The 288,358-nt window shown below is 36.5% G+C and overlaps 1 protein-coding gene across 1 annotated transcript; it reads left to right on the top strand.

Annotated features, from left to right (window-relative positions):
• Positions 1–132,729: 132,729 nt before the first annotated feature.
• Positions 132,730–284,959, top strand: TRPC4 (transient receptor potential cation channel subfamily C member 4; the record flags this gene model as incomplete). Its single annotated transcript, XM_081214764.1, has 11 exons — positions 132,730–132,808; positions 172,905–173,309; positions 199,929–200,447; positions 239,132–239,468; positions 251,028–251,167; positions 260,945–261,258; positions 268,342–268,537; positions 271,964–272,158; positions 282,498–282,539; positions 282,665–282,754; positions 284,237–284,959. The coding sequence occupies exons 2-11, from the start codon at positions 172,932–172,934 to the stop codon at positions 284,957–284,959; spliced, it is 2,934 nt and encodes a 977-aa protein (XP_081070890.1). The 5' UTR covers positions 132,730–132,808; positions 172,905–172,931.
• Positions 284,960–288,358: the final 3,399 nt, after the last annotated feature.

The raw sequence follows: 288,358 nt of genomic DNA, 5'->3' as shown, positions 1-288,358 counted from the left end.
GAGGAAACAAACCAGGTGAGCCCACGATTGTCCCAGTTCAGTGACTGGAGAGTGTACCCAAGTCGGGAGGGAGAACCCAGTCAGAACCTGATGGATTCGCTGAGTCGAGATGGAGTTAAGAGTCCACGGGAATGAGGGAAACTAGACCTCAAAGGACGGAATGCCTGAGAAGAGGAAGCTGCCCGAAACTGGAGAGTCACAGCAGTTCCCACTCAAGTACCCAGGGGAGTACTGCTTAGTGCACACGTGTGAGGAAAATACTTTGGCCAAGGAAAGAACCACCCAGACAAACTGAAGAACCTAATAATCCATGGGTTATTGGGTAGAGTACACAGAGTTGTTTTTCTTACCTCGGTGGTAGAGAATAATTAGGCCTGGAGCAAACACTAGCTCAACTGATTACAACTGCTGCATTCCAGACCCAAAGTCAAGAATATTTATGGAAATAAAAAAACAATCTATCACCTGACAAGGTAAACGTCACTATGTCTGACATCCAATAAAATAAATATAAATAAATTATCAGGCATGCAATGAAGCAGAAAATTATAATTTGTAATGAGACAATAAATCAATCAGGTACAATCTAGAATTGACACATGTTGGGAGCAGCAGACAAGGATATAAAAACAATTATAACTGTACTCTATGTGCTTAACACAGTAAATGGAGACAGGAGAAGCAGGGGAGAGTGTGAGGGATGGATTAGACAGTGTCATGAGGAATCTTTCAATGGTGATGGATGTGTTCATTATTTTGATCGTGGGGTTGACTTCACAGATGTATATGTTGTCAAAACATTAAATTTTATACTTTATATATGTGCAGTTTATTATAAGTCAATTACATCTCAGTTAAAATATTGAAGAGATCATTTTTACAAACAAAAAACATTTCTAGGCAATGAGGCAAGATGGAGCTTGTATTATGGGGTGGAGTCATGGTCAAACAGTGGTCAGGCCAAGCCTGGAATCCCCATCTTGGAGTTCCTCCCTACTGGCAACTGGGCAGAAGGATTGTCCACAGACATTTGGAATGTAGTGTCCCAGTCCTCAGAGTCTAATGGTATAAAAAATTTGCTCTTCATTATCATTCCCTACTAGGGAAGTCATGTGTAATTTGTTTTCTATCACGATAGCCAGAAAATAGAAATAATTTCCCAAAGGGAGCCTGCTGTCACATGTAGATCTTCTTTTACATCAGATAACATGGGGAATTCAATGTCCACCTTTTCAAATTGTAGACACAGGGATCTCTGCTAAAGATGACTGACTTTTCCTGAGGATGAGGTGCCACGGGGAATGTTCAGGCAGTGTTGACCACCTTTATTAGCCCTTCTACAGGTGGAGGTTGAGCGCCCATGCAGAGTCTAGAAGAGTGAACACCCAGCATATAGTCACTCCACATGACGGATACTGCTTTCTGGGTTCCCTCTGCCACATCACATGGGGTGACCTTACCTCAAGAAAGAGTTTCCACTATGTTTGGAACAGGCAAAAAAAGCTATACTTTTCACCTTCTTATGCTTCCCGAAATATTTCCATTGCCATATCTCTCAGTTTGCGATTATGGAAAAAGAAGATTGTGATGGTCCCAAAAAGGGTAAGAGAGACCATGATCGACACTAAATAGAACAATATGTAGTGCACAGGACAGTATCAGCACTGTGAATACTCCCTTCGGCTTCTGCCTGAGGTTCATCACTAGTGCCATGGCAAGGAGGAATAAGACCCCGATAGAAGAGACAATAGATAACCTTTAATAATGTATTTTATTATGGGATACAAATCTCGGAATATAGACTTCATTATTCTAAAAAGTTGATTCTGAATTATGAAACTCCTCTCTGTCTGGTTACATTTTAATGGGAATTTGTACAAATCTCAGTTAGGAGCCTAAATGTTAGCACTTCTATATTTGGGAAGATCTGCTCAAGAAGATATCAATTTTTTAATATAATCGTAAATATTAATAAAGTTCCCAGTTGACAGATTCTGAAGGATAAAACTATTAAACGCAGAAGTATGGTCAGCTACAAAATCTGGAAAAATTTATGTTCAGAGGGAGTAGGCTAAGGGAACAACTTCTGCAGAACTTTGAAACACTGAGGTAAAACATTTTATTCTAAGTGAAGTATCTCATATGATAACTTTATGTGAAAACTCTCTCTCTTGTGGGTGATTTAAGAATTAGTAAACACATTCATGCTCAGTCTCCCTTTAAAAGCTTTGAGAGCAGTTAATGAGACCACTGGGTTCACTTTCCAACGCTCTCTCACATCATTGTTAAAATTTACCAAAACCCGTTAAAGGAAAAATAGGAATTTGCCAATTACTGGAGGCAACATTTACTATTATTCTGTATGATCCATCATGCATTTTGCACATTTAATTCAGGATTATCTGGTATGAATCTGCACTAGTGAGATCATTCACAGGACTTTTAAAGGCCATCATTTTCATTGCTGTGTCTTTTAAGGACTTCAGGTGATCAGGAGACAGAAACTAACACAGATATCAACTTTTCCTCAACTATAGGGAACTAGTTTATTATTCAGTAAGATTCAGAGCAAACACTAGTAGACAAAGTGAAAGATTCAGAGTCACTAGTAGATAAGGTGAAAGGCTGAGGTAGAAAGAGTTTTTGCTTTCCTCCAAAATAGAGATAAATATTACTGCAACTACCATACAGCTAATAGTAGAGGACTAATAATAATATTATCTCAGTGCCAGGCTCTGAACTTGAGCTTTGCTGAAGAAATATGAAGTTCTAACCATATTTTTGACTGTGGCTGCCTCTATTCCTTTTTCCTAAGAACTGATGATAGGTTTTTCTTTTTTTCCCGAGAAAATAAATTTAACAGAAGGATTCTGTTGACTTTGAAGTAAAAAATATGCAGCCATAATAAACAAAAAGAATTATTTCAATAAAAATGTGAAATATACAGCAATGAGAAGGGTGAGTAGAGGAGAAAGACGCTGAAGAGTTTATTTTTAATTTTTTAAAAATTTCAATAACATTTTTAAAGGTTACACTCCATTGACAGTTATTACAAAGTATTGGCCATATTCCCCATGTTGTAGGACACATCCTTGTAGCTTGTCTTATGCCCAACATTTTCTACCTCCCTCTCCCCGACCCCTATATTGCCCTTCCCCCCATGATAGGTTATTTTCATTCTTCAAAGAATTCTGTGGCTGAGAGGCAAAACAGGTGAGGGAGATTAAGAAGTACAAATTACTAGGTAAAAAATAAGTTACAAAGATCTAATGTACAGCACAGGGAATACAGTTAATATTTTTCAGTAAATTTGTATGGAGTATAATCTATAAAACTACTGAATCACTGTGTTTTACACCTAAAGCTAATATAACATTGTAAGTCAGTTATAGTTCAATTTTTTAAAAAGTCTGTTTATTTCCCTTTGCTTTTATACTTTCTCTCCATTTTTTTTTTTTTTTTTTTTTTTTTTTTTTGGTACGCGGGCCTCTCACTGCTGTGGCCTCTCCCGCTGCGGAGCACAGGCTCCGGACGCGCAGGCCCAGCGGCCGTAGCTCACGGGCCCAGCCGCTCCGCGGCACGTGGGATCCTCCCGGACCGGGGCCCGAACCCGTGTCCCCTGCATTGGCAGGCGGACTCTCAACCACTGCGCCACCAGGGAAGCCCTCTCTCCATTTTTTAACAATAACATAGATTTGAGGTGTTACAGATGAGTAATCACACTTATCTGGAATTTGTGGACAGAAAAGACTGTGAGAAGGTAAGTTCTTGGGACCTTTGGGCATTTTTGTCCTTCCACAGGGAGTAGGGTTGGGGCTTGTGCCATCTTATCCCTATCTTGTGGATGAAGCAGGTTACCAGAATTTTTTTTTTTTTTGGTCTGAAAATAAATCATATTGATGTCAAAGGAGTAATACAAACCGTAGAAGAGATTGACAAAGGTGAAGGAAATTGGAGGATTAGAGCAAGAAGCCTGTTATCGACTTGGTCAAAGGCAAGAATACAATAAAGTTTCACTAAAACAGTAAGTAAACAACTTTCACAGTTTTCCTGATCTAGTTGAACGAAGAGGCCACCTTCTAAATGACAAGAAACAGTTTCCACAAGGGTATTTGATAATGTTGCATTACATACTGTCACCCAGTCATTAAAATAGGAAGTCAGTAAATATATGAGACCATTGGCCGTCTACCATAATTAGTAAATTCATCAACTAGAATCTAGTTCCTGTGTCTGTTATAAAGGGAATTCATGTATGTCATGGACTGAATTTTTGTCTTGGTTACAGTTATTGGTGTCTATAGTTAAGTTCAAAAACACTTGGACATCTGGAAATATATTTTAATTAATCATATTTTGCATTTCTCAGTATGAGTTTCATGACTGAGATGAAATATTACTCGAGTTTTCAAGTGAACTAAGTTCTGAATTTAGAAATGATAATAGTTTATTATGCATGCTTCCAGTACCTGAGGTAGGAATGTGCGATTTTTGACAACTGATGGGCTATTAATCTTAACCTAGACACTTTATCTTTGTGTCGAATCATAGCTTATCATTGTGGACTTACCTCTTAAACATTTACTATCTATCTCTTGCCCACAATGTCACATTTAGATCCCATCAGTGTGAGTAGCATGAATTTTGGAAGGCAGACAGAGAAACCGTACCTGGATTGTGGTGAGGTGAGGATTTGCCTGTAGCTTCCAGGAATTATCCTTTGACCTGAAGCTGAGATGACTGACATTTGTCTCCTGCTATTCCCTTCTCTCTTGCATTCTTAAAACCAGCAGAAGCTTTTCCTGGTAATTTCTCTTTTATTCCTTTCAGTGATAACGTTGGCCTCCAATTTACTTCTTAGATTGTCTAGGGTGGTTTATTCTCCTGATCAAACCCATATTGATATAGTCCCTCTTACCTTGGCCCTAGCCATTCAATTCATTCTTTCCCTATTTACATCATCGGTTGAATAACATTTTGCCTGATCTTATATTTCTTTGCAAATGGCATAAAGAAAGAACTATTTCTTCTGGGAGACGACTCCAAGTTCTTGCTGGTGAATTACTCTTAGTAGATAAAATAGGGGTTTTGGGGCTTCCCTGGTGGCGCAGTGGTTGAGAGTCCGCCTGCCGATGCAGGGGACATGGGTTTGTGCCCCGGTCCGGGAAGATCCCACATGCCGCGGAGCAACTGGGCCCGTGAGCCATGGCCGCTGAGCCTGCGCGTCCTGAGCCTGTGCTCCGCAACAGGAGAGGCCACAACAGTGAGAGGCCCGCGTACCGCAAGAAAAAAAAAAAAAAGCTTTTTTGGGGGGCCTCCCTTCAAGGCCTAATACTCGGCTGTTTCCTTTTTCCCCCAACCTCAGCAAAACAATTAGCACTATAGACAAAACATATTTTCTATGATCAAGTATCTCCTGCAAGATAATAAATTATATTAGTAAAGACACTTTTGACAAATATCTGATGATTTTAACTTGTTAAATACTCAAAGGTAAATCCATTTTTTTCTGAATTTAAATTAAAAATGACAGTGCTATTTCTAACCATTTTAAAACAGGTTGTGATGGTATTCGAATCAACTTTTTGTAAAACAGGTTTTAATAAAGCAGAAAGACATGGGGTTTTGCATTGCTTAATGAACTGTTACTCTTACTAATTAGATGATTATGTGTTTATGCAGAGGTCAGTCAGAATAATTAAGTTTATATCTACTTACCAAACTGTGATACTATGAGTCTATGGCAATAGTTGATTGCACACATTCAAAGAACTGTGAAAGATAATTGGGAAAGAATTCACCCTTCTAGTGCACAAAATGTTCTAAAATATATGATGCAAAAACTTAAAAAAAATAAGTAAGCATATTACTTAGAAAAATTATAACTATTGAATACTATTGGATCTGGTTATACTTCATACTCTCTCTCTCCTTACATGTTCACCATCTCCTACTGTTCTTCGTATATACTTACTTAGTGCTTGGAAAAAAAAATATATATATATCATGCAAATTCACATACATGACACAAATAACGGAAGAAAACACAAATCTTAAATAGATTAACTTTTATCTCCAATAGATTTTTTTGTGCGTAAATATAACAGCCAGTACAGACTTATAATTATCTTTTTTACAGACTTTAATATAATTATAGAATCTAAAAAAAAGTGACATACTTTACTAGCCTAATTTACCTTCTTGACTTTAATGGAAATAGAAAATGGGTCATTTTAAAAAATTATTTTATATTCGAGTAATTCATACATACAGACAAGTGTATGAATTTATAAGCACTTTTTCCTAAGAAGGTGTTATTTTTATTTTTTAATTAATTTTTATTGGGGTATAGTTGATTTACAATGTTGTGTCAGTTTCTGCTGTACAGCAAAGTGGATCAGTTATATATCTACATATATCCACTGAATAGTGTTCCCTGTGCTATACAGTAGGTCCTTATTAGTTATCTATTTTATATATAATAGTGTGTATATGTCAATCCCAATCTCCCAATTTATCTCTCTATAAGCATTTTTTAATTGATTTATACATGTACCTTCTAACCAGGTTAAGAAGTAGAATATAACCAGTGCCTTAGAAGCACTTGGACCTTTCCTAATTACATTCCTCTCCCACTCCCAGAGGCAACTAGCAACCTAACATTCATCATTCCTTTGCTTTTCTTTATAATTTATGTCCAAAGTAGTTATACCTGCAAAATATGTTGTTTTGTTGTGAAAAGCTGAGTAGCAATCCCAAATTTAGCTTTGTAAGGAAAGGACAAATTACTACACCTGGGAGAGAATAAGCCAAATAGAATATATGGATCACAGTCTGACTTGAGCTTCCCTGAGACCTTATAAAAGCCCCTTCTGGGAAACTTAATGGTCAATGTCATAGAGGAGTCCTGTGAATCGTTTGCCACATCACAGTGGAAGTATTTATCAGGGCTAAAGTGCCAGGAAAATGCTGCACATTCAGCCCTAATAAGTTCAGGCAGGGTGGGCTACGGGCTACTCTATGTTTTGCTTCTAAATTTACCATGGTGCACATCAAATCTTAGGAGGAGGTCGAAATGGAAGAGTTCTTTTGGATTAAAGGAATATTTTCAGCTGATCCAGGCTTCGTGGAATGGAAAGACACAAACTTTATTCCCACATTGTCAAGACTAATGTTCCCAGCTTAAAGATGATGCAAGGACCTGGGGCATCAGGTAGCTCCCAATATGACTTTCCTGAAACATCATTTGCAGCCTAAATTGATTATCCTCCTTGGTGTTGTTTCCACTCCACTTATCTTTTCTCTCTTTCAGAAAATGTTCTTTTTCAGATGTTGGTTATCTAGATAAGCCCTATATTTTCTTAAACTTTCTCTACAATTAATTTAAATCTCTTTATATTTTTGCTCCTCTTTCTGAAATATATTCTAAAACTTTATCAACACCTCTTTCCATTTTTTGTATTTTTGCTTTTTGGGTTTTCATTCGCGTTGGCCAAATGAGTTTCCAAAAACTTATTTTCTCCTTTTTTAAAAATGAAATTCTCTTTTTAGTTTCACTTAGGTGATAGTTCCTCTCACTTTTCTGTGGATATTAATGCCTAGAAGGATAAAGGTCTATGGGCTTTGTGGGAGCTCCCTGGAGGCAGAGGACTAGAAGCCACAGAAATCAAAGCAGAGTCATGCTCTTTACTCCATGTGGTGTCCCAGCCCAGGCAGGGAAAAGCAGCCTGAATGATTGTGCCTGGGTGAGGGCATCTGTGGAGCTAACTCCTGTCAATCATTTTTTAAACATCTACATTTATTTTAGACCCAACTTTGGATCCTCCAGCTTTGGATGACTCAAACTGTTGTTTCCTAAGACTTTGAGAATTCTCTGATCAATTTGGTTTGGTTTTCATTTTTTCCTGATTTCTAACTTAGGATTTAGCTTTCTCAGGTCTATTAAATAATGTACATTAATACATTAGCCTGCACTCCTGTTTCCAGAATTTTATTCCTATTGTCTGCTCTTCTGTCATCCCCCTCCGAGTTTAATCTTTAAAAACATGTTCGTTATTGTAATTTTACAATGAAGATTTACATTAGATGCCTATGTTTAAAATCCTAAGCTGGAAAAACCATAGTGCCTCCATTTAAAAAACTATATTCATTGTCTTGTAATAACCTATAATGGAAAAGAATCTGAAAAAGAACATATATATATATATATATATATATATATATATATATATCTGAATCTCTGTGGTATATACCTGAAACTAACACAATATTGTAGATCAATTATAAGTCAATTTTAAAAATGTATAGGAATGAAAAATTTCTAATCTGTTTATCTCTGTGAAATGTGTTTTCATGGTTGATGTAGATAAGAATTTAATGTACTCTATTAAGACTGATTTTTTTAATTGAAGAAAAGCTTAACAAACTCTAAACATATGCTACTTTTGAGCAGATTCTTAGCAAGAACTGCTTCTCTTTTTCTGTAGTACCTTTAAGAACCTAATAAATACTATGCTAACCTCACTTAGCAGGTCATTAGTTTCCTCACAAAGTTGCCAATTCCTACAAGTAGAATTGTTTCCAGAATAAAACATTCAGTTTCTACAACATCATAAATGGAACACTGGTCAAGGAAAAAGCAAATAGCAGGTTTTCCTTAGATTAAGAATATTGTACATATTAAATTTTACTGGTCTTCGGTATTCCTAAGTCTGGAGCAGTGTAGCTCTGGACACTATCTCTAATACCCTATATGACAGAGAAATTTGAGAGCGTATTTCTGCAATTCGAGAACTGCTAATGTGCTGAAAAAACTGTTGTGAAAAATCAAGATAATGTAATAATAATAATAATAATAATACCCTCAACACAAGATAGAAATCATCATCTTGTCAAGAACTGTAAAGTGACTGAGATTTTTAATCTACTTGCAAACTAGCAAGTTAATTAACAAGTTAACCTGCCACAGTTACATGGATGCTGGCAGAAAAAACACAACTCCTGGGTTAGAAACAAAGGACTTTATTACTCACAGCAACAGCAGTAGCCAGAATATTAGAGTTTTCTTGTACAAGTTTGCCAAGCCCAGTTCTCACAAGGCAGCATGGAGATGGCCAGTTAACACCTGCATATGCAATGGGTTGTATTACAGGAGAGAAATCGTGATCCCCAATTTTTTTTTTTAATGGACAGCAAAAAAGACTTGACCTTTCCTCCAAAAGGAGTTATTATGTTTATTATCACGGGCAGTAAATATACTTGCCCTTTGCTCCAGAGGGAGACACTATCCATAGCTCAAAGGCTGTAAACAAACCTGCCCTTTGCTCTGAAGCGAGGTGTTATTTCTTTCTTCCAAGATTATTTGCTATACAAATATTCTTGTAATGGGGAACAACACAACTATTTTCCTTGCTCATAAGATGTGCAGAAATGTGAGAGAGACTGATGGGGAATTTTCCCCCAACATGCCTCAGCACATTTTCCAAGGGCTAATCCCATTCTTTCTCTTGGACTTAAACTTAAGTCATCAGATTTAGTTGTCATTGTTAAATAAATTTATTTATTTATTGCATTTTTTTTATATTGGGGCATAGTTGATTAACAATGCTGTGTTAGCTTCAAGTGTACAGCAAACTGATTCATTATACATATACATGTATCTAGTCTTAATAAATTTAAAGGGAAAATTGTTGCTATATATTTTTATACTACATTAGCATATTACTATGGCATCAGGAGAGAATGATTTTATAAAAGAATGAATTTAGATGTCTACATTTTTAAAGCTCATAATCCCTTTTGGGTGAGTGTATTTTTGGTAGATTTTGGAATTTATTCCATAAAGAAGATTAATGGCATCTTCCTGTGCTCTTCTGTTCATTGTCTTTTAGAATTACTCCCTAAAGCTATTATATGAAAATTAATTACATTGGCGTAACAAGGCATAAGGTATTCATTGCATAAACAGAGCAATATTTCTGCCATAAAATACAACATCTTGTTTCATCAAATTCCGGTGCTCTTAAAAAATTTCTATGAATTATAATTTTGTTCTCTAAGGTAAATATTTTAGAAAATCAGGTTGGAAAATATCTACTTTACAAAAACACTTATTCTTAAGCAAAGATTTTAAGATTTCCCTTCAAACTTAGCAACTCACCAAAGTAGTATTTCCTGTAATTGTCACTATTTCTACCTAATTCACCTTGAACAGCCACACACTAATCTTATAGTGAAAATGTCAAAACTGACAAAAATGTCTGACAAAATTAATATTAGCCAAATTTACTCTTGAAAGTCAGTGTTTCCAACCCTTCATCTCTGCAAAACTTCTGCATTTGATATGCTTTTAGCTCATCTATGCCTAGTGAAATCCTACATATATTTCAAGATTCAGTTTGAATTCCTCCCCCATGAAGAATTGCCTATTTTACTGTTAGAATTCATCATTTTTTTCCATCTTAGAACATGGTTTACATCTCTTAGGTCACATCCATATTTTGCTCTATCACTTTTTTCTACTTTTACTTTCTTCTCTACCAAAACGTTGTTGGGAAAAAATTCTGTCTGGAACATCTTGGTCTCCCTTATATAATATTTATCCTGGTAGGTTGTTTGTTTTACGCCCTTATGCTCACAGAGAGATTTGCTGGAAACACACAAGTGTGGGGAGTTTGTATGATGAATTTTATAAGGACGCATGTGGAAACAAGCAGAAAAGGAATCTAACGGGAAGAGCAGGGCTTCACAACACATTCACTGAATCTTAGTCTGGAAACTGGCAGTTGGTTCAGGATAAAATCAGTTCTGGGTTATAAGCATCCTGTTTGAATTTCTCACCTCCCTCCTTCTAACTGCCCCATTTCATAAAGAGAAAAAGCCAAAGTCTATATGGTATTATAGAAAACACTATGTGATCTAGTCTCAGCTTCCTCCATGACCTCAAATTCCATTACTCAGTTCCTCTATCATATTTTCCCAGTCACACTGGCCTTTTTAGGGTCTTTACGCATGCTGTTCCCCCCTCTTGCTGGAATGCTATTCACACAGAAAACTCCAGAACTGACTCCTTTACTTTTTTTTAACATCTTTATTGGAGTATAATTGCTTTACAATGGTGTGTTAGTTTCTGCTTTCTTGAATTCATTACTTAGATGTCACCTTCTTTGATATTTTTCCTTCATTTAATATTGCACCCTAACTCTTTGTACCCTTGAACTCATGTCTCTATACTTTGTATGTCTTATTATTAATACTTATCTTGTTTTAACATGTATTCATATTATCCCGCTAGAGTGTAATATGTCTCTATGTCTATAGGCGTTTTTGAATGAAACTTTTAGTTTTGATACAATTGTAGATTCATGTACAGTTGTAATACAAGACATAATACAGAGGGATCCCATGTACCTTTTATCAGTTTCCACAATGGTAGCATCTAGCAAAATAAGATATTGACATTGGCAATAGCCAAGATATGGAACATTTCCGTCACCAAATGTAGCTCTCTTGTTGGCCCTTATAGTCCCACCCACTTCTGCCCCCCTCCCCTCTTCATTTTAATAATCATTTTTTTAAATGATAGCATAATAAATAAAAATGGTCTATTAAAATGTACTAATATGAAAATATAATACATGACAGGCACTATTCTTAAGAGCTTTACACATATTAATTTACTTAATCCTCACAGTAACACTATGAGATTACTCCTATCACTGTTCTCATTTTACAAATGACAATGTTAAGATGGAAAAACGTCGTAATCTGCTGAACTTGTGAGTGGTGAGCCCACTGTATGGGTCTGGGCACTATGCTTTACATTAGTTAGCTTCCACTCTTTGCATTTCAGGGTTATTTCTGCTTTATTGTTCCCGTGTTCATTTTCACTTCTTATATCATTTACAACCTATTACACTCATATATTATAGACATTTTGTTATAATAATTAATTAACAGTGCTGGTACTTAAAAATTGGGAAATTAAAGTTGGTTTTGTGTAAACTTCTGTATTCTTCAACATTTTATACCTTGAGGAAAGTAATGCAAACTTCATAAGCAGTAAAATAACACATCACAAATCTCTCTGTGATGTATAGGTTGAAGAAGGAATTCATTATAGCATCTTTTACTTTTCTACCTTTGCCAAATAAAAGCTGTGAAAAACAGGTTCATGTAGTCTCAGCATTTTTAGACTCCAATGGGAAAAAATAATTTTGCTGATCATTAACTTTTGGCTCCTTTTTTCTGATATCTCTCTAAATTGTTTTTTTTGTCCATGTAAAGTAACTATTTTACATTTTTACATGATATTTACAGAATATTGTATCATCTAGGTAGCATATATACACCCTTTCTGCAGATTTTATTACTGATCTCTAAATTTTTTTTTGTCCATGAAAAGTAACTATTTTACATTTTTACATAACATTTACAGAATATTATATCATCTAGGTACTACATATACACCCTTTCTGCAGATTTTATTACCTCAAACATATTTGATACTCTTATTAATTTTGATAAATATGATGAGGAGGAGGAAGATAATTTTTTAACCAGACTTTTTTTTTTTTTTTGCAAGTCACAACTGGCTGAGGAGGAGGAAATGTATTAACTTACAAGGTAAAGAGAGGAGTGAAGTAACAAAGTTATGGGAAGGGCAGGGGTGCAGCTAGGCCTCCACATCAATTAGACAAGAATTTCAGACACCATAGGCTCAATCTCTTCATCTTTCATCCACCTATGTCTTTGCTATTGTTTAGTAATCTACCACTCTGGGTGTTTCTTCCATGTGTTAAGCAACATATATCCAATGACCCTCAGATCTCATACCTCATAGCATTTGCCACCTTGGAAGGGCCATTGTTTCAGTTCTAAAAGATTAAGAAAACTACATGAATATCTTAGCTGGGTCTGGGGTTCAGCTCTGGACAATGAATAGTGTCCATGTAATAGGGTCATATGTTAAAATGAAACAGCCCATGGGAACCAGAGGACTGGGGTGGCATAAGAAACTGTGCCTAAAAATATGGGACTGCTCATTCCAATATGAGGGCAGCGTCTCTGGCTTAACAAATCAATGGGTATCTATTGTGAAATAGACCTTGATGATCATAATGATGGTGGTGGTTCAGCAACATCTAGTTGATTTAGCTACGATTGTTACTGAGAACAATGCCTAGGGAGAATTTGGTATGTTTTTGTCCTCCAGGGAGTTACAATTCAGTTGGGAGATAAAAATGTATTGAAGCATTGAATAAAATAAAAACCTTTAGTGAAAGAATATTAAATAAAAAAATAGAATAAAATCCCCAAAGTTAAAATTTAAAAATTATTTTCTGTTAATTGAAAAATGTCTTTGAGTAATTTTAAAAATCCTATACCATTATTTCATTTTTATGAAGGTATGATTAATAGTTCATTAAAAATAGTTATATTATGCTAATATCCTGTTCTTCATCAAATGTCTTCTCACCACCCTTAGAATCCACTGATGACTCCCATGTTTATCAACTACTACTATGATGACTGTCGAGTAGTAATTAAATAATTTCTATCATTTTTTTCTTCTTGTATTAGTTGATTTTCCTGAAAAGCTTCTAAACAGGAGTTTTCATACACACACACATTTAAACATACATATATATTGCTTAATGGATTCCTACTTTATTTAGTGGGTTGTGGTCTGATTTTCTCATTATTTATTTGGTGCTGAAATTGTCCTAAATTTAGCCAGTGGGAGCCCCTTCAAGCTGGCTCTTGTGTTCTTTTCATGTGCTCCATTATTCCTTGAATATTTCCTATTCCTTATTCTTTAGTACAATACAATATTCCAGGCTCATCTGGTACTTTTCTTATTTAAGTCCTGTTCTTTTCAATACAGGATGATATTTACCCTGGCACCGGATGAGCTCAGTGCTTCTAAGCCTTCCCAATAGACAGAGCTAAGAAATAGGTACCAGTATATAAACATATAGATATACAGTTGATCCTCTTTATTCATGGATTTCATTTTTTTTAAATTTGCCTACTCCTTAAAATTTATTTGTAACCCCCAAATCAATACCTGGCTGCTTTTGCTTCATTCATGGAATACACAGAATGGTAAAATATTTGAGTCACCCTACACACACGTTCCCAGCTGAGGTCAAATAAGACAATGCTCTGTATTCCTGTTTCAACTCTCATACTCTAAACGAGTGTGTTTGTGTGTGTGGTTTATTTAGCACTATGTGTTTTTTGCATTTTGCTTCTGTTGGTGATTTTTGCTATTTACAATAGCCCCCAAGGGTAGTGTTGGAGGGCTGTCTAGTGTTTCTAAGTACAAGAAGCCTGTGATGTGTCTTACAGAGTAAATATACGTGTTAGACTAAGTTTCAGGCATGAGTTATAATGGTGCTGGCCATGAACCAACAATACATATTAAATAAAGTGTCTTTAAACAGAAACACATTTAAAACAAAGTTATGTATTGATCAGTTGATGAAAATATGACCAGAGGCTTGCAGGAGCCAAACTGTATTTTCCCTAAGAGCAACGGTTCTGTATTTGCTAATTCTATGTTCACAGCAATTCTATAGATCATAGCTACCATGATAACAAAAATTGGCTGTATATACACATACATACACACATATTTTTATTTCTATGTGTGTATGTATATATCAAATCCATGAGTTCATACTAATCTCTCCAATACCTCCAATTTCCATCCAATAACTTGGGGTTCTTTTCAGCTATTTATTTATTTATTTTTAAATTTTATTTATTTTTTATATAGCAGGTTCTTATTAGTTATCCATATTATACATATTAGTGTATATACGTCAATCCCAATCTCCCAGTTCACCCCACCACATACTGATGAATCCCTTCTCAACCACTCAGAAGCTTGACTTCCACAGTTGCCAATATACTTACTTATCTGCCCAGTTTCTCCCAGTTCACAACCATGTGGGCCCTCTCCTCTGCTCTTCCTTCACAGGTCACATCTGTTCCTGGTTCCTCTGCCCTTCTGCTTTGTTAGCTACAGGGCATTACTTCCAAAGCCTCCATGGCACGCCTTCCTCCTCAGCATCCAACTCTCCTAGGCCCTGGGACATGGTGCTGAGACTTTGAAGTGATTAACCAACTGGTCCAGTGTTCTCCTGTTTTAAGTAGAACTGCTGAGATCTGGAAAGATTTAGAAGTACCACTTGGACTCAGAGGAACTGGTTTAGCACAACATCATACAGCAGTTCATTTCAGTTCAATAAACATTTCTCATTAAAAAAAAACCCTCTGCTGAGCTTTCAGTCTGACATCATCCCCAGGAGTGAAAGAGAAGATGGGAAGGGAAGAGAGGATGTTAAAAAAAAATCGAAAAGGAAAATAGAAAGAAGGGCATGTAGGGAATATTTATGACATATTTACATCCAGAAGAACACCTTGAAATTTTTGTAAAGAGAGCAAATATATTTTTTGTCAGTTGTGAAGATAAAAATATATATGAAAATATATAGATATTTCATATATAAAGTATATGTGAAAATGCAGAAGCAATAAGAGGTAGGATGTGCATTGAAAGGTGAAAAATCATAGGACACATATAATTGTGCTGCATAACTGTGCTATTTTAAAGCCCCCTATAAGCCTGAAATACAATGTATATGACCTAGTGACATATGATGTAACCACCAGACCTAAGACCTAATTGTCTACTTCAATAGATCATAATGTCTTAATCAAATATTGGTACGTTTTTTAGTAATGGTTTAAACTACGTATTATAGTCTCTATAAAGCAAGTAAACTCTTTGTTACTTGTACACTTATTTACGCTTGATTGATATGACTTCTTTGAATTTTCAAGACCTTGGTTAAGCATAAACCAGTATATACATTCATGCCTTTTTATATATACAAAACCACGCTCACGATGATAGTACACTGACTTAAATAAATGAAATCCTAAGCATTTATCTCAAAATGACATTGAGATCAAGTACACATTCTGTCATAACTTGAATTTTTTCAGCTAGCTTATTATAACTTTAACTTTAAAAATAGCATGAAATATTAGCATTCAAAATGTATGAGCTATAATGAAAAATTAAACTCTGCGGTAAGAGAGTGTTTGAAGCAAAAGGAAAATAAATAACCTTCTTGAAAAGATTAATATTCATTTATACAAGCCATCTGAGATGTTAGCAATATTCTCAAATAACTCTACTCTCCGCATATGCCAGGAGAAAGTGATTTTATTTTAGGGATGTAAAAAAACCTTTACTTTTTTTTTTTTTTTTTTGCGGTACGTGGGCCTCTCACTGCTGTGGCCTCTCCCATTGCGGAGCACAGGCTCCGGACGCGCAGGCTCAGCGGCCATGGCTCACGGGACCAGCCGCTCTGCGGCATGTGGGATCTTCCCGGACTGGGGCACGAACCCGTGTCCTCTGCGTCGGCAGGCGGACTCTCAACCACTGCGCCACCAGGGAAGCCCGTAATGCCATATTTTGAATAAAATATAAGCAGGTACAGTCACATTTCTTTGTCTTGGAAATTGAAGTAGGGCATATTAAGAGAGAAAGACAGTTCCTTGGGATCAGCAGCTTAAAATCATGAGAAAAACTGGGAAACTTATGTCACATTATACACTATATAAAGTAAGGTAAAAGTTGAAACTACAAGTAAGTAAGAGTTATTTGGTGGAAATAGAATAAATGATTAAACGAATTGGAAATAGAAATGAAAAAGAGAACATACACAGGAATAATCCAATCCCCAGGTAATGGTCTCACATAAGACTAGCAGTTCATGAAGTCAAAATTGCATTGGATTAACATTAGCCTTTTATTCATCCTCCCCACTGAAGACAAGAGATCCTGCAACTTCCTTCCATGGATTTCGTACCTTTTTCATCCCTTTATAATTAAAGGATTATTTTACAAGACAACCCTGCCCAGACTCAGCCTTAAGGCACACATATTATCATCCTTATTCTACAAAAGAGAAATTGAGATATAAGTATTAACAAAGTTTCCCAAGGTAATGTAATTCATAAGTGGCAGAAATAATTTGAGTTAAAATCCTTCTCCCTCTAAATTCTACACACTAAACCACAATTAATTTTTTCCCATTATCAACTCTTCCTACTCTTCTTTGTTGAAACTTTGATTTAGACCGTTGAAAATGAGTTTGAAAATTAATTCTAGCTTTCCACAGAATGTTACTGAAATTTAATCGATCCACTGTTGCTTATATACAAAAAAGTATCAAAGCTTATCGAATGCAGAATGTACCAATTTAGCTGAATTGTGAGATTATGAGTTACTGTTATTTTGTTCTCTCCTAAGGCATAAGTACACTGACTTCGGGTTCTTGCTAATGTCACTCAGTACTGTCAGACATCACCTCACAACACCCTGATGAACAAATATAAAATGTGTTTCTATTTTGAAAGGAGAAAAGGAAGCTCAAAGAGCTGGTTTGCTTGCATAAAACATCACACAGTTAGTGGTGAACAAAATAGTAAAAAACACATTTTAAAAAGTTTCCATTATAGCACTCTTTGCAATATACCACAGTGCTAATATTTAACAAAGTTGTGTACATACCTGTGTGTGTGAGAAAGAGAAGTGAGAGGCGGGGATCAAGGTGAGGAATTAAAGGCTTATGGTTATTAACCAGATAACTAGGAAATATTGTCTAAGCAGTAAATTCCCAAAGATGCTCATTAAGCTGGGTTTTATAGGAAATCTTCTTTTGAGTCTTTGGCCCACAATCTAATCAGGAGTTCCAAGAGGCTGCTTCAGGGGTCTCCCAGAGAATTTCTACATAGTTCAAACTAGAGGCTACAATGGTAAGGGGCTAAGGCTTGTTTTCGATGAATGATGTTACCTTCTTAATTTTGAACTAGTTCTTTCATTTTTCTTTATGGTATCGTAAACTTTGTATTTTACCCTTATAACAAGAATAAGTTGAAGAAGATTTTTTGACTCCTATTCTTTCCTCTCCTTGAGGCATTAATGAGCTGAAAAAGAACCCAAATTCAGGCAGCAAAAGGATATTCAAGACATACATTGCACCACCCTTCAAGCATTCAGTTGCAAATTTCCAGCATTAAAATTATTACATATGCAAGATATTGGTGTGTTTATTAGTATAGTGATGTGGCAGATTTAAATAACTTTGTTTAAAGCCTGATTTGTAAACAACAGAAGAAGATATTTGGGGTTGAATTTAAAGTTCTCTTTAATAAATGCATGTGTTCTCCCCCCTTTCCACCACCTGAAATTAGAGATTCTCTTTATAGCAGCCGAGGGCATGAGGCAACATGAAACATGTCACTTGTATGCACAATTGCATGCACGTTTATTTTTTCCATCCCGTGTTAGTGGGTAGATACATATTGCTGCTATAGCTCCTGGGGAAGGTGGCTGCGTTTCTTAGTGGGAGGCTTGCAAAATGAAAGGATTTCCGAAGTTCAAAAGTTGGGTTTGCAGCTGCAGCATGCCACTTTTCTATAAAAATGAGAGCATGAGATGCTTTTCATTTCTCTGGAAGGTAAATGCCACCTGTCATTGAATGCTGCATCCCCTGCTCAGATTTTGGTAAGCAATTTCCATTTAGGTTTTCTTTTCCTAATGAAAGGTCTAAACTGATTGAAAAGGTTTTTTTAGCCAATGTACCTAGGGAGTAAGGGAAAAAAAAACTTCAGTTGTGAGAAACTAAAAATACTATTTTAGGAAAGCATATTGAATCATAGAACTTTTACAGGCGGAATGGATGTTGGAATTCGTCTACTTCTCTCATTTACAGAGATTGAAGCTGAGACTCTTACCAGTTCAACATCGCATATTTACAGAGTGACAAAAACAAAGCTAAGACTCAATTCTTGTAAATTCATTGATATTGTTCTTTACTTTAAAAACCAAACAAGTTGCAAGAGGATCATGTCCCAACCTCTTTTTATTTTCAAAAATAAAAATACTTGATGTCACCTATAAAATATCCTTGAACATTTTGTTCCATTAATCAATCATATTATGTTTAATTTTGGTGAATTCTTAATGATTTTTTCTAATAAATTAAATAAGCATTCAACAGTTATATTCCATAGAAATAGATTAGGAACTGCAAAGAGACAGTCATGCTTACCTTTTAAACCTATTATATATCAAAAACATGCCAAAGTGTATAGGACACACTATAAAAAAAAATATGTTAACTATACAAATATATATTAACTATATATATGTTTAGTAATTAAATATATTCTATGTTAACTATAAATATATTTAATAATGAAATATATGCTATATTTTGAAGAAATTTACTTGAAACATAAAACCCGACTTTCAGGAACTTATATTTCATTGAGGAAGACAAATATTTAAACAGTTAAATATAACACAAAATACAATAAAACTAATTTATAAACACACCATTTATGTGAAAGTTGCAAAAACACTGAATTGAAGATGGTGATTTTCAGAGCATCTACATGTAATCATAATTATGTTCTTATAAATGAAGCATTATTTAACCATTCCAGTTCCATACAATTACAAAATATATTTAAAATTTTCTCAATTATTGATGTAAATGCTAAGTTATCTGAAGCTATGACCAATTATTGAAAAAGTTGCTAGGAAGTATATACAGTTTTCACAATATGGCACAGCTTTGACTTATATGGAACTGATGAATAATCAATGAATAAAAATAAATAGGCAAGCAACCTCTGAGGACCCATATAAAAGTATTCTTTTAGCACACCAAAGGTCATAGCTGGATAGATTACTAGGAAGGAAGTCAGTTAGAGAGATTTTGGCTTAAGTCCTTGGAATTCTACAGATGTTACTGTTTGGGTAGATTTTATGAGGTAAATCTAGAATTCAGCTTGGTCCACAGTGAATAAAACTGAGTGTGAAATGTCCTATAGAGAATGGAATTTTTTGTACTGGACAACCTAGTCACTGAAGATTTTTCTTTTGTGATGAAAATAATTATTTATTGAAGATTTACTCTTTTCCAGGTAGTGGGGTTATCTCAACTAGTTGCCATGACAAGTCAACAAGATAAGTAGTATTATATCCCCATTTTATAGGTAGTCACACAGCTAACAAATGGTAGAGGTGAGATCTATAGAAAAAGAAATAGGGAAAAAATAAATGGATACTTGCCTAGTTAATTTTTAACTTAAAGATATCCTTAACACTTAGCTAAGGAGTAAGAAAATAATACTGCCTCTTAGCTGTCTGACTGAGGTGCCTATATTGATTTTACATCACTTTTTATATAATAGATCTATTCCTAAAGGGTATAAAATATCCATTGTTTAAATCTGGTCATATACCCCATCCTCTATGATCTATCACACTTCTAGAAGGGATCTTGGAAACCATGAAGTTTAATCTACTCATTTTTCATTTGAGTGGACTGATGGAGGGAAAGGGACCTGCAAAGATAAATATAAAGGCAGTTCAAACAGTAAGTGGTGAAGCCAGGATGAAAAAAAACAAATTTTCTCTACCTCAGATGAATGCTGTGGTTTCTAGCCATGGTGTTAATTGTATTTAGAGGCACAGGATTGACTCAAGAACATAAAGATGTGAATTTAGTCAAATAGCCATGATGATGAGGAGAAGTTCCTTGGAAGATTTGTGGTGTTTACTCTTCTTTCTTAAATAACGGTTTTATTGATGAATATTCACATACAGACAATTTATGCATTTAAAGGGTACTATTAATAGTTTTTAGTATACATAGCTTTTGTATATTCAAAAAGCTGTGCAACCATCACCAAAATACATTTTAGGACATTTTCATTACCTCCAAGAAAATCTCACACCCATTAACAGGGAATCACCACTTACACCCAACCTCTGCCCCTAAACCTATGGAATTACTAATCCACTTCCTCTCTTATATTTGCCTATTCTGGACATTTCATATAAATGCAATCATACAATATGTAGTCTTTTGTCACTAGCTTCTGTCACTTAGCATACTGTTTTCAAAGTCCATCTATGTTGTAGCATGCATCAGCATTAACTTTTTATTGATGAATAATATTCCACTGTATGGATATACTACATTTTTGATCAGTTGCTCAGTTGATGGACATTTGGGTTATTTCCTTTTTGGCTATTATAAATAATGGGTCTATGAACATTCATGTAAAAGTTTTTGTGTAAACATGTGTTTTCATTCTAATTGGTTATATATCTAAAAGTTGAATTGCTGAGTCATAAGGTAACTCTGTGTTTAAACTTTTGAAGAACTGTCGGACTGTTTTTCAAAGGATTGGATCATTTTGCATTCTCATCAGCACTGTATGAGAGTTCCAATTTCTCTACTTCATCTACAACATTTGTTATTATCTGTGGGGTTTCTTTTTGGGTGTGGGAGGCGCCCTGCAGCTTGCAGGATCTCAGTTCCCTGAAAGTGCTCAGTCACCAGGGAACTCCCTATCTGTCTGTTTTTCTAAAAAATAGCCATTCTAGTAGGTATAAAGTGGTATCTTGTAGTTTTGATTTACAGTTCTCTTATGGCTAATACTGTTGAACATTTTTATATGCTTATTAACCACTTGCATAAAGTTTTGAATAAATGCCTATTCAGATCCTTTTCCCATTTTTATATTAGGTAATATATCTTTTTATTATTGAATTATAAGTGTTCCTTATGTGTTCTATAAGTGTTCCTTATGTGCTCAAGTCCCTTACCAGATATGCGATTTGCAAATAGTTTCTCCCATTCTGTGGATTGCCTTCACTTTTATGATGGATCTTTTGAAAACATGGTGGCATCCACTTTCATAAGTTGCATTCATACATGATCCACATGCAAGTGAAAGATGCCAAGGTAGTAAAACAGGCTGCATCCCTCCTATACAATGAAGAGGTAAGGACCAAGAATTTCATGTCATTCAGGGCAGGACACAAAACTTAATAGTCAGTCATCACAGAACATTGATGTAATAATCTTCAAAATCAATCTATCATAATGCATTATGACTAAGCTATAGGATAGCATGTCAAACTTCAGAATTTAAATTCATACACACATATGTATACATATATATGCAATGTAGAGAGAGAGAGAGAGAGAGCATATACTCACAGAGAATGAACTGAGAATTAGCTGACAAAGAGAGGCAAAAGGACTAATAACATATAGCAATGCACCCAATACATCTCTGCTAGAGATATTTTTACTAGGTATCTTAAGACCAACACAACGTATAAACTCAAGAAAGCTATTTACTGCAACTAAAAGTCCACTCATTTTCTTGATTTCTAGGTTTAGGTGATACTCTCCCTCCTAGCTCTGATATTTGAATGTAGGGACTTCAATACCCAATTTGAAGGAGTGGAAGTAAACCAGGGATGAATGAGTGAAAAGAGAGCCTTGATTACCTATCCTTTTAAGGTCCCTCAATTCTCTCAGCTTTATTATTTTGGGTTAGATTCCAAGTAGTCAGACAATATTGTCTTGAACAAATTATTTCTCAATATGGGTCAATACTCAGCTCAGAGAAGAATATTTTTTTTAAAAAACTGGCATGAAGCATGTGTGGTCCATTACTTTTTCTATAGAATCTATACTTTGATCAATTCTTGTCAACCAAGATGAGGGAATAAAGACTACAATGTATTGGCACCCCATGAGGGTGTTTTTTTTTAATTTTTAATAAAATTTTTTTTTTTTACCGAATTGTATCTTTGATGTATCATGCCTGAACTAAGGGGAGCTATAATGAAAAGACCTTGAAGTAATGGTGTGCTGGTGAATATTTGACAACTAGTTCTCCAAGGGACAAAGTCCTGATTTGTAGCGTGTACTGATTCCCATGGTTTGAACCCTTCCACAGTGGATGATTTCAAGATACCCATGTGACCTCACTAGAGTCAGAGTTGAGAAGAGATGTGTATAACTGAATCCTGTGACATGATTTGAGCTAGTGTGAGTCAGCCCCTGAACAGCATTACCTTCGGAGTAAGCATACTTCTTACCTTATAGACATGGTAAATTACCTATGGGATCAAATGTTAATTCTTGCATTTGTACTGCAGAGTTAACAGCCAAATTAAAAGCTAATTTAAAACAACATATATAGGTCTTCATGGTATACTTTTTGTCATCTCATTTCTGTGTCCATTTGTAATGCAATCTTTGTTTTTCTTTTACTCCTACTTTTAGTTCATTCCATCTTTAAAAATTCTAGTTGTAAGCTGTCTCAGTTAGTTTCTAGAATGAATTATAATAGACTTAAATAAATAAGTGGATAATCCTGATACAACTTCAGGCACAGAGAGGGGGATTAAAGATGAAGTACTGGCTAATCCCTGGGATGAAAGTACAAGCAAGGAGATTGTATGCCAACCCCACCTCTATCCAGGCAGGAGCAGTTCTCTTCTCTCTTTAGCTCTCAGAGTCCTTACCTCTGCAACTAGGTATGTCAGGATGAGCTCTAATGTCATAATTATCCATAATTTTTTAACTCCGAAAGCCTCTGGCACACTCTAAAGCTAAATTCTATCGATACTCAACACAGTTTGAATAAACTATGTAATTATGCGTATGTTCAAATGATTTTAATATTATATTCAATTTTAGCTTCAGCAGATTGCTATTGGTTCATTGGTGTTGACAGGCAAACTTGTGGGTGCATATTATTAGCTTTTTATAAAATGACATTTCATCTGTAGGCAGAGTAACAAATTTTGAATTTTATGCATGAAAAGATTGATAGCTGGCACAATTATTAATTTCTGCAGGCTTCCTGTTGGTGGTATATGATTTGGGAAAGACATTTGCATTTATACTCTAATAAAAGAAAGCTCTATCCTCTCCTTTAATTTTGGATAGCATAAAACTTTAAGCAACTCTAACTTAATAGTCCTAATACCTAGGGATATGTTAGCAATTCATATGAGCAGGTGCCTATAGCATGGTAGAAAATGTTCTGGGTTTGTCAAAACTTGGGTTTGAATTCCAACTATGTCTTAATAACCACTTGACCTTGGAAAATATGTAATAGCTCTAAGCCTCAGCTTCATGCTGTAAAATGGGCCAATCGATTTACCTCTCAGGGTCAGTTTGAAGATCAAATGAAATAATAAGTTAAATATCCCTAGAGTAGTTCCAATTTGACAAACGTGAACATTTATGAAAATCCTCTCTCTGGTCTTTTCATATATTCTTTAGTGAAAAATGGCTCAGTCACACTCAAGGGCTTTGTTTAACTCAGATGGCATGGGAATTTCTTCGTCTCGAATTCCTTAAAGCAGCTATATTTCTTCTCAACTTTTCTCACAAACAACAATTTAGGTAAAATGTTTTAGTCACAGGAATCCAGAAGATAAAAAATAAAACTCTAAATCACTGTCCTAAAAGGCAAGGACTTTGTGCTATAGATATTCTAAATTTAAAAGACTGCTTAGTTCTATTGTTTTCTACTGCTTAAATATGTGAAAAATCACATTTCTAAGTATCTTACACATGGGAAATATAGCAACCTATTATACATTTGAGAATAATTACATTATACCGTAATTCTATATTATAAGAAGACATAATATAGATGTTCTTAGAAGTTAGAGTTAAAGAAAAAAGACTAAAAGAAAATCCTTTAAGAATTATTCGGGTCTGTACATTCAAAATAAAGCTTACTGTGGAAGATATTGCCATCACCTTATTGTTAAAATGTGTTGAGAAAGGAAAGTGTCAGATAGTGAACTTGTGAAAGTATTATTTAAATGCATTGATAGGGTACAAAATACACCTTATTTTTTTAAAAAAGTTATCGAATTCTTATTTTCCATTAGAAACTTTTACCTTTAAATCCCAAGTAAATAAGATATGAATGATACCATATGCATTAGCTAAAAGGCCGTAACAAGTATGATACTGATGTCTCATTATATGTCTATTTCAAACATACAATATACAAATGTACCATGAACAGATATGAGGGGAAAACATGCAAAAACTTTCTTGGAACAGAGTGGACTGTGGCATAACATTACAAAACAATAAGGCATCTTTCTAAACATATAAATGAAATTTAGGAATATATAAAGTTAATTGCCCCTTCATCTTATGGCTTAATGTATATAAGCATGTAAAACAGTATTAACATATGGACTTGATAGCTTACAATTATCATTACTCATATGCAAACACAGTTACATCCATTAAAAATTTTAATACAAAATATATTATATTGAAATTTTCAATAGATCTCATGTCTATTAACAGACATGATCTGTCATTTTCAACCTGAGTGTCTTAAGCCCCCTTTACTATGTGTAGAGATAAAAACAAAATGTCTTCCTTTGCTCCCATGTTCTCAGGGTCACTTGAGCCTCTGCCCAGATACCAGTCTAATGTGCTCCAGGCTCTAAGATGCCTGGGATGGGACCTCATTACTATCAACACAGAGTGTGTATAGCTCTGAACCTCCTTTATTCCTAGGAACACAGTCAGAGTTGCAAAAACTCTATCTTCCCTTGTGGACCTCTGCATCCTCCCTTTTCCATACTTGAAGCAGAACATGAACTGAGCACTTTTACCCCTGGGACTATTAACTCCCTTGATATTTAATTTGTTATATTCTTCTACGGCAATTATACCCAGTACTTAGTAGTCTCCTAACAAGTTTTTTTTTTTTTTCTGTTTTGAAAGACTGGGGAAGATAGCACCTACCTTTCTTACCTCTGAGATGATGTCTGTGAGGTCAATTCAGTAACCTATAGAAATGTGAAGAGGTATTGTTATCAAAGGTTTATATTATTTAGCCCAAAATTTGTACATGACTTCAAGTAAAAACTTGTTAAATTATCTTATGAGCATGTCTCAGTGCCAGCTGCCACTGAAAGGATGAGGAAAGAGGAAACAATGGGTAGGAGATGATCAAGGGCTTTCACACTTACAACTGTTTCTATCTGCTTTCAGAACAATCTTTCTCAAAGAGAATGTAGAGACTAGAAAATAACTGGCAAAGCTATTCCTGTGAGACCATAATGACCCCCTGCTCTTGGACTTCCCAGCCTCCAGAACTGTGAGAGATAACATTTCTGTGGTTTATAATCTCCCTGTTCTGTGGTTTTTTGTTACAGCAGCCAGAATAGACTAAGACAATCACCTGATAATCTCCAGTCTTTTCCAGAATTCTCACTAGGATGTGGGCTAAAAGTGTGCTTTCCAAGATGACTGAAATGTATAAAATACAGATTTTCCTCGTGTTTAGTATTCAATTTTTTGTCTGCTTATGACAAACAAGGACATGACATGAATTATTGCCTACCCATGGTTAATTAGTTCAATAGTTACCTTTCAAAAAAGCAAGATATACTGATTTGGCAGCCACTTTTCTCCAGGCACTATTCTAGACACTAAAAGGATGGTGATGAATAAAACAGACCCACCTTTCTCTCTCTCATGGAGTTAACATTATAGTGGGATATACAGCTACACAGGTGACTTTTGGATTTGAGATGACCTTTCCAAAATATGTCATATGCTGAATTTAAGCACCCTTTGCCTTAAAAGTCATTCCAATGAAAACTCTGGCATTTTAATATATTGATTGATTTTAAGAGAATAGATTTAATATATTTACTTAATACAGAATTTTAGTGCACAGAGGGTACCTTAAAGTTTATCAAATCAAATTTCTCATATTATATATGGTGACACTAATAACCAGAAGCATAAAGTCGCACAGGTTTACTCTGTAGTCATACTGAATTTTTCTCTGGTCCCCTGCTCAGTATTCTGACTTCAAAGGGATACACTTCATATTCTTAGACTCCTGGAACTAAAAATGGGCCATTGTATATCAGCCTCAAAGATCTTGACTTTGGTATTCTATTCCATACTTTTGCATGGGTTTTCTAATATTGGTCACAGCAAAACTTAAAGGATGTCTAAATGCAGTTTTCTATTAATAAATGAAGGCAAAATACAATGTTATGCATGACTTACTTAGTTGACACTTTCTCATTTCTTGAAATAAATAAAACCTTCAGAAAGATTAAAGTATTGGTGAGAGTGAAAGCTAAGGATTTCTGAATTCCCAACTGATCCTTCTAATCCTTTCTTTAACTGCCTCCAAGCTTTGAGCACCACAAAATGTATTAGAAAGAAATCATGCAGAATAACCATTTTATTTTAATAATGATGGGCTAAGATCAAAGAAATCGGAAGAATTAGTCTTTCTTTTCATTTAACAACTTGCTCATTCTATTATTAGCCATTTTTCTTCCTTCATCCATAAGGCATAAATAATATATACCTTTGCTTACCTCTTGGGATACTAAAATGAGAAAATAATCTACATATAATTTTTTAAATTCATAAATTAGTAAGGTATTGATAATAATACCTTAAGGAATATTAATAAACAATAAACACATTAAAAGATAACAAATTATAATGTTGTATAACTGACAAAAACCTGTTGTTACTAATGAATGTGTACAATCCAGCAGTGATTTCTATACTATTTTTTAAATCCAAAAGTAAAAATTTCAGGGGAGATACCATTTAGATGAGTCTTAGAATATTAAACATATTGTTGGTAGAAGAAATGTGAATGCTGTTGAAAAATAAGATTTTGGGCAGTTCATTTTCAAAGGAAACACATAAAACTAGAGTGTCTACCACTTGTATAGTACTAAAATAAACCTATCCTTATTTTTCAAAATTTTATCAATAACCTTGCAGCTGTGAACTGCACATGCTAAATTAAATCAACATGTTGAAGAAAAGGAGTTGATGATGGCACTAATCACTGAGTATTTAAATGATGTAAGAGCTGAGAAGGAGTAAAAAGAGGAGAGAGGAAAAAATAAATCATAGAGGGCAGACAATTAGTAACTAGGGAAAGTCAGTGGCTTTAATGAACATATTCTGCAAAGTAGAATGAAAAGTGATACTTAAAATATTGCACTGACAGTACTGCTCTTCTTACCTAGAGGATAATATGCAGAATTTGTAATTTTATTGTTCCAAACAATCAGTTTTTACATGACTCTGACAAATTCCTTTAATGACTTCATAAGATTTAGTGCTAGATATAATCAAGTGCTATAAAGTGACTGGATATACTGCAGGATGGTTCTAAGTGCCATTACTAAGATAGCAGTGATTTCAAGAATACTCTTGTTTAAATCCTAAGTTAAATATCTGTCAATAATAGTTTAAAATTGAAAACAAATTATCTACATTATTCAACTTAGGAAGCTAAATAAGGGATTTAAAAGGGACTAAGGAATTTGGCAAGAAAAAAATGATAAACTATTTTATAAGTAGTTGAAGTAAACAGTTGAAATAAAAAGCCAAAGGAAACCAAAAATTAAATAGAAGAACAGCATCCAAGTTTATAGATAATCCCATTAAATTTAATTTAGCCCATTTTACAATTATGGTTGGAGATTTTAGCACTTCATTCTCAACAGCTGAAAGAAAAATAGGCAAAATAATCATTAGGACATAAATAATATAAACAAGACTACTAACCATCTTGCATCCTAAACCTATAGACCTTTTTTTAAAGAGGACATAAGGTATTCACAAAGAAAGTCCATAATCCTAGCCATAAAACGCATATCCTTAAATTTAAAAGACTGGAATCATATAAATTAAATTCTCTGACCACTATGAGATAAAATTAGAAATCAATAATTTTATACTATTTTCAGTTTTAGTATTAAAATCAATACTGCAGTGATATTCTTGCAAATGCCTCCTGATGCCTACTTATATGAGATGCTCTTTGGTACTGTCCTGAGATTGAAAATGCTTGGTCACAAGTATGCATATCTTTTAAGTTATCTAGTTAGTGTCGCATTGTTTTCAAAAGTGTTTAGACCAATATACTTCCACAAATGCTGTATACAGAATTCCCATTGCTGTATCTCCTAACCAACACTTGGTACTTCGCAGAGACTCTGGCTTTTCTAAAAAAAAAAAAAAAAAAAAAAAAATGGTTACGAAGATCCTAGGGACAGGATGGGAATAAAGACACAGACCTACTAGAGAATGGACTTGAGGACACAGGGAGGGTGAAGAGTAAGCTGGGACAAAGTGAGAGAGTGGCATGGACATATATACACTACCAAATGTAAAATAGATAGCTACTGGGAAGCAGCTGCATAGCACAGGAAGATCAGCTTGGTGCTTTGTGACCACCTAGAGGGGTGGGATAGGCAGGGTGGGAGGGAGGGAGAAGAAAGAGGGAAGAGATATGGGGATATATGTACATGTATAGCTGATTAACTTTGTTATAAAGCAGAAACTAACACACCATTGTAAAGCAATTATATTCCAATAAAGGTTTTAAAAATGAATGTAAAATTATATTTCAGTTGATTAGAATTTCCCAGATTTTAATGAAGATGGCCATTTTTCATGCACTTACTATATTTATATCTCCTCTTCCATGAAATGTTTCTTTTGTATCTTTCCACACATTGTATTCATGTTTTAAATTTGTCTTGATAGTTCTATGACTTTTTTCCTTCTTCTCTTTTTCTATTGTTTATTCATAGTATTATCCCAGTGTCATTTTTTTTCTTCTTGGTTTATTTTTCTCACTCATTATTGATAGATAGTTTTGAAAATGATTGGATAGGTTTAACAATAGATTGAAAACTAGGAAAAAATCAATTTATTTGAAGAAAGAAATAGAACCTATCAAAGCTAAATCACAAAGAAAATAAATAAATAAATAAATAAATAAATAAATAGTTCCTCAGTGACTAACGGGACAATGCAAAGAGGTTTAACATACATGCAAAAGAGTAAAAAATAAATGGAAAAAGACTTGCACAGAAAACATATTTGACAAAATAATGGTTGAACATTTTCCAAATTAGATGAGAGATAAATACAAAGACCTAAGTAACTCGAAGAACCTTAAGAGGATAAACATAAAAAACAAAACAACACACACACATATGCCAAGACACAACCAAATCAAATTGTTGAAAACCAATGATAAAGAAATACTCTTAAAAGTGACCAGAGAAAGGAGGGCAGTGTATAGCAATACATTCCTACCTCAAGAAACAAGAAACATCACAAATAAACAACCTAACCTTACACCTAAAGCAATTAGAGAAAGAACAAAAAAACCGCAAAGTGAGCAGAAGGAAAGAAATCATAAAGATCATATCAGAAATAAGTGAAAAAGAAATGAAGGAAACATTAGCAAAGATCAATAAAACAAAAAGCTGGTTCTTTGAGAAGATAAACAAAATTGATAACCCATTAGCCAGACTCACCGAGAAAAAAAGGGAGAAGTCTCAAATCAATAGAATTAGAAATGAAAAAGGAGAAGTAACAATTGACACTGCAGAAATACAAAGGATCATGAGAGATTACTACAAGCAACTCTATGCCAATAAAATGGACAACCTGGAAGAAATGGACAAATTCTTAGAAATGCAAAACTGCCGAGACTGAATCAGGAAGAAATAGAAAATATGAACAGACCGATCACAAGCACTGAAATTGAAACTGTGATTAAAAATCTTCCAACAAACAAAAGCCCAGGACCAGATGGCTTCATAGGAGAATTCTATCAAACATGTAGAGAAGAGCTGACACCTATCCTTTTCAAACTCTTCCAAACTATAGCAGAGGAAGGAACACTCCCAAACTCATTCTACAAGGCCACCATCACCCTGAGACCAAAATCGGACAAAGAGGTCAATAAAAAAGAAAACTACAGGCCAATATCACTGATGAACATAGTTGCAAAAATCCTCAACAAAATACTAGCAAACAGAATCCAACAGCACATTAAAAGAATCATACACCATGATCAGGTGGGGTTTATCCCAGGAAGGCAAGGATTCTGCAATATATGCAAATCAATCAATGTGATAAACCATATTAACAAATTGAAGGAGAACAACCATATGATCATCTCAATAGATGCAGAAAAAGCTTTGACAAAATTCAACACCCATTGATGATAAAAGCTCTCCAGAAAGTAGGCATAGAGGGAACTTACCTCAATATAATAAAGGCCATATATGACAAGCCCACAGCCAACATCATTCTCAATGATGAAAAGCTGAAACCATTTTCACTAAGTTTAGGAACAGGAAAAGGTTGCCCACTCTCATCACTATTATTCAACATAGTTTTTGAAGTTTTAGCCATAGCAATCTGAGAAGAAAAAGAAGTAACAGGAATCCGAAACAGAAAAGAACAAAAAAACTGTGAATGTTTGCAGATGACATGATACTATACATAGAGGATCCTAAAGATGCTACCAGAAAACTACTAGAGCTAATCAAAGAATTTGGTAAAGTAGTAGGATACAAAATTAATGCGTAGAAATCTCTTGCATTTCTATACAGTAGCAATGAAAAAATCTGAAAAAGAAATTAAGGAAACACTCCCATTTACCATTGCAGCAAAAAGAATAAAATACCTAGGAATAAACCTACCTAAGGAGACAAAAGATTTGTATGCAGAAAACTGTAAGACACTGTTGAAAGAAATTAAAGCAGATACAAACAGATGGAGAAATATACCATGCTCTTGGATTGGAAGAATCAACATTGTGAAAATGGCTATATTACCCAAAGAAATCTACAGATTCAATTCAATCCCTATCAGACTACCACTGGCATTTTTCAGAGAACTAGAACCAAAAATTTCACAATTTGTATGGAAACACAAAAGACCCCGAATGGCAAAAGCAATCTTGAGAAAGAAAAATGGAGCTGGAGGAATCAGGCTCCCTGACTTCAAACTATACTACAAAGCTACAGTAATCAAGACAGTATGGTACTGGCACAAACACAGAAATATAGATGAATGGAACAGCAAACCCCAGAGATAAACCCATGCACATATGATCACCTTATCTTTGAATAAAGGAGGCAAGAATAAACAATGGAGAAAAGACAGCCTCTTCAGTAAGTGGTGCTGGGAAAACTGGACAGCTACATGTAAAAGAATGAAATTAGAACACTCCCTAATATCATACACGAAAATAAACGCAAAATGGATTAAAAACCTAAATGTAATGCCAGACACTATAAAACTCTTAGAGGAAAACATAGGCAGAATACTCTATGACATAAATCACAGCAAGTTCCTTTTTGACCCACCTCCTAGAGAAATGGAAATAAGAACAAAAAATGGTACCTAATGAAATGTAAAAGGTTTTGCACAGCAAAGGAAACCATAAACAAGATGAAAAGACAACCCTCAGAATGGGAGAAAATATTTGCAAATGAAGCAACTCACAAACAATTAATCTCCAAAATATACAAGCAGCTCGTGCAGCTCAATATCAGAAAAACAAACAACCCAATCCAAAATTGGGGAGAAGACCTAAATAGACATTTCTCCAAAGAAGATATACAGATTGCCAACAAACACATGAAAGGATGTTCAACATCACTAATCATTAGAGAAATGCAAATCAAAACTACAATGACCTATCACCTCACACCAGTCAGAATGAACACCATCAAAAAATCTACAAACAATAAATGCTGGAGAGGGTGTGGAGAAAAGGGAACCCTCTTGCACTGCTGGTGGGAATGTAAATTGATACAGCCACTATGGAGAAGAGTATGGAGGTTCCTTGAAAAACTAAAAATAGAACTACCATACGACCCAGCAATCCCACTACTGGGCATATACCCTGAGAAAACCATAATTCAAAAAGAGTCATGTACCAGAATAATCATTGCAGCTCTGTTTACAGTAGCCAGGTCATGGAAGCAACCTAAGTGTCCATCTACAGATGAATGGATAAAGAAGCTGTGGCACATATATATACATATATACAATGGAATATTACTCAGCCATAAGAATAAACAAAATTGAGTTACTTTTAATGAGGTGGATGGACTTGGAGACTGTCATACAGAGTGAAGTAAGTTAGAAAGAGAAAAACAAATACCGTATGTAAACACATGTATATGGAATCTAAAAAAAAAAAACTGGTTCTGAAGAACCTAGGTTCAGGACAGGAATAAAGATGCAGACGTAGAGAATTGACTTCAGAACACGGGGAAGGGGAAAAGGAAGGGGAAGGCGGGACGAAGTGAGGGAGTGGCATTGACATATATTCACTACCAAATGTAAAATAAGTAGCTAGTGGGAAGCAGCCATCTAGCATAGGGAGATCATCTCGGCGCTTTGTGACCACCTAAGGGGCGGTATAGGGAAGGTGAGAGAGAGATACAAGAGGGAGGAGATATGCGTATATATTTATATGTATAGCTGATTCACTTTGTTATACAGCAGCAACTAACACAAGACTGTAAAGCAATTATACTCCAATAAAGATGTTAAAATAAAATATGTTTAATCTATCACAAAATCTGCTACGTTACTCATCAATTGCTTTTTATTTCAATTATTATTTTTTAAAGAAGTTCTTTGGTCTTTTTGAAAAATCTCTATGACTATTTTTGATAACCTTTTAATCCATGATTCTTTTGTTTCCACTTTATCCACACCCTCTGTCTCCACTTCTCATCCCCAGGGAGGAAGTGGCTGGTGGAGCAGGTGTCGCTATGCACGCAGGTCCTTGTTATCAAAAAGAGAACACTGGGCTTCCCTGGTGGAGCAGTGGTTGAGAGTCCACCTGCCGATGCAGGGGACACAGGTTCGTGCCCGGGTCCGGGAAGATCCCACATGCCGCGGAGCGGCTGGGCCCGTGAGCCATGGCCGCTGAGCCTGCACATCCGGAGCCTGTGTTCTGCAGTGGGAGAGGCCACAACAGTGAGAGGCCCACGTACCGCAAAAAAAAAAAAAAAAAAAAGAGAGAACACTGATAGTGTTGACCTGTGGTCTTCTCCCTGTCCTCCAGAAACCTAGTGGTGATGTACAGAGCATAGAAGGAATGCTCCATGGAGGCTGTGTTCAAAGAATAAGGACATTACACCTCTCTCCCAAATCCTTCCTTTCTCTTGTTGACAAACCAAACTTTCTGGCTGTAATAACATGATATAAATTCTTTTATATTGAATCTGACATTTGATGTTGAAAGGCTTAAAAACGTGTGATTCAGAGAATGAATATCTGTGAGATTCAAAATCTCAGCATGTGCCTGTGATAAATAAAATGTTAACCGAAATGCCAGACCAAATTATATTGTGAATGGAGCATTTGAATTAAAGAATATTTTTCTTGATAAAATCAAAACCCATTCCTGTAAAAATGTAATTTCAGTAAAATTGTGATGCAGGGGAAGGGCAAGAGAGAACCTGAGGAATTTGAGCAAATTATATCCACTCTGCACCAAACAGTATTATTAAGAACACAGTGGGACTTCACTGGTGGTGCAGTGGTTAAGAATCCGCCTGCCATTGCAGGGGACATGGGTTCGAGCCCTGGTCCAGGAATATCCCACATGCTGAGGAGCAACTAAGTCCGTGCACCACAACTGCTGAGCCTGAGCTCTGGAGCCCATGAGAGACAACTGCTGAGCCCATGTGCCAGAACTACTGAAGCCCGCACACCTAGACCCTCTGCTCTTCAACAAGAGAAGCCACCACAATGAGAGACGTGCACGCCACAACAAAGAGTAGATTCTGCTCTCTGCAACTAGAGAATGTCTGTGTGCAGCAATGAAGACCCAATGCAGCCCCTCAAAAAATAATTAATTAATTAATTTTAAAAAAAGAACGGCAGTGATTTCATGGTTTTTACATGAAGATGCTGACAAAGACTATGCTACAGTCTGCAGAGAGGTGGCTTGTGCTTTTTCTCTTTAACATCTTTATTGGAGTATAATCGCTTTACAGTCTTGTGTTAGTTGCTGCTCTATAACAAAGTGAATCAGCTACATGACTCACTACATAGGATTCACTACATCAGCTACATATCAGCTACATATATCCCCATATTGCCTCTGTCTTGCGTCTCCCTCCTACCCTCCCTATCCCACCCCTCCAGGTGGACACAAAGCACCAAGCTGATCTCCCTGTGCTATGCGGCTGCTTTCCACTAGCTATCTATTTTACATTTGATAGTGTATATATGTCCATGCCACTCTCTCACTTCGTCCCAGCTTACCCTTCCCCCTCCCATGTGCTCAAGTCCATTCTCTACGTCTCTGTCTTTATTCCTGTTCTGCCGTAGGTTCTTCAGGACCTTTCTTTCTTTTTTGATTCCAAATGTATGTGTTAGCATATGGTATTTGTTTTTCTCTTTCTGACTTACTTCACTCTGTATGACAGTTTCTAGGTCCATCCACCTCACTACAAATAACTCAACTTCATTTCTTTTTATGGCTGAGTATATTCCATTGTATATATGTACCACATCTTCTTTATCCATTCATTTGTTGATGAACACTTAGGTTGCTTCCATGTCCTGGCTATTGTCAATAGTGCTGCAATGATTATTGTGGTACATGACTCTTTTTGAACTATGGTTTTCTCAGTGTATATGCCCAGTGATGGGATTGCTGGGTCATAGGGTAGTTTTATTTTTAGCTTTTTAAGGAACCTCCGTACTGTTCTCCATAGTGGCTGTATCAATTATCAATTTACATACCCACCAACAGTGCAAGAGGATTCCCTTTTCTCCACACCCTCTCCAGCATTTATTGTTTGTAGATTTTTTGATGATGGCCATTCTGACTAGTGTGACGTGATACCTCATTGTACTTCTGATTTGCATTTCTCTAATGATTAGTAATGTCGAACATCCTTTCATGTGTTTGTTGGCAATCTGTATATCTTCTTTGGAGAAATGTCTATTTAGGTCTTCTCCCCAATTTTGGATTGGATTGTCGGTTTTTTTGATATTGAGCTGCATGAGCTGCTTATAAATTTTGGAGATTAATCCTTTGTCAGTTGCTTCATTTGCAAATATTTTCTCCCATTCTGAGAGTCGTCTTTTGGTGTTGTTTATGGTTTCCTTTGCTGTGCAAAAGCTTTGAAGTTTCATTAGGTCCCTTGTGTTTATTTTTGTCTTTATTTCCATTTCTCTAGGAGGTGGGTCAAAAAGGATCTTGCTGTGATTTATGCCATAGTGTTCTGCCTATCTTTTCTCTAACAGTTTTACAGTGTCTGGCATTACATTTAGGTCTTTAATCCATTTTGAGTTTATTTTTGTGTATGGTGTTAGGGAGAGTTCTAATTTCATTCTTTTACATGTAGCTAACCAGATTTCCCAGCACCACTTACTGAAGAGGTTGTCTTTTCTCCATTGTATATTCTTGCCTCCTTTATCAAAGATAAGGTGACCACATGTGCATGGGTTTATCTCTGGGCTTTCTATCCTGTGCCGTTGATCTATATTTCTGTTTTTGTGCCAGTACCAAACTGTCTTGATTACTGTAGCTTTGTAGTATAGTCTGAAGTCCGGGAGCCTGATTCCTCCAGCTCTATTTTTCTTTCTCAAGATTGCTTTGGCTCTTTGGGGTCTTTTGTGTTTCCATACAAATTGTGAAATTTTTGGTTCTAGTTCTGTGAAAAATGCCAGTGGTAATTTGATAGGGATTCCATTGAATCTGTAGATTGCTTTGGGTAGTAGAGTCATTTTCACAATGTTGATTCTTCCAATACAAGAACATGGTATATCTCTCCATCTGTTGGTATCTTCTTTAAGTTCTTTCATCAGTCTTATAGTTTTCCATATACAGGGCTTTTGTCTCCTTAGGTAGGTTTATTCCTAGATATTTTATTCTTTCGTTGCAATGGTAAATGGGAGTGTTTCCTTAATTTCTCTTTCCGATCTTTCATCATTAGTGTATATGAATGGAAGACATTTCTATGCATTCATTTTGTATCCTGCAACTTTTCAAAATTCATTGATTAGCTGTAGTAGTTTTCTGGTAGCATCATTAGGATTCTCTATGTAGAGCATCATGTCATCTGCAAACAGTCACACTTTTACTTCTTCTTTTCTGATTTGGATTTCTTTTATTTCTTTTTCTTCTCTGATTGCTGTGGCTAAAACTTCCAAAACTCTATAGAATAGTAGTGGTGAGAGTGTGCAACCTTGTCTTGTTCCTGATCTTAGTGGAAATGGTTTCCGTTTTTCATCATTGAGAATAATGTTGGCTGTGGGTTTGTCATATATGGCCATTATTATGTTGAGGTAAGTTCCCTCTATGCCCACTTTCTGGAGGGTTTTTATCATAAATGGGTGTTGAGTTTTGTCAAAAACTTCTTCTGCATTTATTGAGATGATCATATGGTTTTTCTCCTTCAGTCCGTTATTATGGTTTATCACATTGATTGATTTGCGTATATTGAAGAATCCTTGCATTCAGGGATAAACCCCACTTGATGATGGTGTATGATTTTTTAATGTGCTGTTGGAATCTATTTGCTAGTATTTTGTTGAGGATTTTTGCATCTATGTTCATCAGTGATATTGGCCTGTAGTTTTCTTTTTTTGTGACATTTTTTCTGGTTTTTGTCTCAATGTGATGGTGGCCTCATAGAATAAGTTTGGGAGTGTTCCTCCCTCTGCTGTATTTTGGACGAGTTTGAGAAGGATAGTTGTTAGCTCTTCTCTAAATGTTTGGTAGGATTCTCCTATGAAGCCACCTGGTCCTGGGCTTTTGTTTGTTGGAAGATTTTTAATCACAGTTTCAATTTCAGTGCTTGTGATTGCTCTGTTCATATTTTCTATTTATTCCTGGTTCAGTCTCAGAAGGCTGTGCTTTTCTAAGAATTTGTCCATTTCTTCCAGGTTGTCCATTTTATTGGCATGTAGTTGCTTGTAGTAATCCCTCACAATCCTTTGTACTTCTGAGGTGTCTGTTGTTACTTCTCCTTTCTCATTTCTAATTCTATTGATTTGAGTGTTTTCCCTTTTTTTCTCTATGAGTCTGTCCAGTGGATTATCAATTTTGTTTATCTTCTCAAAGAACCAGCTTTTACTTTTATTGTTCTTTGCTATCATGTCCTTAATTTCTGTTTCATTTATTTCTGATGTGATCTTTATGATTTCTTTCCTTTTGCTAACTTTGGGGGGGTTTTGCTCTTCTTTGTCTAATTGCTTTAGGTGTAAGGTTAGGCTGTTTATTTGAGATGTTTCTTTTTTCTTGAGTTAGGATTGTATTGGTATAAACTTCCCTCTTACAGCTGCTTTTGCTCCATCCCATAGGTTTTGGGTCATCATGTTTTCATTGTCATTTGTTTCTAGGTATTTTTTGTTTTCCTCTTTGATTTCTTCAGTGATCTGTTGCTTATTTTAGAGTATTGTTTAGCCCCCATGTGTTTGTATTTTTTACAGTTTTTTTCCTGTAATTGATAACTACTCTCATAGTGTTGTGGTCAGAAAAGATACTTGATACGATTCCAATTTTCATAAATTTACCAAGGCTTGATTTTGACCCAAGATATGACCTATCCTAGAAAATATTCCATGAGCACTTGAGAAGAAAGTATATTCTGTTGTTTCTGGATGGAATGTCCTATAAATATATGTATATGTATATATGGATATATATGGATATGGATATGGATATATGGATATGTATAACTGATTCACTTTGCTGTACACCTGAAACTAACACAACATTGTAAATCGACTATTAATTAACAAAAAAGAAAACATTCATTGTAGGATTATAGTTCATACCATATGGCTTAATATGTTAAATGATATGTTGAAAAATAAACACTTTAATGTTGGGCAAAGTAAAAGATAATTCCATTTCCCTTCATAGAGAGTCATGTAGAGCACGGAGGGTATATTTGAGTGCGTGTAGTATCTCAGAGAAGAAAGAAGCATGAAGATGAAGTCTATGTGTACACAGAACTTTTTATAAGCCTAATAAATATATTTTTAAAGGTCAAAATTGAAAATTTCTCATAGTCATTCAGATTTTTAGACTGCTTTTTATAGTCATGTAAAAGATTAATGAAATATCTGTTTTACACACTTCAATAAACCTTCAAATTGACAGTGGTTTTCGTGACATTGTTGGTTTCTTCAATCATGTATTCATACCATTTACAAATAGATTTATTTTTCTTGGGAAATTTTAAGTTGCCACTTTCGTGCAAGAAATATTTAGCATTTCCAAAACAGCCAGATGTATCTTAATTACACCATAGCTTTAACTAATTAAAGAATATCACTCTGCCAGTTTTAGGTGAAGATTAACCATTTGGATGAAGGGCGGTATAAAGGTCCTATCTGTGGCTAATGGAGCTGACATGATTTAAAAAGGACAAAGTCCAGCACTGTACAAAGACACCAATGGTGACCCATATTACAAGACTGCAGCATGAAAATTCGAGTATCTTAGAAATGGAAAGGGTTTAGAGGCAATCCATCCAAGCAAGAGATTTTCTTTCTGCAACATCCCATAAATGTTAATTTATCAAACTAAATTAATATCTTTTGTTCAGTTCAAACCTCTTTTTCTTAAACGTAGTATAGTAATTCTGAACCAAGTAACTAAAATTAGAAGTGTATTAAATTAAATATGCCCATCAAATATGGCCTCAATTTTCGTGTTATTTACCAGAAGATAAAATTCTACTATGGTAGAACATGTACACAGATTGCCCTGATATTCTTACTTTGGAATCACTATGCTGCGTGGCAACTAGTTATTAGTTATAAGTAATGAATTGTTCTGTAACTCATGAAAATAAGCATTGTTTCTATACGATCAAACCAGGGGTTAGTCATTTTGCTCTTCTTGTTTTATTTATTTTCATATGTTTTCATTTATGTTCATGGTGATCTATCGGGGTAATGGGAAGGATCTCCCTGATGAAAAAAAACAAAACAAAGCATATCTTAGAAACAACCAGAAGATGGGCTTTAAACAGTAGTTGGACACACACAAAAAAATGTAAACAGAATTGTCTGATAAAATTATATTGGAAAAAAGATTGAAAGTGTGACAAAATAATCAAGTAATAAATATTAATAACCAGTATTTGATGCTTTAATGAAAACAAAGCACTTAGTGCCTAGTACATACTAAATCTAAAACTAACTAGATAATTAGATAACAAAGTAAATGTCTATTCCTACTGCTACATTTTTGTTTTTGCAAATAGAAGAGGGAAATTTGGATTTAGAACTCTGAGGAAGAAAAGGAAGGTGTACTTGAATAAGAACAGGAATTGAAAAGGATGCTGCTGAACACAAACTTAGCAAATCTGCACCATGAGACAAGTAAACCTGCAGATGGAGTATCTAGTCATACCCTATAGTGTGCTAAACTAGCATTTCCAATTATAAGAAACCTGTGCTGTTACTGTCATAAATTATTTACAATCTACAATTGCAATCTCAAAATCACTTTCTAAGATTGATTCTCAAACTCTGCACCCCTCACTGCTTGGAATAACACAAATAGGAAATGAAAAGCACAAGTGTGTGTGTGTGTATGTGTGTGTGTGTGTGTGTGTTGTGTATGCAATTGAAGTAAACGAAGTTAAGCATCCATCAGAGGAGAAATTTTTAAGTAACTTATGCTAAATTTATACACTAGAGTAAAACATTTATTAAAAATATCTAAATCATATTATACATATTAACCTGATAAAAGGTCTATGATGCATTAAAGGAAAATACAGTATTTCAATTAATCCAATGAAAGTGATTGGATGAAAAGAGTGTGTGTGTGTGTGTGTGTGTGTGTGTGTGAGAGAGAGAGAGAGAGAGAGAGAGAGACAGACAGGCAGAAATTTAGTGTAATTACATTTAGAAAAGCAATATAAAAATATTTATGTCCCAAATTTTTATTCAAAAATTTGTCCCACTTTTTGGTTCAAAAAATAAACATATCTAGACTATACCACAATGTATGTTGCAAGAAGAGTATTAGAATGGGTGTATTGTGATATTCTTCCCTTTAGGTTTTAGTTGTAAGAATGTTCTACTAGGTATTCAGAAAAACAGTTTTAAACAATGTAATCTGTACTCCTCAAGTTGCTCATAGTTTAAAATTCACAGTGCTCCAGAGCTGATTAATTACATATAAATTATATTTTCTTTGTGTGCAACTCAATAGATAATTATGCTTAATTGCACTGTGAGAGAATAGGAGTTGTGTGTCAGAGATAGGAACTCCTATTATATGAAATTAAGAATTTAAAAAGTTTTCAAAAATAAGTTTAAAACAAATATTTGACTTGTAAAGACACCTAATTAGCCAGCAAATTTTGCACTGGCTCTGTCCACATTTAATAATAACATACATCTGTTCTTTAATTTGATTTCTTCTGAATGTTTTTCATGTTAGAAAAACAGAAGAACCTGCATGATGTAAATGAATTCACATATCTTTTCTCACCCATCCCTACACCCAGAAAATAACCCTGTGCATAGATGGTCTATAATCAGTTTTCTCAATAATTTCCCTTCTAATTTTTTATTTTACTGTAAGTATTCATTTCTTTTAAACCTTTCATGATTTATTTACTAATATTTTCTAGATCTATAGACAGGTTTCGTTTAGAGGTTTTACACTTTTTTGTGGCATTTTACAGTCAATTTCAGGATAAATTGAGTTTCTTTCCATTCATGTGTGATAAAGGGTCAGCTTTAATGCTTCAGTGACAGAACTCTGGGAGACCAAAGTAATCGCTGTTTACCATGAAATTGCTCACCTGCAATTTATCTTTAGCTTTAGCTGCAAATATATATGAGCTAATTTGGTGGTGGACTGGCGGGGGTGAAATAGAATGGAAGGTGGGGTTTTTTTTTTTTGCTGTAAATATATATATATAAACACATAATATATTTTGGACCTTGAATTGAACTGTTAATCCTGAATTAGACAGAGGAAGCAACCTCATTATACAATTAATATTTTCTCTCAAATTGCCAGTTCTTATACCATCTTTCCCATTGAAGTTTTTCACACGCAAGGTTGAACAGGGTAATTTCTGTCCCGTTATCCCATTGTCTTTATAAAATATATGCAGCCTGACACCTAGGAAACTTGGGTGTAGGAGGAGCCATTCTGAGCGATTGCACATGGTTCCAGTTGCCAAGGAAACCCGTGCCTTTCTTCCTGTAAATGTGCAGAGCAGTTTCCTTATTAGGAATTGGGTTAACACTGTTCTCAAAGGAAAAGCTGAGTGAAGAAGGCAGTAGGATTTTTTTCATACATAGGAACTGAATTGTAAACTCTGTATAAGCTGTGATGAATTGTTTTCAGCATGTAGGTTTCAGTGATAAAAGTAAAGTCTTCTGGAGTTTTTATCTGACATAATTAAAAATATTCAAAAGTGCAAAATCTTGCCCTTAAACAGAGCATGGGAGCATACAGAAAAATGAATTTTTTTTCACTAACAAACGGCAGATATTGACAATATACAATATTCACAGAAATCCTTGCTGTTGAATGTGCATTTTTTGAATGATGTTACAGAAAAGCATTTTCCATTCAATAATTTTGTAGGTAGGAATTCTAATTAATTCTTTACGTTCAGCCCTCTTTTAAAAATCACTCTGTTATTACTGTGCTAAAAATTGCATTTATTTTATATTCTACTAAAATTCTATGTTTTAAGTTTTGGGTTAATTAAAATAATTTTATAAAATATAAAATCCCAAGTCACATATTATAAATATTACACCAGCATGATCTATCACAATCTGTCATTATTTATTAAGCCCTCACCTATCAACTATATAAAACAATTGTAGTCACAATTTCCTAACGATATTCTTCCAAATACCATAAAAAAGCATGTACTATGGGAGAAAAAACCCCCCGAAATGTGGGAATCTCTGCATACTTAGCAAGGAGGTCGTTTCTTAAAAACATTAGCCTAGTTTTCTATGTTGAAGTATAATCACTGTGTCCTTAGGTATCCAACCTAAATGCAGACAGAGTTATACGCAAGTATTTTATTGCAAAAATAAGCAGAAAAGTTTAAGTTTCTTCCTCTTGGGAAATAATTCAGGAAGAAGCATAATTCTTTGAAAATTCTATCGAGCATCCAAGGTGTGTGAAAGTAGGCACCCTCATATATTCCTGGTGAATTGTATATTTTAACAGCTTGTGTAGAATGCAATTTGGAAAAATGTCTTAAATGCCTTAAAATGTTATAGTTTTCACTGGACTCTGTAATATAATTTTAATGCAACTTTCTAAAAACTATATGTACAAGGATAATCTTCACAACTTTTTATCTTTTAAAACATTTAAATTCCAACACTTGATCATTGATAAAAATATGGTAATATTCAATAGTATACAATAGATACTATGTTGATATTCAGCCATTAAAAAATCACACTGTGAACACAACATTGTAAGTAAACTATCCTTCAATAAAAAATAATCATTGTGTGAAAAACACACAATCACACGAACAGCATTCCTTAAAGAATGACAAGTGAAAATAAATGACATGAAAAATATAACATAAGAAAATACTAGAAGTATATACACCAAAGTGTTAAGCATAGATGCTTTTGGGTGTTACTTTTTCTTTGTGCTTTTCTACTTCTACCAAGTTGTTTAGATTAAACATTTATTACTTCAGTATTTAGAAAATGTTTGAAAATGTTATAAAAGGCAAAGTTTTTGAAGAGTTTAAGTGACATAGAGGGATACTTATGGTATAATGTCAAAAGAAGAAAAGCAGTTTTGCACACTGTATAGATACAAATGTCACAATGACAAAGCCCCGATGTCAACACCCATCTTGGAACAGCTGAGCAGCCTGTGCTCAGCCACTGCCCAGAGATAAGGGGGGCCACCTGCAGGAAGAGGACACAGCTCAACACCATCTATTAAGCTGTGGGCAGAAGCAGCTACAAGGAGTAGATATGACAGAAGCACTAGAAGTACAGAACGCAGAATAAAAGTAAAAAACAAAAACCTCTTGTAGCTTCCAGTTGATAACAAGGTATTACTGAATGAGAAGCATGCATTTGTTACTTAAGAATTTCTATGAAGGGGAATAACTGTGTGGAAAATTCAAATGATAAAAAGGCAGGCTTATGCTTGAGAACTTGGGGAAGTGATGTGTGATTGGTTTGGATGTCCTGTATTTTTTAATGCGATTTATGCATAAACAAATGCATTTCACTAAGATCTGAAAACCCAAAATATTTTCCTAATGAAAGCAACATAAAATTGTGGGATGTGGGGATGGCACCAGAGTTCGATAATCTATAGATGGCCACCAGGCTAACTGATACATGAGTCCTAAACAGTCTTATATAGCTTGTAATAGATGAGTCCTAAGTGGTTTCACATACATGCTGCATCTATAAGACATGTATTGGGAATATTAGTTGCTGTGTTTATGAAATATCCCTCTCCCCACCAAGTGTGCTGGCAAAATACATATACCCTTGAATGAAAGCATCTACCAAAAATTATAGTCTAGCTGATAGAACAGATGAAAAGAGCTTTGAGCAGAAACCCAAAGGAAAGATACTTTCAGAGATACTTTCTACGGCAGATATGACATAAAATTTCAAATCTTTGTTTCTGAAGTCTGCAGACTTAAATACTAGCATATTATTATTGAAAATTCAGTAACTCCAAATTCAAATGTGCAGCCCAGTAACGTCAGTAAATGCTGAAAGCGGTGACAAAATGACACCATCATTATTTTTCAGAAGTTCCAAAACAAGCAAAATGAGAAAATACAATATTTACTCCATGATATATCTGTGGATCTCTATCTGCCAGAAGTACCTGGATAATAAAAGGCACCCAGCAAGGAAGACATAAATACTGTTTAGTATTGGAAAAAATTAGCAGTAACTCGGTGATGGGAGGAACTAAAAAGCAATTGCTTAATTCACCTTGATTGACCAAGAAATCACAGTGGCTCTCATAAACTGGAAGAAAAATGTTTCTCCTGTAAAGTAGGAGGACCCATTTTAAAACTAATTCTCTCAGCTTGACAATAATGTTCCCAGACACTCTTGCACTGAAACCACTGGGAAAGGTTGTGTAGCCCTTCTGCAAGTCTCTAACAAAACAAGAACAAGTTGGACTCCTAGGAGGATACGAAAGCTAGCAGCTCTCATTCTGGAGGAGGAAGCCCTGCTCTGTAGTACTTGCCAATGTCAATGGTGTGAATTCTCCCAACACAGCCAGTTATAAGCTATCAATTGGACATCACTGAATGTAAAGAGAACAAATGTGTGCCATCAGCTCTTGCCAAGTGTAAGAGCCAGCGCCACCCCACTACTGAAAGCCGTTTGTCCTTGAAGCTCTTAAAAAAGGCACTAGAAAAAGGCAAAAAAAATTTAAAAAAGAAAGAAAAGAAACACACACACAGAGTAAAATCAACCCACCTGGATTGTCTCATAGTTTTATGTTAGAAATACTCCTCTTTTAAGCAGTAAAAGAAGATCAAATTGAAAGTCTCTACCTAAATAGGAAGTAAGGAATTTCCTAGAGCTTAGTGTTCTCAGATTGCCAGTAACCTGCGTTATAACACACAGATGACAGCAAAAAGTAACCAATTTCTGCAAATAATTTGAGAAGTATGATAGTCTTAAAAAATATATCACTATAAATAAGACAAAAAAGTGAGATGATTAAAGCCTTCCAGGAAGAAGTTTCTAATTCTTTTTCATGTATTTTCAGGAGATGGCAACTCTGAGTGACAGCAGGGCTGGCCAGGCAGCCTCATGTGCATTTCAGATTTTAATTTTGTTTAAGGTACTTGTTTGATACTGTTCAAGGTTTACACCTATTCTCCTGTAAATTCAGCTGGATAATCCAATGAGGTTTCTTATGAAGAAGAGGGTCATACAACATAAAATGAATTATATGATACAGTCAGTTAAAATATTTTATGCATTTTAAAAACAAATCCAATAACAAATTTCAAATTTTATCAGAAAGATTGGGACATACTTATATGACATGAAAAAGGCTGCAAGTAGCTATAACTCAAGCTCCAAGAGCTTTCTCTAACTATGGTGCCAGATTTAAGTATCAAAAACAGGAAATCTTTGTGATCTTAAAAACTATAGTGATTTAGTGATAAACTTTGCAGAGATGAAAAGAATTAAAGAAGAAAGGAAAGGAAGAGAGAGATGTATTTGTGACTGTCACATTGAGAAAAATAGAAAAGTATAAAACAGTATGAAAACTTTCCAGCTGAAGTCCTTTTAAGCACACATAAAAGTTTCAATACTAGTGCTAATCTGTTTCTAGAATTTACACCAGGTTTACTCAACTATAGCACTATTGATATTTTAGACTTGATAATTCTTTGTTGTGGAGGACTGTCCTGTGCATTTTAGGATGTTTAATTTACTAGCATCCCATCACTTCATCCACTCTGTATCAGTAGCTCCTCTCCCCCATCCCTATAAATGACAACAAAAATGTCTCCAGATATTAGTAAATGTCCCTTGATGGGAAAAATTGCCCCTAATTGAGAATCATTGACTTGTATCTAATCAGAAGGATTTTTGTTCATTTGTGTTTGTCTGAAAATATTATTTATATGGGAATGTAACAGATTAATAGCCATTCGACTTGGCCATAAAGATTTCTCTAGAAATTTTGTTGTGAGTTTTGCCTGAAATAAGCACAATAATAAAAGCTAACATTTACATAGCACTTTCTGTGTGTCAGGCACTACTGTAAGCACTTTATATAAATAAATTTTTTATTCTTCACAATAACCCCATTTGTACGTGAAGGAACGAAAACAGAGAAGCAAATTAAGTTGCTCAGGATCACACAGTGAGGTTCTAGAGTTCTCAAATTCACACAGTATGCAATAGAAAATTACCATCCATGAAATCAACCCACCTCTGAAATCCATGCTTTCTTATTTTAAAATATTAGAATTATTCAGTTACTCTGAGCCCTGGGTATCTTTTGCCTGGATTGTTTTCATAGTCTCCTAAATGTCTTCCTCCTTCTTTCCCTCTTCTTCCTCCAGACTCTCTTCACAAAAACAGCGAAGCAGTCTTTTTAAAACATAAGTTAAAATTTGTCACTTCGTTTCTCAGAATCTTGCTGTGCTGCCCACATCACTCGGAGTACAAGCCTAAATCCTTACCATGACTCTAGAGCACCACGTGTCTATGTCCTAGAACCGCCTCTCTTGATTTGCTGTGCCGCCTCCCAACTACCACGTTGATCCATGACCTTGCTTTCATGCCTTGGCATGTTCCACCCTTACTCCTGCAAACACCTTTCCCTGAAGACTCACTCCTCACTGCTTTCAGGCCTCTGTTCAAAACTCACCTTCTCAGTGACCCTTCCTGCCCCCTCTATGTGCAGCAGTACACACATCTCTTCAGCTCTCTCTCTGCTTTATCATTCTTCATAGCACTTATACCTGTCGGAACTACTGTATATTTCTTCATTTTGATGTTTTTTGCCAGACATCCTATAGAATGTAAGTCCCATAAAATAGACCACCTGCTTTGTTCACTGCTATATGTCTAGCACTTACCATTCCTCTACTGCCCAGAAGAAAGCAGTTGTTCCACAAATACTGTTGAATGAATACAGAATATAAAAGTAGGATGATGGCACAAAGTTTATAACACTTAAGTGAGATAATAAATATAAATATGGCTAATAAAAGGGCTTCACTTCCTTCAGTGACAGAGGTTCTAATCAACCTAATGATACAGCAGTGCTGTATTCTTAATTTAGCAAGAAGATATTCAATAACGTTTCATGACACCCAACTGGGCAATTTAGAAATGTTAGTCCGAGTGGTGGATTTATAGCTGGTCTTATTCTGTATGCATATTAATCCCCTGACCTTTCTGAACTGTCAGAAATTTCTTGCTCCTACACTATATCATGTAAACACATTTTTCAAAAATATACAATGCACACTCTCAAGTTTTAAGATCACACAAAACTAAAGATGGGTAGAAAATATATCAGATGAGATGAGCAAGAATCAAATAGATTTTTTAAAATTTCACACCATTAAATTAAATAGGAAATTAACATCCTCAGAATAAAACTAATCCCTAAGAAAAAAAAGAAAAAAATAAATAAATATAGAAATACGTTAAATTTATTATTAGGAAACTCAATATTTTAAAATAAATGTAAAGATGATAATCTTCATAAGTCATCAGGGAAATCCAAATTAGAACATGCAATGATAATTTTTATATTTGTTACATAGGCAAAAATTGATTATAAAAATTGTTAATTTTCAGTGCTTACTGGGAAAAGTACACTTCATCTACTCTCTATGGGAATAAAAATTCGTACAATTTATTTGGAATAAGATTTGATAGCATTTATTTGAAAATGTGTGTATACTTCGAGCAGTTTGTGTAGGGTTCTCCAATATCTGCATGGGCTTTTTAATTTAGGGGAACCCAGGACCACACTTCCTGCACAAAAGCATTATATATTATATATTACATTTTTATTTCTCATATTTTCATGTTTTTCTTTTTCATCTCTTCATATATTATCATATGTTATTACCATATGTTTAAGTCTGTGAAAATATTCATATTAGCAGCTTTATGCTTTACATTTTTCTTGTGCTAATTCCAATATCTAAGTATCCAAGCATTGAGTACCATGTACTTCTTTTCCTTCTGATCATGGGTTACATATTTGTTTTCCTTTGCACATTTGGTCATTTTGTATTACAAGCTGGACACTGCATATAATGGTTGTAAGGCATCTGGATGACATTAAATTCCTTTAAAGGGTGCTACATTTTCTTTTGGCAGATAAATGGCTGGTGGATAACTTTGGTCCTGTCAGACCTGGATTCATTTGCTGTTAAGGCAAATGATTCTGATTCTGCATTTCTAGTCATAAATGAAGGTTACTATTTGAGAACAGATGGAAGAGTACATCATTAAAATAGACAATATTCACTGCAAACATATATAATTCAGAACGTTAAAATTCCAGTTAAGATTGGTCTTTAAAATGTAGCCCTTTTTAAAAAATTAATCTAAATAAATTTATGGTGCAAAGAAGCGTTAAAATAGCTTCTTGAAACAAAGGAATTCATGCATCAAACAAAATGACGATAAAGTGCTCAAATGCAAATAAAAAGTATTGATTCGGGGTAGTAACTTCTGTGTGAGTAGGAAAGAAAAACATGCTACTCTTCCAGTTTCTATTTTATAAGAAAATTAAGTGTGTTTCCTAATCAAAGTGTGCTGATTAATAAGTATTTAACAATTTAGGTAACAATTAGAAAATGATTAAGTATAGGTTGCAGTTTATCATTGAAAATTACAAGCATTAAAAATAGGAGGACAGAATAATTTGCCAAGAGGTATATCTGAATATCTAGATGTTTTATGTCTTAGTCATATTTCTAATCTCTTAGGAAGAAGAGAGTTAGATGATGAACTTCAACAGATGCAAATGACTGATTTTCTCAGATTTTCGTAGAAAACCTTTCATTTACTTAGAATCTAAACAAGTAGGAAGTAAAAATAATTAGAATATTTTGCTGCACATTCTTTTATGTGAAAAACAAAACAAAAATTAAGCTTTCAGTTATCAAGATTTTCCTTTTTAAGTGCCTACTGTAGGCAAACCATTGGCAAAATAAAGTCAGTATATGAAAGGCTATCTCCCAAATGTATTTAATGGTACAAGACTATCAGAATGACTCTGATACACTTTTCCAAAGCAGGACAATGTGATGGTTGAATTTTAGCCCCTAAATAAAACTTGTATTAGAGTTGCATATGCAGCTCTTTTGAGATGCTAGCTTCACCTTCTGTACCTAGCCCTTTCAGAACTGTGCCTAGACTGTTTGCTTTTCAGCCAGGAAAGAGGCTTAACTGGATCAACATGCATTGCAGTATGTGACTGACTTGAGTCACCTGCTCTTTCAGATAGTGAAATGAAATCTGTCGATTCCAACGCAACATTCTGCCCATGGCATCAACATAAGTTAATCATTATTCATATACATTTACTGTTAGGTGTATCTCATTGTGTTGTTCTTGGAAAATTCACAGTTTCATATACTTGAACTTCCAGTCTAGCAAGATAGCCAATGTAAACCATTTCTTGAAACACTCATGTGTAAGTCAAAACTAGTTTGTAGCAATTATGTGTCTTGAAACGAAAGTCTCCTGGATTTCTTTCAGTGTCTATTTTCTCTGCTCCTTTGCCAGTTCACTGTCCTCTGTCCAGGAGCTAAATGAAGAACATTCTCAGCTTCAGGTCGTAGGCACTTTTATTTTTTAACTCTACATTCCCAACTTAGGAAGTCTCATCAATAACCATAGTTTCAATTACTGTGTATATGCTAACAAATCCCAAATTCATATATCCACCCAAAAATTCCACTCTGAGCTTCAGACTCTAATATAGAAGTGTCCATTAAACATTTTACTTAGATGTCTCAAAAATATCCACTCTCAGCTTGTCTGGATAAAGTGTGAAAAAATTAATGTAAGCATATTCTGTTCATTCCTCTTTTTCCCTTTTGTAGTTCCTGAAAAATAATCCAAATCAACCTGCTTTTATTTTAGGGCTTCTTTTAGTCTAATTTAAATAAAGGAAAGAGAACAATAACCAGAAAGAACCAAATTTGGGTTTAGATGATTTTATACTGGGTAACAGAGAATCTAACCAGAGAACATGAACTGATATAGAATTTGGGGTGATGGAGATATGAGACAAAAGCCAACATACCCACTTTGGGAGAAAATTTTGTTCGGATATCAACAGTGAGTTTGAGAGAGATTTGGGGGTAGTGGCAACTACTTTGGTGAAGGATATTGTGAGTGGCAGAAATCTAGGTATAAGAGACATTTACATGTTTTCATGGACATAACAGAATTACGCTTCTCCCTAAATTAAAGATTGAATTTTCTTTACATTGTATTGTTTTTGGAAACAATGTTATCTCTCCAAATCCAGAGCTAAGGTCATTATATTTGAATCATGTGCTTTATTAGTTAGGATCCATTTTAAATTCATATAAAAGAAAACTCAAAGTAGCAATATCTAAAACAGATAAACATTTAATTCTCTGTTATGAAAAACAAATCTAAAGGTGCATAGTCCAAAACTGGTGTGGAAACTCTACCAGGGATCCAGGCTTCTTCTCCCTTGTCTATCTCACTAGCCCTGGCTGGAACTGTATTCACAATGGCCTCATTTAAGACAGCTGGACAGGATAAAGCTGGCTACTTTCAAGTATGTAGCCCTACTGGAAGTCCAACACTTATAATGTCATCCATCTCACTGGCCAAAACCTAGTCACGTGACACCTCTGCCCCAGGTAAAATGAAAGTATCTAGTCTTTCTTCCAAGAGACAAGATGCTCAGCTAAGAGCTGGGGTTCAGCTACTAAGGAAAGAAAGAACAGATCTTTAGTAGATAATCACTTGCTTCTACAAACCGGAATCTATTACCTCCCCTACCCTCAAACCAGCTTTTCTGTCAAGGTTCCCTGTCTCAGGAGAACTATTCAGCTGCTCAAGATGGAATTCAAGAGTTATCACTGGCTAAATTTTTTATTACCCATCTCCCTCACCCCTAAACCCAATTAAACTCCATGGCTTACTCAATAACTCTTTCATTTTCTGTCTTCACTACAACCATCCTAGTCTAGGCCATAATTCCTTCTTCTCTCATCAGGATTTTGAATGCAGCCTTATAAATGAACTTGTGTTTTGTGGTTTTGCTTTCCTCCTTGCGTCACCTAATTTCTTTCTACAGAGTTCAGACAGCATACCTTGTCTAAAGTTAAGTCTGATCATTTTACTTCCCAAATAAAATCACTCAAGGACATCCCATTGTTGTAGGATAGTGTTCCATATCTACAAAATATACTATATAGCCGTGCATATTATGAAACCCACTGTACTATTGTGCACTGTAAAAATTATTTTTTAAGTTGTTGAAAACTAAGTTTTACAAGAAAATAAACTGACAAAGCATCTTATTACTTTTATATTTGGGGAAGCTAAGAGGAAAGAGGGATCATGTTTATAAGTCCACATTTTAAAGCAATTAGGGGGAGAATCTGAGGCCTATAAATATTTCAGAGTTCTCTCAGCAAAAGCTTAACAATATTTTCACAATTTCTCAATTCAAGTATTCAACAGAATGCTGCACAATCACTGCCTCACATCTTAAAGATGGTAGACCGTGAGGGTAATTATCAATAGACAATTAGCCTTAAGTGAACATTTTGAAGTGTATAATTAGCTGAGAGGGAAATTTCCATTCCATTTGGGTGCATTTTGATAGCTGAATCTTGCTGGAATCAAAAGATTTATTTTTCTAAAAACAACGACTTAACAGCAGGCTTGCCAGTCATTTTTATATGTGCAGCTTACAATCCTTAATGCAAGCTCTGAAAGGAAGCATTCTTACATGGACAGCAAGTTCACAGCAAGAAAATTCCCATTAAAGGCAAGTGAACATTGTGAAATGCATTTAGGCACGTATTGAAGGCACATTCTGGAATTCTGAAAGAAGATTCTAAACTTGTCTTTCATAAAGGAACACACTAGTTTAATGTAAGAAGCCAGATCAAAATGCGCATGCCCAACCATAAGACGATACATCCATCCCCATAAGCATTATGATAAAACAAGACAGAATTAAAATATATGCCCTCTTCCCATGCAAAGTACATACAAAAGAAGGGAGAGATAAAGAAAACAGGTTTATCTAACACAGTGTGTTATAGTGACTATTATAGTACTTAAGAATTGCATCAAGCTGCTGGTAACAAAGATCAGAAACAAGACTGGGTTTTATTTTTCTCTCAATTAAATATAAAAGTACGAAGGTGCACAGTCCAGGGCTGATATGACAGCGTATGATTTTTATGTTTTTTGCTTCTTATCTTGAGGAACGACTTTCACTCTAAAGTAATCTTGTTGTCCAAGAGAGCATCTGGAGCCCCAGCCATATGTATTAGGGAACAAGAAAATGAGGAGAGGGGAGATAGAAAGAGATCTATGTCATTTTTCTTCCCCTTTGTAATGAGCTTCTCCAGAAACCCCATTCCAAAGGCTGGGAAGTTTAGTCTTTGGGCTGGAGCATTCCTTCCTTGATAAAATATGAATTTTTTGCTTGAAAATAAAAAAGAGACTAGATATTGAATTGGCAAACTTCTAATGATAATAATGAAGTGCAACCATCAGTCTCTGTCACAATAGGAACTAGGCAAGTGCAAAATGCTATGTTCCTTCAGTTATTCATTCATTCATTACCGCATCCTTTCCAAAATACATACTAATTCTCAAATATATACCAAGTACTACACTAGAATATACAGAGACAAATTCCTGCAAAGAATGGATAATATAGAGATCAATAAACAGAACACTACAATAAAATGTAGAACCATGTCTGTGAAATAGTTAAGGACAAGTAGCTGAATTCATTCATTTATTCATTTCATCATCAAAATATCCAGTAATTGCCAAAAAGAAGTGTCAGGTTTTATTATGTTCTAGTAATATTCCATAAATAAGTTAGAGTCCTTGCTTTTGTGACTTAAACAAGCTAAGTGTCAAGGTTTTCCTTTTTCTTTTTTTTTTTTTTCCTCTTTTTCTTATTCTTTATTCTGAATCCTGGTTTGGTTTCATCTCAAACCAAGCCAATTCAAACAGAATCTCTTGAGTGAGATCTATATATATATTTTATTTAATTACCCAGGAAATTCTAATTAGCAACCAAGATTGAGATCCACTTGTCCAGAGCCGTGATTCCCCATCAGGGGCAGTTTTTCTCCCCAAAGACATTTGGTCATGTCTGGAGACATATCTGGATGTCAGAACTGGGGATGAAGGTAAATGCTGCCAGTATTTAGTAGTTAGAGGCTGCTGAATGTCCTACAATGCACAGGTGAGTTCCCTCCCTAACCCCACCCCCCAAGTAAGAATCATCCAGCCCAAAGTGTCAATAGTGCTAGAATTGAAAAATCACTCGTTTAGAGGGTCCAACTGGCAAGTGAACTGGCGATTATAAAACAGGTTATCTACGGAAGTACTAAACACTGCTGGGCACTCACGAGGTACATCGTCTCGGCAGGCTCTTTGGAGGGGGTAAGATCTAGTTGATAGGCTTCAGTCATGCTAAGGTGGGAGGAGGGGCACAAAGGGAGAGAAATAAGTGTTACAGGCCAGAGACCAGGGTATCTGTAGACCTAAAGGTGGAAGAAAGCAGCAAAGTGCAGTGCCATAGATAAAGAGGCTACTAAATTGGACAGAGGAGGGGTTAATTCATAGGATGGTGGCTTTGGAGGGCAATTAACACCTAGAATTGACAATGTTGCCATACTTTTCTTTAACTTAAAATCCATAAGTCCCTTTGATTTTGTTAATTACTGAGTAAAAAAAAAAGATCATCAGGATGAAGAAAACATGAATACTTTAGCTTCAACAGAATTTTCACTGGAGTAAAGGTCAACTGGAGTTTCCTTTAAAAAACTCCTCTGGCCATGTCTTTCTTCTTAAAAATCACATTTTACACCCGCTGGTATTCCTTTTTTTCAAATACCCTTCTTGAGAATTTTCTGCTACTTTACACATAACTCTAGTAATAATGTCATTAATAATAATAGCTAACTTCTTTTGAGTACTTATACTGTACTAAACACTCTACTTGTATAATGTTACTTAACCTTCACTCCGCTCCACAAAAATAAACAAAAAAAAGCCAACAACAACAGCATGATGACTGTTAGGAAGGTTAAATAATTTTGTGAAGTTCCTATAGCTGATAGGTGATAAAGTCTAAATATGAGCCCTACCTCCAAAGTGTAAACGTTTAGGGATTGTGTTGTATTGCCTCCTACTCCATAAAAGCATAACAAGGTAGGATTGTGTTACTATAAAACAATCAAAAATTCATGGTGCTGAGAAATCTAAGTAGATCCTATTGCCTTTAGAGAAAACTCAAGAAATTCATAGTTAGTTATAAAGCAGAGAAATTGCTGCTCTCCTGGTGCTGTTTTTCATAATTAAACTTACATGACTCTAATAGCTTTCAGGATTTATGTTCCAAAGAATTGCATCCAGGACTTCCCTGGTGGTGCAGTGGTTAAGAACCCGCCTGCCAATGCAGGGGACATGCGTTCAAGCCCTGGTCCGGGAAGATCCCACATGCTGTGGAGCAACTAAGCCCGTGCACCACAAACACTGAGCCTGTGCTCTAGAGCCTGCAAGCCACAACTACTGAGCCCGTGTGCCACAACTACTGAAGCCTGCGCGCCTAGAGCCCATGCTCCGCAAAAGAGAGGCCACCGCAATGGGAGGCCAACGCACCGCAATGAAGAGTAGCCCCCACTCGCCGCAACTAGAGAAAGCCTGCGCGCAGCAACGAAGACCCAACGCAGCCAAAAATAAATAAATAAATTTATATTAAAGAAAAAAGAATTGCGTCCAGATAATCTTATTCTCATCAGAGATATATGAATGATGTGCTATGAGCAAGACTGATCAGCTATTGTTGGCTTTGATGCTGTAAGGAGATCATGAGGCGAGAAATGAGGCAGCTTCTCGAATCTGGAGAAGGCAAGAAAATGAATTCTATTTTATCACCTCTGGAAAGGAAAATGACCCTGCCAATACCTTGATTTTAGCCCATTCAGACTCATTTTGGAAGCTTGATCTCTAGAACAATAAGAAAGTAAATGTATGTTGTTTTAAGCTGCTATGTTTTTGGTAATTTGTTACAACAGCTACAGGAAATTAATACAGTATACATGTACATTTCCTTGTTTTGACAGCTGAGATGACCTGGGAGCAACCATACTCCACTAGCAATAAGCATACCTAGTCCACAGATCTTGGTTTGAGAAAAACACTATAAAAAGCTTTACTGAAGGACATGGTACCAATTATCTGACCAGTACACTTCAAAGCTGCAAGCTCATAAAAAACAAGATACCACTGAACAGCCCTAAGAAGACATGATAACTAGCAGAAGACATGGTATCCTGGATGGGATTCTGGGACAAAAAGAGATGTCAGATAAAAATTAAGAAAATATGCATAAAGTTCAGACTTTACTTAATAATAATGTATTAATGGTGGTTTACTAATTGTGACAAATCTGCTATACTAATGTAAGATTTTAACAATAGGAGAAACTGGGTGTAAGGTATATAGGAATTCTTTGTACTATCTTAGCAATTTTGTGCAAACCTAAAACCTTTCTAAAACAATAAGTGTAATTAGTAAGTTAGGAAGTGAAGGAGAAAATGGACATTCAAGGCAAAGGTAACACTAATGATTAGTGACACTGATCATAAAGTGGCCAGAACACACGGGTTTTAGATAACACTGAAAATTTTGACATGTACACACGGCTATATTTAAAATAATCAATAAGGACCTACTGTATAGCACATGGAACTCTGCTTAGTACTCTGTAATAACCTCAATGGGAAAAGAATTTGAAAAAGAATTGATACATGTGTATGTATAACTGAATGACTTTGCTGGGCACCTGAAACTAACACAACATTGTTAATGAACTCTTCTCCAATATAAAATAAAAATTGAAAAATAAAAACAAACCAAAAGAAACACTGAGAATTTTTGTATGAATAGAATAGAGACTGTTTAAAGATTAGTGTTGAAACATAAGGCTAGGGAGGTAGATTTGTGGCTTGATTTTGAAAAGTATCACATAATGAGACTTATATTTGAGAAAAAAATGTACATTGGTGGTAATAAAGGATAAAGCCAAAAGGAGCAGTGGGAGAGGAGAGAAAGGGAACAGGATAACTAATCGGGAATATTTCCATTACAGCCTAGGAAAGAGCTGATGAAAGCCCAAGCACATCAAGTATATAAGGTGAGAGACTGTTAGGGATACAGGGCCTGGAAATTCACAAGTCATATATTTCAAAGTACCTTTTATCATTATTCATCATATACAGCTGTGTTTGAAAACATTTGAGCAGTGGTTTCCAATTTTGTGGGTGCATCAGAATAATCTGGGGAACTTGTTCACAGTTCAGAGTCCCAGGTTCTATCTAAACAAAATACCACATGGAATGACAGAGGTAGGGCCAAGGAAAACTGAATTTTTAACATATCCCTTACACAATTTAGAATGGAAATTTGGAGAAACAGACACCAGGTTGGGAACCATGTCATAAAATGATGAGAAAAAAAATAAGTATAACCAATATAAACTCTATTTTTAAAAAAATTTTTATTGACGTATAGTTGATTTACAATGTTGTGTTAGTTTCTGGTGTACAGCAAAATGTTTCAGCTTTATATATATATATTATATATATTTATATATAATATATATATGTATATATTATATATGTATTAAATATTCCTTGCCATTATGATTACAGGATATTGAATATAGTTCTCTGTGCTATGCAGTAGGACCTGTTGTTTATCTATTTTATATATAGTGGTTTGTATCTACTAATCCCAAACTCTTAATTTATCTCTCCCCTGCCCCCTTTTCTCTTTGGTGACCACGTCTATGTCTGTGAATCTGTTTCTGTTTTGTAAATAAGTTCATTTATATCATATTTTAGGTTCCACACATAAGTGATATCATATGGTATTTGTCTTTTCCTGTCTAACTTACTTCACTTAGTATGATAATCTCTAGGTTCATCCTTGTTGCTGCAAATGGCATTATTTCATTCATTATTTATGGCTGAGTAGTATTTCATCATTCATATATGCCACATCTTCTTTATGCATTCATGTGTTGAAGGACACGTAGGTTGCTTCCATGTCTTGGCTATTGTAAATCGTGCTGCCATGAACACTAGGATGCATGTATCTTTCCGAATTAGAGTTTTCTCTGGATATATGCCCAGGAGTGGGATTGCTGGATCATATGGCAACTCTATTTTTAGTTTTCTGAGGAGCCTCCATACTATTTTCCATAGTGTCTGCACCAACTTACCTTCCCACCAACAGTAAACTCTACTTTCAACCCTTGCTTATTTTTAAATTTTTGGTTAAAATGAGAACTATAATTCAAGAAGATCTAAATTAATATTCTGCTATTCAATCCAGAAAAATTAATCAAATCCATCAACGCATAGGTTCTTTTATTTTGGTTGTGGCAAAGTGCTAAAATGTATGTTAAGTGTTTCTATGTACATTATGTCATGTTTTGTAACATGAAAATGAAATGAAGAGGATATATTCATATTGATTCATACTATAAGCCACAAATCAGACACAATTTCTTGTTTGAAATAATGAATGTATTTGGATTTTGAATATAAATGCATCTGAAGTGGTTTTTAAAAGCTAATGACATGAAATAGTTCATTTGTACTTTGTTAATGTACAACATTAATGATGTCTGCAATTTTAAATGCATTAGACTGTGGTTGACTATTTCCCTGTGTACACATTCCAGCTCTGAAATTTAATTGAAGCTCAATAATGTACTATATTTCTTTTTTTTCCAGTTATTCTATTATGCAGGTCTAATGTGAAGGCAGATCAAAGTTGCATTTTAACATGATGGCTTTTAGAAGTAGAATTATATTGGGTTTATAATAGGAGAGATTTTCTAAATGGAATAACATTTAGAAAAAATGTAGGTTTCTATTACTAAGAATTAAGGTCTGAGAAAATCTCATAGAAAAGAAAAAAACACTTCACACGTACTATTAGAAGCAAAGCACAAGATGGAATCTTAGAAATCATCCATTCCAAATTGTTCATTTTTCAAATAAGGTTATTACCTTTCAGATAAACTAAGCATCTTTCTAAGATACTGATCCTGTTAGTGATTACATGACAACTGTAATTCGTGTCTTCTAAAATCTTGTAAAATAGGCTTATAAAACTTCTAGTTAAGAAGGAGGCAGTTAAAGTGAAGAGAATAAAAAAGTTCAAATATCTACTTTTTTATTTTAAAAAACCTCCTATGCATGTTCACATCTATGGGGGTTTGGACTCTGTCAGATCGGTTAGTCTGGGGCTTTATTTACTAGAATATGCTTCCCTGTAAGGTTCTGGATTGGTGTAGACCATAAGAGACATGGAGGAGATTAACGAAGCAATAGTCAATATTCTCTGAATGCCGTCATGCTTAGATGCAGAGACAGACATATGTAGAGTTTTGGTAGCTTCTGGTTTGCCTACACTCTCCTTTGTTCCACATCCAGGTATTTTTGCAGCCCATTAGCCCTGATGACTAATTGTGACCCCAATATCTGGTGAACTGAGAAATAGAGATTGCAGAGAATTTGAGGATCAAATTTATACTCCGGAAGCTTTTGATGGGGCCAGTGTAAGGTGGACTTATGTGTTTAGTTTTGGACTACATGTTTGTCTTCTTTATTGCACATTAATATCTACTTTAGAACAGTTTCTGAATGTTGGCTGTTCACTTGTGTCAAGTGAAGAGAGTCATCCTTCTATTGTGTTCTCAGCCAGAACTATAAGCCAATAGACCACATTTTTTTGGCTTTCCTACTGTAAGGATTTACCAGAACCAAGGGTAGCTTGACTCATCTTCTTGGCCTTTGTATACTTTCTGATTGCCTTTCTTTCATCAGGTGCTAATTAGTTCTGTCAATTTGGGAGATCCAGTTTGCAATTTTTACCCCTAAAAGTGTGGTGAACTTTATGATCAAACAAAGCGAAAAACGGATGGTTCCAACCTTGGAGATGGCAGGGATTGCTACTGTCCACTAAAATCCATTCTCTATTTTTTCATAGTAATGAACTCATTCCCCAATATCTTCTGCAGTTGATCATGGTCACATGACTAAACTATCTCCAGCGGAATATATACCATTTCTGGGGCAAGGTAAGAGCACGAGTATTACTACCCTACGTACCCCTCCACTTTCTCCCCTGGATGGAATGATAGCTGCCACAGCATCTTTGAAAGTCACTACTGAGGATAACAAACCCAGCATTTGCATGGGTTCCTGAATGACAATAAGATGCCCACCTTCCTCAAACACTCGACTCAGAGAATTGGCGACGAACTTCGACATTCTTTGAGCCACTGTTTTTTGAGGACGCTGTTTTACAAGTTAAATATATCCTAACTAAATCAAGAGATATAACCTCCATTTTAGTAGATGGCATAAAGAAAACCGAATGAAATTATAATGATTCTGAAGGTCCCAAATGTAAATAAAGAAAGCTTAGAGTAATGAACCCTTAATTTGAGGGATTATGCTTGCATAGAAACAAAGGTCTGTCAACACCAAGAATGTACCCCCATTTATCTCTATTGTTACCTTCTCCTGTCACTGTCTTGACTATTCCTTCACTTTCTGAATATCTTCACTCCCAGAAACAGAAAATACAATCATCTCTTTCCTAGAATCTCTATTCAAATCCTGATCTCTGCAAGCATAGTGCACATGGTCAGAATCCCAGAGAAGACACTGGGGGCCAAGCTGGACTAGGATGCAGTGTGCCTTTTATTATTTATTGATTACTGGACCCAAAAGATATATTCAAAATATGAGAACATAGAAGATATAGTAAGAACACAGGAACCAGGATACAGGGAAGAGATGAGGAAAGAGATCCTTACAATTATATATGCTTGGTGAATTACCTTCACAATTATTATATAAACCTCATAATACTCTACTCTATGGGTTAAATTACAGGCAAAAAAAAAATGATTATGGTTTTCACTGGATTTTTTTTTTTTAGAGGATTCTGGTAGAAAGTTTACTGTTAGTAATGGTTGGACCAGCCAAACAATAGCAACTTCGGAGTAGAATTAACTTTTTAGTAAGAATACAAGTTCTTTTATAACTAAGTAGTTGTAGGTGTGTGCAAGACAGTACATCCTAGAGGTAGCACACCTTCTTTGGAATCAGGCACACCTAGTTCAAATCCATACCCTATTATTAATAAGTATGTGTCCTTGAATGAATTACTCAAGCATTCTGAGCCTCAATTACCACATGTTTAAAATTGGTACCATAAGATTATGGTCTCGGACTTCTCTGGTGGTCCAGTGGTTAAGACTCCATGCTTCCACTGCAGGGGACGCGTGTTTGGTCCCTTGTGGGGGAGGTTCTGCATGCATGAGTTGTGGCCACCACCCCCACCCCCCGAAAAAAGAGAATATGGTCTCATTTCATTTATGAGGCTATGAAGCAACATATGAAAGGTGCTTAGCATAGATTTGACATGAGGTAAGAATTCAAGAAAAGCTGCTATCATTAACTTGGAACTATTATATGTGACAAAGAGCTGTGGCTTTTCTCATGTAATCATACAGAAATACATGTATCCACCTGCAGCAATGTGGAAAGATTGGATTAATAGATGACAAAGTTGCAAGGTCAATAAGTCTTTATAAACCACTCCATGCCCCTGGTTCCCTCTATTAGAAATGAAATAACTTATGGATAGGAATGAAAAATGTATCAAACGGCCTGAAAGCAGCAATAATTCAATTTAAAAAATAAAATGTAAGACTTAGTAGTTTATAATTATCAGTTACTAAGTTAAAACTCATTACATTCAAGGGCCTCAGGGGAAATTATTTCAGATAAGGAAAGGACCATAAACTCTTGGAGAAAGAATAAAATTAAAGATAAGCAATTACATAAAGGTTTTTCTGTTTTCATTCTTGTGTTTCTGGTCTATGAGATCCTTTTGCAGTATTGGATTTCCATTCATTCTATTCCTAAGTAAGTCACTCCGAGAAGCTTACTGAATTATTTCTATTGTTAAATGCATAGAGACTTTGAAGTCATATGGTCAAGAAAAACCTCCAATTTTCTTTTAAATGTGGCTTAACAATTAGTGATTCCCTCTTAAACACTAAACAATGAAACACAAATAGTATAACTGAAAGTCAGTAAAAACAGACATATGATTTGAGGCCATCTTAAAATGATCCATGATCTGAAAGTGAACTAGACACCTCCAAAGTGTGACTTGATTAAAAACAATGGAATGTGTTTGTATTTTTTCTTTTTAAATAAATGAACAAGTTTAATCATACCATAAAAATTTAATTTTAATATGGAAGATTTCCCCACTATCCGTGCTAATGGTTGGTGGTTTCCCTAAAACCAAATTCGGCACTTTTACTCAGCACTCAGAAAGTTCCATTGTCAATAAAGAGTTTCAGAATAGAACTGAAACTGACAAAGAATAAAACAAGGCCAGGAAACCTATTTGACTTATGTTCTAAGTCTCAATGCCAGAATTTTCTAGACCATAATCAGATCAGATTTACACACTTCAATTGTAATGCCTCCAAGTGAAATTGAGAAGGCAGCCTATTGATCTTGAATGTCCATTCCATTGTATAACTTGTATTTTTTAAATACCTCATATTTTATGTCATGATATAGGAATATGAAAACTGATTTTTACTCTTCCTATTAATTAAAAAAATTCTTAATTACAACTAGGACCTCTTCTAAATACCATTTAAAGTCTTAAAATTTTAAAATGATTATACTTCTCAGAAATCTTTTAAATTCACATTGCTATGAATACGACTTTTATTCTGAGTCTTTGGAAAACTCCAGATAAGGACTTAGAGATAAAGTTAAGGGTTAAATATTCTTTTTCAAAAGCTTTTATCTTTTAAGCTTAGTGCACTTTGAATGCCTTAGTGTAGATTGTAGGGATTGTGAAAGACTCAGAAAAAATACGTTGAATTATATAATTCCTAATTATTTTTAAGCTTCAGGTGTTAACAACTAAACTTCATGAGGCCAAAGATATGCATGACTTGTTCATGGAATAGCTTTAGCCTTTGCCTAGAACAGTATCTAACACAGAGAAAGACCTTCGTCACATGTCTGGTGTGAGAATGTAAATGAACGGATTCTGCAAGTATGACTTAAAACATGGTTAATCTGATTTATTTTGTTATATTCATAGCCTCCAAAATCAAGCAAATCTCAGTAAATCAGTACAATTAATCCTACATATATCAGTATTCTTTCGTCTGAACAGTTCCCAATACCTGAAGTGAAGTATCTATTTTATTGTTGATGCCTGAGATACTTGGACCAAGGCAACTCAGATACATTAGTTCGTCTGTGTTACAGGAGTCCAGGAATATCCAGGGGTTCTCAGAACAGATACTTGCTCACTTGATTCTACTTTTCTTTCTCCCTATTTCTCTCCCTAGGGAAAAATTATACCTAGACTGTCACACATACTCTGCACTCCATATATATTTGATTGTTTGACTGATAGGATAGTTCCCCCATCCACAAATTTCTTCCCATGACTTTCCTAAAATCTCACTAGTCAATTGGTCAATAACAAAATGAATGAATGAATGCTGCACCTGTCATCTAACCAAAAGGTCCTTTTAGATTAGATTGTTAGATAGAATCTGAGTAACCATCTGCTTCATTCCACGTTAAAAACAAAAACAAAACTGAAGCCCAGAGGTAAAATTACTTGTTAAGGTCATTGAGGTAGTACTTACCACACTACCTAGCACTAGAAGCAGTGTTCTGGAAATTTCTGCTGTAGGTGGGTTTACCCAACATTTCCTCATATTGACATTGATTAGCAGAATAAGTTATCAAGAACTCAAAACGGTTCTAATAAACAATGGTGTGGCTGGATCCCAGAACTCATTTCAGGGGATATCCTGGTGGTGTCACCCAGGAAGCTAGAGTTCCAGCTTGCACATGGCTTTAGCAGCCCCGAGTAAACTTTTCTTCTAGTCCCTAGGACTCCTGGTTTTCATGTTCCATGGAATGTGACTTGTAAAGAAGTAGCAGAGACATTCCAAATTGCTATTTAGAATCACTACACAAGGAAAGCATGGATAGCAATGGGATAAAGATGTCCAGCACAGGGTTGGCATATAGTAACTACTCAATTTACATTGTTTTAAGAAATGCAGAAAGAAAAATAAGGCCACAAGGCTTGGCTCAGGAGCCTTGTTAATAAAAGTTGATCTCACCTCTGTAAGGGTACTAACCCAGACACTCCTGAAACAAAAGGTAGTGCCCATTAGAAAGGAAGAGATTTAGAAAAATATTTGTTTTGTAGATTACAAACATTAAACCTGCTATGATCATGAGAAATCGATACATCCCCACACCTAAAGTTTTTTTTTTTTTAACATCTTTATTGGAGTATAATTACTTTACAATGGTGTGTTAGTTTCTGCTTTATAACAAAGTGAATCAGTTATGCACATACATATGTTCCCGTATCTCTTCCCTCTTGTGTCTCCCTCCCTCCCACCCTCCATATCCCACCCCTCTAGGTGGTCACAAAGCACCGAGCTGATCTCCCTGTGCTATGCAGCTGCTTCCTGCTAGCTATCTATTTTACATTTGGTAGTGTATATATGTCCATGCCACTCTCTCACTTTATCACAGCTTACCCTTCCCCCTCCCCATATCCTCAAGTCCATTCTCTAGTAGGTCTGTGTCTTTATTCCCGTCTTACCCCTAGGTTCTTCATGACTTTTTTTTTCTTAGATTCCATATATATGTGTTAGCATACGGTATTTGTTTTTCTCTTTCTGACTTACTTCACAGGATAAATCCAAGGAGAAACACGTCAAGACACATATTAATCAAACTATCAAAAATTAAATACAAAGAAAACATATTAAAAGCAGCAAGGGAAAAACAACAAATAACACACAAGGGAATCCCCATAAGGTTAACAGTTGATCTTTCAGCAGAAACTCTGCAAGCCAGAAGGGAGTGGCAGGACATATTTAAAGTGATGAAGGAGAAAAACCTACAACCAAGATTACTCTACCCAGCAAGGATCTCATTCAGATTTGATGGAGAAATTAAAAGCTTTACAGACAAGCAAAAGCTGAGAGTTCAGCACCACCAAACCACCTTTACAACAAATGCTAAAGGAACTTCTCTAGGCAAGAAACACAAGAGAAGGAAAAGACTTATAATAACAAACCCAAAACAATTCAGAAAATCACAAAAACCTAAAGTTTTTGTCTTCTCTCAACATAGAGTCTAGATTTTTCAAGGGAAGAAAATTCTGAACATTTAAGAGAAGATTCTAAAAATAACCCCCAAATTTGGGTTGCTTTGCTGTTCAAAGTTTTACATTTTCAGTTTTATTATTAGGTTTCCAAATGTCTCATGATTTCTTTCTGACATACTAACACTTTTGTAATCAAACCCACCAACACATTCCTCACTTGGTGCCAACACTCAAAGCGGGCAGTGAAGTAAACCCTGCGTGGAGACCAGAGGGCAAAGTTTCATTGCAGGGGCAAGGAGAAGGAAATGACGAGCTACCTTCACTGACAGATGGATAATGCCCTGGATTAAGAGCATCACAGCCCCACCGTCAGATACAAACACACTCAGTTCCAGAGGGTCCATAGAAAGGCAGAATTTCCCTGGGGTGATTGCCTTGTGTTTAGTGGCTTATATGTATGAAAATTTTGATACACCTCAAAATGCTGATCATAACGGTGGAAAGAAATCTATGAGGAGACAGTTCGTTGCTTTTGATGTGTAAAGTGCGTAGATTTGATACTTATCAGGGTTCTTGGCGTTCCCCAATCACTGGAAATTGACTAGAGGCCAGACAAGAAATTCAGGCAGGGCTTTACTGGGGTCCCTGCACCCGCTGAAGGAGGGAGCGAGAACAAGTCACAGGTTCCCTCGCTCGCTCCCCACTCCTTACATGGGGTGAGGGCAGGGGTGTGTCCAGGCGTCGGGCCGGAGGGGTGGCCTAGGTGATTTGCCCACCCCTTTGCAGTGCTGAGTGCAGGGGGGCATGCGCAGTACCCTGCTTTTGCTCCCTACAGCCAGTTTTTGCTCCCGGCTCTTCAGAAATGGCTGTTGGGTTTGTGTGTTTGTTTGTTTTCTTTCTTGTATCTTTTGGTGCAGAATTTGACCAAACTGCACAGCACAAAGTCATTTTTAGTGCCATATAGTTTCTTTGTATTTTGTAGCTGGAGGAGTGGTGTGTCCAGGTGCAAGCTTTGCAGCACTGCAGCAAAGGGGCCCAAGTCCCAGGCCCATCTTAGATTTAACATCTGAGTGGCTCCAGAGAAGAACGCGTGCTTGAGGCAAGAACTCAAGTGCCGGTTATGTTCATTTACACTGATATTTGCTGTTTGATATATCATGAGGTCTTCGGCCTCAAAACTATGTTTATATTTTTCAATGTCTGTGAACTGAAACATGATGTTTTGGAAACACTTAAAATATTTTTTGATCAATTTTCTGAAAAATCAATTTACGTGACCATATAAATCTAAAAGAAGAACTAGCTTCACAAGGGGTGATGTCTATTAGGCTTAGCATCTGACACATTCAAGGCTATAAATGTTAATAGTTGAGGAAGCTTGGCTGTATTCCTTTTTGTTGTGACTGCCAGAATGGCTAGCCAGGAAATAATCTAACATACTCAAGAACTACCAAGCAGAAGAAGGTTAAATAGCCATTGGCAGAACGAAAAATGGCGAGCAACTTTATTTTTTTGCCAAAACTGGAAAATATTACTGATGTTCAGGTAAGAAAGTGAAGCTGTGTATATGTTACTTTTAAATTACACATCAAATATACAACTTTGGTCAAACTGCTGAAGTGCTATTTTCGAAGTCTTATGAAAATCCTTCCTTTGTATTTAGAATGAAATGACTAAAAAAACCTGTAATGATGTTTATGTTTTAAAAAAGAATGAAATCATAGAAATAGCTGGCATCTAATAATATCTCACTTCTCCAAGAAGTGGAGTTTCTCTCTGTTTCTTCTAGGGACTAATCGTTTGCAATTTCTTTCTTTTTTTTTTTTTTTTTTTTGATTAGTAACTACCAGAATAGTGTAACTGCATTTAGGCAAGTCTTAGTTAAGGCAATGCATTTAATGTAAACATCCATTTCATTCCAAAGCCTTGAAAAATAATTAGGGAAGATATTTCCTGAAGTCTCTTAAAGCAGCAGCAGAGGGGATGGGGGTGAGGAGAATAACATTTGCCAACATTCAGCAAAATCCCTAAACAATCCTCTAAGCATCTATTTTACTCCATCTCCGTGTTCTTTCTCTGAGTTTCCTATAAGAGCACCTGGTCCCTGCCACCACTCTTCCCAATTTCCAGGATTGGGAATTTTTCTAGTGGTTATGCAATAATCTTTTTTCATAAAAATTCATTCACCCTTCTCTTTTGATTTGTTAAATTCTAAGGCTTGACCCATTCAGAAGCCCAGAAAGCCCAGCAGAACTGAGCAGTAAACAGAGCCTTCTCTTTTGAAGACATGGGCAGGCAAAGGCTATATTTAGACCCCTATCCAACTCCCATCCTACAGAGCTCTGCTTTCTGTCTCCTCACCATACAAGCAAAGGCTTTGAAATCAGTCAAACAAGGCTCTAATCTTTCTGTTGCAATTGCCTGGCTTGTTCAACTTAGTCTTTAGATGACTCTACTTTAATTGGTAAAAGAGGGGGCAACAGATATAAAATTAAACAAATCCTAGCATATCTGTCCCTCAAAGTATGCTTTGTCCTCTTCAGTAACAAAAAGGTAGGCACTCCTCTCATCAATTGGCATTCTGTTATAAAAATGTTAGTTATGGAGAATCTTGAAATAATCCACTTATATGATTAACTACTCTCCATTTAATGACATAAGACAAGCCTGCCTTAACCATCAAAGCATCCTTTGAAATCTACTACATTTGGAAATGTCCACGGACTTTGTGATATAATACGCAGGACTCTTATCTTCCTAAACCTCTATCTTTTCGTCTCTCATAGGCTATAAAAGGGAATGGTATTGGCTGGAGAAAGAAAAATTGGTTTCATAAAAACTGGCATGCCCTGAAGTAAAACCATGGAGGAATTAGAAGAACCAGTATTCTCATAATGATTCTTTTAAAACTCTCTCCACTAGGATTCAATGAACATTTGCTGCACAGCAGTCTGTGCTGGGCCATGTGTTACCCGATGATGGTGCAGAGACTGTCCCAGCCAGTCATGTGCTGGAGCCAGTGGTTAAATATTCAGGAATTTTGTGAGGAGGTTGTTAAACCCTTGGTAACTTGAAACCAGTGGTGTGGAGCGTGTTTACACTGATCAAATTGGAATATGGTACAAGTCAAGCTCCCACACTCCAGAACAGATTAATGAGAACACCACTGACTCAGCACTCAAGATTCTCAGCCTTGTTGATGGTCCAACAGACTCAATTCTATTCAATGTCATTTCCATATAACAAGTCCTAAAATAAAGGACCCACTAGAGGAGTTCAGAGATGAGGTAAATGTAAACTTTGTTTTCCATTTTGATATCAATACCAATTTGTACCTCTTAAGTTGACATTCTCTGAAAACCAAATTCTTCTGGAATTTTCTGTTCTTCCATCTTAATCTGTGGTAAACAGATTTGACTTCAGACTAACACAGCAACCCTTACACAAATTGAGATAAAACTTCCTTTCTCCGTTGACTAGTTTCTCCTTTTGTATGACCTAAAAATAGCTTCCCTTCATATGTTTTATTTTATTTCATTTTATTTTTTTTAAATTTTGGCCGAGCCACATGGCATGTGGGATCCTAGGTTCCCTGACCAGGGATGGAACCCGTGCCCCCTGCATTGGAAGCGTGGAGTCTTAGCCACTGGACCGGCAGGGAAGTCCCATATGTTTTATTTTAAATGAAAAATCATTTATCATTCTGAATGCTACGTGAGGTGTTATAATAACAAAGCTTATTTTTAGTGGGCACATCTTCATTCTGCCAAATATGGGCAGCTCGGAATTCTCTCCCTTTACTCAAAACTGGCCGATCCCACTTGCTATCAGTGGGGATTACCCACACTTCCTCCCACCTGCCATATCCTTCTCTCCCTTTTATTTTTTTGACATCTTTGTTGGAGTATAATTGGTTTACAACGGTGTGTTAGTTTCTGCTTTATAACAAAGTGAATCAGCCATACATATACATATATCCCCATATTTCCTCCCTCTTGTGTCTCCCTCCCTCCCACCCTCCCTATCTCACCCCTCTAGGGGGTCACAAAGCACCGAGTTGATCTCCCTGTGCTCTGCGGCTGCTTCCCACTAGCTATCTGTTTTACATTTGGTAGTGTATGCACGTCCATGCCACTCTCTCACTTCATCCCAGCTAACCCTTCCCCCTCCCCGTGTCCTCAAGTCCACTCTCTACATCTGCGTCTTTATTCCAGTCATGCCCCAGGTTCTTCAGAACCTTTTTTTTTTTTTTCAGGTTCCATATATATGTGTTAGCATATAGTACTTGTTTTTCTCTTTCTGACTTACCACACCTTGTATGACAGACCCTAGGTCCATCCAACTCACTACAAATAACTCAATTTTGTTTCTTTTTATGGCTGAGTAATATTACATTGTATATATGTGCCACATCTTCTTTATCCATTCATCTGCCGATGGACACCTAGGTTGCTTCCATGTCCTAGCTACTGTAAACAGAGCTGCAATGATTATTCTGGTACATGACTCTTTTTGAATTACGGTTTTCTCAGGGTATATGCCCAGTAGTGGGATTGCTGGGTCGTATGGTAGTTCTATTTTTAGTTTTTCAAGGAACCTCCATACTCTTCTCCATAGTGGCTGTATCAATTTACATTCCCACCAGCAGTGCAAGAGGGTTCCCTTTTCTCCACACCCTCTCCAGCATTTATTGTTTGTAGATTTTTTGATGGTGTTCATTCTGACTGGTGTGAGGTGATAGGTCATTGTAGTTTTGATTTGCATTTCTCTAATGATTAGTGATGTTGAACATCCTTTCATGTGTTTGTTGGCAATCTGTATATCTTCTTTGGAGAAATGTCTATTTAGGTCTTCTCCCCAATTTTGGATTGGGTTGTTTGTTTTTCTGATATTGAGCTGCACGAGCTGCTTGTATATTTTGGAGATTAATTGTTTGTGAGTTGCTTCATTTGCAAATATTTTCTCCCATTCTGAGGGTTGTCTTTTCATCTTGTTTATGGTTTCCTTTGCTGTGCAAAACCTTTTACGTTTCATTAGGTACCATTTTTTGTTTTTATTTCCATTTTTCTAGGAGGTGGGTCAAAAGGGTCTTGCTGTGATTTATGTCATAGAGTGTTCTGCCTATGTTTTCCTCTAAGGGTTTTATAGTGTCTGGCATTACATAAGGTCTTTAATCCATTTTGCGTTTATTTTCGTGTATGATGTTAGGGAGTGTTCTAATTTCATTCTTTTACATGTAGCTGTCCAGTTTTCCCAGCACCACTTACTGAAGAGGCTGTCTTTTCTCCGTTGTTTATTCTTGCATCCTTTATCAAAGATAAGGTGACCATATGTGCATGGGTTTATTTCTGGGCTTTCTATTCTGTTCCCTTGATCTATATTCCTGTTTTGGGGCCAGCACCATATTGTCTTGATTACTGTAGCTTTGTAGTATAGTCTGAAGTCAGGGAGCCTGATTCCTCCAGCTCCATTTTTCGTTCTCACGATTGCTTTGGCTATGCGGGGTCTTTTGTGTTTCCATACAAATTGTGAAATTTTTGGCTCTAGTTCTGTGAAAAATGCCAGTGGTAGTTTGATAGGGATTGCACTGAATCTGTAGATTGCTTTGGGTAGTAGAGTCATTTTCACAATGTTGATTCCTCCAATCCAAGAACATGGTATATCTCTCCATCTGTTGGTATCTTCTTTAATTTCTTTCATCAGTGTCTTATAGTTTTCTGCATACAGGATTTTTGTCTCCTTTAGTACGTTTATTCCTAGGTATTTTATTCTTTTTGTTGCACTGGTAAATGGGAGTATTTCCTTAATTTCTCTTTCAGATTTTTCATTGTTAGTGTATAGGAATGCAAGAGACTTCTGTGCATTAATTTTGTATCCTGCTACTTTACCAGATTCTTTGATTAGCTCTAGTAGTTTTCTGGTAGCATCTTTAGGATTCTCTGTGTATAGTATCATGTCATGTGCAAACAGTGACAGTTTTAATTCTTCTCTTCTGATTTAGATTCCTTTTATTTCTTTTTCTTCTCTGATTGCTGTGGCTAAAACTTCCAAAACTATGTTGAATAATACTGATGAGAGTGGGCAACATTGTCTTGTTCCTGATCTTAGAGGAAATGCTTTCAGCTTTTCACCACTGAAAACGATGTTGGCTGTGGGTTTGTCATATATGGCCTTTAAGATGTTGAGGTACGTTCCCTCTATGCCTACTTTCTGGAGAGTTTTTATCATAAATGTGTGTTGAATTTTGTCAGAAGCTTTTTCTGCATCGATTGAGATGATCATATGGTTTTCCTCTTTCAGTTTGTTAATAAGGTGTATCACGTTGATTGACTTGCGTATATTGAAGAATCCTTGCATTCCTGGGATAAACCCCACTTTACATGGTGTATGCTCCTTTTAATGTGTTGTTGGAATCTCTTTGCTAGTATTTTGTTGAGGATTTTTGTATCTATGTTCATCAGTGATATTGGCCTCTAGTTTTCTTTCTTTTTTTGTTTTTTGACATCTCTGTCTGGTTTTTGGTAACAGGGTGATGATGGCCTCGTAGAATGAGCTTGGGAGTGTTCCTCCCTCTTCTGTATTTTGGAAGAGTTTGAGAAGGATACGTGTTTGCTCTTCTCTAAATGTTTGATAGAATTCGCCTGTGAAGCCATCTGGCCCTGGTCTTTTGTTTGTTGGAAGATTTTTAATCACAGTTTCAATTTCAGTGCTTGTGACTGGTCTGTTTATATTTTCTATTTCTTCCTAGTTCAGTCTCAGAAGGTTGTGTTTTCCTAAGAATTTCTCCATTTCTTCCAGATTGTTCATTTTATTTGCATATAGTTGCTTGTAGTAATCTCTCAAGATCCTTTATATTTCTGCAGTGTCAGTTGTTACTTCTCCTTTTTCATTTCTAATTCTATTGATTTGAGTCTTCTCCCTTTTTTTCTCGAGGAGTCTGGCTAATGGCTTGTCAATTTGGTTTATTTTCTCAAGGAACCAGCTTTTAGTTTTATTGATCTTTGCTATCATTTCCTTCATTTCTTTTTCATTTATTTCTGGTCTGATCTTTATGACTTCTTTCCTTCTGCTAACTTTGGGGTTTTTTTTTTTCCTTCTTTCTCTAATTGCTTTAGGTGTAAGGTTAGGTTGTTTATTTGAAACGTTTCTTGTTTCTTGAGGTAGGATTGTATTGCTATAAACTTCCCTCTTAGAACTGCATTGGTGCATCCCGTAGGTTTTAGGTCATCGTGTTTTCATTGTCATTTGTTTCTAGGTATTTTTTTATTTCCTCTTTGATTTCTTCAGTGGTCTCTTGGTTATTTAGTAGTGTACTGTTTAGCCTCCATGTGTTTGTGTTTTTTTCCTGTAATTATCTAGTCTCATAGCATTGTGGTTTCGTGAAAAGATACTTGATGTGATTTCAATTTTCGTAAATTTACCAAGGCTTGATTTGTGACCCAAGATATGATCTATCCTGGAGAATATTCCATGAGCACTTGAGAAGAACGTGTATTCTGTTGTTTTTGGATGGAATGTCCTATAAATATTAATTAAGTCCATCTTGTTTAATGTGTCATTTAAAGCTTGTGTTTCCTTATTTATTTTCATTTTGGGTGATCTGTCCATTGGTGAACATGGGGTGTTAAAGTCCCCTACTATTATTGTGTTCCTGTCAATTTCCCCTTTTATGGCTGTTAGCATTTCCTTTATGTATTGAGGTGCTCCTATATTGAGTGCCTAAATATTTACAATTGTTATATCTTCTTCTTGGATTGATCTCTTGGTCATTTTGTAGTGTCCTTCTTTGCCTCTTTCAATAGTCTCTATTTTAAAGTCTATTTTGATAGACTATATGAGAGTTGCTACTCCAGCTTTCTTTTGATTTCCATTTGCATGGAATATCTTTTCCCATCCCCTCACTTTCAGTCTGTATGTGTCCCTAGGACTGTAGTGGGTCTCTTGTAGACAGCATATATATGGGTCTTGTTTTCGTATCCATTCAGCCAGCCTATGTCTTTTGGTTGGAGCATTTAATCCATTTACATTCAAGGTAATGATTGATATGTATGTTCCTATTACCATTTTCTTAATTGTTTTGGGTTTGTTTTTGTAGGTCTTTTCCTGCTCTTGTGTTTCCTGCCTAGGGAAGTTCCTTTAGCATTTGTTGTATATCAGGTTTGGTGGTGCTGAATTCTCTTAGGTTTTGCCCGTCTGTAAAGGTTTTAATTTCTCCGTCGAATCTCAATGTGATCCTTGCTGGGCTGAGTAATCTTGGTTGTACGTTTTTCCCTTTCATCACTTTAAATATGTCCTGCAACACCCTTCTGGCTTGCAGATTTTCTGCTGAACAATCAGCTGTTAACCTTATGGGGATTCCCTTTTATGTTATTTGTTGCTTTTCCCTTGCTGCTTTTATTATTTTTCTTTGTAATTAATTTTTGATAGTTTGATTAATACGTGTCTTGGCATGTTTCTTCTTGGATTTACCCTGTATGGGACTCTCTGTGCTTCCTGGACTTGACTGACTATTTCCTTTCCCATGTTAGGGAAGTTTTCAACTATAATCTCTTCAAATATTTTCTCAGTCCCTTTCTTTTTCTCTTCTTCTTCTGGGACCCCTATAATTTGAATGTTGGTGCATTTAATGTTGTCCCACAGGTCTCTGAGACTGTCCTCAATTCTTTTCATTCTTTTTTCTTTATTCTGCTCTGTGGTAGTTATTTCCACTATTTTATCTTCCAGGTCATGTATCCGTTCTTCTGCCTCAGTTATTCTGCTATTGATTCCTTCTAGAGAACTTTAAATTTCATTTATTATGTTGTTCATTATTGTTTGTTTGCTCTTTAGTTCTTCTAGGTCCTTGTTAAATGTTTCTTGTATTTTCTCCATTCTCCTTCCAAGATTTTGGATCATCTTTACTATCGTTACACTGAATTCTTTTTCAGGTAGAATGCCTATTTCCTCTTCATTTGTTTGGTCTGGTGGGTTTTTACTTTGTTCCTTCATCTGCAGTGTATTTCTCTGTCTTCCATTTTGCTTAACTTACTGGTTTGGTGGGGTCTCCTTTTGCAGGCTGCAATTTCGTAGTTCCTGTTGTTTTTGGTGTTGGCCCCCAGTGGGTAAGGTTGGTTCAGTGGGTTATGTAGGCTCCCTGGTGGAGGGGACTGGTGCCTTTGTTCTGGCAGATGAGGCTGGATCTTGTCTTTCTGGTGGGCAAGACCGTGTCTGGTGGTGTGTTTTGGGGTGTCTGTGACCTTATTATGATTTTAGGCAGCCTCTCTGCTAATGGGTGGGGTTGTGTTCCTGTCTTGCTAGTTGTTTGGCATGGGGTGTCCAGCACTGGAGCTTGCTGGTCGTTGAGTGGAGCTGGGTCTTAGCATTGAGACGGAGATCTCTGGGAGACCTCTCGCTGATTGATATTATGTGGGGCTACGAGGTCTCGGATGATTAAATGTCTTCAAGTCGCTCTCCCACCTCAGAGGCTCAGGGCTGACACCTGGCCAAAGCACCGAGAACCTGTCAGCCACACGGCAGCAGTTCTGTCCCTCACTGCGCCTCCTGGATCATGGTCTGTTGGCTGCTGCTGAGCCCACCTCCTGCTTCCACCTGTGGTAACTCAACAGGAGCAAGGGCAAGCAGACAGTCTTGAGAGTGTCTGCTGCTGAATGGTGGCCAGCCTTGTTCTCGTCCCTCAGCCTTGTAGCAATCCAGCAGTTGCAGTCAGGTCTCCTTTCTAACAAATTCTTCCAATATTAATTTTGCTTTCCTTTGGTGAATCTTCCCCCTTGCTTCTCAGTGGAATTAGCTCTTCATTCCCCTGGTTCCTACAGCCCACTCTTCATACACAGGGTTACTCTTCTTCCCAGTTCAACCTGCTTTGTTAAGCTGGATTTTCCTTTGGGTCAGGGAATATGCTGGAACTAATAAAGTGCCTGGTACATAGAAGGTCTCAACAACTTCCTTGAGACTTGAATGTCTGGCAAGACTCACATCTAGCGATGCTGGACCACATCCCTGGAGACCCAGCCTTCTTGCCCACACAGCATGGGACCACCATTGTTTTAATCAGTGGTAACATCATTGTCAGAAGTATATACATCTCCTAGACACAGTTGTTGATATGGCATGACAGACCCTCTCTCGGGGCCCTGAGGATGTACTGATGAATAAAGCAAAACCCCAGATGTCAAAGAGTTTACATTTTGTTGAGGAACTATTTTAAATAGGGTAGTTGAGGAAGGCCACTTTGAAATGACATTTAGGTAAATACTCAAATGAAATCAATAAAACATCTATCATTCAATATAATTTAAAATGTCCCAATCCCTATAAGGTAAAATGGACTCTATGAAAGAGTTTTATAAAACACGTGTTTTGGAGGATATAGTTTTGTTATGATATGTTTATGAAAACCTCATGAACAATTTTATTCCACCAGAAGCAATTTGATTTACTTCAGATAAATGTGTATTCAGTTACAAGGCCACTTTAAAAGCAAAGATTATCTTTAAAAGCCTCCTGAAAAATGAAAAATACAAGTCCTTAGAATTTCAACTCTATTTCTAAGACTAAAATGATAACATAAAAATAACTCAAGCTCTAAAATTATATTGTATGAAATTATGGATGCACAAGAATCAGTTTCCTCTGAGCTTTGATAATTTCATTTTAAATAGAGTACTGACATGCTGTAATTATAATATTAAAATATTAAGATAATCAAAATCTCAAAAGGGGTATTCTGGGCTTCTAAAAGATTTCGTAAATGTCATTAAGATTTTTACTGTATTTCAGTTACATCATAGGAAGACTATTATTATTTGTACGTTTCTGTTCACCTCTAACTGGCAATCTTTTTTGACACAGATAAAATTATTGCCATTGTTATCTATCTAATAACATTGATTTTTTAAATTCTTATTTTATGCAATGCCCTCAATTTTTCCTTTTAACAGAATAATAAATCCCTTTACTTTCACTATTTCTTCTTTCCACACATTTCAAAGAGCTAGCCTTCCTTTTTTTCCAAAACCAATTGAATCCCCTCCCCACATTCATTCATATTCCTCTCCTCTCCTACATGCTCTGAGATATTGTTCCATTAAGTGTCTCTTGTCTTGTAGTTTTGGCCTCTTCTTTTACATTGGGTAGCTTCTTTTTTTACTTGTTTTTGTTTTTTGTTTGTTTTTTATTTTATTGAAGTATGGTTGATTTACAATGTTGTGTTAATTGCTGGTTTACAACAAAGCAATTCAGTTATATCTATCTATTTATCTATCTATCTATCTATCTATTTATATTCTTCTCCATTATGGTTTATCACAGGATATTGGATATAGTTCCCTGTGCTATATAGTAGAACCTTGTTGTTAATCCATTCTATATATAATAGTTTGCATCTGCTAATTTGGGTATCTTCTTTTAAAGAACATAGTATCCCAATTCACCTCTGTATTGAAAGTAAACTAAGAATACAACATCTTTAAGGATCCTGAAGCTGTTTGAATAATTATTACATCTCTTTTCATCATGTCCTTTTCTTTTTGGAAAGACTGCATCTTCTGCTCATTATTATTTTTCTCTTATTCTCTCTTCAGTCTTGATTCTACCACTTTTATTCTACAAAACTGTTGTCTTATAGGTCACTAGTGCCTTGCGTCACTTAGAACTCAAGGGTCTTGTCTCTGGCAATGTACTACTTGACTGTTTTTCATGTTTTGACTTATGTAGCACCTTGTTCTTGAAGTCTCCTTCTATACGAATTAGCAATTCATTTTCTTGTTTCATTTCCTACCCCATTGCTCCATCTCAATCTTCTTTATGGTTCTCTCTTTATCAATCACAAATTCCATTTCTTCATCCATTTTAATATAGCTTTCCCCGGTGTTCCAGTATCAGCTTCTCTTCCATCTGTTGCTTACTGATTCCATATACAGTTTTCATTCATTCAGCTATAAAAGGGCTCATTACTACAATTAAAGTTATTATTCAATGACAAATATGTCCCTTGCCATCACACTTAGCTAAGTATGTATCGACATGAGGATTAGAGCAGACAAGAATATAATTTATTGTTTGTAATGCTATGCCATAAGTGTATTACTGTGTTCAAGAAATAATATAATGATGGTACCAAAGAGAAATGGCCAAATATCCTTCTGTCAATTAGATTTCTCAAATGAGAATACCATCGATCTGGACCATGAAGAGCAAATAGAACATTTGTCAAAATATAGGAAGAAAAGGCAATTATTTTAGGCAGAAGAAATAATATATGTAAACATTTAAACCATGAGTTATATGACAATAATATTGCAATCTACTTTTCTCGTCAATATTTCTCTCCTAGTCTTCCAAGTTGCCTTTCTGCCTATCTAATGGACTTCCCCATGAGGACAGCTGGGCAGGCTCTCAAAAGAAACACTTTTTCTCTCCTTGCTCCCACCTTCACCATAAATCTGCTTTCTGTCTCAGTTAATGACAAACTCATTTTCCTAATCATCTACTGATTTCTGGAGATAGCACAAACTTTATCTCACCTTCTCTATACAATAAATTACCCAGTATTATGAAATATCCATCTTAATGTTTCTTACATCTGTTCCTTTCTTTCCTTTCAAACCATATGTATCAATTCATTTATTTGGTTTTTTATAAAGTACTTATTGAATGCCTTCAATGGCATATTCCCCAAGGTAGCTTCGCAGAGCTATAGCAATGAACCGACCAAAGAAACTCCTGCTCTCATGACTTTACATTTCACACTAATCAAGTGAACAAATGCAAGTGTAATTTTAGGTATGGACATATTCGGTGCAGAAATATCACTTCTTTGGCATGGCTTTGTTAAATAGGTTGGGCAAAGAAAGCAGAAAGGTAAACACAGAAGGAGGAACACTGGTTAAGACCGTGATAGATTCATGGCCATGCAGGCTAGGAAGTATCTTTAAGTACCTATATGTGCATGGCAGCACCATATTAGGGCCTGGGCATGCCATGATGAGAAGGACAGATAGCAATCACAGAGTTATCACAGATAAATAGTAAGTGTATTACGTCTCCCCATTCTTCTTCTCCAATATTTTCCCACTAGTGTCAGCTTCAAGAACTCTAAAGAAGGGCTGACACTTAAGCAATGCTGAAGGTGTAGAAGGAATTTACACACTCACTTAAATTTTTTTGATAAGTGTATGATTCCTTTGATTAGGGATAATATGCAAGATGAAAATATGTCATTATTTAATGGGAACATTAATGCCATGGATGTTATTTACTTGTTTTTTTTAATGAGGGATTAAAGATCTCAGAAGACCAGTCTAGCTTGCAAAACCCTGAGAAAATATTTCATTAAATGAATTCTGACAAGTGACTTCCCAAAAATATCACTGACGTTAAACTTTACAAAACATTTGCTTAGAACTTATTATAACGGAGCATCTATCTTGGACAATACAGAAAAGCCTAGATATATTATCCATAGCAAAGAAAACTACTATTTTAAGAGTAATTATAAATTAACAGTTCAGCTGTCTTCTTCCACACTATTCCTGATTCACAAATTGGGGGGGGGGGGTCACACCACAAGATAATTAACAGGCTTAATAGAGTAAGAACTTTGCTACTGAATGTTTTATTCAGAGGTAAACAAACTGATTTTATGGGTAAGAAAGACTAGTGCTTAGTTTTGTGTTTCTTTGTTTGTCTCCCTACTTTTATTTCCAGCCTGTAGAAGGCACAAAATTACAAGTTTTTACTAGTAAAATTACATCAGTGTCATAAGGACATTGAATTGTATCTACGGTGATTGTTTAGTTCTGCTACACATTTAACCTGGTATAAATTTTTTAAAATGCAATCTTCTTTTTTTTTTTTTTTTGCGGTACGCGGGCCTCTCACCGCTGTGGCCTCTCCCGTTGCAGAGCACAGGCTCCAGACACGCAGGCCCAGCCATGGCTCACGGGCCCAGCCGCTCCACGGCATGTGGGATCCTCCCGGACCGGGGCACGAACCCACGTCCCCTGCATCGGCAGGTGGACTCTCAACCACTGCGCCACCAGGGAAGCCCACAATCTTCTTTTGTATCAAAAGAAACAATGACTTACCTTCAAGATACTATGTTTTCACAATATTTTTTCATGTACAAGTACAATATGATTCAAACTAGTTTTAGTAAAAAATGAAGGGAGATTATTTTAACTATCCATTAGTTAACTCTGAAGGGCAAGAGTGATGGTGGTTTTAAGAAACCTCAGGATCTGGAGACTTAGAAGTGTTTTAGCTTCTAACCAATTACTCTTCATTCCTATCCCTACTACACTCAGCATTGATTATATTCTCTTTTACACAGAGCTTTATACCCTGGGGTTGGAATATGTCTGTAGGGAGCCCTAGGGCTGCATCATCCTAGATAAGCAACAATGCATCTTCAACTCTATGTGTGGGTATCAGGTGGTGGGTTGTAGAAGATTTTCCATTCCAGTGTCAGTATGGGAAATATAGAGTAAGATCCTGATTGGTCTGGCTTCCATTATAGACTATCCATGGGTCAATTATTGTGGCCAGGGGAATAGAATATTCTTAAGTCACATGGACTAACCTAAATTAGTGGTGGTGATAGAGAGTTGTAACTGGCATCCAGAACTACATGGATTGCGTTATAGGGATGGATCAGGTTGCTGATGTGAAGCAAAACACCAACTGAAAAATTATATATACCTTACAGATACAGTTTAAAATATTATAATGCATATTTTTCTAAATTTATTAAATAAATCCATATTTGCATTTCATATAAATGCATTGTTTATAAAATTTAAAATTTCTGACGAAAGTATAGGAGAGAGAATCTCTAATATTTTAAAATCCTATCCTAGTCCAACCGTTTTGTAATAGTTTTCATTATGAGCTACCACATGTGCAGGGCACTTTTTGGCCTCTTGTGCCAAATATAAACCCACTGTTCCTCATGTAGTTTAGAGTATAAAAGACAGAAAAAGAAAAAATTCACCTTTGACATGTCTAGCCCTGTTTCTAGTCTTGTTATTTCTCTGAGATTTTTGAAGTTGGACCTTTCCTTATCCATTGATATTTCCTTGATTTTTTTCTGTTTTAGCTACTTCCCTGTATTCCGTCTCTTACAGATATTATTCTCTGGCACCGATATAATCTCTAGGGCCATTTTCTTTCATCAGGATTCAAATTTATTCTTGGTAAAACTATATTATCCATCAGATCATTCTACTAACACAGACTCCAGAAACTGTTTTCTCCTAAAGAGAATTATTCTCCACCATCCAGTCCTCTCACAACAGAACCTTGGAACATTATTGGTTAGTGCCTCTCCTGGCCTTTTATTTTATTTTTTTAATTTAAAAAAAATTATTTGTTTATTTATTTATTTTTTGGCTGCATTGGGTCTTTGTTGCTGTGTGCAGGCTTTCTCTAGTTGCGGTGAGCGGGCGGCTACTCTTCATTGCGGTGCGTGGGCTTCTCGTTGCGGTGGCTTCTACTGTTGCAGAGCACGGGCTCTAGGTGCAGAGGCTTCAGTAATTGTGGCACACAGGCTCAGAAGTTGTGGTGCACAGGCTTAGTTGCTCCATGGCATGTGGGATCTTCCCGGACCAGGGATCTAACCTGTGGCCCCTGCATTGGCAGGTGGATTCTTAACAACTGTGCCACCAGGGAAATCCCTCTCCTGGCCTTTCAAATGGAGTCAGCCAGCCAAAGACAGTAAATGAATAAATTTTTGCGATAGAGCCCACATCTGGCATTCAACCTCAACAGCATCCTACTTGCCCAGTCCCACTGCTGGGTCTGCTTTTCGTTTACCTTTTTTTAAATCTCTGGATTCATATTCCAGTTACAAATATCTACCCCAGATCCTCACTCTTGTATTGGTAACCCATATTGCCTCTTTTCTGTGTCTTTTCTGTGTCCCTGATTTTGTTTGGTTCTGTTCCCTCCCCAGACCCAACTTGAGGATTTGTTCACTTTCTCTGTTTTACCTCAACTCTGGCTCCCACGAGACCTAAAAATGTTTCATACCCAAGAGATTTTTCTCTAGCCATAGTCTTTCTGTCACAGTTTGGGACAAGATCAATATGAATTTTTGGTGGTGTTAGCACATCATCTTAGGGGTCATAATCTTTCTAAGGGTTCCTGAAGTAACTTTGTGAGAGGATTAATCACTATGGCTACCAGAATCTTAGAAAAATTACTGACTTCATGATGCCTATCACCGTCATGGAAACAGGAGACACTCTGGTCTCAATGTCCACTTCACTGAGTACATTTTAGTGAGAAAAAATATATACACACACACTGGACGCAAAGAACATGGTAAAAGAGTTGAGCTCTGACCATCTAGCCATCCTGTAATCATAAAAAAGGCTTTAATAGGGAAATGCAAGTTATCTTTGGAAGGTACTATCTGTGGGAAAAATATATAAAATATTAGAAACTTTAAGAAGATTTAAGGAGTAAAATGCAGAAGGAAGTCAGACTCAGTCAGGTGTGGGATATCCAACAACTTTAAAGCTTCTGCCTTAAGTAAAAAACTAAGACAGCTCATTCCAATGCCAATTGAGCATCCTTCTTTTTAAGTGTTCCCAGCAAGGAGTGCCATTTCGTCATCTGGCCAGTGGTCTTTCCAGGAGGAAAAGCATCAGGACTCGAAAGGAGGCATGCGTCTCATGGCCTGCTCTATTCCCCTGGTGCTCAGATGGTGGCCTCCTGTACCCAATCCCGTAAAAGGATGCTTATGACACTCTGCAGTTCCTGTCATTCCTGGCTGATTCCCTTATACATGAAGTTAAGAAGCCCAGTCTAAGTGTGTTTCAAAACTACCCTTATCTGAGGATTGCAGATTCCAAATCCATCTGTTTGGAACTGGTAATAAATATTCTTACCTAGACAGCTAGAAGGGCAGTTACGACAGTGGCCAAATATGCAACTAAATTGCTAACCCAGAAAAGGTCGTTAAAGATTATTTAGCCCAAGTCCTTATTTTATGGGTGAGACGACTGGGTCCCAAAGTAGTAAAATGATTTACTATATGCCATTTTGGGATTCAGCTCTTCACTGTCTGTTTCACTGCATCACACTGCCTGCCACATGTTTCTTGTAAACAAATGATCCGAGCAGATTCGTTTTTGAAATAAAACCCTTCCACTGGCTGACATTTTAAGAAACATGAAGACATTTAAATAATAAAACACTACTAAAGCCCTCAGTGAGGTGACCTTATTTACCCAAGAGCAATGGCCAGTAAAGGATAATCCCTTCCTGCTGCACTTTATTCATAACTCTATTAGAGCCTTTATCACACTGTATAGGATAATCCATCTCCATATCTATTTTCCTACACTTGACTGCTAGTTCATCGAGGGCATGTCTTATGAACTTATAAATCCATAATGCATAACACTACAACAGGTGCATAGGAGTTCAGTACACCAGTGATGCACAAGTAAAGGAATGGATAAATGCATGAATGCATGAAAAGATTGAGAAACAAAGTTGCATGTGGAGATGGATCCATGCCATGTGACACAGTAAAAGCCAAACTAAAGTGCTTGAATTTGATGTATCAAGACATAGAATAAAGAGACTTGATGAAAATCATGCTTAAGAACAAATCTGGCAGGAATAGGGAGAATAGATTGGGAGGACATAGCATCAGGAAGGTTACATAACTCAAACTCTACTAGAATACACCTAGTCTAAAGAGAGGGATTACCAAGATACAAAAGCAATCAAGTCTAAAAATGCTATTGTTGCATGATCCATGAAAGATGTCCTAAGTGCTAAAAACCAGTTTTGACTCACATCTTGAAAAACACAACTCAGATATCACTTCCTCATAGGAGTGATCCATGGTCTTAGGCAGAGCTTCTCCACTGGCATACAGAAGCCTTCAGGCAGCCTGAAGAGCCAAAGGTGGATAGAGACCTATGGCCAGTAACCTCTCACTGCAAGAAACCTCGACTCTTTACCCCATATGCTATACAAATCTTCTCATTGCTATGAGTAAATGACATGAAAATCAAGCACTATCTATTTTTACTATGTTATCTTTAACTCCTGATGTAATTAATGATTCAAACAGTACCACTTTAGGCAAAAGATGAAATGGATAGTAAAAGATTACCTGCAGGGTATCCAATTCCAATGATCTTCAGTTGTACAAGGCATCGCAGATGGAGCTGGATACAGCCTGATGCTCAACGACAGCAGAACAAAGGTTCAGGTACCTAGAGGAAGACAATATCATAAGAGGAGATTGATATTCTGCAACCACAGGAGATACGTCATAGACTATAGTCTATTCGATCAGTGATTGAGTGCAGATGTTTGCCAGTTATGGCCAATGATATGAAAGGGACAGTGGCTAAATGGGGTTTTCAAGGAAATAATTTCTTTCTGATTAAGAGAAGAGGAAGAGAGGAAGGAGAGGACCAGAAAGATAAAGAGGATGAAGAAACGAGGAAGAAGAAGAGGGAAAAGGAGAAGGAGGAGAAAGAGGATGAGGAAGGAGAGGAGGAAAAGTCCTTGATGCTTTCTGCATGCTCAGGAGGTCACCATCTTAAATTGCTGCAGTTAATCTGCAACCATAAGAGCACAGCATAGACCACAGATACAAACTACTATACACAAAATACATAAGTAACAAAGGTTTACTGTACAGCACAGGGAATTATATCTAATATCTTGTAAAACCTACAATGGAATATAATCTGCAAAAGAGTCACTATGCTATACACCTGAAGCTAATACAATATTGTAAATCAACTATATTTCAATAAAAAAGAATACAGCCTAGAGGATCCCAGAATAGCTTGCTGAAAACCCTCAAATCAACCCCAGAAGAGCTATCTTCATAATTTTTTTTATGTGAAACATATAAACACCTTTTTAGTTTAATTTAACCTTGCATTTTTTAGCTGCAGCCAATAGTAACTTAACAAGTACAACTAAGACTTAAGAGAAATTCCAGAAGTTTTGAAGGGGGAGTATCCCCAAAGGAATTGGAATGAGATGGACATGAAACTTCTTGTCAGGATCACAAGATACTTGATGACAATGCAATAATATTCGAGAAGTTTTGTCATCAGTGGTTTTGAAACTGGGATTCTGTAGCTTGCTAATCCGTCAAGTATGAAGGTATTTAAACCTTTCTATCTCTCCTACTTCTTTATTGATATAATTACATGAGGATATATATCAGCAAAATTAAAAAGGAACCTAAGATATGAAGATATCAAATCTAAGAAAGATTGGGGAGGGGCATGAGAGAGAAAAAAAAATTCCCTGAATGACAGCTATGCACAAGTCATAAAAAACAGCTTGTCTAATACTGACCTTTTATCAAGAAGCTGCATAATCCTAGTTATATAATAAAAAAACCAGCATATACTTATTTCTTCCACAAGATTAAAATGAACAATTAGAAATTCCAAGAATAACAAAAATGAACAAAAATCATGATCCAATTAGTAAGTGATGTGGCATGATTTCTACTGAGTGATGAAATTTAAGAAAATGGAGCCCATTCAGCCTTGGTGCTTTCAAGTTTCTTCTATGAACAACACAGAACCTGCTACCTGGCTCTTCAATGGATTCTCCTGCATGATATTTTAAAAATTATCCCTTGAGGATTTCAGTTTTCCAGAATAACCCTAGAGAGCCCATGGTTTCTCAAACTCTGCACTGTTCACGTTTCGACCAGATAAATTTTTTGCTGTAGGAGGCTGTCCTGTTCGTTGTAGGATGTTTAGCAGCATCCCTGGCCTCTACCCACTAGACGCCTTTAACACTCCAGTTGTGACAATCTCAAATGTCTCCAGCCACTGCTAAATGTCCCTTCAGATAAGGTGGCAAAATTGCTTCTGAATTTTGAAACACTACTATAGACAAAGCATGAAAAATATTTTTAAATATAAAAAAATTGTACGTGCTATAAATTTTAAATACATTAAAGTAGGGGTACAGCTGAATGATGGTGTGTAGGGAAGGAAGAAATAGATAGAATTGGATGGACATTGTTTCTTCTTATACAGGAGGAAACTGAGATACTATCTAAAGTTCCTGAACCTATAAAAAAAATGTTAAGGTTATTTTTAAATTTACAGACAATAACAGACCCAAACAACCATTCATATTTAAAAAGGTATTGGGAGGAGGGATGGCTGCAGGGGATAGTGTGAGTAAAGTATTTTTCATACTAGATAATAAATAAGTATACATAAAAAGTTATAAATCAAGAATTAATGGATATATATATTACTTAGAGTTATTGAGTTTACAATTAGGAGTATTAAAAAAGAAACAGTCAAGGAAGTTTTCTCTCACAATGAAAAGTTCTAACTTTTCATTTTATAGCTCTCTATTATGTTTGCATTTATATATACATACATGACTTTTATTATAATTTGAGATATCTTTTAAACAATTGCTTTTATTTACCTTTAACTATGTCTCAGTATCTACCTTACTCAAACGACCTTTGAGATTATGAGTTTACATGGTGAAGGGAGTTCTAGTAGCAGTGAAAAGGGGAATTTTCAGTCACTTGGGTAATTTTTCCTTTCTAGAATGATATGGCCAAATTTTTCTATATTGGTTACTCAATAAATATTTATTGAACATCTCAATTCAATTTCTTGCCTGTTTCACCTATAGTTAATGTGAAGACCCCCCTTTTTTTACCCACATAGCCTGGCTTGACTTCCTGCCACCCATTCTCCAGATGTCAACGAGATAACCAAAGTTCACCGCACATTAGATCTCTTAGAAAACCATGAACACTCATATTAGGGGTCAGCAATTCAGCTCAGAGCAGAAAGCATCTGAGAGCTCACTGAATGAGACGTAGCAATAATCCTTAGGTGATTATTCTCTAGTTTTTGCTGGCAGAGGCTTTAAAGAAAGCTCAGGGAGTTCATTATGCAAATAGAATTGTCTGGATCTGCTGATGGTAACTGAACTGAACAGACGCTCTGCATAGATATACGCCTGACATACTCTTCCATGTGCAAGGAGACACCAGGACAGACTTTCTCTCATCTGTATGTATTTATACTCGATTAATGAAGGGCAAGAAAGTTCATCTTGAAGATGAGTCACAGATAACTTTAAAACTGAACAGACTCAAAAAGCAGTGAATCTTCTTTATCCTAGCTAGTCATTAGTGAATGCAGGAACATTTCTGAGGCTCTGAATATATATTTGTATATATATATTATAATTATATATTATAAAATATGTATGTGTATGATATGGGGAAGTTATATGGTATAGTTTAAGTAAAATGAAAGGGTATAGAAATATTAACTCTCATATCCCAACACATACACACACACACACACGCGCGCGCGCACACACACACAGGAAAAAGAATCTGCTTAAAATATTAGCAATAGATTAATGGTTATTTTTATTTCCTTATGATCATTTTCCTTTTTTTTTTTTTTTTTTTGTGCGGTACGCTGGCCTCACACTGTTGTGGCCTCTCCCGTTGCGGAGCACAGGCTCCGGACGCACAGACTCAGCGGCCATGGCTCACGGGCCTAGCCGCTCCACGGCATGTGGGATCCTCCCGGACCGGGGCACGAACCCGTGTCCCCTGCATCGGCAGGCAGACTCTCAACCACTGCGCCACCAGGGAAGCCCATGATCACTTTCCTTTTCTCCATGTATTATACAATGAACAGACATAATTTTTGTAATCAGAAAAATAACCATTATCTCATAAATAAGAATTTAAAAACTAGTTTCTCATTGTAGTATCTTGTTTGTTTTCCTGTTTGCACCTTTCCAACATACAAAAGGCAGAAGAAAGGGAAATGTTTACTTTGAGCCAAGAATGTAATATGAAAGTAACTGAAAGCATGTAGTTTTGAATAGCTATTGGCATTATTTTAGCCATTTCTCCATCTTATTCATTTAGCCAGTTTTTTCTTTGTCTTGAGAAGACTCAGCAATTAAATGACCTTTTCTAACTAGACACATGCAGATGTAGTCACAGGTGATGGTATTATGCGAGCCCAGTGTCTGCTGTAAACCTTCAAACATGCGTTGTACCAACTAGCAGTTTTCCCAACCAGCTTTTTATTTTACCATGCCACCATCCTTTAGAGCCCTAATCATGGAGGTGGTTCTGGAGAAAGAGCTGTGTTCCGTTTGAACCCAGTGGGTAATGAATGTACAGGGACAGAATGTGCTTTTTATTCTCTGTAGCACAGTGTGCTTTCCCTCTTTTGGAGTCATTTTCTTCAATTCAATGCAAATTCTTGTAATTTCCCCCAGAAATAAATGCTATTAAATGCCCTATTTCTCTCTCCTATGTCAGAAGCTTTACGCCCTACTATCAGCTGTCTATTTGTCAAAATTAAAAATCTACATTGCAAGCCAGAGAGTGACAGACCCTAAATAGCCAAAGTCGTCAGTTAGGAATAAGAGAAATGTGCAGCGTGCAACAGACAATTAGTTGCACAAGCAGACATTTCTGTGTGATGGACATCGTCACCCTTCATCTCTCCTGTCATACCTGGCTGTTTAATATTAGGTCTAAATAAATGGCTTATAAGTCATCACAAAAACAAAACAAAACACAAAAAATCTAATGAAAACTAGTACTATGATTACTTCCTAAATTTTAATCCTGGCTGATTTCTGATAGCTTCATTCAAACTCCAGATATACAAGTAGAAAACACAGCTTGGTTGGTAAAGGACTGTTGGTTGGCTGACCTCTGCTTCAGACTGAGTGAAAATTGCAAAATGATTGCTGGAGGCCATTGAAAATGCCTTGGGATATTTTTGAGAGATATTATTAACACTATATTAGTCTATGTGTTAATTATGTTAATATGTAGAGAAAGCCAGAGAAGAACAGATTGAGAAAATGATTCTAAATTAGAAATAATTATTTTTATAGTTTTTTTTCAAAATTCTCATTAATCTTCAAAAATGAATGTATTGTAGAATGACATAGCCCACCTGGGATTACCCAGGAATACACATAAAACATGCAGGTTCGGGTCTGGAATCACCGTGGTGGTTGATTTCTCTAGGATAAGACCAACCAATGGATAGTAGATTTCAGAGGAATAATCTGGTTAAGAAGTATAGTATCCTGGGCAATAAAACCTTGTCCTATAATAGTACATGTCCTTACTCTTCATTTCAAAGAACATTAAAATGAATAAATTAAGGAAGACTTTTTTTTAGACAGACACTGTTATATGACTACAGTAAGTCTCCCTACATACGAACAAGTTCCGTTCTGAGAGCACATTTGTTAAGTCCAATTTGTCCATGAAGTCCAACAAAGTTAGCCTAGGTACCCAACTAACACAATCAGCTATACAGTACTGTACTGTAATAGGTTTATAATACTTTTCACACAAATAATACATAAAAAACAAACAAACACAACAAATAAAGAAAACATTTTAAATCTTACAGTACCTTGAAAAGTACAGTAGTACAGTACAACAGCTGGCATACAGGGGCTGGCATCCAGTGAACAGGCAAGAAGAGTTACTGACTGGAGGAGGGAGAGGAGGTGGGAGATGATAGAGCTGAAGGATCGTCAGCAATAGGGGACGGAGGGCAAGCTGCAATTTCACTCACGCCTGGCGTTGATGGCACATGTCTTTGAAAGTTTGCAACTTGAAGGTTCGTATGTAGGGGACTTGCTGTACTCTAAATACTTTACAAATGTTAACTCACTTAATTCTCATAACTCTAAATTACAGATGAGGAAACCAAGACATAGAGAAGTTAAGTAGCCTAAGTGGCCTCACACAATTAGAAAATGGCAGGGTTCAGATTCCAAACCAGACAATCTAACTCCTTAGTCCGTCCTCCTAATTGCTACATCACATCCCCTCCATTGTACTCCTGAAGGTTTTTACATAGTTTAGGGAACCCAGCAGTTCCTCTAAGGCTGACACCTGGGATTCTACCATGGAATATCTGCTTTTTTTTCTCTTTTATATAATGGGGTTCTGTATGAAACTGTATTTTAAAAGGGAGCTGCATACAATGTGTTTTACAAAAGTGACTACCTTTGGAGAGATCTAAAACCTCTTCAGGATTTACAGTATCTTGGAACCAACATTGCAAGCGTTCATTTGCACCACAGATAGCTGTTTAGACGTAGGATTAAATAAAGACTTTGATGCTAGGAGAGCAGTGGGGATGGAGAGTAGTGAAGGGATTCAAGATGCCTTTGTATGATGTGTTCTTTGTCCTTACAATTGTTTTTGTGACTTTTTATAGTGGGATGGTTGAGATATTTAAAGTCAGGCGAACTGAGGGAAGTTGGAAGACAGTTTTATTTACTGACTCTGAAGCCAAGTGTCAAGCACAAGGCATTGGGCCTGGGCTATGTCTCCCACATGAAGCTGACACGAGTTTCTATGAAGACAAAACAAGGCAAGACACTGTACACTACCTCCTTTTAGGTCTGCTCTTTGATTTACATTTTTACCTCTTGATTTCTTCTAGGTTTTTGGCATACTTCCCAGGGTTTACTTTCTGGCTGTATATAGAGCTTTCTTAATCCATAGCTTATGTGAATTCGAAGAAAATGTATTTAATACTTGTGATGTATATTGAAATACTTAGATAAAATCTAGCTTCAGGCAGTAGTCAGCCTTCCCAGTTAGATTTTACCTTAATATATGACATTTATTTTTTAATCTAACTACCAGGCCTGAAGGTGGATCATTTACTTTGTAATTGTAAATGCTGAGTTGGGCATACTACAGCTTTGTCCAATTGATTCTACAGAGAATGACTGTTAATTTTGCTCAGAAAAAATAAAAGCTGACTTCAAAGTAGCCCATTTTGTAATTGCATATAAACAGGACTGTAGACTCATATTTTCACAGATGTAATATATTTTCCTGTCATCAGAGTTTCTTAAGTAGATCACTGCTTTAATATACAGTATAAAACCAAATTATTTCTTTCATTTCATTAATGTTTCTCTTGAAGTGCCTAATTTACTATTGGATTGCAAGTTAATTTCTAATCTGATCAAGTTTACAACGCACATGGATGTTTAGCATTTTGAACCAGTGCCATTTTGTCCAAGTTTGTACTTCTGAAGGGATATTAGTAAAGAAGATCAGGCCAATTCTTGGAAATATTCCACCATGTCAGGTGATAAAAATATATTGTCTTAGGGTTTCCCTGGTGGCGCAGTGGTTGAGAGTCCGCCTGCCGATGCAGGGGACACGGATTCGTGCCCCGGTCCGGGAAGATCCCACATGCCGCGGAGCGGCTGGGCCCGTGAGCCATGGCTGCTGAGCCTGTGCGTCCGGAGCCTGTGCTCCGCAACGGGAGAGGCCACAACAGTGAGAGGCCCGCATACCACAAAAAAAAAAACCAAAACCTATATATATGTATGTGTGTGTGTGTGTGTGTGTATGTATATATATATATATATATATATATATATATATATATATATATATATATATATATATATACACACACACACACACACATACATATATAGTCTTATAATTACAGGTAATGACTGCTTGATAAATTACAAACATGTGAAGCATCAAAGTAATATACAATCAAAATCTCCATTATAGACAAGAATAAAAGGTTACCACAGAAAAGTATAAGTTCAATACCGTGTTTGCAAAATTTGTATCAATAATAAGTTAGGAAATAACACGAGCAAAGATAGTACAGGCAACCGCTCTAAGGGCATGCTTATGAAATGTTGAAAAGGAAAGTAGGTCATCTTCTTTAACTCAAAATATCAATATTTCCCATCAGGTACGGAGGGAAAGGATACCATGAAACAGCTGCATAAATCTATAAGCTTTAAACGAAGCACAGCTGTAGCAAAAGTTAAAGCACAAAGATGTGTAGTTTCCCCTTTCATGTTTACTGTCCTTCAGTGAATACAACTTGCCACTGGCAGAGAAAGATCATGCCAGACACATGCTTGTTAAGCTGCAGAACAGCTTTAAAAAATCTCAAATCCAGTGGTTACAATAATCATCTGATTAACACTTTTGTTGACAGTATTCTTAGCCTACATAGCTTATTATGGCAAATGCTACAGTTAAAATTGCATCAGAATGAAAGCTAACTATTTGTAGAAACTGTGTAATGATGTTCTAACTACTGGAAGATGATAACAGCCCTACTAGCTCTTGTCCAAGATAGACCACAGTACATGCTGATAACCCAGTACAACATTCTTGGTTTTTTCTGCATTATGCATTCAAATGCTCAGATAGAGCAAGCAGTCAGCTCTCTGGCACCATAGGCAGATGAAGTCTTAATCCCAAGAAAATCCTCCAGGTAATCAATGCATAATTCTTTAAGCCCTGATATTATCTGTTGTAAAATTATATTCATTTCTATTAAAATCTTTCTATAATTCATTCCATATTTCCAGGACTTTTGTTTGTTATTATACTGTCTCACAATACAGTGAGACCTTTGAAAAGTACTTATTTGGGATAAGATAAAACAATTTTAGCCAGATTCTGAGGGCTTTTGTGCATTATCATATAATAATTAAAATAGTTGATAATAATGATAGCTGAATCATCAAAAAATATTAAGTTACATGAAACGTGGTCTTATCAGGAGTCATAAGATATGTAACGCATCTTGGAAAAGCAAATGTGTTTTATTAGTCTTTTAGTTTTTTTTTTCTTTCTTCTATCTTTCTCTACTGGTGGATATTCAGTGATACCTACTCACTGCTAACTGAGTACCAGTACATAATAGGACTGCCCAGCATTTCTAATCTTTAGCTTCTACACTTCTGTGGAATAGAAAATAAGATAACTGAAGTGATGGAATCATCCCTTGGTCTAAGTCTTTCCTATGGGGTAAATTATACAAACCATAGAACATTGTTTGCTTCCACTCTTGGTGGCTTTTTTGTTACTTTTAGGATTTTAAGGATGTTCCAGGAGAGAAAGCCTGTAACCGTTAGATCCACGATCATTAATTCAGGCCATGGCAATGCTTCCACTTCAGATGGGAGGCTATTTATATCACTGAAGAGGCACTGTACAAGGAAATAAAGAATATGCTTGAAAATCCAACTAAAAATATTGATTCTTAGAAGCGGAAATATATAGATAGGCATGCTTATAAGTGAGTTTAAGGGTCAGGATGAGAATCAAAACATTCTTAAAGGGCTGTCGAAGTAACTGAGTAGCCAGACCAAATGTTCCAGGTCCCTTAGATATGAAAGGGCTAAGAATCCTTTTGAGATGGAATAGAAGCCCCTTCTTGCAAAACAAACTATACTATGATTCTCAACACGGATAACCTGTACCGAAGTATTGACATAGCACGAACAAAACTGTCTAAGCTCAGAAATTTGAAGAGCAGCTCTTTGAGATTCATGTTTTCCAAGACAAAACCAGAGATAAATTCTGAATGGCTCCTATATTCCAAAGATAAGACCACTTTCTTTCCCCACCCTCCTGCCCCCCTCGAAACTCAGTTTACAAATTCTGACCTTCCATACCTATGCCACACTTAACCAATTTCCATTCTACAAAGACCCTATGACTAAAATCCAGTCTCAAATCTTAGTCCAGTCTCAAATCTTTTCTAAATTCTCCTTTTGAGATGCAGTAAGACTTCATCAAGTGGGTGTTCTTGGTCATAAAGTTTCATAAACTCAGGCTTCTATGATCAACAGATTTCTCTGGGAGCCTCTAGGGCTTTCAATTCTTCATTTACTAATATTTATCCATTTCTCCAACTGTGTTGCATGAGATAAAAACTGGGAAATAACTCTTGGATTTGGTCACCTAGAGCTCATAAATGACCTTAACAAGCAGTTTCATTGAAGTGGTGGGAAAGTGGTCTCATTGTAATGGGCTCAGGAGAGAAGAGGAGGTGATGAAGTGAGGCAGTGACTACAAATTACTCCCAGAAATTTGGCTATAAAATGAGGCAAAAAAATAGGACAGAAGCTGGAGGGTATGGGATTTACCTCATGTTAGTATGACAGCAGAAACAATTTAAAAATGAGAAAACAATAGTGCAGGGGAGAAAGGGAAGAATTTCAGGAGGGAAACCATTGAGTAGTTGAGAGAAAAGGGGGTCAACTCCCCAAATTGAGGTGATGACCTTACGCAGGAGTGTGAATTGTGACTGCAACATATGGCTGCAAATATAAATAAGTTGGTTCCTTTGGTGGAAAGATAAGAAGATTATCTTCCATTTTTTTCCCCTGGCTTGTCAGGTAGAAAAATGTGTGAGTGAGAAAAGGAATAATGTAGGGAAAATAGAAACAGAATGATGTAGTGGAAACCTTGGGGTCCAAAGTTAGAAGTTTAGGTTCGTGTTTCTGCTAACATTCAGTAGCTGCATGACCAGTTCATCTTTCTTTTTGATTTCTCTCCCATAAAATGGAAATAATATTTATCTCTACCCTAACTGTTCTATCACTGAAGTACACTAGACTCTCTGCTTGCACTATTTTGTACATAATTTTACTTACCACCTGGTTTTCTAGTTGTGTTTGCATCTGTAACTCCCCAAAGACTCTAAAATTCTTTGAGAGAAGATGTTATATATGGATCACAACATTTTTTCTCTGAATCCTGAGCTGTAGCTAACAAGCTCATCGTTGATATCTAATAGCTTTGATTAACTCATTTAGCAAAACTTGTTATACAACTGAAACTAATATAATTTTGTAAATTAACTATACTTCAATTTTAAAAATACTTACATAACGCTTACTGTATGTCAGGCACTGTTCAAAACACTTTCCATATATTAATGCATTCAAGCCTCAAAACACATGTATTAAGTAGAAATTATGAGCATTACTTTAGAAATGAGAAAACTAAGATACAAAGAGTGGCAGAGCTGGAGTTAGAACTGGGGAATCTGGCTCCAAAACCTGAGCTCTTAACATCTACCCCATACTGACTTCTCATAAGCTCAATTAATATCTGTGTTATGGATGAAGAAACCCATGCTGTATGACTTTGCACTTTTGTAGCAGACTCTGAGTAAGTCTAGCACAAGCTTCAGGATAAATAATATTTGAAATACTGCTTTGGCAAATAGCTTAAAGAGTACACAGAAGATGAACTCAAAGCACATTGTAATTACATAGCAGTCATTTCTAATGGGTCAATTGGCAGAGTTTTTTTCATAGCCTAAATATTTTTAGTGGCTGAGAAGCAAGAATTTATAATAGTTGATACAATTTATTGAGAACTTGCTAGGTGGCAGGCACTAAGCTAAGTGGCTAACATATATTATCTCATTCAATTCTCATAAAGACCCTATTGTATTGACTTTTCCCCATTTTAGAATAAGGATAGCTGGTACCTGTAAAGCATGAATTACAACATAGGCATCTTGGCCCAAATTGTAGGTCCTGCATTTCTCTGTTCTAGTGTGTGGTGGCAGGTCATCTGGAGCTGGCGTAGCAGGTGTAGGGAAAGTCAAAAAGACAGAGCAAATGTATGACGCTCCAAGGGCATCACACAGGACACTCTTTTTCACCCAGTTTCTTATCATTAAAAATAAAAATTATAGTAGCTTCTACCTCATCAGGTTGTCATGGGACATAAATGAGTTGAACTGTAGTCATATGAAGTTCAAAATAAAAAGGAATTTTACTGTTGTTGACATTGTATGTTAGAAGGTGTACATGTATTGTTGTTACTATGACTTTTGTTACTAAGAATATTAGTATTAGAGTTCCTGGGAATTTAGTTTAGGAAAAAGAGAAAAAGTAGAAAAGAGGTATCTGGATGCATTTCTTCCAAATCAGCTGCACATGAAGTCAAAATCCTAAACCTCATCACTTTCCCAAGGCTATCTGAAACACACAATTATATCAATTATTTAGAACTGGATTATTCATGTTGAAGAACAAGTCCTTAAATTATTGTTTTATTACTATAGATATTTTAAATAGATGTTTTAATTTGTAATTATATTTATACTCCTTTATGCCTCTCTGTTTTGCAGAATATCCTAAGGATAAAGAATAAGATTATTAAATCCTATAGCTTGTCTCATTTTACAAGAATAACTGATGTTGGTATATTACAAGCATTTTTATTCTCATAATGTTTTATATGTAAAGTATTTTTATATTTATTAGCTATAGAATATTCCCTAGGAACTTCACCAATACACTGTGGTTTAAGGTTCGTGACAGTAATCATAAGAAAGTGTAAGACAAGTTGTGAAACTGGACATAAAATGGATCTAAGTACAGAAAGTCAGAGTTCCTTTTGGCAGTCTAACCAACCATCCAAACTGCTAAATAAGCACTCTAGCTGTTATCCAGAGAGATTGTGGAGGTGGACCTAGTCTTATATGATTAGCTTGCCTTTTGTTGGCTTTTCTATACTGTTTTAACTGATTTCCCATTCATTTTTAATTTTGGAAAAAATAAGTAGAATTGAAAGCAGGCAATAACTTTTGAAAGTATTTGTTTACAGGGGTTGGAAGGCTCTCATCTCCCAGGTCACTCAGGGACCTTGGCTGATGGGAGGTTCCAACTTGATCCATAGTTCCAAAATGACCACGGCAGGAAACATGAACAATTGTGCACAGGCCCTCAGAAATGTAGCATGGCATTTCTGTTCACATTTCATTGGCGAAAACAATCATACCTTAAAAGGAAGTGAGAAAGTGCAAGTCTGTCATACTCCTGGCTGGAGAAGAAGCAGAACATTTGTGTCGCTCTAATGACTATAACGCCAGGTTTCTAACCCGGCCCCCAAGCTGAGAAGCTGGCACTCTGCCCCATTTGGACTCAGACATGTCTTTCCCTGATGCAGACATGTCTTTTCCTGATGATGCTGACTCTAGAAAACCAAGGAAAGGCGACAACGTGTAGCTTTACCCCCCAAACATTATTTTCTTCTCTGGAAATATTTTAGAATAGTATTCATTTATTTATTACAGCTAATATGTTTTAGGCAGTGTTTTTAAAACTGTGGATTCAGCACTGAATAAGAGTGAATCTCTAACAGCAACAACAAAAAAGAGTGAATCTCTGCCTTGCAAGCTTGGAACCTGGTAGGGAGGACATAGATTTAACCGCATTTGAAGTCAAATGTTACAGGAGATTAGAGCCTGGCCTGTTGGCTATCACTCTCAGTATCTCTCCCCAAAAGCTCTCCAGTTTCCCTCTTCTAATATCTAATTATTCCTAAGCAGCTGTAAGAGGGAAAACAGTGTTCTAAATATTTTGTATTAAATCTACAGTTCGGTAGACTGAGAATGTAAACTTGAGGGCTTCTCCATGCATAAATTAAAATATTCCTTTTTTTCTTACTTTTCACTATGTGGCCAATTTTATAATGGGCAGTGTTTTTAATAAAACCCTTCTGGATAAAAGTGTTACTGTTCTAGTTGAAACTATTTCTATTCATTTATGCTTTGTCTATGGAGAACAAAATTCGATGTGAGGCTTATCTAGTTTGTTTGATGCGAATATCCAGTGGAGTTCATTTGAGTCCTAGGACAAAAACACGTCTTTTACCTGCATTTTCCAACTTGATTTTCTGCACCAAACAAATAAGATAAACCAGGAAATCTCTTTGGTTAGTGTTAGATGTCTGTGCAGTCAGAACTTCATTTAACTCGCCAGCTACTGCAGTCAAAGAATCTATTTCCCAAAAAGAAACAAAGCAAGCACTCTGAAGACATCCTTCAGTCATTGCCTGGCTGATTTGCCTTCTCAGTGAATGTGCTATTTATAGAGAGATGAAATTATTCAGTGTTGGTGGTCTGCATTCTTTCTTTTCTGAGTTAGAAATGATTTAGTCCTTTTTTGATTCTGTTTGTTTTCTCCCCATACCATCCACACGTGCTGTGTGGTGTAATGTTCTAAGCCTGCTAATGTGTTATTTCAAAAGGCAAATTAGGCTTGGCCCAAAAGATAAAAAAGCAAAAAGACCAGAGGCATAGCAGACGCTTTGGCATTCTGATTAGGCAACAGTTAGCAAGTCCCAGACTCTCCTATGTTTATCATCTCTAGGCTGCCCCTCTTTGCTCTACTGGCTTGTCAGGCTGCACTCAGTGTCTGATCGGCTTCTTCGCAATTTTCTTCACCTTTTGGACCCTAATCTCTCTCACCAGAGGACAGAAAAAAAAAAGCCATGAAATAAGTTTCTCTGAAAAACAGATTGTCATGGGCACACAGAGGCATTGGATGAAAATCGACACAGTAGCACTCCTACCATTCTCATTTCATAGGGCAAGTTCACCAAACGGACCATGACCACTTTCCAAGCAGTGTCCCTATTAAATGTCTCTGAGTGACCTTGGCCCAATGCCCTGCTCAGGACATTCCAAATGAGTTGTAAATGTTGAATGGAGGCGTTGAATGGAGGTAGGGAATTAGGAAGAGTAGGATGTGGTCGTGAAGAGAGCCCAAGAATGCAACACCCTCGATATTGTCCTGCCTGAGCCTATTCCTTGAGTCACACGTTCAATAATTCACTTAGATCATTGACGGCAATACTAAGTGGTGGGTGTTCAGTATATATACCTTAATCTTCTCCTTTAGCCTGTCATCGACAAACTTCATCATGCTCACTCTCTTCACACCACCAGGAGTAACCTGCTGTTGGCAGTATACTCACAGATTGCAGGAGTGGAAAGAGAACTTTCTCTGCTGAGATTTCAGAAGAAGAAAATCCATTTACTGGTCTACTTAAAGCTTTCTTAGAAACAGAGAAATGGACTGAATAATTATCCTGCATAAATACTTGCGCTGTTATTCGACGTTTTAAAAAAATAAACTATGTGGATTCACATACAGTTGGAAAAGAATAATGCATTGATGATGGATTGACAGCAAGGTGGAGGGTGACGAAAGTGTGAGGAACTCCAATATCTTGTTCTCTGGAAAAGCTGATAAAGGTAATTTTTAAAACAATATTTAAAGGCTCTGGAAATTGTCCTAAGGACAAACAGGAAATGAAGAAACATCTATTCAAGGCATCCTGTGAAGAGTTGTGTAAGAAAGGCAAGTCTGTGGTATTTGAACCAAGGCCCTCCTTCGCCCCTCCCAGCTCAGCTAGAGGGACAGTCCACTGGAAATTGCTGCCCCCAAGAACACAGCCTTGCTGTCCTCCCCCTCGCCCAGCTCCCAGTCAGAGGGTTATCTTCTGGGGAAGAAAGGGGTTTCAGCGATTCTCATCTTGCCCCCAGCTGCCTGTAGTCCTGGCTAGTGCAGTTAAGAACTGGGGGTTCTTTTCTTCCACTTTGTGAAATGGAGGCTCTGCCTTGGGTGCAGTACACTGAGAACATGGAGCCCCAGATTACCGTTGCCCCAGCTTGTGTGGTCCTACACCCAAAGAGGCAACCCAGAGAATACCATAGGCTTCTCTTGAGCTTTATGATTGCGAATTTTCATGTTTGTTTTCATTCTTGTTGAGTAATATTATTGAGAGCCTAGCCATTCTATTTGACAATACCAAATTTTTCAAGCTGTATTTTACAAATGAGGTTAAGCCCATGTATCTAACATTTTCCTGTTTTTCTATGTCTAACAACAATATGTCACAGTCACTCCACTTGGCTATCATAAACCTGAAAAAAAAATTCTCAGTGTTTATTTCTCCTCACTTGTGTGAGAAAAAGTATCATTAAGGCGAGTTCACAATTAATCAAATCTCTCCTTTCAGTGGAGTGATCTTTCCAGATGATGTCCAAATTTTTGAAAGACCCAAAGAAGGCTGATATGCTTGTTCTCTGAGTCAATTATAGTCTGAACCAGGATGCTTCATTCAAAGTTTCCATTTGGTCAAGAGTCCAGAGCACACTTGCATCATGATATTGCTCCCAAATCCCTTTGCCAATGAGTCCTTCCTCTTTCAGTTCTTCTAGATGTTGGAATTCTGACATGGAATCCAAGATTCCATGAATAGGTATTTTTTCCTTAAACACAGGATTTCTGGAAGCTCGGTGCCTCTCCAGACCTTCCATCTGCTTATCATCCATTATCTTGTTGCACTGTTCTACCAAGGTGTTGAGAACTTTTCTTATTCCCCAAATCTGAAGTCTTAACTGATTCTAGATACATTCAGATTGTAACCATTCCTTGCCTCAGTCCTGCTACTTCCAGGTTTCAAATGATCATAAAATACGAGAGTTAATAGGAATCAGGAATCACATAATGCAACTGTAGTAGCCCATGGGAATTATATCCAATGTTTAGAAGGAAACATTCTTGTTACACAAAATCTTAGTAAACTCTTATGCTAAAGCACAAAATCTTATGCTTACATAATCAGAGAAATTTCCCTGCTTCTCGGTCCAAAGAGATATTGTAAACATGTCTCAGAAAAATATAAAAAAGAGTGGATTACCACACAAAAATCGTCCTCTCTTGTTCATCCTAACACCTTGCTTCTGACACCTGCTTTATGATGCCAACCACACTGCAGAAGGCAGCTGTCAACTCCAGAAATTTCTTGTAATATGAGGTCCAGCCAAGAGCTGACCTAGCCATCTCCCTCTTTCTTAAGTAGCAGTGGGATAAACTATTATTGCACAATTTTAAACTGAACTGTAAGTCATAACAGATGCCTAGCCTGAGGGGGACTGCTCCCTGACCTGTCTTTGACTTCGATGTCTCTTACTTCTCTTTTCCTCATGCATTGTACTCAAGATGCCCTGCTTTCCTTTCTTTCCCTCAAATCTTCCAATATTTTTCCTGGCTCACAGCGTTTATTCTCATTCTTCCTCTTCCTGGAGTGCAGCGCCTATTCCCTACTCATTAGACAGGCTGAAATTCACCGCCTTGAAGAGGTCTTTTCAGACCACCATCCAAAGTAGTTTTCTACCCACCTCACTAACCCCCAGTTTCACTTCCTATTGTGATTTTCTCCATAGCACTCATAATTTCAAAAATAATTTATTGTTTCTAGATTTCTCTTTTTTTTTTTTTTTAATTAGTTTCTGCTTTATAACAAAGTGAATCAGTCATACATATACATCTGTTCCCACATCCCTTCCCTCTAGAAACAATAAATGCTGGAGAGGGTGTGGAGAAAAGGGAACACTCTTGCACTGCTGGTGGGAATGTGAATTGGTACAGCCACTATGGAGAACGGTATGGAGGTTCCTTAAAAAACTACAAATAGAACTACCATATGACCCAGCAATCCCACTACTGGGCATATACCCTGAGAAAACCATAATTCAAAAAGAGACATGTACCAAAATGTTCATTGCAGCTCTATTCACAATAGCCCGGAGCTGGAAACAACCTAAGTGTCCATCATCGGATGAATGGATAAAGAAGATGTGGCACATATATACAATGGAATATTACTCAGCCATAAAAAGAAACGAAACTGAGCTATTTGTAATGAGGTGGATAGACCTAGAGTCTGTCATACAGAGTGAAGTTAGTCAGAAAGAGAAAGACAAATACCGTATGCTAACACATATATACGGAATTTAAAAAAAAAATGTCATGAAGAACCTAGGGGCAAAACGGGAATGAAGACGCAGACCTACTTGAGAATGGACTTGAGGATATGGGGAGGGGGAAGGGTGGGCTGTGACAAGGCGAAAGAGAGGCATGGACGTGTATACACTACCAAACGTCAGGTAGATAGATAGTGGGAAGCAGCCGCAGAGCACAGGGAGATCAGCTCGGTGCTTTGTGACCGCCTGGAGGGGTGGGATGGGGAGGGTGGGAGGGAGGGAGATGCATGAGGGAAGGGATGTGGGAACAGATGTATATGTATGACTGATTCACTTTGTTATAAAGCAGAAACTAATTAAAAAAATGAATAAATAAACTTAAAAAAAAATGGATAACCAGTGGACCTACTGTATAGCACAGGGGACTCTGCTCAATGTTATGTGGCAGCCTGGATGGGAGGGGAGTTTGGGGGAGAATGGGTACATGCATATGTATAGCCGAGTCCCTTTGCTGTGCATCTGAAACTATCACAACATTGTTAATCGGCTATACTCCAATATAAAATAAAAAGTAAAAAAAAAAAAAAAAAAAAAAAAAAAATAATTTAAAGCCTATGTTCATCTTCACATTTCTGTCCATCCCAATAAGAAAGTAAGTTCAATGAAGGCAAGGATCTTATCTGAGGTGTTCAGCATGTGATGCTGGTGCTAGAATAGTGCCTGCTATGAAGTTAAATACTCAATAAGGGCTTCCCTGGTGGCACAGAGGTTAAGAGTCTGCCTGCCAATGCAGGAGACACGGGTTCGAGCCCTGGTCTGGGAAGATCCCACATGCCGCAGAGCAGCTAAGCCCGTGCGCCACAACTACTGAAGCTGTGCTCTAGAGCCCACGAGCCACAACTGCTGAGCTCGTGTGCCACAACTACTGAAGCCCGTGCACCTAGAGCCTGTGCTCTGCAACAAGAGAAGGCAACAACGGCAACAACAAGGCAACAACGTTGTTGCCCGTGGGCAACAACGAAGACCCAACACAGCCAAAAATTAATCAATCAATCTATTTAAAAAATATTCATAGAAGGAATTTATAGCCACCTGCACACACAGGACCATGAATAGGTATGAGGTCTTCCATATAACTTTTTTAAATGCTATTAATTTTCTTTCTTGTTGAAGTATAAATCAAGCAAATGTTCTTTATAATTTCTTTTATGAAAAAGTACAGATTTCTGTGTGTATTGCCTGTGTATCTTTTTCATTTTGGTTTACTTTTTATCACTGTTTCTTCCTAGAAATGAGCAAATTTCTTTAAATGATGCTGTCCATGCTTAATCTGTGATATTTCAAGGGCTCACTGTTTAATTTAGGTCTTTTTTCCCCCTAAAACTATAGACTATTTGTTTGATCCAATATCAATAATGTCAGCTGCGACTTCCTTTTTGTTTGAGCTCCTGGATGGACACCAGATGTACGGCACTAACTTAAATGTTACAGCTAGAGCTCAAAATGTTGATTTAATTGAATTTTGGGGCTATGTGCTGAGAGGCTATGCCTGCAGATGTAATTGTTAGTGTTTCCTGAACTAAGAGATGGGATTCTAAGGTCCTGTGAACTAGATGTCCTGCAATGAATTGCTAATTGATGATTGGTCTCAGCTACGTTATTAACCTGTTCTTCTGGAGTCTGGGAAAGAGCAGAGTACAGACACATGAAGATTTCCCAGGCTCAGCAACAAAGACCAGAACTGGTGGCTTGGAATAGAATGGAATCATTGAGAAAAAAGGAGCAAACTACTCATTATTCCTTCTCCTAAAAGGGTTTTATTTTCCAGGCTTCACAAATTAAAATCAGTGCGAATTTATTTACTCGTTCTGACCTATTGAACCCATATTTAAACTAAACCACGTAAAGGTACCAAATGGGAGAAAATATATCATATATCTGATAAGGTGTTAATATCCAAAATATATAAAGAACTCATACAACTCAATAGCAAAAAAAAAAAAAAACCAACTAAAAAAATAGGCAGAGGAGCTTAATAGACATTTTTCCAAAGAAGACATACAGATGGGCAACAATAAAAATGTGCTCAACATCATCTGTTACCAAGGAAATGCGAATCAAAACCACAAGGAGACATCACACCTCTCAGAATGGCTCTTATCAAATATTATCAAAAAGATAAGAAGCAGCAGGGCTTCCCTGGTGGTGCAGTGGTTGGGCGTCCGCCTGCCGATGGATCCTGGGAGGATCCCACATGCCGTGGAGCGGCTGGGCCCGTGAGCCACGGCCGCTGAGCCTGCACGTCCAGAGCCTGTGCTCCGCAATGGGAGAGGCCACAGCGGTGAGAGGCCCGCGTACCGCAAAGAAAAAAAAAAAAAGATAAGAAACAGCAAATATTGGAGAGGATGTACAGGAAAAGGAACACTTATGCACTGTTGGTGGGAATATAAGTTGGTGCAGCCACTATGGAAAACAGCATGGATGTTACTCAAAAAATTAAAAATCGAACTACCATATGATCAGCAATTCTACTTGTGGACATTTATCTGAAGGAAATGAAAACTCTAATCAGAAAAGACATCTGCACCCCCATGTTCCCTGCAGCATTATTTACAATAGCCAAGACATGGAAGCAACATAAGTGTCCATCATTAGATAAATGGATAAAGAGATTTCAGTATACATTATATAATGGAATATTATTCAGCCATAAAAAGAGAGAAATCTCATCATTTACAACAACATGGATGGGCATTATGCTAGCTGAGATAAGTCAGACAGACAAAGACAAATACCCTATGATCTCACTTATATGTGGAGTTTAAGAAACAAACAACAAAACAAAAAACCAAACTCTTAAGACAGAGAGAATGGATTGGTGGTTGCCAGAGGCAAGGGACAGGGGGTGGGCAAAATGGGTGAAGGGGGCCAAAAGGCACAAATTTCCACTTATATAATAAAAAAGTCATGGTGATGTAATGTACAGCATGGTGACTATAGCTAATAATACTGTATTGAATATTTTAAAGTTGATAAGAGAGTAGATCTTAAATATTTGCATCACAAGAAAAAAATGTGTAACTATGTGTGGTGATGGATGTTAACTGGACTTATTGTGGTGCTCATTTAATAACACATACAAATATCAAATCATTATGTTGTACCCCTGGAACTAATATAATGCTATATGCCAATTATATCTAAATTTTTATAAAGGTATACATTTGGATTTAGGCATCCTGTTCTCCCAGAACTTCTTCTTTGATATTAATTTCTACTCAGATGCCCCAGTGTTATCCCAATACCCTGTTTTTTCCTACACCAAAGCTTGCTTACAGGATGCTTCCATAGGATGTTTATGTAGTCCAGGTGATAATCAAGAAGGTAAGGTAGGACCCTAATATTAATGATAGATAGTGAATTATTATGTTACCATTTCCATAAAAATTTACATTTTGGCAAGGACATTTAACGTCTTGATCCAAAACACTGATTACTGTGGCCATATAAGGCAGGTCATGAAGATGCTTTGGAGAAGAAGGACAGTCCTTTCCTACTCTTCACGTTACACAATGCTGAGATTACCAGCATCTTACTAAGTTCCTCAGAGAGAACAACTATCATTACTTAATTTAAAATCTTCCAATGCCGACATTGGGTCTAGCACACTATCTCTCTAGTCTTATCTCCCACTACACTTTATAACTTGCAGTTTGTAATATCAAAAATATACTTACACCACATTGTTTCAGGGCTTTATGTCTTTGTTCAATGCTTCTTATTTTGCCAGTAAATCCCTCTTACACCCCCTTCCTGTGGCCCTTTTTTTGGGTGTGCCCATACTTCGAGAATCAACTTAAAAGTCCTCTCATCCAGAGACTTCCGGGAAAGATGGCGGAAGAGTAAGATCACCTTCCTCCCCTCAGGTACACCAGAAATACAGCTACACGTGGAACAACTCCTACAGAACACCTACTGAATGCTGACAGCAGACCTCAGACCTCCCAAAAGGCAAGAAACTCCCCACGTACCTGGGTAGGGCAAAGCGGAGAGATTCCCACACAGAGGATCGGTGCCGACCGGCACTCACCAGTCTGAGAGGCTTGTCTGCTCGGCCCCCGGGGCGGGTGGGGCTCGGAGCTCAGGCTTGGGCTTCGGTCGGAGCGCAGGGAGAGGACTGGGGTTGGCGGCGTGAACACAGCCTGCAGGGGGTTAGTGTGCCAAGGCTGGCCGGGAGGGAGTCCGGGGAAAAGTCTGGACCTGCCGAAGAGGCAAGGGACTTTTTCTTCCCTCTTTGTTTCCTGGTGCGCGAGGAGAGGGATTAAGAGCGCTGCGGGCGCGAGCCGCGGCTGAAAGCGCGGACCCCAGCGACGGGCATGGGACGTTGGGGCTGCTGCTGCCGCCACCAAGAGGCCTGTGTGCGAGCGCAGGTCACTGTCCAGGCCCCCCTTCCGGGGAGCCTGTGCAGCCCGTCACTGCCGGGGTCCCAGGATCCAGGGGCGGCTTCCGTGGGAGAACGCACTGCGCGCCTCGGGCTGGTGCAACGTCACGCCGGCCTCTGCCGCCGCAGGCTTGCCCCGCCTACGTGCCCCTCCCTCCCCCCGGCTTCAGTGAGCCAGAGCCCCCGAATCAGTTGCTCCTTTAACCCTGTCCTGTCTGAGCGAAGAACAGACGCCCTCAGGCGACCTACAAGCAGACGTGGGGCCAAACCAAAGCTGAGACCCAGGAGATGTGAGAACAAAGAAGAGAAAGGGAAATCTCTCCCAGCAGCCTCAGAAGCAGCCGATTAAAGCGCCACAATCAACTTGATGTACCCTGCATCTGTGGAATACATGAATAGACAATGAATCATCCCAAATTGAAGAGGTGGACTTTGAGAGCAAGATTTATGATTTTTTCCCCTTTTCCTCTTTTTGTGAGTGTGCATGTGTATGCTTCTGTGTGAGATTTTGTCTGTATAGCTTTGCTTCCACCATTTGTCCCAGGGTTCTATCTGACCGTTTTTTGTTTGTTTGTTTGTTTCTTAATAATTATTTTTATTTTAATAACTTTATTATATTTTATCATACTTTATTTTATTTTACTTTATCTTCTTTCTTTTTGTCCTTCCTCCCTCCCTTCCTCCCTCCCTCCCTCTTTTCTTTCTCTCCTTCTACTTCTACTAATTCTTTCTTTCTACTTTTTCTCCCTTTTATTCTGAGCCGTGTGGATTAAAGGCTCTTGGTGCTGCACCCAGAAGTCAGTGCTGTGCCTCTGAGGTGGGAGAGCCAACTTCAGGACACTGGTCCACAAGAGACCTCCCAGCTCCACATAATATCAAATGGTGAAAATCTCCCAGAGCTCTCCATCTCAACACCAGCAACCAGCTTCACTCAACGACAAGCAAGCTACAGTGCTGGACACCCTATGCCAAACAACTAGCAAGACAGGAACACAACCCCACCCATTAGCAGAGAGGCTGCCAAAAATCATAATAAGTCCACAGACACCCCAAAACACACCACCAGACGTGGATCTGCCCACCAGAAAGACAAGATCCAGCCTCATCCACCAGAACACAGGCACTAGTCCCCTCCACCAGGAAGCCTACACAACCCACTGAAGCAACCTTAGCCACTGGGGACAGACACCAAAAACAATGGGAACTACGAACCTGCAGCCTGCAAAAAGGAGACCCCAAACACAGTAAGATAAGCAAAATGAGAAGACAGAGAAACACACAGCAGGTGAAGGAGCAAGATAAAAATACACCAGACCTAACAAATGAAGAGGAAATAGGCAGTCTACCTGAAAAAGAATTCAGAATAATGATAGTAAAGATGATCCAAAATCTTGGAAATAGCATAGAAAAAATGCAAGAAACAGCTAACAAGGACCTAGAAGAACTAAAGATGAATCAAGTAATGATGAGCAACACAATAAATGAAATTAAAAATACTCTAGGTGGGATCAATAGCAGAATAACTGAGGCAGAAGAACGGATAAGTGACGTGGAAGATAAAATAGTGGAAATAACTGCTGCAGAGCAGAATGAAGAAAAAAGAATGAAAAGAACTGAGGACAGTCTCAGAGACTTCTGGGACAACATTAAATGCACCTACATTCGAATTATAGGGGTTCCAGAAGAAGAAGAGAAAAAGAAAGGGACTGAGAAAATATTTGAAGAGAGTATAGTTGAAAACTTTCCTAATATGGGAAAGGAATTGTTAATCAAGTCCAGGAGGCACAGAGAGTCCCATACAGAATAAATCCAAGGAGAAATACGCCAAGACACATATTAATCAAACTGTCAAAAATTAAACACAAAGAAAACATTAAAAGCAGCAAGGGGAAAACAACAAACAACACACAAGGGAATCCCCATAAGGTTAACAGCTGATCTTTCAGCAGAAACTCTGCAAGCCAGAAAGGACTTGCAGGACATATTTAAAGTGATGAAGGAGAAAAACCTGCAAACAAGATTACTCTACCCAGCAAGGATCTCATTCAGATTTGATGGAGAAATTAAAACCTTTACAGACGGGCAAAACCTAAGAGAATTCAGCACCACCAAACCAGCTTTACAAGAAATGCTAAAGGAACTTCACTAGGCAAGAAACACAAGAGAAAGAAAAGACCTACAATAACGAACCCAAAACAATTAAGAAAATGGGAATAGTAACATACATATCGATAATTACCTTAAATGTAAATGGACTAAATGCTCCCACCAAAAGACACAGACTGGCTGAATGGATACAAAAACAAGACCCATATATATGCTGTCTACAAGACACCCACTTCAGACCTAGAGACACATACAGCCTGAAAGTAAGGGGATGGAAAAAGATATTCCATGCAAATGGAAACCAAAAAAAAGCTGGAGTAGCAATTCTCGTATCAGACAAAATAGACTTCAAAATAAAGACTATTAGAAGAGACAAAGAAGGACACTACATAATGATCAAGGGATCGATCCAAGAAGAAGATATAACAATTGTAAATATTTATGCACCCAACATAGGAGCACCTCAATACATAAGGCAAATACTAACACCCATAAAAGGGGAAATCGACAGTAACACATTCATAGTAGGGGACTTTAACACCCCACTTTCACCAATGGACAGATCATCCAAAATGAAAATAAATAAGGAAACACAAGCTTTAAATGATACATTAAACAAGATGGACTTAATTGATATTTATAGGACATTCCATCCAAAAACAACAGAATCCACATTTTTCTCAAGTGCTCATGGAACATTCTCCAGGATAGATCATATCTTGGGTCACAAATCAAGCCTTGGTAAATTTAAGAAAAGTGAAATTGTATGAAGTATCTTTTCTGACCACAATGCAATGAGACCAGATATCAATTACAGGAAAAGATCTGTAAAAAATACAAACACTTGGAGGCTAAACAATACACTACTTAATAACGAAGTGATCACTGAAGAAATCAAAGAGGAAATCAAAAAATACCTAGAAACAAATGACAATGGAGACACGATGACCCAAAACCTATGGGATGCAGTAAAAACAGTTCTAAGAGGTAAGTTTATACCAATACAATCCCACATTAAGAAACAGGAAATATCTCGAATAAACAACCTGACCTTGCACCTAAAGCAATTAGAGACAGAAGAACAAAAACACCCCAAAGTTAGCAGAAGGAAAGAAATCATAAAAATCAGATCAGAAATAAATGAAAAAAATGGAGGAAATGATAGCTAAGATCAATAAAACTAAAAGCTGGTTCTTTGAGAAGATAAACAAAATTGATAAACCATTAGCCAGACTCATCCAGAAAAAAAGGGAGAAGACTCAAATCAATAGAATTAGAAATGAAAAAGGAGAAGTAACAACTGACACTGCAGAAATGCAAAAGATCATGAGAGATTACTACAGCAACTCTATGCCAATAAAATGGACAACCTGGAAGAAATGGACAAATTCTTAGAAATGCACAACCTGCCAAGACTGAATCAGGAAGAAATAGAAAATATGAACAGACCAATCACAAGCACTGAAATTGAAACTGTGATTTAAAATCTTCCAACAAACAAAAGCTCAGGACCAGATGGCTTCACAGGCGAATTCTATCAAACATGCAGAGAAGAGCTAACACCTATCCTTCTCAAACTCCTCCAAAATATAGCAGAGGGAGGAACACTCCCGAACTCATTCTACGAGGCCACCATCACCTTGATACCAAAGCCAGACAAGGATGTCACAAAGAAAGAAAACTACAGGCCAATATCACTGATGAACATAGATGCAAAAATCCTCAACAAAATACTAGCAAACAGAATCCAATAGCACATTAAAAGGATCATACACCATGATCAAGTGGGGTTTATTCCAGGAATGCAAGGATTCTTCAATATATGCAAATCAGTCAATGTGATACACCATATTAACAAATTGAAGGAGAAAAGCCATATGATCATCTCAATAGATGCAGAGAAAGCTTTCGACAAAATTCAACACCCATTTATGATAAAAACCCTGGAGAAAGTAGGCATAGAGGGAACTTTCCTCAACATAATAAAGGCCATATATGACAAACCCACAGCCAATATCGTCCTCAATGGTGAAAAACTGAAACCATTTCCACTAAGATCAGGAACAAGACAAGGTTGTCCACTCTCACCACTCTTATTCAACATAGTTTTGGAAGTTTTAGCCACAGCAATCAGAGAAGAAAAGGAAATAAAAGGAATCCAAATCGGAAAAGAAGAAGTAAAGCTGTCACTGTTTGCAGATGACATGATACTATACATAGAGAATCCTAAAGATGCTACCAGAAAACTACTAGAGCTAATCAATGAATTTGGTAGAGTAGCAGGATACAAAATTAATGCACAGAAATCTCTGGCATTCCTATACACTAATGATGAAAAATCTGAAAGTGAAATTAAGAAAACACTCCCATTTACCATTGCAACAAAAAGAATAAAATATCTAGGAATAAACCTACCTAAGGAGACAAAAGACCTGTATGCAGAAAATTATAAGACACTGATGAAAGAAATTAGAGATATACCATGTTCCTGGATTGGAAGAATCAACATTGTGAAAATGACTCTACTACCCAAAGCAATCTACAGATTCAAAGCAATCCCTATCAAACTACCACTGGCATTTTTCACAGAACTAGAACAAAAAATTTCAAAATTTGTATGGAAACAGAAAAGACCCCGAATAGCCAAAGCAATCTTGAGAACGAAAAATGGAGCTGGAGGAAGCAGGCTCCCTGACTTCAGACTATACTACAAAGCTACAGTAATCAAGACAGTATGGTACTGGCACAGAAACAGGAAGATAGATCAATTGAACAGGATAGAAAGCCCAGAGATAAACCCACGCACATATGGTCACCTTATCTTTGATAAAGGAGGCAGGAATGTACAGTGGAGAAAGGACAGCCTCTTCAATAACTGGTGCTGGGAAAACTGGACAGGTACATGTAAAAGTATGAGATTAGATCACCCCCTAACACCATACAAAAAAATAAGCTCAAAATGGATTAAAGACCTAAATGTAAGGCCAGACACTATCAAACTCTTAGAGGAAACCATAGGCAGAACACTCTATGACATAAATCACAGCAAGATCCTTTTTGACCCACCTTCTACAGAAATGGAAATAAAAACAAAAATAAACACATGGGACCTAATGAAACTTCAAAGCTTTTGCACAGCAAAGGAAACCATAACACCAAAAGACAACCCTCAGAATGGGAGAAAGTGTTTGCAAATGAAGCAACTGACAAAGGATTAATCTCCAAAATTTATAAGCAGCTCATGCAGCTCAATAACAAAAAAACAAACAACCCAATCCAAAAATGGGCAGAAGACCTAAATAGACATTTCTCCAAAGAAGATATACAGACTACCAACAAACACATGAAAGAATGCTCAACATCATTAATCATTAGAGAAATGCAAATCAAAACTACAATGAGATATCATCTTACACCAGTCAGAATGGCCATCATCAAAAAATCTAGAAACAATAAATGCTGGAGAGGGTGTGGAGAAAGGGGAACACTCTTGCACTGTTGGTGGGAATATGAATTGGTACAGCCACTATGGAGAACAGTATGGAGATTCCTTAAAAAACTACAAATAGAACTACCATATGACCCAGCAATCCCTCTGCTGGGCATATACCCTGAGAAAACCATAATTCAAAAAGAGTCATGTACCAAATTGCTCACTGCAGCTGTATTTACAATAGGCAGGACATTGAAGCAACCTAAGTGTCCATCGACAGATGAATGGATAAAGAAGATGTGGCACATATATACAATGAAATATTACTCAGCCATGAGAAGAAACGAAATTGAGCTATTTGTAATGAGGTGGATAGACCTAGAGTCTGTCATACAGAGTGAAGTAAGTCAGAAAGAGAAAGACAAATACCGTATGCTAACACATATATATGGAATTTAATTTTTTTTTAATGTCATGAAGAACCTAGGGGTAAGACAGGAATAAAGACACAGACCTACTTGAGAATGGACTTGAGGATATGGAGAGGGGGAAGGGTAAGGTGTGACAAAGTGAGAGAGAGGCATGGACATATATAACACTACCAAACGTAAGGTAGATAGCTGGTGGGAAGCAGCCGCATAGCACAGGGAGATCAGCTCTGTGCTTTGTGACCGCCTGGAGGGGTGGGATGGGGAGGGTGGGAGGGAGGCAGATGCAAGAGGGAAGGGATATGGGAAGAGATGTATATGTATAGCTGATTCACTTTGTTATAAAGCAGAAACTAGTACACCATTGTGAAGCAATTATACTCCAATAAAGTTGTAAAAAAAATAAAAATAAATAAATGAGATATATATACATTAAAAAAAAAGTCCTCTCATCCAAGTTTCCTCCTTCTGGTGTCCTGTGGCAAACTGCACAGACATTCACTATAACAATTATTAGATTGATTAAAGTGATATGTTTACATTTCTATACACCTAAGAAGACTGGAAACTATCACTGTAGGGCAGTGTCTTTACTTTATCCATCTTCATAGCCTTTATACCGTAAGGAGGATTTGGCATGTATACTTCATAGATATTAATGGAATTACTTTGGGTTTATCCTGTTTGGGATTTGCTCAACTTCTTGAATTTTTAGTTTATTTCTTTGGCCAAATTTGGGACATTTTTAGCTGTTATATTTTCAAGTGAACGCAAAACCCCACCCTCTTCCTTTTCTCCTTCTGGGACTCGGACAACACAAATGTTAGATCTTTATGTATCTCACAGGTCCCTGATAGTGTTCATTTTTGCTCTAGATTTTCTCTGTTGTTCAGATGGGGTAATTTCTATTTTTCTACTGAGAGCAAGTTTACCGATTCTTTCCTCTGGCCCTTACTTTCTGCTGGTGAAGTCAACCTTTTAAGTTGCAGCTACTGCAGTTTTCAGTTCTAAAATTTCCATTTGTCCCTACTTTATATCTTCTTTTTCTTTGACTAGTCTTTCTATTTTCTCTTGCAGGGTGCCAGCATCCGGAGTAATTTTCTGGTCCCACATAAGCAGATGCAAAGTGAGAACTGCCTGTGTATATTGCTTAGACATAATTTGTCTGAAATCCATCATTCGAATTATTTGCATCCATGTTAGCTTCTTACACACTTTTCATTTGCACAGTAATAAAAATTTTAAAATACTTTTGGAGGAAATTATCCATCCTTGAGCTAAGCAATGCAAAAGTCAAATTATTCGATTCTGGTTTGATTTTTTAAATAAAATCTTATTTCTCAAATTTCCTATGTTTTCTCTCAAAGAGTCTTGTAAGCAATCTTTTACTCAGAAACAATTTAGATGACAAAAACCTGTGATTCTTGGGTAGAAATCAATTTACATGCCTTACATTTCATAAGATGCTTTAGACAGAGTAGAAATGCTAAATATGAATTGCTGGAGCTGTTCTTTAAGATGACAGTTTCTGATTAAGGCATTTTATCAACACGTAATGAAACTAAAATAGTGATGGAAACAATTTGGGGCCAAAATTTAAACTTTAGCATGCATCAGGATCACCTAGAAGGCTTGTTAAACTAGAATGCTTAACTTTCAGAATTTCTGCTCTAGTAGGTCTGGGATGGGCTCCAGAATCTGCATTTCTAACAAGTTACCAGGTGATGCTACTGCTGTTAATCCTGGGACAACCTTTAGTCCCACTGCCCTAGAATAACAGAGTAAAGAAATGGCAGAACTGCTCTAGAAATCAAACGTGCTGGCTATTCAGTCCATTCTAGTAGATTGCATTATTCTTTTATGTCTGTTATTTCTAAACTTCCTAAACTTTCACATCAGTCTATAAAATCTTGAGGCCCGACATCCTTTTACATCCACTATATTCAAGATATATATTAAATATTATTGAAACTTTATTTTCTTATTCAATAGAATTCCTATTCTAATGGCTTCTTCCCGTATCTCAGTGGATCAACTTGCACACCTCTCTGCCACGTACACCACAGTTTGGAACAGAGCTTTATGTTATAATCATACCCTTTTTATTTCATTCACCTTGATCACTACTAAATGTTAACCTACATTGATTTTTAAGATAGAAAAAATGACTAACTGAATGATCAATCGTATCAGTATAAGAGATGGACTATAATAAGTGTTATTAATATTTATTTAAGCTAGTCTATGTACCAGAGACGATTTCAATCACTCGTTCATTTATCAATACATTAAATTCTCTCAAGAACGCAGTGAGGTAGCTACTGCAGATGCATTTTGCAAATGAATTGCAAACGAGGAAACCTAGTCACACCAAGGTTAAGTAGATTGCTAAAAAGCACTTATTTAGCAAGCATAGCAACTCGGATTCAAACACAAGCACATCTCAATGACAGCCCTGTGCTTGACTGCCTCTCGAATTTTCTATGTTAAATTACATCTCTCTAATATCTTCTCTGTTATTATGTCTCAAATTTGCCAGGTAACCATATGATCACTTGAGACAAAAATTATTTCTTAATCATAAAAAGACTCACTGAATACTCACAACAACCCTATGAGAAAGACCCAGTTATAAGCCCCATTTTGCAGATGAGGAAGGCTAGGCACAGAGAGGTTCACCAGCTGAGGAGGTATCAGAGCAGGCGTCGAAACCCAGGCTATCTAACTCCAGGGTTCATGCTCCCAACTCTTACATTAACCTTCTGTGTCACCAAAGTATGCATTGTTCTTCAGCTGATTAGATGTTATAACAATTTTCTAACAAATAAATATAAGGAATCATTTGAACGTGGTAATCTCAAAATAGTTCAACATTCTGAATTTTTGAAATTCTGTGATTTATAGCTCTTAGAATTGATTATATTCCTCCACATGTCATAGATTTTGTTTCAATTTTGTACAAAACTGATGAAGGCCTTCAGTTAATTGGAGAAAAATTATGTAACAATCCCATTGCTGTCTTAATTCTATCCGAAATGTTTGTTCTTACATTCAATGCTAATTTCATCTAGAAGGTGAATTTTTAAAGGGATAAATGTGTTTTCTAGACCTAATAAAGAGTAACGTCATTGTGTGAAAATCACCTAATTAGATGAAAAACTCATTCATGTGGAAACACCATGGTCTGCCTCCTTAAAATGGGTCGAGGAGAGATGGCTCTCTCTCCAGGATGCTACCATGCACCCTGCTCCTCTTTAAGAAGAGCGTGACTAGATTGCAACTCTCACTAAGTGCCCTGAAGATCCCCAAACACCCACTTCCTCCCTGGGTACCAGGGGATTTGCATTGTGAGACTTATCCCCCTGGGTTGTTTCCTGGTGGGAGTTATTTCATCATTTCTGTGCAAACTCTAGTCAAAAACATGCTTAGCAGTTAGTGCATTTCTCTGATTCTGAGCATGAAATGGCCACTCCAAAGAAGTTAGTATACTCAGTATTGCCCAGTTGATGTCAGGAAAGATATAGACATATTTACAGATTCCTGCTGAAATCCTCTGAAAGGCTTTTAAAAAATTAATTTTTCTAAAGCAAGACCCTAAAATTGATCATCAGATAATTTCACTGTTTTTTGAAATTCCTCATTTTGCTTCATCTCATGATAAGAAGTGAATTTGCACTAGATTCACTGCACTGAGAACTATTTGCAAGTCCACATTCCTACAAAATTTAGCGAGTGATCTATCTGTTGTCAACTCATTATAGAAAATTATTGCCATCACCTAAAATATTCATTATAGTATATGCATGTAAAAGAGTATAAGATTGATTGGCAGTGAATTTTAGGTGCTTGTTAGCTGATATGTATATTGAGATTTTTGTTCTATTAAGATAAAACAGATGCTCATGATTTCGTTAAACTTATTTCTTAGGTTGAGAATGGGTGATCCACTCGTAGATTCAAAGATCAAAAAGTATATAAAGAGAAATAAACTCTTCCTCCCATCTTTGACCCCATGGTTCAAGTTCCCACACTGCCCACAACTCATATACATATAAAAACTGCTCTTAGCTCTTATGTGTTCTTGGAGAGTTTATGACGCAGTCTTTCAGCGTTTCTTTATGCATATTTCAAAAAGTACTTATGCAGCTTCTCATTTTTCCCTCTTTAATATCTTTATTTTCTTCTGAAAGGTTTTGCTAATTCATTTTTAATTTTATCCCTAGATATTTCATCCTTGTTGTTAGTATTCCAAACGGGGTCTTATCTTTCACTGTATGTTCTACACAGATGTTATTTCATATATGAAAGCTATTAATTACTGCATATCAATTGTGTACCTTACTGATTCACTGAATTCTCTCTTTTTTAAAGTTATTTTGTTATCTTCTGGTTGTCCCTTGTACAACATTCACATCCTATGCAAGCTAAAACGTGTTCCCTTCTCATTTTTACTTTTTATACCTTTAATTTTTTCTCACATATAATAATACCTATTATAGAATGGAATAAATTTACATACATATTCTCAACTGGCATATAGGCACTATATAAGAGACTGCTGTTATTCTTTCTGTGTCACTTCTATGTTATCAGCTAGTCATCTTCTGTATCATCCATACCAAGTGTTGCCCGTTTTTTAAATCAGGACTTTATTTGTAGAAAATTCTCAGTATCTCCTTAAAATTATTTATTTAGTCCCTAGTATGTACTAGTTACTATGATAAATTCTTGGGATATACGTTGTGGTGAACAAGAATGTCCTGAATGAAGTGTGCACTCTGTCAAAGGTTGCAGAGAGGTATGCAGTTAATTATTTTATTAACATCTTCATCAACTATGTATATAGCTTTGACTATCCATGTTCTTAATTGGATACTGGACAAGTCAAAGTATTTCTGGAAATCTAGGGATTTCTGTCTCTTTTAAGTACAAATTTCTTGCTGCCATGGTTTACTATCCAGGTATACCCCCCCTTATTTCTGTGCAGTGGAGGTGAATTTACATAAACAGCCCTTTGTTCTGGAGAAGTATAACTTCAAAGTTAAGTCATATATGAAAGTCTTTCTGCCTCTGCAGAAATGGTTACTTTGCTTGCTACCCCTTGAGGTGTAGCAGAATGGGGTTTTATTATTTAACTATATAATGTTCATGCGGTGTCACATGCTATTAGCACATGGAGTATTCAGTGATACAACTTGGATTTTTGTCTTAATGGACTCCTTTATGTGACTTGATAACGGCACACTAGGCTCTCTAAAAAACTCAAGATGGAATAATCTTATAAAACTCTCTCCCCCTGCCCACAGTGGGTGGTTGCATTATTCTGCTTTCCACTTTATTTTTTAACCCCACTAGGACATGGCTAGATTTCTTTCTTTTCATTAAATTACTCAAAAGAATAAAATAAAAACTGGTTTAAAATAACATTTAGATCAATTGGAATATGGTAGCCCTTATTTATTAAGGCAAAAAACATCTGACAGCTTTTCACATACCATATAGAAGTAGAGCAAAGAAAGTAGGTTGATCATCATTTCCGCAGTCCAACTGCAAGTTTCTAAACCTAAACAATGTCTTACTTCTTCTTCAGTGATTCATGGGAAATTAAATTTTGGAACTGAGGCAGAGAAAAGCATGTCCTTGCTGCTGTTGTTAAGGAGATAGCAAATTTTCCAGCAGAGAAACAGAAGAGGACAACTACAGTGGAGACATAATTACCATAATCAGTGAAGTCAAGGGTGCCATCACAGGGAATTAACTAGAATGACCCCACCCCCGCCCATGCATGCTCTAGGAGCATGTTTCTAGGATGTGTCTGTAGGGAAGAAAACATGGCCCAGGGGCAGGGGTGAGCTAAAAAAATGCAAAATAGTGCAAAATAGTGAGGATGAATAGTGAGGATTCTACAAAAGGAAATTGAGCATCATGTAAACTACTGGACAAGAGCATCAAAGACTGTGTTTATCTCTAACTTTTATGATGGATTCATTTGTAGGTTCATTGTTTGATATTATTAGTCAGGGAAATCTCAGTGAGAGTTTCACTTGGGAATATGAAATTATAGATCAAAGGAGGGACAGTGGCGAGAAAGAGGTGTTGAAGCACAGATTTGGGAGACATCTGCTTGGTGGAGATAAATGAAGCATATTATTCTCCCAAGAGTAAGAGTGCACTAACCATTCAGAAACTGCAGGGGCCATTGAGAAGGCAAAGTAAAGACAAAAGCAGAAATCAGTGAAGGACCAGAACTATACGTGTTTAAATTATTTCTTAGTTTCTGCTCTAAACATAGAATGTGCATGGATAATTTATATTTTTCTCCTTAAATAAGTATTTTTATCATTTATCGTATGATCTTTCTCTAATATATACCCATCAGTGTCTTGAATAGTCTAGTACAATATAATTATATGAAATAACTACCTAGAAAAAGGTTGGTGTTTTTTACTGTTTAATAAACCTGGGGAGAACTCCCATGGAATGTGCTGAACAAAATACAATTTACTTAGCATTACTTTGTATAGAGTTATGTTTTCAATCAAGAATTAATCAACTTTTATGATTGGAAAGAGATTTGAGTTAAATGTATTTTTCAGAGCTTTTTATAGAGCTATATACTCTGGAAGATCTCTATGATCTATTATTCTCTGTAGCACATAGGAAAAGCTCATTGGCTCCTACGTTTATTTAGCAGTATAAATTATAAGCTGGAAGTTTAGAAAAGGCTCAGATGAGTGACTACCCCAGGGCTTCTTTTAAGTGTACATTAGTGCACAATAAATCCTTGCTATTTAAATCTTCTAGTGTTTTTATTCAAAATAAATAGTTTGCCATATATTTCCAGTTATGAAGCTTACTTATGGTGATTTAGATAATCTCAAGACAATTATATTGGTGACATTACTGCAGTGCATGTTCCCTTTGAATTACTATTTAGAGACATGCAGATCAGTTATGGCCCGCTGCTTTGGATGACAAGGATTAGTTCGTTATCCGTCAAAAATATGTCACCTTATTTCCTATGGACTTTGCCTAGGATTGTTATTTACACAAAACCACCCCTATATTTTTTTTAGTGTAAATGTAATTATTTTGCTATATAAAATACATGAAGTATCCTTATGTCCATTTAATTCAGCTAAAAACCCAGATCTATAAAGTAGATGGGAAGATAATTCTGAAAATTCTCAGAATAAATGACATAGTCTACTAAATAGACAGTTAAGAAGGGCATTTAGATAGCACCTGTCTAGAAAGCTTTTTCACAATGGAAATATTATATAAGCTCTTGGTTTTGGAAAATAATGACTATTTTTTCCTCCACCTCATAGAATGTTACCAATTATTTTAATTGAGAAAATGAGTGATATTCTATTAAATAGAGAGGCAAAAATGACTTGAACGTATTTGTCTTTCAAATACTATGGGTATCCTTTGTGCGACATGCCATAATAGGCAGAGTTAAATAAAGCAATCCTTGCCATTGGATTGCAATGCCCTGGGACTCAGTTTGGGTCAGAGAAAAAGTGAAATACTGATCCATTAGCCCAGGACAGAGCGGTTTATTTTTGTTGTCCCTGCTTTTTATTAATAGCCCTCTCATTGCACTCTCTAATGTGCCCTGATTTGGATGATAAATCATAGGCCACCCTAAGAACTCTATGGCAATGAGAAATTGCTCTTATGGCTCTTTCCCCTTCATGAACAAATGCTTCTCCCGTTTATCTTCTAGAACAAAGGTTCAAACACCTGGGTGCACACTAGCATCACCTGTCGAGGTTTTGTGCCCAGGTTTCACCAACAGAGATTCCAATTTAATCAGTTGTAGATGGGGTCTTCTCAGGAGTCCTTTTTTTTTTTTTTTTTTTTTTTTTTATGCACCTCAAGTGCGTAAGATGTGGGCAGAGTTGAGATTCACTCTTCTCTATGGAAGCAGCTCAGAGGAACGGAGCTTTGGGATCAGAAAATCTGCATTAGGGCTTCCCTGGTGGCGCAGTGGTTGAGAATCTGCCTGCTAATGCAGGGAACACGGGTTCGAGCCCTGGTCTGGGAGGATCCCACATGCCACGGAGCAACTAGGCCCGTGAGCCACAATTACTGAGCCTGCGCATCTGGAGCCTGTGCTCCGCAACAAGAGAGGCCGCGAAAGTGAGAGGCCCGCGCACCGCGATGAAGAGTGGCCCCCACTTGCCACAACTAGAGAAAGCCCTCGCACAGAAACGAAGACCCAACACAGCAAAAATAAATTAATTAATAAACTCCTACGCCCAACATCTTAAAAAAAAAAAAAAAAGAAAATCTGCATTAGACACTGAGTGGTTCCACTGGGCTGCTCTGTGACCCCAAACTGTCCCCTAGGTTCTCTGAGCCTCTGTTGTCCTGTCTGCAAAGTGGGAATGGAAATATTAATCCTGCAGGGCTAGTCTTAGTTTAAAATATTGGTAGATAATATGTATACAATATGTGCAAAATAGTAAACATTGATAAATCCCACTGAGCCTTCTATATAAGAGCAGGGCCTTATACTGGGAAGGGCTGAAGCCGTTGAGTTGAGAAAGCTTTCCCAGAAGTGTAACTCACATGTTTCTAATCTGAAATAAATATCATTTGTATAAAAATGACTTTTCTTAATATTCTAGAACTGGAATGTGTTTGCATAAATCCGACTACCTAGATTATTCGGCAAGTCACAGGAGAGGGAGGTATTTTTTTCCTCCAGCTATAAAGACCATGGGAATTAGCATTGTTTATCAAAAATTTTCGATTATAAGCACATGATTAGATATTAAGAGCCCATATTTTATCACAAACAAGTTATGTGATTTTGAGACACTTAACTCTTCTCTATGTTTTAGTTTCCTCATCAAAATTATTCATATTTTTTGGTTCTCCTTGAGCCCTATTTAAGTTTTTCTATGTATTCAGTGCTTGATACTAAGGGAGAAAAATAGGAAATAATACTGTCTAAGACAAGAAACTTAAAACTAAGATAATTTAACTAGTTATACTATTAGGTAAATCATCATCATCATCACTGAAATATACTATAGAAGAATTAGCAACATAAAGATTGTATTTAAAACATACAGAAGACAAATCCATACTCACTTGCTTTTGATAGATTTCCAGTTTTAGCTATTGAATATAAGCTACAAACACACGTTTCAACATTTTATTGTGACTTTTGGGGCACATTTTTTTGCCTATGGAAATCTTTCCTTAGCCAGTATTTTATTCAAGAAGTAACTCACTTTGGAGTATAGAAAATTCATTTGCTATTACCCAAATGCAGACATTTTCTGATTCACCAAAATTCTGCCTTTCTAGCTTTTAGAGGTTTCTTGCTTTTCTGATTAAGTTCTCCTTCTGTAAGGGCTTCACAAACAAGTAGCAGTTGAGGAAGTGATGCGATGTGAAATAATCCCATCAAGAACTCATCTAGAATGTTTCACTTTAGAAATGCCATCTGAGGATCATCTTAGCATGCCTCCTTATTAATCACATTTTGTTTTACATTGTACCTATTGATATTGTACCTCAGGACTTACAGAGGCTGCTAAAAAGGAAATGCTGGAAAGAGGAAAAACAATTAAATCTGATGGAGGTATAGCCATTAGCAACCTTGTTCCACCCCCCTTCTTCTACTCCTCTTGCTGTGCCCACACAATCGGACTAAAAGAGCAAAACCGTCACCTCTTCTCCAAAGTGTCAGAGCAGATGAACAGGAAGGATAGCCAAGCTGAGGCACAGGCAACTTGGAGGAAACAGTGCCATCACCCAGCATCCTGCTTTATTGCCATCATTAAACCATTAACGATGAAATAATACGACAGGTGAAATGCCATTCGTATGTGTCACTGGCATCACTTTCTCTAGGTTCATAAAATAGAGTAATATTTGGTTTATTGCTTATATCCAGAAACACACGGCAAACATCCACCCACTTCATTTACTTTGGGTATTGAGCCTTCTAGAAACATTAATAACAGTAACCAAATAAAAGCCCTTTCTAAATAAAATAGAAGAAATTTTTTATATTCTACATTAAATGTCACCAAATGGTATGATCAAAATACAAAGCAAAATGAAAGGAAAAGTCACCCTTCCTTAAGAGCCTTAAAATGGATTTCAAGTGCTCATTTTCTTAAAGAACATAAAGAGCCACAAAGCCTGCAAAAAAAACAATAGTTATTGAAAAGAAGACACCCCCATTTTGTTGATTTAAAAGGCTGGAAAGGATTAAGGGAAAAAAGAAGAGTATAGGATAATTCGAGAGGAAACAGGCTCCATTTCTGTAGGAAACTTGCAGAAATAGTTACTCTGGGCAAGAGGGCTTCCTATTACAAAGCGTATCCATTCCCAAAAGCGCCAGTGACACCGTGCCATGAAGCATCTTCGCTGAGGTAGCCAGCAGCACTTAACAATCGATCCACTCTTTCTTTGCTGTCTACTGCACCTCCTTTTCCAGCTCAGTTTTCTGACATAAAGATCTGGGTAGACTTTTCAGTTCAGGTTAGAATGATTAGATAGTCCCTTCCTCTTTCAAATCACTTTTGATTTTCCCAGAAAGTCTATGAGACAAAGTTTAGTATCTCCATTTTACTAATAAATGGATGACATTAAGAGAGATAGATTTTCCCACATATCACAGTGAAAAAGTGGTGGAACTGATATTCTAATGGGTTTTCAAGTCCTTACACTCTTTCTATTGCTACACCTTTGTCCTTTGGTTAATCAGGACTTTACTTTTTTAAGTGACAGGACCCCAACTCAAACGGGTTTAACAGAAAACAAAACTCAGATAAATCAACCAATAAAAGGGAAATGCACTGAATCACCTAAAAAGGATGGGGACATATAGAGTTCCTCTCAGGCTAAACTGGATCTAGAAACTCAGTTGCTGCCTCTAGATCTCTTTTTCTCTGTATTCATCTTTCTCTCTGTCATTATACATCTTCCTCTTTCTCTATCTCTTCTCTGTAATGCTGTCCTCAATCTCTTCTACTGAGATTATGGAGACCAGGCTGAAGAGTCACTGTTTTCTCCACAAAGTGAGAGGTATGGCTCTCAGCACCTCTAAACTTAAATGATCTTATCCCAGAAGCTTCAGAAGACAGGAAGGGTTTCACTGTTCATTACATGTAAATTCCAGGAAATAACTTGCCCATCCTGGGTCAAGAGCCCATCCCTTTGTTCAACCATTAAGGCCAGGGGATACATGCATGCTCTTCTCTGTGTCGACAGTGGTGGGTTTCATGTGAGTTTATAAAGCTTGGGAGAGGGAAGAGTACCTTGCACTGTAAAAAGAGATAACAAGTTTAGAAAGCAGAAACGGACAGCTGCCTTTAGCCCTTCATTTTAATTCAATCACCAGTGCTGAAGATAGAATTTCTGTTCTTTCAAAATGATTATTAGTTATGGCTTCCTAAGCCCAACAAACACTGTTCTTGGTTTTCACTGAACCAAATTTATAACAATTATCTAGAAAATAGTAAAAGAAATGTATTGAATAGTATGCTACTCTAGGAAAAAAACTATTTTGCTGAAACTAAATGAGAAAATCTTTTCAGCACTGGGTCTAGCTTTTCTTTTACATTCTTTTACATTTTACATCCAGAATGTAAAAGTTATTTGCCACAGGTAGAAATTCCACCTTTAAAAAGAGAGCATTTGGTTAATTGCAGTATGTGCAAAAGTAGGTGAATGGGAAAAACCTATGCCTTTCCATTTAAAAGGTTTTCATAATGATTGTACTAGCCATTTCTCTTCGCCATTTATGTCACCAGTCCCGTTGTACCCTCTGTCCTTTTTCCTCTCTCTGGATACCTTGTTTTCTGCTTGCCAAGTGTCAATCTACCCTTTTCTTCCTACTGTGACATCTGAAGTACTTTAAGATCTCGTGATTTATTCTGGCTAAGAAATAATTAACACATAGTCTGTGCCATTATGGATGATACGACAGACATTTCTCAAAACGTAAATGCAGATTCCAAGAGAAATCTTCATAATTATTTGAATCCTTACAGGGAACAAAACTTTATGTTAAAGAAGCTAGAAAGAACACTGTTTTGCTATGTTTCATCATTTGATACCTTTCATGCTAAAAAGAGCTCATTTAAAAGAAGGAAAAAAACATGGAACAAAGTGTTTTTGGAAAACAATAAAGGTGTACAGATTGGATAAGGAAAGCAAGGCTACTATTTTCTTAAAGTGAATAGAACAGCAGTTCCTGCTTCAGGATAAGCCCATATGCTTACTATGAATCACCAGGCTGATACAAAAGTCAGACAGATCATATTTAGCATACATGGGAATCGGCAAATTAATCAGAGAAAATGTAATTTTGCAAATAAGCAAATTCATATCATTGAATTGTTTGCTGCTTGCATGCATTACTCTATAAAGTCAATATGTCTCTGTTAAAACATTTGTAACAGTGATTTGATGGTGGTGGGAGAAGCAAAATGTTTGTACTCCAAATAGTGTCCCTTTATAAACCATGTCAAAGAATTTTAAAATAAAATTATGTATTGCTTGAATCAAAATGACTTTAATTCTTAAAACTGAATTCACTTTCTCTTGACCAGTTTTTTGCCTTTTGGAGTATAACTTGTGCTAAATGATTAAACAGTTCTCTCTCTTTTCCTGGTATTACTTTCAGTTTATAAGGCTGTTCTTTACCAGTTTCTACTTGCAAGAACATTTTAACATTTAGTGTGAAAATAAAAAGGTTTTTATGTCTGTACTCCATAGTGAACTTAGTAACTTTCCATTAGGAATTATTTTGCTTGACTGATATCATACATATACATATATTTCCAAAGAACTTCTTAAAACTCGCAGTTCTAGTGGGAGAAAAGACAATTGAAAGCATTACGTATGACATCTTAACAACTTCTAAATATCTAATGCAGTTTGATAGTATTTATTTCTTTATTTTAATTTTATTTGCAAAAAAAGGCAGCTCAGAGTTGAGAAAAGAAGACGTTTTAGATCACACTGGGAAGAGGCACTGAAAGTCATCAAAAGAGAAGAAAGGAATTCTGGAATTTCATTCAGAGTATGAGTTACATGCCCCGTGCACAGTGATTAATAACCCAGAGATCACACAGCACAGCTGGTATGCTTGACACTAATGTCACATTTACATACGGTTGTGCTAGTTGGAGCTGCTCAGGTAGGTGTGCTGCTTTTCGTCTTCCAGACTACCAATTTAGCCTCATCTTTTCTTACTGCAGTCTGTGGCCCAAGGAAGCACATATGATTTCCACATGAGAAACCGGAAGGCTCCAGGTAATAGGTGCTTATTATCTTCTCTTTATTTCACAGCTCTGTTGCATTGAGCTCTACATAAACTATTATTATTTTAATTGTCCACTCCCTTCCATCACAGAATTCATTAAATTGTTCTTTCTAAATCTTTATTTACCATAGATCCTTGAATACAAATCATCTGCTTCCTCTTTCTTTCATGAATAAGATTTAAATAGTAACACTGTAAAAGTAAAATGTACTCCATCTAAAAAACAAGCTTTTTCCTATACATAGAATTTTATTATAAAAGCCTCTGAAACTAGTTCTACTACATATGGTTAATAATCTTGAAATAACATTTGGAACAGTAAGTAAAAAAATTCATGTGCCTAAATAAGTTGTAAAATTATTTCAGTGTAGGGTAGATGGATAATTATGATATCGTTCTGCATATTTTGTAAGAATGTTTCACTTACGTAATCAAAATTTGGTGAGATTATCATGCAAGATACTATTACTTCCAAGTTGCAGATGAGAAACCTGAGGTTTGTCAAATTTAGCAAACATGGCCAAGACCACACAGGTTTACCATATGTGGCATAAACCAAACTTTGTCCATGCCAACTGACTTTATAGAAATAAGGTCATATTATCTTTATAATTTTGTAGTTCTCTAATAAGTACTTATATTGTTTAGAAAATCAAGAATTTTCCTGAAATTTAAAACATTTCAACAATAACAATAATCATAGCATGCTAATGCATAGCTAGTGGAGAGGGTTAAGTCCATCTTGAGAAGGACCCAGCCTCTCCTTTTGAAGAACAACTCTTTTGGCTATTCAAACACACACCCCACCCCCTTCCAAACAGAACCAGCAAAACTCTCATAAATGGAAAAGATACTCCAAAAGAAACAAGCAAAAAAATCAACATAACATTTCTTTTTCTAGAGAAGCTGAGGTGCTTTGTTATATTCCACTATATCAAACACTTATATCACGACCACAAGCACTTCACTGCTGTCTTCAGGCTGTGACACGAGACGTGGCAGAGGCCATGCTTACAGCAGCTAATTTGAATTTAGCTCAAAGGACCTCTGGCAGAAAAATTACACCACTGATCTGAAACCATCATTGCGTGGTCATAGAATAATAAAATGCATCCATTCCATGAAAATGGGAGTATATATATTTTATTATTTATTACGTTCTTAAAGAACATTAGAGAGCTTGACACACTAGGGATAAGTGAACCATTTCTAGGATATCTAAAGACCAGGGCTTTTCCTCCCTCTCCCTCTCCCTCCGCTCCCCCTTTGTCTTCTCTCCCTATCTCCATCTTTATGTATTTTGTCCTTAGCAGCAACTGATAACTACTTTATCCTCCCCCAAATGAAATATGAAGGTGGGTGCAATAAGAATACTCAAGACTACCACCAGAAAACAGCTACCTTAGCATTTAACAAAGCTGTCAGCACAACTACGTGTATCATGTAGTCCAATTGAATCTGTGTTTTATTTCCATTTGTATACTTCGATTAATAACCCAGAAAAGGAACAATAACCTTCTCAGAGTCCTTAAGTGCTTTTCATGTTATGCAGTGGTGGGATTGGGAGTCATAATTTCATTCTGATGAATGAAATAAAAAGTAATATCTAGGAGATGCAAATTAACCTTAAAGAACCTCAGCCAATGCCAGTTATGGATGCTTAGAGCTCACTCGTGAAAGAGTCATCATTAAAAAAAAGAAGTCAAAAAAATACAATATACATGTGGTAATTATTTCTAGGAATATGTGCTCATAATTTGTGTTCAATAGTATTGTAAATTAGCCTTATGTTATTAAAAGCATTACATATTTTCATTTGCCTGTTTTGTGGAGATCAGCAGTATACATATAAGAGATGAAAAAAATTTTTTCTAATGTTATGTGAATGGATTCTTGAGGCATAAGATAAAGCTTCCAGTGACAACATCATGCACAGAGTGCATGATGCATTTAAAAAGGGCAGCATATTTCCAAGTGTTTAAATGGAAGTGAAAATAAGGTTTTCTGTAAAACTGTTAGATATCTTGAATAATGGTTCTAATGGTGACTAGGAAATTTATTTTGAAGTTGCAGCATACAACACAGCAATCCCACTAGAGGGCATACACCCTGAGAAAACCATAATTCAAAAAGAGGCATGTACCACAATGTGCATTGCAGCTCTATTTACAATAGCCAGGAGATGGAAACAACCTAAGTGTCCATAGACAGATGAATGGATAAAGAAGATGTGGCACATATATACAATGGAATATTACTCAGCCATAAAAAGAAACAAAATTGAATTATTTGTAGTGAGGAGGATGGAACTAGAGTCTGTCACGCAGAGTGAAGTCAGAAGGAGAAAAACAAATACCATATGCTAACATATGTATGGAATCTAAAAGTAAAAATGGTTTTGAAGAACCCAGGGGCAAGACAGGAATAAAGACTCAGACGCAGAGAATGGCCTTGAGGACACCGGGAGGGGGAAGGGTAAGCTGGGACAGAGTGAGAGAGTGGCATGGACATATATACACTACCAAACGTAAAACAGATAGCTAGTGGGAAGCAGCTTCATAGCACAGGGAGATCAGCTCGGTGCTTTGTGTCCACCTAGAGGGGTCGGATAGGGAGACGCAAGAGGGAGGAGATATGGGGACATATGTATACGTATAGCTGATTCACTTTGTTATACAGCAGAAACTAACACACCACTGTGAAGCAACTATACTCCAATAAAGGTGTTAAAAACTAAAAATAAAAGACCAGGTAAAATGTTCAGGCTTGAAATAGCATCTGCTAGCAGCTCTTTTAAAACTTCTGTTAACTTTCCCAAAAGTCATGTCTCAGAGAAGAGATTTCATAACAATGTTGATCTTATGCAGGACTAATTGTTGTTCTGTCACCAGAGTGTGGAAGGATTTCCACTAAACTAAAAGATCATGGAACAGAACATGAATTGTACAACAAAATTGATGCTGCACCAGTGCTTTGCTTTAGGAATTGTGCAAAGCTATCCTGCTGAAATCAGGAGGAAGGTCCTTTAGCCAGGTCTCATTCTCTCCTTCCTTTTTGAAAATTAGTACGCGTTATGTGTATTGCTGTACTTTAGTAACCATGAGGAAAGTGGGATTCTGCAAGTCCACTCCTTCTGTTTCTTGAGGCAGCCAAAATGTCTCTCTCAGGTTCCCCAATGGTACATACTTCTGTTCTAGATCTAGGAAAAGACTTCAACCTCCAGAACATAACGAAGCAAGAATTTGTGGAAGAGAGGTTACCGAGTCCAAGCACTTACTGCTCAAAGCTCAACAGGTCAATAAATCAAGAGATGAGGTGTTGGGGCAAGGAATAACTAATGACTTTATTCAAAAAGCCAGCAGACTGAGAAGATGGTGCACTGGTGTCCCAAAGAACCATCTTACTCGAATTAGAATTCAAGCTTCTTTTATACTAAAAGGGAGGGAATGTGGCTGGCTGCTGCAAACTTCCTGGTGCTGGAATCCTTTGTTCCTGCTGCTGTCGCAACGTTCCTGTAAACCTCTAACAAGACACAGATTGTTTTCTGTTATGTACTTTTCATCTCTCTATGAATGGGAAGGTGTTATAACTTTAAAGATCAAGAGTGGGAAGCAGAGCCTTGAGAATGGGCTATCATGTATATTTCAGGCTATGGGCAACATTCTTTCACAAAGGTGCAGAGCCAGCATGACTGAGACAGGCAACAGAGCACAAGGGTTAGAGCTAAAGGAATGGATCCAATATGGAGTCAGGTTTGTTCTTCTCTGTTACAAGAGTAGTTAATGAAGGTGAACTGTACGCCGTGAAAATGTTTCCAGGTTAGGGTGGAGAACACAGAAGTTCTGGGATAAGGTGTGCACTTGGGATGGGAGTCTGCTACGTACCATATGTGATGGAGTGCTAGGCTGAGGGTAGGAGGGTAAACAATTATTCCATCTCAGGGGCAGCAGAGCCTCATTCATTGATGGATACTGATAATGCTGACATCAGTTAACAATTATTGAGCCTGTATATGTGCTCAACCCTGTTACCATCATTTTACAGGTATTGGTATTAGTTCATGTCATCCAGACAATTATGGCTTTCACTGGCCGTACCCATCTGGACATTGGGAACTGATGGAGGAACTAACCACCACCATCCTTCCAGCTGTGATATTCAGTAATTGACCAACCCCAAAAAGGATAGGGAAGGAGAAAAAAGGAAATGTAGGGCTAATTCATAAAAATGGAGATATCAGTAGAAGAGTAGATAGCTCAGAAAGAGGCATTGGCAAAAGAATCTGGTTTATAATAAAGGTGACATTATCAATCAGTGTGGAAAGAAAGAAGTCGTCCATGAATTGCCAGTTATAGTAAATAGTTCTGGTTCCCTATTTTGTCAAAGAGAAACATTAGATCTTCACTAAATAATGCATGCTAAAATAATTCCCATATACGTTAGAATTCAATGTAATAAAATGAATAGACAAAATCTACATATTGTATACACTGTGTTGATAATTGTCATAACTGCTTTACATATAAAAATGCTTTGGTCCTCATAACAAGTTCCTATGAGGTAGGAACAATGATTTCACTCTTTCACAGGTAAGAAAACCAGCGTGGAGAGAGGTTAAGTAACACTGTCCAAGGTCGCACAGCTTATCTGTTCCAATAGCCATCTCAGACTTAACATGTCCACAAGCAAATTCCTAATCTTCTTTCTAAAAAAATAACATATACCATCCTCTATCATCTCCATCTCAGAACCTTATTTACTTAGAGTCATCTAGTTACTCTAGTCAAAAATCTCAGAGCCGGGCCTCCCTGGTGGCGCAGTGGTTGAGAGTCCGCCTGCCGATGCAGGGGATACGGGTTCGTGCCCCGGTCTGGGAGGATCCCACATGCCGCGGAGCGGCTGGGCCCGTGAGCCATGGCCGCTGGGCCTGCGCGTCTAGAGCCTGTGCTCCGCAACGGGAGAGGCCACAGCAGTGAGAGGCCCACATACCGCAAAAAGAAAAAAAAAAAAAAAAAAAAAAAATCTCAGAGCCATCCTTAACTCTTCTTACATCCTGCACACAAGCATTTTGGAAAATGCGAGTGGATCTAAGTTGGTCCACACCCTATTTCCTAGTTTATTTCATCTCCTAAGTGGTCTCCCTGTTCCCACCCTTGTTTTTCTAGTCTATTCTCACTGAAGCAGCCAGAATAATCCCTTACAACGTATATCAGATCAGGTTACTCCTCTACCTGAAGATTGCTCCCCAGTGAATCCCCATAGCCAGCTCTCCAACCTTCAAGTCTTTGCTCAAATGTCTCCATAATAATGAAGGCTATCCTGACAATGTGTCTAAAATTGTGACCCACCATCACCATCTGCCCCCACCAGCACTTCTAACCCCCATATTTCACTCTTTTAATCCCTCTCTAATATCACATATAATTTATTGAATATACTTACTATTTTTTGTTTGTCTTCCCTAAAGTATAAGTTGTGCATGGGCATGATCTTATCTGTTTCATTCACAGATGTATGCTAAGCACCCAGCACAGTGCTTCACCCTTAATACAGACTCCATAAATATTTGTTGAATGAATGTTGGGACTAGGATTTCAAACATAGGCAGCATGAGTCTAGAGTCCATAAAATTAATGACTAAGCAGCTCCATAAAAAATAAAATTATTTTAAAAAATGTTCAAAAAATCGGTGAACATGGGAAGGGAAAAGGCTTTAGGAATAATTAAAGTACTAAAAGAAATTATTCAGGAAAAAATGTGACAGTTAAAAGTATATAAGAATTAAACCGTTTTTAAAATATAACATTATCCAAGATGTTAGCAATAAGTAAAAATGAGAAATATCTACTATACATGTGGTAATCTATTACAAATCAAATGGGGGAAAAAAACCTTAAAACCCCTATAAGTATTAAAAAGATATATAAACTCACAAGAAAAAAAAACAAATAGAAAAGCATAATATATAGAAATTCACATTGTCTAATAATATAACTCATTACACTGGGGTGTCATTTTTAAAAACTAGGAAGTCAGCAAAAATACAGAAAGAAAAGAGGGAAAAAAAAAAGACTACCTAAACCCCGTGTTGATGAGGGCTGAATAAATCATATATAACATCTATCATGAGCTTTAAGATATTCCTGCATTTTGATACAGTGGCTCTATTTCTAAAAATCTACTCTGAGGACATAATTGGATGTGTAGAGAAAAGTACGTGTACAAAGGTTTTCATCAAAGTCTCAGAATAAGGAATAATACTATAAAAACAAACCATACATTCCAGACTTGAGAAATACTTGAGTATTTCATGCAAATGTATAGTAATCCATTAAAATGAATGTTTTTGAAGAAAACTTGGAAACATAGAAAATAACTTTTTTTTAAAGATGGGTAAACAGTTATGATGATAGCATGGTCTATGCTGGTTGGATCAAAGCCTTGTTACAACTGGAAGATGCAAAAACCTGGAGCAGGGGTTACAGTCTACTAGGCAAACTGATCAGACCCTTCAGTGAAGGGCCTTGGGTGAACCTAGTGCCAAATCATGGAGACTCCTGGTCACATAGGCAGAAAGGTCACTTGGGCTTCAAAGACGATGCTAACTTATTTCCCAGATTTGCCTAAGGTAAGTAAGTAAAGGCGATTATCATGTAATGATGATGATGATGGCATCATTATATAGAGAGTATTATATATATATATAAAATCACATATATATGTATATCACATAAAATCCTGATAGTAAAAAAATAAATTTTCCAAATACCTTTTCCAATAACCTCTCTTTGTGATTGCCTTTAAGTCCGAGATACAGCAGCTTTGAAAGAAAGTTCTTCACGTTACTAATCAACTCCAAAGTGTAAGAATAATTTTTAGAAAGAAGTTGAAAGTTCCTGAAACAATTGTAATTCCAGTTCCATGATACATTTTAGCTACGAATAAATAGGCATTGTAGAGAATAGTTTCACTGCTATCATTTGTGGGGTCACTAACTTATCTCTTGCTAATTTCAAAATGAGCACTTTCTTGTTTTTCTGACTAAGGTACTCAAAAGAAATTTCAAGTAACCATATAACCTTTTATTGTAAATTTCTGTGAGTTCAGTGAATTGCATTTTAAGTGGAATGCCAGTTTGTGGAATGATGTCACGTTTGTATTTTAAAATTTAAACAAAAGCAAATTGTCCTTCTATTGCTAATGACTGTAGTATACACAGTTCAGTGTTGTTTAAATAGAATTCAAATAACTTTCTTGTAATCGTTAATCATTTTAGCAGGTGGCATGATGTCAGCCATCAATAAGCACATGCAAGTGTTGCAAATGAGGCTCAGGGATCAATAGAACATTCCTCTTTCCATGGAAACACAGCCTACTCAGATGGCTGTCCTCCCTGTTCCTTTCTGTTTTGTATTTATGGTAGATTCATTCACAGGCACATTTTTTGTGGAAAAACTGCCATATTAGGGAAATTGACAAAATGCGTTTCACCAACATCATGACAGAGATGGCATTTGTTATAAAGAACATATCCTGAGAGAGGCAGGAGCAGGCATATAATTTGGTACAGAGGCTAAGGTTGCAAAGTAAAGTTCTCAGCCTTTAATGGGTATGTGTCGTCACTGGTCCACTTTCTTTTGCATGGATATTTAAATGTATTACAAAGGCATACACTCATCTTAGTATGTGGAATTCTGTTATGGGTTTATTTTAAAAGACACACACTTAAATATGTAGGCTTTTGTTTATCAGGCTGAGACAAAACATTACCTTAATAAACGTCAGCTTCACTTTTGTTTCTTAGGCATTAAAACATTTTAATTACTGATAATTAATGGGAATATAAGTTGTTTCATAAAAAAATACAAAAATATTTACTGCTCCATTGCAAAAAATAGATTTTCATATATACTGCCCTCCCCCTCCCTTGTTAGGCAGAAAGTAGATTTGTATTTATTATAAAGTTCATTACCGTGTCTACAGATACGTGTTCCTGCATATTTCATAAATGTCATTGTTTAACATAGAACATTTTACAAACTGTTTAAAAATGTTAAAGTACTTTTGTGGTAAAGAAGTAAAAAGAGAGATTTGAGGAAAGAAAGGAATCCCTTTGTTGTTTGTGCCTTTAATTAATTTTCTGGAGAGATATTATAGGAACCACGTTTGCTTCTGTGTACCTCAGTATTTGTAGGAGATGACCTAGAAATTTACAACAGGGGTCCAGCCTGGGCTTGAGATAAACCCATGAGAAGAGCCGTAAGCTAGAGAGAAAGAAAAGTTTAGAAATAAGAAAAGTGATTTTTTAAAAAAAAGCAGCATGCACATCACCCCAGGGGGTGATCTCTAGCAATATCCTCTTTACTCATGTAAATACTCAAAAAGAAAAAGAAAACAAGCAAGCAAAAAACCCTCAACTCTTGTGAACTTAGGAGGAAAATATAAAAGACAGCCAAGAAGGAAATTCTCTAATGTTGCCCTTTGGAATCTGCGTAGGGGTCCCGCTTGCTGCCTATTCTTGACTCCCTTGGGGGAATATTTCTTGGGAAGAAACTGGTCCTCCCAGCAGTCGCCAGAGCACTGATTCCCAGAAGGTGCAACGACGCGTGTGGCTGGGACAGGAAGAAAGGGTTGCCACTCATCTGTTGCACAAGCGCGAAGCTGGAGCAGGCATCTGCTGGGACGCAACGGGCGACCAGCAGCTCACCCCAGGGCTTTTGGAAGATAAAAGGAATCAAGTAGAACCCGAGGGTGTCAAGTCGGGTAATCGCTCATCGCTAGCTAAGATTCCGCGTGGACGCCACTCTCTATTTCACAAATGGACTCTCCAGTCCCTGGGTCGTGACCAACCAAGCCTCTTTGAGTGACAAGCTGGGAATCACCGCGTCGCAGTGGCAAGCAAGTAAGTTATTGCCAACTTGGCCGATATATGTGTTTTTCCTCTAAACACTTCGATCTAATTCTAAGGTGTGACCATTAAAGTGATTGCCAAAAGATAACTTTTATCCTGAAATCTCAGTACGCTGATGGGAGCATCTCTCTCTCTCTCTCTCTCTCTCTTCCTCCCTCCCTCCCTCTCTCTCTCTCTCTTTCTCTGTCTCTCAATACATCCCACCTGAAGCCACCGAACTTCGCGCTCCTAGGCTGGTGCGCGTTTGGGGTTTTAGTTAATATTTGGAAACTTACTGATTTCCTATGCCTGTTGCAAAGACAGAGCTGGATGAGGGTGGGTGGAACGCTGCCTCGTCATTTATTCATTGCGACCGTCTCCATTGTTGACACTAGTAGCAAGCCGCAGACGCCTGATCTTGCAGGGGAAGTCTGACACCTTGAGGACGGGAGAGCGGGTGCCGGGACCCCAGAAGAGCCAGAGTGGGAGAAGCTTTGAGAGTTACGGGGTGAGGGTGGCGGTTACTTTTTCAAGTCAGGCGACCTGCCGCCCGGGTGCTTGTTTACTAGGGTGGGAGCAGGGTGTTCAGAAGCCGGGTCCTGACGCGAACTGGAGTCGGGCAGCCTGCAGAGCTCTCCTGGAGCCTGGAGGTGTGTCTGGCTCGCCTCCAGGATCACTGGGTGGGTTCTGGCCACCGACAGGGCTGGATGACCGCTGGTTTGTGGTGAGCTCGCCTGCCCCCAAACACTTGGTTCAGCCCAAACATTTGGCCCCGGGAGGCGGAGGGTATTCCTGGGCAGCCGAGCCGGGGTCCTGCCCTCGCGCGGGTCCCATCCACCGCCAGGCAGAGCGGTGCGTGGGACGCGCATCTTCACGAGTGGTCCCCTCCGAACCCGGTCTGTGCGGACCCCGAGTCAGGCAGCCGCCGGAGATGGAGGGAGGGGTGCCTTCCTTCGGGTTCATCGTCTGACAGCCGTGGGAACGCTAACTTTATCCGGAGGGGTCCGTAAGGGCGAGGGTGGGCGAGGTTCTCTTCCCCGGGAGCTCACCTCCCCCTCCAGGGCCTCCCCTCCCCCGCCTCCCATGGCATCACTCTCAGAGCATCCTCACTCCGCCCAGTTCGGTGCCAGCTGCGTGGGCTCCAGCTTCGTGCGTTTTCCTTGGAATGCTCCAAAACTCGGCGGAGACTAAGGAAATCCCGTTGGAATTTGCCGGGCGTGCTCTCACCCGGCCAAGCACCCGCACCGCCGACCTTGACTCGATCCCTCTTCAGCCAGAAGATTGCAACTTTGCAGGTAAAGAGGCTGTCGCCTCAGAGCTCCATTTGACCCGAGCTATACCTCGCCTGCTTTCTGGGATCTCGGTTAAGTTTCTCAAGCTGCTTGGGAAGCCGGCTCTCCCTTGGGAAGCGGACGTCCCTGGGGGGTTATGAGTTTAAGAGGCTCCGGCTGCACAGTTTCTCTTTAAGGCTTGGGACTGGGTCCGTGAAGCTTTTTCTGTGATGGACCCGTGCTGAGCTGGAGTTCTCAGCCTTTCACCGCAGCCGGCTTTAAAGCAGGGGAGAGGGCAAAGAGTGAACCCCCAGTGTGACTTATATGGTACTCAAAGCAGCAGCAGCCACGATATGGAGCTGGGAAAGAAGGCTGTTTTTAGCCTTTTATGCATTTAGGGAAAATGGAGATCTTGGTGGCCCCTGGGCATATATAAGTGAGCCCTTAGATTCTGGTACCTAAACTGGGGTAATGAAGAAAGGATAGTGATCAGTATCCTGTCGATCAATTATACTCTGCGTCATTTTCATTCTCTATCAAAAAAACAGAAACACTTATCCGTGTCGCTGGACCCAGGCTAGGGATTCCTAGTTTGCTTGGCAACTGAAATTCCAACTAAGCCAATGACCCTGTTTGCTACTTGGCTGAATCACTGAGATTTGCTGCACAACTTGTTGTTCTAGCTGAGAACTCAGCTGCCTTTTGTGATGAGGTAACTAGAGAATACTGGAAAGGGATGGACGGTTGGGAGAGATTGAGACAAGGGAGCTCCGTGTCTTGTCTGTATTCACCATGCTGTATCCACTATGGTGTAATCCTGTTCATACGGTTTCTTAGGGTGGCCCTTCGTAGTTAATATCCACAGGGGACAAATGCAGCAGGTCGCTTACTCTGAGTGAGCACCAAGCCAAAGGAGCAGGGGGAGACAGAAGCAAGGTTTACTTGTTTTATTAAAAGGAAATTTAAAACAGACTTGTAACACTGAAAAAAAAATTCCGTTCTCATATACTTTCTGGATTTCCTATTACAGTAATTGCTGCACAAAACGTATCACAAATTCTTTAAGAGAAAAGGTTAGCTAGAGTTTGTTATGTTTGTTGTGTTTTTTTTTTTTTAATTCTGAATTAGGGAGAGTAAGAGTGGGTGGATATGTTAAAACATTGAAATCGTCATCACTGTGTTATGGTTGGCTATTTAAACTTAGATTTGTAATACTTACTTCTGTTCATCCGGACAGTAGACCAAGAAACACCTCTCTTTTAAGTATGGAAGGCAAAGAATCAATAAGATAAAGGGATAACTAGCAGTTCGAATATTAGAATCAAAATTTAGTAAGATATTGCTAAAGATGCACTTTAAAAACTGTATTTATAAATTAATGCAGTTAATGCAAATCAGTGTGTCGGTAGAAGTTAAATTGGCTTTATCAAAGTATTTTATGCAAATGTCTTGAATTAATGGACGGTTAGTACAGGTAGAAAGAAAGCAAGCATTTTCATTGTTCATGAATGAGACCACAGAGCTGGAGACCCTTTCAGTAGAGCTGATCAGAGCTCAGCTACCCTGCTAAGCTTGCCATTGTGGAGTGAAGTGTCAAGAAAGTTACACACAAAGAGAAGTGCTAACAGGTTAATGAAATTGATACATAAGATGTACTTAATATTCATTGAGTGAATGAATATATAGTTAGGTAGGCAGACAGTTTAAGGCATAGCAAGAAGATTTGTAATTGCAAATTTAGAAAAGTTCTTCCACTTAGTTAAGAGCTTAAAGGAACATGGGCATCCTTCAAAGCATAATCTATCTCAGCTCAACAGGTAAAAGAAACATGTCTCTTTAGTAAATCCTGTCAAATATTAACTCTGAAAATCTTGGTTTTTGAAAAGTAAGTTTCAATTTACTTGCTTAATGGTCATTATCACAGATATAAGAGGTGGAATAAATTTTCCATTACTTATAAGCTTTAATATTTTGTAATTTTTACATTATTTATTTTTCTGTGGCAGTTATTCCTGTAAAGTCAAGTTCAAAATGCAAAGAGAAAACCTTGAGAAAATCAAAGTTCTATATGAATTTTATGGCCACTTTGATTCTTAAAATGGTAAGAGAGCAAATAACTTTCCACATAAGATAGACTTTATTAACACATACTTTATATACGTAGGAAACACCAGACATTGCTTTTATTCTTTCTGATTAGGGGAATTTGAATATTGTGTTCAGTACATACATTTTAAACTTTTAAACTTAAACCCTATTATAAATGTGATAAATTTCTATTGAAGTATAATAATAACCTCTAGGGATGCACTGATTAACCCCACTGAGTTGAAAATACTTTCACAAATATATTGTAGAAAATATTGTCATAATTTTATGCCTGCGTGTTTAATTGTCAGGATAATTTATGGCAATTCAGATTATCGACATTATATTTAGCAACTGAAAACTGACAATCTGCCTTTTCTAATTAATTCATATATTGGAACAAAAATAAAGACATGCACACTTTTGTTTAGTAGTTAATATTGTGAATATCAGTGCTCCAAGAGACAAAGGATTTTGTAAATAAAGATACAGAAGAAATGCTAAACACTAGCTAGGAAAGTAAAACTGTGGACTGAATATTTTCTTATGAAAATATGCTTGGTTTCTTTTTAAAAACAAGCTAGATGAAGGGAAATATAATAAACTATTAACTTTTCTTTTTTCAAAATCATAATTGCTGAACATTTTATGAGATCAGATTCTAATGTGCATCTTTTCCTCCCACGTTGTATTGTCTGGGCCAAACTGAAACTAATGTTACTCACCTCTTTAATGTCTATGGAAAACCCACCATTAGCATTTTGGTTCTTATTAAAAATGATGAAGAGACAGCTCAAAACAAAAACCTTGTCTTTTCACCTAATTTATGCTTCATCATGCCGCACAACACATACTCATACCAAATAAACATTAAAACTTGTTAATTCAACCCAACTTAAATTGGACATTTGCTTCTATCTAGTTGTGATGAAAAACTGATTTAGAACTATCTTTCCTCTCCTTATGTTTTCTAGTTCTAATCCTCCAAGATGCATTGAGACCTTAATATTTTAAGAGATTTGAGAATATTTTGGTTAGGGATGTAATATCATAGCTGTATCTTTTTAATCAGTACAAATGAAGACCTGATCTCTGAAAACATTAGTACTACCAAAATATGCTACGATGAAAAAATACATTTAGGAGAAGAAGCTCTTCATTTGTGAAACTGAAAATTAAAGACACATGCATTGGAAATGCATCAATTTAAAACTACATTGTTCCATGAACTATTCAGTAAATGTAGATATACTTAAAATTTAAAAAAATCTCAGTGATCCCTCTGAAAGTTCAGTTTCACTTAAACAGGTTATAAAAGAGAGACAATAGTTTCAGTACTTGATCTTTTCTTTTAACTGATATCCCATTAATATTAGTGTATGTTTTGTCAGCCCTTATAAAAATGTTCCCTTTGAAACACAGCGGTGTCACTGAGTAACGGCTTCTTGAGAAGCAACAGATGACACATGGGCACAGTTTTATTCATAAAATTAGAAATGTTAAGTAAAACGTTAATTTAAAAACATGCCTTGGGCTTCCCTGGTGGCGCAGTGGTTGAGAGTCCGCCTGCCGATGCAGGGGACACGGGTTCGTGCCCCGGTCCGGGAAGATCCCATATGCCATGGAGCGGCTGGGCCCGTGAGCCATGGCCGCTAAGCCTGCGCATACGGAGCCTGTGCTCTGCAACGGGAGGGGCCACAACAGTGAGAGGCCCGCGTATAGCAACAAAAAAAAAAAAAAAAAAAAAAAAAAAAAAACATGCCTTGATGGCTTTATCTAGCACACTGCATTCTTTTTGAGAAATGGCAAGTGAAATGTAATGAATCAGATATGCATTCGTTACACTCTGCCTGTAGTTTGCTAGGTTTTTGAAATATGTTGAAAAAGTTACCATAAGTCATTCCTTGAACAAATATTATCAAGAGTAAATTTTACTTAAGACAGGAAAACAGGAACTATTATGAAAAAAGGAAAGGAGAAATAAGAGAGGGGGCCATTATTTATGGGTACTTAAGGTATGCCAGGAGCTATGCCAGAAACTTAGAAAAAAATTTTTTCTCTCTCATTTATCTTCACATCTACCCTAACACTAAGGTATTATTACTACCTTTTAACCAATGTAAAAAGACTAAATTACTAAAAAAAAAATTTTTTTAAATCACAAAGCTGCTTTATGGTAGAGTCAGGATTGGAACCCATGTCTACTTGATTCTAAAGCCAATACTCTTTTTACTTGATTCTTATGGTCTCCAAAATAAAGTTAGTAATCTTTTAACAAGATCCATAAATTCATTGTATTCTTGCAGTCATTTATTGCTTTAATTTTTCAAATGTTATAACACTGGGACATAATTACGAGGCCAGACCCCATCATGAGGCTAGAATTTGAAACAATGCTCTTAACTAAAGCTCCATGGGTTTTGAAGCAGAGCAGGAGATGAGCTACTCAGCTCAAGCTAGTTTCTTAAAATTATTTCCTTTCTTACTCTCGAATCTAAATGTAACATATGTGGAAAGAAAAAAAGGCTTATTTTCATGGATAGCATTCAAGGTAATACATTTTTACATAGTCATGAGATTATAATTTCTAAATAAAAAATTGTCATTCAAAACTTTAGAATATCTGCAGGCTGTTGATAAAATGTCTTTGTACAAAACACAGTCATGTTAAGACAGGTTTATATTGCATCTTATTAGTGTTATATGAAATTTCTAGACAAGTGTTTGTTTTGTCTTCATTTTAATTTCCTAATTATTTTGCATGTTCCTTGGTATTTAATGAGGGGAACGCTCTTTCATGCATCCCAGAAGATATCTGTCAGCTGGTGGCACATTTTAACAAACTTGCCATGGGTTTTTTTTTTAAAACCTACACCTGAATTTAAAACCAGAGTGCTTAAATCCAAAAACCTATTGATGTCGAAATTGAGGAAATAACTTTTTTGAATATATGTCATACCATTACAAAAACTAGCACTGAAGTGATATCCATTCAGTAGATATTGCTTGAATAGTAGTAAATGAATAATTGAATAAATAGATGAGTGACACACAAATTAGATCTTCATCTTTGCCTTTGCTGGCAAAGCTCCCTCTGTACAGAATAACTTTTCCCTTATTGCTTCCTGACAAAATGTTCTCCAGGCACCAAAACCTGGCTCAATATCACTGTCTCCTTGAAAGTTTCCTTTATGTCTCCAGGTGTCACGCATATAAACACAAGCAAAACCCTTGTTATATTCTGCCTTGCAGATGGGTAGAGGTATATCTCCTGAACTAGACAGTAAACTCCTTTAAGGAACCCAGAGAATGCTCAAAAAATGTGTGAGTTTTTAAGTGACTTTGACTGTCGAAAATATTATGCTTTTGCAATTAAGCATACTTAATTTATTTCAGTTTTATAATTCCATTGCGATCATATAATTGTGAGCATATTTATTTAACTAATGAAGCCATTATAATGATAACTTTGCACTTATGGGATACAGTGAGTACCATATTACTTCCTATGTTATAAACATAACCCACCATTATTCAATGGACATAACTTTCAGTCAACTTTTATGTCGATTATTCAATGGACATAACTTTCAGTCAACTATAATGCTCATTTTCACAGGATTTATATAACCAATTATATTATCAATGTGCTGTAGTTTAAGTGGTGCTGTGCTGAAATTCTTAGGAGCGAGTTTTAGTTCTATTACACCAAGAAAAGTGTGATTAGAGTAGAAAGAGGACAAAACAAGTATTTCTCAGGAATATCTACTGAACTAAAGAAAGTCAGAGACGTCTTTGGTGTGATTAGATTTGATAAATTAAGCTAAAAATTCTTGTCAAAACCTTGACAGTATATGATGTCCAACTGTGGGTGGCATGAGTTTTTATTTCTGGGAGGGTGGTTGGTGTATTTTTAGTCTTTTTATTCTGCTTCATTAAGAGTAAAATTCTTACAAATGAAAGTTTATGAACAGTGTTCAGGTACTTTGCTACACTTTTAATATATTTTACCTCTAAACGATAGTGGAGAAACAACACAATTGTGTAAGCTAGTACCCTGTGCATACCAGGATCATAGTTCATAGCTCATTGGATCGTAATTTTCATTTTCACAGAATTAGGATAATTAGTGTTCAACATATGCTTTTTGAATGGGTGAATGGAATAAATGAATGCATGGGTGATTGTTGTCAACTGCTATGCTCAACCTCTGCATTTTAATATGCTGTTCTTTCAAGGAACTGGTCACATACCAATATGAATCCTCCCAAATATGATGGAAGGATGAAAGGACAGCCGTGATGCATAGTGTACATTGAGTGAAGGATGGAGAATCCATCATGCTTTATATATAATCATCCTTACTGTTTGTGAAGCATGGGTATCATTTTATGTAAAGATCTCTTTACATAAAATCTTTAGGCTGTATACCCTGAAGATCACATTGAAGGCTACACTTTAAATGAATTCTCTTCTGTGATAGTTGTAGTTTGACAAGCAATGTTGGGATTCGTTTAACTGTGTAGAAATATATATATATATTTGCATTTAAACATATACCAGCCCTTAAAACCTGCATTTAAATTCATTAATTAAGCATAAATTATATATATATCTCCATCTGTATGTACTGTATATATATATACATATATATGTACTATATACATATATATGTGAACCTGTACATATAGCTATATATAATGCTATATAAGTAGTACAGAATGATACAGAGTGGGAGATTGCTCCTGGGGATGAGTTCTTAAGATGATGCTTACAGAGTAATTATCAGAGACAGGGAGATAAAAATTATTAGCAAAGAGGATAAAGTAGCCTATAAAAGACAAAGGAAGTTTTTTGCCAATGTATTAGTCTCCCTGTAGAAAGGTTAGATATGTAATGAATGACTTGGAAGTTCATCTAATTCAAAAGTCTTTTTTTAAGCAAATGCTCAAATCTTACCAAATGATTTTTTAAAATATTATATACATATATGATACATATACACACATATAAAATGCTTCATGAAGGACTTATTTAATGCATGGCAATCACTCTACTAGATGCTGAGCATACAGAGAGGCACATATTACCTTTTTGTTTAAGATTTCCAAAAAAGATTCTCATAAGCCTCTTAATATGTTCTAGTGTCCCCTGTTATCTTGTAGATGTTTTGCTGTTTTATTGTCACCTGATCTCTTCTCATGGAAATAGAAAACTTATTAGGAAAATAACAAGTCATGCTGAAATAAATATAGTCTATATTTGGAATTAAAAAAAAGTAACATCAGGTCATGTTGGAAGAAATCCAAATGCATCTTCCTTGCCTCCAATTATTGTTTTCTATAAGGGTAGGGCTTAGAGTTTCCAACCAGAAATTTATGTTAAATTGAAATAGTATTATTGACACTGTTAAAGATGGTGCTTTCCTTTTATATATAGATATTACTGACTTACCATTCAAAGGTGATGTATTTTAGGAGATAAATTGTTTCCAAAGTCTTGATGGATTTATGGTGATACAGCCACATGTTGCCCAATGGCCCTTTGAACCAATGAAGCAAACCTAAGAGAAGAAGGCAGTTTTAGAGCTGGGGGTATCTTGACTTGGATCCTCACCCCCTTATCCCTTTGCCTTGGTACATAAAAAACTTTGGCTCAAGATAGTCTTAGATGGATGAACCCATCCTAGAATCATCTAAGAGTTCTCAGTATCCACTGTTAGTGTTTCTAGGAAGCTCTTCTGTCTACAGCTGAGCATGTATTGAAGGCCTCAAAATAGGCCAGCTACCTCATGGTCTTAAATATTGGGAACAAAAAGGGGACTACACTGAGCTACATTCATGTTTTTATAATCATGTTTGGGGGAGTACATCCCTAGGACTATCCACTCTACCAGAAGTTTTTATTGTCTGAGAGTTATCATGTGAAATAATCGGAGTGCCTGTCTCTAAGCCTCTAAAGCCTCTACAATTAAAGAGAAAAAAATATTTTTAAAGAACACTCAAATAGTCGGGTTATTATTGCTCTGTAGGATATTAAATAGCTTTCTATCTAAAAAAAAAGGTATGTCTCTCTGTATGTGCTGTATAAAAAGAAAATGTTGGCAGAAGGAAAAGACTTATTTGCTTATCTGGTTCATTCTAACCTCACAGCTTAACATTCTGATTTGTAACGTGCAAACTACTTAGAGAACTGAACCGTATATTTCCATTTAGCATTCCAGCACATTCGTGGAACAGAGTGAACCAGCAAGTGATTTTGCCCTTTCATGAATAAAAGAAGACTTAATGAAAAAACATTTCATTATAATAGTGCTTATGATAAAGAATTTTTCCTAACATATAAAATATCAAAAAATCTAACCTGAAGAGCAAAAACTGCTTTTGTCGCGCTTCCCTGGTGGTGCAGTGGTTGAGAATCTGCCTGTTAATGCAGGGGACAAGGGTTCGAGCCCTGGTCTGGGAGGATCCCACATGCCTCGGAGTGACTAGGCCCGTGAGCCACAACTACTGAGCCTGTGCGTCTGGAGCCTGTGCTCCGCAACAAGAGAGGCCGCGATAGTGAGAGGCCCGCGCACCATGATGAAGAGTGGCCCCCGCTCGCCACAACTAGAGAAAGCCCTCCTCAACCAGAAACGAAGACCCAACACCGCAAAAATAAATAAAATAAATTAATAAACTCCTACCCCCAACATCTAAAAAAATTAATAAAATAAAGAGAACGAACTATACCTAATAAAACACATGTGTTGGAGGAACAACAGAGCAGAACAGAATTAAACCAGAGCCCCTAAAAAAAACAAAACAGAACAAAAACAAAACTGCTTTTGTCAGTTGTACTTAACAGTGAATCACTGAAACCAGAAGTTAAAACCTAACTTTCTAATCTTCTTAAATATTTTCTTACTAGTTATTACATTGATATAATTGAAATACTGGGAACAATTAAATATTAAAATTACCACTATTTTTTTCAACAAATTGAGTATTTGAAATGATCCACTGTTGAATAACTTAGGTATATTTGAACCATATAACCTTAATTCGTTTCAGTTTATTTAAAGAGAGTTATTTGAAAACTGAACTACCATCTTATGAGTCAAGATCTTCTTATCTATAAAAATATATAAGGATTATGTGTCAATTATTTAATGTGATTGAAGATAACCTCTGCTCATAGAATGCATTGGTATTCAATAGCTTTTAGGAGTGTTTCAGAGTCTTCCAGAATTTATTTAGATTTGAATCATAATGAAATGGATGTACAGGTATAACAAAGACAGTGACTGCTCAAAGGGTTTCATATACCCTTCGGTTCATTTCCAGTGCAGCATTCAATAATATCTACTGCTTGCACTCTGTCCTCATATCTACAGATGAGCATCTTCAATTGTCTAATTGGTCCTGTGTTTAAGGCTGCTACCTCATGGACTGGAGGCTGATGACAGAGAAATGGCCGTATAGGAACCAACATTCCCTGCTGCCTCTACCAGATCAGGGTACTTCCATATGTAGATGGCAAGTGTAATGAACATTTATTTCTCTGAGCATTTATAAAATTGTGGTTAGGTTCTGTGCTCATGGTGACATTTAATTGCAACCTCTAATGAATCGTGACTTCTGATAAAATACTCTTGTTAGTTTCTTTTCTTTAGGTTAGAGATAAAAGTTTCTTTCTAATATATTTAAGAAAATTTCATATCAAGAAGGGCTTAAGCAAAGGATTTTAAGAAAGGAAATTTCACATTGTTACGTTCTTTCTTGGTATACAAGGGGCACGACTGAACCATTGTGTTTAAGAAAAATGGTCAGTTGTAAGATCTGCTCCATTATGAGGGGAAAGTCATTACATGATGGTGCTGGGATTTCTGACCATTTTTGTGTTTTACACTAAAATAAATGCTGACCGTAATCATAAGGATAAATATTATATGAATTCACTATAAAGATCTATATGAATATTTTAAATGTCTTGTCTGAAATAACAAAATACTTAAGATATACTACTGATGTATTAATCATAACTACTCATTCATTTTAAAAAGAGTTTAACCCTTTAATATTAATTCATGCAGCAAATACTTTCAGTTTATCTTCTTAAAATTCACAGCAGTACTTTGAAAGTGTTTGCCAGTTATTTGACATATATGTGTAAGACCAACCAATGCAAAACATTTACCTGACTGTTGATGAGCTATAGTCGTCTTTCTTATCAGAGAAGAAAGTAGAAATAAACTTGAGGGACAGTATATTGATCATTTAAAAAATAAAATTTTATACACGCTGACATGCATGCATTTGGTGGAGGGGTGGGCTGAGCTGGATAGATTTAATTTTTAAATTTTTTTTCAAGAACAATTATAAACCTGTTTTATTTTTTAATTTTGGTTTTCTTTTTTATTTTTATAATTGCAGGTGCTACACCTGCTGTCTTTAGATGCCCTCTGTTCCTTGTAGCACCGCCATGCCTCTGTGGGCAACCAAGAGTTCTCTTCAGCATGTTTAGTGTCAGTATGTTGGCAATAATTTTTCTCAGTTTTTGTTTGATTGAAAATGTTTTTATTTGATCTCACTTTTAAAGCTATTTCCATTGGTTATAGTATTCTAGAGTAAAAATGATTTTCTTCCAGTACCTTATGCCACTCAATTGACTTTTGACTTCTATCATTTCTGCTGAAACGTCAGCCATCAGTTTGATTGTGGCTCCTTTGAGGGCAACGTGTTCTTTGTTTTTGGTTGCTTTTATGTTTTCTTTTAGTCTTTTGTTTTCAGTAGTTTTACAATCATGTACCGAAGTGATCTCTTTGGATTTCTGCTGCTTGGCGTTTGGAACATTTCTTAAATATGGCTTGATATCAGTTTTGGAAAATTCTTGGTCATTATCTCTTCAGAGGTAGTTTTGCACCTACCTTTTTTCCCCCTTAACACCTCCAGTTACACATTTTTTTTCCTTTTTAGTCTGTGTCATATTTCTAGTATTCTTTTAATTCTTCTTTTAATGTATTTCCATACATTTTTGCTCTCTGTGCTGTAATCTGGATATTTTTAATAGCTTTATCTATCCTCTGGAAGGCAGTTAAAATGGGAGTAAACATCTTAATCCAACTAGAACCTAAGCTGATGAGAGGCTAATTTCAGACTTTGCAAGCCCATAAACCCCTGGTTGACCCCGTTGATATGTTATAAGACCCTAGGGTCTGAGAACCTTGGCTATTTAATAGAACACTTCTCCTTGAAGGTTCCTGAATATGAATTTTTCCTCTGCATTTTTGCAAGATTGATGAATACTCTAAATTTCAGCAGCTTTCTGATAAGTGTCTTACTTATTTTCCTGCGAAGCTTAAGGTTTTAACAAATGCTTTGAGAAAATTGCTGCTGAGTGTGAGACTCACTTCCATCTGTCTCCCTTCTTACCAGGACATGAGAAACTTGTATTTGCCTTGGCAGATGCATTGAGGGGAAATGTGGTTTGTAGAAGGTCAGGTCATCTCTCTGTGGTTTCTCCCTAACTGAGATATTGGCTCCTCAAGTCCTACTCAGCTCTAAGTTGATTTTTTTTAAAAAAATTATTTTATATTGGAGTACAGTTGATTTACAATGCTGTGTTAGTTTCAGGTAAACAGCAAAGTGATTCAGTTATACATATACATATATCCATTCTTTTTTAGATTCTTTTCCAATATAGGTTATTACAGAGTACTGAGTAGAGTCCCTTGTGCTATTCACTAGGTTCTTATTGATTACCTATCTTATATGTAGCAGTGTGTATATGTTAATCCCAACCTCCTACTTTGTCCCTCACTGCCCAACTTTCCACTTTGGTAACCATAAGTTTGTTTTCTAAGTCTGTGAGTCTGTTTCTGTTTTGTAAATAAGTTCATTTGTATCATTTTTTAGAGTCCACATATAAGTGATATCATATGATATTTGTCTTTCTCTGACTTGCTTTACTTAGTATAATAATTGGAAATTTTCTTTAGACAGAGATTTGTTTATTTGCTTGTTTGTTCTTATTCACCCAGCTTTTCTAAACGTTATCAGAAGGAATGTTAGTCCACTACATGCCATTCTATCATAGTCAGAAACACAAGTACTTCTTTTATATTTTGAATTTAATGCCGAAAAATTGAGTCAAAATGTTTAAAAGAAAGAATTATACTTATATGTTATAGTATAGATACATAATTATACCCACAGAGAGATGAATATAGCGACTGCAAAGGAGTTTTGGAATGTTTAACCTGGTTTTTTTTATTAGCTCAGGAGTAACATTATTCTTGCAAAATGACCAAGTCTGTGACATTAGAACAACCATTTTAAACAATCATTTTAAAGCTATTTTGTATAAAATAATAAATTCTAAATAAAACCATATTAATGTGGCTCAAATCAATTGTAATTAAGTTCCAACTAATAGCTCTTTCTTATTGAATAACAAAGACACTATTAACTCAACAAAAAATAGAGGCAATATCATGCAGTAGCAATTTGACCTCTTTGTCACTGAGGTGAGATTTTTTTTCAGGCCTGTGGTTTTCTGAGTAATCTTCATTTCTCCATTCGAAATCCATTATACAAGTTTGGGAAAGTGTCATCTCTCACTGCTGTTTGTGTTAGTTATAACTGTTATTGCTAAAATTGCCTAAGGCCTGAAATATTTCCTTAATGTTGTTCTACAGATGTGCCCAACACTATAGCAACAAGTTCATATAACTTAAGTCGTCACCCGAACCTACCTATGAGATATTATCTCTGAATTTTTCATCAGTATCATTCAGCATCTGATTAATATATCTGCTAGTTGTGTTCGTATGATCCAAATCAGACCTTGTTTACCCTGAGATGTGCACTATTGTCTTTTCTGAAAAAATATACATTGTAGTTTTATTCTGTGCAAAAGGGATTCAGAAGTGGATGAGGAAGATGCCATCTTCCCAATATAGACTGTACAGATCCATCGTTAAGTCCAAACACAGCGTGGTCTCAGCTCCAGACTGACAAGTGAGTGTTAGGTTGTCAGTATGAACCTTCCAGGAATGGAGAACCTTAAGTTCTCTCCACAGCCCCTTCCAGGTTAATAAATGTCTTTAAGTATGATGAGGCCTTAGAGGAGGATCTGGCTAAAGGACCATTATGTTTGCTCAGAAGAGAGTGAGGGGTTAGATTAAATTCTATTTAGTCTGGTTGGTCCTGTCCCAGAAGTGAGATGCATATTTGTTTTTTGATCTGACATTCCTAACCTATCCCTCAGCCCACAGTCTGATGCCATGGTTGTGACCATGGTCCTGAACACCACATCTACCACCATGGAAAGGAGTTCATCTCATGGTCAACAACAAGTACACCATCTCTGAGCTTCAGGAGAACCCACCCTAAAGCTGGACTTCCCTTCCAGTGGAACCTCTTGGCCACCAACCCTAGATTCATCCAAGTAGTTGTGTTTATCAATAGCTTGTTCCTTTTCATTCCTTAGTAGTATTTCATGGTATGGATGAAACACAGTTTTCATATTGGTTGGGACAACAAATGGACAAGCTGGAGGACCGCTGAGCTCACTTGCCCACTGGGCTACCTTCCTATCGAGGACCTGAGCCTCCGTAACTGCACACCCAATCCTCTGCCCAGGAAGCCCATAGAATTCATCTGACTGTGGGGATCCAGGCCCATGCAGTGGGCTGTGATGGGACTTCAGTCAATCTCTTGATATATCTGGAGGAAGGTAATCAGCCTTCCCCAAAAGTTGTGGGGTGGCATCTGGAGAACTTTGGGGTTATAACCTTTATCTAAGAGAGTCCTTGAGGAAAGAGCAGATGTTTGGGATCTCTCAAACCCAACCCAGAGGACCACTTTATTTCTACTCCACCGACCTGTAACAAAGCAGATACTTTAGACCTTAATTCTTTGTGACCTGAGTACTACTTTCTTTTTCTCTACATACCGTGTAGATTTGCCAGAAAGCCATCATGCCACTTTTCTCTTATTAGTACTAATGACCAAGAGCACCTGCTCACAGACCTGAAGGCTTTCTTGAATAAGGACTTTGAGATCAGTTGTCTCCTAACTGGATCTGCATTTACATAGATTATGGAATGGGAGGTGGGGTGTAAAATTGGAGGGGTCTACCGTGCTCTACTTCTGGTCTTCTTGGTGAAGACCTCAAGGCCCATCCATCTCTGGATGTTTTGACATGCCCTGTAGTAAGACCAAGTGCTCTTACAAACAAGAGTGGTGTGGACAAAGGCAGAATTCAGGACCCCGAATACCTCTCCCTTTCATATATTCCTATCTCCCCCAGCCTCCTTTTCTGCTATCTCTGTCTGCCATTATGCTCCGTGGATGCTGCCATGATTGCAGTTTGTATATTAAAGATTTTTCTATTGAAGTTTTTTGATGGCCAAAAAAATTTATACTGTAAATATATATTTTTTTAATAAATATCAATTTTGAGACACAATTCTGTAACTGCATAATTACAAACCCTCAGGACTGAAATCCTCTTTGAGCCATGAAGTCGCTCAGACTTTAACCGTACGGGTTCAGTTCTCTGAAGTGTTTTGTGAAGAGCGACATGCTTAATACAATTTGTCTTGAAATCTTCTAGTCTCTTGCTTTGTGGTATCGCATTGGAGCTTAAAGTCACACTGCAGTTCCCCAAATACACAATTATCATGCTAAATAACTAGATGGCTTTTAATGATTCTGGGAGTACGGGAAGTTTAAGGTGCTCTGATAGTGGCTAGAATGAAGTTTTCCAACTTTTTTTCTGAAAATAATAGCAAAGTAATATGAGTTCACATTTAGTGAGTGAGTAGGCTATGGCAGGCCCTAGGCTGATTGGTTTGCCTGCCTTATATTATTAGCCTCAGGACAACTATCATCATCCCCATTTTACAGATGAGGAAAATAAAGGCTTAGGTTGATTAAACAACTTTCCCAGGTCACACAATTATTATGTAGTATGGTCCTGAATTAAACCCAAACCTGACAAATTCCACAACATAGTTTCTTAGCAATTATGCTATAGTATAATGCAAGTTTGAAATCTGAAGCATTTTCTCAGTGTACCCACATGAATTACTGAACAGTCTCTAGTATTCTGTTTATCAGTCTTAGCATGTATGACATCATGTTTCCAAGCCTTTTCAGGTTTTATAACACTTGCTAAAGTATTAACTTTTTAGGGACTGGATTTAAATCCAATTGTACCATGTCTGGGAAAACAGTATCCTTATTCCTTCCTTTTTAGTTCTAATCCATATTTATCAATCTCAATTTTAGGAAGACTCACCAAATCTTTATCATTTTTTCCTTTTCAAGTCTATTTTAAACAGGACTGTTCCAAGGTCTGCCTCTTGATTTATATTTTAACTTGTGTGTGTCTGTGTGTTTTTTTGATAGGCACCATCTCTAACCACTAGAAACCATTCATTTGTTTTGCATCACTGTGTTTTTGTCATTTTGAGAATGTAAGATAACTGCAATCATACACCTTTGTATGACCTTTGGAGATTGGCTTCTTTCACTCAGTATTAATGCTCTTGAGATGCATTGTATTGTGTGTATCAATAGTTTTTTCCTTTTTATTGATGAGTAGTAGCTCATAGTGTGGATAAACCACACTCTACTTAACGTCTGGATTATTTTCAGATTGTTACCATAGCCAACAACACTGCTATAAACATCTGTGTACAGTTTTTTGTGTGAACATAAGTCTTCATTTATCTGAGATACATGCCCAGGTGTAATTTTTGAGTCATATGCTAGTTGAATGTTTATTTTTTTAAGAAACTGCTAAACTATCTTTCTGAGTGACTGTACCATTGTGCACACTTAGCAGCAATGTATGAATGATCCAGTTTCTCCACATCCTTAACTGCAAAAGGATGTGGGAACGTAGGATAAGGTGACATCTGTACTTCAGTGCCATTACTATTTTTTTATCCTAAAATTCAGCCATTCTTCTAGTAGTGATATTTCATTGTGGCATTAATTTGCATTTCTCCAATGGCTAATATCAGACATAATTATATGTGCTTGTTTGCATCTGTATATAATCTTCCATGAGATGTCTCTTTTGTGCATTGTCTAATGTGTTTTTGTTCTTGTTTTGTTTTTCAAGGTTGAGATTTGAGAGTACTTTAAATATCTATGTACTAGTCATTTATCTGATATGGTTTGCAAGTATTTTCTTCACGTCTGTGGCTTGTCATTTCATCTCTTAAACAAATCATTTGCAGAGAGAAAGTTTTAAGTTTGATGAAATCCAGTGTATCATTTTTTTTCTTTTATAGCACCTTTCTTTTTAAAAAGGAAAAAAATAAAGCATAGAGAAAACAAGTGGTTTACTCAAATCCTCACAGCAAAGAAAACCAGCTTATTGTCTTCTTTTCTTGCTTCTAGTTACAGGGTCGTGTAAATGAGTATCTCAGTCATACTGTCCCCATCTGTCTGCTCACTCCTAGGCCATTCTTATTTCTGTTGACATACAGGTGTAGCATAATATAAAAATTTTCTTGTATATTTTTGATTAAATGCACATGTGCTTATTATGATCATCTGTAAATCATCTGTCCTTATATACAATTAAGCTCAATTTGAACTATTTTTCATTTTATTTTGCATCATTCCAAAAGTATTTATGATGCATCATCTCGAGCCACTGATAAAAAATTTTTGCTTTTATGGTGATTAGAATTAGGTGAGTCTGTCTTGAATTCCAGATTCAAGATGAATTAATTACTTGAGTAGCAAAAAACAAACAAACAAACAAAATAGATTCCCAGGCCAATACTCAACTCTGTAATGAATGATATTCATATAGTTATTATAATGCAAATGAATCTTAATGGTTTTCAGCCATAGAATCAAACTTTGACAAAAGATGGAGGGCCAACTTTGGTGACAGAACCCACTGGAAATGTTACAAAGTTGAAAATGTATAATTAAATTTATAGCTCACTGAAGTCAGGAGGTGAAAGTTAAAATGAAAACAGAACATTAAATATAAATTTATGAATATTATTATTTACAAACAGTATTTAAGTGTATGAATATTATTTATTAAATATAGATTTATAGATATTATTTCTAAAATATAAAATAGTTTGAACCATATGAAACTGCCTATATGTGATGATTTTTTAATACAAAATGACTACTTCATATGATTCAACCTAATACTAAAATAATTATCAACATTGGGGGAAGGTATGGAAGGACGGGAAGGGATGGTATATGTGAAGGAGGTCCTTATCATTCTTAGCAGGACACCAATAGAGAAGTGTCTAAAGAATCACATTAAAATATTTTTCTTACGAAGTTAATCCTTGCAATTATTAACTTTCAGATACCAATCAAATTAATATTTGCAACTGTCTATAAATATTTTTCAACTTTGTTGAGGCATAACTGACAAATAAAACTGTAAGATATTTAAAATATACGTTGTGGTGATTTGATACATGTATACGTTGTGGAAGGATTCCCGCATCTAGTTAACAATGTACCACCTCACATATTTACCTTCTTTTTTTCTTTTTAGTGAGAACATTTAAGTTCTACTCTCTTAGCAAATTTCATCTATGCAATACAGTTTTATCAACTATCGCCACCATGTTATACCTTAGATCTTCAGATCTTATTCATCTCATAGCTGAAAGTTTGTACCCTTTAAGCAGCCTCTCACTATTTTCCCTACCCACACATCCCAGCCCTTATTAACCACTTTTCTTCTTTCTATTTCTATGACTTGGACTTTTTTTAAGATTCCACATATAAGTGACACCATACAGTATTTGTCTTTCTCTGTCTGGCTTATTTCACTTAGCCTAATCCCCTCAAGGCACATCCATGTTGTCACAAATGACAGGGTTTCCTTCTTTCTCATGGCTGAATAGTATTCTAGTGTGTGTGTGTGTGTGTGTGTGTGTATGTGTGTATATATATATCTTCTTTATCCATTCATGCATTGATGGATACTTGGGTTGTTTCCATATCTTTGCTATTGTGAATAATGCTGCAACGAACATGGGCCTGTGGACATCTCTCTGATATCCTCTTTTCATTTCCTTGGAATATATACCCACAAGTGGGAATGCTGGATCATATGGTAGTTCCATTTTTCTGAGGAAACACACAAATATTTTAAAATAAACATTTGTCTTCTTTGAATAATGTTTGCATTAGAGATTTCTCATGTTTAATAACCCTCTTCGTTTGCAGCATTGCCTCTTTCTAAGGCCCATTGCCTGAAATGGCTGGAAATATTTTTTCCTGTAGTGCCAGATACCCGACAACAGTAACAATGAAAAGGCAGAATTAAGTAATTGATGTGGCTCCTTCTGGAATCAACCTCTCTTTGATTTGATTTACCTTCCTGGTACTTTCACTGACATAACCTGTCAACAAAGTTGTAGAGTAAAACAGAAACATCAAAACACAAGGAAATGCATATTACTTTCTGTTTGCAAAACTTCTGCTTTAGGTAAAATTTGTGTCTGAAAATCGATTGTTGATGAGCTAACAAAAAGATCATATTTCAGCCTCAAATCTGATTGTTTTTACAGTAAATTACCCAAGGCAGATGGAATCTTCTAGTTGATGGAATGTTATGGTTAAAAGCATTTGAGAAAAATATTAGAGTGATGAGACACTTTCACAGTGTGTGCCGTTTGAATTTTGCTACACCACCCCAGTTGCTTGGGAGGAAGTGATTAAAAGCCTCAGATTTGATGTTATGTAGACCCCAGTTTAAGTCCTGACCCTCACATTCACTAGCTGGATAACCTTGTAGAAATTACTTAATATTTTTAATCCTCAGGCTTCTCATCTACAAACTGAGGATAAAAATACCTAGCTAACAGTGCAGTTGGTAAGATATATAAAATGAATATATCACAGTGCCAGGAGCATAATAATTTTTCACTAAGTGGCAGGTTCACAGCTAGTAATTTATTGCTGAAAGTTAATTATGAAAATTGCAGTGAAGCTCACAGGTTGTTTCTAAGTCGAGTGATAGCAACCTTTTCATTGAAATTGTGCTCTAAGAGTTAGAGATGCCCTGGATATGCCTGCATTATAAAACAAATAATGCCATTGACCCTAATGATATTATTTAAGCTTAAAAGAGAGAGATGGAGAGAGAGATGTGATTATAGTTTTAGAGGCCAGGCAATAGTGGCTTCTGCTATATTCCTTTCCATCGTTTTGTAGTGGGGCAAGGACTTCTCTGAATGGGGAAAGCAGAGGAAAAGAAAGTATGTAATAGCTCCAGGAGGGGGTATGCAGAGCTATAGTGTATCAAGGCAACCAGTTAGTGGAAATCCTTGGGACTTCTTCATGTGGGCCTAGGAGTAATAACAATGATACTAATACTATTAGTGGTTAAAGATATCAAAATCTTACCTTATTTAATTTATGAGATAAGTTCTATTAGGGTCATAACAGACAGTGGCTACGAGCATGGTATCACACTTACCCAGGTTTCCATTTCAGCTCTGTCACTATCTGTGTCACTTTGGATATGTTATTTATTGAATTTAAGCCTCTGTTTCTTCTTCTGTAGAGAGTGTTTTTATAATTATAATCATGGATGAGGGCATTCAGGCTTTAAGTCTCAGGGCCTTGTAGCAAGTATGTGCAAGTCTAGAATATGAATATTGGTGTGTATATTGTTAACTTCCCCAGTGCTTCTCTCTCCATAAGAATAAAGATATACTTAAAATGTCTACACATAGAAAAGTATATATTGTCTATTGTCTATATATTGATTTGTGTTGGGGCAAAGAAAATGTCAATTGAATACAACCAAATGTTAGCTACTTTCTCTTTTCAAGTAGATGAAAATTCAAAAATGTTAGTTACAAGAAAAAAAGAAATAATGAATCATCTGAGTTATGTCATTCAACTGGCATATATTTGATTAATGACGGCATGCAAGGCAGTATTTATCTAGACCGTGCCACCCAAGATCACTTAGTTAGGAAAAAGATATTCTAGGCCCAACTTTAACCCTGCCACCGTGACTTTGCAATTCAGTGTTTTCTTTAACAATATCGTTCTAGCATCTAGATCAGTGGTTGTCAACCATTAGGGTACATCAGATTGCCACCTTATGCTCCGGACTTTCTGGTTCAGTGTGTTTGGGGTACAGCACGAAATCTGCATCTCTGACAAGTTCCCAGATGACATCTATGATGCTGATCACACACTGAGAACCACTGGTCTGGGTCAATGATTCTCATCTCAACGTTGTTCGTAGCATTCCTATGTGATCAATACCAAGTTTGGTGCAAATAATTCATTATTAAGTATAAAGTAGCAGTGTTTGAGAAAGATATAATTAAACATTGGAGGATATTTATATTTACCCTAATAATATCACTCCTGTGTCCAAATTAATGTCCTGGGAATTATGCACAGGAATACGCTGCACATCTGAATGCCAGCTGTCTCGTGTGTTGACTCGAAAAACCAGTTTGCAAGTAGGCTACAAGCATTGAAGTTATCTTCCACTTGTTTTTGGCTTCCTTGTCACTGTCATGTCAAACTGTCCAGTGAATTCTGCTGCAGTCACTGGCTGCATACCATCAACCTTGCTATGTAACCCCTGCCAGTATCTTGGATTTTATTGATATCTAGTAAGAGGTAGAGGAAAGAGGAGGAAGAGAGTTTGCAAGAATAAGAAATCCATCGTGTTTGCACACCGTCACAAAGATGCAGGCGTAAATACTGTAACAAAATTTTGTACAAGAACACAGGTGAACCATTTTGCATTTAACAGAGAGGAAAATCCCAAGCCTCTAATACTAGGGAGAGGGATGGCTATGGATGGAGGACATGGGACAGTCATAGACCATATTTTACAGTGAAATAGAAGGCACAGCTGCTTCCTGAGAAGGAAAAAGCAATCATTTATAGGAGGCATGAGGGAGAATTGAAAGCTTCCAAGAGTCACCAAAGAGAGTAGAAGTCAGCCGACTGAAACAAAAGTGTTAACAACTTTGAGAAGGTAACAGTCATTAGAAAATGGATTTCATGGTGACCCACATTCCCATGTATTTTTGGGTTTGCTTTGTTTTTATTCCAGCAGCAATAAATAGATAGGACATATAAGAAAAAAAATCAGAGAGTAGGATTTATCTAGGATTCATCCAGATGTGGTGGAGAAGTAAATGTGTATCCCCAGTCACTGTGTACTCACCTAAAGATGCTATGATAGGAACTATGTCAAAGAGAGGGCTCAGGGCTTCCCTGGTGGCGCAGTGGTTGAGAGTCTGCCTGCCGATGCAGGGGACACGGGTTCGTGCCCCTGTCCAGGAAGATCCCACATGCCGCGGAGCGGCTGGGCCTGTGAGCCATGGCCGCTGAGCCTGCGCGTCTGGAGCCTGTGCTCCGCAACGGGAGAGGCCACAACAGTGAGAGGCCCCCAAAAAAGAACTGTACATAGACACTGTGTCCTAGTTGGTAAATCTGTTTCTCACAGGGATGTGGTCTAGTAATTCGGAAACTATATTATGTGTATACTAAGGTTCAACAAATAGGTTTATTGAGTGAAAAAAATGCACAACCTAAAAGGTGAGAATTCCGTTTTATATGGCTGACAAAATGAGGACTTAAGCCTGGAACGTAGCCTCTCAGTTAGCTCTGAGGGCCGGCTCCAAAGAGGTCAGGGAGGAGCCAGGGTAATATAGGAGTTGTTGCAACAAAGACCAGGTATTCGGAACTTTGAAAGGTTACTGTTAATTAACGAAAACGAGACATCTCAAGTTAATGAATTTAGTGCTTTTTTGTGTATGGGAAGATGGGCTCACTGAAATCATTCCTTTGATATGCATCTCAGCTCTCTGGGGCCAGGATCCTGTGTAATTTTTATTTCCTTTAAAAATGTGATTGATTTTTAGCTTAGAAAAATCAAGTCATTAAATGGAAAGGAAGTACTCTTCTTGTGGGACTCTTTACTTAAAATATAGACTTATGAAATTCATATGAATTTACACCACAAAGTCCAAACTGTCAATGTTGTATCATAATTTTATGTTGTAGCATCATTTTATGATTTACATTGGTTCATATTATAGTGCTTGTTCTTATTTAGTGTCCTGCTCATTCTGTTTTATTCATATACGAAATGATTACTAAAAATGTATTTCTTTACAAATGCATGCATTTTATCTTGATCGCTCTTAAACCTATCTGTCTACCCACCTGTGTATGCTGCATCTTGGAGAATACTTCTAATATATTAAGCTATTCATTCATATTTCCATTAATTTTATGAGACACAGTTATACTTCCCAAGTCTTATAAAACTGAAGCTGACAGATAAATATTAAATGTATTGGATGGCAGTAGATTATTGAAAACTGGTCCTCTCATAAACTTTGAACTTAGTTTATTGACTAATTATTGACTATAATCAATATCTCTTGTACTCTAGAAATTAATTTTAAAATTAATTTAAATATTTATTGCACTAAAAAACAAAACTATATAGTGGTTATTACTTATATTTATCATGGAATATATGTGCTAATTTACATGTGTCTTAGGTTTAAAGAAACTTAAGCTCAATTTTACAAATATTGACAAATTATTTTCATGAGTTTATATGTAAATTTCTCCAGTTAGAAATTCAGTGAAACTAAAGATGATCACCATCAAATGAATACCTATGTATCAGCCACTTTTGTACATTGAATGACATTTGCATAACAACAACCCTGCATGGGCATCATTATCTACCAGACAGCCTGAGTTCCAAGGAGAGGAAATAACTACCCTGAGGCTAAGTGGCAGGAGACTGCAAAAACACCAATGTTTAGGCTCCCAAACTAACACACCTTCTATTGTCAGCCTAGAAGCAGGAGAACCAAAGCTCTAGTGTTTTATCCTTATGAGAAATGTAAAATCACCTGATGTCCCTCAGACCAAAACGTCTTGGGTTGTGAAATTCAGTTACTGTATTACAATGTGCTTGCAGTACATTTAGGGTTAATTCAAGTCCTGAACTTCCAAAATTACAGGAAAAAAAAGGTCAAGGCTGAAACTGAATAGGCATTTAATGTATATCTATGCCTATTTGAATTCTGTTTCTCAGAATTCAAGCACCATTCAAGCTTAATATATTTTATCTTGACCCTTTAACACAGGATTCTGAGAGAGTCAGTATTATCTTGATTTTACACATGAGAAAACATAACTCTGAGTTAAGTAATTATGTGTAGACTAACTGGCTGAAGGCATCTGCATTGGTGTACGAACCAGCTCTTGCTGAGTGAAAATCTTATGTTCTTTAAAAATGCAAAATGCAGACACTCAAGAGGAGTTCTAAAATTTGACAAAAGAAGAGGCAGCAGAAGGTGCAATGTATGAGGGTTCCCCAGAGAAACAGAACCAATAGGAGATATAGAGATGGACGGATGGATAGATAGATAGATAGATAGATAAATGATAGATAGATAGATAAGATAGATACATAGATGATAGATAGATTGATCGATCGATTGATAGATAGATAGATAGGAGATAGATGGATAGATAGATAGGTAGATACAAATGATATTTATCACAAGGAATTGGCTCACACAATTATGGAGGCTGAGAAGTACCACTATCTGTCATCTGTAAGCTCAAGACCCAAGAGATCTGGTGGCATAAATTCCAGTCTGAGTCCAAAGGTCTAAGAATCAGGAACACAGTCCCAGTCCAAAATCAGGAGAAGACCCATGTCTCAGCTCAACAGTCAGGCAGAGAGCGAATTCAGTCTTCCTCTGCCTGTTTGTTCTATTCAGGCTCTCAGTGGACTGGGTACTGCCCACCCCCAAAAATATAGCATTGGTTAGGTATTGATGCTAAAGTTTACCTCCATTTAAGATGGTCTTTCACTATGTTCATTCATTATATAACATTTAAAGAGGAGATCTAAAATAATTATTGACTAAAATATATTTCTAGTATAATATATCTTCAGTAAAATGTATATAGAAACTGTCATAGAATTTGCATAATAATGATTATTTTACTTCCAAACACTAACAATGTTGGTTTCAGTGGCAGAAGGCTAGAATTACAATGTGTCAAACATCTGGTTTAAGAAAAATAAATATTTATACATATTCTAATTTCTGATACTCTATAGACAAAATATTTGATTAATAGATTTTTATTTAGCTTTTGGTCTAGATGTTCCATCAGTGTATACAGAGCGCCTGTGAGGTTTTTAATATCATGGCATTTGGGGGTTGTAATTTTGAATGGTGAACTGACAACTAAAATATTAACTCCCAGCTTCAATTTCATGGTAATTTTAATAAACCAGCAATGTTTACAAAACTAATGAACTGTTTTACCTGAGGTGGTGTGGAAGCATATCTATTAGAATTAGAGTAGATCTTGGTAGTTTAATTCCTCAATTTCCTTAAGGCAGCTGGGTCCCCTGGAAACAGAGAAAATTAGCAGAGATCTAAGAGCTGTTTTAATGGAGCCAGAGTCAGAATGGAGAATTCTATGAAATAAGCCATAGCTCTTTCTCATTTCTGAAATCAATGCTTTAAATTAGTTTAGGCCAAGTCTTAGAATAACAGGAGAACATTGACTTAAAGAAAATTTGCTTCATTTAGTTAAAGTTTAAATGAAGACTTGATGGAAAATAAACTATACCACTTATATAAGTAATCCTATCATATCTGTTAAATTTCCAAAGACATAGAGCTAATTGAATTTGGAAGAAAATGCTAACATGCCTGCTGATAAAAGCTGTTTTAAGTGTGGTCTTAAATCTTTCAATGCCAATATACTAAGAAGATAAACTTCTGGGATGAGTACTTAAAGATCATAATATAGCTTTATATCATTAAAAAATGATCACAATGTCATAGGGCAAATGACAGTACAGAATAACAAAATTCTCTGGAAGAATTTTGAAAAATCTATCATACATTTGTACAATAACCAAATAACCTGTAAAAAAACCTGCTTTGCCAAATAAATGTAATCTTTTAAGTTGCTATGGTAATTACTATACTTGTTGGAGGTATTTAAGAAATGCTGAATTCCTTGTGCATAATGAACTTTTATGAAGAGTATTCTAAGCAGTTGAGTTTTAAAAAAACTAATTTGTTTTTGATTTGCATAATTGATGTTTGAGTTCAGCATAGAAATAAACTCAGTAAATTGAAAGGACATGAAAATATTGAGTGAAAGATTTAAAAGTTCAAGATAAAAGGAAGAGATTGCCTTTTATGATATTTATGCCTACTACTTCTCTGTTAATTGTATAGTGCTTTTAGGTTGTTATTCAGTCTGAATTACTGTCCAGAAACAGCAAAGAAAGTGAGAGTCGCCTTGCAGCACAGCTCTACTGAGCTTTAACATTCTGAGTTTAATATTGGGAATGAAACCCACACTTAATTATTTACTAATTGCTACATCTCACATGAGCAAAGGACTAAATTATGTTCTCTTTTTCTAGCTGCATTCATGGTGAATTGAACCAGATAATTTGAGATGCTATGACCGGAGAATGGGAAGGGGGAGATGAGGTGACTATGACTTGCCAGGGTCCTTTTTAGCAGGCATCTATGAGCCTGGAAGTATTCTCCAAACAGGAGAAAAGCCAAAAGAGGAGTGACAAATAGGCCTCCGTTATCTTGAGTATAGATTAATATGGCTGCCAAGACTCAGTTTGCAAAGAAGCCTAAGATCTGAGGGACCAATGTTTAGGGGAGGTCCAACAGCGCTGGTAAGGACTCAAAAGGACTTTCTGAGAGCCAGTGATGAAGGATCTGAGGTTCAGAATTAGACCAACTACATAGGTAAGGCATCACTGGAAAATTAGGGAACATGATAAAAACCCAGTCACTGGGAAACTGAATGGCCATTTCATTAACAGAGAGAAACGCAAAATGTGTAATATGGGATGAAGAAAATTGGACATAGAGTAGGGAACACATTTCTCAAGCCCTTGTGACCTTGTCAAGTTAGGTATCTCACTATCCATCTCAAGGGTCACTGATCAATTGTGCTTAATCCAGGCAGGTTTCCTGAGGATTGAGTTCATAAATGTAAAATTAGGACAGTGCCTGGCATGGATTAAGTGTTCTGTAAGTGTTGTTGTTTTGGTTGTAACAGTGTTTTTGTTGTTACAAGGGACTGAGTTTTAAAGTAGACTCGGTCTTTGGAGATCTAAGCAGTAAGGCAAGAACAAAATTCCTAGGGACATGGCGGGACCAGCCTTGTTAAGCAACAGCCCTAATCTAATAGAACTCTCACTCCCACCTGCCTAGACCAAAAATTGGTTGGGAATGTGGAATAAAATTTATCCTGAAGGTGTTTACCATGTCTGACTCTGACTACTTACTGAAACCATCAGCATTTTGCTTGCTCGCCATTTTTCAGCATCTTCTGGATACAACACTAAGTGGCTGCATGTCCTTGCAGAAGTTTAAATTTTTTTCTGAGACACAGAAATGTATCTTTCCTGTGACTTTGTATAGTTCTTTCAAATCCCCAAATTTATACAATTACTAAAAAGTTCAGTATTTCATAGGGAATAATAAAGGTCACTAAGTAATTTAGAACAAAACTGGGGTAAACAAAATTCTAAAAGGCATAATAGGAGAGCCATTGTGTAAAAGTCTGGATACTTATGAACAATAACAATTATTCTAGGAAGAGAAACTAGCATAGAATGCGGGAGCTCTTTCTCATCCCCATTCCTGTAAAAAATTGCTTCCTCCTCTTGGAATTCCTTGCTTCCAATAGTCACTGGGGAGACACCTACTCATAGTTAAATACTTACTTATATAGAGCTCCATTAACAAGCATTTCTTTCCCCACAGGTACAACTAACTGCTTTCTCTTTGGAATCCCCAAGAAACAGTTTATAAATCTGCACTGGAGAACTTGCCTCATGGTGTTTATTATTGATTATCAACAAAACTCCTCTACTAGAGAGTGTCTTCCCTGAGGTCAGGGATTTCTTGCTGTTGTTTTAACAGCTACACTGAGATATAATTATGTGTCATAAAATTCACCCAATGGGGGCTTCCCTGGTGGCGCAGTGGTTACGAGTCCGCCTGCCAATGCAGGGGACACGGGTTCGTGCCCTGGTCCGGGAAGATCCCACATGCCACGGAGCAGCTGGGCCCGTGAGCCATGGCCGCTGAGCCTGTGCGTCCGGAGCCTGTGCTCCACAACGGGAGAGGCCACAACAGTGAGAGGCCCGCATACCACAAAAAAAAAAAAAAAAATCACCCAATGGGATTGTGTTTTATTTGACTTTTTATCTTCAGCCCTCAAAATAGTCCTGGTGTGATATAGAATTAGCCTCAATAAATCTTTTTTTGAATAATGGAACCCACATATGAAGGAGTAAGGATTTCCAGTGGACACCAAGCAGATGTGAAACTGATGTACCCCAGTCAACTAGTTTGTCTTCAGGATCAAGTTGGTAGATCAGGTCACCCTCTGCCACCCGCACTCACTCTGTATACTTTCCTTTAAAGGTTGTGCCTTCAGGGACTTCCCTGGTGGTCCCGTGGTTAAGACTTTGCCTTCCAGTGCGGGGGGGCAGGGTGTGTGTGTGGGGGTTCGATCCCTGGTCGGGAGCTAAGATCCCACATGCCTCGTGGCCAAAAAACCAAAACAGAAAACAGAAGCAATATTGTAACAAATTCAACAAAGACTTTAAAAATGGTCCACATCAAAAAAAAAAATCTTAAAAAAAAAAAAAGAATGCACCTTCAGATAGAGGAGGGGACACTACTTCACCAAAAGAGACCCCTTGCCTGAAATTGCAGTGGACTAATATAAATAAATCAGCTTCAGTATTTACAACTTGGGACCTTAATAATAGGCTTACCACGCTATCTTCAGTAACAGAAAATGGGGAAACAAAACAAAACAACCTATCTTTTCCTTTTTGTATCAGGACAGTTTGTTTTAGGAATACAGAGAACAGTGGATTGGGAAACATTCATGGATTAAACCTCTAAACATAAAAAAATTTTAGGAACTATATATCAGTGGTTGCAGGGGAGTCTAGTTTTGTCCCCCCAAATGCTAAGAGCTCTCTTGGTAATGCTAAATAAAGCAAATTATACAATCAATACTGTTTTCTACTTTTATATTTCCTCCAAATGCCTCAGATAAAGGCTATATGAGAAATGAATGTCATATAATAACTACCATTTAGAAGAAAAAAACTAATGTAGACTGTCGTATTTACAGGTATAACAAATAAAGATACATGTGTGAATTTTAAAAATTATACCCCTAATAAAAACATTCTGTCTAATCCTAGCATGACGATAAACCTGTATATCTTCACTATCCAAAAACAATATATTTTAGTTTTAATAATAAAATAGTACTTTTTAGAAATAAAAATAACCAAATTAACTTCATAATAAATATTTAGAATGAAGACTACAATGGAAAATTCTAAAAACTGTGTTATCTTCAAAAAGCAAATTTCTCTTTGTAGTTATAAAATAAGTAGATTTGAAATGACTTCATACAGTTGTGTTTATCTAAACAACTAATAAGTTTGAAAACAGTTTCCTTGGAAAACTCATTTGTATATAATGAGGAGATACCCAGTCTATAAGCAAGAGCAAAAAGTCATGTAACAAAGCAGAATACAAATAACCTTGTATTTATAAAAATTAAGTCAAAAATTATAGAGCTTTACGAAAACATGAAGATGATTCATTATAACTTTAATAGAGGAATAGAAAGAATGACAAAGTTAGTAATGTGTCTAAAGTCACATGGCTTATTGGCAGAGACAATGACAAAAGCAGAGACAAATAGGATCAGAGTCTAATCACTACAGTCATTAAAGATTATCCACTTTAAGTCATCTGTCTAGTTCTTGAATTCTCTCTCCAGTATATTTTCCCTCTTGAGTGGTCTCTTGCATGCTTGAATACTGTCAGCAACAGGGAGTTTACTAACCTCTGAGAAACACATTTAATCTTTGACAACAAATATTACCATTAATAGATCACTCTTTACTTGAGAAGAAAGCTTTTTCATTATAATCTCTACCTATTACTCTTTATTCTAGTATTTGCAGTCATGAAAAACAAGTCAAATACCTTTTAAACATGAGAGTTCTGCTAATTATCAAGGACAGTTGATTGTTTCTTTTATAAAGTAAACTTTTACTTTGTGATTAAGAGGTTTTTTTGTTTTGTTTTGTTTTTGTTTTTAGTAACATATACTGTGTTCTCCTTATCAAAACTTAGAAAATTTAGGCAAGAACAGAAATCACCAATTACCCATAGGTAACCTTTCTTAATTATAAGCGTAGTTACCTCCTTCTTACAGTTTTATCATTGTTGTAGACATTAATTTTACTGTGTTCAAAATTTTATCCATGATTAGCACATATAATATGATTATTCTGCATAATATTAACTTTTAATACATATTATTTTAATAGTGGTGCACTTTTTAATTAAATAGATACTTAGCTCTTAATTGACTAGCTTACAATTATTGGTTTTTAAGTCTCTCCTGTTTTTTCTGACAATATGTTAAGAGTTATTTTTCCTATGTAAGAGTTATTTTTCCTTTTGTGTATACATCATTGCCTGCTTTATGAAATACACCTCCAGGGTTGATTCCTAGGAGAGAGATTCCTGGGGTAAAGGGCTTGAACCTTTCAAAAGGGTGATACACATATTTCTAATTCCTTTTCACTTTAAACTATCACCAACAATTAACAAGAGAAGTATTTTCACTGCATCTTTTCTGGTACCGGTTATTCTTTTGTATGTAATATGATCAATTTGACATGCAATGTCTTTTATCGTACTAGTAGACTTCGCAGTTTTAGAGGTCAGTAAAGTAGAATGCATTTTCAAATGATATTTTCCAGTTATATTTCCTTTTCTCCCAGGAGGCTGTTCTTTTTATTCTTTGAATCTTAGTGATTTTTCTTTTCTATTTAATAACCTCTTCTCAGCCATATTTATTTTGAATAATTTTCCTAGTTGTTTTGCCTCTTAATTTTGTACATTGTTTTCATACTAAGATTTTTTGCATTCTGTATATACATAGCATGATTCTTCCTCATGGTCTGACATCTTCCCGTCACTTTGCTTCAATATTTAACTTTTAAATATACTTTGAATCACTCTTATGGTGTTACTAAATAATTATTTCCAAAACTTCTAACCAACTGTCTCAACATTGTTTATTGTTATTCCATTTCCTACTCTGATTTTTCATGCTTCTTGGTTGATATGCTACTATGAAATATGTGTTCCATTACTTCTCCATCTCTCTCTCTCTCTCTCTCTCTCTCTCTCTCTCTCTCTCTCTCTCTCACACACACACACACACACACACCACCACCACCACCACCACCACCACCATGACCAACAGCAATAACATCTAACATGGTATCCTTACCTCTGCAATAATCTAATGGGTATTTTTTTGGGGGGGTCATATATTTATCAAATATTCTATATGTGCATACAAATTTAACCATTTTTATATTACTTTTGCTATCACTACAAGATTTGTTCCTTTTTGTTTTGCTCAAAAGACTCACCATTACCATAGTTACTATTCATACATACACACACGTGCCCACACACAGTGTCAGAAACTAAAGATCAGCTATGGACTGTAGGATCTGGTTGTTCTGGGTGACTTTTGAATAAATTTTGCTGTTGAATATTTCATTTTTGAAACTAGGTTATTTTGTCTTTCTTTTGTCTCATCTTGTAAACTGCTTATTTGCAACATGTATTGCTTTTCCCCCACATTTCTTCCTAATATTGCTTCCTTTATGACAACTTATGCTTTCACTTTCCACAAGTAGTGACATCTTTGACACAATGAAAGAAGTAAAAGTGTTTCTGATGTAGTAATAGCAATATGTGTACACACATTCTTGTTACAAAATGATATATGTATTCCTTAAAATCTTCACATTCTATGAAGCTATGAAAAAATAGGGATATGGGAAAGGATTAGAATGAGAGTACTTGAAATATATTCAATCAGAACACTAACAAAATATTAATAAACTCAATAAAATATGAGCAGACATTTAAATCTCCACAAACATACCACCATCAGAGTCTGGGTTTTGCATTCTTAATCCTAAGGGTTAATGTTTCCTCCTTCATGATATAAACCCTTGATGGCACTCACTTGGTTTATTGGCAGATGGTCTTAGTTTTCACTCTTATGCATTTCCAAATCAATCAGCAGCCTAAATGACCATTAAAAACAGAAATTGGAAGGACTTTCCTGGTGGTCCAGTGGTTAAGACTGCATAGTTTCACTGCAGGGGGCCTGTGTTCCAGCCCTGGTCGGGGAACTAAGATCCCACATGCTGTGCAGTGCAGCCAAAAAAAAAAAACCCAAAACAAAAAACAAACAAAGAAAACCAGAAACTGGATTATGTACATCCCCAGCTCAAAGCCCTTCGAGAGTTGCTTATTATGTTTTGAATACATTCCCAGATCCTCGCACTGCATTTCCTGGCTACAGAAGCCATTTCTTCCACTCTCTCCCTTGCTCACAATACTCCAGACACGCTGTCCCTGTTTTACATCCTAGAATGCATCCTGCCCCTCCCACCTCACTGTCTTCTCACTTTCAGATCTTTTTAACATAATGGTCTTCTCTGCACTTTTTAATTTCACTTAGCTGGCTTTTTGTCATCTTTCATGTCATAGAGAGGTAACCCCTGAGCCCCCTACCTAAGGTAGATCTCCATCTCCTCCTCCTCCTGCCATCTTTCTCCACCCCCTCTCATCACTTGTTTCCATTGTAGCCTTGTTTCCATTGTAGCCCTTAAAAACGGTAATTTTGCTTTTGGTTCCTTTGTTTTTTAATTTTTTGTGGGTCCCGTCCAATGGATCCTAATCTCCATGAGTGCAAGGATCCCGGCTTCAGGGTATTGCCAATGTTTAATATACACATTTGACATACAGATGTTCAGTAGATACTTTATTCATTCAGTAAATATTTATTGTGTAGTTTTTACATACTAGACCCTTTTCTAAGCCTCGTACATAGATCAGTGAGCAAAACAGACAAAAACTCAACTATTTAAACCATAGAGATCTTTCTCTTTATATCTATACTTTCCATATATTGTAGTATCATCCTATGATCAAATATGGTCTTCATGTGAGCAATCTTCTGAGGCTGTATGCATGAGACTAATTTTATTCCTCCCTGCATTTAAAAATTTTTAATAAATATGAAATTCTAGCTTCAAAATTCTGTTTGGGGGGGGTTTATCCTTTTCAGTCCAAACCTCATTACATTCTAACCTCCAAATTTGCTGTTAAGAGGTCTGATGTTAATCTGATTCTTTATTCTTTTTATGTATCAGACTCCCAAAATATTATCGTACAGTTTTCCAGTAAAGCAAGGATAAGTTCTTTATAACTCCCAGCAGTAGGGAGAATGTCATATTGATATAGCTGTGTAGTGCCACCAAAGGGGCCAGCTGGGGAGAATATTTGTAGGGTTTTCTGCCCTGGGTACAAGGAGTTTAAGGTGGATATTTCAAGGTAGGAGAATGATTGAGATTGGGCAATGTTTGTGACATACTAATTTAGGATTTGTAGATTTGGCCAAGTGAAGGTTCTGGAGAGAGTCTTGATAAGTAAAGTGTTTGAGAAGGAAGCTGTTTGCCCAGGTGAGCAGGATGTTATCTCAGATAAACTTACATGCAGGAATTTCTTGATGAGAATAGTGAAATCCTGAGTTGTTTATTGGCTTACAGTCTTATCTTCCCTGGGCAAAGTTTTTCTAGAACAAAAACTAATGTTGTCACAGCTATTCCTTATGATGTATGTGGTAGGGGATATTCTCATAGGGGATATTTTTTTCTCCTCCTTTATAAATTTTTTTAATCTATGAAGGAGTTATTCTTTTTTTTTTTTTTTTTGTTTGCGGTACGCGGACCTCTCACTGCTGTGGCCTCTCCCGTTGCGGAGCACAGGCTCTGGACACGCAGGCTCAGCAGCCATGGCTCATGGGCCTAGCTGCTCCACGGCATGTGGGATCTTCCCGGACCGGGGCACGAACCTGTGTCCCCTGCATTGGCAGGTGGACTCTCAACCACAGCGCCACCAGGGAAGCCCAGGAGTTATTCTTATATATCTTATGTGGTACTATGGATTCTTTCCATGGGAGGTCTTATATCTTTCATAATTATGAAAATTCTTGGTCATTAATACTAAAAATATGTCCTGTGCTCCATTATTTTAGTTTTTCTTCATTCAATTGCTATTTTATAGATTTTGGCTCTTATACATCCATCCTCTTTTTCTCTTCACTTTTACTTTTTCCTAACTGGGAGAATTTCACGATCTGAACTACTGATTCATTCCATGGTCATTCTACCAGTATCTCCAATTACTTATTCTTGATGATCTCTTATTCCTCAGATTTTCTCATGTTCCCTTTATAATTTTGTAGATATTTATACACGTACTTTAGTCTCCTGTTAACAGGTATATTAACTCTGTTTCTCCCATTATAAGATATTCAATTTTTAGCCTTGGCTGTCTTGTACTTTTTTCCTCTGTGCTTACATTTCCCTGGAAGTATCAGCCAACTGACCAAAATCTTATGCCTTTCTGATGATTTAGGCAGTAGTGACAGGAAGTGTATTCCAGAGCTGAGAGCTGTAGATGTGTTGATTTACACATTACAGTTATAATTATTTGTATGGGCGAAAAAAGCTTGGGGGTAAGATAGTTAGAGAAGAAAAATAGGTAAAAAATGAAAGCATTTTCCCCCAGGGTATTCAGTATCTTTGTGACTGTTGACTGGATGTCCAGTTATGCATTATTGCCTTCAACGGGCCTACAAACGCTAAACCATTTTTCGGCACGTGATTGAAGCAGTTTTACCCTATTAATTTTATTCCTTTACCCAAAATGACAGAGGAATAACTCTGAAAGTATAGTTATTAATTCATTGATTCATCAACAAATTTAGGGCACTAACTACCTGCTTAGCATTGGGGATGCAATATTGTATAAGTCACAATCTTTTATACAGTAAAAAAAATGTTCTAAAGCTAAGAGGTCCACAGCGTTTATGAAGATGCATAAAAAAAGGCCATTAACTCTGCCTTAAGAGGAAGAGAAGAAAAGTCCTCAGAGGATATGGTACTTCACAGAAGGTTTTAAAACTTGGTAAGAGTTGCCAGAGACTCAGGGGAGGAACAGTTTTCCTCTTGTAAAGAACAGTGTGAGAAAATGCTTAAAACTGTAGTGGCCAAGTGGTTTGGGATTCTTGTCAGTGTAAAATAAGGTTTTCCAGGGACTGTCTTGGTAGATATGTCAAAGAAGGCATTTAGAAGCCAGGTCATGGAGGTCCCATATTCCATAATAGGTTAGTGTTTTTCCTGTGAATGGTTCTCAGTCATTTAAGGATTAAAAGTGAGAGAGTGATTGAATCAGCTTTACATTTTAGAAATATTAGGCATGTGGCATTGTGGAGACTAAACAGTGAGGATGCAAGGATAACATCGGTGAGATTATTAGATGGATATTGGTGTAGCCATGTGAAAGATGATGAGGAAAAAGGCCTGGAGTTAGGAATGATAGCTAAAGTGAGAGCATTATGCTTTTAGGTGGAGTATGCATTATATCAAAGGTTATTGAGATAATATACTATACCAATAGCAAGAAAAAAATCTGAATTGGATTGAGTGTGAATAAGTTATCTGAGAAACTGTTATTTTATATCAGATTTCAGAAAAAAATACAAATACAACTTAGATATGTGCCATAGTATTCTAACAAAAAATGAGAGTCTTTATTTCTCACCGTGTCATAAAATCACACGTGTATGAAATGTATCTTTTGGTAGTTAGGGAATAAAAAGCAAAACGAAAAAACAATGTTGTTTGGGGAAATTTTATTTTACTTTTAGTAATGTATACTCAAGAGTGGAGATTTCTATTTTCTTTCCTTTGTGTTCTTCGGAATTCAAGTTCACTGTTCTTTGCACCACACAGCTAAATTTATCCTTTAGGGAATATGCCTTCAGACCCTATAAAATCTGGAACTTTTGTTTTCCTGTATATCTTCATGTTGTTTAGATGATTGTGGTTTTCATATCTACGGACAATTTTTTTTTAATTTCTCTTGGGATTGATGTCAAGGTGAAGCTCTCCCACAGTTTTGTTTCTTAAGTCCCAAACATATTTAGGGAAAATAAATGTTGGGTTAATTATGAATTCATGTCACAGTATTTGAGTTTTTCTTCATCACATCCCATAGCTCTTCCAAGTCTTTGAAACATAACTTGATGAAGCAGCCATTTTACTTCTGGCTTATGTGTCATAAAGGGGGCATTGAAATCAAAGGATCTGTTCAACTCTGTAATTTATGGGGAAAAATATATTTTTCCTCCAGAAAGTTTATTCTGAAAGTGCAGGGTCAGAAACAGGGTTTTATTTCCACATTTGAGGTCAAGATATTTGCTTCAGTGAGAATCCTGTTTTTTTACAGACTTTCTATCCAGTAGCAATTCCGTTGTTGCTAATAAGAGTGTCAGCTCAGGAGCCGTTGGCCTTATCAGCAGCTTCTCCTTGCAATTACATTCGTGTATCACAGTTTTCAATTGTTAAACTTGATTTTTGTCCTTCTGTTAGTATCACTCCATCAGGTAATCCAGAAGGACAAGTGGATGTACTGAAAAATTATATACTCTTCCTGACTTTCTTAAGTTTTTAGTCATCAATCAGAGTTGCTCCACCTTCCTTCTTTCTCTTCCCCCCCTCTCGCTTTCTCTGTTTTACTATTCCACTGTAAATATTTAAACTTTATTTACTTTATGTATTTACATTTTAAGTATATTTCAAATCCACATAGCCTTCCAAGCATGAATTCTTGTGTCGTTTGTTTTTTTTTAAATCAAATTCAAGATGTTAAAAGAGGACAGCAGACAACAGGTCTTTCTCAGCACTAACTCTTTGATTCTCCTCACCCATTCCTTCATCGTTGTTGTTTCTCCTCACTTTATAGATGGAGAGACAGGTTATCTAATGGAAAGTCTCATGCCCAATTCACATCTGAAACACAACGTTGAGTAGAATATATCTTTCTCTCAGTGTCATATTACTCTTTTTGAAACTTATGTAGTTTACATTTATGGTAGCTATCTGGATTAACTGAAATAGATTTTAGTAAGTCTCACTTTTCATTATCTGTCCCCTCCTCTCGCACAAATTCTCCAGTATCTGCTATGTTGTCCTCCTATCCCTTCATTGTCACCAACATCTTGTACTCTGAAAATGAGAAGTCAAATGCTGTGTACTGTCTAATATTTTATATGATACCATCATCAATAAAACAAAGTAAATGAAATAAAATGAAATACAGTTTTTCCATCCTCTAAGCTGATTCCTAATCCTGACTGAGCCATAATTTACATGAATTTCTGATTCTGTGTATGTATATGTATGTTCATACTTTCATTGTAACCTGTATTTTGGGTAGGCTACAATGAAACACTAGTCTTAAGCAAAAATATTGTTGGTGGAAAACCTTGGATTCAACTCTAGAAAATGAAAATCAATGTATTTTTCCAAGAGCCATGGGTAAGGATAAAGTGAGGTAATAGAGAATGTATACTGCTGAAATAGAATATAAATGGTGGTTATTATCATTATGAAGATTTCGACTATAGTCTGGATAAAATTGCCATGTGAAAACCACAACTTTGATCCCACACACTTTCATGGATGCTGACATGGATAGAAAAGTAGTGCTGGGGAAGTGGGGGACAGTTGCCTTCCTAAGGCAAACATTTTAATGTTACCACTGATGCATATATGGGGCATTTGGGATCAGAAAATGAAAAAGAGATATGTAACATAATAATGATGTTGATTATTGAAGTTTTGGTTATACTGGAGGACTATTAAATTGTCTTTGTTGTCTGATAATATCATTTTGTTCCCATTATTCTAGTCAGTTAATGCATTGTCTAAATACTGAAATTATAATCAAGCTTCAAGTAAGAAATTTGCATGTCTAAAATTAATATATTTGAACACCAGTATTAATTTTTATGTTCCTCTAAAAAGGTAATATTGTTATTTAAAGAACTCATAACACACTTTGTCTGCAATTATAAAAATAAATTTATATCATGCTGTATAGTTGGTCATTATATGTTTAAAACACCAAGACTAACGAAATGTGAAATATTTGAGAAAAATATTCTGGATTATAGGATTACCACTTTTTGCTTAGTCTATGAAGAGGCCTTAATAAAGTGCTGAATCAAATATGCCAGAAAGGAAGAAATTATGGAATTGCAGTTTTGTGTATTAGATCCTGAACCTAGATATTTGAGAAATCATGATGCATAATCTGGACATCAAAAAATTAAACTTAACTATTTGATAACTGAAATTACTGTTAAATTGAGGTAGCATGCAAACAATGAATACTTTCCCCAATTGAAAATATTACATTAAATATAATCACATTTGTTAATGCAATGCATGTTCAAGCTATAGTTAAAGCATTATTCAAATCTGGTTAAGTTACTTATAAAATGATTAGGTCTAAAAAGATCAATTAAGATGCATATGCATGTTCAGGTACTTAGAATGCCCCATTCATTTTAATTTGATGTAGTGAATGTATGTAAATAAACATGTGGGTTGAATATAAATGACATAGAATAATAAAATAGTTCAGACCATAAGTATGAAATCAGGACCTAACATCAGTAAAGAAATTATATTCAAAACAGAATACATTTTTCAGTAACTTTGTACCTCTAAGATGATTACCAAATCAGTATAACTTCTAGCGACATCGGACTTTTTTATTCATCTATTTTAAGACGATAATCTCTTATTTATTTGAAATAATTTCATCATCTTCAACTGTATATTTACTGTAACTTCAAAATAATATTACATTTTACAATAAATGTATTCCTGCCTTGTGGTTTATTGTTTCATGATATGGAGGTAAGAGAATTAAGAAAATAGCATTTTCATAATAAACCATATATTTAATCCTTTTCTAAATGCTTCCATTGGAAATTAAATTGCCTAGACTCATCTTGATAATTAATACCACTGGTACACATTCTTTCTTCCTCAATGAATTTACTTACAAGAGGAAAAAAAATAAAATTATGCTCATCGGGCTCAGTATGATATTTTATTGACATTAATATCAGTAACTCACAGTAACTATAATGTCAGTTCTTACAAACATTAAAACTAGAAATGAAAGTGAAAAACATTTTGCCCAGATACTGATATTCCGTTATCTCAACAGCATCTCCATGATGAGCAAAACTGACAGTGACTGACATTCTTGAAAATCCCTGGTCCAGTTTGGGGACCCCAGAGATACAGCCTTTGACTTTAAAGGTTCTCCGTTAAAAACAATATATATTTATGATAAATTTTGTAAATAATTTTAAAACTTACAGGTGCAACCTCTGACAGACGTCACTTTTAAAGTAACTTTTATAAGTAACTTGCCAAATACTGGCCTCTCTTTCTCCTTAAATAAGAACTTTGAAACCCGTGTTTCTAGATAACTGAATAATTATTGCCTATTTCCATTGTTTAAAGGGAACGTAACTTCTCACTTAATAATTACGGTTCCATCGTTGTTATTGGCCCCATTGTGAGTTGTTAAATGCGATGCATAATCATTCAAAAGTGTGCTAATACTAATCCTTGTGTGTGTTGGTTTTTGTTTGCACTTTCAGAGACCAAGAAATAGCATGGCATGAAACATGGCTCAGTTCTATTACAAAAGAAATGTTAATGCCCCCTACAGAGACCGCATCCCTCTCAGGATAGTCCGAGCAGAATCAGAGCTCTCACCATCCGAGAAAGCCTACTTGAACGCTGTGGAAAAGGGAGATTATGCAAGTGTCAAGAAATCCCTAGAGGAAGCTGAAATTTATTTTAAAATCAATATTAATTGCGTCGATCCACTTGGAAGGACTGCTCTCCTCATTGCAATCGAAAATGAGAACTTGGAGCTCATAGAACTACTCTTAAGCTGTAACGTCTATGTTGGAGATGCTCTATTACACGCCATCAGGAAAGAAGTTGTCGGAGCTGTAGAGCTGTTACTGAACCACAAGAAGCCCAGTGGAGAAAAACAGGTATGTGCAAAAATACTGCCTTTAGTTTATTTTACTTGCAGAAGGTTTCTATGGATGGTCTTATCCTCCCCAAATTTTAAGAAATGTTAGCCTTGAAATCAGAACGATTATGACACAAAACCACTGCTAAGTACACATTTTACACTCTCCAAAAGTCACCGCCACCTGCACCTCCTACCCTGGCTAATCAGACTTTAGTGAAAACCAACGCAAAACAAAGTAGCCTATGGTGGCTTCCCATACATTGGAAACATTTCTATCTAATGGTCAATAATGTTTTCAGGGGGCTACTGTGTACGTGTGGGTGTTTCTCCTCTCGTGCGTCACTTTCTGACGTTCTACAGTGACAGGCTGAATTCTTTTGCTAGTTTCCTTTTTAACCTGCTTGCCTGTTCTGGAATTCTGCATGTTATTGCAGAAGTGAGTTGTACATATAATTCTGATATTGTTCTTTAGCAAACTCCAATAGATTCTTTTAAATTGAGACTTAAATTGTTTATAAGCAGGAAAAAAAAAGATTACTAATAAATAACTGAACTCTGACTGTACGCTTAACTATGTCAAATTTACTAATGGCAAAATGTAGCTGTATCTTAACATCACGGGTAGAAAATAAACCAAAATGGCACACAATTATAAATACAATGTGGTTTTATTCCTATTTTTTATTCCTATCTCCCTATTTTTTTTACCACTAAGGAAGTGGAGAAATCGTTGACAGAAACGAATAAGGAATCTATTTTTTCCTTATTTTCTATTTTTCCCACTTGTCTGTCTAGATCTTTCCCTTTTTTACTGCCCTGTATCTGAATCGTCTCTCTGATCCTTTATCCTTTCACACTGAACTCTTCACTTCCCTGCATCAAGTCTCACTGACTAATTGCAAAGACATTGCATGTACTTCAGTGGCTCAAATCTGTCCTTTAAAGTAAAATCTTATAAAAATGTGTGTTATTACAGCTCTAGCAATTTCTGTTCTATTTGATAAGGCACAAACAATTTCTGCAAATGATGGACTCTTAGAGACGTTACATTCCTTTAAAGCAAGCTCTGCTGTAGCTACTATTATCTTTGCTTTACTGGAGGACTTTGATCAGAATCCCCACCATGATTAGGAGAACTTCATGGCTGGGTGTCTCCTGAAAAAGTCTCCCCAGAAGTTTGTGTTCTATGGCCCATTCTTATGTCTCACCACCATACACCCCTTTCCCTTACCTGAGCCCAAACTTTGATAAAAACAACACTCCGCAATGACAATAGTTCTTTGCTTGTTGCTTTACTAGTTTTTTGTTCTCATATCCAGTTGTTTGGGATACCTTCCCATCATATTGGTAAAATTTTCCTGATAGAAGGATTTGCTTCTTTCATGTATCCTTTCAAACTTGTACTAACCTTGACAGAGGTGGATAGGTAATGGTAATACCTGAAGGAATATGTCATGTTATATCGCAGTTTTCCACCACTAGAGGAACACAGGACACATAGACAGGAATGAGTAAGAGTGTGTTTTTATCTGTGTAAGTTCAGGCTCTACTTTCCCAGGCACCTCGTGATTTTGAAACTCCTTCCACAATCATACCCCTAAAGTATTTACATTTCCTAATAACAATGATCTTATATCGTACACCCTGTTGCTTCATATCTATAAGGGCAACCATAAGACAGATGTTGGGACTGTGGGCCTAGATCATTTGAGGTTGCAACAAGTCAATAGAACAAAATTGCGATTGTGTTTTCCCTGTTTATTACTGTATAACCTTCTTAATTCTATTGTCTAGAGAACAATGACCAAACATTTCCATGTCTCTTTAGTCAATGACATTTGTGCTGGCCAAAGTAATTTGGTGTCTGGAGAAAATATCTGCTATTATGAGATTGTTTGTTGGAAGATGTTCAACTTCTGAGCTAAACTCTAGTCTGACAAGTGGGTCCTGGCTTCTTAGCGGCACTTGATCTGAACCCTGATTATTTATAACAGGCAGTAAAGGTTTGCAATCTGCCTGGAGTCTGAAATATCCGAGGCCATGTGTTTCTGGAAGATTTCTCTTGTATCAGTTGTAAGCCAAGAATTTTCCTTTTCTATTTGCACATTCTAGAATTCCTCTTCAGCGAAGGCACTGAGAATCAACAAAACATTGCATCTTTTGGTTTGAACTTTCTAATTTGGAAAGAGCAACTCCAGTCTACCAGTGTCTGGTATCTTGTACAATAAAAGTGAGGTTGTTACATCATGAAATGTATACAGTATAGCACATAAAAGAAGTCCTCAGGGCTTGTTGCGGGGAGGAAAGGCAAACAAACCCCATGAGACCTTGGCTGTTTATCTGTGATCTACATAGATAATGCATCTCCTAAGTATGGCCAACCTTGTTTGGAATAACAGTTTCCATAAGCCAGTGTCTGGTAGGTAACAAATAAATTCTTGACAGGAATTTTTTCTCTCATAAATTGTAATTCCTTAGATGATTCTTGTGATCATTGAAAGCCATTTTGTGTTTACTATTTTTGCCTAATTTCCAGTCTCATGGGCTTCCCCCAAAGACCCTGGAACACACTACCATTAATTTTGTTGAGGTCACTGAAGCTGAGTGTTAAAACCTGGGAACACTAATATCCAAGAGGACAAGATAAACATAACTTGTCTTAAGATGAGTCAAGGAAGAGGATCTAATATAAAAACACATACAGGGCTTCCCTGGTGGCGCAGTGGTTGAGAGTCCGCCTGCCGATGCAGGGGACACGGGTTCGTGCCCCTATCCCGGAAGATCCCACATGCCGCGGAGCGGCTGGGCCCGCGAGCCATGGCCGCGGAGCCTGTGTGTCCGGAGCCTGTGCTCCGCAGCGGGAGAGGCCACAGCAGTGAGAGGCCCGCGTACAGCAAAAAAAAAAAAAAAAAAAAAAAAAACACATACAAATCTGATCATTAGAACACTTACTTAGAATTTAAAATGTGACAGACGTGGATCAGGAAACACAGTCTTCTTTTACAAATTTGTCACAAATTGATTTCTTTCTCCTGAAAAAAGATGCAATGTGTGATGGCCTCCTGAATTCATGGGGGATTGAGAATTCAGATTAATCTGTTTACCCTTCCAGTACATTCACCAGGGAACAATTTACAATTTGCATATGCTTATTGTGTCAGGCCTTAGCCCGGGCACTGGGGAGAAGACATTATTCCTGTTTCCTAGAGTCTAGTTGTGAAGAGAAACAGGAAAAATATCATGGGAATATGAATAAAGATGATCACAATGGAAAAGATAAAAGAGAAATAAATCCTTGGGTAATTATGAAATTATATTGACTGGACTTGGTAAATACAAAATATTATGTTTTAAGGTTTGTAACTGGGGAAAGTTAATTCCATTAACTGAGATAGAGATTATAAGTAGGGTTTATGAGACCTGCTTGGATATACTCAGTTTTCGATTTATTGACATTAACATCTAGGAGATAATTAGGAATTTTGGACTTAAGAAAGGGGTCTGGGATTGATATACAGATGATAGGGAAGACACTGAAACACATAAAATCACCTGTCTTCCTATCACCCTGACATTGATTGTCTATCCTTTCCATCATATCTTGTTTAAGTGAATATGATTGCTAGTATGTTAAAAACTTTTCTCAGTGCAGCATCTAATGAAGATATTTAGGTTTTGCCAGATAAATAGATGGGCATAGATCATTAAGTATTTCCTTCCCTATTTAATGTACTTCTTCATAAACCAGAGTTTTGAGTTCTTAGTGTTTTATTTTCATTTGTATTATAAAAAAATAGAAAGAGTAATACTTTATTTCTTTCATGTAGTAGACAGCACGGAGAACTTGTAGTTCTCCACACTAGGCAGGAAGATGGAACATTATGTATTCTTACTGGGGCTGCTCTCTTGCTAGAATCATTACTCTGATACTCTCTGATGATTTATTAAACTTTTCTTTAACCTTCTTAGTACCTTATTTCTCTCCAGGGGATAACCAACAGTGGCTTCTTAGCCCCTTTTCTCAGTCAGTTGATTGGTTACTTGACTTCTAATTATTTCTAGCAGACTTTCTCTTTGATATCTTCTAAGGCCAGATTCAATTTCACTTTTAGCTGCTTCGGTAAATGTTTAGCAGAAACAGAACTTTCTTTTTCACTCTTCACTCAGACCGTATACTAAGTCTTCAGTATCATCAAAATTTCTGGGAGGACTTGTTAAAACATAGTTTGCTCGATCCCACCCCAAGAGTCTCTGATACAGTGGGTCTGGAATGGGTCACTGGAACTTGTGTTTCTGACAAGTACCCAGGTGATATTCAATACTAATGCTTCCGGTCTAGAGACAACACTTTAAGAACCAGTGACTTAGAAGATGTTGACAGTTACAGAATACCTATAGTTGTCTACCTTGTGTTAGGTGTGCTGGACTCTACCATGCTAACCTTACTTTAAGAAGATTTCAAATAATTAGCTTAAATATGAATGATTAAGTGATATTTAATGTATGAGAATTTCCCAGCTTCACTAATATATTTATTACATTTTCCCTTCTTCGGGAAAAATACTTTGCTAAACATTATTTATCAGCTCAACAGTTAAGATCCTAGAGTATTTCAATTGAAGAAATTTTTGGTTTGAAAGCTCTGCTAAAAAGAGTACCAGATTTAAAAATTTTGAGGGATCTTGGAAATCTTGGAGACCATCTAATCCAGTCACTTCATTTTACAAAAGAGGGCAAGGAACCATGGACCCAGTGGCCTTTAGGGTTTAACCTAACCAAAATAATCTATAAATTAATAGCTAGCAACCAACCTGGAGATAGTCTGAATGATGAACGTTCATTGAGCTTGTCACCATGCCAATAATTGTGATATGAATTTTGTTTGCATTATCTCATTTAATCTTCACATTATCCTGTGAAGGTTGGTGCTTTTGTTCTCCCCATTTATAGATGGGGAAATGAAAGTACAAAAAGGTGTAAGTGACACGTCCCAGATCACAAAACCAGGAAATACCAGTGCTGGAACTCAAGAGTCAGAAGATAACCACCACACTGCCTGGCTCTAGCTGATTAGTTAATAATGCTAATTTAAGATATGGGTTATATACATTTAAAAGAGCCTCTAGAGGTACATATTTAGGCTGTGTCTCTGTCTTGAACATTATGATGCCATTTATAATTTAGTGGCTCAATAGATACTAAGTCATTAGAAGTCATTAGAAGCTATGAAATGCCAGGGAAGAGCAGAGTTGAGTAACAGAAATGCTGACTTCTAGTCCTGTTTGTTCCACACTTGTTAACAGGACAAGCCTCTGAAAATCATTCTGAGCCTTGGTTTTCTTGGCTATTAATTGGAATCATAGAATTAATTTACTTGCTTCTTAATGTCTGGTGGTGTTAAAATTCTGTAAAAGTGTTTTATAAGGTGACATGTAATAACATAATATACTGTTATTACTGCTTTATGCCATATTCTCTGCCTTCCTATTGACAAACAAATATATGAATACTACAATATACACTGAAAAAAAGTTCAGCACTGGCAATTTACCTTTTTGAGTGCATGACTTCATTTTCATTTGAAAAATGCACTTACTGGAAATAGAAACCCTGTTCAGGGCGAGCAAAGGAGAATTTAACTGTTTACCCTTTTTCTTTCCATCTCAGTGCACATAGGGGATTTAAAAACTAATTTCTGTATATGTTCTAATGAAATTTGTGACTTTAGAAACAGTACCTATCGTGTGATCAGGAAATCAAAGGGTGAAATAGGAGATTGGCATTAGCAGGTTAATGCAAATATATATCCAAATCGAAATATACCCTGCTGACTAAAAATAAAGGGCAGCTTTTAGTTGATATGGGTGCTAATAAATATATCCCTGGCTAGTGGGCAGAGATGAAGTTTACTTTTATCTCTTACATTCATCTGATTTTCCTCACTGGACTTCAGAACAAGTAATTTACCTTCTGCAGTCCCATGAACTTCATATGGTCCCTATTAAATGTCGTATATGCTAAGACAGCCTATCTGTTCTAGTCTTTAGAGCTGCCCCTTGCAGAATGAAAACATTTCAGCTTCCTCAGTAGTTAAACACTTGAGGTTACCCTTTTCTACTTGCTTTTGTTACATCCTGGATATTGGCAGTAAGTGAAACTAAATAAATGTATAATAACCATAATCTTGGTTACTATCAAAATTCAGAGAGTATGAGAGTAAAAGCAAGAGCAGGAGAGAATTATAGTAAAGTATTAAAAATGTTCTCCCCCAAAAATACTTATCCTATTGTGAGACATAGCTAGATAAATCATCAATTATACTTTCTTTATATCTGGATGTAAAATATCAATAGGAAAGATGCTTATAATATTGTCTAAATCCACCATTAATATGAAAAAGCTGAAAATTATCCCCAAATATGATCTTTATAATGTAAAGTAGAAATCAATATAAAGAAATTTTTATTTAAAAGTACTTTGAAAGTCTAAAAGTTCAATTGAGTCTTATTATTCCACATCAGGGAATTTAAATGCTATTACAACATAGAGCCTAGATTGCCTTTAGTCAGTTGGCAATCATGAGAGATCTGAATAATTCTGCCCTAAATGGAAGAATTTTTAAAAGACGGACTATGTTACACTGTTAATATGATGAAGTGGATTAAGATAACAGGTCATTCTGACTCATAAAATAATACACACTGACATTTTCTTCTTCTTGAAGACCAGCAAATTATAGACAAGTAATTCTCCTGAACCATGTTCTTTCCTCTCAGCATATCACACTTATTATGAACGTAAAAGTAATCATCATCATCATTAAATATGTTTGGAACTGACAAGAGCAAAAAGCTTTTAGCTCCTTTTGAAACTCAAGTGAAAAAAAGTACAAAAAACAATCTCAAGCATTAGAGCTCCATGCATTGAGGCATTTCCATGCCACAATAAGAGAATACAAGACAGGGCCCTTATTCTCTGTTTGTGGACAGGGAAGGAGTGAGATATAGTGAAAAGAGTCGAGAGAGAAAGATGTGGCTATAAATCCTATTTTATAATCTCAGGCAAATTATTTGAGCCTTTTTAGCCTCAACTTTCTCATAAATAAGAGGGGGATGAGAGTCCCTGCTTGCTAAGTTGTTTTAAAGATTGGATAGTTAACACACTCATGTGACTGACATCAAAAGAGCTCAGTAAATGCAAATCCCTCCACCTTGAGGTCATTTGAGTATTTTACACGTATTCAATTCAGTTTAATTAAAAATACATATGTGCATTGAAGAGGCTAAAAATTCCTCAAAGCAAATGTATTGTGAAGTGTTACTGCTGGTGTGAAGAGTGAGTTTATGTTAGAATAAGAGAGATGGAAACTAGCCTTTCAAATGTGAGCTTTGGTGAAAAGATTTTCAGGGGTCATTTTTATTAAATACCCCCCAATCCATTATAAATGTTGTGATTAAATCTAAAAATAATAACTTGATGTCTTAGTAAGCAGTGTATCAATTGAACTTCATTAATTGTAATAATTTAAAAATTAATCATTAAGGAAAAATGATGTCATTCAACAATTATAATTCATTGAATAGATAAGGTGTTAATATAATTAGGAATTTAAAAATACATATTATGATTAGAATATCTCAAAACTGTTTTTAAAATGTCCTTTCAACCTATTATATTTACTTCTGCTCTGATTAGATATAAAGTGAGTAAAGTTTTTATTGCTTTAATATCTGAAACACAAGAAAGTGAGGATTGAAGTAATGTAGAAGTGTATAAAAAATATTCAGTAGATTTGGGAAAGTATAATATGTTGACATATTAGAAGAATTTTTGTACAGAATAATATATATAAAGCATATACTTCACCCTAAATGGAATCGGTATGAAATATATTTGCTTTGCACACATATAACTATTAGCTTTATCAATGAAATGCTTAAAATTTAAAAAAATTTATTTGGTAAATTAAATATATATTAAATGTTGCTAAACATACTTCTCTTGCATACTTTATCCTAGAGTATCAGAGCCCATAATCTTTTATAACATCTGAGGAGCCTTTGATTCTTTTGGTCGAGCCTTAAATTACCAGCTTTAGGAAAGACATTTCAAGTATATTCTATTTAGTGCTTTTCAGCCTAAACTTAATGTTTGACTTGTAGGTAGTGTTCATTAAATCATATGTTCTAGCACCTATTTTGGATGACTTTTACTTTACTATACCATGTTCTCCTAACCCAAGTCTACACTGCCTGTTCTCTCAACTTAAAAGCAAAAAATCAAGTTTAACTTTGTGAAATCAGAGAGCAGTTTGATATCATACTGACCCTACATCCCTCTCCCCATTCCCCCCTCCTCCTGCTTCCCTACCCACGCAACCCCCCCCACACACACACAGACTCCCGGAACCATTACCTTAGAGATATGAAGAAAGTGAAGTTTAGAGAAGTTCAGGAAACTTGCCAAAGATTACTGAGATTATTCATTCTTGAGCCAAGATTAAAATTCACTTTTTTTGTCTAGAATCAAATAGAAAAATTTACCATAAACATTACTTTAATTCCAGCCTTAAACATTTTGTAGAACAAGGAAAGCATACGGATATAAATAAATGTTTCAAGGTCTAGTTTTGGGTAACAGGAAATGTTTCCTGGTGGAAAAAAATCAGGTTTGGAATCAGACAGATAGGAATCCAAGTCTTAGCTCCACCCCTTACTATTTGCGTGACCCAGTGGTGATTATTTAACTCAAAACAGAAAACGGTAATGGCTATTTCTCACAGTTCTGATGAGAATTAGAAATTTGAAATACTTCATGTAAAGTGAATGCCTGGTGTATTTACATTTGATTTTGTGTTGTTGTTATTATTATCATTATCATCATTCATTCATTTCAGAACCAACTATGCTAATTTGATCAATGTCTAAATATTGACATTTGTATCACGATTTTAAGTTGTCAGTGATTAGATTTCAAATACACTGATGTAGACCACAGGAGGCAAACTTGCTGAATTCTGGTGATGAAATCTCAAAGGCAAGGCATCTCAAATATCTGCATAATGGTCAGGAGGATTGTGAATAGATGAGAGGTTGGATGGAGCCAGGAAACTTGTCTGTGACCTCAGACATGTGGAGAAGTTAGGAGAGTGGAAATTGACCAGGCTTCTAAGACTACAGTGAAGTCTAAATACATATAATCTAAACATGTTGAAAATCATCTGATACAATGTAGTTTCATTCTGAATACAGAGAAAGAAAAAGAAAAATCATGATAAAAGAAGATGATCAGAGATGATCTCAAGGAAGAATAAACAGGTTCCCTTAAGGATAATTTAGGGAGTATGTGTTCAGAAGAGACAGGTCATTTAAATGCAACATTATGAGAAAAAAAGCAAAACATCTCCTGCCATAAGTCACATTTCTTTTAATAAAGATGAGGTAAAGCAGATCATTTGTTTTGACCACACTTAAGGAAAAGACTGCCACCTGGTGCATATTTGAGGCCTTTTAAAATACATTAGTATTAGTTTAAACATCTGGCATGAACTTAAAAATAATAGTTATCCACTTTATATTATTTTCCTTTAATTTCATTAGATTACAGTTTTGCACACCACCATATTAGCAGAGGTTTTGTAAGGCACCGTAAACATCACAAGTTTCCATGAAATTTATCCATTTTTACCTGGTACAAATGCATCTTTTACAGGTCACCTAATTCAGATGAAATATTACCAAGAAAAAGTAAACAAAAATTTATGAATCACCATGATATACTTCTTTGGATTTCTTCTTTACTTAATTCTATAGCAAAATGACAAAAATAATATCTTGGGATCACTATAATGCTGATACATTCCATTCTTTACAAATCTGATCCAAAAAGTCAAGAGCTGGGGAAAGTCATTTTTCATTCTATAACTAGTGCTGTAGTCAGAGTCTGTTTTGATTTTCCCTGGGACTTAGCTTTTTCTGTATATTTTATCTGAGGCATGAGAGATAAGGAATTAATCCCCAAAGTTTTCTTCTTCTAGTAGCATGTTGCCACTCCACCTATCCTGGTAAATATTTTTGACACACTAAAGTGGAAGTTAAGAAGTCTCTTAGCTGGTTGCTACAGAACTTGTAAATTGCTGAAGTCTTTCATTGTTGTAGCTCAAGATTCAAGTTCACAGCTAAAGAAACTCAATGGAGGAAAGAAAAAAAAAAAAAAACATGATTCTTTCCCTTCACATGTGTATTTCCCAGCCCCCAGTCAAAAATCTAGGTAATATTTTCCTTATCTGTGGACAGAGGAAAGCCATCATTCCATTCAGAGGACTAAGTGCCTATCACTTTACTTGTGCCGAGAAAGTCCAGCTATGAGGCTGACATGACTTAGCACCTGTCTTTTTTCATTAGTTTCACACTGTCATATCCTCGAATTTTTCCAAGCATTAGTTCAGTTATTTTTATGCAATCTCAGAAGAGAAGTTTTGTGAAACAAGTTATTTCCATAGCACTCCTTAGTTTTAGAGCTATGTTTTTATCCTGAAAGACTGTTTTTGTGTCCTTGCCTTTCCTTGATACTTACCAACATAACACATTGTGTGACAGTGATGGATCATACTGTTATTCTCATTTGCGTTAACTTCCTAATTCTTCTTTTTCTTCTTTTTTTAAATTTTTATTTTATATTGGAGTATAGTTGATTAACAGTGTTGTGTTAGTTTCAGGTGTATAGCAAAGTGATTCAGTTATACAAATACATGTATCTATTCTTTTCAAATTCTTTTTGAGTAGAGGTCCCTGTGCTACCCAGTACGTCCTTGTTGGTTATCTATTTTAAATATAGCAGTGTGTACATGTCAATCCCAAACTCCCAAACTATCCCTCCCCCCTCCTTCCCCCCCCCCGGTATTCATTAAGTAAGTTCTCTAAGTCTGTGAGTCTGTTTCTGTTTTGTAAATGAGTTCATTTGTATCATTTTTTTAAGATTCTGCATATAAGCGGTATCATATGATATTTGTCTTTCTCTGTCTGACTTACTTCACTTAATATGATAATCTCCAAGTCCATCCATGTTGCTGCAAATGGCATTATTTCATTCTTCTTAATGAAGCCTTTTTACCTTTAATTTTTCCCTCATGTGATTACTAATATATAAATATAAAAACTTTAATTAGCCATGGTTGTTGTATTTTGGGTCTTTAAAAAACAAAATCTTTTTCACCCTGTTATACTGTGATGGTTTTTGTAGTTCATTTTCTTCTCAAACTTATGAATACCAGCCTATTCCTTAGGCAGATTTTACTCTTCACACCAAATAAAATTTTAGTCCTCTTTTCTTCTCCTGGCTATATAATACTACACACATTCTAGGTATTAAGTAGCAGTTTGCTGAATAGATGGATGAACATGACAGATTAAAAACCCCATCATCACTCATGAAAATAAAGCAGGCAAAGAACAATCTGGCAAGATAAAATCAAACATCAAGGAGCTTATAGACATTAGTGAAGGTAGCACTTCTGATTTAGATCATATTCAGAATGAAAACAAAATTATTAATACCTTCATTATAAAATTTTCTGGGAATATATTGTTTTTGAAGTTGGGCCTCTATTTCACCACGATGCTGTGTTATGATTGTAAGTGAAGTATTGCGTTCTGAGAAGCCTCACCTCATCTTAAAAAGTTAAAGTTCCACGTGGAGCATGCAGACTTCCTTGAAGTAACTGCAGTATTTCCAGAAAAGCCTGCAACTGGTAAAAAAATATAAAGCACACTACCAATTTTGTAGATATTGAGAGAGAGAGAAAGAGAAAGCATGTATATCTGGGTGAGAGAAAGACAATGTATATCTCTGGATAGTGGGATTTAGGGAGAATTTTGCTTTTCCTTTTGTACTTTTGATATTTTAAAAATCTTTAGGTAATAAGGGTATATAGCTTTTGTAATAGGAAAAAGTTAATGCTTGTCTTAAAGATCGTAATGCGGGGCTTCCCTGGTGGCACAGTGGTTGAGAGTCTGATGCAGGGGACACGGGTTCGTGCCCCAGTCTTGGAAGATCCCACATGCCGCGGAGCGGCTGGGCCCGTGAGCCATGGCCGCTGAGCCTGCGCGTCCGGAGCCTGTGCTCTGCAACGGGAGAGGCCACAACAGTGAGAGGCCTCCGTACCGCAAAAAAAAACAAACAAAAGATCGTAATGCTCCTGCACATCACAACAGGAAAAGGCAGTGAATGAGAAAGAAGTTATTAAATATATGGGCATGTTAGGCATAAATCAACAGGCCCATTCTTTTAGGGTTCATAAATGAAATCTAAAATTTTATTTAGTATTCTTAAATTTGGTTTCCCATTATTAATAGAAAAATAAAAACCACAATTGTAATAATTGTCTGTGTTTTCATTTTTAATATCATAAAAGTAAAGGGTACTTTCTCCTCCTTACATTTATGAATCACTCCAACTCTGTCAAAGTTCTTTCATCATATTAAGGTGACTTGATCCTGTGGGTAAACAGGCAATGCTGTTATCGCTAAAAGTGAAGCTGGTGAATGATGTGCTGGAGGCCACACTGATGGTTAGTGGATGAGCCAAGGTCACCTGACAACTCAGCTTTATCTCTTCTGCTCCTTTCAAGGTAACCGATCCAACCTCACACCCACTTCATAATAGCCAGACACTCAGAATACTACCCAGCACAGCCTTACTAACTTGTAGCCTCTAATATCTTCTTAGCCTCAACTGCTGGTTCCATATTTTCAATTTGCATCTCCTCATTCATGGCCTTTGGGATCAGCATGTTTTTCCATTAGGATACACTATCGATGTAATTCTGCTGCATGTCTCACTGCCAGAAAAGCATCCATATGAAATTCTTTTTATATCTTCTCTGTTTAATAGGTGCTGTGACAGATAAAAGCTCTTAGAGTGAGTTTTCCACTTGAAGTATAGATGTTTTAAAGAAATGAAGTACTAACAACAACATGCAATGGAATTTTGCTGTACTGGATTGATGAGACCTTGTTCCTATACTTCCACATTCCCCATATTTTGAGTGTTCTTCAGTCAGAGTGGATTAAGATGTGAGGATTCAGGTCATTTGTCCCTACATTCCTGCCAAACATGCTCCATTCAATTTGGCAGACAAAATCTAGTGCTATATTGCCCGTCGTCCTAAGAGTCTCAGGGCACTTGAAAATTACAGGCCAAGCTTGATAATATTTGTTTAAATTTAACATAAGATAAGATCTCTTACTCCATGGAGCCTTGATTGGAACCTCAAATCACAGGACTTGACATAATTATATCAACTTTTATTCATTCATGTAAATCTACATTAATCATGTGCAGCACAGTTTAAACAAATCTATGATGAAAAATACAAAACAGAAAAAATGAAGGTTTACCTTGGTGTGAGTTTTTTTTGTTTGTTTATTTTTTGCATTACGCGGGCCTCTCACTGTTGTGGCCTCTCCCATTGCGGAGCACAGGCTCCGGACGTGCAGGCTCAGCGGCCATGGCTCACGGGCCCAGCCGCTCCGCGGCATGTGGGATCTTCCCGGACCGGGGCCCGAACCCGTGTCCCCTACATCGGCAGGCGGACTCTCAACCACTGTGCCACCAGGGAAGCCCCTTGCTGTGACTTTTAACCTCTGAAAGATTTGTTTCATTTCAAAATTATCTCTATAATAATTTAACAGTGTGTGTTCCTTTGTGTGTTTAAAATAAAATCATAAAAATCAAAAATTGAGAAAGGAATTCATAAAACATAAGACAAAAATTAATAAAAATAATTCTATTTCATGCTGACTGATAAATCAGCAAAGAACAATAAGGCAATTATGCAATCTTCTGAATTTTATGCCTCATCTATATAGTGAAACTAGCACCCTTTATTTTTGTTGGAACTAAATCCTTTTGGAAAAGCAACTTAGCGACGTTCAGCAAAACCAAAGAAAAGTGTATTCATATTTAACCACTCTTTCATGTATTCAAAATGGAGGTGATTAAGTAAATTACAGTGTATTTTTAATTGAAATATTGCACAATCAGCACAATAATATTTTAAAGTTTTAAAATCTATCACGGGATAAATAAATATCAAATAACAACTGAATTCCATATGGATTAAATAAATAACATTATAATTAATTTAAATATGATACAAATACTAAATCTCTTTAGCAAGGGTTAGGGGTTTTCATGTGGACAAGACTGTCTCAGCTTAAAAGTAAAGCAGATATTTAGCCTATACAAAACCCTATACACATGGCTTTCATTCTCAAAGATTGGTGACCTATTTTCATGAATAAATGTCTGGGCTACACAGAGCAATATTAGGGGAAAAAAAGACTGATAAATTTGTTGAGGTGAAAATAACATTAACAATCTTCATAATAAAAATTTGCCTAAAACCTAAAGCATGGAAAATATTTGAAATAAATATGATTGATTAAAAAAGGTAAATAAATATATTTTTTAAATAACAATGAAGAAAAACAGGTGAGATCTACCATTCAAGGAACATATTATTCCAATCTTTCACAAACAGTTCTAACTTTATGAAACTGATACAGCCTTGGCATCAAAATCAGAAGAGGACAGTGTGAGAAAGGAAAATTATGGTCCATCAAAAATTAAATGCAAAATCTAAAGCAATTATTAGAAAAATCTATTAATGTAATTCGCTACTTTGACGGGTAAAGGAAAAGGAAATGTATGATTATCTCACTAGATGCCAAAAAAATAAAGCATTTGATAAAATGTTTATCCTTGCATGTTAAGAAAAAAAAAATCAACCAACTAAGCAAACCAAGAATAGACAAAAAATTTTCATTAACTTGATTGAGTCTACCCAAAACCTACATCTTATATTATTCTGAATAGTGAAATATTAAAAACATTCATGTTACTATCAATAACAAAATAAAGATTCTCAATATTGTTCTTCCATACAACACTCTACTGGAGGTTCTATTTTGAATAACCAAAAAAGAAGTAAAAATAAAAGATATAAAGACTAGAAGAAATAAAAAACATATTCAGCTAATTTGTCTACATAAAACCAAAATGTAATCTACATATTATTATAATTAATTAGAAAGTTTATGCAAGTCATGGCATGAAACATTAATCTAGAAAACTGTCCTTCCATTAAATTGGCCAAATACTCTAATCATACTCATGCTTCAGGATCTTTGTACTTGCTGTTCTCTCTTCCAGGAATGCTCTGCCCTTAGATGTAAGCTTAGCTTGCTCTCTAAATTTCCTCAGCCTTCTATTCGAATGTCATCATAGCAGTAAGACTTCCCTGTCACCCTACATAGGGCAGCAGCCTCTCCTTGCCTCTGACACTCTTTATTTCCTCTTACTCCACTGTACTTTTCTCCATGGCCTTTACTGTTTGAGATTTCTTCATTCATTGATTTATGCATCCACTTGTTCATTCATGTTGTGTCTTTCCCTCCCCTCTCTTTCTAGAATGCAATTAGAATAAAGGTGAGGATTTTGTCTGTTCTGTTCACTGCTGTATTCCCCAATCTTTGAAGAGTGACTGGCATAAAATGGGTGCCCCAAAGTATTACTGAATAGCTGGAGGCTGGAAGAATAAATATTGACACATACGGACTATCATTAACATGAGAACAGCCAACCTTCAGGGAGTACATATATGCTGAATGAGAAGAACACTGGGCTTAAGTCTGATCCCTAAAGAAACAGTGTTCACAGGATGATTAGGAGAAGGGTCCCCAGTGAGTGAGACTGAGAAAAAGCAACCAGAGAAAATGATGATGATAGTGATGAAGATAATTACAGTAATTACACTAGATTTTGTTTTATCAAACGTTATGAACTGATACAAAACACTTTCATATTAATTATTATTCTGTATTTCTTTTTGAATCCTTAAAAAAATGCTACGAGGTAAAGACTATAATAATCTCCATTTTATAGATGAGAAAATCGAAGTTTAGGGGGTTAAATAATGTTTCCAAAGCTACAAACCATTAGTGGGACAGCCAGGATTTGAGTCAATACACTACCCAGTTATAGAAGTCAAAGGACTGGTGACTTTCAAAAAAAGTGAAACTAAAATTAGAATCTCTAATCAGAATTTGTGTAATTCTTATAAAATTAAGTATACACTTGGCCCGTTGAGCTACGTTCTCTACCAATAAAAGATTTCACTTGGATATCATTTAATAGATTCTCCTTCAATGTAACAGATATAAAGAGAGAGAAAGTTTTAAAAATAAAAGTGATGTCTGTGAACTAAACGATCTGGGAGTCAGTGATAGCAATCCTCTCATTATTTTAGTGATTAAACACCTAGCCAAAGCTGGTGGTGATTTAAAGTTGCTATTTGTTTGATGTCGCCCTAGGAGTCAAAATAGATTTCTCCAGTTCTTTATCCAAGATGCAAATGATATTTAATAGCTATTATTTATGGTATATCTATAGCAGTATACAACAGAGTCTATGCCATTTTAGGAGATACAGTTTAAATTTTCAGTCATGAAAAGTACACGTTCCAAGCTTTGACATCTACACTGAGGAAAATGGCCCACCAGGAAATAATTGTCCTACTTTTCAGATGAATCAAGCACTATAATTGGGATTGTGTTTATGTGAGAGAAACAAATCAATCCGGCAAAACTGAACAAGACTGTTTTATGCTCTTTCTCCTAACAATCTTAGGCTTGTCACATAACACTAGTCCCTTCCTGTTATTTAGTGATTTGTAGATACCACATGCTATCATGTTGCCCTGCAACATGAAATCTTCACTGCAGGCCTATGTGTATTAACTTTGAGAAGCCTTTATATATATTTCTCCAGTTCTTATTCCACAAGGAGAAATATCTTGAATGAATGTCCAGATTTCAAAATGGGAAACTGGAAATGTGGACAAGTTAACTGGCTTTGTCATTCTCACACAACTGAAAATGGTTGAGGCAGGATGTAATGCTCACTCTTGATGCCTGAGCTATTTCCAGGACCTCACAGCTGCCTTACTTACAAGACATATAGATTACTGATGAAGAATTTAGACCCAGGAGTCAAGCTGCATGGATTTCTGTGTGACCATGGGCAAACTATTGCATTTCTCTAAGGCCTATTCTAGTTGTCAAAAGAGGATTACAGTAACACCTAATTCCAAAAATGATTTTGAAGATTAACTAAGATGTGGCATGAAAAGCTCCTAGCACGGGGCATGGCACATGATAAGTGCTTCATACATGTTAGTTGTTACTTGTGTCACTATAATCAGACTCCAAGCATATGTGTATCACCGAGTTGAAATGATTTTTGCCAGATCCTTGTTCATTTGGTTCAAGTGTGCTTCATAGTTCTAAAATAAATCTGTTATCCAAGTTATTGTAGAAGTATATTCACTACGTGCGTCCTACACCTATTCAAATCAATACAAACTATATCTATTTGCTGGTATTTTTAATTCAAAGTAGACTTGAAATAGGCTTACCATAAAAATATATAACCAATGTAATTTAAAATGAATATTAACTTTAAAAAAGTAGAAACAGTTATTAATGTTACATTATTTATATTTATATACTGGATGTATCACTGACCAAAGCTTGGGTAAAGTTATTATAAGTAGTTTGTATGAGAGCACTTAAAGGAGATAAGAGAATCATAAATTGTATAATCTGCACTCTCATTCTTCACTTTTCCCACAAACTCCTCTTTTTATTTTATTTTATTTTTTTTACAAACTCCTCTTTCAAAAACTTGATATTTATCTCTTCTTGTAAAAAGCTAATAACAACACCTTCCCTTTCTCCTGCCTCCATTTAAAGAAAAAAATGCCAGGTTAATGACAGTTCAATTGTACTAAAGGGCATCATAGAAATCATAAGGTTTGAGCTGGGTCTTGAAGGTTTGGTAGAATTTGATAAGTGGGAGGGATAAGCAGAAGTCAACAAGAAAACTATGAAAGGAAAGTTTGACACTGAAATGATTGGGCCATGGGATGCCTGTCAGGGTGGAGTACAATGTAGATTTGAACACACAGGGTGGGACATGATTATAGAGGCCTTTGTTTATCAAATAAAGTAGTTAAGATATAATTAGGTAATACCAAGGACAGTCTCTGATATAAAGTTAACTCATGTTTAAAGAACCTAAAATAAGGAGCCTTTACGTAAATAACTATGCTACAACTCTCCAATGGGACAAAATGAGACCTCAAGGGCAACCCTCCAAATTGATACATACAGCATGCATTCAAGTTAAAATATTCAATAGCATCATAATATTTCATGTAGAGATATTCCACAATTTGTTCAACCTTTCTCTTTTGAAAAACATTCAGGTGATACCCAAGTTTCTACCATGACAAACAATGATGATATATATACATAGTTTCAAGGTGCCTGATTTTCGGTAGGAAGGGTTTCCTAACTAAGACTACGGTGCTTAGAATTTATGTAAGTGCCAGAAACTTTCCAGCAAGGCTGTTATAATTTGCATTCCTCTTGTTTTTGATGAATGTGGATGCATCAGCTCCTTAAATTTGGCAAAATAATTGTAGTTCATTATTATTTTATATTTCCTTTCTCTGTCTATTAATGAGAAAGATCATTCATGTTTCTGACCTTTATTTCCTTCCAGTTTTATTGAGATAAAATTGACATACAGCACCGTATACGTTTATGATAACATTAAGCATAATTATTTGACTTACATAATCGTGAAATGATGATCATAATCCATCATCTCATACAGACACAAAATAAAAGAAGAAAAGATTCTTCCCTGTGATGACAGTTCTTAGGATTTGCTCTCTTAACAACTTTCATATATAACATGCAACAGTGACAATTATATTTATCATGTTACACATTACATCGCTAGTACTTATTTATCTTGTAACTGGAAGGTTGTACCTTTTGACTGCCTTAATCTATTTCTCCCTCCCCCTAACTCCTACCTCTGGTAACAAGAAATCTGATCTCTTTTTCCATAGGTTTGTTGTTGGTCTTTGTTTGTTTGTTTTTAAGTATAATTGACCTACAACCTTATGTTAGTTCTTGGTTCACAACATAGTGACAGATGTTTCTAACATTATAAAATGATGACCATGATAAGTCTAGTTACCATCTGTCACCATACAAAGCTATTACATTATTATTGACTGTATTCCCCATGCTGTACATTTCATCCCCGTGATTCATTTATTTCGTAGCTTATATTATATTTGTGCCTCTCAATTTCCCTCACCAATTTCACTCACCCCTGACCCTCTTGCCTCTGGCAACCACTTGTTCATACTTACGGTATCTGTGACTCTGTTTCTGTTTCGTTATGTTTGTTCACTCGTTTTGTTTTGATTTTCTTCTGTGAAAATCTTGGGTCATTCTACTTGAGAATTGTAAAACCAAATATGTAGTTTTCCATATTCTGTGTTTCCAATCTTGTTTTAAGAGTTCTCCCCAACCCTTGGGCTATACAACTATTTTTTAAAATTCTTTTTCTAAACTTGTGTTGCTTTTTGTTTTTACATTTAAATATTTACTCTATCTCAAATTTATTGTTATGAAATGAGATACACACTAATTTTGTTTGTTTGGGGTAGAAAATTGTTTCAATAAATGAACCACTATTTCCAATTGAATAGAAATTTTACTTTTTCACATATCAAGTTCCCATATAAAATAAGAAGTAATTCTGGGGACTTCCCTGGTGGCAGAGTGGTTATAAGAATCCACCTGCCAATACAGGGGACATGGGTTCGAGCCCTGGTTGGGGAAGATCCCACATGCCGCGGAGCAACTAAGCCTGTGTACCACAACTACTGAGCCTGTGCTCCACAACAAGAGAAGCCACCACAATGAGAAGCCCACGCACCAAAACGAAGAGTAGTCCCCGCTCGCCATAACTAGAGAAAGCCCACGTGCAGCAACGAAGACCCAAAGCAGCCAAAAATAAATTAATTAATTAATTTAAAAAAAAAAAGAAGTAATTCTGGTCAAAATTCTATTCAACTGATCCCGTATTTCTTGCTATATTTTCTTGGATCATAGCCTTCATATCATAATTTTTGAAACACTTGGTTATATATTCCTCCATATTAACTAATAAAATAGTTTTATCAAGTTATAAACAAAATAACATAAGTAAAAAAGATTCTGAATAAAATGCACATATTTATTTTGAGACAATCTACATAATTAAGATATTAGGTCTTCCTATTCAGAACATAATATTGTATTTTCCCCATATTTTGGATTTTTGTGCAAGTTCATGTATGAGTATATATGTATGTGTGTGTATGTGCATGTTTATGAAAATTTCAAGTCTAAATAACTGATGTTAAATTAATTTTTAAATATAACTCTAAGTTGAAACTCCCTTATGTTGGTTTGAATTAGAAGGTAGTCTGGGTGATTGAGAGAGGTAAATTTGATATTCATAATCCTGAGTTTCAAGAAATGTAGGTTTCAATACATTATATAAAAACAAAGTTAAAAAGCAAGATGAAACTGAAGATTTTAACAAATTTTTATTGAAGTACTTGAAAAAAAATTCTCATAAATTTTCAGTTACTGTGCTATCAACTGGAGTATAAAAATAGTTTTTGAGTCATAGAAATTTCATGTTACAGGGGATAACCTCTTTCATATAACAGAAATATTAAGGGACTTTCAAAGATAATATAACTAATTGAGTACAGCCAGATTAGAATATGGATCTATTTAGTCTTAATAATTTAGGATACATCAAATAATATTATATAAGTAAATTTCTTTTACTCAGTTTATACAACCCAGTTTAATAAGTGCTGAATGCAAGGGAATGAATTCTTTTAAATTGGTTGAATGTCACTCCAGGATGAATTTCTCTTCTAGAAATGTATACTTCAGGATTAATAGTTCAAAAATGTATATGTTAGTCCAAAGAGACATTTCTATATTTGGGTAAGATGTCACATATGCCTCAGACTGGTGCCGAGTGATTTCAAGGTAAAGCATTTGGTTGAATTTGAGAAAAGCTATCAGTTTATGGGTTAATAGTTAATCACTTACACTGATTAATGGGTGTTAATTAGCTTATGTGTAGGTCAGTCATTGTGAATGCTATGTGACATGAAAATGATTCAGTTAATAATGTAACTAATGTTATGATAAGGCTGAGAAAAAGACGTTGAACAAATACTCATTCATAAATCTTAGAAGAAAAGCCAGAGCAAACTTCCAGTTATGCAACATAAGAAACAGGGACATAAATTTAGTTTCCAGATCCTCTTTTAACTGCCTCTTCTACTTAGTTGTAGATTAGTGGGTCAACTGTATAATTCAATCGGTTGGAATTTGTTAAACGGTGGAATGTGTTGTTTGTTTACGAGTAATGTGAGTATATATTTTCATGCATGTATGTTTGCCTGGGTGTAGTGTTTTTATGTCTGTAGAGTTTACTTCAGCTAAAATAAGTCAAGCATAGTGTGATTTTTATCTACAGGGTTATCCTCATGATCTTCATATCTATCCTTAAATATGCCAAATGGCAAATTTGAAAAATTTGGAAAAATACAATATTTCTATCAAAACCATTTTTAGGTAATAGCTACCAAGCACTTCTAGTGACCTATTTATTTAGTTTAATGTTAGAAAAATATGCTTTTCACTTGTAATGTTGGCACCACAAAAGGAAAGAGGGAGAGTTGCATATTGCAGATACTGAATAAAACGAAGAACAGGATGGAGACAGAAAATAGACTGGTGAATGAAGCAAGAAAAAGAGGGAGCAAGCCCATTTTCTGCATTTTCTAAATGTTTCTGAGACCAAATGCCTTATATTTTAGACTTCTTTAAATTTCTGAGTATTTAGTAGATAGCAAAGTGGCTACTCAACGGATAAATTTCTCAGCTGCAGGAGCTCAGCAAACAGCAGTCTCTCAGCTTGCTGCCCTCTTCCTGTCTTCAATATCACCATCTTCCAAGGCAAGAGGTAGTGTGGATGGCACTCTCATCTTTCCAATGAAGTCAGTAAGAAGTGGCCTTTTATCAATTGTTATTCATAGCCAGCTAACAGACCGAAGAGAGGGGAAAGTTCATTGGCCCTTATTTGATTTAGGACTTCTCTGAAAGTCCCCTTTCAGGGCAAGATTTTGAAAATGTGCCATTAGCACATGGCCATTCTGTAATGGAACTCTGAATTGTTTAGTTCTGTTGACCAGCTTTCCCTCCCAGCAAAGTAGACATTAAAGAAAGTGAAATCTGAACTGGCAGGTATATCAGGGCATCTGGACTAGACCGCTCTTATTTTCTGATATCTTTGCTTCAAATTGTTCTATTCCATGCTTGCTCTCCCTCACACCCCCAGCACCGCTTGATGGGTCATATGCACAGCCTCTCCTTTTCCCTTCCTACAACCCTAGTTCAGACTGCACTCGTTACCAGGCTCCGTTATCTGCCTCTACCCATCTATTCTTTTTTTTTTTTTTTTTTTTTTTTTTGCGGTACGCGGGCCTCTCACTGTTGTGGCCTCTCCCGTTGTAGAGCACAGGCTCCGGACGCGCAGGCTCAGCGGCCATGGCTCATGGGCCTAGTCTCTCCGCGGCATGTGGGATCTTCCCGGACCGGGGCACGAACCCGTGTCCCCTGCATCGGCAGGCGGACTCTCAACCACTGCGCCACCAGGGAAGCCCTACCCATCTATTCTTAATTCAATAATCAAAATATGCTAGCGTGATGTTAATACTTCAGAATTACTCCATCACTCTCCTGGTTCAATTCTTCTATGACTCCACCAATGTCTACAAAATAATGTGATTCAAAACCGTCCCTCATCTTGCCCTGATCTACACTGAGGCATTTTATGATTATTTATCTCTATATGATTTATCCCATACTCTAAAGAAAGTATTTGCTATGAATCCATCTTTCTTATTTTCTTCTTCTTGTTGTCATTTTTCCTGTAACTTTTCTACATTGCTAGTTCCAACCAATCTTAAGTTTAAATTCCTCCTAAAATCCTTTTCTAGTTCTAACAAGTAAAAATAATGTCTTCTCTAAATTCATTTCCCTTTTGCTTTATTCATACTCTCCTTAGGGAATTTACTAATTTTTTATGCTAAAACCATTTGCATAGTATTATACTGTGTGTGTGTGTACGCAGGTGTGTGGGTTTGTGTGCACACGCACCATATTTTTAGGACTAAGGAGAATAATTATGATTATCCTCAGAGAAGTATAAAAGGCCTTAGGCAAATTCAATACCCAACCCTGATAATAAATAATGAATAATACGATTCAAATTGATTGCTTAACAAGTTGAATGGTGTAAATAAATAGATGGATAGATAAATTGATAGATAAATAACTGGGAATACCAAGTATAATTTGTGGTGGGCATGAAAATTGGTATCACTGCTTAAGAAAATTGTTTGACCCAGAAATTCCATTGCTAGATACAAGACCAACAGACATGGACAAAAATGTGCATAGGAGCAATATTCTGAATAGCCACAGACTAGAAACCACACAAATATCATCAAAAATAGAATGGTAAATAAATTGTGCTATTTTCATAAATCAGAATTTATGCGGAATTGAAGTAACAAAAACGATTGCTACTAATAATATGAATATATTTCAAAGAGCTAATGTGGAATGGAGAAAGCTAGACATAAAAAGTACATACTTTAATTTGTTTATATAAAGTTTAAAAGTATGTGAAAGTAATCTGTGGTGACAGCAGTTAGATTTGTGATTACAAAATGGAATGACTGGGAGCTGACAAGAGGGAGGTCCCTGGGGTGCAGGCACTCTTCTAGATTTATCTTTTATAAATTTATTTATTTTATTTTTGGCTGCATTGTGTCTACACTGCTGCGCGTGGGCTTTCTCTAGTTGCAGCAAGTGGGGGCTACCCTTTGTTGCGGTGCATGGGCTTCTTCTCATTGCAGTGGCTTCTCTTGTTCTGGAGCACCGGCTCTAGGCACGCAGGCTTCAGTAGTTGTGGCATGCGGGCTCAGTAGTTGTGGTGCACGGGCTTAGTTGCTCTGGGGCATGTGGGATCTTCCCGGACCAGGGCTCAAACCCGTGTCCCCTGCATTGGCATGCAGATTCTTAACCACTGTGCCACCAGGGAAGCCCTCATCTAGATTTTTGTCTGTGTCTTGTCACACAGGTGTGTTCACGTTTTAAAAAAGGTTTCAAGGGCTTTCCTGGTGGCGCAGTGGTTGAGAGTCTGCCTGCCGATGCAGGGGACACGAGTTCGTGTCCCGGTCTGGGAGGATCCCACATGCCGCGGAGCGGTTGGGCCCGTGAGCCATGGCCGCTGAGCCTGTGCGTCCGGAGCCTGTGCTCCGCAACGGGAGAGGCCACAACAGTGAGAGGCCCATGCACCGCAAAAAAAAAAAAAAAAAAAAAAGTTTCAAAATGTACACTGATCTCTGTACATTTTACTGTATGTATGTATGTATGCTATACCTCAATAACAAGTTCAAAATGAATAATTATTGCAATGAATCAAAATATATTGAATAAAATAAAGGAAGAATCCATGGGTTCATTAGTAATACTCAATAATTAAGAGGAGAAGAGAGCAAAATTCTACATACATAAGAATGCCAATTACTAAACTTAGAAGTGATGGAAGAATAAGAAAATCCCCAATTTTCAGACTCCATGTAATACTTGATTCAGGTGTGTAATTAGCACTCAATAACAGGCAATTGTTTAAGTGTTTTTGTTTTATTGTTATTTTTCAATGCAATGCTTACCCTCTGGGACCTGGATAAACAATCACGTGTGCCTGCTGGGCTGACCTGTCAGAGTCCCAGCAGACTACTGTCTGTCAAGTATATATAGTTTATGTGTTTTGTTTGAATATAACTGGTGAAAGTGATGGGTTTTTTTTAAAAGCAGTAGTGATTTGGGGTTTTTTTGAGTTTTGTTTTGCTATTTCATTCCATTCTTGACCAAAGATTCCTTTAAGTCGTTTATTATGGAAAATTGTCACACTAACTTAAAGGAAGGGGTGGGGGAAATACATAAATTGTCTTCTAAAAAATTAAGTAAAATACTGAATACGTTAAAAATATGTATATATATATATAGTGTGTGTGTCTTATGAAATAAATGGATATTCAAAATGGCCAGATGAATTAAAAGCATTTGAGTTTAATTATTCTCATATAAAGATAACACCTCTACTTAAAAGTAGTGCTACTGAAGTTTCATATGACTTTTGTTTTCCTCTACATAGTTGTTTTCTTTTGATCCTTTTGTGGTTTTAATCATATTTGACTAGCAGCATATTTTAATGTGACGTGTCATCACTTTTTCTGCCATGCCTGTTTAACTTGTCCTTATGTAGCATTTATTTTCATAGAGGCCTTTATGACTTTGCACCAGCAGGAAGAAATACTAAACCAAAAATTGTAAAGCAGCAGGGTGTAGTGCAGTATGTACAGGCCTGGGTGTCAGACAGATGGACCTAGGTTTAAATAGCAGGATTCCCACTTACTCACCAAGAGACCATGTCTATAAAATGTGAATAATGAATAGTGAGGGTGGATGTGCTTTAGGCCTACTAAATAGTGCCTATTAAATTATTTTTGTCATTACCATTCCTAGAGTATAACCCTAAGGAAATTGTTCACAAGTGCATTGGTGAACTGGTTCACTGGGAAGCATTTCTTTCTTCTTTTTTTCTTTTTTAATAGCTTTATTGCGATATAATTCACATACCATAACATTCACCCACTTAAAGTATACTATTTGGTGATTTTTAGTATATTCACAGGGTTGTGCAACCATAACTACAATATTAGAACATTTTTATCACCCACAAAAGAAACTTTGTGTCCTTTAGCAGTCACCTCCCATCCCTTCCATTACCCCCAAGCCTAGGCAATCACTACTTTCTCCATATACAAATTGGCCTATTTTTGGATATTTTATAAAAATGGAATCACACAATATGTGATCTTTCGTGACTGGCTTCTTTCACTTAGCATAATGTTTTTAAGGTTCTTCCACAGGAAGCATCTATTTCTAATAACAGCGATGTTAGAATGGAGCACCTCTTGTCATCTGGAAAATATACCATAAAGGAAGGGATGAAAACAGAAAGCAGAGGGGCTAGCACTCTTGCGTTCTGCTGCCACCTGTAATCGCAGGCTGGATCTTAGGACTGCAGAAGATAAAACACAAAAAAACAAGCAAAAAAATTGACTGAAGAATTTAAAACCTTCTATTGCAGAGGAAGATCTTGGGTTTAAAACAAATCATTAACTATTTTGCAGCGTCTTTCTTATTATTTAGGGAGCCCATATCACTGGGAAAGAAAAGCAAAGATTGTCAGCCAGAAAATAAGTTGGAGGCAAGAAAGTCTTTTATCAAGAGTTTCCATAGGCACTGAGTTTAAGATATCATGAAATGTCACAATTCGGACTGAACAAAGAATAATGTGTCATTCTATTGCAGAGCTAGTTTTTGTTAAATTTTCTATTGTCTCTTGAGGGGGAAAAAGTCCTATCTCTCCTGCAAAAAAACCATAAACCTGGCAAAAGACCTATGAATCTTGTTCAACATTGCCATAGCGCGTTGCTTAAATTCACAGGCTTGAGCAAATGCGTTACTACTCACGACTTCTGCTTTCTTCTTTCTAGGTGCCTCCCATACTCCTTGATAAGCAGTTCTCTGAATTCACTCCGGACATTACACCCATCATTTTGGCAGCCCATACAAATAATTACGAGATAATAAAACTTTTGGTTCAGAAAGGCGTCTCGGTGCCCAGACCCCACGAGGTCCGCTGTAACTGCGTTGAATGCGTGTCCAGCTCGGATGTGGACAGTCTCCGTCACTCCCGCTCCAGACTCAACATCTACAAGGCCCTGGCCAGCCCCTCTCTCATCGCCCTGTCCAGTGAAGACCCTTTTCTCACAGCCTTTCAGTTAAGTTGGGAGCTCCAGGAACTGAGTAAGGTGGAAAATGAATTCAAGTCAGAGTATGAGGAGCTGTCACGACAGTGTAAACAATTTGCTAAGGACCTACTGGATCAGACAAGAAGTTCCCGCGAGCTGGAAATCATTCTTAATTACCGCGATGACAACAGTATCCTAGAAGAGCAAAGTGGAAATGATCTCGCGAGACTCAAATTGGCCATTAAGTACCGTCAGAAAGAGGTGAGTTTTGCCAGACTTTATCCATCAAAATGCCACAGAATTTAAATGGCAGTGAGGGAAATTGGTACTCCAAAATTAGGTTGGGGGTTTAAAGCATTTTCTGTTTAACTGTAAGTGGATGATAGTTATTGTTTGCCAGATTACTGATGATGAAACACATTGAAGAGGGGCGGTAAGTAGGTTAATAATTAGTGATGGTTTTTGACATCTGTGTTAAAATGTACACAGTTAATGGTGTGTGATGGTAAAACTAATGAATTTTAGAATCTCTGCACTGAGAGTTCTGGTTCTGCCATTTATAAGTTTTGCTACTTTAGAGGGTCACACAGATCTCTTTGAGTTTTGGTTTTCTCATCTGCTTAAGGGGCTTTATATTTGATTATATATATATATATATATATATATATATATATATATATATTTCTTTATACATATAAAATATTTTACTCACAGATTTGTAGTAAGTGTAAAATGAGTGGATGTGTGTGAAGGCTCTTAGTAAATTATAAGGTATGATCCTAATAAAATACATTATTAGAAGTTATTAATAAAGGAAAGACTTTAGTCCAACAGCAGATGAAAATACTAAAACTTCCTTCATGTCTGGCTTAGTTTCTTGATTTGTCGGGAATGAGAAGTTAAGAAGTCAATTGCAAATTGCAGAAGAGTAATAAATTTTTCATTAGATTTCCATGGATTTGAACATTAAATAAGGAAAATTCAGATCTATTACACTTATCACCTAGTGTAATTGTTTTTTGTTTCCATCACTGATTTTGAGTAAGTTCTCAAAAATCCATTTACTTCTACCTCCAGAAAATATTGGTTTTCTTTTCATTGGTGAATTATAGTAATTGTTCTAGAACAAAAGTTGGAAAAAACTAGGTATGTAATATAAGATGAAAAAGAAAGAGAAAAAGAAACTTCTGAAAAAAAATGTATTCATTTTTTTTTAACTTGGCCCTAAATATTCTACATTAGCACTGGCTGCTTTATCTATTGCTAGTTACTGAATACTTAAGATTGAAGATACCTGAATTTGCTTCTTTGAGTTTTTCCTGTAGTTCTTTGGCCAGTTGTCATGGGAGCCTAAAAGTAATTAACAATCTTTTCCCTGAACAGCAAAGGAAACAGCTTCTTTCCTGTGCATTCCCACTGATTATAAAATCACATGTACTAGTATCAATTCATTTTTTTAGGGTATTGTGTTTAGGACTCAGGGTTCTTTTTTTTTTTAAGTGACTAGAATAATTTTAATATGCAACTAGAAGAAATTGATGAAAAATTTCACATGATTAAAGATTGTAAAATACTAAATATGAAACTTACAAATACACCAGATAGATTTAATTGATATTTATAGGACATTCCATCCAAAAAACAGCAGATTACACTTTCTTCTCAAGTGCACATGGAACATTCTCCAGGATAGATCACATCTTGGGTCACAAATCAAGCCTCAGTAAATTTAAGAAAATTGAAATCATATCAAACATCTTTTCTGACCACAACGCTATGAGATTAGAAATGAATTACAGGGGGAAAAATGTAAAAAACACAAACATATGGAGGCTAAACAATATGTTACTAAATAACCAAGAGATCACTGAAGAAATCAAAGAGGAAATCAAAAAAGACAAATGACAATGAAAACACAACAATCCAAAACCTATTGGATGCAGCAAAAGCAGTTCTAAGAGGGAAGTTTATAGCTATACAAGCCTACCTCAAGAAACAAGAAAAATCTCAAATAAACAATCTAACCTTACACCTGAAGGAACTAGAGAAAGAAGAACAAACAAAACCCAAAGTTAGCAGAAGGAAAGAAATCATAAAGATCAGAGAAGAAATAAATGAAATAGAAACAAAGAAAACAATAGCAAAGATCAATAAAACTAAAAGCTGGTTCTTTGAGAAAATAAACAAAATTGATAAACCATTAGCCAGACTCATCAAGAAAAAGAGGGATAGGACTCAAATCAATAAAGTTAGAAATGAAAAAGGAGAAGTTACAACAGACGCTGCAGAAATACAAAGCATCCTAAGAGACTACTACAAGCAACTCTATGCCAATAAAATGGACAACCTGGAAGAAATAGACAAATTCTTAGAAAGGTATAACCTTCCAAGACTGAGCCAGGAAGAAATAGAAAATATGAACAGAGCAATCACAAGTAATGAAATTGAAACTGTGATTAAAAATCTTCCAACAAACAGAAGTCCAGGACCAGATGGCTTCACAGGTGAATTCCATCAAACATTTAGAGAAGAGCTAACACCCATCCTTCTCAAACTCTTCCAAAAAATTGAGGAGGAAGGAACACTCCCAAACTCATTCTGTGAGGCCACACCATCACCCTGATACCAAAACCAGCAAAGATACTACAAAAAAAGAAAATTACAGACCAATATCACTGATGAATATAGATGCAAAAATCCTCAACAAAATACCAGCAAACAGAATCCAACAATACATTAAAAGGATCATACACACAAACAAAGAAAGAAACTTACAAGTAATTGCATGCATTAGAACTGATAAAACATTACATATATGTTGTTCTCTGTTTTGTTCTTGAGCCACTAAAAATGTTCATTCATACTGAACATTTTTTTCTTTGCTTAGGTTCTTTTGTATATCTTAGGAATATACAAAGGGAACTCAACTTCAAAGCCTATTGAACAAAAACCACAAATTTAGTCCCTAGCTAGATATGTCAGAAGCAGAGTAATAGAAAGCATTTGATAATTTCTAACACTTCTTTCAAGATGCTTATACTTTTTGCTTATATGAAGTTTGGGAATTGGAAGGTAATAGAACCTAACATTGCAGCAGGGTGAAGGAAGGCTAAAAACATATAACATGTAATAAGAAAATAAGAATTAGTAATGTCTTTTAAAAGATACATTTTTAAAAGACCCTGCCTTTGCACTTTCTATTTTAATCTTTTGCAATTACATTGGAGAAAAAAATTAAAATTCTTACAGAGTTGTTCTGGAGTATCTTTTATTCAATATTAAAGAGCATATTTCCCTGGAGTTGAGAGTTTTTCCAGAGCAAAGTAATGTTGGATGGCTAATAGCATTATAAAATCGAGAATAAGATTTTACTTTCATATAAATTCTTTGAAATCATACGTTGCATTTTATGAAACATATTCCTAAATTATTCAGAAATTACTGATTTCAAAATATTTAAGATCTTCTAGTAGGATCTTGTGTCTTAAATGAAACTCTGCTTTAACATAAATGTCTTGCCTTGTTACCATTTAACCACAAGTTTTCCTTATTTCAGTCTACAAAAGATTGAGGTTTGTCTTTGGTCCATCTCTTACATTTTTGGAATACCTTCCCATTAATCTTCACATGGCTGAGTCTTACTCAGTCTTTAAAGTTCATCTCAGGTCTCTGCTCCCCCAGGGAGATTCCATGAAGCAATCCCCCTCCATACAGTCTCTGGGATAAATGCCTTCATTATGCACATTCTAGATCACATTGTATTGCTACATTTCACTTGCCTTCTCTAGGCTGTGAATGTCAGGAACACATCTATCTCATTCACCAGTCCTACCTCAGTACTTGATAGAGCTCCATGTGAACTGATCTCAATATGTTCAATATGAATGCACTTGAATGAAGTTACAGAATTTCTTAGTTCTGGAAGGCTCCCTGCATGTTTCTTTGCCTGATTAATTTGCAGTGTTTAGGTTAATAATGGAAAGCAATGAAATACATTATTTTTTGTGAAAAGACTGTAGTTCACTCCCCATATAGCTCTTCAAATTAAAGTGAAAAAAATAATCTCTACATAGTAAACAGTATATGTTCTTTTAAATGTACTTCTCCCTTTCATGAAGGTATGTCAACAGTCTTGCAACATTAACTTTAAACTTTGGTACTAATCTGGGTTTTCTCTTAGAAATTAAGGAAGTTGTTAAAGAAGTACATAAATCAACATTTGGAGAGCCCTGTACTCATACCTTTTTATCCCATCCTGAAGCAATGAGAGAAATATGAAGAGATTCTGTCAATCAGATGCCTTCAATAGCATGGTGCATTGTATTTATTCCAAATATTCCATAACACAGCTCTTTAAAGCTCTCAAGATTTATGGTTTTATGTTTCTTGATTTATTCAAAACTCCTTGTTGTGGAATCAAGAAACAAACCTCCTGTCAGAAAGGATACATAGGGGGTAGAATTCAGGGTCAGTAGAATCACAGAGGATAAAAAGACTCTAATACAACCAGGGGTTCCCCTGGATAGGAGAGAAGGGGAGGTAAAGGGCAAGGTACCAGAAGAGTGCTGGGTAATGGGAGAGCAGTGAAATAATGAATGGGGAAGAAGCAAAAGAAATTTGTTTTCTTAAAACTTCATAGGGCTGAACTTTTTGGTATTTCATAAGCTTTATTTTGTTATGTTATAAACTCTCTATTGATAAGTTTATCGTGCCAAAATTTTTAAATTCAAATTTCATTAGAAAAGAGTCAATAAATGGCAGTATAAATTCAAACTTGCTAATGGCTGAATTTCATATTAAAAACAAAATTAAAATACCACTCATGTTCTATATGTACCTGAAATCTACATGGGAAGCTCCTTCTGGAGGTCTGTAGTCAGATGCCATTTGGTGCTCTGGTAGTGGTTGAGGAAAAATAGCATCTATATGTATATATATTTTTTAATTTGCAGCTACCAACCCTCAAGGATGTACCATTGCCCATCTCCACCAAAAAGAAAAGAAAAACCACAGAGAAATCAATAATAATGTTGCTTCCTAGCTGTTATGTCAGAACCTTGGGATTGTGTTGGCAAACAATGGCTCTCTCCTCTTAAATCCATTGGATTCTGGTGGCAGCCATGGAAGAGCTTTGCATTTGCTACAAATGAGGCATGAAGAGCTGACCTTTGTTAACCATTGGTTGTCTTTGAATCTTTTGTTTTCTTCCTTTTCCACTCTTATTCAAGTCTAGGATGTCTAAAATATACCTTTCATATTTTCTTGTGTCTGTTAAATTCCACATAAGAGTATGGATAATTTGGAGGGAAAAAATGTCTCATACTATGGAGATACTGTCTCATGGACATCAAATAACTATTATAGAAGAATAGCAAAGAGAGCACTTCTGGGGAGAAAAATGAGAAAAGGTGCTGCATACAGTGTTCCCCTCCATAACTGAGATTTTTCTGGTGAAATAACTTTGAGAGTCACTCATATAAGTAAATATGGTGATGCCTTTGCCTTAGTTTACTTTACTTAACACATACTGAGTTATTTGAATTCGATTTGATACTATTTACCATGTTCCTCTCTTTTTTCTCTCTTCTCTGTTTTGAACTGTTTTGAAAACATTCATGTTTTTCAGATCTCTTCTTAAATACTACTTTCTCTGGGAAGCCTTCCCTTTGAGTTCCTAACTCAAAATTAATCACTAGTTTCTCTTGCCATGACAGCAACACTGCTTTATTGCAAGTGCTGTTTTGCTTCTTATTTGTTTTCATGTTTTGTTTCTCCAGTTGAACACCTTGCCCTTAGTCTACCTCCTTCAATCCACTGCCTACTACACCACTAAAGAGTCTTTGTTTTGCTTTGTGTTTTAAGAAAAGTAAATCTAGGGATAAGTTTTCCAGGCATAGCACTGATAAAAGTCCACAGTCTTGGAGAAACCCTCGGTTTGGTCATCATAAATCTGAGCATATGAGCTCTGTGTAAAGCATTGCAGTGTTTCTCTCACTCTCTCATGTAAAGTACAAGTGTCACTGCTGCTTTATATGAAGTCTGCCTAAATCATCAATTTCTTCTTTCACCATCACTACTTATAGTTCACATTTCAGCCAAATGGAAACACTCATAATACAATTGTACTCTTTTACCCCATTGGGCCTTTCCACCCAGGAACCTCTTAACATAAAAAGACCTCTGCCCTGTTTCACATTGCTTGCCTATTGTCATGGGTTTCATCCGGACCACAGTAGAATCGCCTGGGAGGTTTTTGAAACACTGCACTGCTGCTTCTATCCCAACACTCAGGACAGTTACACCAGAACCCCTGGAAATGTGGTGGCATTTTTTAAAAAACTACCCAGATGATTCTCATGTGCAGTCAAGGTTGAGTAAGTACTACTTGAAATTATCTATCAAAGTTTAACTCATGAATTAAAACTTCTTTAGATTTCCTTGACTTTCTCAAGTAGAGAAGACAGTGGCCACCAAATGTGACTGATCATCAGAAGTACCTGGGCAGCATTTAGAAACAACTGTCTCAGCCCCATATGCAGAAATTCGCCTTAAGTAAGTCCTTGCATTTGTGGCACAGCACAGAGGTCCTCTCAAGTTCTTCCCATCTCTTCACCCCCCCCCATTATGGTTGCCCGGCCCCGATGCCCTCCCCTCTTCTTAAGGTCTATCCTGCTGGTAACAGAATTCTTAGGGCTTTTGTTTCTTTATTTCCTCTGTCTGCAAAGTAAGACTCAAGATTTAGGTAGGAAAAAATCCAACTTAAAAAGGTGAAGTAGACCTAAGGAAAGGAAAAGATGGAGGGGAAGGGGTCATACATTAATATTCCCCGTCATGTGATAGAGAAATAAAAACTTTCAATCTAAGTGTGCATACTGTAGCCACACCTTCTTTCAGGTAAATTTCTGGCCATCTAAGAACTATTGGAAAGATGTCTTTTTGTTGGTATCCAGTAACTCATCTCTGTATCATTGAAATAAAATATCGTATGAAACACATGAAGCCTGTAAAATGGATATAATCCTCTTTTCTGCTCCTAATCAGGTATGTGGTTAGACCAATTATCCTTTAAGTTTATGTTTTCTCACCTTTAAAATAGGAAAATACTGCCTACTTCATAGGTCAGTAGTTAAGATGAAGCATGACAATACAAGTCCAGATCTAGGCATACTTCCTGGCATATTTGTCCATTGAAGAGGAGCTATCTATTATATTTAGTTATTACTGTTATTATCATTGTTTTTGCTTATCCCCTCATGGACCCTCAGTATAAAAAGCTAAGTGCATTTGCTATGAAGCAAATGTGGCTTCATTATTAAATGTTTTAATATTTGTACTGAATATTTATCTAGGCCTCGTGGGTTGAATTGCACTTTTGAATTGGTAGTTTGGGATTGACACATACACACTGCTAAAAATAAATTAATTAATTAATAGGAAAAATTTTAAGTTTATCCTCTTACAGTCTATTGCTATAATCACTATGCTAAACTGTTTATATTAAAAAGACATTCTCATCAAAAATGTATAATGTATAAACTTTATCTCAGACCCTAGGGTTGTCCATGCTCTAATTCTTGTATTATCAGCTTTCAAAAGTAACTTAGATTATATACTACACACTTGATTTCAATTTGTCCTTCTGCCTTGTTTTTTTTGTTTTTTTTTTTTTGCGGTACGCGGGCCTGTCACTGCTGTGGCCTCTCCCATTGCGGAGCACAGGCTCCGGACGCGCAGGCTCAGCAGCCATGGCTCACGGGCCCAGCCGCTCCGCGGCATGTGGGATCTTCCCGGACCGGGGCCTGAACCCGTGTCCCCTGCATCGGCAGGTGGACCCTCAACCACTGCGCCACCAGGGAAGCCCTGCCTTGCACTTTTAAAGTATATTTTAGGTGGTTGATTATGTATGCCCTTTGAACCTGACTGCTACATGCTACACCTCAGAATCAGGAACTGGTATCACAGCAGAGCTCATCAAAAATGCCAGGCATATGGTAGGGTTTTGATACATGAGGCTTCACTGAGTGACGTAAATAATTAAGAGATTTGTAAAAGGGATAAAAAACAGCATTTCTTTAGCTTACTTTCCTCTTCCTCTGTCCTCCAAGCAAGTGCCCACACCGGCTGTTGCTAGGCAAAGGCAAAAGACGATCAAGGTTCCCCAAGGCCTCAGCCCAGCCCCCTCTTGGGGACCAAACATTTCAGCACCTGCCACTGGATAATGGATGAAGCAAATGCCTGTTCAGGACTTGTCAGCCCGGCTGACGGAACTATGACAGTCATTAGGCATTTAATTTAACACTAGGATTTTAGAGCTTGGAATTCAATCCCCATGAGTTTCTCTACAGCTAATTAATGACATGCAACCACTTTTTCTAATTCATATCTGAAAATGATTGCTTCTGTTTCTTCCACAATTAAATATGAAATTGTATATGTCCACAACATTGTATAACTTCAGCCTTTTAAACTGCACTGATTAGAGTGTGATAAATGTATATCTTCCAAACATAAAATAGCAATTTTTAACTTTAAGTTACATATAAAACAGCTTGTACTTGATACTGCTTTAATAAATACAAAAAGGAAACGACTCAGGAATTTATTTTTAAAGAGGTATATTCTTCTGTTCACCTAATAAAAATGCATTGCATCAGCAGGATAAACAACTCTTTCCAATGTAGCCTTCATTTGCCGCAGACATAAACTAAAAACATTAGGTTAGTTTGGGATTGACATGTACACACCACTATATTTAAAATAGATAACCAACAAGGACCTACTGTATCGCAAAGGGAACTCTGCTCAATGCTCTGTAATAACCTAAATGGGAAAAGAATTTGAAAAGAATAGATGTATGTATATGTATAACTGAATCACTTTGCTGTACACCTGAAACTAGCACAACATTGTAAATCAACTATAGTCCAATGTAATATAAAAAATTTTAAAAACATTAGGTTAATGATAGTATCTTTGAAAAATTTCATGGTGAATTAGAAACCTTCTCTTGGTCCTCCAGTGAATTACTTTTTTGTATAAAACTGGTGCTTCTGACTCCATGATGACTGACAAACAAGGGTAGCAATAATATCAGCTCTGATCATTTCATTTGTCAGTGATGAAGAACAGTTTCTTTTGCTCCTTTTGCAAAAAATTCACATTTTGGGGGGGCCATGCATCTTGCAGGATCTTAGTTCCAAGACCAAGGATCGAACCCGTGCCCCCTGCAGTGGAAGCGTGGAGTCCTAACCACTGGACCGCCAGGGGATTTCCCCAAATTCACATTTAAATTTGAGGGTTATTTTCATTTGGGTCATTATTTAATGTTTCATATCTTCTCTGTCACTCATCATGAAACAAAATTAAGAATCACCACTTTTTTGAAATTATGGATTTAACAGCTTATCCCAACCCACATATTTCCTGGAAAATACAAAAACCCAATAGGTTGTCTTTTAGAACTTTATGGAACAGAAACATTATTGTTCTCAAGAAAACCTGATGGTTTGAGATACAATATAAAGTCTTGCTCAAGATCCCTTATAAATTACGGGAATAAGAGGGAGCTTCTAAACTTCTCTTACCCTCATTGTCCTTCGACCATATGAGGCATATTCACATTTTTCTCAATAAAGGTTTGTTGTTTTTTGTCTCAATTCTTGGAAACAGAAACATACAGTAAAACCCTCTAGGATGTATGATGCCTGTGCTATAATTTGGTGATTCGTGATTCTGAAGCTGAATTCTAAAGCTGCGTGTTTACAGATTGCTTCTAGGTAATATAGAACTGGGAAAGCAATCCCATAAGGTCATATTTTTATTCTTTGAGTCACACTCTGTTCCCTTTTCCCCTTCAGCTTTAGGGAGTGCTCAGTGGCATGACCTCTGCTGCCACAGAAAAATACTAAAATACTAAGACCTGTTTCCTTTATGGTTTTTACCTTCATCTGCCCCGTTGCAAGCTCCCTGCTTGTTATAAGAAGGCCTGCTTTTCCTCATTCCAAAACATGACTTCAGTTTTAAATGTGGGGCACTATTGCTGTTTTTCTCCATGGCATTCTCTGGGCTCAGTGATTTTCCCCAGGTGGCTCTGAAACATGCAGCCCAGAACCACTTTTCATCCTTTGCCACATTCTCCTCTAATATCAGTGCATGGGGCGGGGGGAGTTGGAAATCTTGTTGGCAGCTGCTATTGAGTAAACATATGAGGAACCTAGTGGATGGGCTTAGGGAGCTCTGGCCAAGAGCTGCTCTTTCTCTCGCCAAGTGCAAGTCCACATGTGCTTGCAGGGTGTCTGTTCTACACCAGAGACAGAGGACAGCAAAATGAGAAGACAGCAAGCCCTAGGCCAGGTTTGGATTTCTTCCAGAAGTGTCCTAGAGCCTAGAATTTTATTCTTGCTTAGGTAATACAATGAAGTTCATGTGTGTGCATGTGTGTGTGTACTGCAATACTTAATCAAGCAGAAAATGCTGAGTATAAGCTAAAAATACCTTTGTAGCTAGATTGCACTAACGTTTTACATGCTACCTTCCTCATTTATGATGTTTTCCACATTATCTTTCCTCCTTCCCACCCTGTCCTCCTTCTTTATTAGCCCCTTCACTCACTTATTTAAGATAGTCTTTAGGGCTTCCCTGGTGGCGCAGTGGTTGAGAGTCCGCCTGCCGATGCAGGGGACACAGGTTCGTGCTCCGGTCCGGGAAGATCCCACATGCTGCAGAGCAGCTGGGCCCGTGAGCCATGGCCGTTGAGCCTGCGCGTCCGGAGCCTGTGCTCCGCAATGGGAGAGGCTGCAACAGTGAGAGATACGCGTACTGCAAAAAAAAAAAAAAAAAAAAAGAGAGCCTTTACTATTTGCTACTTGCTGGTGATGCTGAAATCAAAGACAAATGCCTTACCCTCAAACAACTACCAGATTCTTAGGGATGGAAGAAAAGTCAATACAACTGTCACAGTGTGGGTTACAGAGGCTGTGGCAGAGCTGCCTTCCTGGAGCCCAGGAAAATGCCTCCTAGTTTGGTCTGAAGGTTTTAGGGGAGACTTCCTGAAGAAGAAAGTGGCTTAATTGAGTTTCCATGGAAAACCAGGAGTCATCCAGGCAGAGAAGTTACAAAAAGTCATTACAGGAAGAAACACCATGTACAGATGCAGGGAGGCAAAATAGAGGATGGAGGATGGAGAATCCCTTCATTACTATTTTTTTAAATTAAGGTCCATCTGATTCATTTTTTAAAATTGGAGTATAGTTGATTTACAATGTTGTGTTAGTTTCAGGGGTACAGCAAAGTGATTCTGTTATACATATATATTCTTTTATATATGTATTCTTTATATATTCTTTTTCAGATTCTTTTCCATTATAGGTTATTACAAGATATTAAATATAGTTTCCTGTGCTATATGGTAGGTTCTTGTTGTTTATTTTATATATAGTAGTGTGAATCTGCTAATCCCAGACTCCTGATTTATACCTTCCCCCTTCCCCTTTAGTAACCATAAATTTGTTTTTTATGTCTGTGAGTCTGTTTCTATTTTGTAAATAAGTTCATTTGTGTTACTTTTTTTGGTTCCACTATATCACTAAGTGATATCGCGTGATATTTGTCTTTCTTGGTCTGACTTACTTCAGTCAGTATGATCATCGCTAGGTCCATCCATGTTGCTGCAAATGGCATGATTTCATTCTTTTTTATGGCTGAGTAGTATTCCATTGTATATATGTACCACATCTTCTTATCCATTCCTCTGTCAATGGACATTTAGGTTGCTTCCATGTCCTGGCTATTGCAAATACTGCTGCTATGCACATTGGGGTGCATGTATCTTTTCAAATTATAGTTTTGTCTGATATATGCCCAGGAGTGTGATTGCTGAATCATATGGTAGCTCTATTTTTAGTTTTTTGAGGAACCTCCGTACTGTTCCCCATAGTGGCTGCACCAATTTGCATTCCCACCAACAGTGCAAGAGGGTTCCCTTCTCTCCACACCCTCTCCAGCATTTATTGTTTGTGGATTTGCTGATGATGGCCATTCTGACTGGTGTGAGGTGATACCTCATTGTAGTTTTTATTTGCATTTCTCCAATAATTAGTGATGTTGAGCATCTTTTCATATGCCTCTTGGTCATCTGTATGTCTTCTTTGGAGAAATATCTATTTAGGTCTTCTGCCCATTTTTGATTGGGTTGTTTTTTTTGTTTATTTTTTGACATTGACCTGTTATTAGCTGTTTGTGTATTCTTGAAATAAGCCTTTGTCGGTCACATCGTTTGGAAATATTTTCTCCCATTCTGTAGATTGTCTTTTTGTTTTGTTTATGGTTTCCTTTGTTGTACAAAAGCTTTTAAGTTTAATTAGATCCCATTTGTTTATTTTTGCTTTTATTTCCATTACTCTAGGAGATGGATCCAAAAAAATATTGCTGTGATTTATGGCAAAGAGTGTTCTGCCTATGTTTTCCTCTAGGAGTTTTAAAGAATCCCTTCGTTCTTTCTGCCCTCATTCCCACACTGTGACCTCTGCTTTAGCCTTTCACTCTGCCTGGCACTCATGGATGGCTTCTGTATCAGGTCTCAGTTCATATTATCACCTTCCCAGCAAACATCCAGAATACCCACCTAATCACTGTCCTCTTCCTTCACCCTTTATTCTCAGGCATTCCCTTTACATCACAATGTTGTTATCATGGCCTTTATCACAGCCCGAAAATATTCTGTTTATTTGTGTGTTTAATTGTTTTTATCTGTCTTTCTTCACCTATATCTGTTATCTTGTCTGACTTCATTATCAGTGAAAGTCTAGTGCTTGGAATAGTGCTTATAACAGAGGAGTGCTAAATAAATGATCATAAATTAGAGGAGTGGCAGGAGCTGAGATTAGAGAAAATGACAAAGAATAGGTTGTAAAGGGATCAGCAATCCTAAGGATCATGGCTTTCCTAAAATCTGTGAAATTTAATCATGGTTTAAATATATAAATCCATATAATCTTTATTATTTTCTCAAACTGCTGTTTCCCAGAGATGAACTCATTATCTTCCCCTTTAAGCCTGGCTCTTCTTCTGTCGTCTCTGTTCGAGTATAAGGCCTTCCCAGTTACTCATACTAGAAATCTGAGACTCATCCTTGATTATTTTATATGCATCACCTCCCAAAGTTTGATGTGGTAGATTAAAGATGACTTCAATTGAGAGATGCCATCTAATTACCCTTCTCCTCTATCAGAGCCTGCCTTGGCTACCTGCCTGAACCAATAGAATGCAAGAGAAGTGACTTTCTGTAACATCCAAGGCTTGGTTGTAAGAAGCCTTGCAGCTTCCAGCTATGCTGTCTGGCAGCCCTGAGGTGCCGTGTGAGAAGTCTGACTGTCCTAAAAAGGCCATCACACCAGAGAGGCCGTGGGTACACACTCTTACTGATTGTCACACCTGAGCCCAGCCTTCCAACCCTTCACTCCAGTGACAAGACTTACAAGAGAAGTGAACTTGGACCTTCTTTACACTCCCACACCAGGCCATCCTCTAGCTGGATACTGCTGAGTAACTTCTATTGATGCCATGTGAAACAGAAGAATCAACCAGCTGAGTCCTGCCCAAATTCCTGTTCCACTGTTATGGACTGAATGCTGTGTCCCCCTAAAATTCATCTGTTGACACCTAACCCCCAATATGATGATATTTGGAAGTGGGGCCTTTGGCAGGTGATTAGGTCAGGAAGATGGGGCCCTCATGAATAGGATCAGTGCCCTTATACAAGAGACCCCAGAGACATCTCTAATCCTCTTACTACCATGTGAGGACACAGCAAGAAGACGGGCCCTCACCAGACACCAAATCTGTAGCACCTTGATCTTAGACTGCTGGCCTCCAGAACTGTGAGAAGTGAATGTTTCTTGTTTAAGCCACCCAGTCTATAGTACTTTGGTAGAACAGCCTGAACTGACTAAGGCATGCACAAAATTGTGAAATATTAAATATACACTGCTTGTTTTGTTCAAACAAGCAGTAAGTTTTGGAGCATAGATCATTGAGGTTCTTGTAAACCACCAGAGCCTGCCCATCTTATTGCTCATTATATTCCCTAATATTTCTCAAATTATTTCCTCCCTTCCAGCCTTACTCCTCCTGCCCTCTTTAATGAAGTCTTAGACTAGTGTGTCTCACCCAGTTTCCCTGCATCCGTGGCTCCAATCTCATTCCATCCAAAATCACACCACACTTCAGAATTTTTAATATGTAAATATTCCCCACAGTAAAATTTTTAATTTTTTAAGTATATTCATATTGTGGTATAACCATCACCATCATCCATCTCCAGAACTTTTTCATCTTCCCAAACTGAAACTCTTTACCTATTAAACAGTAAGTCTACATTCACCCCTCTCCCCTGCACCTGGCAACAACCATCCTGCTTTCTGTCTCTATGAGTTTGACTATTCTGATTCCTTATACACTAATATATATATATATATATATTCCTTATATACTAATCTGGATTCCTTATAAGTGGAATCATATACTCTCTGTCCTTTTGTGTCTAGCTTATTTCACTTGCATAGTATCTTCAAGTTTACCCATGTTGTGCATGTATCAAAATTTCATCCCTGCATGTATTTCACTGTATGTATATACACTGTATATACATTGTATGAATAATATTTCACTGTATGTATATACCGCATTCTGTTTATCTATTAATCTATTGATGGACATTTGGGCAGTTTCCACCTCTTGGCTACTGTGAATAATGCTGCTCTATTATGTTATTTTAAAACTGTAACCTGGTTTCCTATCCCTTACTTTGTAGATCCCATAAAGTAAAACCCAGTCTCCTCAACAGGATAGATGATATCTGGGCGCTGACTTTCTGCCCAGACTCATCTCTCACCCCTTCCTGACTTTTGCTGTATGCTCAGCAATTCCAGATTGCTATTATTTCCTCTCCTGTGCTGTGATCTGTGAATGTTACCTCTGTAAACTTTCTTGTTATTTTATTACCTTGAAATACAACCATTACCTCTGGATGGATCCTACTCCCTGTTCAAGATGTTAAGCCTCGGCTTCAGAAAGGTCCCACATTTGCTCTCTCAGGCTGGGTTTGCACTCCCTCTTCTTTGTCTGGAGCATGCACACTTACCACTTTATCATTTCCTTTTTACATTTCTTTCCCCTTCATAAGACTGTGAGCTCCTGAAGCCAAGAACTGTGCTTTTTTTTTTTTTTTTTTTTTTTTTTGCTATAGTCAGCATCTATGATGGCACTGGCATGTGGTATATGAGCTCAACAAATGGTTTTTTCTGCCAGTCGATGCATTTTTATAATACCTTGTTAGTAGTCCTTCTAAAGGATTTTGTGTGGCACAATAACTTGATCATTGGTGAGAAGAAAGTAACAAAGCGTTGTGTGTAATTTCTGTTGATTGCCCCCCTATGTTAATGACACTGGTAAATTCTACAAGGAGAGACAAAAACAGTAGACAGCTCCCGTGGGAGTGGGGAAGGGGAGATACTACTTAAATAATATTTAGGCAAACAAACCAAAAATACAATTGTTTTGTATGAGTTTGCTTTGAATTATTTTAAGTAAAGAATGAATTTTTAATAAAATAAAATGCTTTTAATAATATTGATAAATTTCCATCTTTATTCCTTATACAGATTGACTTTTATCTGTTCAAACAAACATTGTTGTAAATATTACACACATAGCATTGATCGTGTGATTACAGTTTAGGTGCCAGGAAGCTGTAACAGCTGTTAACATATAACTGAGATATCGTTGTATTGAACCTTTTTATTTTTTGTCCTTCCTGTGTACCTTCTTATATTTTTCTATTCTGTTTTTGCTTACTGTCTTATCATTTCTTCATGGACCACCAGTGGCTAATACAACTCTGGCTGGGTCTTTGGCTCCAGAGGCAGAGTTTTGAGTTTTGCAGCTTTTTTCTGTTAAGGAAAAATAATCCATATCCCAGGACACATAAGCAGCCTTGGCTTTGAGATAAGGCCAGTAATCTAGTTTCTGTGTGGTGACTGTGTGTCTTGGGTGTCTGAAAATCTTGGCAACCCATTTCGGAAAGGGCAATGAGTGAATATGCAAGAAAGTCTGTTATCCAAGGATACTGGAGAATGGAGAGATATAAAAATAATGCTAATAACATTCCACATAGTTGAATTTTAAGTGGCAACATTTTTTTTGTTTAAAATATCATCAGTTCATATGAGAATCATTGGCTGAAAATGTACAATGTTATGTATTATCTCTTTTTTAAACAAAATTCACAGAACATAACCTTTTCTTTACAATTCAGAGCTTTGGAATGAACCTCAGTTACTGTACTCTATGATCTAGTTGTAAGTTTAGGATTTTTAAAGATGCTGATATTAATAGCTATTTAGGCCTATATAAAAGTCTAGCAGAAATCTGTCCTTTACATAGTTTTGAAGTCTCTCTCCTCAGGATCAGACTTCCAGCTATCAGTTCTGGAGAGTGCTGATTCAGCTGCCTTTTTATATTTATTTATTTTAATCAATTTCATACTAAGCAACCCAATAACCACTCCAGGTAGAAAGAAGTGTTGGAAAACATAGTCATAACTGTCTCAGGGCTTGAGGATGCCTCTATAAATATGATGCTTAAGATTTAATGCCTTAATACTGTGACATTATTCAACTTCTTTGAGAAGAAGAAAATAACAGCCTTATTGCTCAGCTTGTCAAGCCCAAAGCCGAGAACAGAATCAGCTTTCTCTCTACCAGGAATGGCTCATATCTGGAATGCTCCTTCCTCCTAAGATCCGTGGTAGATACTTGCCTTGTGTTTTAGTGGCTGCTTTAAGAATTGCAATATATACCTTTATTAGTTCTCTCTTGCTGCTTTATTAGTTTTCTCTTGCTGCTTGTATAGTAGCTCAAAACACCACAGATGTATTATTTACAGTTCTATATGTCAAATCTGACACAGGTCTCATGGGCTAATACTGAGTATTGGCAAGTCTCATTCATTCTGGAAGCTCCAGTTGAGACTCGGTTTCCTTGCCTTTTCCAGCTTCTAGAGGCTTTCCACATTCCTTGGCTCATAGCTGTCTTTTTCTATCTCTAAGGTCAGCAATAGCAAAAGGTTTAGTCCTTCCCACGAGCATCACTCTGGCCTTCTCTTCTACCTCCATTTTTCATCTTTTAAAGATCCTCTGACTACATTGGGTCCCTCTGGATAATCCCGGATAATTTCCCAATTTTAAGGTTAGCTGATTAGCAGTCTTAATAACCATCTGCTGCCTAATTTGTCCTTGCCATGGAACATAACATATTTACAAGTTCTGGGACTTAGGATGTGGACATCTTTGGGGGGCCATTCTTATGTCTATTACAATGCCTCTAATTTTTCACCATCTATTTAGAGTTCATATTGTATAATTTCATGTAAAATGTAGAAGCTTTGCCCCAGAACAGGCTCATTTATCCCATACAACTGACCTTTATGCTCTAGTTATATAAACATTCCATACATTACAAACCTCACAAGACAGTGTTTTAATTTTTGCCTTAAATATTGGCATGTACATTTTTTAAATCACGAGAAAAAAAATTTGTTTTTTTATCTGACTGTTTGCCTTTTATGTTTTTCATTCCTTCCTGATGATCTGAGTTTTCCTGTGGAATCATTTCCTTTCAACGAGAAGAATTCTCTTTAGCATATTTACCAACTGATATTCTTAGTTTTCTTTTATGTGAAAATGTCTTTGTTTCTCCTTCATCCTTGAAGAAGGTTTTTGCCAATTATAGACTTCTGCATTGACAGTTTTCGCCTTTCTCTTTCAGGCTTTTTATTGGCCTCCATAATTTCTGATGAAAAGGCAACAATAATTTTAATTGTTTCCCTCTATGTAATGTGCCTTTTTTTTCAGGCAACTTTTAAGATTGCCTTATTATTCTTTACTTTTTAGAAATTTGAATATTATGTACCCTAGCATGGTTTTCTTCATTTTTATCCTGTTTGAGGTTTTCTGAGCTTCTTAAATCTGTAAATTGATTTCCTTCACCAATTCGGGGAAAATGTAGGCTGTTATCTTCAAATATCCTTTTGCTGACTCATTCTCTTTCTCTTATTCTTCTGAGGCTTCAATGATACCTTTTGGTATTGTTCCACAGATTCTTGAGGTTGTATTCACTTATTTCATTTTTTTTTTCTTCAGATGGGATAATTTCTATTGATCTTTTATCACATTGACTTACTCTTTCCTCTGTCATCTCCATTTTACTGTAATGTCCATTCAGTAATATTTTTAAATTTTAGATATTTTATTTTTCAGCTCTAGGCTTTCCACTTGGCTTTTATATAGTTTCTTTTTCTCTACTGAGATTTATGTTTTTATTTATTTTGACCATATATTTCTTTGCCTTCTGGAGCAGAGTAATAATAGGTGCTCTAAAGTCCTTGTCTGCTAGTTTGCCATGTGAATCATCCAGGGGTCAGCCTTCACTGATTGTCTTTCCTCTTGAGAATGGGTCACATTTCCTTGGTTCTTTTTATATAGAGAAACTTTGCACTGTATCCTGGATATTGTGAAAGTTGTTTTGTGGAGACTCTAGATTCTGTCATGATCATTTAACTGTTTTTTGTTGTTTTTTTTAAAATTTAGAAACCAATTTCCTTAAATCTTATGTCAGTTCTTCGTCTAGCCACTTTAGTGAGGCAGTCTGCAGTCTAACCTACACATGCATAGTTCAGGGTTCTACACAGAATTTAGGAATCTTAATCCCTGGTTCTCTCCTTTCTGGAATTTGCTCTTCAATTTCCATCAGCTCTGGTTGCCCTAGACACTGTCATCTATTTCTTCAGGCTAGAATAATTCAGATTTGTTCAAAGTCTTTGCCACTCCATATTATACCACAGTGGTGATAAATATATGATAGATAGATAGATAGATAGATAGATAGATAGATAGATAGATAGATAGATAGATGATAGATAGATAGATACACCCACTTCACTTTCCTGGTCCTTTCTTCCAAGTTTTGACTCTTCCACAATCTGTCTGTATTTTTTTTTTCATTTTTCAGAACTGTAGGCTAGTTTTTTTGTGGTATTTTATAAAAGTTATAGTTCATTTTCAAGAGGGTTGGCCTATGTATTAGTCTGCTAGGGCTGCCATAACAATGTACTACAGATGGTAAAAACAACTTAATTTTCTCACAAACTCTGGAGGCTAGAAGTCTGAGATCAAACTGTCAACAAAACTGGGTTTTTTTTGAGACCTCTCTCCTTGGCTTGTAGATGACTGTCTTCTCTGTCTTCACATGGTCTCCCCTCTTACCTCATTTAACTTTATTACTTCTTTAAAAGCACTATCTCCAAACAGTCATATTTTGAGTTACTGCAGTTTAGGATTTTAACATATGAATCTTAAGCATCTTGAACACAGGTTAGGTCACAACAGTATATAAGGAAAATTTTCAGCCATACCAGAACTTAAACTCACCCATGGCTATTAGGGATATTGGACAAGATACATGTTTCCTCTGAACTCTAATTTAGTCTCAGACTCCTGTTCAGTATATGTTCCAGGCCCCCATTAGTAATAAACTTGTGTTGGCATGCAAGATAAAATATATTTTCCATCCCTGTTCCAACATACTCACAACATCTACAATGTCAACTATAATGTTAATTTCTAAAATTAAGTCTTTATTGCTACCTAAATGCAATCTACACTAACTCATAAATATCAATACAACAAACATGAGTGTTTTCTCTCCATTATGCCTCATGTCCAATAACCAACTTTTGTTGAATTTTTCTTCATAATATCTCTCGGATCTGTCCCTGCCTCTGAACTGAAGCATCAGACATGGAATTTCATTGCTCACTGTTCTCTATCTAAAACTTTCCAGTGGATCTCAAATTTCACTCTGAATATAGCCAAAATCTTTATAGTGCTCTCTGAGTTTGAAAACCAGGTTCTTACTATTTTATTAACTATATCACATACTTATGTATTTTGTGTCATTTTGTTTGTTTTGTTGCCTATTTCCTCCGACAGAAAGAAAACTACACCAAGACAGTTTTTCATTTGTGTTCATTGCAAAATCTTAGAGTTTAGAATACAACCTAGATTCTGATAGATGGCTAAACGTATTTGTTGAATTAATCTGAATGAATGTATTATTTGCTGTCCCATTATTCTTTCTCTTATTGAAATGATGTTATTGGAAAACAATAACTCAGAAAAAAAGCATACCAACAAAATACAAGATGTTAACCATATTTTTTAAGACCACTAATCATATGTTTAGAAACCCTTTCTTTAAGCCTTTGTGACTCTTTATATTAGTGACACTGCTTTATATTTCATTATGATGGGAAACATGTTAAATCTGAACTATTTTACCATCTTTTAACATAATAGTAATGAACCAATAGTATTTAAAATATATATTTAAATACTTTGTAAAACAGAAGTAGTACTCTGTTCTAAAACTATTTTCTGACACTTTCATCTATTAGCTGTTCATTTTTTGTGAAAGACTCCAGTATAAACTATCTTAAATCTCTAAATTGTGGTAATTCACTGATGAGGAGGAAATTCTATTAACAATTTTGAAAATTGTTCTGGAACCTATGTCTCTCTCTTATAGCTCCCTGAAAAACATGGTGAATATGAAATATTGTCATAGAAATAAGCTTTTATCTACTGAGCAGCCTAGTTCTGATTTTTTCCCACCTATATGTATTATTTTACCATTACCATACATCACCATGTCAGAGTTAAAGTGTACATCTGTGTATAAACATATATTCTGTCTATTCAGTCTATATTTTACCCTTCTCCCTTACTGTAGTCTTCTATATGAACCTAAAAATAATAATAAAAAACACCCACAAAACTTAGATGTACCCAAAAGAAACAGCTATGAGGAAAATAAACTCACAGAGGACAATTTAAAAATAATTTTTTTCCAGCTTCCTAGTTTAAAAATAGCATGCTTGTTGAGATGTGTAACAATTAAAAATAGCTCTTAAGTAGAGAGACTGTGTTTTTTTAAGATCTGTTTATCTGACTTTTCATGTCAAAAATATTTAAGAATCAAGGTTTATATTTCACCAGTAATGCCTTTAAAGTCCTCAGGGTAAACCACACACACACAGTATTAACTACTTCCTGGATATGCTAGATAGATTCAGAGTTCATATCAGTCACTTTTAAAATACTCTATATAGGTTCAGAGTTCAACTTTATTTTGAAAAAGAATAAATCAGTTTTGAAGTTTTCTTATATAAAACTTGGCTAGAAACTCAAAGCCAGTGAACTATAAGCATAGTTCACAAACCATCCCTTGTTGGCAAGTGTATGGTAAAGAAATCCTTGCTTGAAGAATGCTGGTATGAAATAGAAGTGTACATTTAAATGAATAGCTTGAAGAGAATGGATTCATAATTTTAGGATTCAAAGTTTAATTGAAAATTTAGTTTAAATTGAGTAACTTAGAGGCTTTACTAGGAATTTTTAGTAGTAACATAGAAATGCATCTCTACACTCCTTAGGAAAACTACTGATATAATCAAATATATTCACCAATTTAACTTTTTTCCAGTTCTTTTTCTCCTATATCAGGAAGTACCCACTCTTTAATGAACTTGTTCATCTTCCTACTTGTAATTCTTATATTTTTTTAATATGTAAAATCTCTGTAGACTTTTAGGGTAAAGTGATAGCCCAAGCAATTACCTCATCTAGGAGACTATACAAGAAGTCACAGCAAGCACAGAAGGTACTTTCTCTTGGAAAAAAAATTAAAATTTGTTTTTAATAGTATTTGTTCTCTGCTTTTGATTTGCAGCTAAAAGAGAAAAAAATGTTTCATGTTCTTCTTAATCTTAAAAATACACACAAACACATAAAAACAATATGTTTAATTCCAGCAAAGGTTTATCAAGTCTAGAAGCTCTTAAAAACATTCCATAAGCCTATATGTAAAAAATTAATAGGAAGCCTAGGGCTTGACCTTGGCTCCTGAGAAGGATCGGGACGCCGAGGCACATTCCCACAGTTCCTCTGAGTCATTTGCTGTGTCTTTCATAGGTTGGCAAGGATAGTTCCTAGTCAACAATTACATTCCAGCCACAGTCAAACCTCCATATACAGTTATAGGAGAAGAAAGATAGACAGTTTCTCATATTTGCCAATTCTGAATAATTACCAAGATCACATTTCAATCAGCAGATTTCTCAGGAGTTTTGTGTCAAAACTGCCTATGATGTTATGATCCAGTGAATAATAATTTATTATAAGGTCAAATGCAATGCCTGGAGTAAGTAACACATGATCCAATTTAGTAAACCCACTTCTCTCTCTGCAGAGTTGCAAGTGAATACAGAAATACTTGCAAATTGCTTTGAGCTGTGTAATGCCTCAATGCAGACATGTGCATAGGTTAGGGAAGGCAAGAGAAAGGAAAGAAGTAATAATATTTTTGCACCTGGTACTATGATAAGCACTTCTTAGACTCTGTTTCATTTTATTCTTCAAAAAACATGGCCGTTATTTTTATAATCTTCACTTTAAAGACAGGTCTTTCTGGTTCTGGAGCCTACACACTTAATATAGTACCACATTATTATTATCTATGAAACGAAAGATTTCTGTATTCATTTGCTCCTTATTCAACTCTAGCTAAAAGGATTTACCTTGTTGGTTTCCTTATAGGTCTATATATTGGCACAGGTGATATTCATGTCTAGCCTGCAAATGGCATGTCTCTCTCAGCTTTGACATCAGGTGGCTCATACTATACCATCCAGCCATATTCAGGTGTAGGTCCCAGGAAAATGGTGGACAAATCTGAAAGTTAAGCATAGACAAGAGATTCCACGTTCAGGCCGTGAGACTCCTGTAAATTCATTAGGACACTGAGAACTATTTTAGGGGAGGAGAGATAAGAATCACATTGCTTTCATTCATGTATTTATGCATGTATACATGTAGTTATTTATCATCCACTAAACAAACATTATTGGTGCACCTACACAGGCCAGGCATTGTTAGGCATCGGAAATGCAGAGGTGAGTATGACAAGTATAGTTCTGGCCCTTATATACCCAGTAGTCTAGTGGAAGAGAATAATATAAAAAAGAATTACCCAAATAAGTGTATGAGGGCAGTCTTTGAAAAGTATAATGAAGGGGCATATTGGCGGGTATATAACCACGCCAGCAGGCAGTCTGAACTAGTCTAGATGTTCCAGACAGACTGAATGAGAAATGGGAGATAAAGAGGTACAGGCGTGGAGTGGGCAGGGGTTGGGGGTATGGATAGCATTGCAGACCAAGCAAGCATCATCTGGGACAATTCTGTGGGGATGGAGACACCAGAGGGACCGGAGCACAGACAACCATAGGGCAAGCGGTTTGCAAAACCCTGTGGAGTGGTGGGGCAGGAACCAGAACAGCCATATCCTCATTAAGAACATGTGTTCATCTTAAAAGCAGCAAGACGTTTTTAAAAAGCTTTAAGCAGGGAAGTGTCATGATTAAATGTGTGATTTGAAAAGATCTCTTTAGGTCCCGTTTTTAGAATAGAGTGGGGAAAATAACTGAAGTGTTTCAGATAAGACATGATGGTAGCTTGGGCTAAGTGGTAAGAGGAGAGAGTGAGAAATAGAAATGTAGGGAAAACAATCGTACTTCTCAGTGATTGCTTGAATCCTTGGAGCTAGGGAAAAGGATGCATAGGGATGAACCCGGACACTTCCTATGTAAGTGTTGAAATTGAAGTGAGGGATGCACAGATTCTTATTAAATGTGGTCACTGCTTGGTTACTGCATTCATCTTCTCATCTTCCTGAGCACATCTCTCGTTTAGCAGAGAAAATTACCCCTTTTACCCTTAGGATCAATAAGTGGTTCCTCTCCTTGACCTTCTAGAATTTCTGCCCTGTCTGGAAAGTTTGAGAAAAGCTAAACTACAAAACAAAGCACCCAAGGATATTTTTTTTCTTCTGTCTGGCTTCTCTTCTTTTATTCCCCCTGATTATATACATCCAAACTACTACATCTCATCCCACATAAAATGACTCTTCTCCCTCAATCCTTTAACTTTGAGAAATTCTTTTAGTCCCATTTAGAAAACATCAAGTAAGATTTAAGAGGCTAGGCAGTGGAAATACTCACTTCTCTTCGGAGGGATTATTTTTTTCTTTCAAGGTTATTAGTTATCTAGAGCGTGAGAAACGGCATCTGCAACAATTCCAGGGACTCAGAAGATTAAGAAAAAGAAACGAAAAGCCCTCTTGATCGCAAAGCCGGTACTTTGGAACCGAATGCTTAGTTTTATTTCATTCAATTTTTAGAACTTGCTTAAACCAGTATTATTGACTTGATATCTTTCATTGTCTACATAAAAGAATGCAAAATGGCAGAAGGTGATGGTAGATCGTTACCATCTCACTGCCACTATCCAAAGTCTATAACTACTGAGCTGGGATTATAGATCTGCAACTTTGACTTCACTCAGGGGTTGACTTGAATCCCGAGCTACTGCCCCTTACCCTGCATTCCAGTCAGCACCACACCTGATAGGGAACTACCTTTGCCTCTGCCGTTAACTAGTTTTGTGGCTCTGGAAAATTCATCTGACCTCCCTGGACCTCAGTTTCCTGGTTGTAAAGCCAAGAGGTGAGGCTTGATGATTTTTGAAGTACCTTCCACTTAACTTTCTAAGAAAGACAAATCTTGGTATGTCTGACACAGAGTGTGTGTATGTGAACCGGTGTATTTGCTTTTTATCCAACTTTTTCAATCGTGTGCCTCATAAATGTTACAAAACAAACCTCACATATTTCTTTCTCCTTTGAGAAATAAAAGCAGATAAATAATAAGCCAGGCATTTACAGTTTTGAGATCCCAGACATTTGAGATGTCTGTTAATTTGCCCCCATCTTATCCATTTTGGCCTGTCACCCATCTCTAGACTTACCTCCTCCAGGACCCTTAGGGTCTCCAAATGTCCCTTTGGCAGGACCTCTCCCAGGCCGACCCAGTGAGGAAGTGCTCCCAAATCAAAACTGAGCAGCCCACCCATGCTCGTAAAGATAATCTTAGCAAGGAGGAAAGTAATCTGATTTCCTGATAAAAAATGTTACATTTCAAAGATGGCACTGAGTGATAGGCTGGACTATCCCAGTGTTATTTACATGTTCAAATAGGAACAACTAACACCAGTGGATTGCTTATTGATCGGATGCCCATGAGAAATGAGTGCGAGCCGTCAGGCCATCTCATTGCCTAGGCGGGGTTGTCTGCCTCCAACGTATATCCTCAGAACAGAGGTCTGTGACTGGATGCTCCACTCTGAAATCTTACTGAGCCGCATTATTCAATCTCTTTTTAGCACTGCAAGGAACAGACACTAAACAGAGGAGAGAGGAGTGCAAATCCCCTGCACCACATAGCACTGGGGGTTGGGGGAGAAGATGCGCAGAAATCATTAAATACAGTTAACTACCTTCTTGTCACCCTTTGGAGAGAAGGTCTGTCAGGGAAATAGGTACAGTCACTCTCTTCTAGAATAGACTTTTTATTAAGAGCTGCTGAAACAACAAAATTACTGCTCTCTGCATTCAGTACTCAGTGATCCTCTTAGAGTTTTTCTTTTTTAATTTCAAAAGCTATCTGTTAGTCTATAATTTGAAAAAACTAGACCTCTGTTGTCAGCACGTAGCCACTAGCTACATGAGGCAGTTAAGCACTTGAAAGGTAGTTTGTCCAAACTGAAGTAGGATCCAAGTGTCAAATACATCCCAGATTTCAAGCCCTATAAAGAAGGCTACTCATCAGCTGAAGATTTTTCTAACAGGAGAAGGGACAAATAACATGATTGATAAGCAGAATGTATACATTGAATAGTATATTTTGCTAGGAAATAATCATCTGGTATTTATATTTCTAAGCGTATCCTTCTCTTTGATGTGAAAACAAATAATTTTCACACCAAAGCTATCAAATTAATTCTAGTATAGTTGAAAAATAAGGAGAAAATTTTATAAACTACTTTTTTCTTGGTGGTAGGGGTAGTACTTATCTTCTCAAAATCTGAAAAACATAAATAAGAAGCTCCTTCTAAAACTCAAACCAGTAGCCAAAAAAGAAGTTTTGTGCATTTTTTGATTAATTTTATTCTTCAAGCATTGCCTATTAAAATACAGTCCCAATCAATACTTAGGCACAAGTCTTATGCATGAGCCAGGGATCAGTGTCTTATCTCAATGTTTACATAAACCAGGAGTAGAAATCTCATAATCCAGCAAGAGTCAGAAATCGGTAATTAGTTTGTAACAGAATTAAAGTAAGTAGTTCCTTTTCCATATATCGTGATCATGCTTATTTATTGAGAAAATAATTTTCTTCCTAATTCTTAGGACAGAGTAGAAAAGCCAGTTACATACTGTGCTATAGATCTTTGACTTCCTTTAGAAGGAAGGTTGTATTGTTTGCCTTTTTTTTTAGCCTTCAGCCATATGTTTAGACTCAGCCTCTCCTTCCATGCTACATAGCAGCATGAATGCCGTAAAATAACCTAGACACAATTTTGAAAGCAGTGGATAAAGTCAGTCTTTCTACTGTTGCCATTCATATATTTACTCATTCATTCTAAAACTATGTCTCAAGAATCATCTTGGTACCAGAAAGTCTGCAAAGCATTATAGATACAGAAATAAATAGTATCAAGTTGGTATGGAGGTATACAGAGATAAATATACCAATTTCTATTGGATGTAAAGAGTTAACTATAATATTATGTATTATAGTTGATGCTGATATAAAATACATATAGAAAGCCCACCACTATGAAGGGTGATCCTGGACCGCTTTCTCAGAATGAATCCTGGCCAGAGAAGCAGACGACAGGGTGGTGATTGCAGTGGTTGAAGGAGGATGCTGCGTTTGGGAGAGAGGATTTCCAGAGCTGGAGTATCTATGTGAAAGGAGGAAAAGTGGATGATGAAAGAGGATGTAATTTTGCACTCTTTAGTTGCTTCACATACAAAGTTTTGCCTTCGTCACTTATATAGTAATTCTACAGCGATTATTATCAATAATATTATTTTTAAATATTAATTCCATACTCTTCACAAGGATAAGCCTATCTGTTTATTTATTTATTTACTTTTTGTATTTGACATCTCTCTAATGTAACTGGCAGATCCTTGTGATGTTCTGAATTCCTTTCAAATCTGGGTGTTGGGCAGTGTCTGGACACTGACATTTAGGACCAGAAGATGTCCTTAGATAATGAGTGAATGTTCCATATCTCCAAGTCAAAAATATTCTCGATCTTTAAACATCTAGCCACCTTTTGAGGCCAAGACTGCAGTGACACTGTGGAAAACAGTCTCAAAAGAGACTCCCCATGATTCCCTGCCCAGTGTTTTCTGCCTCCACAGTGTCCTGGGGTGGAAAATTTTGCCTTGGACTTCGCTCCAGTTGGAGGAGGACATTTCCTTCTCTGGGCAGACTCGTAAATTGTACAGACACAACAGAAGATTATCATGCTGAAGATGAAAGAGTGAGACTATGTCAATCCCAAGAAATTAGGTCATAAAAGATTTTCTAGTGCTTTGCTAAATAAGAAACCTATCTTCAGTGTACTGAGAAGGCCGAGATTACTTGGATGCCATTTATTTATATGGAGAGAGAAAAATGAATTTTCTTTGTCACTTTTGGGGACTTTAACTTTCAACTAACTAAATAAATGATGTACTGAAAATTAGGTCTTCTTATTTAAATATTATGTTTTGTAGACTCTTACTCACGGTTCTTAAATTCTGGGAATAGGTATGAAAATATTCCCTTTTTGAATTCCTATTGTGATTTTGAATTCTTTTGGGATTAGGGAATGAGATGCCTACAGAAATGTCCAGAATATGTATCGTGGTCTTACTGAATTTAGTAAAAGGAAAAAGAATTCAAACCGTCTTCAGCTTTTAACAATGTTTTAGGTAAAGTAAAATTATCCTGACAGAAATGTAATAAACATTTTGACTACCTTCCTCATGTGCATGATGCACCAGAAATTGCATTATAAATGTTTGGAGGTGGTTAAATAGTTACTCAGAGTTGGCAATAATATGTCTAGATGACATGAAGCAGATAGGTTCTGCTTGCCATCAAATGGACTTTCCACCTCTAGGGAAGAATTTAGCAAGAAATTCTTGAGCATTTGTAAACCTCCTCATAGCTTTCATTTCTTTTGACTGAAAGTCTAGGTACCAAAAAAACAAACAAACAAACAAACAAACAAGAGGCATTCTGTGTAATTATCATTATCTTTATTTTTGCTGAGATTGTAACTCTATTTACTAACAAATATGGAAGCTTCTTGTTTGTTTGAACAAAGAAATCTAATCCCTACTGTAGGATAGAGAGGGCACCAGCATTGAAGGTTGAAGACATGCTGACTGGTTGCCCTTCCTCTCCAGGGTCAGTTAGATCAGAAGACTCAGACCAAAGACACATGGTGGGAAGAACCCAGGGCAGAAAGGCAAGGTTCTTTCAGTTCTGGGGCCTAAATTTCTGTCATTCACTATATTTTATTATTTCTTAAATGCAAATGAAAGATTAAGGTGAATGCAATTTGCTGTCAATTTGTATGAATTCTTTTCATCTCATAATCAGACCCTTTCTAGTTAAGTATAGCTATGAATATATAAATAAAAATAGAACTAGAGGGACTGTCTTGGTTCTGCTGCTAGGAAAGGAGTTATGCAATTTTGGGCATCCCAGATTAGCAGGAGGACAAGAGTTATTGGATGACCATCCGTAGGCCCACTTGAATAGCATTGTGGTAGCATGGGTGGTGGGATGGGGCAGTGGGGGAAGGTTGGAATGCATACTGGTGCTGGCGTAGGAAATGTTCACATCTTGTCATAGTTAAAGATAACTACTGAAAATCTTTTAGAGGCAATCCCTAATTTACAAACAGATTGTATTACAGAAGCTTAACAACTTGATGAAATGAAGTTTGGGGATATAATTACCTTGCGGAACAGAATGATAGTGGGTATGGAGAATTCCAAGTCAAAATACACAATTTGCTTTAACCTATCCATAAATGTCTGATATATGTACATAACATAGGAGAATAAAACTTTAAATCTACTTTTAAAGTGTTTCAATTCTCTGTGAGTAGTGAATAGTAAATATCCTCCATATAGAGACTAAAAATGATTTTTAAAAATTTGTAGTTTGTACGTATGCATTTTTTTTTTTTTTTTTTTTTTTTTTGGCTGTACGCAGGCCTCTCACTGTTGTGGCCTCTCCCGTTGCGGAGCACAGGCTCCGGACACGCAGGCTCAGAGGCCATGGCTCACGGGCCCAGCCGCTCCACGGCATGTGGGATCTTCCTGGACCGGGGCACGAACCTGTGTCCCCTGCATTGGCAGGTGGACTCTCAACCACTGCGCCACCAGCGAAGCCCTGTACGTATGCATTTTTAACATGAGTGGTTTTTTTTTGCATAGAAGTCCAGCATTGCTACTTCTTCCCAATGTTTGGACATCACCAATGGTTTTGTAGTCAAGGAAATGAGTTCCTTGATGTTGGTTTATCTTTTTCTTCTTACATTTTTCATCAGACACATCAGACGTGCATGCCTCTGATTGCACGAAAGAGCAAGGTACAGAAAAGAATCTCAGTACTATCTTTTTTAAAACACCGTTAAGAGGATCACAGAGTCCTGAAGACCATGTTCGCCACTTCAAGTTCTCGTCTCTCTTTCATTGATCCTCATGGAATTGAACTACATTTCTCCGAAATATATTTCCTTGGAAACTTCTTGAAATACTCTGCCTCTGGACTCCTTGTAAAGATGTATTTTCCAAGAAAAACTTGATTTTCAATAGCTTCTAAGAACTGACCTCTAACCTAGACTGAGGCAGCTTTCTCATCCTATACTCAAGCAACACCATGGATCTCCTAGGAAGCTGCCTGGACTAATTAACATTATATTCAGAAGAAAGAGAGGCATTTAATTTTGTATTTTCTGGAAATAAGCATAAGAATATAAAGTGCCCTTCTTATTGTTGAGGCTAATAATTTTAACCAGGCTTTTCTGTGGAACTTACAGGAGCGGTTAGTGCCTAATTAAATGGATTCATAAGCCCTGAGCTATGTTCAGCAGTTAATTCAATTGAGTAAACATCCATTGACATCTCAGGGCCAGGCAATGGTGTGAAGGATCAGGTGATGAAAAATGACAGATCCTTCTCAAATAGCTCACTCCAACCCATGATTTAAATGCAGGAGATAAGAGGAAGAAGTGCAATTGTAGGTGTATGTTCAAGGAAAAATATCAGTACTGAGAAAAAGAACAGTTGACTATAAGAGTGATCAGATGAACAGAAGCTGAGTTGGAAGACTCAGGAATTTACTCTGAGAAAATAGCAGATGGATGATTCCAGGCAAAAGTATCAACACATGCAGCCCTACAACAGTAAGAAAGGTCCAGACATGGTCAGAGCACTCTGAAGGGTTTGTGTGCCTGCAGTATAAATATGCAAGGGTGGAGGAAATGAGTCTTATGGTAAAGGAGCTCAGGGCCTGGTATGCCTTACATAAACTGGGGACTTTTTCCTGGAGACCATGAAATGACAGTACAGACTTTTAGTTGAGAAAGAGACACAGTTAAATTTGCATTTTGCAAGGCCCTTCATCTCAGCGGTATGGTACATAGGTTAGTTGGAGGAAGAACTAATAGGCTTTGGCAGAAAGTAGACCTTTATTTTTCCTCCTAGTTTAAGCCTGAAATAATGATATCTGATGTTATGATAATATCTCATGGTAGTGGAATTGAAATTAAAATGAGACGAATCCAAGAGAAAGAAGCCAACTTGGTAAGATTGGTAACAGATTGGAGGTAGATCATTCTGAATGTGCTTTCTGGCACCAGCAAAATAGGGGCAGCCGTTTTTGAACAACTTTATTGAGGTAACATTGACACACAATAAACTGCACGTATTTAAAGTGAATACTGTGTTAAGTTTTTTTATAATATGTGTACACCTGTGAAAACATCACTGCAATTAAAATAGTAAACGTCTGTCACCCCCATAAGTTTCCTTTTGCCCTTCTATGATCTTTCTCTGCACACCCCCTCACCCCTTCTCAGGCAATTGCTGATCTGCTTTCTGTCACTGGAATCATACAGCATATTCTCTTTTGGCCTCCAGCTTCTTTCATTCAGCATAATTATTTTGAGATTCAACCACGTGTGAACATCAATAGTTCCTTACTTCTCATTGCTGAATAATCCTCCATAGCATGGATATACCATGTTTTTATCTTCCAGTTTTATTGAGATATAATTGACATACAGCACTGTATACATTTAAGGTTCATAGCATAATAATTTGACTTACGTGCATCATGAAATGATGATCACAATACGTTTAGTAAACATCCATCATCTCCTATTAATACCTAATTAAAGAGATAGCAGAAAGATTTTTGTGATGAGAACTCTTAGGATTTACTCTCTTAACAATGTTCATATATAACACGCAGCCATGTAAATTATATTTATCATGTTGTACGTTACATCCTGGATACACCACATTTTGTTTATCCATTCACTGGTGGATGGAAATTTGAATTGTTCTTGTTTTTAGCTATTAAAAACAAAGCTACTATGACACTTGTATGTGACTATTTATATGGCAATATGCCTTCTTTTCTTTTGGAGAAATGCCTGGAATTGGAATAAGCCCATCATATGGTAAGTGTAAGTTTAATTTATTTTTTTTTAAATCCTGCAAACTGTTTTCCAAAGTTGTTGACCATTTACATTTTTTAAATTATTTATTTATTTATTTATTTATTTATTTATTTTTGGCTGCGTTGGGTCTTCGTTGCTGCGTGCAGGCTTTCCTCTAGTTGTGGTGAGCGGGGGCTACTTTTCATTGCGGTGCGTGGGCTTCTCATTGCGGTGGCTTCTCTTGTTGTGGAGCACAGGCTCTAGGCTCACGGGCTTCAGGAGTTGTGGCACGCCACCTCAGTAGATGTGGCTCACAGGCTTCGTTGCTCCACAGCAGGTGGGATCTTCCCCGACCAGGGCTCGAACCCATGTCCCCTGCATTGGCAGGTGGATTCTTAACCACTGCGCTGCCAGGGAAGTCCAACCATTTACATTTTGATGGCTGATGTATGAGAGTTCCATTTTCTCCAAATTCTTATCCACACATATCATGGTTAGTCTATTTTAAAAATTTTCTCAGAAATAGTTGGTCTTGAAATTATGTGAAAAGGGATAGAAAAGGGGAAAAAAGAGTGACTGTATCCTTTCATCTCAAAACAGCAACTAGTATTCATTCCTGTAGTGCCTCCTTTTTGTCTCTTGGATACTTGTCCTCATGGCAGATAATAGAGCAGAGTTTAGTCCTCAGTAGGCTTCCCTCCAGGAGACTAAGAGGGGACCACGCTTTCTGAACTGCCACTCTTCTTGCAGTAACTGTCGTCAGAGACTGGAAAACCAGCCCATTGAGGGCTGGCCAGGACCAGGAACAAGCTGTCCTCTGTTTTCCATCTACCATTCTCACCTATTGCTCACCTACATGATTCAACAGTCAAATGGTGGTTCCTTCAAAAGAGAATGGACTTGAGGACACAGGGAGGGGGAAGGGTAAGCAGGGATGAAGTGAGAGAGTAGCATTGGCATATATACACTACCAAATGTAAAATAGATAGCTAGTGGAAAGCAGCCACATAGCCCAGGGAGATAAGCTCCATGCTCTGTGACCACCTAGAGGGGTGGGATAGGGAGGGTGGATGCAAGAGGGAGGGGACATGGGGATGTATGTATATGTATGGCTGATTCACTTTGTTATAAAGCAGAAACTAACACAACAATGTAAAGCAATTATACTCCAATAAAGATGTTAAAAAAAACCTGTATAATTGTCTGCCCCCACATCTCTCTTCATTTTTAAGAAAGCATGTAGGTAGCCACTTAGAAATGACTGGCAGTTTTTCATCTCTTTTCCATGATAGTTTAAAACAATTCTTCATGCGCACCATGAAGAGGGTTATTGGTGAAGAGACGTGGAATTTCTACCAACTGCTGCCCTTTGTGATTTTCAAAGAACTAACAATATCTATTGACTCTGCCTTCCCACTACCAAAATCTCATTTTGTTTGTTTGCCAAGTTCAATAGTTTAATGTATTCAATGTTGGGTTTTTCACCTCCCACCATATTTCCTTTGTCTCTGCATTTTCTGCTTCCCGTTATTGCCCACTCATCATCCCAGCTCAGTTGCCAAACCAATTTTGAATTTAGGCCCAGAAATGATTTAAGAAGTTTAATCCTGCCCCCGCCTCACCAGCACAGTCAAATGGCGTTTACTTGTCATCTTCCCTTCTGGATATGTAGACATCAGAAATGGTGCCCTAGTAATATGCTTTGAGGTATTCCTTGAATTCCAATCTGCAAATCTGAATTTCACATGCCTGTCCAAGGAAAATAATCATGTGATTTGATGACTGGATAGGAGATTCTTTGACTTGACAGAGACAGGGGAGTTGTAGGCCAATATCCTGTGGAGGAAAGAACGTAAAGTTTATCAATCAGTCTTCTTGACTAATCTCAGGCTTCTTAGCCAATGTCATCTCAGATATGATTAAATCTTCATTAATTTTTTTACCTTTTAATGACACTGATTAAAAACTCAATTAGTCAACTAGCTATTTTATTGGATTCCCTATGCCTGAATTATTATTATCTTCTCAGTGTAAGTTTCTTATAGAAATCTTTTTAAACTAATCTCCCATCTTGTGACATTATATTCATTAAAATTAGGTTATAAAATATGTAAATACATTAAAGTTGGCATAAGTGCAATACTCTGTAATTCAATGAAAGTGAATATTATATATTTGTGTATAAGACTATAAGTGATTGTACAGTTGTCTCTCGGTATTGCCAGCCTTGGCCTCCACTGAGCAGCAAGGACTTAGACTTGAGAAATTGCCTCAATAAACATTTTTATCTGTATCCCAATATATGGCCACAGTATTCCTTTATACTACATCTCTAGCATATTCACCATTGAATGTAACATTCTAGAACAAGGGATTGCTCATCTGAACTTGCTTATCTCCATCCTCAAGTTTTTAACATGATATTCTCTAAATCTGAATTAAAACACATCCACCTACCAAGCTGTGCCTGTCAAAATTCTACTTGTTATCTCAGGCTTAACTAGAAAATTATGCTTCCTTTCTTCAATCTTCCCTGATTATTTCATATTGGGCATAATTCGTCCTACACATTCTACCTCTTTTCTAACAAGTCACGTAATGCTCTGTATTTAAGTTACCCAGTCACATTATCAGTCCACAACAGAGTTTGAGATCCTAGAAGACAGATATATCTGGTTCTTACAGATCTTGGTCCTCTCCCCACTTATCTAGCCAATGCCCCGCTCATAGATGATGCACAATACTATTGGTTAATCAAACTAGGGAGCACCAGATGAAAATGATGCTTTGAATAATGAAGTAGGTGAGTGATTAGTTATGCAGTATGACCATGCTCAAGGAGACTGGAGAATTGTTTTAATTAGGAACACAACTAGAGCTATCTCTAGGAAACAGAGAAAGGCCCAGACAGTTAAAGGCCATTGGCAGCTATGAAGGGAGTTAAGGGCAGAAGTAGAAGAAAAAAGGGTTTTCAGTTATGGACAAAGTAATTCCCTGAAGCTCTTCTGCCTACAAATCATTCTTAAGCCTTGTTATCCACATTACAAAATGAGTTGTCAAAAAACATTCTTGGGCAGAGGAAATAAAACCCCAAAGGAAATAGATTACTTTTGAAATTCTAAGGAGTAAATAGTAAGACCCAGGGGAAACTGGCATGTATATGAATCTGCAGTCCTTTTTAAGCCCTTACCTAAATCACTTTAATTCATTCAACCCAAAAGTTTAAACTCTCTTTATAATTGTCCAACAGCCAATAGAAACTCCCATGTAACTATCTGACTTAGTCAAGATGCACTAAGGTGCCAGGTTGATTATTTCCAGAATCTAGATTTTGCTCGTTTAGAGAATATGGCCACAGTCTGAACCTTGGATTCAAAATTTTAAACTAGAAAAATATATTGAAAAACTAAAAAGATAAAGCAAATAGAAAATGTAATCCATAGTTATTTTAATTATCAGAGCTCCATTAATTTTTGAATTCTCTTCATCTTATTTTGTCCATATCCAATTAATATTTTAATTCCTCGCCACGTAGCAGTGAGGTTTCTCGGTTGTTTGGGTTTGTTTTTTGTTTGTTTGTTTTCACTTTTCAGCTGTATCTCCTTTCTCTTCATTATTTTCTATTTGTTTTCTTTAGGTTTGGGGTGTTTTAGTACTTTGAGTAGTTGTTTTTAAATCATTGGTACTGGAATTCATTTTATTTGTAAAAATGAGATTAGATTCAGTAATCTTCACAGTTTCTTCAATATTTAAAATTCCATGACTAACAGCTTTATAAATAATCATGAGATTAGGTTTTTAAAATTTTTTTAAAGGTTATTGAAAGAGAGGAAATCTTTCTTTTTTTAGAGTGTCCTTTCTAGTTTCATGGCACAAATGTGAATTTGAATGTTTATAATGTCTTAATATGAATTTTAATGTGATGTCAGGAATTGTTTAGGAATCGGCCAACAACTGCAGAGAGAGAAGGGGCTGTAACACGGTGTGTTTCAAAGAAACCCCACCTCCCGCAGTCCCAGGATGGTATAGAAGATGGTGGGTCCCGTGACTCACTGGACAGTAGAAAGATGGAGCAGAGGAGGCGCGACCTCTAGGCTCCCAGCAGGCAATGTGAGGGCCCACCTGAAGAGGGCTTTGCTAGAATGGACCAATGGCAAGTGTCACAGAGATAGGGTGGCACCCTCTGAGGGGGTCCTTCAAAGGGGGTTGGCGTACAGCTGAGTAGTTTCTAAATAATCCAAGGAAACCAAGAGACGAGGAGGCGGGGAGAAAGAAAGAAAGACAGGAAGAGGGGGGACAAAGAAAAAACAAAGTACAAAGAAGGAAGCGTCTAGGAAGGAAGCAAAGAACAGAAGGAGAGAAGGAAGGAAGGGACACATGAGAGAAATGAAGTGTTTTAATCTACTTTAACAGTTAAACACCGTGAAAATTTTGTAATATAAAATTTTAATATTTTTAATCTTTAACTTGGTAACTGTTCTTTTCATGGAAATATTTATTAATGAATGGGCTACAATTTGGAGAATGCTGGTGTAGACATTCAGCAAACAGTTGTAGAAGAAGAAAGATGTAAAACCACTGTGAGAATATTTAGATCTATAGCGATTCTTAGGAATACTTTTGCGGTTGTTTCAATCCTAAGATTAGAACAAATTTGTAGCCCAATAATATCTACATTTGGAGAAACTTGTGTATTAAACACACCCACTCCCCCACTCCTGCTCTTCTTATAGTATCCTGCCTCTATTCTTTACCTCTACGTAAACCTCACTGTGTCTGTGTTTGGTAAAAAATTGTGCACAGTTCGTTTACTAAGCACAGATATATACTTTCCAATAATTAAAGAAAAAGATCTTTTAAGAAAATGCGTTAGTAAAAATTAAGGCTAACCGAGTGCTTGGCAATGGCAGGTGTTCTATGAGGATTAAATGATTTGCTTCTTCTAGGTAATTTAACACGGCCTATATTTGTGTATTAGGCAACGGAAATATTTTTCCAAGCAAACCTTAAGTGCTCCCAATAAAGTTATTTGCTCAATTGCCCTGGGGTGTCTCATGCTCTAATGAGATTTGGGCTAAGAAGGGCAGAGTATGTTAGTCCTAGAATTCACCCAGACCGTGTTGAACAAAGTACATACCTTTCTTTTATTTTTTTCTGCATGTGTCAGATGTGTTGTTCACACTTAGTCCCTTATAGTGTTTCTTCAATCTGTGAGAATTACTGAGATTATAGTAACTGTTCATTATATCTTGCATTTTTCATAGGTTTCATTAATTCCCTTCTATTATGGTCTTTGTGCTAAATTCTAATGAAGAAAACTGTAGAACATATTTTATATGAGAAAATAGCAAAAAGATGGTAGACTATGCTTTGTGTATAAAATGCTGATGTGAAGGATTATGTGTGTGTGTTGGGCGGGGGTGAGGGAAACTAAGAGAACAGAACTTGTTAATGACCTGTGTCACTCTTTCCCAGTACTCTACAGATATATCAGCAAAAGCTCTATTGTGACTTTCAAACACTTGACTCTGACCAAAATAATAGGCAAGGAATGTGTCAAGAAAAGCTCTTCTTTGGATTATAAAATTTAACTTTACTAACTATGGAGCTTGAAGCTTACTTTCATAAATTACTTACAAAATAGTGAGGAGAGCCTCACCATCCCAGTCTTGAAGAAATGCAGTTTTATCTTGTTTTAGCTGTACTTGCTGAACCCATTATTATACATTTAATTCCATTTATACATGTGGCTTTGCCCACTATATCTTTTGATGAACACAATATCTAAGACAAAATGAAGAGAAACAGTTGCATGAGAACTCATTTGACATCCAGCCCATATGATTGCACATCTCAACTATTGAACTGCTCTTTTAATCAATCACCTGTCTCCAACTTTCAAACAGCTTTTTGTTTATGATCATCAAGCCACTTTCTGTGTACCCATCAGAAGAGAGTAAGGGTCAAGTAAGGGTCTCCTAAAGAAGATCCATAAAGTCTAAGATTGAAGAAGAAAAATAGGAAATATTGGGGCAGGGAGAGTCCCATGAAAGGGCCAGGTGTTCAGTTTGCTTCTAGGGTGGGTCTATTTTTGATGCCAACAGAACTTTCTTGAGTCCTTAACAAGGGACTAAAGCTTCTACTACAGATCAAAGTGTCCATAGGGCATCCCTTAAACACACTCTACACTTTCTCACCTGCATGCCTTGCCTTCCCCTCTCTTCTCTGCATATATAAATCTCCCCTTTCAGAGTACAGACCCACTGGGAAGCATTTTTGGACCATTCCATCTGGAAGAGAAAACTCCCTCTGAATTTATATAATGCTTAGCTGTCACTGTCAATGAGAAAGATCATGTACAGAAAAAAAAGAATCTTGGACCAGATAGCCATACATTTCATCATTTACTAGATATGTAATTTTCTTGAATAAATTTATAGCCCTCATATAAGCCCCCATCTTCGTCCTTAAAATAGAGTAAGATCTATGCTACATCTCAAACATGTTGGCAGGATAAAAACATTGTCATGTTTGTGAAATGTTTTGTATGTGGTAATTGATGATACTTAGGTAAGGTATTTGCTTTATTTCCACCAAATTCAGCTATGATGATTTACATCCTGGTAATGTAATATGCTTTCAGTTATGATTTTCTTATTGCCTCAACCCAATTAAAAATATATTTACTTTTTCTGATGTGATTATTATAGAAGATATTAAAAATACATGAAGTATAAAAATGGGAAAAAAGTATAATGTCTTAACCAGAAAATAACCACTAAACCAAGAAATAACCACCATTTTTTACTTCATGTCATATACCTCTATGTATATCACAATTCTTATATATGCACATATATGTGTATATCTTTGTACACAGCTCTGTTCAGTTATCAATACATCCTATGGATATTCTTAGTCCTCAGCTCTATCTTTGCTTCCTAAGGTGCAGCCATAGTATTTTGACCCCTGTTGTGTCTGGCTAAGCACTCAGCACTTTGCCGTCGGTATAAAATGTTCCATAAATGAGCTTTGTTCACAGAATGGCTTAAAGCACTTTATGATGGTGTAAACATAAAATTATTTTATGTTTGAACAGAACTTGTGACTTGAACGATAACACTGTGTTCCTGTTGATGAGCTGGAGCCCCTGCGTGAAACCCTGACTCTCACTTTTCCTTTCCTTTCCCTGTAGTTTGTTGCTCAGCCCAACTGTCAACAACTGCTGGCATCTCGCTGGTACGATGAGTTTCCTGGCTGGAGGAGAAGACACTGGGCCGTGAAGATGGTGACGTGTTTCATAATAGGACTTCTTTTTCCCGTCTTCTCTGTGTGCTACCTTATAGCTCCCAAAAGCCCCCTTGGACTGTTCATCCGAAAGCCATTTATCAAGTTCATCTGCCACACAGCATCCTATTTGACTTTTTTGTTCCTGCTGCTGCTTGCCTCTCAGCACATCGACAGGTCAGACTTGAACAGGCAAGGTCCACCACCAACCATCGTCGAGTGGATGATATTACCATGGGTCCTGGGTAAATGTGATACTATAGAAAATATAATCCAAACGTGTTACTGCCATGGAATTTTGTTGCTCAGAAAAGAATATTCATTAAAGTTGGGGACATAGGACTGTTTAAAATAGGTTCTGACCATTGTAGCTCCAAGTCCTAATCCTCAAAGCTAAATAAATACTTCACAAACTGCGGTGGACCTGCCCCCAAATGCAGCCTACAAAACGTAATTTTAGGTTTTAGAATTCCAGATTTTCATGACTTCAGGTCCTGTGAATGATTCTCTGGGTTTTGGGTTTTTTTTTTTTTTTTGTATGTTTGTCTTCTGAAGCCTTTCAACATGTCTCATTAGCCATATGTAAATAATCTTTTAAATTTTCTTAACAGATACACCTTCTAAAAGTACAAATTACTCTGCAGAATTAATGATTCTGTACATAAAATAGCTAACCATTTTTTCAAGTCAATTCATTTAAGTTTATCTTTGAAACTATATAGTAAAGCAAAATAATAGGAAATTAAACAGTAGGACATCCTCCATCTCTCTCTGTTCTTTTCATAGAAAGAAATTTTGTTTTAGATCTTCAGCAAATCATGGTAAGGTAGAAAACCTTAAAGTAGCTGGTAAAAACCTTGTTTTCCTTTCCTCTTGTTATTGAAGTCATAGTTAAAATTTAAATTTTAAGTATTCTTCCTTCTATCCTACTGTGGTTTGCTGAGAAATCACATTTTCTCAATTTAGCTCATCATTTTAAACCTCTCTGATATTATATCCATCTCAGCACTTAGTAATTAGAAAATATGTGACAAATTTAATTATTCACAATCTCAGAAGATCAGTTTGGATTAAAGGTCAAAACGGCTGGAGAGACTGTAAAATGAGGAAAAGACAGGAAAAAAAAAACAGTATCTGAATCTGAGATAGATACACTTTTTAAAGATTACAAATACTGTAAGTACTGACAGTAAGAAAAGTTCTTAGGAACAAGATTTGATGTTTTACAAATATTTCTAATAATAAAAAAAAACCCTTCTCAAGTGAATGTTAAAACAAAATACATTCTCAATCTGAAGTAAAGTGTGATCTTGGGATGGTTTATATATTCTGTAAATGTCTTTTTGAATAAAACAATTATGACATAGCAATTGATATTAAATATAAAATTATCCTACCTGTATCCATTTAACTTAAATGTCTCACAGTAGGAATCTGTTCTTTATTGAGTTTTCTTCATAGAAAATTTCTTGGGAACAATTCATACAGAAGATTTTGGAAGTCAAATTTCCCATTGTGTGTAACTTATATTGAATGTCTAAAAATCCTGGTATCCTAAGTGAAACACAGAACATTTCACTTTGAAAAATGGTATAGATATAATGCAGCATAAGTAGATATAATATTTCTAGTCTTTTCTTTATACAGTCAATGAAAATATGTAGGATACTTTCTATGGATTAAGGGCAGTACAGGGCAATAGTGAATCAAAACTTAAAAAAAGAAGAAAGAAAGAAAGAAAGAAAGAAAGGAAAAGGAAGAAAGGAAAGAAGGAAGGAAGGAAGGAAAGAAAAAGAAAGAAAAGATCTCTTCTCCTTATGAAGGTTACATTTTACTGGAAGAAATGGATAATAAACAAACAATGAGATATGTGATATAATATCAGAAATGGTAAATAATATGAAAATTAGAAGCTCCAAACTTTGAATAATTCATACAAGTAAAAGTCATTGGCTGCCTCCTACATGCAAAACTTGTGACATAATTTTCCATGAAAATTGGCTAGAAGAAACCGTATCCAAATTTCAGCTGAATGGTTAAATAAGGTATAAATTTAATTATGAGAACTATAGCTCCAGCCAAAAGAAGTAGCTGCTAAAGGCAACCTTTTCTGAAGATATCCTGCTGCAGTGAGTTCATTTATATGGGAATTTTTAGGATGAAAAGAGATGTTCTAGAATTTAAAAAATACCCTTGAATGATCATCTTGCTTAAATAACAGAGCATGAGAAAAAGAATGTTTCTATATCAAATAGATCTGTCAAAACAGATTATTCATCAAGCCTGGTGAATTCTGAGTGCCTCGTATCTAAGACTGAGTTCTAAGTGCTTTGTTAGAGTCATGATTATAACGGGTATTCTCCATGTTATTTGGCTGTAGAAGAAAAATGGATTTGAATACATGTCCAAGTTCTACTACTGAGACACTACTAAATTATGGGTGGACACAATCTCTCAGGATTTTCTGTGTTTTCATCAATATGATGAAAGACTCAGAGTGATAACTTCTTCAGTCCCACTGTGTCCTGTTATCCTGTCCTGGGGACCTATCATTATCGGTGCAGAGAAAATTGATCTTTTCGTTGGTGGGGAGAGGGGGTGGGTGGAGGGAAGAGGGCTAAAGACAACAGGGTAGGAATCCTTTAACCTTTTACCAGAAGTGTGACAGATGCAAAAAAAGCATGGTCTCATTTGATGACTATATCAATGAACCTTCTATATTGCCTCACTCAGTCCTGCTGTTTGGTAAAGTGAGTGAGTGTACATTTCATGGTCCCTGCATTGTAAGGCTCTAGGTTTATAATAACAAGACTTCACGATTTACGGAGAAGTGTGTGGCTTGTGTTTCCCTCATCATGTTAATTTTCCCAGTGATTGAATGAAGTTCTGGGCATGGGTTTTTCTCAAGTCTTCTTGAACTGACTTAGGTTTTCAACTCATGTGACCTCTGTGAGCTGCTTGTTCTGTAAAGAAATATTTTTTCATTTTACTAAACTTCCTTTCCTTCCATTTTCAGATTTTTCCCAGACCTATGATACTGTAGTTTAAGGGAAATGATTACTTTGATACCTCTCATTTTGTTTATCCTGGCAAAAAGACTTTTGCTTTACTTGTTTTATATATTTATATCATAAATTTTCAATTTTTTTGAATAGAAAATTTTTCTAACTCTAAAGCTTATCCTCTCAAATCAATCCCTTTATCTGAAGAAGTATGGTTTTTGCTTGGGAATTTCCATGTTATATACTTTGCTGTGTTTCAGCAATAAGAACATATACAACATTACAGATCCAGATACCTTGTGATTTAGTACAGTGGAGAATAATGTTTCTGTGTTATTTCCACTGTCTTTCCCGTTGAAGTTCAACATCTTTTTGACTATATAAATTGAAGTCTATTGAGTTTGATATCTTTGGAAGAGAATGTACAGTGGTCCCTATATCCTTTCGCTGTGGTGTCATTGATAAATTGTAGCTCATCTCCTGCAAAGCTTTTCGAATTATTCTTCCTTCAGATTGAAGGTTATCAACCCTTCTTTTCTCCCATCAAATAACCTCTAGAGATCTTCTTACCTATGTTTGCTGTCAGGATGAACTTTAGCATATAAGCAAAGAAATTTAAAAGCCTGATACAGGGATAAAAATTATGATTCTGGTCATCTTGAGAGATAGTTTTAAGCAACAGAGAAAACTAATCACAGATAATTCCGTTAGAACTATGTCAGTAGAAAGGTAAATTCTAGACAGATAGACACCAGTATATTTCTCAGATTGTTAAATTACCCATTTGAACTAGAGTAAAAAGTAAAACAACAGTTTCATCCTGCATGCATATGGCCTGATAACAGAGCTACGCTTTTCAGTTGTTTAGAGAGAAAGTATCACCGGGAAGACTGTGATGGATTAAAAGAAGCCTGGGGTCAGATTAGAGACATGGCTACTTCTCTTTTCTGTTGTGTCATGACCCCAAGGCTCTTAATTTATTAAGGGTTTGATTTTAACAATATAATACTAAGGATATGAAATGAATATAATATTCATATGAGAAACTCATTTTTATATAGAATTTAAATGCAAACTAAATACAGCATGTTATATGTAGAATGCGTATTATGAGAATTCATCTAAATTATAGCAGAAGTTTTAACTCCAGTAGATGTCATTTGTTTCTGGAGATAATGTGGAGTAAAATGTGAAAAAAAAACCTTTTTTGAATGCTAATTTTTAAAGCCTTAAAAATCCAAAACTAGATTGGATTTTTCCACAGAATCCATTATAACTCAACTGTAACAATTAAATTTGTGCCATAGCTTATTCTCCTGCAAAAAAAAAAAAGTGTGCATATATATGAAACATCCAGATGTAGACTTATGTTAACACTTAGCAAAAAGAATATGAAATTGATAACATTTTCCACAAAAGAAGTAGAATGTTAATGAAAGCTATCATATTAATAAAGCAGGAAATACCTTGTTCCCAGTGAGAATACTGCCAAATGGCTGCTGAAGTGACTGGATATTATGTGTGTGCTTAAGAATATACCATAATTATACAGCATATAAATCTGTGCATGCTGAGCATGATGAGAATGGTGAACTGAGGAAAAGATATATCAGAGGAAGAGATATGAGCTCTGTTAAAAATAGCTTCTAGGGCTTCCCTGGTGGCGCAGTGGTTGGGAATCCGCCTGCCAATGCAGGGGACGTGGGTTCGTGCCCCGGTCTGGGAAGATCCCACATGCCGCGGAGCGGCTGGGCCCGTGAGCCATGGCTGCTGAGCCTGCGCGTCTGGAGTCTGTGCTCCGCAACGGGAGAGGCCACAACAGTGAGAGGTCCGCGTACCGCAAAAAAAGAAAGAAAAAAAAAGCTTCTAGTGAATTTCTAGGCATAAATTAAGAATTGCTCATAAGATCCAGATTCTATGTCTTGCCTATAATACATACTTATTTAACAATTTTTCTGCAACAAAATTGGCCTCTCATTTTCATAATTTATTGTATATTTTTATCTTTTAAAGGGTTGATATTAGCAAATCTGAAAATTTCAACAAGGCCTGCCAAATGGAAAATGGAAAATGAAAAATGGTGATCACGCTCACATCTAGATAAAGACTCAGGGACAAACAATCCTATATATATTCTTTCTTTCCTATGACCATTTCTTCATCTTTTGTCTAAAAGGCATTAAGATCACATGGCTTCAGGTACTCGTACTTTCAGCCTCACCCTTCAATTATCCGTCTTCCCCCAAATTAAGAATTATAAGAAACAAGTCTACAGATTTCCCCACTCTCTCCCTTGGCAAGGTGTTCTAACCACCTCAGCAAACTAGCTGCAGACACATATAGACAACTCAAACACAGCTGCAGAACATCCGTTTATTAATTTAAAGGGATATCTTAATTTTCCAGAAAACCAGATAATCATTGCAGCATGACATAGAATTCTCATTTTCCTGTTTATTTGTGAGGAAGAAATTTTAAAGTCATCTTTACCAAGATTTATCAAGACTAACACAGTAAAATCTCAAACAACAAAATATTATAGTTGTAAATTGTTCAGTGTGCACATACTATTGCTGACCTAATGGCTTCTTTTTCTATTTTTTAATACTTTTTATTGGAGTACAGTTGATTTACAATGTTGTGTTAGTTTCAGGTGTACAGCAAAGTGAATCAGTTATACGTATACATATACCGACTCTTTTTTAGATTCTTTTCCCATATAAGCCATTACAGAGTATTGACTTCTTTAGTGGAGAGAAAATTAAGTCTTTTAGGGCATACATGCAATACAAATTTGGTGCACCAACAAGTGAAATCTACAGGCCTTGGGAGAATGTGTGACGACCGTGGCTCTGATGGTTCAAGGGAAGAGGAGAAAAGATAGGAAAAGAAGAGTACATAGGAAATGAGGGAGGGTCAGAGTAAAAGATTGGAGGTAAGCTGGAAGTGGTTTCTGTTAGTTCAGAATAACAATAACGGTAATAGTAGTGATGGTGGTAATAACAATAGAAACTAAGAAATTTGGCACTGTGCTAAGTGATTCAAATGTGTGTTTTTATTTGAACTTCATAGTCAACCTCCACTTTACTCATAATAAATGATGTTAGTATCTCATTTAATAGAGAGGAAATAGGCTTAGAAAAGTGAGATCACTTTCCTAGGTTCAAGGAGCTAACAAATGGTAGATACTAGATTCAAACTCCAGTTAGTCTAACTCCAGAGCTAGAGCCTTTATCCTCCATAAATACTGCCCTTGGAGTGTGAGAAATGGAATTTAAAGGGGCAAAAACAGCCCAAGGACTCAAGTTTCCATCCACAGACTTCTTTCCTATTTTCTCTGCCTCTGTTTACCAACTTAAGTCTTTACACAGGTCAAATATGAGTGGACCACATTTCTAATTTATTAAAGATGCAACGCTCTTTGAGATACACACTTGATGTAATTTCCTATTGAAGGTGATGCTTGTTAATATAGCAAACTTATTGTTGCCATCAGCATCACATCAGCAGGACCCTCCATCTTCATCTCCACCACCCGTCTCTGTTCTAAAACACATGCTTTATAAGTGGTTCCCTAATACTGACAGAAGCAATTTCTATTCTAAGAAAGAAAGAATAAAGTCCTTTGCCATGACCTTGAGATGCTTCCTTTTTAGTTTCCATGTTCACTTGCTAAGACCTAAAGCTAAATTTCCTTGCTTCCAGGGATATCATTAATTTTTTAATCTTTCATTGGTGTGTATATGTATGTGTGTGTGTAGCAGGTCTTCAGGAAATGTAAAGAGATAATTATATTTCTTTTGCACATAATTGTTTTAAAAATAGAAGTTTATAGTAGGTGGAAAGTGGTAATCTTCATAGTGAAAAATTAATAATCACTCATTCAAAAATATTTATTAAGCAACTACTGCCGCTCATTGAAAAGGTGACTTGAGAAAAGACTTGAGGAATATTTATTCATTGTTTTTCCACCTACATAAATATATAATGCCTTAGTTCTCATGGAAAATTTTAAATTAAACAGAAATCCTATAAAAAGTCTAATACTGCATTGACAGAAACATTTTACTTGATTTTTAAGTTACTACATTTATGTCATAAGCAATCAGATGAGCTAGAATTCTAAAGTTCTACATTTTTTACATCTTAATCGAAAACTAGCATCGTATCGTTCCTTGGTACAGTTTCAAAACATGTACTTCCTTAATTGTATATTCCTAATTTTTTTCCTCTAAATGTTAAACTCATGCTATCAAAACTGTAGTAATTTAAGGGTTTTTAGATGTCTTCAAACTAAGCATATTTAACTATTCACTGTCCCTTTAAGTCAGTGTTTCTTGAAGCGTGGTGTGCTGACTATAATCACAATCACTGTGAATTTTTTATGAAAAATTTAGATTTTGAATTCTCCCCTTGGTTGACTGATTCAGAAATTTCAGAGGTCTTTAAACACTAAATATTAAGAAACAATTCTAGAAACCAAATTTTATGCAGGTTTCATATTTAGTTCCGATTTCAGCTTTATTGAGGAATTGAGACTCATTAGAATCTAAACATGAAATGGTTTAACCTTTTCCAATCACTCTTCCCAACCACCCTGCACCAAATATCCTTTCCCTTCACTATCTGTCTAGTAGATATCATCAATTTCCTGAAATTTTGAGTTATTAACAAGTAGTCCCAGTTCAGTTTAAAACACGAAGCTTACCATCACATCAGTGTAAAGCTCTCCTCTTCCCCGCAAAGGCCTGACACGTGTATCAGAGGACCCAGAAATATTCATTTCTTGCTCATCCTTCAACCCCAACCCTGGAATGGAAGGAGGGACATAGCCTTTTTCTGTTCTCCCCATTGCTTGGTTTCTGCAGGCAAGAAGGATGTCAGGAAAAGTTAAAAGTCTTCTTTACCTCCTTGGTACCCTGGTCACAGCTCTTCCCTTGTTGGTTGTCTGCATCTCTGGCTTATACTGAGTGGCCTATGTGACAGGTCTTGACCCTCTGACTCTCCTGATGGGTCCATGAGTGTTCTTTAGAGGGTCCTGTGTACCTGCACACTACAGAGTTCTCTGAACCCGAGTTTCAGCTCTGACATCTTCCAGTCTGGGAACTCTCATAACCAGCAGTTGGCCCCTTTATGGGTCCTGTGACCCTAGCAAGGGAAGGAGAACAAAATGGCTAAAGCCCGGCTTCTTCCTGTGATAAGCACTCGCTCCCCCAAGAGATCACAAAACCTTACTACCTCAGATGGCAAGGGGTCAGGCTGCTGCCAGCTGCCCAGCTGCCAAGACCCACTGTTTGTCTGTTTTCCCTGAAGTGCAAGCCAAGTGAGAGATGAGCAGGCCAAGTGCTTGGGAAGATGCCCCAGCAGGCGTTAAGAGCCAGCTTCTCCTTGCAGAAACCCCCCATCTTTATGAGGCATTTTCGTGGAGTCTCCTACACTTGACCTAGGGAGGTGGCGGTGCTCGTGAGGTCACTAGCACCCGAACTGCAGTGCCCTGAGCTCACAGCTCTCTGGCCCCCTCTTCCCAGCGTTCTCTCTGTATAACCCATGGGTTAGAGTGTGGCAGGAGGTTGGTAGCAGATATGGTCCTCATCCCTCTTAGGAATCCCCAGCGGGAAGGGCTACAGTTTTCTGTACGCTCCCTTCAGAAACTGGATGCTTGAGGCTCTTTATTTTTGTTTGGGTTTTAAGAATAACACTGAGACCATAGCAGCTGTCCCTTAACTTAGTGACTCTTATGGGTCTGGCATAATGTGAGTCTCTACTGAGTAAAATAACTGCATTTAGATTTCTTTTTGAACAAAAGCAGAATTTTGACAAGAAACTACCTTTTTGTTTCCTGACCTGGGGAGGGAAAAAAACCCTCCAGTGAAGGAGAATTCTTTTTTGTTGCCTTTATCTTCATTGATTTGGTGCCACAGCATGGATTTCAGTGTTCTGTCAAGGGACTTCCAAGGCCAGATCCCTCGACTAGCTCTGGGGCTGCTGTAAAAAGCCCTCAGAGGTGTCATAGGTGAAAAGCTGACTTGCTCTTTGCTTGGGGTTATTTACTCTTCGTGTAAATACTGACAGCAAGAAAGGAGAGGCAAGAGGTCTGTGTGCAGAACTACACATGTCTCACATGAAATCGAGGCTGCTAAATGCAGCATCGGAGGTCTGCCTGTTCCATCCCCTCCCCACAGCCAGCTTCACATGATGGGATATAACAGAATACTCAGATAGCCCTGGTGAAAATTGTTATGGGAAAGGTAGAAAAAAAATAACCAAAACTTCCAGGCATCCACAAATATTTTGAAAAGGAAGTTCTTTGACTCATTTGCACTGCAATCTTTCCGTGGTTGGTCCCTGCAGTCTTACATCAATGCTTGTAATTACACTTCCACCACCATGCTGAGAAATCATGTCATCTGTTTATAAACAGCAGAGAATAACTTTGAAATGTTCCTATTGTGGGAACAGCACAAACATTTTCTGACAGAAACTCCCTCAAGCTTTGTTTGCTTTAGTCGTTTTTTAGTTACCATGAATAGTTTACTATCTGGATGCATTTTTCAGCCAGTTAATAGCACCTTCTAGTTTTTCTAAAGGCTTGTTTCTTCTAAAATTTCGGTGAATATTGCCAGAATAGAGGAAACTTGGTATTTCACTAACGTGCTCATAACAAATAGAAATCAATGTCATCAAACAAGTATGTGGTGATACAGGAAGTGATCCAAACAGCTATAGGAAGTGATCCTACAATCTGGTGCTTTGAAAACTAAAGATCCCAAACCCCATTAGCCAACCAACACTGACTGACAGTCTCATTTACAGTTCAGGTTAAAAAAACAGTGGGCTAAGTCCTCAATTTCATCAGGATCTCTGTTTTTTCCATACAGTTGTGCCTTTCCAAAGTCAGAAGTAATATAATTTTTGTATAATTCAGAAAGTTAGATTTTATGTCTGTTCTTTGAACTCCAAAGGAACTGTAATATATCCAAATTGTGAGTTTTTGTTTTGACTCTTCTTCAGAAACCTTAGAGGTCATCTATTGAAGTGTCATGCCCTTGAACCTGTCTAATAGGAACAGAGTCTGCTCAGATATTAAGGGGCTCCAGGTTAAAATGGTGCTTTCTACTGAGCTCCTAACTGCTTCTTCATACCTCCTTCCCCTCTAAGTCAGTTAGTTTTGGTGTCCTTACTCTTTTACATAATCACCCACAAAATATTTGAAGTTCCATATTCTGGTGACTGTTAATAATCCCATTTGGCTTTCCAGTTGGGTAGAAGCAAAAAAAGAGATACAATTTATCTATAAAGGGAAATAAAATATAAACCCTCTTGTTGGTTAGTAGGTATTTTTAAATATATTTCATTTTAAAATACATACAAAATTTGAAAACACCAGAATCACAAATTCATAAAGTTGGAATGATCTTTAGAGGTCCAGTGGAACAAGTCTCCACTCATTGCTAGAATTTCTCTGGAGTATGACTGATCAAAGACATTCCAGGCTCTGCATTGGAATCTTAACCCCAAACGGTGATCCATTGCAGTTTTGGGACAACTCTACCAGAGAATCCCCCTTACATTGGGCAAGAAGGTTCCGTTCTATAACTTTCATATCATAGATCCAATTTTTGCTTTCTGGGGCAGACCAAAGCTGCCCACACTAGCTCACACTTAGCCTTTAGAAGTTTGTTTAAGGAGGTTTTCTGAAATTGTCCTTCTCTCTTGTATGATGCCAGTGTTTCTTACCCTGCACTCTGCCACAGGGGAGCTAATGCTCACCTCGTCACTCTCTTTACAGGAACCTGTTTTTCTTTGAAGTATAGGCTCCTTGGTTTCTCACCTCTCTGAAGGATTCATGAAAAGTCATAATTCTATAGTTATATGACTTTTTCTTGCTTTTGGTGCAGGACAGATATGAAACTCTGTGCTACCCACATTCGATGTTTCAAACTATCATTACCTTAAAAGTCTTGTTGTTTTCTTGCTTTAATATAGCTTTAAAATTATATTTATCTTTTTAATATTTCCTGATTCTAGATATTTTGATATCTTTCTTTCTCATCATTAGGCTGTAAAAATAGATTTATAAAAATTTAATAAGATTATGGAAATAGAATAATGATATACAGTGATATTTTTAAGTGCTTTCTAATATTTGAAAATAAAATATTTCCTATTAAAAACATGACCATAATAAAGGAAAGTGATTTTTATTTTCTCTGGATATAGCTTTAAAGCTACTGCTAGATATAAGGTCTTTTATTGAAGTATGAATGTTATCATCATCTTCTGTCCAGAACTGAAATCAGATCTCTGAAGGTGTTAATTGCTTACAAAAACACCACAAAGTACCCTGCTTAAAAGCATTAAGCCAGTTATGTTCACTAGATACACTGTTTTTTCATAAATCTTTGAGTCATTTTGATTTGGGAGGAAAAATATCCTCAAGTATCTGTTTACAAATAAACGTTATGATATTTTCCAGAGAAAGATACATAGGTATAGAGGAATTATTGCTCCTATAGAGGAATTATACTTTGATTCAAAATTGCACAACCTTATCAATTTATCAAATGGATATAAGACAGTGAAGCTGCCCCAAGAGAATTCTCTACAAATTAGCTAAATGTCCTGAAAGTTTTAAAATCTGACTGGGACTCAATTATTACTACCTATAAAAATAGGTGTTGCATTTAGAGTAACTATGTAGTCTCTTGAAGCTCCAAGATTCTCTAATTCCTAATTATAGATCTCTGTTTTTAGTGATTTGATTGAAAAATCACACTTATGTGAATCTTTCTATAATTGCAGGTTTTATATGGGGAGAAATTAAACAAATGTGGGATGGTGGACTTCAAGATTACATCCACGATTGGTGGAATCTAATGGATTTTGTGATGAACTCCTTATATCTAGCAACAATCTCCTTGAAAATCGTTGCATTTGTAAAGGTAACTATTGTTTATGTTATTGGTAAAGCATAAGTTCTGATAAGTATCGATATACCTTTCACTGCTATTATTTTTATTAATAATGTTACCTAGAGCATTATCTGTATGTGAAATTCATCATCTCATGACTTTATTGAGAGATAGGAATAAAAGACATAGATAATACACAGTTTATAGTCATAAGACAAATTTTAATAGATTTCTAAATAGAAGTTGTCACCCAATTTTCTTGCATCTAAATTGAATGATGCCTCAAAATGATTCACAATAGCTGCTCTCGTTTCTAATCCTTTCCATTTCTAATGAAATTCTACCTCAAACACTGTTCAAATTTCGGCAACCCAAATCTATTTTTATCAGTTACAGCTAACCGATAAAATTACATAGATCAAAATATTACTCTTTCAAAGCATTGAAATTATTATTTCAGTTTAAACTAATACAGTTTGATATAATTAGAGCAGAATATAATTTTTTTCTTCTCACCCCATTCAATATGACAGTGCTGAAATCTCACACACCCATACTCCCCCGCATTTCTTACAACATCAATCTTATCCCAAACCACATAATTTACATAAAATGTTTTTGTTCTGCAATGACAATTGGGATTATTTTGTACTTTGGGGGATGTTTTTCAAACCAAAGTATTACATTATTGCCTCCTCCTTCCTGCCTTTCTTTTTCCTTCTTTCCTTCTCTCTTCCTTTTTAAAAAAATTTCAGTCAAAATGATGAGTGTATTAGTAAAAAGTAAACAGTGTTTAATTGAACTGTACATGAATAATTCATGCCATCTAATGAGCTGAGCTAGGAAATGCTAACATGTAAGTGAACTCTTATTCAGGTAGTCTTGTCCTAAGTCGACTCCTGAAATTTTCAGCGTATAACAGGGTCAAAATTGCCCAAAGCTGTTTCCTGAATTGTTCAACTAAAATGTTTCCAGCGCTCATATAAACATTAAGAAAAAGCATTTTCTACCACTTTCATGGAAAGCAAGTTGTGTTTTAAGAATGGAAACATGATTTGATAATTTTTCCTATCTGCATTAAGGTGAATGTCCTTGAGACCTTCTGAAGATGACAGAAGGTTTTGTGTTAACCAAGGAGGCTTTGCATCTGTGTAGGAGATGGACATCTGTTTTGAAATGCAGATCCTTCTAATTCTTCTTTCTTCTGTAATGATCTTTAAGTATATCTATAAAGTTGGTTTGGACATCTCTCTACTAAAAAGTAATACATCTGTTTTTTGTGGTCCTGTGCACTTATAAAATTCTGATATTACATGACTATAGCAGTTCTTCTCAAACTTTCAGGTGCTAAGAATCACTTGGAAAGCTTGCTAAAACAGATTCCTTTCCTCCATTCCCAGGAATCAGGAGTATTAAGGAGGGGCCTAAATTTGCATTTATTGCAAATTCATCAGGTGATATTCACGTAATTGGTCTAAGACACTTCGAATAGCTCTGGACTGTAAAATTCTATTCAGCAGCTCAGAGAAGCATGAGATTATGCCAAAAGGATCCTCTCTCATACAATATTTATACTAAAAAACATAATATTTTTACAGGTCTTATTTACATGGTGTTTACTTATAAAACATATATTTTATATATATATATATATATATATAAAACCTCTAGTATATACTGGGTACAGTTACATGAATTAATGGATACTTGTGGATTTTTGGCCTAATGGTTTTAGATACTGGATTTGAATTTTCTTAAAATGTTGTAAAATTTTCACCTGTATTGTTCTTTATACTACACGAAGGGAAAATTTATGTTAAAAATCCAACTCATCTACCCCAAGTGATGAAGAAGAAAAGAAAGAGGGGGGAAAAAGGGAGATAGAAAAGTAGACAGAAATTACCTCTGATGACAATATGTAAATACCTTGGACTCTTTGGGAAATACATAGTTTGTTTATGTGCTTTGGCCATAGGAGTTCAGTTAGGATTGTAAATATAGATGATGAAATGTTCTTTCTGAATGATTAGTTTGTGTGACCAAAACTTGAGTTGCGTGGGTAGTGTTTGAATGGCTATACTTTATTTTTTTAAATAAAGTTATTTATTTATGTATTTATTTATTATTTTTGGCTGTGTTGGGTCTTCCTTGCGGTATATGGGCTTTCTCTAGTTGTGGTGGCCTCTCTTGTTGTGGAGCACAGGTTCCAGGTACATGGGTTTCAGTAGTTGTGGCTCCCAGGCTCTAGAGCACAGGCTCAGTAGTTGTGGTGCACGGGCTTAGTTGCTCTGGGACATGTGGGATCTTCCCGAACCAGGGCTCAAACCCGTGTCCCCTGCATTGGCAGGCGGATTCCTAACCACTGTGTCACCAGGGAAGTCCTGAATGGCTACACTTTAGACTTGGGTTTCCTGGGCTCAGTTTTCTTCTACCACTTACTAGTTATGTGAACTTGGGTCTGTTTCTTCAACTCTGTGCCTCACCTATAAAATAAGGAGAATAACAATTTCTGCCTTATGTGGTTAGTATGAGAAGTAAATGAGTGCATACATTTAAAGTGCTGGTTACAGAGTAAGTGTGCATGATTAGTTTTTCTCCTTTCTCTTCTACTGCTGTTTCCTCCTTCTTTATATATTATTGGTCCACTGGATTTGCCTTTTGTAATGTCTTTATTGTGTCTTTTCGTTTGCTTTTTTTTTTTTTTAGTTGAAAAGGAGTCTGAGCTCTGGATTAGGACTGCCTTTACCACTTGCAATCTGTCTGATTTGGGGCAAGTTATTTAATGTGGGCCTCAACTGTATCATCTGTTAAATGATGATAATAGTCAAAAGAGCACTTACCTTGGGAGTCTGTGTGATATGCTGATTTGCCGATTCACCCCTATTCCTCTTCTTTTGTTCTATCATTCAATTTTTATGCTAATTTTTAATAACTTACAACTTGCTATGTCATGCTGATTTGCCGATTCACGCTTCTTCATCTTCTTTTGTTCTATCATTCAATTTTTATGCTAATTTTTAATAACTTACAACTTGCTATTTCAGGAAAAAGTGCTTTATTTGTGTACAAAAATAGACTGCTATAAACAAGGCAAACAGTCATTATATGAATCAAGCAATAAGAATTTATGGGGTCACACTAAGAAATCAGCTTTCCATCTGTTTGCTGAGAATGCAGAGATGCCTGAGATATAGCCCCTGCCTCCAAGCAGTTCAGTAAGGAAAGAGAAATGCACATGAAGACCTTACAGTGTGATAAAGTCTACAACAGGGGCCATGCTGGCATCAAGGAAGGAACTAAATTTTGCTGGCAGTGTCCTGGAACTATTTAGAGGACAGAGTGAGTAGGCATCTATTGTGTCCATGAGCATGTATGAGCGTTCTAGGAAGAAGAGACAAAATGTGCAACAGTCTGAGAGGGTAAAGGAGGTCAGATCTCAGAGGGATGATCCAGGGAAATGGGGGCAGGAAGAGCATGGGAAGGACTTTCCAAATCATGCTATAGAATTTGGACCCTATAAATAAAGAGGAACCATTAATGAGGTTTAAAAAACAGAGGATGAGTCAAATGATGATGAACGTCTGAAGTAGAGCAGTGGACATAGGAGAAGCTTTAGATTTTAATTAGGAGGTAAGATCCACAAGGTAGTTGATTGGTTATTATGAAAGATGAGGTAGATGGAATCATCTTGATGCTTCTCCCTGGCAAATAGCTCACTTCTCATGGATCAGGCAAGATGACCAAGGAGTTATAACTAGGATCTCGACTGAAATTGCCCAGGTTCTATCTTCTGCCTGCAGGTGCATAAATGGTAGCAAAAATCTAACCCTCGGTGATTTTGGCCAAGCCATGGATCCAGACCAAAAGAACTGTCAGCCCACAAAGAGAGAAACCCTTCCGTAATTGGTCTTCAGGGGGAAAACCTCTTAGAATAGGTCTGGCAGAAGGGCAATTCTTCCTTATTTGGTTCATCCTTTTGCAATTCATCCACCTGGAGGAGATTTTTTTTTTTTTAACATACAAAAGGGTTGTTCTAGCCATAAACCATGGTCTGGGCTATGATCCATACTTGATATGACTACTGCCTATACCACTTCCTACCAGTGTGATGTGGGGTAAGTTACTTAATCGATGCCTCAACTTTCTTACCTGTAAAATGACAGGAATAATCAAGTCCCAGAGAATGTTTGTGAAGATTACATTAATAAACACATGGAATAGAGCTTAATATAAGCACTCAGTTTTTAATTTTTATTAAAATGCAACAGCATTATATTGTACAAAGACAGCACAGATATTCATGAGATTTCAGTACTGTCCTCCTTGTGTGCAAGACTTTGTGGTGCTGCCTTAGATGCCTCAGTTCATTAGCATTTCACAGCTCAGAGATTGTAGCTTTTTTTTTTTTTTAATTTGCTCTGAATTTTTTGAAGGAGAATGTTTGTCAATCATTTCCTCTTCTCACCATGTATAAAATGTTAGTTAATTCAGAGCTTTTTGATGCCTGGGCACCCTTAGAAAATGTTACTTTATCTTCATTAGGACTGGTTTTCTCCTAAATTTACCAAGTCCCTGTCCCTATGTACAACTTGTCTCATATTTATCTTCAGCCATTTGGCAGAAATGATTAAATTCCTATGCCTCGACCACTGTGTAATATAAATAATATTTTCAAAAATCACAATGATTAGGAATAAGATCATTTATTTTAACAGTCTTGCTGGAGTTTTTCATAGCACCATTCATCTAAATAGTGCTAAGTATTTATCTCACTGATCCTTCTTCTTATCAGTTAGAAAGAAGGCAAATGTTTCCATTTCACAGATGCTATAACTGTAGTGAACTCTCCAAATTATGAACTTTTTTTTTAACTTTTCTAAACATTCTTTAGTTTTATGACAGAGAGCTGTAGATATTTAAATCCAAGTTATTTAATCTAGTATCATCCACCACAGGAGAAAATCATATGCCTTCCTATTGTCTTTCACTACTTAATTATCTAACCAACTTATAGAAAGGGAAAGGTTTTCACCTTATAAATCAGACATTAAAACCAGCATACATTTTCTATTTAATTTTGCATGACAAATGTTTTCATTTTGCATTAAATTAATTATTACCCATTTTGATTGATTACTTGACTTTTATAAGTGTGCATTGGACTATAGAGAATATAAAGATGAACTTTTCCTATATTCAAGGAGCTTATGACCCAGTATTATGCTGCAATCCATCTTCTTCTCCTAACACTTCTGCTGAGGGGTTCATGACCTGGCTTCATCTTTCATTTAGAGTTCTCACTATTCCCAAGCCCTCTGTATTCCGACTATATTAAGATACTCACATTTCCACAAATCAACCATCTTTTCTAACAACCATGCTTTTGAATGTGGCTATGATTCTTCACCCTAGAATGCTTTTTGAGCTTCTATCATATATAAGACACTATACTAGATGTCCAGTACAAAAAATGCATTAGACAAAGCTCCCTGCATGGAAATCTGACAAGTGATTCAATGGTAAATATTCTATTTCATAGGTCTGCACAGGACCAAGTCTCTTAAAAAGAATCTAAATAGAAATGAAGGCTTAAGACAAAGCCAAACTACGGTAGGTTTATACTAGAAAGCAGATTTTTGAGAGAAAGAAGAGGGCAGGAACTGCTGGTCCTCGAAGGGCTATAGGTGTGTACATAGCTCTTGATCTCTGTCTAACATGGAACTACCAGCTTTGGTCAGCAGGATCCTACTGTCTACACATCTGTGGTCTGAGAGTACTTCTCAAGGGAAAGAGTGGCATTACTTATTCCATGTCTGTCTTCTTCACTATATTGTAAGCCTGCATGGCATGAATTATGTCTTGTTTGATAACCACTGTGAACCCTGAAGTTAGCTCCTGACACAGAGTAGGCATTCAACACATATTTGATAACTGAATAATAGCCAAAGAATCAAAATAATTAGAATTTAAATCCATTCTAAACAAAGGGTCCAGTATTCATAGAAAGGCATTTTGATGAGAATGTGAGGGTAATTTGGGGAATTGCCATCACTAAAGGTTTGAGCCAGAGTAGTAAGTACCTAATTGGGTATAAGTGGCAGGTCAATCTCAAAAGAAAGTCAAGACCTAGATTCCCGAGGCTTCATGTGACAGGTTGGGAAATCGGAATTTCATCCCGAGGTCATTGCAGTCATTGAAGAACATTAAGCAAGAGGTGAGATGATCTGATTGACCCTCTTAAAAGATGATTCTAGAGGAAAGTAGGGACAAGGTTCAAGGCAGGGAGAAGAGTTGGGAGGCTATTTTAATAATTTCTGTGGGAAACAGAGGAACTTTTTAAACAATGAGAATACCAGTGTAGAGGAGTGAGCAACATATCTAAGATTTCAGTTTTAGAGGCTGCAAGTTTGGAAGGGAAGACTATCAGATCAACATCAAATGCCGCCTTGGGTGATTTGCTGCCATTCACTGAGATGAGAAAGCATAAATGGAGAAGGTGCTTGAGGATGAAAACATGATGTGCTTCAGTTCTGGCCTGTGAGTTGGAGACACCTGTGAGATATCTAAGAGGAGAAGTCAAGAGGCAGGAGAATATAAACTATGATTGTAAAGGTGCGATTTCTGGGCTGGAGATGTGGAATCGGAAGTCACCAGCATACAAGTGACAGTTGAAATCACAGGCAACATCCAGGGAGAATAGACAGAATGAGAAGAGAAGGGGTTTGAAACGTTTAAGGGGAAAGTGAAGAAGAAGAGCCTGCAAAGGATACTGACAAGAATCATCACTATGGCTTGAGGCAAACATGCAAAGATGAAACATGAATATAGATTTTGCGAATAGTTTTTAGAAAATAGAGCCAAAGAAAACTTTAAAATTAGAGTTAATCTTTTCATTTCTAACGATAGCTGTGGGAAATACATTTAATCACTGAAGAATTTTTTCTTCATTTTTCTCTACAAATTCACAGAACAGTATGGTTTGTAAGAATTTGTAGAATTCCTTTTGTAAAAGAATGCCTATATTTAAAAACCTAAGCTAAATATACATAGATGTGAATGGTAGAAGAAAAATTAAAAAGTAAAGTTAAAAGAGTGTAATCAAGAGATAATTTCTAAAGGTTCATATCTCCATTTATTAACAGGAAACAAGGTTTCTGGGTCAGAGAATAGACAAATTATTTACTTACATGAGAAGCTTGGCATTGGTTCCCTGTGCTCCAAGCCTCCACAGGGCGACCGATGAGAGCCAGATGTGCCCTTCACATCCATGAGTTTGTACCACAGGAGAGGAACTGGGAAATGATGCATCTCAGAGCTTCTACAGTGCAGCTGTGCCCGCTGCCCATCTTCCCCCTGGAGAAGAAAAGAGAAAGACCTTAACTTTCTAGAGAAAACAAATTCTGTCTGAGGAGGCAAAGGTCCCTTAGAATTATTATCCTTAGACTGTAAGCAGATGGCTCCAGGGGAGATATTTCTAAATCTCTCAGGAGGTCTCTAATTTCCAAGACTCATTTGCCATTCAAACATCCTTTAACCCCAATACATTTCTCAGCAAGCCCCGGCCATGCATAGATGTGAACATATTCACGTAGCATTGTTTCCCAACAATTACCAGAAGTGCTGGACTCTGAAACGGTTTTGGGTAATTATACTGGGGCAGAAACTAGCATCTCTGAGTTGTAAAATGGGAAATGTTCCTCTTATGATTTTGCAAGTCCCAGCTGAGAGCAGTTGCTAAGAAGGGTTCTAAAGTTTAGTAAGTCAAAAGTAGAGCTGGGGTCAGTAACCACGTGACGATGGATTCTACATCCAACTGCCGCAAACTGGCTGTGAGAATTAGAACAAGGAACAGCATCTCCACCAGATTCAATAACATCGAGGGACCCTTAGAGCTTGAACAACATGTAATCTCTATCCATTGCCGGCCCCAGCAGCCCCAGACAGACTGTATCACTTTCTCTTCTCTATTCCCACAGCAGTTTGTGTTAATCTCTTAGAGCATTTTTATTATAATTAGCTGTCCCTGTCATCCTCACTGGACTATTCATGAATAGTTGATGGGATAAAATGTCTCTTGAGCACCTGTTACATGCAGGACATTGTGTTAAACGTGGTGAGAAATTCCGAGAAAACGATTACATCCTTAAGAGTGTTTACTGTTTAGTGTTTTGTACATTTTGAGATATGGTCCTAAGCCATATTAAGTAAGAAAGAGAGAGAGAGACAGAGAGAGAGAGGAGTAATTAGCCATCAACAGAAGGGTAAATACTCTCTACTAAAATATGTGTGTCTTTCAAGAGAAGTGAAAAAAGGAAGGTGAATGTTATCGTAGTCTTTGAAGGAAAAGGTGGCATAATATACCAGGGGAGGGGAGTGGAGAGATTTAGGTGATGTTTGATACCACAACCTGTCACTCCGATACTCATTTTAATGAATAAAAATCTTAAATTAAAAATGTTTTCTGTATCTTCAATCATTAGCTATTTTATGCTGAAGCTATGCATGGGAATGTTCAAGAACGGTTATGAGGATTCAAAAATAGAAAATAATTCCCTTCTAGTTCAAACTTGATTGTTTTAAATTGTCACTCAAGCAGGAGTCTGAGTGTTGAACAAAATCCAGAGCTTGTGATGTATTTTCTCCCCAAGGTGATTTTAAAAATACCATCTATTAGCTTCAAGAGAATTAACATTTGTAAAGGTCTTTGGTATAAAATGCAATATAAAAAGAATGGAAATATCCTGAGAGACTCATACAGAAGTAAATTTCTTTTCCCTACATGATCATTAGGAAAAAGGTGCAATTGTCTAGACATAGACATATTTTTAGTGATGTATATGAAGAAGAGAATTTAACTTGTTCAGTTCTTATATGGGTGTAATAATAGATGTTCACGATGTAATATTTCAAAGAGTGTATTTGACCTTTTTTCTTGTAGGGGTACAGATTTACCTCAAGACTACAAGGGATAAATTTCACTGTGCTCTTTATATAGCCCAGTATCAAGATAGTTCAAAGCTGACATTTTAATTAAATCATACTTTAAAAATAATTGCTGGTCAAAGTTTAATGTAGCAAATATTTTTCTCAAATCACATATTTTATCTAATTAGGGAATGTTTAGACAAATATCACACTTTCTACACATGAAATATTAAAAATTAGCAATTCATTGACTGCTAGGATGATTTCCAGTTTAGGTTTTATGTACATTTAGGATATAACAGATACAAAATATTAATCGTCATACCCACGTTAGTCATTACTATATCCAAGACAACAGACCACTACTTCCATTCATTTATATGTAATTTGTATCCAGCATGCATTCCTCTAGAATAGGCAAGTGTGTCGAACATAGTAAGCAAAGCCATTGATTTTGTTCAAAATGTAGCAGTTTTCCTTTAAAATGTAGTTTTCTTTGTTATAATTATGATATCGCCATTTTTTCCCAAGATAAAACAGACTATCTTTTCCTATGTAACGTTTGCCTTTTCTTTTTTAAAAGTCCCACTGGAAAGATCAAGGACAGATGTAATTCACAGATTAGCAAATACTACAAATGACAAGGACAGACCAGGGAGGTCACTTTGATTGAAGCTCAACAATTACAAATTCCTTTAGGAAATTTTTATTTTTCTGTAGATTAGAATTGCTGCCACCATCATGGAAAACATCAGCTTCCTGCCAGTAGGCTGCCGTGGTGCTGAAGCTGTCCGAAAAATCATCCTGTCCTGAGATTGACATATTTATATGTATGTGTTTGTTTCATATTTTATTTTCCCTTTGTCTCTCTCTTTTCTCCAGTACAGTGCTCTTAATCCACGAGAATCTTGGGACATGTGGCATCCCACACTGGTGGCTGAAGCTTTATTTGCTATTGCAAATATATTTAGTTCCCTGCGACTGATCTCACTGTTTACTGCAAATTCTCACCTGGGGCCTCTGCAAATATCTCTGGGAAGAATGCTCCTGGACATTTTGAAGTTTCTATTCATCTACTGCCTTGTGTTGCTAGCATTTGCCAATGGCCTAAATCAATTGTACTTCTATTACGAAGAAACAAAAGGGTTAAGCTGCAAAGGCATACGATGTGAAAAGCAGAATAATGCATTTTCAACGTAAGTCTCACAGACTTTTTTTTCTATTGGGAACGTTGGGCAGGATATAGATTGTGTTACATTTTGAATTTGAACTGTGACAAGCGGTTGCAAAGAAAAATTGTGCTTAGTGTGGAAAACAGAAATATCCAGTACATTTATTTTAAGTTTTAGTAAAATGGTCTTTTCTTTTTAAATGACCTCCTATAAAAGACCGTTATGTATACTGTTTTAAAATGTGGAATAGAAAGAAACTTGTGCCTAGTGATAGCTTACAAGCATAGTAAGAGATAGAATATATGGAAAACCAATCGTGGAAGAAAATCCAAATGCTTTTCAATCTTTGCTTAGGTGTTTTCCAGATACTAAAGTTCCTTCACATGTCTCTTTTTTTTTTTTTTTTTTTGCTGTATGCGGGCCTCTCACTGTTGTGGCCTCTCCCGTTGCGGAGCACAGGCTCCGGACGCACAGGCCCAACGGCCATGGCTCACGGGCCCAACCGCTCCACGACATGTGGGATCTTCCCAGACCGGGGCACGAACCCGTGTCCCCTGCATCGGCAGGCGGACTCTCAACCACTGCGCCACCAGGGAAGCCCCACATGTCTCTTTTATTCTCGGGTTCCCTACCCAAAAATCTAAGCATGGAGAAATAGTCCAAAATAGAGACCTCAGGCTAACCTAAGCCATGATTATGACGCACATATAACCCTCTGTGCCCTTACAGCTGAGGAGCATCAGGTCTTGTTTGGTGTCAAGCTCTGGTAATTCTCACAGTCAGGCATGCTGACAGCCCAGGTTCATGGCCACGGTGTTTCATGCTCACACAGTTCTGATAGAAAACCCCTCTACTTGCCTGTGTCCACTTCCTTCCCACTATGATAAACAGTGAATTGGCAGATGAATTAAGAAGTGAGGTGATCTTCCTCTCCACAGTAACCACATGTGAACACATAGTGATTTTGTAGATGACTTTGAAAGTCAGCTGGCCATTCATCGGCCCTTCTAGAACTTTTTGAAATCTGAGAGAGTACAGTAGTTCCTCGGGAGGAAATCAATAACGTCCTGTAAACTAAATCACTTTTGGTTAAAATAATCTTGTTGGATCAATTCTGTATCTGTTTTACCTTTGATCCCAGTATTTAAAACCCCATTTAACTTCATTAACATCTGATTATTTGCACGTAAGTTTTCATCGCAACCTTAGCTGCCTCAGGTCCATTCAGAAATCGATTTGATACAAACCGTGAATCATAAAGAAAACAAAAAGTCATCCCAGCTGCTCCTTGTCACTTTATCCCTTGCTCCAGCCTCTTTATTCTCCTGGACTTAAGCAGTTCTCCAGCCCGACCAGTTTACCCAGCCTTGTCATCTCCCTCATGCTCTTTTCTCACCTAGTTCAGTGAAATCCCTTGCAGCAATAGCCTGGTGAGGAATAGCCTTGGATTGTGTCTCAGTTTTGATATCAGAACTTGTCTTTCCCCACTTGCTCGTGATCCTTGACTTGGCAATTTGCTCCCGGCAACGGGAACTAGGGATTCACGGTGGTAGATCCACCAACCTCCCCCTTCTTAGACTCAAATTCTGCTTCTAACAAAGTTGCTGGATAGTACCTGCTGACAGGCCTCCTGGATTTCTGATGGACAGCCATTTTGCATGCTCCATCTTTCACAACTCCCTCGTTACTTTGTACTAGGTGCCCTGGTGCAACTACTTGCCAAGACCGCCCTGTTGACATTTGTGGTCACATCCTTCTGATCATGCTTTGTCTTCCAGAGAACTTCCACACAGCCCCTAGAACTGAGTTCTCTCCTCAGGTTTTCTTTAATTCAGGGAACAGCTCAGGTTCCAAGACCCAACCCCTTCTCAGACATATGATTCATCTGTAGTTAACAAGGTTCTATCTAACCCCATCCTAATTTATGATCCGTGAGATTCTCAGGAATCCCCTTGCCCTGTTACTGGTTTTGTGGTAAATGCTGACATATTGTGAGCTAATTTTAACATCTGTCTCAAAAGAATATGGCTAGAGAATCTGATGCAAAATATTTAATATAAATTTTATTCTAAAAGCAAACACGTTGAATTCCTTGGATTATGTATTCTTTCAGTGTATCCTTACTGATGGTTTTCTCTATTACCATGAAAAGCAACAGATAACTGCATATCACTCCAATATTATAGGTCCAAATCATTCAGTGCAAATAAACCAGGTGTTCTACTTGAATTCTTTTCCAGATAATGGAATGTAAACCTGCAAGCAACAAATTATTTTTGTTCAAAGTTACTCACAAAGAGTAACTGCTAGTACGACTTGTTGCTTGCAGTTATAACTATATCTTCTTCTTTTTATAACTCTGTAACTACCACAAATTTCAACGTTTTCTTTTTATTACCCCATCTCATGTCTTCCCTATGAAAATTAAAAAAAAATTAATGTAAAGTACCTAAGACAGTGCTTGTCATATAATGTGATAAAAAATGTTATCCACTCCACTTCTTTTTATTAATAGTAGTATCTAGTGTTTCCTTATCTGTATTTACATGGTTCCTCCCTATAACTCCTTCCATTCTGGGCACAAATGTATGCTGAAACTCTGAACTCTGTTTCTCATTGGCTGCTACTCCTGGCTCTCTCCTTCCTCTCATCCAAGCAACCCTGAAAAGAAGCCTAAACAAGATACCTTGTTCTTGGTCTAGAAAATAGCTGGAGGCTCCATATCACTACTATCAATGGACATTTATCTCTTTGTATCCTATTTAAACTGTATCATTTGACCCTGTTTAATACCTTCATGTTTTAAATCTTGCCCTCCTTTACTTTTAATATGACTATGTTTTAATACTTTATCTCTTACTTTTCTAATCTTTCTCATGGTTCTCTAATAATTATATTTCAGTGATTGCTTTTAAATAGTGATCTGCCTTAGTAACTATCCTCCGACCCTGTTCCAATATCTCGGTGAAAACTCATCTGATGGATTTGGCCCTATCCAAGATGTCTAAGAGATGACTCCTATATTCAATTTATATCACTAGCATCGGCCTCTCTCCCCAAGATCTGTAAGTCCAACTGTCTTTCGAATGCCTCTCCATGCAAGTCTCCTAAACATTTAAACCCAATCAGAGAAAACTCATCAGAGTCTCTCTCACAACTTTTTAAATTCCTCCTCCTCAAATCCCTTTCTTAGTCAATGCTACCACAACCATTCAGATACTTAAATCAAAAACTTGTGTTTTATACTAGATCCCTCTTTTCCCCCACCCCCTCCACATGCAGTCAGTCAATAAATGTCTACTACTGCTCTTTATTGTCTCGGGGCCATCTTCCCTTGTTCGCTGACCCTGCCTAAATCTAAGGCCCTCTGCCCCTGGTCCCTGCCTTCCTTGATATGTCTTCCATCCTGTTGCCTGAATGATCTTTCTAAGCCAAAATCTTGACACTCCTCTATTTAAAATACCTAAATGGTTTCTCGTTCCTTATTGGATACAGTCAAATTTCTTAGCTTGACATACCAGGTCCTTCAATGATCTGCCCCTTGCTTGCTTTTTTAGCTTCATCTTTCTCCAATCCCCAATCACACTTTATTCTTCAACATTTTCTAATGGGTTATCAATCCCTAAATATGTCCTATTCTTCTCTCATCCCAGAATGCTCTTGTTCTGCCCTCTCACTTGGCAAAGTTCTATTTTGTGTTCCAAAACTTATCTCAGATGTACCTTTTCCAAGATGCCTTCCAGATCCCTTCCTGACTGTGAGCTCCCAGTGGGAATAGACTGTGATCTGTCTTCTATGTCTCTCTGTGCATTTTCCCACCAGCAAGTGGACACTTCTTCCTGCCCCTTTAATGCTTCCAGGTTGTTTTCTCTTTGACATGGGAAGAACTACATGTTACTAAAAGAAACCAAATATTGAATCACTGAAATTATTCTGCATAGAATTTTAAACCAAGTCTCTGGGTAAGGGGCTCTCTTATAAATACAGAGGCATGGACCTTGTGATAGATATTTTCTCATTAAGAAAATGCCTTTTATGTTGATTGGAGCTGTACTTCTGATAATTGAAACTGGCCAGCTGAAGTCGTACTTTGTTTTAATATTCTTAATTCCTTATAAACTCAGAATAAAACAGTCAGATCTCTTGTATTAACTTATGTTTCCTCATCGATTTCATCTCAAAGGCTAGAGGAAAACACAACTGTGAAATACATGACTATTTTACCTGTTCTCTTTCTCTAGTTGTAAGTATTTAACTGGGGAATAAGCTCATTTTTAAAAGGAGAAATTGAAAAATAGCCTCAAGAAACAAGAGACATCTTTAGGATGGCAATGCTGTAGAAGTTGCCAGGTCTTAGTCTTTAACCAAGATTCTAAAAGTGTGATTTAATTAAGGGTGCCATTATCCTGGAAAGCTTTCTGTCCTTATCTTTCCACAGAATTAGGAAAATAGTTGCCACAGAACGTTAATCTAAAATGTGATGCAGCTAATGCTAACGGCCCTTCAATCTATGGGCAATGTTGTTATCAATAATTATGAAAACAGTTTTAGAAACAATGGCTTTGAAATATTAACTTAGATTGATTTTTTAATCCATGTAATAAAAGAATAATTAGCTAAGAAACACCAGTGTCTTGATAACAGGGTCTTGATTCATCTAAAAGTAAATATATTTTGGTTAAGTGGAACTATTCTGCAAATCTTACTTCTGATTCATTCAACTGAAAAAATGAAAAGAAAATAAAAATAAGAATGAAATTCAGAGTTAATCATAGAACGTCATCTTGTTTTGAATTTTCTTATTTTCAAATTTTAATCAAATATGCAAATAAATGTTTTGCCAAAGGGTCTGCTAATATCCTAATGATGAATAGTTCTTATTTAGGTAGAAGAAAATCAGAATTATTCAACCATAACAATCCATTTACTCTACATCACTTTTTTATTTGAACATTTAGAAAAGTAACTGTTATGGGATTTATGTGGCAACATTTTATATAATTTATTATATCACTCATATAACTTCTACTCTCTCTCTGAACTGCTATTGAGGTCAGGGAAAAACCAGTTGAATTATATTTGTATATTCACAGTGAGAATATACACTATTTAGAAAGAAAGAAAAAAATCATTTCACATTGAATCCAATGACACTGTCATTAATCTTAGAAATTCTCCCTAAAGCTACTGAAAATAAAGAACTCGTGGCCTTGGGTCAAATTTACTTTTCTCCTGAGAAAGTTTTCAAAGAATACCTTCTAGTGACCTTTGTCTGAGGCCAATGAATTATATTAAACTTTCCCTGATATTGTTAGAATCTGACATCTGGTTGTCCTTTAAGAATATATGGTGAACTCTTCACAAAGTACATCCCTGCTGGCAAGTCAAGGTCTGATTGAGGTTGATAACATTGAAACCTTTATGATAATTTGCCCCATTGAGAGATGAACAGCCCTAGCAAAATAATTCAGTAAAGAAACCACTACATTTCATATCCTGTAATTAAAATTTTATTATACAATTAAAAATATGAAATGGCTTACTTAAAAAAAAACCAATTAATTTAAGAAAAGAAATCCTGAACACCAACTAAGGCATCCTTAGTTAGATTCTGCTTGTCATACTGATCAGAAATTCATGGATTGTTTCAAGTAACAGGAGTTTGGTACAAGAATCCAGACCTTTGATTCTCTGAGCAAGGGTTGATCTTAGCAAGGACAGAGCCTAGAGCAAGACCTGGCTTCAAGAAGAGCAGGAGTTGATGTAGAGCTGGACCATGGGATATTTTTCCTCTGAGAACCGATATTAACATAACTTAGCTACTCCACGTGTATTCTCTTCAGGGTTTACTTATTATCTGGCTTATTTATTCTCAGTTCTCTGTTTCTTAGTTTGTGCTGTCTCAAACCTTTGGCTTCTCATAATTCCAGTGATCCTAATTCTACATCATAACTCCTGTCATTTCAGTACTTTTTAACAACTACCTCATTCTCTTGATACTTCTAAGGTAAACTTTCACAGAGAGGAAATCTGATAGTTTAAGCTCATCTTTTCACATCAGGCCATACCACTGTCCACTGGCCTCATATGAATTTGCTCTCCTTGGGGCACTTGACCACTGAAATCCCACCTCCTATATGTCATGCCACGTATAAGATACTTTTTGCTTTTGTTTTCACAACATAATTTAAATACAGTATTTTTTAAACCATTTCTCGAAGAATATAAGAGTTCCATTGTCTTTTTATTACATTAAGGTGTTATAATGGTCCTACTGAAACAATTCTTCATTTGGGTTCAGACACTCTTCATCTTATTCCATTTTTGGAGTAAGTTATGAAGAAAATGTTCCGAGAAATATAAAAAATAGCAAATCTTATTATCTGAGCATTCTGAGACATTTTGTCATCATACAGGATTCACTCTGTGCAATTTTAATTGTAAATGTGGAAATCCATAATGATAACATTATTTTAATCCTTCTATAATCAAAAAGGAAAATCAGGTAAAAGAACTTACATTTTTTAAAGACTAAGCCTGCAGATTTATTATTTATTAACTGTCACTCAGTGCCCTGGGACACAGGTTTGCAAACTTGTTATGAAAAGGACAGGTAGTAAATATTTTAGGCTTTGTGGGCTGTATGTTCTGTGTTGCGACTGCTCACTGCTGCCATTGTAACACAAAAGAAACCACAGACAGTGTATAAATGAATTGGCATGGTTGTGTTTCAATAAAACTTTATGTGCATTGAAATATGAATTTATATAATTTTCACATGTCACAAAATATCACTCTTCTTTTGATTTTTTTTTTCTGACCCTTTGAAAAAGTAAAAACCATTCTTAACTCAATGACTATACAAAAACATGCTGTGGGTCTGATTTGTCATCGCTGGTCAGGAAACTAAATAGTTTTCAAAGCTCTTGAGAAAATTAAGTACACATTTGTGCTAGTATAAGGAAACAATTTTCTTTAATTCTTTTTATTGAGTTTATTTTTAAATTAATCAACTATAACCTCATAGTAATCATGTTTTATCATTCTATTTTATTGTATAATGGTTCTATTAATGTAGCTATTAATGTCATTTTATCTTTATTCTAGGTTATTTGAGACACTCCAGTCCCTGTTTTGGTCAATATTTGGGCTCATCAACTTATATGTGACCAATGTCAAAGCGCAGCATGAATTCACCGAGTTTGTTGGTGCCACCATGTTTGGGACATACAACATCATCTCTCTGGTTGTCCTACTTAACATGTTAATAGCTATGATGAATAATTCTTACCAACTTATTGCTGTAAGTTGAATAACTTCCCCCCTAGAATGTGTCGTTCCTAGTTATACTCCATCTTATTATCATAGGAAATACAATCTATAATTGCTATTGATGAGACGAATCAGAATTATAATATAAATGGTTAGTTTGATATTTCTAAGCACTATTACCCTACTTGGCTACATACTATTTTAGTTTTTTCATATTACAGATGATTATACTAAATCTATCCTACCATGCAGTCATTGGCTATGGCAAACAGTAGGTGAGGTATGGATTATGAACAGGCAACACAACTCTATGCAGTGCCCTTTGGGTTTTGCATTGTCTCTGACCATCTAATCTACAATCTTGATATAAGCAAACTCATGCTAGCTTGGCAAGATACAAGAGCTAGCCCAGAGAGGAGTCGGAGTGAAAAAGCATAGGGTTTTCAGTTTCTTAAAGCCCAGAAAAAAAGTCAGAGAGGAGTAACCCTGAATGCTGTAGCAGAATATACAGTACCATATGTGTTTATTTGAAACTCTAGAATCCAAACAACTTAGCTTATTTATTCATTCATTCAATAAATTCTTATTAAGTGCTTACTCTGTTGCCAGGTACTGTCCTAAGAACTAGAACTATGGCAATGAACAAGAATGGCGAAGTCCTTTATCCCCTTCAACTTGCATACTAGTGATCTGTGCCTATGGCCATTAGCAATAGTGACAAAGCAAACCCATACTGGAATGAAATATATTTCTTAAGTCTTTCATATGTATACTTTAGACAAGTAGCTTTTTATGAGAATAATTACAGGCTGCCCATTTACTCCATAAATAACTGCAGTAATATTGCATCTTTGAATCTATTGCTAATCCTCTGGGGTGTTATTATTGTTAATTTGAGAAGCAGCACTCCTAATTTTAATTATACTGTCTTTATGGAAGCAAGACACCTGTCACAGATGAAAAACTGCATAAAACATAAAAAGAAATGATTTTTATTTACTGATTCCAAGACTAGAGTATTCCCACTAAATATACTTAGGTCCTAGGAGTTGCAGGTGAATATCTGAATTTATGGAACTTCATTTAAGCATCTCACAAATCTTAAACTTTTTAGATAGTCCATAAATATATATGTATATTTGTTTCAGAAGTTCTGTGTTCCTCTAGTCAACACATTTGCTAAATGTGGATTCTATTTTCCAGACCACCCTTCCAAAAATATTAGAAAGCATCTAATTATCAAGCTATATACAGAGAAATTGTATATACAATTTGGATCCTATAAAACATTAAATGTACCAATTTCATCAAGAAGAGAACATTAGTCAGGAACCGTGTAATATTTTCTTTTTGCTCCTGTGTGGGGTGTGTCTTTCTAGGTGACTTGTAGAAATGAGAACGATCTTCAAATTTCTATTCTTGTTTAGCCCAAACGTTAAAGCTACTTGAGAGGAGAGCAGGCACTGAGAACCTGAGACAGGTGTACCCCAACATCCCGCGTGTGATGCCTCCTTGGAGCATGAACATGCCAAATATTTGATTTTCACCTGTGCCACAATAGCAGAATTTACCCTGAGGTCTTTCTCTTCTTGTCCTGCTACCCTTAATTCAGAGCTCTAGGATAAAGCATGAAAGAAGAAGAAAATGTAACAGTTGAAAGGCAAAAGGGATCGTGCAGACCATGTACAAAGCCTTCTTCTCACTCAATCTTTTGTTCATAGACCAAATATTTATTGTGCACCTAGTATATGCCAGACATATGCTTGATTTTAGGGATACCCAGAATAACGAAGTCCCTGCCCTCAAGAAAAAACTAATATAGGATGGACAAAAAAATTCAATAAATAATTCCAATATTGAGAAAAGGAATTGGATAATGTGATAAAAGCACAGAAAAGAGGACTGTAACATGGGCTGGGGAGAGGAGACAGCTGAGATAGATGAGATTCGGGGCTAGCTCCTAGGAGAGGAAATACCTAAGCTAAGCTTTAAACATTAACTAAGAGTTAGAAGATGGGTAGCAGAGGTGATTATAGTTATCACCAGCCTGGAACTTGTCATCTTCAATGTTTCTAACCGCTGTAGACGTTGTTATAGACCCTTTCAGAATCCCAAAGGAAGAGTCTGCTTTGTGACAGCAGTAAGAGGACACAGTGAGGTCAGGATAATCCTCAACTTGTGACTCCCTGAGAATGCGAAAGAGCAGAAGCTACTCACAGGCCGACACTTCACCTGTGGGACTGCCTTTTTACTACCTGAAGCCAATTTTATTCAGTCCCAGTCTCCGTGGCGGCAGCAAACAACATCTGCTTTCCTTCATTAATGCAGAATCTATAAGCTTGTTTAGGAAGAAAGATAGGGAAGGCAGTAGAAATGGGAGAGGAGAGACAAGGGGAAGCTGGAGCTTCTGTACGTCCATCTATCGATCGTTTGCTAAGCAAAAATGAAGACCATGCATTTTCTAGATACAGTGACTTCTGCTGAAAGCACGAGCTGTCCAGCGTCTAGACGAAAATCCATATTATTCAGAGTAGAATGTATAAACAACATATGCATTCATCAGCACACAGCAATTTAGGAAGATTAGAATGAAGTATACTCTGATTTCTCCTACTCTAAAACTCGAGGTTTTTAAAATAATATTAATGGGTTAAAATGAACTATTTTGAATTTGTATGTACGCCTAGTTTCTACCACCTCCTACTTCCCAGATTTTCTGCTTAAATAAGATTTGTGGCTAATTTAAGAAGAGACTGGCTGCCCCATATCTAATTGCCACAAATGTTCCTAAGTTTTTCCAGGAGATTAACAAAGCAGAATCATTAATAAATAATTAGAGGGGTGCCTCAGGCTTGTGGGCAACCCCTAGCCATACTCTCACCTGGTACCATTTGGCCAAGGTTACGTCAGGGTTCAATGCTGTGTCAGAGACCCTACTGTACATTTGTTAGAGGAACTTCTGAGTTTATGCCTGTTGCCTAAAGGTGGACAAGGTTTATTCAGATGGAAACAAATCAAGTAAGACTTTTACTGGAAACACCAGAAGTATGAGCCATGGGCACCTACCTAGGCAGGGTTTCAAGGCCTTGGGTAAGACCTAAAGCCCTGCTTGTGGCCAGAATCTAATGAAACTGAGCTAATGTAAGCCTACAGGGCAGTAAATGAAGATTCATCAAGTCATAACTAATCTCTGTAGTCTCTTTAACATGGATTTATTGTAAATGTCTGTTTCCTGCAAGTGGGAAGGATGAAAAGTGACAAGAGAGCTGTGACTCCTTTCCAGGCTAAGCCACTGTCTGAATTTAGATGACCATCTCTGGGAGTCAGTGTTGTTTTTACAGGCAATTTAATGAATGTTCCAAGAGCCACTCAAAGTCAGGTTACAGGCTCTCTGTGAGGTTTATCTCACCTTATTAATTAAGAAACCTGTCAGCACTTGTCATGTTTTCCTGTTCAGGACCATGCAGATATAGAATGGAAATTTGCTCGGACAAAGCTTTGGATGAGTTATTTTGAAGAAGGAGGTACCCTGCCTACTCCCTTCAATGTCATCCCAAGCCCCAAGTCTCTCTGGTACCTGATCAAATGGATATGGACACACCTGTGCAAGAAAAAGATGAGAAGAAAGCCAGAAAGTTTTGGAACAATAGGGGTAAGGACACAGCATGTTGGTATTACTGTTGTTTGGTTTTTTTTTCAAACGTGTGCTTGAGTATGTTTGTATTCCTTATTGAATACATTTGCATTTTATTCTTTTTGTTCTCACTGGGTGCATTCGGTGCACATTTATTGCACAGCTACTGTGTCTAAGAAACTGCCTGCTTAACTATGGTTAACTATGGTTTCACAAACCCATTTCCTCCACTGAGGGCGGTCACTGTTATTTTAATAGGAACCACACTGTACATAGGCCTCTCCAAACCCACCAGTCAAGGCTTGGAGAACTAGTACATTCTCTCTTAGAACCTTAATTTCTAGCTCTATTCACAATTATAACCTCAGGTTACCTGTGGCATGACTGACTCGCTGTCTGTTTCTGTCTCTGGATCGTAAGGGAAAGGATCTGTTTCAGATACTTCACATTCTTAGTGCCTAGCCTAGGCCCCCGCACAGAGCGGAGAATGCTTGATAAAAATTTCTCAATTCAGTGATTGAACAAATATTATAACTTGAAAATGCTGTGCCATATTCAAGTGCAGGGATTTCAGAATATGTTCAATTGTTCAACATTTTGCTTCTAACTCCCAATTATATTAAATGCCAAGAAGTTGTGTTTGTAAAAACTATTAGGACTGTTCAGAGCCATGCCCCTGTTATACTGGAAGATTATACTTCCCTGGGACATTTCTTTCATATTGGAAAGAAAGAGTTCAAGCAACTCCAACAGAAAAGGCGTGGATTTAAGGCTTTGTTCTGGCCAAACCACTGACATGTCATTCTTCATTTCTTTCTCACTCAACTTCCTAATTTTCAAAGTTCTCATGTTTTAGAAATTAATACCCTATCATTCATTAGTCACTTGGACCTTCTCAGAGAAATTGCTTTGGAAGTATTCTAATATGTCTTTATATTAGAATCAAGTAATATCAGTTATTTAATTAAAAATTAATTCATTTTTAATTTTATTTAAAGTTTATGACTGCTAGTTATGCCCTTAGTGATTCTTCTTTTTCGTTAATTTCATTGCCCACCAGGCATTGTTATCGGCATCAGATGGGGCTTTCTCTCCTGAAAGTGGCATTGATTGTCCTGTCATCTCTGTAACAATTCTAATTCTAAAAAGAAATTGACTGGCAAGGGCGTATAGCAAACAGAGTGTGGTTAGGAGAGGCAGTTATATTCTCTCCTAGAAACCGTCACTCCGTGAACTTGGAAATTGGGTGTCTATCTGATCTTAGAAATGGAAGTCAGATTATGGTGAAGCCTTACCTTGCAATCCTCATACTAATTTATAGAGTTTATCACTGACCTTACAGCAAAATTATTGTACTCCAAGTGTCTTATTTTCCTCTTAAAAATAAGTTCAATTTATTAAAAAATATGTTCATAAAATAAATATAATGATTTGGGTTTAAATAAGCAATTACTGTACATTTTCCACATGCCAGGAGCTGAGCTAGGAATTAGAGGTGGGAGAAGATATACGAAGGCATGGTTTCCATCCTTGAGGGCATTGTTTTTAACGTGGGGGACACAGATATGAGAACATCTTACTAAAATACATGTTAGATGACATATTTAACATTACCGTATAGTTATAGGCAAGAGGCCATGAGAACAGTGTGAGAATTCATGTTTTCCTTGAGATAAACAGGCAAAGATTTCAGAGATGCCGAACTCTGGCTTACTCCCTTCCATATCACAATATACTTGTCCTTTTTCTCATCTTATTGTTAAATTCATAAGAAATTTATTTTATCAATCCTTGAAGAGATATTAATTATTAGTACTATTTTATTATGCTTTCTCTCATAGGAGTATTTCAACTGAAAAAGAGTTTCTGGGCCCCCAAATAAAAGCCACACTCAAAAGAAATTTGTCTTTAATATTTTAATTTTAGGCAATAGCAGAAGGAATCTTGGGTTTTAAGGTGCCATGGAACTTGTAAAAAAAATATAGGGCCCTGTTCTAATATTTTAAGAGCGCCATCTGTGCTGCCACCAAAATAATGGAGGACCACTCTAAGAATTTGACTTCCAACTCTCTCTCCCGTCCCCCAGAATCCTCCCACTGTTGACATATTTTTAGGAGTATATTACCATCATTTCTTAGATGCAAAGAGGAGCTTAACATTGACTTGGGCTTTCCTATGAAAACAGTGATTCAAAGGGTAAATGGTATAAGTTAAAGAGCTTTCTTTTCTATACATTGCTGGTCAGAAAAACAAGTTTCTTTTTAATGTCTCTGTCTCTAAATTTGAATATTTTGATCCAAGCTGGTGCACAGAAAGATAATTCACAATTAATTGTGACCTCAAATCACTCCTTCTTCCCTAGCCATATAAATTTTACTAACCTTTGGTAATGGATATTTTTATGCTTTGGGAATTTATGACAAACTAAATCAATACTGCGAGTCACCTCTCTCTTCTCCATTCTCTTCCTACTCTCAATCCTGCCTCTTCTCTGCCAAGTGGAGGCTTGGGTAAAGCACCAACCTAATCAAACTCAGTGCTATACATTTACCTTTTACCTAGACTGCATTTCCAGAATGAGAAGGACATATTGTGGTATGCATACTCTTAGTTGAGTTTTATACATTTAGGTTTTAGATGGAAATAAATAATATGTATTATTTGCAAAGAAAAATGTAAGATAAATAAAAAGTAAATTAAGAAGAAGTTTGTAATATTAATGGAGGAGTTAAATGAGAAAATAATTCCAAAGGTGAGTGCTGTGAATTCATTTCAATTTGGTTAATCCACCTGATAGTTCATCGTGTAGACAGATGAAGACAAGGAGATAAGACACACATCCATTAACTGAAAGGTGACTTTGAAGTACCACTGGCAGTCACTTTGTAAAACGAAGGCATGGCTTAGAAGACCCCATGACATTTCAAAGGGACCTTAGAAATCATTTAGCTCAACTATTTCCTTTAAAAAAAGAGCTTGTTTACCTTGTGCAGTGTTTTAGGTGACAGAGCTGGGGAAAAACTCGGGTCTTTTGTTTCCCATCCCATGTGCATTTCATTGCCCTCTCTTGTTTCCCTGAAAACTCTGATGACCTTGCAACAATACCCTCCATGTTGTGTGTCCACCTTTTGATTTTTCTCAACAGCTTTTGCAGATCCCACCCCTGTTTTCCGCTGCCTCTTACATTCCTGTATCCCAAAGCCCTTGTTTAACAGGCTGGCCTACCTTCTGCTCTCATTCCAACTTGCTTCACATTTGTGAAGAAGAAAATTCAAGCTGACCTGGAGGTAGAGTTCATACATTCTTGGAGGCATTTTCTCTAAACCTTCCCACTTGTGCTTCACATACTCTTGTCACCAGCAGCTGCCTGAATGTTACCCTGTTGATCCCTCCCTGCAAGCCTGAAGCCAGTGCTCTCACGGTTACTGATGGGCCACAGTCTGGGAGCCCAACATTGGTGATCTTATCTTGCGATTTATGGGTAATAACTGATACAACTAGCTCTGAAAACTCATTAACTTTTTTTTTTTTAAACTTTGGACTTCCTTTTATGGGTGACTGGGAATTCCAGGTAAATTAAGTTTTCCTTTGGAATGCTTTATGGGAGAAAGCAGAAATGCTTTATTGAACAACACTTTTATTGTGGGAGCAAGCCCATGATGGAGAGATGTCTTGTTTCTGTGAAATCATGAAAATCCCACCAAAGAGGCAGCATATGGAAAGTACAGTCATAAAATAAGCAACATTTTAGAGCCTCTGGTTTTTATATTACTTGTAGAATTTAAGCACATTTTATCAGCAAATACCCTTCTCAGTATTAAAACAGTGGTTCTCAAACTTTAGTGTGTCTTAGAATCATCAGGAATTTCCATTTTAACAAGCACTTCCAGCCTGTAACTTTAATTAGAAATTCCTATTAAAAAAAAGCATTGGTATCTAGCTCAGCTTTTTCAACTGAAAGCCAATGTTTGTACTTGTTGTCCAAGAGGTCTAGATAATTTAAAGTAAAAAGATGTTAATGCAATAAGACCCTGCCAGTGTTTAATTAATATGAATCAGTTTTAATGCCATAGACCAGGTTTCCAAATAGAATGCTAAAGTTAGTGGGCAATATACTGAACCAAAAAACTACCAGGTCTTTTAACAAAAAAATGGTTTTAACCTCTAGTTTTATGTTTTCCACTTTCTCGTTTTCTCTGGAGCACATAGTGAAGGGAACACGAAACACCATCTCTGTTAGGGCCCCTTAGCATCACTCAACTCTGGGGTCACAGATGGGATACTCATGCCTGACCAGTTGCCACAGAAATACATTCAGTTAAGTCACTGCAAGAGAATTAGGAGCAGTGAATGGATTAATATCACCTATCATTACTAAAGAAAAAATGTTAATAGTACTTGCCTTTCAGACTTCATGTTTTATAATTATCAAAATGTGTCATCCCTTAATCTTCATGAGTTTTCATAGGCCTACCAACAAATCTTATATATATGACTGTGTTCATCCATGGGTACCTCTCAATCCCTAATTTATTGCTGTAAGATTTGCTGATGGGACCTTTCAATTAAATTTTCTTTCCTAAGTGGGAATCTAGAGGAACAAATTTCTTCTTGCTATTTCAAGAGTGAGATCCTGAATACTTGCTTTGACAAGGCAACCTTCAGCTTTTTATATCATTTATTTTTATATGCTTAGACAGTATGTTTATAGAGAACAATATGTATAGATTCATCTATAAATGAGCCAAACTACAATCTTTACAGAGGGATCACATCCTGAAATGGCCCCTTGCCTTTTTACTTGTTTTTTTTTAAAAGAAGAGCACAGCAAGCTGCCCCCTTTCAGGGATTCACTGAGCAAAGCAGAGAATAAAAGGCATAATTCATGGGCTTAAAATCAGTGATAGACCAAAACCAGAGTGGAAATCAGAGAAAACGGCACTGACAATTTGACTGCAGGGAACCAGCTACGTGGAGTGAGCCTGACATTCCACATATTGGACCCGGGGAAAACGAGAGATAAAGAGTGACAAAATGTCACCATGGATTCCCCAGAGCCCTTTCTTTCATAGCTGCAAAACCCTTCCTGCTCTAAAGCAACCTGACACTTATATTGAAATGAGAGGTTACCTCTGGGCAGCAAGGCTTCTCACTAGTTGGTCGTTTCCTTTATCATTAGTTCTGTGATCCAAATACTGCCATTGTCTTGTCCTAACAAATCAGGAGGAACCTGCAAAGAGAGAGATCTGCTAATGTGGTGGGCAGGTGTGCCCTGGGCACCTGCGTTCAAAGTCACCCTGCCAAAGAACCGTGCCAGACTTCCGATATAATTCGTGGAGAAAACTGCCATCTTAAAGTGCACGTCTTCCTCCAAAATATTTTTCCTAGACATCAACTTAGGGAAGGAAGGTCCCTGATCAGTCATGTGGCCCATTTTTCTTAAACATAACAGAAAATCAACCCAAGTTATTTTAGAAAAAGCTGCCAAATGCAACTCCACGAATTTCTCAGTAACACTGTAAACATGAACTCGTTCACAGAAAATTCTTTATTCCTAACCCAGGTCTATCATGCTATAATTCTACTTCGTTCATTACTTTTTAGTAAAAACAGAGAACCCCTAGTCATTGCAGATCACTTATCAATCAAAGTTTAACATGTGAATGGCTTGAAAAAATTAAATACCTCTTACCCACTTAGGTATTTTTTAATGAACTGTCCTTCATTATATTACTTTTATAAACACACATTGGTCCATTCTGTTCTTAGTCACTTCCAGTGAGAGTTATAAGATGTCATGCTTTCCCTTATGAGAGTAAATCCTTTTGAAGTGCAGCTGATCTTTACCCAACAAAGAGGTTGCAAACATACGAGGTATTGTTAGTGGCAGCTCTATTATAAATATTTAACGATGTCACCAGTTGCCAAAAATGATCATTATGTTTATGGCAAAGAGTGCATATATTATGGATTGAATTGTGTCTCCCCCATAAAGATACTTTGAACTCAAAATCCACAGCACCTCAGAATATGACCTTATTTGGAAACAGGGTCTTTGCAGATGTGATTTGTTAAGATGAGCTCCTATTGGAGGAGAGACCTCATAAGAACATGAACATTTGAAGACCTGGAAACACAGGAAGCACGTCATGTGGTGATGGAGTAGATATTGGAATTGTGCAGGCATAAGCCAAGGAGCACCAGAGATTAACAGATACCACTAGAAGCTAGGAAGAGGAAAGGCAGGATTCTACTGTGAGTCTCGGAGGGAACATGGAACTGCCAACATCTTGATTCAAGACTTCTGCCTCCAGAAGTGTGAGATACTAAATTTCTGTTGTGTTAAGCCACCCACTTTGTGGTGCTTTGCATGGTAGCCCTAGGAAACTAGTACAACATATGCCATGCATTTTGTGGTTAATTTTTATTCAAATAAATGAGGATCCAGTCTGGAAAGGATACTGACCCACAAACTAAGATGTGATGGGAGAAAGAGGCAAAGTCATAGGATGCAGAGCAGATGTTCTTATATGTCTCTTAGTGTCTACTTGATCAAAAAGGCAAGGAGTAAAGAGTAAATTCTAGCCTGGGATTCTAGGACTGGCACTGCCTTTAGAACACTGTAGTATTTTCGTTATTCACTCAACTGTGTGGACCTTGGTTTCCTTGCTTATAAATGAGGCAATGAGACTGGACCAGCTCTTCAGTTCTAATAAGTAACATGTCTGTTCTTAACGCCTACATGTCAGTTGTCATGTATTGAAATTTGAAGCCCGATCTTGTGCTCCTTGACCTTTGGTAGATTATGAGAATTTAGATAATTAAATTAATTTTAGTATTAGCCTAAGAAAGCTAATTTAAAATGAAAGGGATAGTTTATGCATTCCTAATAGATATATTCACAATTTATCGAAGATTTTATTGTTCATGATAGTTTCCCTTTAGCAATGCCAAGAAATGTGGATTTGTGATTGTATCCATTCTTGTACCTATGCATATAATCCTCAAATATTTTTCTTTAGTCCTAAACTTCCCCCAAAATATAAAATAGACAGTGGCATCTCCACCTTAATGTCCTTTGTCAGCATATCCCAAATTGAATTCTTTATTATTTTTCTAATAGTACCAACATCTCAGCAGCCAGGCTAGAAATCTTAGTCATCATGCTCCCACCCCAGCACCAGGCCTCCAGCTCTGTTTCCCCTCAACATTCCCTGTCCCCCTGGGACTCTTACTGTCCCCTCCTTTCCATTCAGAACCCATAGAATGTACAACACAAAGAGTGAACATAATGTAACTATGGACTTTGGGTGATAGTGATGTGTCATTGTAGGTTCATCAGTTGTAACAAATGCACCACTCTGGTTGGGGATGTCGATAGTGGGGGAAGCTAAGAGTGTGTGGTGACAGGAGTTTAAGGGAAATTTCTGTACCATCCCCTATAATTCGCTGTGAATCTGCATTGCTCTAAAAAATAATAAAGTCTTAATAAAACAAAAATAACTGCCTACAGAATCTGTGTTATATCTATCCATATTTACCAGGACCATCCCTTCACCCTATCACTTAAATATGAATTTCTTATTTACAAATCTCTATTGCCTAGGCTAAAGTGTCCAACTCTCCAGCTAAAGAAAATGCTCTTCTCAAGCATGAAATGCCATGCAAATCATGCAAAGATAATTACCCCTAAGTACATTCTTTTACTTTTCCAGAGGCAATCCCAATATGTGTTAAACTATCCACAGGTTTTGTGATTCAAGAATATTTTTTTAAATATATTTTTAGGTATGTTAAATTATAATATTAATCACAAAGGGAAAATAATGGAGAAAGGACAGGAACTAACATTCGTTAGTAATAGAAGCCTTAAATTTCTTATCTCATTTAATCTTCAAAATCATTCAGTGAGTTTATCTTTACCTTGCAAAATAAAAACTGTGGAAGGGAGAAGGTCTCAGAGATAAATTCCTCATTCAGGCTTAGTCATCTTCAGTCCCAGGTGTTCTTAACATCACACCACATTACCTCCCTGAAAGTAAAAAAATAGACACAGGTAGCCCTGATATTAATGGTCAATAAGCATTGGTGAATTCACTGCATTCATTTTTGCTTTCAGTACTCAGAAGATGGTTAACTGCATCCATTCTTATTTTCTTCCTAGGATAGCGAAGTTCGGTTGGCTGATATAATCTCACAATACTAAAAACTGTTTTGTAGTATGACCATCTAGTTGTGGAAACAAATTGGTTGTCAAAAACAATTAACTATATTAACTTAGCCTTAAACCTGGGCTATGGATATTGAATAAATTTTTACTGTTATCATAGTAAACTTTTTCTATGTTCTTTCCTTCTGCCAGACAATTTTGCTTAAAAATTTTTTTTTCTTAGAAAAATAAACCTGGAATTAGTTTTTAAAGTATGACCTTTGATCTTTTTATATTTGCATTACAATTTTAAAATTCATGTATGAGTAAGGTTCTACTGAAGGGAAGACAGTTTGTGCTCATTTTAATACTAAAATGCATCATGATAATTTTCACTTATTACTCATAATTTTCTGATTTTGTCATCCCCAGTTTTAGTTTTGCATTAAGGAAATTTAAAGTTAACTCATGATTTCAAACTGCTCTCTACTGACTAGTTTTTATTGGCTTTTTACAGACTAAACTAGCAAAATGCTATAGAACCCCAAGATAATAAAAATTGAGTCGACTAAATTCTATATTAAATTCAGAGTTTCTATTTACTTAAACCATGGAATACGATCTCCTGTACAATACTTACACTGAGAGTGCTAAAGAAGTTAGCGTACAGATTACTTTTGTATTTGTGTTCACTTAAAAAAAAGTGAAGGAGACCTGGAAGGCTTGTTTCCTTCCAGAAGTGCTTTTGCTTCGGGTTTCAGCTGATCTGATCTCAACAGGAGTTACATACCTCCATCTTGTGGCCCAGTCATAAAATCCCCATGCTCTATTTCTTTCAAGATGTTCTAGTTTTGTATGAAGTTTCAAATTTCCCAGTCTTTTGATTAATACCATAATCATTTGAAAATTTGTTTCTTAAGATTCATGTAATATTGAATGGTATTCCAATCATTAGTGGCCTTTAGAAAGTTAAGCACGGTCTCATCTGTTTCTAAAAGTCACTAATAGTCATGAAACACAAATCCATTCTCACGGCCAGTGAAAAGGCCAATTTCCCCTATTGCCCTAAAGAGAAAACAAGAGATTCTTTTGAATTGTTTGATTTTTTGTCTAATATCATTTCACAGTGATGTATGCACGGCCCTTTTCAAAATTCCATTTTAACAGCCTATGATTATTTAGTAAGGAACAAGATCAAAAGACTTAATTAAACCCACGATATGTTATCTCTTTTGCTTTCTCACAATTTACCAAATTCATTCCCTTGTAACAGAAGTATTTTTATTTTACATTACTTTGGCTAGTTTTCTTCCTTAAGAATCAATACTGATATTTATTCGACATGCATAAAATTGGGATTATGATAGCTTTTTTTCTAGTATCTTTAGAATACTAGTGAAGTCTGCAAATATATAATTTGTCATTTATTATTTAACTCAGTTTATAATGGACATTTTTTAGTCCTTAAACATCTTTCTCCATTTTACACTCCATAATCATTGCTCTGTGCTAACACCAGCTCTGCTCTCAAACCGTTCTGATTTCTTCAAAATGATAGCTCAGAGTCACATTTATTTTTTTTTAAATCTAATGAACCCTATCTTTGATCAGAACCTTTTATTTTGTTAAATTCAACCATCTAATTAAAACAGCAATCTCCTCTTAATGTACATCTGTTTGAAATTAAGTGTTGGGGAGTTCACTGTCTAACAGTGTTTCTGATTACATGTTTTATATCATGGTTAAATTCTTAAAGTTGCTATGTTGATATTGATGAAGATCTTCATATTGTTATAATGCTAGATTTTTACCCATCAAATCTTTATTTTTATTTGACATTTATTGTGTATTTGATATGTCCCACCTGTGTCTCTTAGGATCATTTAAAATGATTTGGGATACATACTAAGTATGATTACTTAATTCTTCATCACTTATATTAAAAGAACAATCTTGCCATCATCATTAACTTATTCTATATATTAAATGCCATAGGAATTATAACCTTGCCCTTTGTTGTTTTGGTTCATTCATTCTTTTGATTCATATGAAGCACTTTCTCTAGCTATTTATTGTCTGTTGTCCAGTAAAATTCCCACTTTGTAGAAATGAGGGAAATAATATTCTTGATTAAAAGAACCAGGCATTATTTTACAGAATGGTACAATATCAGTATAACCAAAAAGTAAATGTCCCTTCCCTTTTCAGAGGCGAGCTGCTGATAATTTAAGAAGACATCACCAATATCAAGTAAGTTATTCTTATATCTTGACACTTACATTAAAATAAAGCACAATCTCCTCTTTGGAACTGACTCAAGAGAGAAATCACATTTATGCACTGAATATCAATTCTCTTGTGTTCAAATGCCTCAGGAAGTTATGAGGAACCTGGTAAAGCGATACGTGGCTGCAATGATTAGAGACGCCAAAACTGAAGAAGGTCTGACTGAGGAGAACTTTAAGGTAACCACTTTCATCTTTGTCGCCAAAAGGCAGATTCTGTAGAGCGTGGAACCAGGTGCAGCACATTTAACACCAGAGCTGGAAACTGGGCCACGTGTTCCGAGCAAGCCTGTCTGTCTTCTGATTTTTAAATTCAAGCCCTATTGATTTATATATATATATATAAAAAGTGGTAAAATTTCTTTTTAAAGTACATTGCTTTCAAACAGACTTAACCTGAATGATCGAGGGGACTTATTTGGAGGCAGAGAAAATCCTAGTGCTGTGTGGCATTCTGATTGCTGATCCCAGCCACACTCTACTGAGTGAGCTTTACTTTTGGAAATGTCGGTCTGATTTCTAAACCTGAAACACTTAGTAACCAACGTTCTGAAAACAACGACAACAAAAACCTTCTTTGTGTTGGGCACGGCTTTGGTAAAAGAAAATTTAAGGTTTGAGCTTAACTGTAGCTTATAAATGTAGTTTTTCTCCCTGAGTTTCTTTTTTTTTTTTTTTCAATTCTATCACAGAAGAAAGGTAGAATACATGAAGTATATATTTGCTCATATCATGTGTATAAAATGCCTTTGTTAGCCTGCATGAGTTGCTAGAGATTTTGGAAGACTGACTAAAGTCAATAAGATCTCATAGGCAAAAACAAACAAATAAAAAACCCTACAGGAGAACTTTGACAAAGAAAAACAGCAGGCTTAACAGAGAATAAATATAAGCAGCCAGTTAGGTAAGAAGAGAGATAAATTGCAAAGCTTAAAGCACAGATTGAAAGTTGGCTAGGATCCAAAACGTTCTTTGCTGCCACACCTCTGAATTTTGGAGTTAAATGATTCCTGATGCTTTGGGAGATGGACTGGTGGCAGGAGGCCACCACAAGGCCACCAGCAGGTTAGGACTGAGAATTCAGCTGCCCCAAAAGATAAAGGGATGAATCTAGTAAGTGCTGTGTGTTCTGAATCAATTCCCAGGATTTAGTGGCTGATTTTTTATCCCCAGAGGTTGGGATAAAATCAACTCCAAGGTAATAAACAATTGAAACTAACTGCCAACTCTTGGAAGGGTAGACTCCACTTTAATTGTTTTAGATATCCCCTTGGACAGCAAAATGTCCCTGAGAGAATGTAAGATGACTTGAAAGCAGATGAATATTTTGGAGAGAAAGAATTTGAAACTGTAGTTCTAAAGAAACCCAACATACTCCACTAGAGTGGTGGGAAAGAAAACTCTTCCTGTTTCTTTTTACATCAACCATAGGAAGTCTCCTATTACTACAGAACTCTGATAGGGAAATTAGGAGATAACAAATAGATACAAGTGCCCCTGAGAGAACTGACAATTCTAAACAGAACCACAGCAGAGTGGACACCTAGCTCTCAAAAATGAATGAAGACATGTCAGATCCATATATGAAACGAGCAGATGATGATTCTTAACGTTTATTTGTTTAGGTCACAGACTAATTTCGTCGTTTTCCATTTCACTTAGGAACTGAAGCAAGACATTTCTAGCTTCCGCTTTGAAGTCCTGGGGTTACTAAGAGGAAGCAAACTCTCTACGGTCCAATCTGCTCAGGGCACGAAGGATTCTTCTAACTCCGCAGACTCGGATGAAAAGAGTGATAACGAAGCTAGTAGCAAGGACAAGAAAAAGAACTTTAGCCTCTTCGACTTAACCACCCTGATTCACCCACGATCAGCAGCAATCGCCTCCGAAAGACACACCATCAGCAACGGCTCCGCCCTGGTGGTGCAGGAGCCACCGAGGGAGAAGCAGAGAAAAGTGAATTTTGTGACCGATATCAAAAACTTTGGGTTATTTCATAGACGATCAAAACAACACGCTGCCGAGCAAAATGCAAACCAAATCTTCTCCGTTTCCGGAGAGGTGGCTCGTCAACAAGCTGAAGCACCACTAGAGACAAACATCCAACTGGAATCTCGAGGGTTAGCTTCCCGGGGTGACTTGAACATCCCAGGTCTCAGCGAACAGTGTATATTAGTAGATCATCGAGAAAGAAATACGGATTCCCTGGGTTTACAGGTTGGCAAGAGAGTGTGTTCATTCAAGTCAGAGAAGGTGGTGGTGGAGGACACAGTTCCAATCATACCAAAGGAGAAACACGCAAAGGAAGAGGACTGCAGTGTAGACTACGATGCAAACCTCACAGACATGGTCACCCACGAAGATTACGTGACCACAAGATTGTGATACTTGACAGAGGAAGCATTTCTCATCCATAACACACATTTCCCATAGTGCACTGGGTGGGGGATGTTTAAAGGTGAATGAGCCAATGCTAACGTACACTTTATAGCATTTATCAACTGGGGCGTATTGACATGTCATGTTTAAATGAGGCAAAGGCTATCAAACACCCTTGTTTTGTAGCCCGCTTTTGCTTTCACAATTTGTTTTACAATTTGTCGTTGTTGCTGTTAATAAATAAATGCACCTTGTATTCTTGTACTGTTGCAATAACTTACAGGAAATTTTTAGCTCTCTTTTTCAATTAAAACAAATGTGACTCAATATATGTGCTAGTTGACTCCTAGATATTTTTATATGCAAAAATCAATGTAGCTGAAATATTAGAGCTTTTCACAATTTTTTAGGGTCTCTAGAGATGGTTACTCAGCAAGGACTTTTCATTCAGCCCTACAGTTTGGCTTTAAAACACAAATATTATCCAATTTTTTTTAAGAACATGTAAAACATTATCATACGCAGTTTAAGCAACAAGGCTCCTTCTCATAGAGGCAAGCTCAAACTTTTAAAATGAATTTTTAAAGTTAAAATTTTTTTAAATTTAAATTTAAATTCTATTACTTGTGATTTAAATTCTATAACTTAAATTCTTTAACTTGAATATATTTAAATTCTATAACTTTAAGTTCTATAACTTGTATCTATTTAAGCCACCATGGAAATAGAAGTTTCCTCACCACATGCAATAGCATTTATTTCAAATCAACAGAAACATGCTGAGTTTGTTTCATCAAAAATTACCTCATGAAAAAAAAATTATCTCCATGGACTAGACAAATCATATATGATTTAGCATTGACCAAAAACTGCGTAGTATTACAAAACCCAGTTTCTGATTACCGTACATCAAAAGTAAGGACTAACAGCAATAGTAATGCCAGCCACTGTCTTATGTGCTATGCGTGTACTAACACACATGTACTGCTGACAACCCTCTGAAGTAGCCACTATTCTTATCCCCACTTCTTTGGATGAGGAAATTGAGGCAAGCACTAACTAAGCTGAGGTGCACAGCTAGTGATGAAGCTATGATGAGTCCTTCAAGACCATGCCCTTGACTGCTTTATTGTACTGCCTCTCAGAATGCAGACCAAGTAAAACAATGTGTACACATAGACGTTATTGTTGCCACTTCTGAAATGCTACAGTTTGAGAGAATGAGTTTGGTAAACTCCATAAATTTGTGTCCCATCTTGTAAAGCAAAAGGAATAGGCAAACTTAAAGAGGTAATGTATTTGACTCTTTAGACAATTACATTATAGAAGTTAGTAGATTTTTTTTAATGGATTTGATATGGGATATCAGAATTCAACTTGAAATATTAGGTTTTAGCTTTCAGGAAAGCCAGAGGCACTGACATGCTGCTCATTCCTAAATCTGGATTTTGTCCTAGGGATTTAGGAACGCGCCAGGGAGGTTTAGAGAAACACAGTAAGCCTAATGAATGTTCTGACTGCTTCTGGAACACCTTTATCTCAAATATGTTAGGACTCAGAATAAGCCCTGGGAGACAGTGAAATACTCGAGTTGTTCTAAGTCAGACATATAGTAGTAGGGGAATTGTAGTCATACTCTCAATACGTGCGGTATTTTCCAATGATTCCTTTTTTGCTGCCTCTGTTGTGTGTGTATGTTTTTCCCCCAACGGTAAACATCATATATATCACCATGATACGTACTTTACAAGAAATTTAATTCCAAATTTCCTCTGTTCCTTCCAATAACACCACCAACAATAAAAGCAACCAAAAATTTTTTTCCCAGTAGCTTATTTATATCAGGTTAGGGTGCTGATGTTTTACAGGTAAACATGGTGATAGTAGAAGGATTTCTTCGGAGCAGGTTAACACCCTGCTTTTCAGTGTTCCAGAAATGATGGTTTCTAACAATCCTCGGATGTCACTGACAGAGGTATTTATGAGTTTAAACAAAATATTGGATATTGTTTGTACTGGATATCCTAGAATTGGATATTATTCTAAATATGTAGTGATATTAGGTAGCGTTAATGAAGAGGAAGAGCAGAGAAAGAATAAGAAAACATAAAACAACAGCAAAATTGCAAAGTAAAGGGATGATGTGTTTTTAAGATTTTCAAGTGAGTAATTTGAGGCTGCTTCTGATTTCTATTCATATTTCTATCAACAGAAATTCCTAAACACCAGAGAGAGATTTGACATCATGCTTCAATCTGTGTAAATAATGTATCTTGTGTTCATGCCCTCTTGATCTTCTTGTTGCTCACCTTTATTTATTTACTTATTTATTGCCAGGGTTGGGTGGAAAAGGATCTAGAAAATTCAGTATAACTTTAGCAGAATTAGGTTCAGTTCATAGCACTTCACTTAACCATAGATATGTTTTGGAAAACCCATTTACAAGAAAGAATGCTATAAAGATGCACTCCACTGTTTGTGATGAATGTATTCCTGAAAAATATCTGTGTAAATAAGTCTATATTAACTTCAGTAGGGAACTAGCTCGGTAAAAAAAGAAATAATGGTGGTGAATTATTTTGTAAAATGATGAATTATTTTTCAAAGTGATAATCCTCCTCAAAATGTAACTGTTTCATAAGTTGGCTATTTGTATATCAAAATTTCTTAGATATTTTATTTATGGGCTGGCAATTAAAATACTGCAAAAGCATATTCACTTTCTTGCCTTGACCTGGATAGCAACTTGACATACTTCAGTCATCAAGCACACAAACCCAAACAATGAACTTTCTTGGGTAACTGTTGGAGTATAAAGAAAAATTTGATGAAGAGTTAAGGGTAGTAAACTTATCATATTATTCTCAAAGAAGCAGTCAATTTTTCAGCCAATGTGGAAGGAATATAGATAACCAGTGGCATAAAAATGCACTCTTCTACTGTTCAATAACCCTTCCTAATTCTGTGATTTGACTGAGTGAAGGATTGTCCAGTCCCATGACTATCTGTTGAAGACCAGACATCAAGCACTGAAATTCGTTCATTCTCACTTATTTTGTGCATTGTGTTTGCAGCAGAATTTCTACAGTTTAGACATCTGTCAGTTTCAACAGTTTAGGTAGTAACCCCAGAAATCAGCCTAGCAAAAACCATCCATGTGTCTCTGTAAGTATGACACATGGATGGTTTTACAATGACTCAATTTTTTTAAAAGCCAAGTTTGACTATATTTCCCCATTTTGAAAATTATTTCTTCAGTTTAGCCTTATTGTATTTTTTTCTTGTCCTAGAGTCTCCAAAATTCAGACTGTCCAGTAACTGTAGAATTTAGAAATTTAAAATAGGTGGTAGTCTCCATAAATTCAACTTCAAAACTTTTATTCTAATTATTTCACAACATATCAC

This window comes from Mesoplodon bidens (genome assembly GCF_964165515.1).
Source record: "Mesoplodon bidens genome assembly, chromosome: 17".
Classification (NCBI taxonomy): Eukaryota; Metazoa; Chordata; class Mammalia; order Artiodactyla; family Ziphiidae; genus Mesoplodon; species Mesoplodon bidens.
Note: the sequence above shows the minus strand (reverse complement) of the source record. Positions and strands in the feature narration are given on the sequence as shown.